Genomic DNA, 226,840 nt, shown 5'->3' on the forward strand with positions numbered 1-226,840 from the left:
AATGTGGCTTAAAGAATCCTGGACTGGGAATCAGGACACCTTAGTTCTAATCCTGGCTCTATTGTCACATTGCTGGGTGATCATGAGCAAAAAAAGCCCTATTTTCTCTGTGAATCCCAATTTGTCTCACAAATGAAGATACTGGACCTTTCTGGATCTATTAGTTGTTTGTGATAACAGTTTGTGATGTAGCATATCCAAAGTCTTTTTACACTCCTACTCTGAACTCTTACAGAGACTTCCTACTCTGTAATTCATGATATATTGAGGAGAGGATTACTCATGCTTCAAAAAGGCCAATCCAGTGTTAAACTGGGGATGATTCCTAAGGAAATACTGAATAATCTCAGGGATCATTGCTGCCAAGGATAAAGGAGGGGAAGGGGTGCCCCAGTTGAAAGCAACATGATGAAGTAGAAATCTACATACAGTTGGATAAATTTAGCCTTGATGAGGAAGATGGAATTTAATCCTCTGGCATCAGAGGGAAAGAAGTGAGGATGTGTGGAACTATTGAGGAAATTTGATATTGGAAGCAGAAACTCATCAGAACTTTTCAGTAAAGTAAACGGTAACTAGGAAAAAAATCCAGGAAAAAGATACTGTTCATTTATGAAAATATTACAAAGATCTGGTCTAGTAATTAACACAATTTTAAAAATTCAAAGAATTCAGACATTCATTTAATAATAAATTCATTTTTCCAATCTGCAGAAGCTAGAGGCAAGGAAGACACTTATAACTCAAGAGAAACTTTGAAAGTAAAAACAAATAATTTGAACTGACAGGTTAAGGAGTCAGGGAGAAAAAGAGTGGTATCAGTGTTACTTGCCTCAGCTTCCAAATGCAGACCAAAGAGCCTCGAATACTCTCAATACTCTCAAAACTCTATGAAGTCTGATTCTGTAGGTCTGCTTTTCACTTAGAGTTTTGAAAGAACCCGAGTTCTTCTATGAACCTGGATAGAGCATTCCCTTTTATGAGTTCCTATGACCAACTGATTGAGTGAATAATCATTAATGAATGAATAAGGGACATACCCTTTCAAATCTACAAATGCCTAAATCTTTATTTCTAGTTAAATTTGGACTCTTTGAGGAAGGAAGAAATGAAGGAAATTGAATTGCTGAACCAGAGAACTATAAAGACCTACTGCTCAGTACACCCCTCTCCTTCCTTTCTTCTCTATAAGGAAATGGAGAGAAATTTAGACTTGGGAGTCACAAAAGCCTGAGATTCAAATCCTTTACTAAATGTGTGATGGGCAAGTCTTTCTATTCTCTAGAAATCTTAGCTTTTCCTTCTATAAAATGGGATTGTTGTGAAAAAAAATACTATATACATATTATTCTTTCTTTTCTCACCTTCCTCACTCCATTAAAAAGTGTTTGTCAGTCCAAACTCTGCCACTATGACTTTAGTGATTTGGAGCAAGGCACTGAATGTCTCAGGGTCTGTTTCCTTCTCTGTAAAATGAAAGGATCATATCAGATGATCTCTAAGTTCCCGTCACTTCTGAAACCTATGATCCTAAGGGCTCTGTCCCATCCTTCCCTTTCCCCACTTTCCGATTTGCATTTTCTTCTTCTACTCCTTGTCATCATTTACTCCCTTCATATTTTTTCCTTCCCCCTTCCTGCCTCTCCCCCTCTCCTCCCTCCCCCCCCCCCAATTATTAAGTCAGACAAAGAATTAGCAAGTGATAACTACTTTTGCAAACAGCACAGCTAGATTTCCAGGGCTGATGCAGGAAGGGACAATCCATACCACCCCTCTCCACCCCTCCCCCCCCATTTCCTTCTTACCTCTCCCTCTTACTCCGTTCTATCACAGAAGGCTATATAAGGAGGATACTTGTGAAGGAGAGAGCCATCTGCATCCAGACTGAGAACTATGGGGCCTGAATGTGGATCACAACATAGTATTTTCACCTTTTTTGTTGTTGTTTGCTTGCTTATTTTTTTCCTTTCTCAGTTTTTCCCTTTTTGATATGATTTTCTTGTGATAAATGTGGAAATATGTTTGGAAGATTTGCCCATTTCAATCTATAGTGGATTGCTTGCTGTCTAGGGAAGGGTAGAGGAGAGGAAGGGAGAAAAATTTGGAACACCAAGTTTTGCAGGAGTGAATGCTGAAAATATCTTTGTGTGTATTTTGAAAAGTGAAAAGCTACTATTTTTTAAAAGTATATATGGAGAGGAAGATAATGGAGGGTTGGGGGCTGGGAGACATACTTCACTATTAAGAGCTACAAAAGGCACAAAAGAATGAGCACAATCTCAGTTGAGTCAGGGGACCAAGATTTCAATTTCAAATCCTGGCTTTTCTTCCTTACAATCCATGACCTTGGACCAGTCACTTCCTCTCTCTGGGGAAGTTTTCCTCCACTATAAAAATATGGGAGGTTGGACTAGATCAAAGATTTTTAGCCTAGAGTCTGTGCATTTGCTTATTTTAAAAATATATTTTGTTAACTATATTTCAATATTAATCTGTTTCTTTTGTAAGCCTATGCATTTTTATCTTATGCATTTAAAAACATTATTCTGAGAAGACATCTCTAGGCTTCATCAGGCTGCCAAAGGGGTCCCAGACACACAAAAAAAGGTTAAGACCCTCTGGACTAGATAGATGATGCCTCAATTCCCTTTTAGGAATATGATCTGAGTTCTAACAAGACAGTCCTAGGGGCTGCCTGGAATTTGAAGCTCTGGTACTTTTGGAGTAAATAAATATCTTCTTCATCAATATTCCCCATGTACTTTGTGGCACATTCCCTTTGGGCCCTTGGACCAATGGTGAAGCAAGTGAGGGATGGTACGCTTTATTAAAAGATACTGGGAAGAATCATCAGATGTAGATATAGAAGTAACTTTAGAGATGATCTAGTCTTGCACTCTCATTTTCTATAGAGAGCAATGAAGGCTCAGATAAAAAGTACCGTCCAAGGTCACAGAGAGAGGAACTAGCAAAGCTGGGATGAGTACTCGAGTCCTTCACAGTTCAGAAATTAAAGGTCTATGTAAAGGTTTATGTAAATTCATACTGCAAATTGGTAGTGGAACCAAGACTAAAGCCCCAACAGGCTTTTAGCTTTTTTGCTTTTGTTGCCCACCTATCATTATTCTGCGGGAGCTGGAAGGGGCCATTTAGGATCATCTTGTCTAACTTACTAATTTGCAGATCAAAACAGAGACCTAAAGAATAAAAGTGGTTTGTTTGACTGCAGAGTCAAGCCTAGATTCCAGGCCTCTTGATTCCCCTATATCTTTTCCCCAACAAGAGAGGGGAAACTTACTCTATAGGAATAAGAGCTATCTTTTATTATATCCTAATCCCAACACAGATTCAATCATACAATGGGTGTTAAATTAATATTTCCTAGTTGGTGGATTAATTAATAAATGAATAGCTTAAATACTCTGGCCACATAATGAGAAAACAGCATTCATTGAAAAAAGATCCTGATACTGGAAAGATTGAAGTCAAAAAATGATGGGGATGGCAGAGGTGATGGAGAGTGTCACAGAAATTATATCTTTAAATTAATTACTTAATTTCTTTAATATAAATTGCTTTATGAAATCAAACCAAGAGGGTTTTTCATGGGAGACAAAAAAAGAAAAACAAAAAAAAAGTGAACATAGCATGTGTTGATTTATATTCAATCTCCAAAGTTCTTTTCCTGGATCCAAATGGCATTTTCTATCCAAGGTTTATTGGGATTGCCTTGCATCAAAGAAGTGATTAACCTGAACTTGGATAGACTTGGAAAGATAGTAGAGGACAGAAGTCATCCATGGGATCACAAAGAATTGGACATGACTCGATGACTGAACACTGACAACAATTGGTAGATGGTTATGATTCAGAAAAGTTATGTGTATGTAAAATAACATGTCAAATGCATGGAAAGAATGTACCAAGTAAAAAGTAGCAACCGTGAAAAATCTCCTTTAAAAACAACCAACTTAATTTAGCTGTAAAATAAAATACCAATTTTGATGCTAAAAAGCATATATACTTTCACCTGGCCCTCAAAGTATCTTTGTGAGGGAATTAATATGGAGTTAAGAATATATAGATGTCTTCCCACTTCTGAGATTCTGTTTCTTTTCAGTTACAATGGGCAACTCCAATATTCTATTTAAGTGCATAGGCAATGCCAAGATGATGAAGAATAGACAAGTCTTTGAGCTCTTCCTGGCTTCCCTCAGAACACCAGTTGAAGCCTCTTTACTGGTTTTGGAGTGACAGAATCCACAAATATTTGGAGTGTAACAAATTTCTGGAAAACATTTGGGAAGAACTTCAGACAAGGTCTGTTTCAATCAGGCACCGGGGTGGGAGGGTGGTGACTGAGCACAGGCACAGCTCAGGAACCCAGGGCAAAGTGGCCTCTGAGTACCAATAGAATGTACCAAGAGACAAAATTCAGCAGCGTTGGCTATTCTGTCCTGATTCAGAAACAGCAGACTAACTGTGAGACAGCCAACACAACTACAAAAGGCAAATAGTGTGGCCCTGAACCCCAGAATAACTCGGGACTTTGCTACACCCATCTAGCATTGGAAGGAAGCCAGCAGCACCTACCCCAGAACAGCATGAAGCTGCTGTTGCCTATAGAGGAAGCTTGGGACAATCTCCTCTTTGCCCTAAGAGCAGACTTCAGCCTTTAAAAATGAGTAAAAAAAGCAAAAAGAGCTCTGAGCATGGATAGCTTTTGTGGAGACAATAGAACAGATTTCAAATCCTGAGGACACTAAAAGCAAAACATCTCTAGATGAAACTCCAAAGAATGATATCAATTGGTCTCCCATCTCATAAAGTTCTCTTGGAAGAATTCAAAAATGATCTTAAAAGAAAGTTAGAAGAAAAATGGGGAAAGGAAATGAGAACTTTTACAGGAGTTTGTAAAAAGGAAACAGAAATTATCTGAAGAAAACTTCTTTAAAAATAGATTTAGCAAAATAGAAAAAGCTTTTAACAAACCTTTACAAAAGAGATTTGATGAAATGGAAAAAGAAAACTTGAAAAACAGAATTTGTGAAATGGAAAAGAAATCCAATGAACAAAACATCTCATTTAAAAGTTCAACTGGACAAATACAAGAGGAGATTTAAAAAAGCTAACTAAAGAAAATAATTCACTAAAAATGAGAATTGAACAAATAGAAGTGAATGACTCAATAAGACATCAAAAATCAGACAAACAACCCCCCCCCCAAGAAATGAAAAATAGAAGAAAATGTAATGGAAAAACAACTGACCTGGAAAATAGATCCAAGAAAGACAATCTAATGTACTACCTGAAATCATGATTAAAAAAAAAAAAAAAAAAAAAAAAAAGAGCCTATTTAAGTGCAAGAATCCACTCAACAGAATCCCATACAAGGAGTAAGCCAATTATCTTTTGCATACTTCTGCTGGTGAGGAACTCACTACTGCCTCCAAAAACAGTCCATTTCACTGTTATACACTGGCAACTATAATAATTGGGAATTTTTTTTCCTTATATCACTTAAGTCTGCTTCCCTATAACTTCACACATTTATCTCTTATCTCAGAAGCAAAACCAAGGAGTATGATTTAACAAAATGATAGATTTGAAGTTAGAATATCTGGGTTCAAATTCTGTATCTACTACCTAAATAAGTCTGATTAAGTCTGAGTTTCAGTTTCCTTTTCTTTAAAATTAATTGTTGGGACTAGTTGATCTCTCAGTCTCTCTTTTAGCCCTAAATCCTATGATCTTAAATCTAGTTCTTCAATCCTCAATCACCTCTACTCTGGTCTTCTTTTTCCAGACTAAAGATCCCCAGTTCATTCATCTGATACTCAACTGGCAAGATTTCAAGTGCCCTCCCCATCTTGGTCCCCACCTCTGAGCACACACACACCAGTCTGTTCATGGGCCTTCTAAGACAGAGCTAGATACTGTACCAATCCCAACCAGGCAAAAAAAAAAAAGCAGAATCCTGATCTCCCTTATTCTAAAAACTGGTGATTTTGATACACTCTCAGTTTAAAGATGGGGAACATGAAGTAAGAGAGATGAAGAAACTGCCCAAAGTCACAGGCCTTGCTCTAATCCAGAGCCTCTGGCTCCTGGCCAAGGGCTTTCTGCCACAGCATCCATTTTTTAAAAATGGTGTTTTCTTCAGAACAAAAGAACTCTATACAGTAACCTTCTGTAACAGTCCCTCTGTTAACCCCTCACCTCTTCCAGTGGCCATTGTATCCCAGAGCAACCTAATCCCTCATTCCTATGCTAACAATCCAAGTCTCTACTTAGGTGATCAAGAGCAAATATTCTCATTTATGGATTGTTAACATGTCAGAATGACAGTTGTTGAAATTGAAAAGGGGAGAAATGTACACTTCTTTCTTTTCTTTCTTTCTTTTTCTTTTTTTTTTAACAGAAGTATTGGCAAACGTCCTGGACTTAAAGTCAAGGTTTCAATTTTGACTCTTTAGTTCAACTCTTTGTGACCTCTTTTTAGGATTTTCTTGGCAAAGATACTGGAATAGTTTGCCATTTCCTTTTCCAAATCATTTGACAGATGAGGAAATTGAGGCAAGCAGGCTTAAGTGAGTTGCTCAGGGTCCCACAGCTAGGAAGAAGAGGAAGTTGAACTCGGGTCTTCCTGACTTTAACCCCAGCAACTCTAGTCACTATGTAGCTGTCCATCTATTTATTAGTTAGTGTGGCCAATAACTAGGGGTAAAAGGTAGGGACAGGGCTGTAACAAAGCATAGCAGGTATTACACTCCATGTTAGCATTAATGGGGATCAAGAAAGGATTTTTGCAGATAGGATTTTAGTTGGTACTTGAAGGAAGTTAATGAAGCCAGGAAGTAAAGATGAGGGAGAATATTCCAGGCATAAGAAATAACCATTGAAGAAATAATAAGTCACATTTGTATAATGCCTTAAGATGTGAAAAGTGCTTTATATAAATATCTAATATGATCCTCTTGGAATTATTTTCATTTTACAAATGAAGAAACTGGGGCTGATAATGATTAAATGATGTGAATGAAGTGGAAAAAGCTTAGTCTACAGAGGGAGTATCTCATTCAAGGAACAACAAGAAGGGCAACGTTACTGCATTGCAAAGTCCATAGAATGGAGGGAAAGTAAGGTGAAGGAAGAATGGAATGGTAGGAAAGGGCAAGTTGTAAAGAGTTCTTTCAATGCCAAAAGACAGAGTTCATATTTGATCCTGGAGGTGATAGGGAACAACTGGAATTTATTGTACAGGGGGTGACATGATTAATCCATACTCAGGAAAATGTAATTTGACAAGTGAGTGAAGGATGGTTTAGACTGGCAGGGACATCAATTAACAGACTAATGCACTACTTGTTCAGGTGAATGATGATGAAGTCCTCACCAGGCTAATGACAGTATTAGAAGAAGGAATATGTTACAAAGGGAACATCAATAGGACTTGGTCACAGGTTGGATAATGGAGGGAAGGGAGATAATGAAAGTTTCAGATGACATCTAGGCTGGAGGCTTAGGTAACTGGAAAAATAGTGGTGCTTCAAAAGTAATAGGTAAGTTTGGAAGGGAGAGGATTTGTAGGAAAAGATAATGAGTTCAGTTATGGAAATTCTGAGTTTAAAATATTTCTGGGGCATCCAACTTGGGAATGTTTAAGAAGCATTTGGTGTTGCAAATTTGGAGGTTAAGATAGGTTAGATGAGTAGAAGTGAAAATCATCAATATATAGGTAGGTAATCATTGAAACCATAGGAACTGATGAGATCACCAAGGCAAATATAAAGAGGAAGATAAAAGAGCCAAAAACAGAGTGCAAGAGATAAAACAGTAATTCATAATTTTTATGGTATTTTACTGTTTGCAAAGTACTCCCCCCAATATCATCCAAAGTAATCAGTGCAGGTGTTAGCAATGCAAGTTTATCTTTTTAAAATATCCCCCAAAATGCCTAAAACTTAGTAGGTGCTTAATAAATGCTTATTCACAACTGACTGTACAGAGGGCATAGGAGTTAGAATAAAGCATCATCTTGATAATGAAGTGATATGATGAAGTGATTTGTCCAAGGTCAGAATTAGTAGCAGAGACCAAAGTTTGAGAAGCCAAGATTCCTGATGGTCAGTCCAGGGTTCTTTTGAATAAATCAGACCTCATTCTTGAAGTGATAATCATATTTCCATTATGCCTTTATGCATGTGTAGAAAGATTATTTATTCCCTTTGGGCTAATTCAGTCTAAATTTAAACACTGGTGGAAAAGCATGTATTTTATTTTTCTGCTTCTAGAAAAAGGAAAAGAACTGAAAGAGGGAAGTTTGGGTAGAGTTATCTGTATAATCCCTTATTTTGTTTCATATTGATCTGTCCTGATTCAGTCCCAGTTAAAAATTATAAGCTCAAATCTGGATTTAGAAGGAGCCTTAAAAGCCATCCAATCCAACCCTTACTCTGAGGATGAGGAAACCAAAGGCCATCAGTGTTAAGTGATTTGCCCAAGCACAAAGTTAGGAAACATCAGAGGCTGGCACGATTTGAAACCTTAGGTAGGACAGCTAGGTAATATGGTGGATAGAGCTCTGGCTAGTGGGACAGGAAGTGCTTCAAATCCTTCCTCAGATACTAGTTGCAAGAAACACTGAACAAATCACTTAACTCTATTTGCCTTAGTTTCCTCATCTGTAAAATGAGCTAGACAAGGAAACGGCAAACCATCTCAGTATCTTTGCCAAGAAAGATTGGAAAAACTGACTGAAGGACAGCAAAACTCCAAGGCCAACACTCTTTCGACTGTTCATACTGCAATACTATTGACATCCCTGCTCCAGCCACAGAAGTCATTTCAGTTCTTGCCTTATCTAACTAAGGCAACTAGCAATTCTCTGGAACCAAGCAACTGAGGACTCAGCACCAGCATAGAAGTTTATGGCCCCCTCCCCTTCAAACCTCTAATAATAATAATAATCTATATGCATATATCAATCAACAAGTATTTATAAGATATATCAGCTAATATTTTAAGCACCAAGATAAAGAAAATAATATTAAGCTAAATAATATCTTTAACCCTAAAGAGTTAAGTTTCAATTAAGAAACTCAAAGGCTATCTCAGTTTCAGTAGTTTGCAATGCACTTTTTTCACTACAAGGTGGTGAGTTGGAAGGAGTGGTTATTTATTCCCATTACTTATTAAGAAACAGGATCAGGAAGAGGACTTTAAGGTACATGATTAATCGGAACCAGAGCTAAAGTCAGGTAGTCGATGCAGTGAGTGCATTTTCCACTCCTGTAACTCTCAAACAAACCCACAGGGGCCTGAAAACACAAGTTACCCTCCAGCACCCTGGGTAAGCCCCGGCAGGTATATCCCAGAACAAGAAAGGTTTAGAGCAGAGAAAAGGAGGGGGATGGAAGAGGAAGGGAGGGGGAAAGAGGGAGGGAAGTAGGGAGGAGTAGCAGGATGTGAGGGGAATAGGAAAGACGGGGAGTAGGGAGGGAATGAGGCAGAGGGTCAAGTGTAGGGTTCGTGGAAAGAGGGGGGAAGGGGAAGAAAGGAATATAGGGGAAGGAGAGGGGGAAGGATGAAAGGATAAGGAACGGGAGTGTGCAAAAGGTGATTGATGAACTGAGGGAGAGAGGAATAGTGAACAGAGGGCTTTAAAAGTGAAGGGGAGAGTCGGGAAGTGGAGAAGAGAAGGGTTGGGGAGTAGGAAGTGGCCAGGGACGCCTTGGAATTTCGAGGGACCAGATTCCGCAGAGAAGGTAAGGGGATAAGGGCCACTGGAGAGGCAGCGGGGTTCACAGGAGTCGAGAAGTTACGGGGTTAGAAACACCTAGGACTTCATACACATTCTTCAGTACCCCCAGGGAGCAGAGAGACATGAAGACGCCCAGTGTCCCCCCAGACTATGGCCCCAGCATCTTTCTTCCAGGTTTCCTAAGGCCACGAGACAAGTGCAAAGGCTTTCTGTCCCCTAGCCCTACCCCTACCCCCTCAAAAGTTCTCTAACCACTACCTCCCCGCGACATCACCCCTCCAACACACACACACGACTTCCCCACCTTTCCTTCTTCTCCTCTTCCCTCCTCCCCCTCCCGCCCCAGTCTCACCTCTGTTCTGCTCCATAGGAACAGTGCACTAAACCTAGGCTGGGGACGCAAACGAGCACACGGGTGCTTGAACTGCAGCCTAGTTTCAGGAGCGAATGCGCCGGAGTTGCGCCTTTCCAGTCGCCTCAGCAGAGGCTGGGACAATCCCAGCAGGGGTTGAAAGTGGCAGCCTCCAGCCCCTGCCGCCCCAAATATCCCCACCCACAGACAGGATGCACCGCCCAGTCTTACCCCAGGCTCAGCACCACCCGCGCCCTGGAGTTCACTCCTCCCCTGAACTCTGCTGTCCAGGGCGGGACCAGCCTCCTTAACTGAATTATTCCAATTGACCCTGCAGTAGAGGAAAAGAGCTTTGCTGGGCAATGAAATAGATAGACCATGTGCGTTCGAATCTCGTCTCTGACAGGTATGGCCCCAACTCGATTTTGACGAAGTCGACTCATCCAAATCCTACAATTTAGAGTCGAAAGAAAACTTAGTAGTCTCTTAGTTCAATTGTTTTAAACCTACAAGGAAGAAGACTGCGACAAAGAATTAAAGACCCGAGGTCTCATGAAACTTAGATCTGAACTAAGCCTGGTTTACTACTTACATTGTGTGGGACTCAGTTTTCCTTAGTTGCAAAATAAAGAGGTGATCTCTAAGGTCATTAACTTTTATTGGTCATTTAGTCAACTGGCATTCATTAAGCACCAACTTTGTGCTGGGCACTATCCTTCCCTTTCGTCTGTCTTTTCGGTCAACAAACACTTACTAAGCAAGAAAGGATAGTAATGTGAAGAACCGGTGGAAAGGTAGTGGAGCCAGGAGGTAAAAGGACTCTAGAAGAAAAAAAAAAAAAAAAAAAGTTATTGTAGGTTATTGAAAGGGGAAGGGTTGTAGTTGGACCTGATCTTTAAGACTATCTTTTTGGCAATTGTACGGAAGATGGTCTGAAAAGAGAAACTTGAGCAGGGAGAGCAATTAGGAGGCTATTGCTGCAGTCCAGATGAGAGCTGATGAAATTGCAAGGTGTTGTCAATTCAAACTACTTTGTGTGTGCAGAGGAGAGGGTAAATGGGAAATTTGTGAAGGAGTTTGAATTGACAACACCTTGCAACTGGTAGATGTGTGAGACTAGAGAAAGTGAAGAATCAGGGATCATGCTGAGATGGAGAACTTGTCTGGAAGGATAATGATATGTTAGACAAAAGTGCCAAAGTTGGTTTATTCTGAGGAATGTCCTTTCTACAATCTTCAGGAGCTCTTTATCATCTACAGGGTAAAACAAAAACTTCACCTAGCATTCAAGGTGCTATATAATAGCTCATATGATAATGATAAACTGTCATCAAAAGGAAATTCAATAACTACCATGTGCTAGGCATTGTGCTAAGTATAAAGAAAGGCAAAACACACACGCTCCAATAGTCCCTGCCTTTATGATGCTTACAGTTGATTGTGGGAGCTAACATACAAACAACCAGATACAAACAAGATATAGCCAGGATAAACTGGAGATTATCAACAAAGGAAAGATAGTAGCTTTAAGGGGGATTGATGCAATGAGATTTTAGTTGTGACTTAAAGGAAGGAAACCAGGAAACCAGGAAAGTTAAGAGATAGCAGTGAGAAGGGATAGAATTCCAGATAAAGGGGACAGCCAGGAAAAAAAAATGGAACTGGAAGAGGGAGAGTCATGTTTGAGGAAGAGCTAAAAAGTCAGTGTCAGTGGATGGGAGTATTTAGAGGGAGAGAAGGTATAAGAATACTGAAAAGGTAGGAAGTGATCTCACATTTATTATAGTGCTTTTTTCAATAAAATGCTTTTCTGATGTGACAGAACTGGCTTCTCATTAAACCTGAAAAGTAAAGTCTGATAAGTCTCACTAAGAGAGCAAACTTCCAGTACAGGCTGGTTATGGACTTTATAGCTGCTGACCAAAGAATAGCCAGGATCAGAAAGCTGTCACCAGCTTTGGCCACAGGGGGGTGACTTTTTCAATTAGAGCCCTCAATGGCTATCTCAGTTACAGAGGAGTTGTGACCTGTGCCAGTTGAGCTGAAGTGATAAATTCTTGAGATAATGAAGTAGATAGCAGAGACTCTGGAAGGTCTTCTGCAATAGTCTGTGAGACAGTTGGTCCTCCCTTTATAAATGGGGAAAATGAGGATCAGAGAATTTATGATTACCTAAGGTCACAAAGTTAGGACAGGCTCGTGCCAGGACTTGAACTCAAATTTACTACCTCCAAGATCAAAGTTGGACTTGCCACTGTAGCATTAATGATTCCACAAGCTTTAGTTTGTTAATAAAACAATTATAATGATGATGATAATGATGATGTTGGTGATGATGATGAGAATGGCATTGATGCTGATATTAATTATGCTGCCCAAATACTAAGCTGCCAAATAAAGAAAAGAGCCATTTTAGGTAGATCCTCTCTAGAAAATTTACTGAAGTACTTGAAGAATTGAAAATGATGGGAAGACAAGGAAACACATTTGCTTTGTTGTTTTTCAAATGTTTTTCACTGTCTGACTCTGTGCCCTCATTTTGGGTTTTATTGGCAAAGATGCTAGAATAGTTTGTCATTTACTTGTCTAACTTATTTTACAGTTTAAAAAAGCTGAGGCAAATAGGGTTTAGTGACTTAACCAAGTTCATATACTAGTAAATGTCTGAGGACACTTTTGACCTTAGGAAGATGAGTCTTCTGGGTTCTAGATCAAGTGTGTTATCCACTGTACCATCTAGCTGCCCTAGAGGAAATATCTACATGAATGAAATTATATCAATCTACTTACTAAAGGATCCATTAATTCTAATAAAGGGCTTTAGGGCTTACCAAAAAAAAAAAAATCCCTCACAACCCTGTGAAGGAGAGAATATGTGTTATGATTCACATTTTACAATGAACTTAACTTAGATCTAGAGAGAAAGAATAACCTGCCTAGGGTCATATAGTTGGTAAATGTCACATTCAGGACTCCATCCCTTTCAAGTGGTGCTTCCAGACTGGTCTATTAGTTGAGTGAATGAGGCTGACTATTATTCCCTTCTTCAAAAACCTGGTCTATTAGTTGAGTGAATGAGGCTGACTATTATTCCCTTCTTCAAAAACCCTTTTCCTAGTTTAATGCTCAAGTTGAACTTGCCACTGTACCATTAGTGACCCCGCAAGCTTCAGTTTGCTAATAGATTAGAACATGATGCTACTAGTGATGATGATGATGCTGATGCTGATGCTGATGCTGATATGATAATGATTATATACTACTTTTATAGTTATCTGCCACTGCTCCTTTTCATGCACTCTATGTTCCAGTTAACTAACCTGCAATTAAGAACTATGCTAGAGTCAGCTTGTATAGATTCGGGAGATCAGATTGTTAAATGTTCAGTGTGAACATTTATACCTTGGAATTCCATAAATGATGCAAATCAGCAGCATTTATTTCTTTGATTTACTACTTTGTTGATTTCTAAGCTTCAGAATGTAATTGGAAAAATATTAATCCATGTTCAATTTAAAGTATGTTGTGTGTACTTTTTCTCCCCCTGAGATCTGGTAATTAAATATTTACTAGCACACCTTACCTAATGTTCTCTCTCATTACAATTCCACATAGTTGTGTAAGTCATCCCCCATGCTTAAAATGCATTCTTGCCACATTTCTCTCTTCAAATTTTTCCTTAAAGCCCTCGGTTAGTTACCATCTTTTCAGGAAGTCTTCCCTGATCCTCTTCAGATTGTCTCACGGCCTTTTATCAATGTATCTCCTTTGCTCTGGTCACATTCTATCTACTATCTCATTCATTTACATACATGTCTTATCTCTCTATTAGATGTTCCTAAGATTAGGACTTCACATAACCAGTAGGGACAGTGGCTGGAACTCTGGGTCTAGAGTCAGAAAATTCATATTCCTGAGTTCAAACTAGTCTCTGACATTTACTAGCTATGTGAGCCTGGGCAAGTCACTTAATTTTATTTACCTCAGTTTCCTCATCTGTAAAATGAGCAGAAGGAAATAGCAAACTGCTTTAGTATCTTTGCCAAGAAAATCCCAAATGGGATTGTGAAGAGTTCAGCATCAACAAAGATCAGCTTTACTCACAGAGACTGTTGTTCAACCACCATTCTCAATGAGGACCATGAAATCAAGGAAATGATGCCAAAAGGTACTTTTATTTCCAAGGAGAGGCTGTGAACAAAATGAAGAGGTAAAATATACACCAGGAGTAGTAAATATAAAATATATTTGGGGAATGCATATTATATAGTTAGCAAGAAAAGGGGTTTTTAACAATTAACTAGGGAGAAAACAAGTTCCCTAATAAAACCCACAATTAATCAGATAAAAGGGAATACAGCATAAGATGGGGATATGCCATTGACATAAATCCATAGACTTTAGCAGACTGAGTCCAAAGATGGTAAGCAAAAGGAGTTTATACCATTAATTTGAGGATTAATACTAAGAAAAGAATGACTGACAAAGAGAAAGATATCATGAGGCATGGGAGAGGGAGGTGAGAAAAAAGACACCACAAAGTAGAGCATCGCAGGCTAACATCTAAAAAACACTGAACAAAGATGGCGTAGGCCTTGAGCAGATTTATTGAGGAAATTCAGCTTGGGGAGTTTGACATTGTAACTTGTCTTTCTGATTTGACACAGTAAAGTGGGATTTCCCAAGACCTCCACCAAAAGGTTGGACTGTAAGGTTGAGCTGATCCCATCAAGGCCTTTTCCTGCTTGCCTCAAAGAGTATTATAAAATCTTATCAGTATTTCAGGCTTTTTCTGCTAACTCACCTAGCTACCCAGGATCTCATCATTGATGTCTACAATTCTAGAATTTCAGATTTGGAAGGGACCTCAAAGTTTATTTAGGCCAGTGTTGTTTATCATTTTTCTAAAAGAGAATCATGACATCAGGGAGGTGATATCATAACATATAAACCAGTCGGATTTAAGTGAGGGTGGACTGTGCAAAATCACCAGTCTCACTTCCTCTTGCAGTGACATCTGGGCACTGCAAAGATCTGGGCAAAACATAGATCACAATGATTAGAGATGGCCCTGAATATAGTGGGAGACTTTGACCCACTAAAGTCTTTAACAGTTTGACCAATTGAGGCAACACCCAGTCAGTAATTAAAGCTAGATTAGAATTGAGTCAAAGAATGACTTCTTTAACTTAGTCAAAAGAAAAAAAAATGGAATTGGAGCGGGCAAGATCTTAAGGATTTGGGGGCAAAACAGAAACAATTGCTACTTACCTTCATTCTGAGGCACTCAAAGCCCAAACATGATCAACTGGGGCTTAAGTAGGGACCTATTGTTGGCCAATCAATGAGAGCCAAAATTATTTGGAATGAAGGCATGGCTCTTAAGAAAGAAATCTTGCTGATGAACCTCAAGATATATTGGGAGGTTTCTGTCAAAAAAAAAAAAGGTACATTCCTTTGGACAGAGAACCCATACATAAGGATATGATGTCCTATGCAGACAGAAGGAAGGAAAAGAAAGAAAAAGGAAGGGAAGGAAAAAGGGAAGGAGGGAAGGAAGAAGAAAGGAGTTCTCAACTGAGTTCTAGTTGGTTCTCCACTGGTATAACTCTACTCAAAGCTCTACTCAAAAACAAAAGTCATTTGTTCCAGAATAGGACTATGCATCAGGGAAGTAATATCTTCAAATGAGTTGGATTTACTAGCTTCACCTTTCTTCTCCAGTGCCATCTGGGTCCATTGGCAAGATATAGTTCATTTCGACTGGAGATTGTCCCAAATGCAATGGGAAACTTTGGTTAAGCCAATGTATACAAAGACAAAAGTCCCTCTTTCACCATCTAGGTTATACTTAAACATCTCTAATCTTTGTGTTCTAATCTAGTACCTAGCACAGTGCCTAGCATATACTCAGTAATTAATACAAGTTTACTGATTGATCAATTGATCAGTTGAATGACAGGGAGTTTGGAGGTAATCTGTGCTATTGTTTGATCAGTTTTTATTTTTTCATCTGCCTTTTCTTTTCCCAATTCCCAGGCTAAATATTCTAATTATTTTCATGATGTAGTTTCCCACTATGGGATAAAAAGTTGTTTTATCAGCTACACTCAAAGAAAGAACACTGGGAAACGAATGTGAACTATCTGCATTTTAGTTTTTCTTCCCGGGTTATTTATACCTTCTGAATCCAATCCTTCCTATGCAACAAGAGAACTGTTCAGTTCTGCAAACATATATTGTATCTAGGATATACTGCAACATATCCAACATATAAAGGACTGCTTGCCATCTAGGGGAGGGGGTGGAGGGAGGGAGGGGGAAAAAAATCGGAAAAGAAACGAGTGCAAGGAATAATGTTGTCAATATAAAGTAATCATTAAATAAAAAATAAAAATTAAAAAAAAGTTGCTTTATTAATAGATGAAGCCTTGTTCTAACTTTTGTTAGAACAGAGTTCTTGCAGCCAGAGTTCCCATTTCTCATTGCTGATATTTCTTTTGTTTGGTTCTCAATGTACCACTCTGCCCTTATCCTGAGTGACTTTTAGAATGTTTGATTTTGCCTCTCTCTAATTGGTAAAGATTAGTTTAGATTAAAATGAAATTAACCTCAAATTTAAAGTGGTTGAGTTCTCCAGGTTCATTATTTGGAACTTTAAATAGCATTTTCCCATAGAAACAATGGTAAGTGTGTAATGGGGGTGCTAGTGAGATTTCTTCAGGGGAAAAAGCTGAGGACCTTGGTTCCAGAAAGGTATGATTACATATAATGAAAGGACCAGGAGGTGTAAGCATCCAATGCCTCTCCCTAGTCCAGAAGTCTTCAGCAGCTTCCTCTCCTGTATTCACAAATCCAAAAAGAATTCAGGTCAGGAGAATTGGCTCTATTTCCTTTTTGAATGCATCTCAGTTTTGACTCCATAGCCAATGGGCCAAAGCAGCTCCTCTTCACTATGTGGACCAGAACCAGTCACACAATATCTTTGTTATAAGTTTCATAATACATTGTCAGGCCTTTCTAGAAGCAAGTTCTCCAGCCTCTTCTATACAGAGGACTATATTAGCACCTCCATTCTATGAGATAGGCAAGTCTCCTTACTAGTACCTAAAAACCTCAGAACCCCTACAATTAGTTTCCCAGTTATAGGATGGAAGGGATGTGGTTAGACTAGAATACATGTTAAAGTAATCTAGAGGTTTAGTAGATCACAGACTCAGAATGGGTAAGCTATGTGACAACTGCCCCCAAAACTAATATGATCTTAATATTAAAAAGGAAAAAGAAGGAGAGGGTAGTCCCACTGTTCTCTGGTCAGGCCCTCTCTGAAATATTAGATTTAATTCTGCACCAAATTTTAGGAAGAATACTAACAAACAAAAGCACTAAAGGCCACTAAAATAATGAGGGAACTGGAGATGGTTCCATATTGTGATAGTCCTAAAATATTTTTGATTTTTCAGGTGTATTTTTTTCTTTAAGTATTTATTTTTTTATATGTATTTATAACCGATCCTTTCCATTACCCTGCCACTAAATTGTTCAGTAATTAAAGAAAACAAACCCATATAAACCATGTATAGTTCATCAAATCAAACTCCCACATGGCCAATGCCCAAAATGTATGTCTCTCTCTGCATTTTATGTTCATCACCTTTCTGGTTGAAGAGAGTGAAGTGTTTTAACTTCATTTTTTGGACTTGTGGTTTATCTTTACAGTGATTAGAGTTCTAGAGTTTCCAAAGTTGTTTTTTCTTGACTGTTGTCACTGTGTAAATTGCTTTTCTTCTTTTGCTCACTTCTTTCTGCATCAGTCATTCCCATTTTCCTTAAAACCGCCCATTTCATAATTTCTTAAGAATATAATATTCTATTATGTTCCTATACCATAATTTAACTATTCTCCAATGGGAAGATGGTCCTTTAATTTCCCATTTTTGTTTACTACTAAAAGATCTTCAATGAAGACTTTTTGTATATATGGATCCTTTTTCTACTTTTTTTGATTTGGGTAGGAAGGGGAGAATAGTCCTAAAAGTGGTATAGCTGGATCAAAAGGCAAGCACAATTTAGTAAGTTTTTGAGCACAGTTCCAATCTTGGAAATAGCCAGACTGATTCACAGCTCCACCTACAGTACACCAGTGTGCCAATTTTCCCACAATCCTTCCAATATTTATCATTTTCCTCTTTTATCATCTCTACTGGACTTATTTTTTCTTGAGATAGACTCTCTCTATTCTAGACACACTACCTTATCCTACTGGAATTACTTCTCTTTTCTGACTGTGGAGGAGAGTCTTCCATGCTACAGATTTTCATCTCTTGTGCAACTTTGTGACCTTAATTATTTCTATCTATGAATTCCAAATGAACCTGAATAAGACTCTATTTTCACATAAATTCCCACCATCTATGACTTGGCCATTATTCCAGGAAATGAGCTGCTCAAGTCTACCCTGGTATGTAGACCATAACTGTATAGGCAATAGCATTGAATAGGACACCAGTTTTCCTGGACCCAATGTGGCAAGATTAGTGTACTTCTCTAGTAGAGGAAATTAAACCTTAGCTGTCACCCTCAACACTCAGGAGAAGGGATGGGTCAAGTGATTCTAGGAACATAAAGACTCAGGAATAATTTCTCTTTTGGACCATTGATAAATTCTCTTCTGTCTCAGGCCATGCTGAAACCCCAGATTTTCCTGTGTATCTTGGAGATTTTGGTTGAATCCCCTCTTCCACCTCCTCATGACCTTGACTGTCTCCAGGTTAGTCTTCCCTTCTGAGTTAAATCCTACTAAACAAAGACCCTCTTGTCTTGCATTCCTGCCCTATCTATTTCTTCTTCTCCATATAAAATGAGAGTCTAGACCTGGACATTTTTTCTGTAAGGGGGTCTTTAGTGTGGGCGCTCTCCATACTGTTGCAGATTGTACTCTTCCATAATTTAATCAAATAAATTAATCAAAGTTTAGGCTTCACTAGGTTTCCCTGGACAGACTGTGAACTAACTTGCTTTTAAAAGTATTTGTCATATTTCAAAATAATTGTTTCACTCTAATCCTATGTATTTTATGCACTTAAAAACATTATCCCATCCTGAGACTTTATCAGACTGCCCAAAGAGTCCATAACATCCAAAAAATTTTTAAATCCCTGCCGTAGATGCTCTTTCAAAAGTTTTTTTGTAGACTAAAAGCCAAAAATTTCATTACCCTGTGAACAATTTAATAATGGATCTCTTTTATCCTGGATCCCATATGCAAGCCCATTACCAGGTCCATCTAGTGGAGATGGTGCTCAGTTGGCATAGTCATTAGTATACTAGAAGCAAAGACAGGTCATGGAGGGACATCAGAAGAGGAATTCAGTCGTGATGTTTTTATACTTGCCACATAAGATCTCTAAGGTCACTTTTTTCAGAGTTCCTTTATCACCACTTCACCAGTCACCTCTTTTTTCTTGACTTGGTTTGTAATGATACTTCCTTGCTTCCTTTTGGATATCTTCCATGGGGAGGAGGAGGTCCACATTTTCAAAAGTGACAAGATGATCAGAGGTCAACCTATTTCTCCTTCTGTTTTAATTGTTAATTTTTTTTTAATTAATGAAATCATCTCCCTTTTACTCTCCATAATATTTTGTGCTTCTATGGAGTTATTTCATATTTTAGATGTCAGGCAATCAATGATAAACAAACATTTATTAAGTCCTTACCATGTGCAGAGTGTTGGGGGACATACAAAATATAGAAAATACAGGGTTCTTACCCCCAAAGAATTCACTAGCAATACAGGGATAAAACACATACAGAAATAACTATATTATACAATATTATTTGATAAGTATATTAGAAAGTTATAAAACAAAGTGCTATGTGACATTGGGGAATTAGGAAGGGTTTCATGGAGGAATTATTGATGTTTATATCTTATCCTTTCCCACTAAACTATGAATTCCAGACATTGTGTACATGTTTATTGAATGAATAAATGATATCCCGTGAGGCTAATCTATTAGGTATGCTCAAATGGACAACATAGATCTCTAATAAAAACTTATGCCAACATCTTCAATCACTCCCAAAAACCACACTCATCTTTGGGACTAGACAAAGGAGGTTTGTGTCAAATGTTAGTAAATATCAATGCTACAGTAATGGCCATGGCAGGAATTATAATGCCTAAATTTTATAGTTGGAGGAACTGAGGTTAGAAAGAAATGACTTATAATACAGGTAGTAATTTTGGCAGAGTTGGGGTTAGATAAACTTATAAATCTTAAGATCTCAGAGTTAAAAGGGAACTGTCATCCCACTATAATCTATAAACTTCTTGAAGGCAGCATTTCTCTTTCTTTTCTTCCTTCCTTTCTTCCTTCTTTCCTTCTTTTCCTCCTTCCCTCCTTCTTTCCCCATATATCCTGTGCCTAAAACAGTGCCTTAAACTTGGTAATAATATTACTAACTAAGGCTTACTATGTGCCAAACATGGTGTTAGACACTTTATAATTATCTCAGTTGATTCTTACAGCCTTGGGAGGTAGGTGATATTAATCATCCCCATTTTACTGATGAGGAAATTAAGGCAAACAGAGATTAAGGGACTTGCCCAAGGTCACAAGGTTAGTGTTTTGCCTGATTTGAATTTAGGTTCTCCTGTATCCAGGTCCAAAACTCAATCCACCGCCCTTCCTCTCTGTAGGAGTAGGAACTTAACTAGTATTTTTTCAATTGAATTGAACCCATACTTGATCCTGAATCATCTCTACAAGTCTGACAAGATGGGGACAAGAACAAGGTTTTGCCAACTCCAAGGCTGTCTTCTTGTGTTCAGAAGTGTGAAAATCATGAGATGTTCATGAGAAAGATCATCTCAGAGTTGTTCTCTTCTTATAGTGTGAGACCTTGTGATGAAATGAGAAAGAATCAAGGAATCTGAGTTCTAGTCCTAGTTCTATTTCTGATTCACTTAAGTGGCCTTAAGCAAGTCAACTTCCTTCTCTGAACCCCAGTTTTTTTTTTCCTCTATTAAAAATATTAGGTTGTAAAGACATGATCTCCAAGGATCCTTCTTTTCTAATGTTCTTTGAGGTTGATTTCTGCTTGATATAAGTAAAAACCTAAAATTCAGAGCTGTCCAAAAGCAGAAAGGGCTGCCTCACAAGGTAGTGAGTTCCCCTATCACAAGGGAAGTTTTCATGTATAGCCTGGGTAATTCTTGATTGGAGATAATGTAGTATAGATTCCAGCTCAGAGAAGCACTGGTCCAGAGCTTTTCCAGTTCCAAAATTCTGGGACTGTACAATTTAATAATTAGCCCCAACTCTTCTATTCATTAATTATGGGTTCTGGGGGGGGGGGATAATCACTTCTTTTTGACCTCAGTTTCCCTGTAAAATGTGGGATAATCACCCTGTCCTAGCTCACTTAACATTTATTATATGGAGCAAATGAGGTAAAAGAGATACCTGGTAAAGTGCATAAATAAAAGATAGTGATAGTGATGGTGATAGTGATAACTTCCATTTCTTTGGAGCTTTTCTAGTTAACAAAGTGCTTTCTTTTGCAACTCAGAGATTCCATTATCCCAAGGAGAGTTTTAGTTAAAAAAAATTAATATAGAAAAACAAACAAACAAAAAAAGTCCTCATATATACAAAAATATTTATAGCAGCACTTTTTGAGATAGCAAAGAATTAGAATCCGAATAGATGCTCTCTGATCATGAGATGACTAAACAAAATGTGGTTCACTACATGAATTTAACAGGATATAACTGTGCTGTGAAAAATGAAGAATACAATAAATACAGAGTAGCTTGGAAAGATCTACATGAACTGATATAAAGTGAAGTAAGCAGAGCCAAGAAAATAATATACACAAGGACTAAAACAAGGTGGATGGAAGAATAATTGCAAAAAAAAAAAAATCAAAAGTGAATATTCCAAAATAACAAAAAATAAGCATAGCTGGAAATAAGATATATGGGTATATTTTGATTATATCTCTTTACAGAGGTTGGAGATTCCCAAATGTTCCACATTGCATATATTTTCAAACTTTTTTTATATATCGATCAATTATGCAATTTTTTTCCTTTTCCTTTTGTTTCTCTTTTTTTTTCCTTAAAAATATTTGTTATGTGGGATGCCTTTTGGTGAATTGTAGAGAGCAGTCCTGGAGGTAACTGATGATTTAAATAAACAAAACATATTAAAAACTTATTAAAAATAGAAACAACAAAGTGCTTCCTTTAAAATTCAGAGAGTCTTGTAGTATAAGGAGTATTGTTCCCACTTTATATATGTATGTATATATCACAAAGAGGGAAAGATCTTCCTCAAGGTCTTTCAGGTAGTAAAGCATTTGAATTTATGTTATACAATTTCTACTGGGCCTTCACTGATGCTCAGCAGTCTTTCTACACCTGACTCATAAACTTACTGTCCTATACTGCACAGAGGCTCTTCCAAACCTTTTCCTCTTTCTTCAAGTCTCCTTGATTGCCTTTTCCCCTCAGCTTAGTACCTTGTATAATATTTTACAAAAAATATTGGTCATTTTCTGTGAACTCTTTCTTTCCCCCTTCCTTATATTACTCAGAAACCTACCACTAATTCCTTCTTTACTCCTCCTTCCCCTCCCCATCTTGAATGATAAAGTGTCTTAACTATGGCTAATTCATCTACCTGCTCAAGTGGTCTCATTTCATCTTATCCCTTCTCATCCCGTCCAACAGTTTATTCTCTCATCCTCACTTTATCACTTATTTTCCATCTTTCCTGTCTATTAGCTTATTTCCTACAAACATGTCCCTACATTCTAAAAAAAGTCCCAACTAAAATCCCATCTTTTCTAGAAAATGTTTCCCAGCTCCTCTCCGTGCCTTCTTTCTAATTATTTCCTATTCATCCTGTAAAGAACTTGCTTTGTATATTATCTTTTGCATGTTCTCTCCCCATTAGATTGTAAGGTCCTTGAGGGCAGGGATTGCCTGTTTCCTTTTTTATATGCCCAGGGCTCACCCTGGTGCCTAACACATAGCAGGCACTTTAAAAATGCTTATTTATTGAGCTGAGATTCCACTGAAGTCTACTTGGTTAACTCTGAAGTTAGAACTCTTTCTTCTCTCCCAAACAAGGGAAAGTAGTTTTTATCATAAGGACTTTAGTTAAAGATTCCTTTGGACTTTTCAGCTTCATCTCCAGCCCACACTTTCCTCTGGGACCAGGGCCTGCCCAGTAGGGTGCTCTCCATTGGCCAGTGGCCCTGCCTCCTGCCTCCTATATTCCTCTCAGAACTCATGCCCTGGAGCATTTTGCCATAGTGCCAGCCTGATGTTGGCAGCTGGATGAAAGCCTCCCTTGTTTTGCTCAACACAATGTTACCTCTGTCCCTGCTCTCTAGGGAAGTGACACACACACTCACTCTGCTTGACTGAGGTCACAGAAAGCAGATCTCTGAGGGGCATCTACTATGACTGAAAAAGAGAAGAAAGCTTTCCACTGCTTTCTTTAGAATTCTGCTCAGAGTCCAAAATGGTTCCCAGCTTCTACTCAATCAGAGTCTATGTGTACACCAGCCCATCTGACATATTTGAAGAGAGCAATTGGTGTTCTGAACTCAGGGCTACTGAAGTTCAGGTCTTCCTGATTGCAGGCCCAGAGCTCCATCCCTATGCTATCTAGCCATCTCATTAGATTGCATTAGAAGAAGCATTTAGCAATTTAGCTTTTCTTTTTACATCTCTGATTGGTGACTGTTGCAGTTCAGAAAAACAACAACAACAACAAAAAACTTTCTGGTTTCTCTATCCAACAAGCCATTTCTGTCTTAACCACACTATCTCTTCCTGAGTGGTACTATAACCCTACCCCCCATCCCATTCCTTTTCTAGAACTCACTATGTTTGATATTTTCTTTGCTTAAAACCTTAAAACCTGAGCTAGAAATGCTCAATTCTGGGGATGATTAACACCTCCCTGACTGTGATCTCAGGCCAATCTGACTCACTTAAGTAGGATCCCTCCCTTTCCTATAAAATACCTGAGTTGCCCTAAAGCATGGTGTGATGGATTAAGTTTCAAAAAAAGCTAAGGATCATCCTCTCTTGGTACTACACATCTCTGATTCCTCCTGACATTGTGGCTTGAGGACCATTGTGCTCTGTGGGTATATTTCTGTTTTTATCCCTTCCCAGTTTCACTTCAAATATGTCAGTTTTTGCCCAAATGTATCATTAGTTGCCACCCTAGTTTGGAGGATTGGTGTTGCATTGGTGTTCCCTTGGTATCTGAAATTAAACTATATGGCAATCCCTAGACAATGACAGATAAGATCTATGCTTCCCACACTGACTAGCTTGTCCAATTTTTCTCTGAAATCTCTTTAACTTCAGCAATGGAACTGATAAATCACCTTCTAGCATTCTTTCCTGCAAAGCCCTGCTTGGCCAAAAGATGCAAAGAAAGCTAATGCCACATTAATAATAATAGTTGCTAACATTCATATAGTGCTTACTATGTGCCAGGTATTGTGCTAAACATTTTACAATTATCATCTCATTTAATCCTGGGAAGTAAGTGCTAATACTACCATTTTACAGATGGGAGGTAGAGGTTAAATGACTTGTCCAGGATCACACAGCAGATAAGTATCTAAAGCTGAGTTTGAACTCAGGTCTTCCTGATTGCAGGCCCAGAGCTCCATCTACTATGCTACCTAGCCACCCCATTAGACTGTATTGGAAGAAGCATTTAGCAGTTTAGAAATAGGGGATGTGATAGTTTTGTTATCTTTATCATTATTTAGTCATTTTTAGTCATGTCCAACTCTTCATTAATCCCATTTGGAGTTTTCTTGGCAAAGATACTGGAGGGGTTTGCCATTTCCTACACCAGCTCATTTTACAGATGAAGAAACTGAGGCAAACAGGGTTAAGTGACTTGCCTAGGATCATACAGCTATGTAGTATCTGAGGCCAGATTTGAATTCAAGTCTCCAGGCTTGATGCTTTATCCATTGTACACCTACCTGCCCTTTATGCTTATAAGATCATAATTAATTAGAGTTTAGGAGACACGATTACTATTTTCATATATTCAAGTATCCTTTATCCTTGAATCCTTTGTATCTTTGGCTATGAATGGAAGCCCTGAGTGATGCTAATTATTTTCCTTCACTATTGCTATCTGAATGTTCCTGAAGGAGGAAAACATACAACCATGTTGACTACTACAAAATTGCTGTTATCTAGGTAAACTTTTGCTCCAAACCTTTTCTCTCTCCTCAAATCACCTACCATTATTTCCTGACCCCGTACTTCCCCACAGAGGACCTTGCCTCTTATCTAATTAGGGAAATAAAGGCTTTATCTAAAATTCCATATCTCAAATGATTCCCTTCTCCTTTCTTTCCCTCCCTCTCTCTCTGTCTCTTTGTGTGTCTGTCTGTCTCTCATCTGTTCTAGACTGAGGAAAAAGTGGTCCATCTTGATAAGGCCTACCCCCTACTTGGATCTTTAATCTTATCCCTTCCAACCTCCCTTTAGCGTTTGCCTCTTTGATCACTTCTAGTTGACCCTTCTCCCATTCCATTTAAAATCAAACCTTCCTCTATTCATTAGCTCATATTCCCAGTTGGTCCCTTTCTTTAAAATATGCTTTCTTGACCATGGAATCCCCTCAAGCTATTTACCTGATAGCTTTCCCCTTTTTCATAACCAAATTCTTAGAAAGTTATCTACATCCCTTGGCTCAACTTCCTCACCTCCCACTTATTCTCAGACTCTTATAATTTGTCTTTCTGTTCCACCTTCAAGTGAAACATCTCCTTCCAAGGTTAACAATGATCTCTTAGTTTTAAACCCAGCTACCCATTCTTAGTCCTCATCCTAAACCAAACTTCAGCTATTAATTCTGGTGGCTACCTGCTTCTCCAAAATATTATTCTCCCTCTTTGGGTTTTCCCTCCTGATTCCTCTTCCACTTGTCTGATCATTTTCTCTGTCTCCTAAGTAGAATCATTATATATGTTCCAAACATGGATTTACTTCAGGGTTCTATCCTGGGCCCTTCTTTTTTTTTTTTTTTTTCCTTTGGTAATCACATCAACTCATTAGGTACTATGAATTTAATTGTCATCACAATACAAATATCTACAGATTGACATGAGCCTTCATATTTATCTCTGTCTGTCTTTGTCTTTGTCTGTCTCCCACTGTCCCCTCACCCCTCTCACTCTCTCAAGCTTTCTCTTGCTCTTTCTTGATTTTTAGTGTGGCTTCACCAATTGTCTGTTGGAAATTCCACCTCAATGACTTCCTAAGTTTAACATGTTGCAAATTAATTTTACTATTTCTCCTTCACAACTCTTTTATTCTTTCTAATACTTCAGTTTCTGACAATCATCTTTCTACTTACTCAGTTTTTCAATAAGGATTTTTCTGATATCTTTCTCTAGCCAATATTATTGTATATATCTCCTGTATTTTATTATTATTATTATTTAAGGTAATCAGTAAGTCATTTAGACTTATCCAAGGTCAGAAAGCTAGAAAGTGTCAAGTTTCTGAGGTCAAAATTGAACTCAGATCCTCCTGACTCTACCACCTAACTGCCCCTTTGTGCTTTATTTTTAAATGGAAACTTCTCATGAGCAGAGATTTATTTTTGTTCTGAGCATTGGTGTTTGATACATAGTAGACACTTATACTTAGACACTTACACTTTGCAGATACTGTCTCTTGCCAGATTCCATTTCGGTTTTCTAGCACTGAGTATAGTGCTTACATTTAGTAAGAGTTCAGTGAATGTATACTGAATTGAATTTGTTCCTCTGGAAAAATACCTACTTTCCATTTCCTTTCCCTTCTCTCCCCCCTACCTAGTTTGAACTGTTTATTCACCATTTTCAACTGCTGACTAATCACTTCCCTGCTATTGACTCCTGTTTCCCAAAGTCCCTTAAATTCTGCCAACAATTCAACTTATAAAAACAGGATCCCCATCTCCTAGTTAAAGAGGGTGACTGAAGCTTACAGTATCTATGTGAGCTCCCTGCATTAGTACTTAGAATCGCTGATTGCTGGTTACTATCTATAAAATACCGGACAGATTACTTAAATATCTCTGAGACTCAGTTTCCTCATCTGTATAAACAAAAGGGTTGTGTTTCTAGCTCTGAATCCTATGGTTGACCTTTATGAATGACTTTCATAAAAAGTTATTTTGCCATGATGTCAGATTACTTATTTTTCCCTAAATTGGGATTGACAAAAGAAAGTTATTCATTGGGAATCCAGAAAAATATAATTCCTCCCCCTCTAAGTCCCCTGTAAGAAGTCATTCTTACAGATAAGCCAATAAGTGCCAGAGTCCGGTCCTTCAGCTTTAAGTCCCAATTTTCTTTTGATTACATCATTCAGATGACTACCTTCATGGAAGGTGGAAGGAAAAAAAGACAGATGTCTCCAAAAATGAGTTGACTGACTCCTTTCAGGGGATGAATTGGAAGTGAATTTTGCATACCCCTCTTCCCTTTCCAGATTCTTCTTTGAAACATGGTAGTTTAGGAGGAGCAGTAGATAAATCATTTCTCCTCTTAAATATCCTACTTCACTTAAGAATAATCAATCTTTTAATTTTTGAGCAACTGTTCCAATAAATAATTAAATAATGGGCTAGACTAGACTAGACAGGTAGCATGACTCAATAGATTGAGGACTTTCTGCAGTAATACCCAGTCAGAAGGACTTAGGTTCAAATTGTGCCTCTGGCCTAGCAAATTACTTAACCTTTCTGAACCACAGTTTCCTGTTCTGTAAAATGGGTATAATAATGCTAGTATTACTTACTTCACAAGGTTGTTGTATAGCTCAAATGAGATTAATGTATGTAAAGTGCTTTACAGATCCTAAAATGCCACAAAAATCTCCACTGTCATTACCTCCATAAATGCATCCATTTCATAGATCATCAGAGTTGGAAGGGGCCAGAGAACATAGAATATCAGAAATGGAAGGAAATGCAAAGAACATCAAATTCAATTCTTTTCATTGTTCAGTTGAGAAATGGACTCAGAGATGGGAAAGTCACTTGTTCAGGAACATCCAGCCTATGTCAGATAGAAAAAGGCTCCAGATCTCCTGATTCCAAATTGAAGGTTTATTTTTTCAAAAAGCCAGACCATGAATTGGGATGAAGATAGCATTCATGCCCTAAGTGTATTATGCCCAGATTTAAGTAAGAACTAGTGGATAGAAAGTAGGTAAATGTCCAATTGGCTCATATCATTGGAAAGCCCACATCAACCTATACTGCCTCCTACAGACTTATCAGCTGTGCTCTGAGGAGCTTAAATGGGAAGGGATATTTGCCCAGTGGAGGCCTAAGTTCTTTGACTATGAGAAGTCTGCTCTGTATTTTCCATGTTGAATCTAATTCCACCCAGACCAGAAAAAAATACAGGAGGGCATAGGACTTAGTTGAAAGTATGTGTTTTATGGAGAGGGAAAAAGCCAACAACAATAATCAAATTTTTTTTTCAAGTCTTTCTAAATTATTAGAGATCAGTGATATAAGATCTCAGTTCCCAAGGTAGCTTTTGGCCTGGACCATGCAAGCCAAGAAGGTCCCAATAGGGAGTGAAGATATAATACAAATTAGAATTTCAAATGTTAGCATTGAATGTCAGTTTTTAGGTTTCCCTTCACAAGACAGCCTCCTCCTAGTTAACACAGGCCCTGACAAACTTATCAAACAGAAGAACCTTCATCATTCCACCTATAGAAACCACACTGAAGGCTTAATGTCATCTTTTGTGAGTCCTGTGTAATTTATGAATTTGCTTTATTTCCTCTGGGTTGCCTTGGAGGAATCATCCACCATGGCAGGGCAGTTAAGGGAGAAAGTAAAGGCAAGGGGCTTCCAGGAATATAAGCCACAATACATCCCTGGCTCCTTAGGCTATCACTCTCTCAAGAAAGAAGGCAGGTATGAGAGTGAGAGGCATCTGCTCCAAAGGACAGAGAAGCCAGTTAAAGGAGAAAGCAGAAGCATGGGGAGTCCCAGGAATAAAAGTTAATATTCCACTCAACAGCTGCTTTTTTCAGGGTCATCCTGGTAAACCACACCCAGATTTAAGAAATGGAGCCAGAGGGTCCAAGAAAGGATAGTGCTTACTCAAGAGGAGCAGGTGTCAGGCTATAAATCTTCCTTGGAATGACACAGACTTTCTTAGAATCAAGGAAGGGAATGATGAGAACACCATCCCTTTTGTGTGTTTGAGACACTAGGCACATTGAATATAGTTTAGAATTCATAAAAGTTTAGGGGATTGGGGTACCCTACAGATGGGAAAGGATCAGGCAGTCTGGAGCAAGAGAGAAAGTACTCCTTACTGTGGTTTCTGGGCAAAAGAAAGATCATGATAGAGGGAATAATTCTGGGAGGGGAAACAAGGTGAAATCATTCCTTCTAGAGCATCACTATTCACTGATGTAACTGGTTGATGTGCAAAGGGATAGAATAAAACTATCGGACTAGAGAAAGAGAATCCTAGAATCTTAGATCTGGAAGGGAGCTGAGAATTCATCTAGTTCCCCCCTCTTACCCAGTGCAGAAATCCTGTCTCCACTCTTTCTGGAAGATGTTCATCCAGTCTCTGCTTGAATACATCCACTGATGGGAAACTCTCTAACTCATGAGGCAATTTATTCCATTGTTGGACAGCTCTAGTTGTTAAGTAGTTCTACCTTAGAGAATAATTGAGTATCAGAGCTGAGTGGGACCCCATAGTTATTTGGTTCAACCTGTACCTGAGCAGGAATCCCCTCTACTTCTCTACTCCACTAGAAGATTTCTAGTGATGGGGGACTCATTCTATAAAGTCTATTTAGGTCACCTCCCCTTTTCTTCCAAAATTTCCTAATTACAAACTAAACAGTGAAAAAGTCTTATCTCTATTCAGTCAATTCCCAGAGGGGTTCAATGATGCTGGAGAGCCCTGTGGATCACTCCGTGGGAGCCTCCAATCAGGGGTCTGAACCACAGCTAGAAGGCACCTTAGATATAATCTAGTCCAGCCCCCTCATTCTGTGGAAGAGAAAATTGAGGCCCAGAAGAGTTAAATGATTTACCCAAGGTGACAGGATTTGAATCCAGGACCTCTGACTAGAAATCCAGTGCTCTTTCCACTTCACCATGTGAGGTTCACAGTAGAAGCTTGGGAAAGAAACAGGGGATCAAAAAGAGGAGAGATTCCTATAGCCTCTCTTGGTAGAGAGATTGGGACTCCGATGGGGATTGGAGGAGCCCAAGTTACCATAAACTGGATGTTTCTGTATAAAAAAGACCCTAGTAAAAGGGCTAGAGCTCCCTGAAAATCCCTCCCCAGATCTCATTGCACTTAGAAAAGAGGAAATTAAGTTAAAAATTTTTGAATAATAAGTTAGAAATTGCCTGACAGTCCAGAAAAGCAAATATCTCTGCAGGCAGTATCTCCTTTTGTATGAGAGTGGGTTATACTGAGCTTCAATATAGAGATTTATACATATATCTTTATATAAATGTCTGTTTCTAGATTTGTGATCTCAGAAAAGCCGAGCTTGTTTCTTCAGTTCATTCCTCTTCCAGAGAGCCAGTCGATCAAATTCAGTGATGGTCATGCCAAAAATCTGGTAGAACTCTTCTTGGGACAGGTGACGCTGGAAGTGGAGGGACAGAGAAAGGGAGAACAGCATGAGTGGAGGAGGACAACTTGGGGAATGAAGAACCAGGGTTATGCAGTCCCTTAAAAGAGCATTTCATTTGATGTCAGAATAACTAAATCTAAATCCTAGTTGTTACTATCGGTATGACCTTCTCCTGTGGTTAAATACTTTGATTTGTAAAATCAGAGGTTTGCATTCAATGATGTCTGAGATCCAAATTCTTTCCAGCTCCAAATTCTGTGATCTTGGGAAGTTTCCATTTTAGCTGGTCTTTCTTTGCCTGGCTTTTCTCTTTATAACAGAATCAAAAGGTCACAGAATATCAGAGCTGGAAAAGCCTTCAGATCTTAGTTAGAACGTTAGAGTTGGAAAGAATCTTAGAAAATAGAACATCGGTATTAGAGGAAACTACAGGCCATGGAATCTTAAAGCCAAAATAGACCTTAAAACATAGAATGTTGGTTCTGGAAAGGAGCTTATAATAGGATTTCAATTTGGGAAATGCCTTTAAAACAGAAGATAAAAAATGAGAGTGCCAGAAGGTCTCAAAGAATATAAAATATAAAATGTTAGCGATGTTAAGAACCTTAGTACATTGAGCATAATACCAATAGAATATATTAGAAATAGACTATAAGATATCAAATTGTAAGGGATCATAAAAATATTGAATAAAACTGCTTGTAAAGACCTCAGAGATCATCTATTTCCAACTTTTGCATTTTATACAGCGCAAACAGGGACTCAGAGAAGGAAAGTAACTTACTCATCATTACAAGGTTAGCAAGTAGTAGAATTAGGATTTGAACTTGGGTTTCTGGCTCTAAATTCAATATTTCTCTAGATATTGTGGTCTTTACCTTTTTATTATCCACCACAGCTGCCCTTCTGAGCAGCCTCACTTCCCTCTGCCCATCATTCTCTTCCTTCACCTCACTGCTTGAAACCCTTCTCTTCTATTTCCCTCTAATCCACCCCTTCTCTTTTAGCAGTTTTTAATTATTATAGTATTATTTGTCTCCTTTTAGACTATAAGATCTTTTGTAGCCCTAGTGCTGACCATGATATAAAGTAGACACTTAATAAAGGTATATGAGAATGAATTGAAATGAAACAGTTCACTTCTCTAAGCATTATCTCATTTGCTATGTAAATATACTACACACCATATAGGTTTGTTATGAGGAAACTAGGAAATGGCTAACATTTATGATGTCCTTTAAGATTTATGAAACACTTTCCTCATAAAATACCATTTTATAGGTAGCACAAGTATTATTTCCAAATTATAAAGGTGCAAATTGGGAGCTAGGAATACTGATAAGCAGGGCTGGACTTTAAAACCCAGTCTCCCATTTTCTATTACAGTATTTTTTTCCCCACTATACTACAAACTCCTTGAAATCTTGTACTCCTTGTATAATTTCTCCAACATAGCACGTTCCTAGAGGTAGGTAATTGACTGTTTTTGGAATTGTCTTGGAAATAGGATTGAATCAACTCTCCACTCACTTCTAAACGTGTCCTGTCCACATCTTTGGGTAGTCGGTTTCTCCCCCTAGTGGTCACCAGGAGCAGTTCATACGGATAGATCTGAGGAGCAAGCAAGGAGAGAGTTTATCAAGAAGGGTTAGATAAACACTGTTGCAAGGGAGGACACATGAGCTGGGAAAGGAATCTGGCTAAGTAGGCAGTGCAACCTTCTAAGCAGGCTCTGAGTCAGTGGCTTACCTCTTTGCAGAAGGATTATAGATGGAACAAGGATGGTTTAGGAGACCTTGGGGGAACTGCCATCATTTTGTAGTCCTTATACTGCTCCTAGAACCAGGCTACTAGGATCTTTATGGTGGCTATTCAAGTTTATAGTCTCTGAACTCTAATTCAGAGGATTGACCCTGGAGTCAGAGTTTAAATTCTGGGCTCAGTTTCTATCTCTGGCATTTATTATTTACATAACCTTGGATAAATTGCTTTGTCTTTGTGCCTCAGTTTCCCCATCTGTAAATGAGGGAAGAGAACTAGATAAGATTCTTTCTAACTCGAAATTAATGATCTTATGAATTAATATCCTGTGGTCCCCTGGGGATCCTTGAAGTATTAGTATCTCTGAGATTCTCAGAGAGGTGGTTGCTTGGCAGTGATCACACAGCTGAGGAATGACAAGCTCAGGCTATAGAACCAGTCCTCCTGATCCTAGAGCTATTTCTCTTTTGACTACATCATATTGTCTCTTCCATTTAATTTCCAAAAGCAGCATCCAAGGAACACATGGTGAATTCTGGGGTTGAGGGATAGAGTTGAAAAGAAAGGTCATCTTTGGAAAGATTTTAGGAATTCAGAATCCATATCACTATGAAGAATTGCTAAGCACAGCTGTCCTTTGGGTCGGAGATAGCCCTGGTCACACGGGATAGTTCTTACCTTGTACTCTGTAGAGAGAAAAGAGAGAAACAAACTCAGTGTCCAGTATCCAATTCATTCTCACCTTAATGCCTCATCTTTCCCCACCTCTGGCATGTTATGTCCTGAGAAGGCTGGATGAGCTGTTTTTCAAAACTTCCCACCTCTCACCCTCCCTTCCCCATTCTTGAGAGGCTTTCGAGAAGTAACCCTCAGTGTGAGGTACGTCTTTCCACCCTGACACACCTTATAGGAGCATGGGGAAGAGACTGGATAGTACTCTTAGCCCTTAACTCAATCCCACTGGGCTTCTGGCTTCAGATGGACGGGTACACATCTGGACCTGGTGTTTCTCTATGAAGGAGGCATTGGCAAGTGTCTGCCATGTTTGTCTCCAGGTGGTAGTCGCAGTTTTATTTGCAGGCTTGTTTTTCCCAACTTCAGTAAAACTATTTTGTGTTTAGGATTATGGGCTCATGTGAATTACAGATTTGACTTTATATTCATTAAATCCAATTTTCTCATTTTACAAATGAGGAGACTGACACATAGAGGCCAAGTGGTCTGCCCAGTCACACAACTAGTACATGTCTCAGGTAATTTTCAAACACAGATCTTCTCAATTTGAAGTGAAGGACACCTAGCTCCCATGTATACTTTGTATTTATTTTTTGTGAATGCAAAGTGTATTCTCAAAGCAGAAGATGAGTAACCTGAGGGTAGGGTCTGGTCCATTTTTGTCTTTGTGTCCCCAGGACTTATTCCATGTTTGTAGAACAGAATTAAATTAAATTATAAGAAAACAGAAGCTGGATAATTGGATGGGACAGGCCCATGGGCACAAGCCATCTCTCAGACTATTCAATAGAAGCAGTGAGGGGATCTTCCCTATCAGAATCCACTCTTTCTGGCTCACCTCGCATTCCCCAGTTGACTGCGTTCATGCTGTCATAGTGAAAGAGGTCTGCACTGGGTGTCTGCAGAGAAGAGAAACTGTAAGTTTGGTTTCATGTGATGATGACCTACCTCTTCTTGTAGTATCCCATACTTCCTCAGCACACACACTCTCTCTCTCTCTCTCTCTCTCTCTCTCTCTTTCTCTCTCTCTCTCTCTCTCTCTCTCTCCTTCTTTCCCTCTCTCTCTCTCTTTTTCTCCCTCTCTTTCCCCCTCTCTCTTTTTCCTCTCTCTCCTCTCTCTCTCTCTCTCTCTCTCTTCTCTCTCTCTCTCTCTCTCTTCTCTCTCTCTCTCTTCTCTCTCTCTCTCTCTCTCCTCTCTCTCTCTCTCTCTCTCTCTCCTCTCTCTCTCTCTCTCTCTCTCTCACACACACACACACACACACACACACACACACACAGAGAATGAAACTTTCGAGCCAATTTAAGGAGGTTTATCTGCACAATGATGTCTTACCAATCACAGTCTCACAGCTGACTGAAAAGGACCTTAGAAGTCACTCAATCTAAACTGTGCCTGAGGTTCAATTCTGTTTAACACCCATGACAAGGAATGGCCTAGTTTCCCCTTGAAGACCTCCAGGGGTAGGGTATCCACTGCCTCTTGAAGGAGCCCATTACACTTTGGAACAGCTCATTAGGGAATCTTTGGTGACAACAATCCTATATCTGGCTCTCAGTAATTCCCACCTGTTGCTCCCAAGTTTGTTCTCTAGAGCTAAGCAGAACATGTCTAATCCATTTTCCACATAACAGAGCTTCAGATATTTAAAGATAGCTATCATATTCCCTCCCCCATGTCTTTTCTTCTACAAAATAAATATCCCTAGTTCCTGTACCAGTCCTCATATGGCATGAATAGTACATTCTTAAGGGCCAGGGAAATCATGATGAGGGACTGTTGACAGGACCCAGTTCCAACAGATTCATTCCACCAATCCTCCAGCCAGGGTCGATGGCTTCATGTTAGGTCTCTCATCCCTTGTCATTCCATGTATGGGTTCTAACTTGTTACTGTCCTTCCCAAATGTAGTACCTAGAACTGCACACTGTGCACCTGATGGTCTAACCAAGGCATCAAACAGCAGGGTTCTCCTAATCCTTGCTCTGGATGATATGTAGCCATGCAACCTAAACTCTCATTAATTCTTATATCTCTGCCATGCCATACTATTTTCTCAGTGGTTATCAATTTTATCCCTCATTTTATCCTTTTTTCCCTCTGTGGGATTCAAGTGATCCTAAGTAGAACACCAAGTAAAAAAAATCTCTCAGGTAAGCCACCTACTAACATCCTTGCAACTTTGTCAACATTTCACCCATAAGAAATCCAAACAATATATTGAATTTGGGAGTACTATCAGCCCTAGAAAATGTGACCGCCTGGCCTCCTTACCCTGTGAAGCCCATTTCTCCTATAGGCAGGAAGTGAAGCTGACTTGGAAATAAGGGGATCTGAAAAGAAAACATCAGGACTATAATTTGTACCTTCACCTCAAAGATACCCCACCCCATCTAAGGAAGACAATGAGAAGATTCACTCTGTTAAAAATCTTCTCCATATCCTTGAAGGTATAACTATAAATGAAAGAGGAAAGGATCTCAAAAATTAGGCTCTTCCTTCATGTTCATAGCATCTAGAGGCTAAAGAAACATTAGTGAACTTTTAAACAACTCCCTCTCTCAATCACCATTCACAGATGAAAAGATGGAAGCCCAGTGAGGGAAAATGACTTGCTCAATTTCATAAAGCCAGTAAGAGGTAGAGGTTGGATCTGGGACCTCTAAATAAGATCATTGGATGTAGAAGACAGAGATTATTCAGTAAATTCCCCTTATTTTACAAATAAGGAAAATGAGACCCAGGGAGATTAAGTGGCTTGTTTTAAGGCCACCCAAATATATCTATAAGTAGCAGAGTTAAGATTCAAACCCAGGTCCTTTGATTCCAAATCTAGAATTCACTTTTACCCATCTGGGTAAAGACAAGGAGAATGGAGACCAGAGGGTTCTCTTTTTAAAGGGGATTTAAAGCCCAAGCTAAAGACCACACTCTCTCTTTCTACATACAAATTGGTACACTTGGACCACCTCATTTATCTTCCCCTTTTCCCACCTCAACCTGTTAGATGTGAAAGAAAATGAACTGTAACCCTGAATGGTGTCTTTTTAAAGGCTAGGGAAATTATGATAAGAGATTCTTCCAGCTGACTCATCCCACATAGGCCAATTTCAATAACCAAAGGAGGTTGATTAACACTAGGGTAGGGTGGGTTGGGAAGATCTTTTGGTGGACGAAGGGGCAGAAACTCTACATACCACTGTCAGCCAGGTAATGGGACCGTGGAGCTGCAATGAGAGAAAGATCAGGTCAGCATAAAGTGGCACATAGGGAAAGACCTACCCTACTAGTAGACTTGGCCCCTGGAATTATACTGTGTGATCTCCTTGTGGAGTTATATACTGTGGGTGTGACCACTCAATGATCAATTTCCAGATACTTTACCTATTGCATTATTGGCCAATGCAAAAAAAAAAAAAATTGGGTTCACAAATCAGGAATTAGTGCCAAGTTTCCGAATAGTGGTCAAACTATAGAAATAATAGACCTTAAAAGTATATTCCCTTTTAAGTTGATTGCCTTTTGTGTCTACTCTAAGAACTACATAATATTAGGACACAGTTTCTCAGAGTGGGAAGATTCTTAACCCAGATCATATAATGTCAATAGTGAAATGTACCTTAAAATATAGAACGTCAAAGATAAAAAGGATCTTAGAGCACAAAGTGCCAAAACTGAAAGGGACTTTAGAGCATAGAATATCAGAGCCCAGAAAAAAAAACCCTTAGAATTTGAAATATTAAAGCTGGGAGGGACCTCAAAACACAAAATGTCTAACCTGGAGGAGTCCTAAGAATTTAGAATATTTTTGTTGCAAAGGACTTTAGAACACAGAATGCTAGTATTCGGAGACATTTTAGAATTTAGCTAATCTAATTTCTTAACGTTGTGATGGAGGAAACCAAGACCCAGTACAGGGAAGGAACTTGTTCAAAATCAAACATGGATTCAAGGACAGAGCTTGAAATCCAGTCCAAGTTCTTTGATTCTTCACGCAGCGTACTTTGCACTGTAAGAGACTAATGTCTCTTAGGTTGACATTCATCCTGCTTCAAAAATCCCATTCCTATTGCTTTTTGAACCTTCTGTCTTTCCCAGTTTCTCTTTTTGTTGCTTCTATTGAGGTTGAAGAATTTTTGCCTCTTTTGTTAGGGTTGTCTTGGCCTTTCCAGCAGTCTCTCAATGTTTACTCTCCCTCCCCAGTGGGTAAGATAAGGATTCAGTTTGTCACATGAAGTGGTGGAAAATTACTAAGCTTTCCCCCTAAAATCTTGCCCACCAGATTCGTCTTAATGATGCTCTTCCTAGTTCCCTCTGGTATGTTTTTAAGACTCAAAATGTGTCAAAGTTTGTCAAAGTTTGTAAAAAGAAAAAAAAAAAGACAAATTATGTGGGAAAACGTCCATGTAGGGTTTCATCATATTTCAAAGATCTGGGCTTTTATCGGTGTAAATCTTTCTTTTTAATGTAGCTCCCAAAGCCTTCACACCACAGCAGACTATCATCATTAGTCACTGTGGCCAAAAATATCCATCGCCTTGAGGTCAGCTCCTTGATGATGGATCTTGCCAAAGATAGCTACTCTGATCTTCAGTTGACAGACACAGACATCATTGCTGAGCTGCTCGTACTCCACTAAAGTCTTCTTTGAATGCTTTTTTGTGCCTTGGAGATGATTTGGGCTCTCAGTGTTTATGCCAGCAAAACACAAGCTCTGACAAACTGGAAAAGGCCCCAAATAGAGGCTTATCTAAAATTCTGTATCATAGATATGAGAATTAGAACTAGAAGGAACGTTGGTGGTCATCTAGTATAACCTTCTCATTGTACAGAAAGGGGAACTGAGGCTTGCCCAAAGTCATACGTGTGATTAGTGGTCAAAATGGGACTCAAACCCAAGAACTTTGATTCCACCAAACAACACTGTGTCCTCTTAAAATTAGGTGGTCCTAAGGGCTATCTATTCTAATGGCTTCTACTCCTTGCATCTCAGTTCAGGAAGTAATCCCCAGTGATGTGGAATCAGGAGACCTGAGTTTGGCTCTCTACCTATATCAACCTTGGGCAAGTTGGAGTCACGGAGATCTGAGTTCAAATCCTGTCTCAGATCTTTATTGGCTATGTGATGGTGGACAAGTCAATTAACTTCCTCAGCCTCAATTTTGTCATCTGTAAAACAGGGATAATAATGACACCTACTTCACAGGGTTGCTGTGAGATACAATACAGAAAAACTTTGCATACTGGAAAGTTCTATATAAATGCTATTATTATTATTATGGCTTGCCTAGCAGGTCTCTGACTCTACATTACTAGGAACAATTTCCTGAACTGAGATGCAAGGAATGAGGGTGTATAAAACAAATATGAAGAGTATAGAACTAGAAGGGAGAAACTGGAGATCAGAGGCTTCTAAGATCATGCAGGGAATTTGGGGTAGACTGAGACTGAATCTTATATTGATGTTCAGAAAGAAAGAATGATATTCTTCACTAAGTAAGATACACTAGAATCCTGGACTAGGTGTTCAAGATATAAGAAAATGATAGGCATAATAATGGACTCTTACAGGTAATTTGCTAGGTTAGAAGTCAAGTTTCAGGGTGTTACTGTATTTCTTTTTCCTAGATGCTAAGTTTCTCCTAACTTCTGAGTAGACCTTAGGACATCCAATTCTAATGGACTAAGAGAACAGGAATCCTTCATCCTTGTCCCTCCCCACCCCTTTTACTCTTACAGCCATTGAGGGAAGTCTCATAGCCAGCAGTGTGTAAGGCTTCTCTGCTGCTGGTAGAACTCCGGGGAGGGGTCCAAGGATCTGCATAGGAGCTGGACCGAGCCTTCATTTCCTCCTTCAGAATGAGCCGTCCAATCCCACTTTGGATCTGGGAGGGAGCAAGGAGAGAAGGAAGAAGAAGAAGGATAGTAAAGAGGTGGGTAGGAGAGAGGTAGAAAAGAAATAGAAGGGAAAAAGAGAAGGGAGAGAAGAAAAGAGAGCAGGGAAGAAGAGACAGAACAGAGAAAGACAGAGAGATTAAAGTGTAAGGAAGAGGAAGCAGGAAAGCAGTAGAGAAGGAGAATGGAAGAGAGAGTTGGGAATCAATAGAGGGAAAAGGGGAGAAGAGAAGAGAAAGTGGGGGAAAAGGGAGAAAAGAAGAGACAGTAGGGAAGCAAGAGAGGGAGGGAGGGGGAGAGAGAAAGAGAGAGAGAGAGAGAGAGAGAGAGAGAGAGAGAGAGAGAGAGAGAGAGAGAGAAGAGGAAAGATGGGGAGGGGAGGAGGTAAAAAACAGGGAGAGAAGGGGGTGAAAGATATTGGGAGATGAAAAAAGATAAGAGGAAAAAAGAGGGATATAAGAACTGATAAAAAGGCCTATGTTTTTACACTGGTATGATACATGGATGCCACTTTCTCCTTAGGAACTATTGCTGGCTATATCTTCCATTAAGAGATCCAAGAATTCTGGCCTGAAACTCACACTCCTGAATGAAAGGTCCAAAGTAGAATTTACATTTTATTTTTCACAATCTTCAGGTTGTTGTTGAAAATAAAGAAAAAAGAATTATTGTAATTGACTTACAATATATCCCCTATCTTCCTTACACTCCTTTCTTGGAAAGAAAGCCTTTTAAGTCTAGAAAGTCTAAAATCTCACTGTTCAGGAAATCATTCCAAGTTAATGAAGCTTGTTCCCAGAAAGTGTATATACAGGAAGGAGGGAATGAACCCCTTGCTGGAATCTTTAGTCAATCTACCTCACAGGGTCCTGGGAATAAAATCTAACAAAAAAGTAAGTTATTGTTATTAACATGACAAATTAATAGCAGAAATTATGGATTTTGAATAAAATGACCAGGGTTTTATGGCTGTTATCTAGGGCAAATCATTTTCTGTCTTGAAGCCCCATTTTTCTCTTCTATAAAATAAGAATACTTGACAATATTCACCTTCCAGGGAGGGACCTGAACAACATTATGAAAAATAAAAAATTCACTAATGACCATATATAGACAGGTCCTATATATGAGATTTTTAGGAACCTAAAGGAAATTTGTTTAGCTTATATCATACACAAAAACCTGAGGTCTAATGATTTAGCTGTGAATGACAACTCTGAGCTTGAGGTCTATGATTTTGGACTGACATGACACATAGATGATGAAACAATAGACTTTATTCTAACCAGTGATATTGTATAACATGTTATATGGGGAACTTATTACCAAAAAACATTCAGGATTACAAAGGGGGAAAATAAGCACAGAGAAGAAAGAAGGCTTTCTCTTATAGGACTGAAGGTCATCAATTGGCCTTACTTTCCAACTGAAGTTTCAGTGCTGTCAATTCTTGCTCTTAGAGAGACAAAAGCACCTGGAATCTCTTGTACAGAGTGGAATTTTTTCAATCTAGAGCTTCCTTGTCAGGTGGTAAAAGTCTTTGATGGGGCATGGGGGAGTGGGGCCTTCCCCTGGGGTCTTCCATGCCTCCGAATCTTCCTCTTCTATCTGATGATCAGCCAAGTTCTCTCCAATCCCAATTTGGAGACCTAAGTGAGGCAGGGGCCACAGCAACTCAGAGGGTATCTAAGTTTGTCCAAGACAACTGCCCCTTTTAGTGAGTATTTGAAGCTGAAGGCTCTATGGCCTAATCTTGAAGGAAGCTTAGGAAGCAATTTACTCAGTCACACAAGTAGTAAGTAGGAGACCAAGAATTTGAACATAGGTGCTCTAATTCTAACTCCAGTACTGTTTCCATCACACGATACTGCTTCACAGCTGATGAGGGGGAAACAGCAAAGAATAAGAAACACAGAACCAAGAGTATAAAATTATATTGTCAGAGTGTTCTCAGTTGATGAGGCTGACAAGGTATGAGGTAAGGTCATATGTCCAGCTCCTTTTTTCCACTCAGGGCCTGAGATTCTCAACCTAAAGAAAACACTGGCTTGCAGTCCATGCAGAACCAATGGAAGCTGCTCACAATGGTGTTATAGTGTGCTTATATCCCAACAAGGCAAAGTGCTGCTCACCTTATGCAGACCACGGTCAAAATCATCCTCTTCTCCTCCTGCTGAAAACCTCCGGGCTCGGGGCACTGGCAGGGGACAGAGGCAGGGTAAGTTGCATGAGTGTACCTACCCATCGGGTACTCAGCCTTCCAGGGCCCTTCTAATTAAGGGTTGCCTAGCCAAGGCCATTTCTCATATCCACATTAAGAAGAGCCAACATGAATTCAAGATTGAGAGAAATCATCTGAATGCTTCAAGAGATAATTTCCCCTTCAAGGAGAGAGGGAAAGGGTGGCTCATGAAGCAAAACATTTTGATTTAGGTCTATCTGAATGTCACTGGTTTTCCAGTGCTCTCTGTTGTACGAACTCTCTGTGTTCTATGTATTTATTCAGACTGTTTTCATATGGCTAGAAGGATTTTCTTTACCTGTTGAATTTCTTTTTTTTTTTTCAATTTTCAATAGTATTTTATTTTTCCAAATATATGTAAAGATGTTTTTCATTTTTGTAAGACTTTGTATTCCAAATCATTCTCTCTCCCTCCCTTCCCTTCTCTCTCTTCAAGATAGCAAGTAATAGGTTAAACATGTACAATCCTTTTATACATATTTCCATATTTGTCACATTGTACAAGAAAAATCAGGCCAAAAGGGAAAAAATCATGAAAAAAAACAGAAAAGGTGAAAATACTATGCTTCAATACATATTCAATCTCCATAAATCTCTCTCTGGATGCAAATAGCATTTTCCATCCCAAGTATTTTGGAATTACCTTGAATCACTAATTATTGAGAAGAGCCACGTCAATCACAGTCATCACATAATCTTGCTGTTACTGTGTACAATGTTCTCTTGGTTCTGCTCACTTCACTCAGCATCAGTTCATTTAAGTCTTTCCTACCTGTTGAATTTCTATCCATCTTTTAAAATCCAACTAACATGTCACCCTACAATGCTATAACAAGCTCTTCTTGGACCCTAGTTAAATACCTCCAAATGTATGAGCTTTCAGGGTAGATAGAAAGCCTGAGATCTAGGAATCACTTTAAAGTGAGGAAGTTAGAACTAGAGCTCACCTGGGATATAGCTGTAGGACAAGGGGAAGCAAATCAGCAGGTAATTTCCTATGTAAACTTTTTTCTTATTCTCTTAGTGTTTCTACCTGTTGAAGGAGTGTAAACACTGTCAAGCATTCTAAATTTCCGCATTCCACAGTGCTCCCTAGTACAAAGTCTAAGTCACTCTGATCTAATTATGTCTCTGCTTCTCTAGTCCATTCCAACCTGCTCCAATCTTCCAATAACCTTTCTCCGTCTCATGTATCACCTAGTGTTCTATCAAACTTCCTTAATGCACATCCCATGAAGAAGTAGCCTTTCTTGTCACCAAGGCCAACATCTCTCCATGAACAAGTAGCTTCTATTCATTTTCTCTTCTCCAGCAGATTGCCCCCACAATCATCCCTACTCTTGCATTCTTCTTTAATCTTTCCCTATCTACTGGTATTTCTCTATGGCCTATAAACATATAGAGGACAGTATCCTCTATCCTCAAAAAACTTTCACTTGATTCCTCTGACAGCTATCATCCTATTTCTTTTTCCCTTTGTATCTAAACTCCTTTTGAAGCTATCTATAATTGATGCTCTACTTTCTTTTGTCTCTCTTTTTTCTTTCTATAATCTGGCTTCCAGGCTCAGCATTCAACTGAAACAGCTTTCTCCAAAGTGACTAATGATCTCTTTGTTGTCAGCTCTCCCAGCCTTTTCTCATCTTCATCCCTCTTGAATTCTCCACAGCTATCAATGCTGTCAATCACACTTTTCTCCTTGATACTCTTTGCTTTCTAGGTTTCTGTTTGATCAAGCCCTTCATAAGCTGCTTCCCCTCCCACACTGTGCCCCAGCTTTTCCAGTTTTCTTGACTCATATATCCTTTCTCTGGCCCTCATATACTATGCAATCCAGTGGTTCTGGCTTCCTTGCTGTTTCTCAAGGAAGATATTAATCTGACTCTGAATCTATCTTCTCTTTAATTTTTATGGCCAAAGAAGAATGTACAAGATTGCAATGTATAAACGGGCATTTTTACTGGTTGTCTCTCATGCCTGAAATGCTCTCCATCTCTGCCTCTGGCTTCTCTGACTTCCTTTGAGTCTCAGCTAAAATTTCATCTTTTATGAGAAATCTTTTCTGATTTCCCTTAATTCTAACACCTTCCTTCTTTTAATTATATTTAATTTATCCTGTATTTGTCTTGTTTGTACATAATTATTTACAAGTTGTCTCCCCTATTAGATTGTAAACTTCTTGAGAGCAAAAACTAGTTTTTGGTTTTCTTTGAATTCCAGTGCTAAGCACAGTGTCTGGCAATTTATTTAAGCATTTAATAAATGCTTGTTGATTTGACTTAGAATGCTGTCTCCATCTTTACCTCTTGAAATTTTCTTTTTTTTTCAAAAGTGTAATTGTGGTACCACTATCTTCAAGAAGACTTTACTGATCTCTGTAGGTTAAAAGTGATTTCTTTCTCCTCAAATTTCTCATATCCCTTTGCTGGATCTTTCTTTTAATTTTATCCCAGTTCTACTGGGAAATGAGTGTAAACTGCTTGCATTTTTATTTTTCTTCCTGGGTTATTTCTACCTTTTGAATCCAATCCTCCCTATGTAACAAGAGAACTGTTCAGTTCTGCACATATATATTGTATTTAGTATATACTGAAACATATTTAACATATATAGGACTGCTTGCCATCTAGGAGAGGGGGTGGAGGGAGAGAGGGGAAAATCGGAACAGAAGTGAGTGCAAGGGATAATGTTGTAAAAAACTACCCTGGCATGGGTTCTGTCAATAAAAAGTTATTATAATAAAAAAAATAAAAATAAATTTATCCCAGTCCTTTCTGGGATCATGCCTATTTATTTACAGACCAGTCTCTCTTAGGTTATAAACTGTTTTGATAATTGTGGAAATATGTATAGAAGAAACTGCACATGTTTAATATATATTTTATTACCTGACTTCTAGGAGAGAAGGTGGGAGAGGTGAGAGAGGCAGAAAAAAAAGAAAACCAACCAAACAAAAAGATTATAAAATTTGTTTGGAACTCTGCCCAAAGGGCTATCAAATTGTTTATACCCTTTGATCCAGCAGTGTTTCTACTGGGTCTGTATACCAAAAAGATCATAAAAAAGGACCCACGTGTACAAAAATGTTTATAGCAGCCCTTTGAGTAGTGGCAAAGAACTGGAAACTGATTGGATCAGTTGGGGAATGGTTGAATAAGTTATGTATGTGAGTGTTATGGAACAGTATTGTTCTGTACAAAACAAGCATCAGGATAATTTCAGAAAGGCCTGGAGAGATTTACATGAACTGATGCTAAGTGAAGTGAATAAAACCAAGATAACATTGATTTGTACACAGCAACAAGAAGATTATGTGATGATCAATTGTGATGGACGTAGCCCTTTTCAACAATGAGGTGATTCAGGCCAATTCCAATAGACTTGTGATGGAAAGAGTCATCTGCATCCAGAAAGAGGACTGGGGGAACTGAGTGTGGATCATAACATAGTATTTTCACCTTTTTTGTGGTTGTTGTTGTTCACTTGTTTTTTTTTCTCTTTTTTCTCTTTTTGATCTGATTTTTCTTGTGCAGCATGATAAATGTAGAAATATGTATAGAAGAATTGTACATATTTAACATATATTGGATTATCTGCCTTCTAGGGGAGAGAGTTGGGAGAAGGGAGGGAGAAAAAATTTGGAACACAAGGTTTTGCAAGGGTGAATGTTGGAAATTATCTATGCATATGTTTTGAAAATAAAAAGCTTCAATAATAATAAAAACAAACAAAAAAGATTATAAAATAATGTTTGGAACTATGCCCAAAGGCTATCAAATTGTTCATACCCTTTGATCCAGCAGTGTCTCTACTCCCTGTATCCCAAAAAGATCATTAAAAGGGAAAAGAACCTACGTGTGCAAAAATGTTTGCAGCAGCCCTTTAAGTAGTAGCAAAGAATTGGAAACTAAGTGGAGGCCCATCCTTCATTATCCTAAACTATCTTTGCATATGTTTTGAAAATAAAAAGTTATTTTTTAAAATGATAACAAACTGTTTGATGGCAAGGACTGTGGTAGTTTTTTGTTCATTTGTTTGAATTTTTGCATTCCTGTCAAAGAGTGGGCTTCATAAGGACCCCAACTCATAGTATTTGTTTAATAAATACCTACTAAGTTGATTTAATTCCCCCAAGAGGAAGAGTCCTTTCCCTCACAGTACTTCAGATTCCCTCTCTGCTTTGTATTACTGGTACCTCTTCTCTAAGATTGTTATCTCCCTAAAGATAAGAACTAAATTTTAGCTAAATCTTATGTTTCCTCAGTACAGAGAAATAGCTTAAGAAATGCCTATTAAAACAGTTTCTGATCTAGAGGCTTCCAATAGCAGACTGGAATAGGTCTATTCTTTTGGTTTGAGGGAAGCCTGATGGGGAAAGGTTGGGATCCTGGTATCCCCTTTCTTTTCTTCCTATGTGAGCACAGGACTACCTAACATGGCCTGCCTGCATCAAGGAAAACACTGTGCTCTTTGAGCAAAGCATAATTTCAGTAGTTCGAAAGAAATGTGTGATGTGCAAATTTAGAGAAATATTCACTCCAAATGTTTGTATGGATTATTTATATGTGCCCACCTGTGGTAGAGCCTTTTAAGCTCACACTGATTGGCCACACTGTCACTTGACTGATATAGTGATGTTTTTTATTCTTCTTTGAGAAAGAACAATAGCCAACCTCTCCTCCTCTCACTTCCAGGCTGAGCCACTTACCTTTGGGGGAGCTGTGGTAGGTCCAGAACTCAGATTCTGAGCCATAGTAGAGGTCTGGGGAGTAGGCGGGAGCATACTTGGAGGACTGCGTGATATCTTCACTGGTTTTGCTTTTGGTTGCTGCCGATGATTTGCCTAGAGGTGCCCACAGAATAGGAAGTTCAGGAAGCTTGTGGGGAATGGGTGACCTAATTAATCAAAGACTAGAGGAAAATTTTCTTGACACAAGGCAAATGAAGGTCTCAAAAATCTGCAGCTATTCAAGACTGCCCCTTCAATATCCCCAGTCTCAGCCCCCTGCTAATGATCTCAGAGCCACAGGGATAAAAGAAGGGAGATGGAGAGGAGGGATAGTTACTCTCAGTCTGGCTTCTGACTAGGGCTAAAATGATCCCCAGGTGTCAGCTAAGAGGCTAAAACAAGGTGTGTTTCTTCTCTAATACATATTCTCAGTTTTGTGCCAGTTCTGAAACCCTATGTTCTAGGTCCTTCCAGCTCTGACATTCTATGTACTCCAGTCCTTTCCCACTTCCATTCAAAAATCCATATTTTAAAGGCTCTTCAAATTCTGGCATTCAGTGCTATAAAGTCCTTTCCAACTCTGACAATTCCACCTTCAAATCCCACGTTCTAAGGTCCTTCCTATTTCTATGATCCTAACTGGTTTCTAGCTAAAGACTAAGAAATCAATAAAATCATGGAATCAATGATGGGTGTAGTTACTTACAAGATAAATGGTGCAGTAGAAGTCAGAGGGGATGGTGTCATGCAACCCAGGGCAGAGCAAAGCAAATGGGAAGAAAGAAAAGCAAAACTAAACTAAATACAAGAGACATCAGTAGTGTTATAGGACAGAGAATACTGCAGTCAAAGATATTGATCCTTGCACACTCTTTTCTTTTCCACCCCACAGCTCCAGATAATTCTCCTGTCACTGTTTTTGGCCAAATCTTTACCCTCCTCATATATCCCCTCCCCAATCTTGAGTTTCTTCTATCATATGACTTTTAACTTTATCCTAAAGCTGGATTGACTATCTTTAGTTTGACAGGTTCTGTTCCACAGCTTGGAGGCTGATGCATCTGGTTCTGCTCTCTCCAAAGAATGGGTAGGAAAGGTGGAGAAACAGCTAAAATGAGTGATGTCTATTAAGTGTAACCAGACATATCTGACCTACTTATGATTGCTATATTCAGAGGTGGTCTGGGTCTACTTACATTGGGTTGGTGCATTTGTAAAATGTTTGAAGTCTTTTTGTCTACATCAATTTAAACTTCACAGACTCTGACTGCTCTGGGTTACACAGAATCAGTCTGCATAATTCTGTGCAGGTCTAGTCTCCTGTATTTATGTGTAGGGCTTCACTTCCTTGAAACAGAAACAATCTTGGGATCTGGATTGCTATGAGTTGGTCATGATATGATTTGTCAATTATTTTTATTCATAAGATTTATTTGTATATCATCAGGAAACCTATGAGTGTCTACTATACAGATGACTTTTGTGATTTGCTCTAGCAAATAAACAAACAAATAAATAAATAACAAAACATCACCAGATGGTCAGTCTTTTGGTGATGCCTTTCTACACTTTATTAGATTGGCCCTTGAATATCAGACATATAATCCATCATTTTACTTATGTCTCTCTATACTGTATTAGTAATAATGTTATATATTATATATAAATAGTGCTATATTTATTATGTAGCATGTCCCAAAAGTCTTAGCACAATATTAAACTTTTAACAGTTTCAAAAATAAAAATGCTAAAAACTTATTAAAATATCATTTGAAAGTTTATTTAAATTTTTTATGCTTATTTAATTTTGTGACTTTTAAATAATACATCTTAATTTTAATTTTAACCATCCTGTCATTCTACAGTATATATATTGCTATGGAACACTTTCTGCATGGCAGTTTCACAGACTGGTTTATTAACAGATGAAGTCCCTCTGCCTGATCACCTCAATTACTTGATTTATTTCCATTAGTCTTTTTATTGTAGGGTCATGTCAAAATTATCATGTACAGCTCAAAACGTCATTCTTGGAGGATCTTAGGGCTAGAGTTACAGTCTTTTTTAGTCACTAAACAGTAGATGATGAAAGTTTTTATGAAATTTGAAAATTGGGTAGAGTCACTTATGGCACAAGGTAATAATTATTTTGAATTTTAAGAAGAAATATTTCAATGTTTTTAAAACATCTAAGTAATTAATCTTTCAAGTACTATGTTTTTTGTAGGTTTATAGCATTTATACTTTTGAAATTATTAAAACTTAAAACTGTACTAAGGTTTTTGGAGTACCTTGTATATTTATAGATGTTAACATTATTATTAACAATAACTCAATTCACATAGCACTTGACCCATTCTTAATTCTGAGGATAACTCAAAGCAAGCAAGTACAAATACTTTTAATGCTGATTTTATGGACTAGAAGACTAAGGTTCTTTGAGAAAACTAACCTATTTGGAGTCACATAGCCAGCAATTCACAGAATAACAATTTTAGAACTGGAAGTGATCACAGAGATCATATAACCTAGAGTTTCTATTCATGACCCCTTTTCCCCAAGAAATTTTTATGTGACCAGGATATATAGGTATACAAAATAAGCATATAAATCAAACATTTACTGATAGCAAAGCATAAGTTCACCACCTCCACATCCAATTATAAGACATCATATGGGGTTGTGAAACATAGTTTTAGAAGTGGGGATCTAATCTAACTTTACTTGGAGAGGAATCTTTCACAAACTCTCTAACAATTTGATTCCCCAAAAAAGATATTGATATTTGTATATATAGTGTTTTAAGGTTTACAAAATGCTCCCCTCAAATAATAATACTTTCAGGACCTAATTCATGTGAATTAGGTCCTGAAAGCATTATTATTATTATTATTACAATTTTATGGAATGGGAAATTGAGACATAATGTTGTTGATTTGAACAAGTGATATGATTTGAGCCAATTTTTTCAATCCTGGAACAATACTTTCTTATTATACTTTCCTATTTCCTATAAGGTTCCTTTTGAAGAATGTTAGTGTTCAGGACTTTAGTCTCAGGATTTTAAATATCTAACCCTATGTTCTATCTATCATACAGGGGTAGGTTGCAATGTGAATCCTCTTATGTTCCTTTTTGAAAGTTTCTACCAACTAAATCCTGATATACATATTTTATTTAAGAAATAAAATTCTTAAATTAAAAATCCATAATGGGCCCTGACTCTGTACAAGCCAGGGCTCCCCCAGAAATATTTTTTTCCATAGGAAAAGACAGAATTTTAGGATTCAAACTAGTGATGAAGACTTGAGAGGAGTCTTCTTAGCTTTCCCAAAGTCACACACTATTTTCCTATTGTTCTGAAATGTCATCTAAGAAATGGGCTACAAAAAAGAACCACATTAGAACCAAAGGAATTAAAGTGAGTAGGAACCTTAAAGAACATTTGGGGAAGAGGTTCTTAACCTTTCTTGTCTGTGTCATGGTCCTCTTTGGCTTTCTAGTGAAGCCTGTGGGGTCTTCAGAATAATGTTTTAAATAATTGAAGGAAAAAAATGTTAAAGGTTAGTGAAAATAAAAGTGCAGATTTTCTCCTCATTCAAGTTCAGGGACCTTCTGAAATCTATTGATGAATTCCAGGTAGACAACGCTTGATCTAGTCTCACTGCTCATTTCAGAACTGAGGTTCAGAAAGGGTAAGTGATGAACAGAATAAATAATAATAAATAAAAAGCAGAACAGGGATTTAAGTCCAGCTTGAGTAGAGTGCTATCTATCCATTGTGCTACTTTTGAGCTCATTCCTTTTCTTGGGTTGTAGCCATTCTGAGAAATTCTGGGTAACTGCCTAAGTTCTAGCTAAGAGTTCACCACTCCCTATTATTCATAAGAAGCTAAACAGAATGAAAGTTCTCTGAAGACAGGAAACTTGTTTTTGTCTGTTTTCATACTGGTGCTGTACAGGGCACATAATAGATGCTCATAAATGCCTGTTGAATGATATCAGATATTAAATATAAGAATTTACATTCCAAACTAGCTTTTCTCACTCTAGGTCCAATACTCTTTTCACTAAAGTACACTTAACTAATCCGCCTTGTGAAAATCAAATGAGAAAGCATTTCCTTTGCAAACCTTAAAGTACTATATAAATGCTAGTTAGTGTTATTATGAAAGTTTAGTTCAAGAAATACCTCCTGTAAGGCCTTTCCTTTCTCTCTCAGTTGTTAGTGCTCCTCCTGCTTTATCTAAATATCTGTCTACTTAATTTTGTGCCCTTTCCTCCACCAAGTTAGCTGTCCTAAGGCAGAGACTCAGGTGGGTTTTTCAAATTTTATTTTGTTTATTTCTGTATCCCCATTACTATAACATTTCATCTCACATAATAAGCACTTAATGTATCTACTTTGAATTCAATTTAAAGTGTTTTATGAACCTTAAAGCAATCTACAAATATATATGATTTTTATTTGGAGTGAGGGACATGAGTGCAAATTTCCTTGCCCCATCTTCCCAACCCACGCTGAATCTAGTATCTGTTAACTACCCCTCCAGAAATCTCTTTTAAGTTTTCTGGCTTTCCAAAGACCATACCATGTCTTTTGTAGATGGGGGGTTTCCGGTAGATGTTGCTTTCTCCAGCAGCTGCCCATTGATGGAAGTAGAGATGATAGAAAAGGAGAAAAGGAGGAAAAGGACAAAGGAAGAAACACAAGTCAATTTGTCTGAACAGAGAGGATCTAATTGCTCACCTGAAGTAAGGGACTACCATTTTCCCCTTTTGGGGAGACTTCTTCCAAAATTAAATTTCCAATTTTATCTCAAATAGCAATCAATAAGGAGGGACACTGTGAGGATGCAGGGTGGGGAGGGGAGAGGAGGAGCAATGGGTTCATCAGAGTATGTCAGACTGGTGGTGGAACATATCTTAGGCCCAGGAGGATGGAGATGGAGGTCCAAGGTGTGGAGTGAGCATGCATAGCATGGACCCCATGCAGAATGAAATGCATTGGTTAAGATATCTACTGCCCTTTCCCCATGCCCACAGCTTATTCTTCTCTAGGACCCTATATTTTGGGTTTATCACTAACATCTCATTCCTATCTCATGCTGTTCTCCAGTGTTGATTCTGAAGTAGTGGAAAAGCATGGATTTATGGGGCTGGGAAGGATCCCAGGGAGAGTAGGATAGGCCCAGTGGTGTGCTGGTAAATGTTTAGTAATTGGCTCTGAAAATGAGACTCACTTTTGAGTTTGATCATCATCATTAACATATTGTCCATCACTTGCTCTAGCCAATCAACAGGACAATAAGCCAAACCTTGATTCATAGTGTTTGCCAATTTCTGAGTTTTAAATGCTCACACTGAAAATTAAACAACAGGCTACTTGTGAGCTGGTAAAAACTGTCTCTAGCACACCCCTAGAGAGGCTCATCCCAAGTTCTGAGATGGAGAAGGGGAGGCACATGGTTAGTGAGTGAGGTTGCTCTTGAGTTATTAGTAGAGCTATCCACATGGAGCTGTTCAGGTTGAACTAAGAAGCTTGTCCAAGGTCATGGGTCCCAAGCTTTGTGGAGAAGGATGGAGGCCAGTGGGAGGCTTAGCTTCTTAGAACTGGAGGGCTTCTAGTCCAACCTCTCACCTAGACATCTCTCTGTGGCATTCATGACAACGTGCCATCCACCCTCAGCTTCAACTCTTCCTGTCACAGGCTGTTGCCCTCTGAGATATCTATCTGTTCCATGATCCAACAGCTCTCCTTGTTAGGAAAGTTTTCATATCCAGCTGAAATCTCCCTTCCTACAAGTGCTAAGGCCCCACAGAATCCTTCTTTCACAGGCTAGTCAGTGACCTGTGTCCCTAAGTCTTCTCTTGGCTCAACATCCCAATTGCGTTTGCTGTTCTTCCTATGGTATGGATTATAGGGCCCTTCCTGTCCTAATGAAATTGGCTGTGCTAAGGGCAAAGGCTGAGACTGATTGTCTGTCACATGTGAGTTTGAAGGGAAAGAACAGGGGAGGGTTTGGGTAATCCCCAGGCCTGATTAAGGGAAGGAGGGCCTCCTTGGCTTGGCAGAGCTACTGCCAGGTAAACACGGAATCTCACGAAGACCCCACCGAGCATGCACACGGGCCAGGGCTTCCGCAGCCCGCCTACCTGGAACATGAAAGTGCTTGGGAGCTTGGTAAGAGGTTGGAGTGGAGGACCTCACGTCTAACTGGCTATGGTAGGGTGAGCTCCGCCCACTCTCTGCACCTGGAGGGCAGAGGCCCAGGAGAGCCACAGAGGTCACAGAAGAGAAGAAAGGCACAGAGAGAACGGAATAGGCATTAAGTCAGCAGGTGGTTAGGTAAGCCGTGAACTGGCGGGGGAAGTGAGGGCATGGCGACACAGAAATGGTGAGGACATTCCTTGGGGAACAAACGAAGCATTTCCATTCCCCACGTCCAGCTGCAGAGCAGGAAAGCATGATTTCCCTCCCATGCATGTTGTCCAGGGAAACAAGTCTGACTCTGTTTCCATGTACAGGTCAATGACTCTAATCATGCTCACCGTGGAATAATTGTCAACTGTGAAAAGTGGCTGAGACTCGCAGCCCCCTCCCTTTGATCCCTAAAGCCATCCCCTCAGTTGCAACTTCCCCCTCCCTCATTCCCTAGGATTTTAATACCAAATGTATGAAGGTCTGTGACCAGGCCATTTTTGTAATTTTTTGGAATAGTATTGCTGCAGATGACAAACTGTCAATCCCTGAAGGCAGGTCAAATGACCCAGGCAATGAGGCAGTCAGGATCCCAGGAAACCTGAAAGTGGGGTCCTTGAATGGCTGAAATTGTACTGTAGATTTAAAATAGATTAACAGATTAAGGCCAAGGAAGCAGGAGTCTGGATGTGATCAAAGACTGTCAGAAATCAGGGAAAGAATGAATTTTTGGGAAAGAGAACAGGGTCCAAGGAAAGAAAACTGGTCTTTTCAAACCAAAAGGAATGCTGGTTGGACTAGAGTCTCATGGCAAAATTGTAGGGACATTCAGATCAAAACTAGGCAGATATATTTTTGTGAATAATTTTATGACCTATTCAGTTGTTTCATTTGACAAATTAGTTTCTTGTAGCACTGAATATATTTATCCCCAGGTAAAGAGATCCTATTGATATGCTTGCCTTCCTCATCAAATCTAATTTGTACCAAACCTGAATCTATTAATCACTGAATCTCAGAATCAGAAAGGACCTCAGAAAATATGCAATTGAGGCCCAAACTCATAAGGAATTCCCTTTAAGATGATTAACAAGTGGTCCTCCAGTCCCTACTTGAAGACCTTCAAGAAACTCTTTACTTTGGGAGGTAGCTCATTCCACTACAGGGAAATTTTACTTGTTAGGAAATCTTCCTAATTATAACTTTTAATATTCTTTCCTTTAACTTATACTACAATCCTCCAAGGATTGTATCAAACATCCTATCAAAGGATAGGTTTTTTTTAATCCTTTTGTATTATAGAGGGAAAAAATTCCCCTTAATGAGGAAGTCTTTAAAATATTTTAAGACAATAACAATGTATTAATTTATTGTTCTCTTTTTCAGAAAAAAACTCCAGTTCTTCTCAGAATATACCTAAACATTTTTTCTTTCCCAATAGCTATAATTTTACAGCAATATTCTATATATTAAAGGCGATTTGTACTTCAAGAGAAATATTTCAAAGATCTGTGATTTCATTGACATGGGCAATACAACATGGTAGTCCCCCCCACATTTAAGAAGATGGTTCTTGAGTTGCTATGGTTGAATAAAAAGCATCCCCTGATGACTAAACTTTTGAAGATGAGATATTTTGAACTTAATTAGGCTGGTTCTAGGCCATGAGACAAAACAGTCCATTGCCATTCTAGACATTCTAGAGAAGGGGTACTCAAACTACGGCCTGTGAGCCACATGCGGCTGCTGAGTACGATTATCCCCCTCACCCAGGGCTATGAAGTGTCTTTATTTAAAGGCCCAAAAAACAAAGGTTTTGTTTTTACTATAGTCCGGTCCTCTAACAGTCTGAGGGACAGTGAACTGGCTCCCATTTAAAAAGTTTGAGGACCCTGTTCTAGAGCTTATGATGTACTTCCCCAATCTTTGATAGCTTTGAAACTCCTCCATCCCTTTGTGGAGGAGGACTTTAGTGGTGGAGCCAGAGTAATACAGTACACAAAATAGTAACTTAAGAGCCCACAGTTTCATAATGTTAGAGAAGAGATCTTCTAGGCAGGTCAGTTAGTCTAAGCTCTTCTTTTCATAAGTGAGGAAAATGAGGCCCAAAGAACTTAAATGATTGTCCAACACCACATAAGTACTAAGTGGTACAGCCAGGACTAAAACTCAGGTCTTATGATTTCAAGTTCAACAGTCTAACCAAGAACAGTGTTCTGTCTACCATATCCAATGTATACCTTTTTTTCCCCTTTGTTGATAAATCTTTTTACTAAGCATGCTTGGGCCAAAAATGTGTCTTATGGGAAGTGACAAGGGCATATGGACAGATAATAGCTTTAAAATACTTGGTCATAGTGATAGAGCTTTTGGAGGACAGGACCAATGAGTGGAATGTAAAGTTTCCAAGTATCTAGAATTCAAGTGAAGGATAAAAGTGTCAATCTAGGAATGAGATTACAGTGAGAGAAAATATGATATAGTGAAAAAAATAGTGGTTTTATAATTAGAGAAGTTGGATTCAAATTCTGGTTTTGCTACATAATAGCTGTGTGAGCTTAGGCAAGTCACTGCCTGTCTCTGGGCCTCAGTTTCCCCCTCCGTAAAATAAAAGAGCTAGATGAGATGAAATGAAAGTTCCTTTAATTATCTATAATCAAGAATTTCAATACAAATTTTCCCAATTAAATCCAAGTCTTCCTAGGGACCTCAGTTTTCAGCAGGTCCTCCCAGGAGTTCGGAAGAGTCATAGGATTGAATCTAAACCATGGATCTAAAGATCATTTAGTTCTACCACCTCATTTTATAGAGAGTAAAACTGAGATCCAGAGAGAATCATCAGCTTCCCTCAGATCATATAGCAAGTTTTATGTGATTTAAACCTAAATACCCTGACTTATAAGACAAAGACCTTTCCATTCAGTGAAATCAGGCAACCCAGAGGCATTCTTCCTTCCAACTACTAAGGATCTCAAAGACAAAATTATGAATGAGATTAGCAGAGGAAGAAATTCATTGTGGAAAGCCTGCCTGGTCTTCTCTAGGAATTTCCTGAAATTTAGCATCTTAGATGAAATTCAGTCCATCTTACCTGAGCGATAATAATGGTGGGGTGAGCGGGAAAAGGTAGGAGACATGCCCTGGCGGCTATAAGTTGGAGAATCAATGTATCCTGGGCTGGAGGCTCGTCGCTGCCGGAGGTCTAGACTCTCAAAGATGTCCTAAAGAAAGGAAAAAAAATCATTACCTGGAATTATGACCAGAAAAGGGGACACCAATACCATGAAGAGTGGGTGCTTTGTCTAGTAATCTAACCCAGATAGAAAGCAGGGAAGGACAGGAGAACTTCTAAGCTCTTCTTGGGGCTCCCAATCAGAAAAGAAGTTGCCCATATTTATTACCTGCAGGGTAGTGACACCAGGTCTTTCTTGCTCACTCAGTGGTAGCTCTGAGGGCAATGATCATAGAAAAATGGAATTGTGCTAGTCAGTCCTAAAGTTGAAGAAAGTTCATCTGGTAAGAGTGGGAATATTAGGGAACCCATAAGTCACTGACCTTCTCCACACTGAGATACCCATCACATCTTGGGGGAGGTAAGGAAGAAGAGTGGAAGGTCTTTGCCCTATGTAGAAGTCACTGCTCCATTTTTTTTATAGGAAAGGAATGATGGAATTACCCATTTAAAGGTTTTATATAGGGTCAAGACTTTCCTGCAGGTTATAGAATTACCTGGGAATATGGTGATAAGGTTCCCATCGACTTAGGAGAGGTTCAGTAGTGTATATCCAGGCAGCAAAGAAAAGAAGAAAGAGAAACATAGAGAATGGACTACAATGTAAATTATATGACCCTGAGAAGAAAGTGCCTTATTCTTTTCCCAGAGTTCATCTAGCCTTCTTAGAAGCAGCTCCCTTAGGAGGTTGGGTTCTAAGCCTCAGAGAAATCTCTTTTGTATGACATTCAAAGTGCTGTACAAACTGACTTCCAAACAAACCATCCAACCATTATTTCATACGACTTCCTTTCAATACTACATTCCTACCAAGATGGATTTTTTGTTTATTCTCCATTATTTTTTTAACCTTTTCTGCCACTGTATGCCTACCTAAGCCATACTGAAATCCTTCTCTTGCTTCAAGACCCATCTTGTGCATTAGCTCTTCTCTAAAACCTTTCTGGATTCCCTCAACTGAAAGTATTCTCCCCTTCCTTAAATTTTTAAAGAACATTTTGTCTGGATCTTTCCTTTGCCCAAATATCACATTCTACTTTTTATTTGATACATGTATTTCCTGCAGTACATTGTAAGCTCCTAAGAACAGGCAGTGTTCCACATCATTTTTTCATCTTTGTAATCCTATTGCAAATGAACATAGAGCTCTATACATGATAGATTCTTAACAATTATTTATTAGATTAGATGGAATCAAACCAGATCATATTTATCATATGCATGTGCTTTACTTCACTAGGTTGTAAGCTATATAAAGGTCAAATTATTTTCCCCTTAGTATTTCCAACTTAGCCTAGAACAAAATCTTGTACATCCTTCAAGCATATTAACAGCAGGTTGGCCCATCATACCACTGGTCATACTACTAAATTAATATTTGGGAAACTGAGTTGAAATGGTTGAGGAGAATCTCTGTGAATGACTCTGGAATCTTATTTGGCTCTGACTAGTATATAGTAGATATGGGGCTGGACCTGGATTTAGAAATAGGAAAGACTTTTGCGATCATCAACTATATGACTATATTTTCCTTATTTTAGGATTTAGAACATGCAGATTTACCCAAAATAACTCTTCTCATTTGTTCCATCACTTTCCATATGTTCTGCTGATTCATTTACACAGTATAATGAATACTCCCCCCCAATAATAATATTACTATGAATTTTTTTGTTAAGGACCACACCTAAGTGATTCTCCAAAAGCCCCCACATTTGTGAATCATAACACACTCGAAGAAATTGCAAATCAGCCTTTATTGATGCAAATGTTACTTGTGAATTGGGAATGAAATAAATTGGAGGCAAGGGGGAAGAGGAGAGAGGTCAGACAATGCAACTACGTCTCAGTTTTCTTGTATCATTGTCAACCTTTCATGTGAAGGGATCTGTTCTACTGGTCAGAATTAGATTCCCAGCAGCTACTAGCAGATGGCTCCCATAACACTCAGCAGCCACTAGCAAGTGGCTCCTGTAATAATGACCATTATTTTACACTTTACATATGAAGAAAGCTGAGGCCTAATGACATTTAGCTGCTTGATATCCTATAAGAGAAGATGGGAGTGGGGTACTTCAGAACCAGGATTTGAACTTGTCTTCTAACTTCAATCTCAGTTTTCTTGCCACTACATCATGTTGATTTGTTTTCTTGGGTTTGTTAATCAAGTTAATGCTTCATTCGAGGAGACAAATATCAATCCATTCCTGAATGTCCTTCTGACTGATCATCAGATTTCCCATAGCCCTTGCCTCAATCACAGGCCATTCCTAAAGTAGTTGGAAGGTTCCTGAGAGGACACATTGCCTCTTCTGTGACAGTCAGGCCCTTTCACTCTTAAGTATTTCTTTACTTGTAATGCTCTAGGAAATCATTGTGTAATGAATGGGAAGTCAAGTCTGGGTTCAAAGATAGACTGTCCCCAGGCTGCAAAGTCTGATCTTTTTGGTTTCCTATTTAGGGAAGTTAATCAGTCTTGGGTGGACCATCTTGGGCTAGGTACTGCTTGCTTTAGCCAGTCTGCTCTGGAGACTTGCTAAGATCTCAGACAGAAGGCCTACCATCTCCCATGATGTATAATGACCATATCTGCTCAAATCAAGAGTCTTAATAGGCTGGGGATCTTGGATGTTCTTTTCTCAATGGGGTCACTTTAGATTGATAAGTTAAATCCAGGGGGTGTTTAGACTCTTACGTAGGGCCGCCTAATGCAGGATGGAATGGAAGTCATGAGGTCATAGGATCTTAGCCTCCAGAGCTGGAAGACACCTTAGCGATCATAAAGTCCAACTGGTCATTTTACAAATGAAGAAACCGAGCTCCAGTAAGGCTAAATGATTTGCCCACAATTCCACAAGTAGTAAGTAGAAGAACCAGCATGTATGTATGTATATGTCTATAATATACAATGCATGTATACATATTTCATATGTGTAGGCATGTGTGTATAAATACATATACATATATTCTTTAATTCCAACATCATTACTTATTTCATGATACCCATCACAGGTAGTTATCGTGTCTTTACTTGAATACTTCCAGTGACAGGAAACTCTCTTTCATTTTTAGATAGCTTTAATTGTTAGGAAGCATCATCATCATGAATTGGACAGAATGTTGGTCTTGGTATGAGGAAGATCCAAGTCTGAGTTTTGTCTTAGACATTGCTATTGTTGTTCCTGTAATCAGATCACCTAACCTCTCTGTGTCTCAGTTTCCTCATCTGTAAAATGAGTAACGTGAACTCAATGATTTCTGAATTCCCTTTCAGCTCTAAATATTATTCTCTGATCCTTCTATTAACTCAATGAAAATTCCATCCAATAGAACCAGTTTTATTCTCTAGGGCCCATCAGGATGCTCACCCTTCTTCTACATAATAGATCTCAAAGAGTGATCCAATCACATTTTTATAAATATTAATTTTTTTCATTTAAGTTGTCAGTTTTATTGGCATAGACTTGGGCAAAACTGTTTCTAATAATAGTCTTCATTCTTTAAAAAAAAAAAAAAAAAAAAAAAAGAGTGACCCAGAGTCTGACTTAATCTGGTTACCAGGTTATCCCTTCAAAGATCATATCTCCAAGGCAGGGATATTGTGTAGCCTGCTATCTCAGGCATTCTAGCTGTGTGTCTACTGAGAGAGAGCCTCTAGTCTGCAAAATCTTTGCCTTTTTCCCCATTTTTTCTTCCTCATCTGTTTTTACTCCACCCTAATCCCTAGAACTAGTTGCCTTTGCTTATGTGAAGTAAATCTGCTCGTAGCAAAAGTCTTGTTACTTTGAGCATCACTGGCTGGTTTGCTTCTTCTGGGGAAGCCTCCAGGTACCCCAAAGCAGTCGCAAAGTACTGAGACAGGAAAGAATGCAAATGTCTGGAAAGGCAGATTCGAGATGGGTTGTAAAAGGGCTTTAAATGCCAAACTGAAAAAATGTGTATTGTACCTAAGCTACCAATGATTTTTTTATTACAAAAAATAAGCTTCCCCCCTCAATATTGATTCTTCTTAATGATACTGTTGACCTCTTTGTCCTCTTGGAGAGGTTTTATTTTAAATTTTGTAGCCTTTTGTGGCTTTCAGACCCATTTCCTCCCTTAGTTATTTTCTTTTCATTTGCTCTGATTATTTATCCATATTACTTTCACTAAAGGTGGATATCCTGCAAAACTCTGTCTTGGGCTTCTTTTCTTTTTTGCTCTAAACTATATTATTTTGTAATCTCATCTGCTCTACTAGATCGAATTATCATCTTGTTGCAGATGATCCAAGATCTATTTATACAGTCCTAATTTCTCCACTCAGTTACAATCGTGACATCTTGAACGGGATATTACAGACATCTTGAATTCAACAAATCCAAAAGAGAACTTATCTTTCCCCCAAAACTTCCTGTTTTGTGAATTTTTACTGGTGTTAAGGGTGCCACCATCTTCCCAGCCACCTCAGTGACCTCTTCAACTTCTTACTCTCATCCTACATATGTAATCTGTTAGCAAGTTCCATATTTCCACCTTCATAACATTTTGCACATATATTCCCTTCTCTCTTTTCATAGAGCCACACTAGTTTGGACCAGGCTCTTACTGCTTCCTGCTAGTAGTAGCAATACTACTAGTCTAGTAGTGCAATAGAAGCGCACTACTGCAATGTGCAATGCCTAGGTCCTCAAACTACGGCTGCAGGCCAGATGCGGCAGCTGAGGACGTTTATCCCCCTCACCCAGGGCTATGAAGCTTCTTTATTTAAAGGCCCACAAAACAAAGTTTTTGTTTTTACTATAGTCCGGCCCTCCAACAGTCTGAGGGGCAGTGAACTGGCCCCCTAGTTAAAAAGTCTGAAGACCCCTGGATTGGTCTCTTTTGCCCACTCCCCAGTCCATCCTCACTTAGTTGCCAAAACAATTTTTCTGAAATATAGGCCTGACCATGTCAGCTTCTCTCCTACCTTGTGTTAACCAGTGGCTTCCTATGACCTCCAAGATCTGTTTAGCATTTACAATTCTTTGCAATACAGCTCCTTTGTATATTTTCAGTCTTCATCCACTTTTGACCAGGTACATTGGCCCATTTGCAGTTCTGCTAATATGTTCCTTTATCTGTCATGCTTTTGCCTTGGCCATGCATGAAATACTCTTCCTCCTCATCTCCATGTCTCAGTTTCCTTGACTTCCTTCAAATTTAACTCAAAGCCCACTCTCTGCAAGAAGCTTTTCCTGGTTCTTATCTCACCTCAAAGTCCCAAAAGAATATTTTCATTTATTTATTTTACAAATTATGGCTATATTATAAAATATTATTTATTCATTCTTTCATTTATGTATTCATGAAGTACAGGTCTTACTATATCACTTCCCTGTTCAAAAATCTTCAATGACTCTTCATTGCCTCTAGAGTACAATATAAATTTATTAGTCTGACATTTAAAGCTCTTCTCAATCTGGCTCCTACTACTTTATTTTCCATTCTGACATTATCTTTCATGAACTCTATGATCCAGCCAAACTAAGCTACTAGCTGTTTCTTAAATTTACTATTCATTCTGTTCTCTCTGTGCTATTTCCCACATTGTGTCATGCTGCCTCTTATGTTAGAGTACACTCCTCCCTCATCTCTGCTTCTTAGAACACTTGTCTTCCTTCTAGGCTGAGTTCTGGTGAGTGCTATTTTTTGTGGGAAGTTGTTTCTGGTCCTTGGTCATTAGTGTTCTCTCCCTTCTAAAATTACCTTTTATTTCTTAGTGTATTTATCTCTGGATAATGTCAACTCAAGAGAATATAAACTCACTGAGGAAATTGTTTTGTAATTGTAACTGTCACTGTATCCCCAGTATATAACATAATGCATTGTATTTAATAGCTGCCTGATAAAATTTGTTCAGTTATTTTTGAATTAAAGTGACTTATCCAAGGTCACACTCACATAGACTGTAGCAGAATGAGGACTCAAATTCAGGTTTCCTAAATCTGCAGAAGCAGATCTCTTCTGCTTCTGGTGCACATTACTATCCTACTTCAGATCATAGAAGCATAAGAGTTAACGTTACTAAGGTATTAAATAGCAGAATTGGGATTTGAGTTTATAACCTCAGTCTCCAAATCTAATGTGCTTTACATAACATCATCAGATATTAATGATCTTTCCCTACCCCCTTAGAATAAGGTGAGATGTAGTACCTCCCCATAGCTATATCTCTCCAGCATCTCATCGGAGGTGTATCTGTGATAGGGCTCATAGGAAATGAGGTCTGGGCGCTGGACCTCATAGATAGCCTTAATCTTGGGAAGAGCTGCCAGGTCTTTGTAATTAAGGATCTCGTTATCCACTTTGGCCTGAGGAAAGGGAAAGACAGAGACAGGAAAATAGAAGGAAGGTAAAAGGAAAGTTAAGTGCTTACAGCAGAGAGGAAGTGAGGGTTCTGGTTCACGCTGAAGTCCTAAAAGAGAAAGGCCAGAGCATATTTCCAACAGGGACTCCTCAGAGATAGAAGAGAAGGGTTGAGCAGAATTCCAAAATTCCAGAGCTAGACATGTAGGCATGACTTTAAAACAAAGAATGTTAGAGCTGGAAGGGACTTTGGGACAGAGAACAATAAGTATTAATATTAAAGATGAAGCATGCTTTTCTCCTCTTAGCAGAGTGATGGCAGATCCTCTAGGTGCAAAATGAGGCATACATTTTCAGATATATTCAATGTATTGATTTGTTTGTATTGTTCTCACTTATTATAGGGGATGGTTCTGTACTGGGATGAAAAGAACTATTTTTTGGAAAGGGGCAATGTTTTTTTTTGTTTGTTTGTTTGTTTTGTTTGTTTTTTTTTAAAGAAGGCTATAAAACAAATGGAAAAAAAAAAAGAATCTAAGATAATTGTAAGTAGGGTACTACTGGGGAACAAATAGACAAATGTGTATTTGGCTATGGAGGGATGCTCATATTCTAAAAATATAGATAAACTAAGTCTGTGAGTTTATTAAATTCTTGCCCACTGGAAATTTACTAGCTCGCTCCCTTTCTCCCATATATCACAAATTTGGACTACTTTGGGCCCCTAAAAGATTTGGAAAGCACAAAAAATAAAAGATGATAAACATAACTCTGTTTGGTCTCACTTGAAAGTGATACCTTTACTCCATTCTACCTTGTGTCATCTTACTCCCTGCATCAAACCCGTATAGATACGCCCCCATATCTATAGCCTATTCCTAAAACTCATTTTCTCTTATCTCAAATGCTTTTAACAAAAATTCACAAGTTAAAGCTAAAAGGGAGCTTAAAGATTATATAGTCCAGTTCCCTCATTTTACAGATCAAGAAACTGAGGCCCATAGATGGGAAGTGATTTGCCCAACATGGGATTTATAGGCTCCTTGAGAGTAGGAGCTTTGCTTTCGTATACCCAGGGCAAAGCACATAGCGAAAACTTGATATTTGTGCTGTAGATCTGAAATATTTGTTAACACTAAGCTTATCTCTTCTGAGTTTTGTGAAGTATAAGAATTTGTTTGCCTTCTTGCCAATGATACTATCATTGTCCTCAAACCACTTCTTTTTTGGCTCTTTTGACAACCTAGACAAAAGCCCTAGTGGACACAAAAGGGCTGGTTGGATGTCACATCTGAGCTCTAGAAGGGATACATACGCAGATGACTCTGTTGGGGGACCCAATGCTGGAGCCAGGTGGAGAGATGGAAGTTTCAGAAGTCCTCCTGTGCTGTGTAAAGAAAAGAGAAGAGTGAGGGCTTTTGAATTCATAGCACAGAGATGCTGTATAAATGGTCTTCAAAGGGATATGATCCCAAGAAGTAAATAATCAACTAGCTGAAAGACAGGAAGATGGGTTGTGTACCTCATCCTACTATCACATTTTCTTAGTCTTTTAGGAATGTGCTGGTAACTATTTAACAAATGACTGAAAACAGGATACACCTTTGGGTTTACTCTGCATTTTAACATTTCTCTGTCACTTTCTTAATTCTACACAGTCAACAAGACAATAAATCAAGTCCTGACTTGTAGCATTTGCCAATTTCCAATTAATGTTCACATGAAAAATTTAAAAATTGGCTCTTACTAGCCAATACAAGCTGACTCCAGCACAACTTGTTCTTCCCCCTCATAGTGGAAACTACCATTCTACCCCTTTTTGCTTTTTATAAGCCCCTCAAGGCAATCATGTCCCAGTGTGCACCCTCCCCCCCACACACACACCTGCAACAGCACCTGCACTATTAGGAAAGTAATATCACGATCTACCTCCTACCCCTCAACCACACACACATCCTTTCTTCAAGATCACTTCAATTACCTACAGCAGGTGCCCCCTAGCTGTGTTTGTATTTTGGAGAGAGACTGATGAACAAGACCCTCTTCTCTATTCCTTTCCATATTTGGTGGGACAGAAATGCATAAGATGATTTGTAGTCTGCATCACAGATCTCATTACATTATCTCTGCCCTCAAACCCATCCCCCTTATTAACTTTTCTTTTACTTTCAGGGCACCACTATCTTTCCAGTTACCCAGTTTCAAAATCTCAGTGTCACTGAGGAGACTTCATTCTTACTCCATAGATCTACTCATTTGCCAAAATGTGTTATTTCTTTTAAAGTTTGTTGTTTAATTATATCTACCTTTTTGTAATCTCATTTGAGATTTCTTGGCAAAGATACTTAGAGCAGTTTACCGTTTTCTTCTCTAGCCCATTTACAGATGAGAAAACTGGGACAGTTAAATGACTTGCCCAGAATCGCATAGTTAGTAAGTGTCTAAGGCCAAATTTGAACTCAGGTCTTTCTGACTCTAGGCCCAGTGTTCTATCCACTGCACCACCTATATCCATAAAGTTTTTGCCATCTTTCTTCTTCTCTCTACTCACAAAGTAATCACTTGAGGCCAATCCTTGAATCACTTCTTGCCTGAAAAATTGCAATAGCCTCTGAATTGATCTCCTTGACTCATCTTTTTCCATTCCAATCAGCCGCCACACAGGGTGGAAACAATTTCTTAAAATCTAGATCTTTTCATATCACATGCTTACTTAATAAACTTTAATGGTTCCCTATTAACTCTAGGATCAAATATTATTTAATCTCTATTGAATCCTTTTTAAATTTTTGGATTTTGTATGTTTTATAATGTTTAATTATAATGTGTACATAATAGTGTATATTATATAATTATTAATATATCCATATAACTTAAAAATAAAAGCATGTACACAATTAAGATTGTACTCAAAAATACTTGGAGATCATTACGCTAGATTCCTCCCTAAGGGTCCTGGTTTGTCCAAGCTGAAATCCTTTAGAAAATCTGAGATATTACTAAGAACCTTTTGGATCCAGTTTTATATTTTTCCTGCATTTTTCTATCATTAGCAACTAGTTATCAAAATATGATCCCTATCCTTATCAATATCTAAATATTAATGAGTTAAAATGAAAGGATATAAATTCTGTTGAGAGAATTTAGATTTGATTGTATTCTTAATTTATCATTAGATGCTTAATGAGGTCTTCCTCATGTTAATAAAAAGACCAAATGGCTTACTCATTGGAGGTTAACCTTATGATTTCAAATCAACCAACAATATATTAAGTCTATCTATCAGCAAAAACAGCTCAAGATTGGTAACCCTGAAATCTTATTTTGAATCCTACATCTGCAATATAATCACTGTAAAATCTTGGCCAACTCCCTTCCCCGCCCTGAATTACAATTTATTCATTTCTGAAATGGGGATAACAATACTAGAATTACCTACTTCACAGGACTGATTGGAAAATTAAAGAAGAAAATGAACTGTACTTTTAAAATTCTTAAAAACACCATCAAGAGTCTTCATTTTCATTATCATCATTAATATCATCACCTTAACCATCTCACTACCACCACCACCTTTACTAATTAGTTAATGCTTATTCCCTAGCTATACATATAATGAAAATATAGAATCTGAGTAAACATAGTGGTAATTATACACTATACACATTCATTATGATATATTTAATACTTTATAAAAGTCTGGAATCCAAGTAGATAAGGTTACTCCTTACAGATCATAATCTCTTCACACATAAGCAAATGACTTCAAAAGTTACCATGAGCCTAAGAATTTGTCCTTAGGTGGCCAACCCTCTGGTGGTGATCCAGGTACTAGAATTAGCTAGCCTAGCCTTCAGACAGCTAGCCTATCCTTCAGACAATAGACATATGATTCATGGCTAAGGCTGTCCAACTTGGTAGATCCTCCCAGAGTTGAAATGCTATTGGTACAGATACTTCAGGAGCACAAGAGGATTACTTCCACACTAAGATGAGACATCAGAAGTTTTTCCTTTTCTGTTTTTTTCTCTCTGTTTTCCTTCCTTCTTTCCTTCCTTCCTCTTTCCTTCCCTCCCTCTCTCCCTCCCTTCCTTCCTTCCTTCCTTCCTTCCTTCCTCCCTCCCTCCCTCCCTCCCTCCCTTCCTTCCTTCCTTCCTTCCTCCTTCCTTCCTTCCTTCCTTCCTCCTTTCCTTCCTTCCTTCCTTCCTCCCTTCCTTCCTTCCTTCCTTCTTTTCTTCTTTCCATGCTTCTTGGATTTGTGGGTTCACTGAAAAGGTTGCTTTTCCATTGATATGAGTAGCAGCCCTCTCTATGCCTTAGTGAGTGTCTTGATGAGTTTTTGTATCCCAAAGAATTCATTTTCTGTTGAATAATCTCCTGATGATGGGCTTCTCTGGATTTAGATAGACTGCTCATTGGATAAGAGACCCATGTTTTGTCACTGAGTCTCCGAAGCTTGGAATCAGTTATGTATTAGAATTTGTTCTCTATTGAAAAAAGCTCCATGAATCCTAGTTCTGTTTATGATGGGGTACTAACAGGTAACTAGTGGATTTATGACTGGAAGTCAGGAAAATTCAAGTATGAGTACTGCCTCTATCACTTACTAGTTATATAAATCAGGACAAGTCTCTTAATCACTTAGCCTCATAGCCTTGAGCATAACAATAACATAACATAATATCACATGGACTTGTGAAGGGATATGAAAATATATGTAAAGAACTTTGCAAATCTTTAAACACCATATAATATTAGCAATTACTATTACTGTGTGACTCCAGGCAAACTTGGCTTCAGTTTCCTTGTCTATAAAATGTGGGTAAAAATATTACCTACCTCACAGGTAGTAGTAAGAAGCAAATGAGATGTGTATACACACACACACACACACACACACACACACACACATATATGTATGGATATATGTGTGTTTTTATAGCATTTTGCAAATCTTAGGACATTATATACATTTTAGTTATTATTAAATATTAATCATGTTGATCCATGACAGTCAATCTTTCTGTCTAAGTTTACTCATCTATAAAATGAGGATAATAATAGCATCTACTTCACAGGGTTGTTGGGGAATCTAATGAGTTGGTATCTATAAAATGCTTTACAAATTTTGAAGTGCTATATAATTATTACATAATTGTATATAACATATACTATCATATAGAAATTATATATATGCTATATATTTCATATATGTATGTATATGCATATATACATACATACATATATATATATATATATATATATATATATATATATATATATATATATATACTATTTAATGGAAAATTTGTTATATAACAATCCAAAGATTTCCTTGGGTTATATCATCTGTATAATGACATATAATATCATTACTATTTAGTGAAGGATTTTATGCTGTAACAACCTAAAACATTTGCTTGGGAACAACTGTAAGGATGGCTCATAAACTGGCAATTTATAATATACAATTATATTATAATTGTAATAATTCTGAATTGTAATAATAACAACATAATATAATATAACAATATAATAAACTGGTTTTACAGTTTCCCAAAAACACATGGGTCTGGCAACTGCTACTCCAAGGTAAGACATTGAAAGGGAACCGGGCAGTCATTGGATGGATACTCAGACAACTAGTCCCTCAACAAGCAGCATGAGTGATGTCAGTGGAGGCTCCTACTATTGTGGCTCTTTCATATAGAAGGGGAGCTTAAAAAAGAAGTCTTAGGATTACAGGATTTGAGGCTAGAATCATCGAGTTCCATCTCTTCATTTAGAAGAGGAAAAAAATCCAAAGAAGGGAATTATCCTAAGGGAAGTAGAAATAGGTGTCAAAGAAAAGTCCCTTATCTCTAGATCCAGTTGTCTTACTTGCCTCAGATTTTGAATTTTCTGATTTGTCAGAACTGTGGTTTTTCTGAGATCAACTGTTCCTAATCCCATTCCCCAAACTAGATAATATAGTAGCGGGAAACTTTATAAATCAGCAACAGGACCAATTGGATGATTCTCAACAGTCTTGCTGAGGAGGGGATACCCTGATGTATGTACAGAGCAAAGGAACTTAAATGATCATTAGACTCCTAAGGAAGTTGCCACTCTGGTATTTAATGGCAGGAGTTATGAATAACTCCTGGAGGTCAGCACCTCAGACCTTGGCCTCAAGTAGATGCATTTTGTCTTCTGTATTTCTGGGATAACCAGGATCCCTAGTGAAAAACTGTTCTGGTCAATGTGAAGATGACAAGAGGGAATCAAGGGCTATTTCCAATTGCTCAGGGAACACAAATGAGAACCAGCCTAAGGTTAATCTAGCTAGACTTATTTTGAGGACATGACTACACAGTATCCTTCTCTTAAAGTGAGTGAGCTTTAACAGGCATTGACCTGTTCCTTCCAGTGCTCAACAGCACGGGGTTCTAGCTTCATCACAAAACAAACAAAAAACAAACCAAACCCTTTGAACTGCCCTACAAAGCTATTGTGAGGATCAAATGAAGCAGTGGATAGGAGGAGAAAGCTTTTTAAACAAGAAAGTGTTCTGTATAGGCAATAGATTGTTATTAGTCATATCGGATTCTGTCATGAGGAAGGGATAAGTCAGTGGCTCAGCTGGGCTACTAAATAATGGAGAGGCAGAAAGATTATATATACTTCAACTCTCCTGCAACCAGAAAGATTTAACAAGATTTAAATTTGGAAGAGATTTCAAAGAGTCTACTTTCAGATGAGAATAGGGATAATAATGACCATGATAATAGTAATAGTTGATAAGATTTACAAAACGCTTTAAGGTTTGCAAAGAACTTTATATTTTTATCTCTTTTATATTTAATCTTCCCAACAACCCTGAAGGTAAGATCTATTATTATTCCCATTTTGCAGATAAGAAAACTGAGTATGGCAGCAATTAAAAGACTTGCTCAGGCTCCACAATTATTAAATGTCTGAAATGGGATTTGAACTCTGGTCTTTCTATCTCCAAACCCATAAAATCTCCAAATCAAATCATTTTATAAAATCATGTCCATATCTCTAATCTACCATGTCACCTATGCAAGGAGGTACCCAGGATGGGGAAATGATCAGTAATTAAATATCAAAACAGGATACAAAATTTGATACTCTGACTCACATATTGTTTCCATTAAATCATCCATACTGTGTAGAACAGAGGTGAGTACTCAGTCTATCTGAGGACATTAGAGCCCCCTGGATATATACCATTATAGATTTTGCCTTGAATTAGACTTTACCCAGTTCATTTCCTCTACAGATGACAGACTAAAGTAAAATATTTGTCCTAGCTCATAGAGCTAGTAAGTAGGAGTGGGATTCTGCCTTATCACCTATGCCAGGTACCAGGCGAGCTGTATCCATTCACATGGATTCTGACAGTGGTTGGGGAACCAGGGATATCTCTATGTCCCCATCATTTGGCATTACCTAAATGTGCTTACCTTTAATTTCTTCTCTGCCCGGGCTGCCTGTTTACAGATAGGGTGCCATACCTCAGAACCTAGCAATCCAGGAGAACAACATACATTTAGAGATGTCCAAATTCATTTTTATTCTACGCTCTCCATCCCAATTAATTCATCACTGATTCACTCACTCATTCATTTATTCATTCAACAAACTGATTCAACTCATGCATCTGAGGCCACAGGAATAGAAGACTAGCTTCAGTGTGGAAGTGGAGGGTGGTGATAGTTCTGTTGTCCTCTGCCCTGATGAAACCACGATTGGACTGTTGTGAGCAATTCTGAATGCCCAAACAGAAGGAGTACATCAAAGAGGCAGAACTTGTTCAGAGGAAAGTGACCAGAATGATATCATACTCAGGTTGACTAACAGAAATGGGGATGTTTAGTTTAAAAATTAGATTACTGGAAGAATGGGATCACTGTCTGTGAAAGATTTTAAAAGGTTGTCATTTGCAAGAGGGATCAGGCTTATTTTGTTTAACACTAAAAGGCAGTGTCTATGTGAGGGATGCTACTAGGAATGGAAGCCCATCATAAGGAAATTTTTGCCCATTCCAAGGAAACATTTTCCAATCAGGACTGACTCAAGTTCAATGAGATTTTCCAGGGTAGGACTCTATGCTTTTTATAATTGCCATTCAGATTTTATTATGAAATTAAATGTCATTTGGGAGGGACATTAGAACATAGAATATTAAAGTCAGAACATAGAATGTTAGGGTCAGAAGGGTTTTTAGTATATAGAATGTAAGTATTGGAAGAAAGCTTAGAACAAAACTACAGTGTCATAGGCTAGAAGAGATCTTCAAACATATAGTATTGAAATATAGAAAATGCTTTGAAAAATAGAAAAGACCTTTGAACATAAAAACATTGAATTTCAGAGCTTAAAGGTATCTGAGAGTTCAATTTCAGACTTTCATTTGTTTGCTTGAGCGATCTTTTAAGCATCTGTGTGGTATCCTTGAAAGAGTCCTAATCTGGATATCAATAGATCTCAACATTAAATTCCCAATATATCAGTAAACTTCTATGTGCCCTTTGGTAAATTACTCCCTCTCTCTAAACCTCAGTTTCCTTATTTGTAAAATGAAGAGTTTGGGCTCTATGGTCCCATTTCTATGGCTCCATTCTTCTAAGAGCAGGGATTTCTTGAACAATGATTGCTACTTTGAACTCTTCCCATGCCTTATTTTCCTTGTCTATAAATGGTGGAAATGAATACTGATGACCTCTTAGGGAGGTCATGTGGATAACAAGGAGGAAAAAAATAAAAAGGAACTTTGGTTACACTCAGAAATAAAACACAAGGACCCCTCCTGTCTCTTCTTTTTCTGGCTTCTTCCCCATTCTGGAGGCATAACAAAGTAGGGACTGTTCCAGCCTGGCTCTTAAAGAGTTTGCCTCCTTCCTGGCCCTTTTATGGTAGATTCTGGGACAGGGAGTGTTATGGGTGATGAGGAAGGCCACTATCCATTATTTAGGTACAACTGGCATATGGAGAATACCCTGGAGTCTTCTGGACTTAGACTCCGACTTGGATTATAGAATGTCTGATTTTCAGGGGATTGTACAGATGATAGAATGTTAGGGCTGAAAGAGACCTTATTTAATGGTCCAAAGGAAAGGCTCAAACTAGTCAAGCTGCATGTTCCAAAATGGCCTCTACTGACACTCCCCTTCCTGAATAATGGCTCTTCCAAAATCATTTGCAAAAGATAGAAGTCTACTTTGGGCAAGATGAGAGAATGACTATTTCACAACCTAATTTTCTTTCCATATGCCTAGAGCTTATCTACTGGTCACCTAAGTAATAATGTTAAGAAAAACTGTGATTTCCATACTTGTAAACAGATAAAGGAGTAGTACTGGGGTATAGCAATTAGATATCCATCCTCTGAATCAATAATACCTGGGTTTGAACCTTATCTCTATCATCCTGGCTTTGTGTCCCTGGGCAAATTATTGAATCCCTCAGTGCCCTAGGAAACATTATAAAACCGAGTAGATGTCATTTACATTAATAGCAAAGATTTCTTTGCAACTGTTCCCTATGTCAAAGAAACCATAGGTCTGATATTTCCCTCTTCCCCTGAAAATAAAGAATCATATAAATTAGGAATTTTTAATTTTTTGGCCTCATTGGAAATCTAAGGGAGCCTAGAGTCCTTTTCTCGGAATCATTTTTATTATTATTTTTTTATTATAGCTTTTTATTTACAAGTTATATGCATGGGTAATTTTTCAGCATTGACAATTGCTAAACCCTTTGTTCCAATTTTTCCCCTCCTTCCCCCAACCTCTCCCCCAGTTGGCAGGTTGACCAATACATGTTAAATGTGTTGAAGTATAAGTTAAATAAAATATATGTATACATGTCCAAACAGTTATTTTGCTGTACAAAAAGAATCGGACTCTGAAATAGTGTACAATTAGCCTGTGAAGAAAATCAAAAATGCAGGCGGCCAAAAATAGAGGGATTGGGAATTCTATGTAATGGTTCTTGGAATCATATTTTTAAATCTATAAAAATGAAATTATAGCTAACTCATATTTATATTTAACTCTTTGAGGTTTGCTTTTTTTATATATTATCTCATTGGTTCCTCACAACAATCCTGCAAACTAGGGACTATTACTATTATCCCCCCCCCTTTTTTTTTTTTTTGCTTTTTGCTGAGGCAATTGGGGTTAAGTGATTTGCCCAGGGTCACACAGCTAGGATGTGTTAAGTATCTGAGAATTGAACTCAGGTCCTCCTGACTTCAGGGCTGGTGCTCTATCCACTGTGCCACCTAGCTACCCTTATTATCCCCTTTTATAGATGAGAAAACTGAGGCCAAAATACACTAAGTAATTTGCCCACAGCCACACTAAGTACCTATTTGAGATAGAATTTGAATTCAGGTCTTTCTGACTGTAACACCAATACTCTACCATGCTACCTACATAGGATTATCAAGGAAACCAATCACACACACACACACACACACACACACACACACACACACACATATATGTACCCTATTATAAAGCCAACTAGCTATATTGCATAGCTTAACTCTTTCAGCACCTGTCTCCCTCAGGAGTCAGCATTACACCATGTTTCTTTGGCAACTAGGACTCAGAAAGTAATAGTGTATATATACATATATATGGAGAGAGAAAGAGAGAGATACTTTATCAAAATATATATATTTTTAAAGTTCATGGATCCCAGGTTATATACTCTTGACAGATAAAAATAAAATTTTCATTTGTGAGCTGAGTGGAAAGTAACAGGAAGTGGAAAGAATCTTGGATTAGGAGTCAGGAAATTTCTACATCCTGAACATATCTCTGCCACTTATTGGCTGTGGGACCCTGGACAGGTCACTTCATCTCCAGAGGACTCAGTTTATTCAATTGCAAAGTGATATACTAAATGAATGTCTTGGAAAAATGAATAGATGATTGGATTTGGATTTAAGAAGGCCTGGATTCAAATCTTGTCTTAGACGCTCACTAGCTATGTGTCTCTTGTCAAGTAGTTTCTTTGAGATCTAATTTCCACATTTACAAAATGAATATCATAAATCCCAGGGTTATTATGAAAATCCAAGGAGATAATGTAATTAAAAGTACTTTGCAAATCTTCAATGTATATTATTTTAATTATCATTATGAGATTCTCTATGGTGCCTTCCAACTTCATAGCCTATGGTTCAATAACTTCTACTTCGAGATTACCTACTATACTTATCAATCAATAGATTCCTCTAATTATATCTGTGGTCATTAACTGTATATACAATTGGATACTAAATAATGTTATATATGCTGTTAAATGCCAGATTTTAAACACAACAACAAAAAGAACATTGAGTGCTAGAGTTGGGAAAGACCTCAGAGATCATTTAGTGTCTGTAACTTCTTTTTCCCGATAAAAAAATCAAATGCCCAGAGAGGCTAAGCAATTTTTCATAGGTGCCATTGTGAGTTATTGGCAGAACTGGGGCTCAAGCCTTGTCTCCTTGGTTCTGCCCATTCATCCCCATTGCCTTGGATGGAATGATTTTCTTTCCACTGTTGGGAGTTGCTGTGTGGGCCTCGGTACACTGGCAGTGAGAGGTGCCAATGACAGTCACGTGTACTGCTGCTGGCAAGGGCAACCCTCCCTGCCACCCACACAGCCCCCAGACTTGGCATGGCACTGACAGATAGCCAGGCAAACACAGCCCCCATGCTTTGGGAGTCACTCTACTTCCCCTAAGGCAGAGAGAGCCTGGGACAGATGAACTCTCTATGTGTGGGGGAGGGATAGAACCCTGTAATTATAGCCCCTCTCCCAGAAGCCAGAATGGTTGGGCTTATTAGGTGACAAACCCTTCGTAAATGCAGGGAAGAAAATGCCTCCCACCCCCAAAGCTGTCTCTGGGTTAGGTTTGACATTGGAATCTTGCACCCTATTATAAAGCCAACTAGCTATATTGCATAGCTTAACTCTTTCAGCATCTGTCTCCCTCAGGAGTCAGCATTACACCATGTTTCTTTGGCACCTAGGACTCAGAAAGTAATAGGATGGGTAAGACCATGAAAGCCTGGGATCTACAATCAAACTCTAGGGTCACGTCAAAGCTAGGTGCTAGAATATCACAAAAAAGTCAGTTGGAGGGGCAGGGATGAAAGGAAGTGAACCAAAGAGAAATTTGACCCTAAGCCTTAAATTTTTGGGGAAAGGACAGGAGTTAGCCCTGAGTATGGTGATTACATTATAGGATTTAGAACTGAAAGAGATCTTTTGAATTATCTAATCTAATGCCCCAATTTTCTGGATGGGGAAACTGAGGCTCAGAATGGGAGACACATGTCCAAAGTCATGCATGTAATATATAATAGAGCTGAGCTACAAATCTAAGATCTCTGATTCTTCCACCTCCAATCTGGTGCTTTTTTTCATTATAAATAATATGCTGACTCTGAGGCCTGGTACATTTAAAAGCTTGCTGGAAAATGCAAATAAATCAAGTCTTCTAGGTAGAGTGACCTTAATTGGATCTCTGTGCTAGACTGACTGACCTTCCTTTGTGTCTTGAATTTTCCCAGGTTTCTCCCACAAATAATAATAGCTAATATCTAGATTGCCTTTTTGGGTGTGCAAAGCATTTAATTATCTCATTTCATCCTTCCAATAATCCTGTGAAGTAGGGGCTAATATTCATTCCGATTTTACAGATGTGTAGTGGCCTTCCCAGGTCACATGTCTAAGAAGAATGGCCAAGGCAGGATTCAAACTTAGGTCTTCTTGACTTCAACCAAGTTCAGCACTCTATCCCTAACCACTGTACCACCTAAATTTCTAAATGATTTAGGTTCATCCCTTTGTACCAACTTCCTTATCCCCAATCATCTAGACTGACCTCCATGGTAGAGTGAGCCTGGAACTCCAGTAACTTTCCAAGTTTAGACATTTATGTGATAGGTCATGAAGTTCAAAGTCAAGGATCAAGGGAAAAACAGGATGTTAGTATAATTAGAAGACATGGAAGTTAAATGTAAATGTAAAGAGGTATCACTTTGTCAGTTGCTGCCAATGGTTTCAGCATGGGCATCCATCTCTCCTGCTTGTAGAGACCTTGTAAAAGCAGGAAAAGCTTAGACTTCTAGGCTGGTATGATTAAAATGGTCCTTTACTGGCAGAATTGAGTATTTTGATGGAAGATAGAAGAAGAGAACAAGACCTCCTTGTGACACAGCAGCATTCCTTTGGGGTTCTAGGTCCCCCGTGACTTTTATCAGATGCCTGATGTTACCCTCTGCTCTATAAATCTGGGAAAGTCTTGTACATTGAGTTGTTCTGACAAGTGCCTGAAGGCCCTAGATTTGTTGTACATACAATGACTTGATGATGATGATGACTCTTTGACCCAAGATCAATATTACCTGTTTCTTTGAAATAATATTCTCTTGTCAGAGAGAATAGAGTATTGGCTTTATACTCTGGAAGACCATAGTTCAAATCACATCTTAGTTATAGTAAACAATTTCTCTCAGGCTTGAGTTCTATGGGAATAATAATACTCCATGCAACTTGTTATTTTGAGGATCAAATGAGGTTATATATTATCTCATCTCATTTCATCTCATCTATCTGCTCTAACCAGATATACACACATACATACATATGCCTTTACAAATCTTAAAACATAATATAAATGTAAGTTATTATTATTCTGACACAAGTCAGAAGTCTCAGGAATCCAGCAATCTGCAATTGAGTAATCCTGACATAAGGTAGGACCAACCCAGAGCAAGGTAGAGCAGCCCTCATCATCATCAGATTTATTTTTCCCATAGGTCACAGCATTCCTAGGTGGGGGAAGGGGGAGGAGAAAGGGGAGGAAGGGTGGAAAAGGGAGTGAGGGAGTGGATAGAAACAGATGTTTACTGTCGAAAACATTTTTTTCTTTAATACCTGGAATTGTTCCCAGTTGTCCCTATACCATTGCACAATCAGGAAGAACTTTTCCTGTAAGTGTAATGATGGGAGGTTGTGGGGAGGTGGGACTCACACAGAGATCAAGGGAAACATTACATAGATTTCATGGTCTAACAGCCTGATGAAATGGAAAAAACATTGCCTTTGGAGGTGGGAGAACCAGAGTCCCACCTGACTACCTCCAAAGTCTACCCCCAGTCTTTATGATTGTCAGAAAGAAACTCTGGGCAAGTCACTCTTCCCCATCCCCTTGGGTCATCTCTAAAATGAGGAGTTTGGACTTGATGATTTTTAAGGCCCTTCCCAAAATGAATATTACAGAATTTTATTAATGATAGTGAAATTATTATTAAACTACGAAAATATTAGTCATAGAATCTTGCAGCTGGGAGGGACTTTACTAGAAGTTATTCAGTGAAGAAGAATCTGTATAGAAAATAAGATTGGATGTCATGTCACTTACGTATTGGTTGAGAGAACTGGAATAATTAAGCAGCTTGCCCCCTCAATCAACCCTTTTTAAATCCCTTTCTATCTATTAGTTCTTTCTATACTAACTTCAAACATACCCAAGTCTTTCAGGTGACTTGAAAACTTTCACTAATCTCTACCATTCTCTTAATCTGTATCACTCCTTTTCTTAAGGAAACTCCTAGAAAAAGCTGCTTATATTCACAACTTCCATTTCCTCTTCCAAACTTAGCTTTCAACTAAAACTTCTCTCTCAAGTTACTAGTTTCTTAATTTTTGAATCTATTTTTTTTTTTCTCAAGTCTTCTTGATATCTCTGCTGCTTTGGGCCCTGTTGCCTGCCTTATCCTCTTGGATACCTTCTTTCTGAATTTTCATGAGACTATTTTCTCGACCTCATCAGCTTTTATGGAGATGATGTATCTTTCCAGTCTTAGTATTTCTCTTGAGTTTCAGTCCCACATCACCAACTATTCATTAGAACTTTCAAACTGGATGTCCCAGAGGCATCTCAAACTCAACATATCCAAAACTGAACTTAATACCTATCCCTCTCGATCCAGTCCTCTTAAAAAACTTTTCTGTTTCTATCAAGGATATTATCATCCTTTCAGTTTTCCAAATTCTTAACCTTGGAGTTATCCTTGATTTCTTTTCTCCCTCCCCCTACATAGTTAATCAGTTGCTAAATCTTGTTTCTAAAATATATTTATCTCTCCTGCAATCTCTTCCCTTTGCTTACAGATATACTACCTTAATTTATGTCTTATGACCTTTTGGCTACATTTTTGCAACAGCTTCCTCTTGATCTCTTTCCCTTATGTCTCTCCTCATTCTAATTCATTCTATATACTACTGACAAAATGATTTTCTTTAAATACAGATTTGGCTATGTCATTACTTTATTCAATAAACTCTTGTTGTTGTCCAGTTATTTCAGTCATGGCCCATTTGGGGTTTTCTTTGCAAACATATTAAAGTGATTTGCCATTTCCTTCTCCAGCTAATTTTACAGATGAGGAATTTGAGACAAACAGATTAAGTGAATAGCCCAAGGTCACACAGTTCCTAAGCATTTGAGGCTGAATTTGAATTCACAAGATAAGTATCTATTTTCAAGTAGAGGCTGAAAGAATACTTGTTAAACTTGCTGTTGAAGGGTGGTCTAGAGCATTAGTGTTATTAGTACTTCTAAGTCTAAAGACTTAGAAAACCACAAATTAATATTATCTAAATTTTGTTGTATTTTCATTTTGTTAAATATTTCTAAGTTACAGTTTTATCTGTTTGGGTTGCAATAGCAAGTGTTCTGGGGTTTTGGTCTATGTGACCTTAGAAATTCCTTCTGAGGCTGAGAGGCTCTGATTCTTAAATTATTCAGTCTTATTTCTTATGTAGTATAGTCTAAAAAAGTGTGTGTTGGAGGGCAGCTAGATGACATAGTGAATATTACCATTCCTGGTGTCAGGAGGAACTGAGTTCAAATCCAGCTTCAAATACTTACTAGCTGTATGACCCTAGGCAAGTCACTGTACCCCAATTGCCTCAAAAAAAATGAAAAAGAAAAAAAAAAGTTGAGGACATAGGAAATGACTTACTGTCAGCATTGGAACTTGAATCAGAATTAAAGCGCTAAAATAGGTTTTACAGACTATCCAATTCAACCCCTTCATTTTATAGAGACCTCTGTAGCTAGTGGTGTGCTAGTAAATATTTACCAACTAGCTCCCCAGGAAAAAAAAAAAAAGCACTCACAAAAAGCTTTTAAATTTCACAATGAAAATTTAATAATTAGTTCCATCTACCTGGTTTGAGCTAGTTCTATCACACTTTTGCCTCTTGGTCTCTGTTTTATTAGAAAGATTTGTTCAATATAATGTGGTAAGGCCTTGAACAATTCCAGTGATTTGAAGTTTCTGAGTCTCTAATCATTAAAATTCTTATGTTGACTCTAAATCTGTCTGTCACAGAATGATGTAATGTCAGAATCTGAACAAATCTCGATGGTTGGCTATTTTGACCCACCCCTAACAGAGTCTCTTCTATGACCCAAGTGACAAAGTGCTCATCCAGCCCTTCTCTGGATGCCTTCTCCTAATGTAGACCATCCTACTTCAGGATGGCTTCATTGTTAAAAGACAGATAATGGGGTGTAGTGGAGAGTGCGCTGGCCATGGCATCAGGAAGAGCTAAAGGCACATCTTGCCTCTGACCCATAATATATAACTCTCTGGCCCTCTGGGTGCCTGAGATAACTTTCTAAGGCTTCAAATGAGAGCTGAGCCGAAACTATGTATTGGTAGAGTCTCTAGACCAGGAATTCTTCACGCATATGTAATCACAGTCTCGATTCCTTATTTCATTACCCTCTTCCACCTCCTCCCTAACTCCCACATACACATAAACAGATGTTATGGAATTTTTTCTTCTATTAAGTTAAATTTACCTCTTTGTAACATTTGCTCATTGCTTCTAGTTCTGTCTTTTAGGGCTAGCTGGAAAAAAGTCTAATCCTTCATTAGTGTTACAGCCCTTCGAATATCTATATACTACTGACAAAATGATTTTCTTTAAACACAGATTTGGCTATGTCACTTCTTTATTCAATAAACTCTTGTTGTTGTCCAGTTATTTCAGTCATTGTCCATCCATCAATCAAAAAGTATGAATGAAGGGCCTACTGAGCACTAAAACTCTGAGATAAAGAGATTACAATTAAACACTCCCTACCCTCAAGTAGTTTACATTCTCTTAGGGAATGAAACATGAACACCAGCAAGTATAGCATAGAGAAAAGGACTGGACCTAGGATTTTTCCGTGGTATAAGAAATTCTAAGATAAGGAAACTCTACTACTATATATCTACTATAAGCTATATAGTTAGCATCTATATGCTATTCTCCTTCCCACCTCCATTTTATCTATAGTCTTTGTTTTTAGTAAGGTACACCTTTCCATCCAGTTCACAGTCATGGGTCTTCACTAAGATTCAGTTAGCCCTTTGAGGTCCAATTTGCTCTTGTATTAACATACAGAGCCTAACAGCTCTTATCATCCACTTGCTCGTTAACTTCAGCAGAAGGAAGTCTAATTGTTATTTTTCCATGATGGTCTTTCAGATATTTGAAGATACAGATTATGATCCTCCTCAGACAAGTACTAGGCACTAGATGAGATACAAAATGAGTAAAATCTAGTCTGTGCCCTCAGAAATCTCACAGAATAGTGGGGGGGCCATGAGCATGAATATCTCATGCAAGGCAGAATGTGATGGGAAATAAGAGAGATTCGTCCCAAGTCCACAGGAGATTATGGTGGCCATCACAACAGCTAGCTGAGAAATGACTGCATTTTGGAGACAAAGGCAAGGACAGTGACAATATAAGAAATCTGGGAGATAGACTCAGTCTATCAGCTAGTCATTCCTCTCACTGCTACTGGATGCTGTTCTATTCTCCAAACTGGACTTGTAGACACTGGGAGGAGCCAAGTTACTTGGTACTACCTTAGACCATGCAGCCTCATTTCCTCCAGAGCATTTTCTGCTCATTTGCTCTGCAAGACGCTCATCCTTCCTTAGATTTCATGCTTTGATAATTTTATTAAATCAACACTGCCATTATCTCTGGATGTTGGGGGTGGGGGTGGGTGAGGATGAGGAATGTATCAATGGACTATTATATTCTTCTACTCATCTTCCTGACTTCCCTGACTATGATTGCCTTCCCTTACCATAAATCCAGCTATCTGTATATCACTCTAAGTCCAGCCATATATCAATCCATCTTTCCACAGAATGTAGTTTTGTTGAAAATTGACTATAGTTGGTTTCCCATTTCTAGAGTTCCTTAGTAAAGACACTGTATAAAATACCATGATACATTAACTGTTTGAATTCAGTTCTTTGCCTAGGTCTGTCTCTTACAAGTTCGTTCTCTCTCTCTCTCTTTCTCTGTCTCTGTATCTGTCTCTCTCTGTCTCTCTCTTTCTCTGTCTGTCTGTCTCTGTCTCTCTCCCTCTCTGTCTCTCTGTCTCTCTCTCTCTCTCTCTCTCTCTCTCTCTCTCTCTCTCTCTCTCATTTTCCCCTTTAGAATATAAGCTCTCTGAAGGCAGGAATTTTCTCACTATTGTATATGTATCCTCAGAGCTTGGTATAGGTATTGGCAGATAGTAAGCATTTAATAAATGCTTTTCTTTCATTCATCCAGACAGACAGACACACACACACACACACACACACACACACACACACACACACACACTGTGTCCCCTTCCTTCCTCTGCCTGCCAGATGTACTTACCTGTAAGGTACATCTCCTCTCCTTCTGTGAACATCTGCTGGCAGCGGACACATCTGGCACAGGCTGGGTGGTAATGTTTTCCTCCTGCCTATGAATATAGGAAGATAAAAGTAGGCTTCAAAGTGGTGCAGAGTAGCTAGTGGAAACCCCTTGTCTGACCTTCATAATAAGCTGCTAAATATCTCAGACTTCTTAAGCCTATCTTTAAATAAACAGGAGCTGTCCAGGATGACCCCACAACAAAGTCAGAGTTGTTCTACACAGTAGGCTTCTGGAAGAAGAGTAGTCTGATCTTTCTCACGTTAGAGTATTAGAGCTTGAGTCAGAGAAAAGTGGTTAGCAAACTCTTAAGTTGGATTAGACCTTCAGTCATCTAGGCTAACCACTCATTATACAAAGGAAGGAACTAAAATACATTTAAAGCAAGTGATTGGTCAAAGGCCACAAAACTAGTGTACTAGAACTGGGACTAGAACCCAGGTGTCCAAACACCTAATTCAGTATCTTTTCCACTGTTTTGTGAATCCATTAGGGTTTTCTAGGTAAAGATACTGAAGTAATTTTGCCATTTCCTTCCTCAGTTCATTTTACAAATGAGGAAACTAAGGCAAACAGTATTAAGTCATTTATTTGCCTAGGATCACACAATTAGTAAGTGTCTGGGGCCAAATTTGAATTCAGGAAGATGAGCCTTCTTGACTTCAGGTCTGGCACTCACACCACTGCCTCACCTAGCAGCCCCAGGAGGTCGGGTAGATTGTTGTCAAATTCCATGTCAAAAGAAATAGTTTCAAAACTAAAACCACATTTTAAAAGAATATTTTATGGCAATATCATAAAATCCCACCAGAGGGAGATATTACTCTGAAAGCTCTTTTCACTGTGGATGAACAATGAAACAATAACGAAGACAATAATGATGGTTCAGCCAGATGGAGAATATGGATGATGCTTTTCTAATGAAAATCACAAAACTTGATAGGAAACTTAAAACCTGAAATTCCAACTACATATCAGATATTAAAGCCTTCATCTCATGTTTCAGTTGTGATGTAAATGAGAAGTTTGGTTCTAAGAGGCTATAACTAATGAAGTATTATTTCCAAGAGGCCTACCCAACTAGAAAGGTTTATAGGTGTAGTGCTGACTGTAGCTATTCATGGAGCAGACAACAAATGCAGAAAAGTTTTTAACTAGATAATTGTGAGTAGGTGAGTTATTAAAAAAAAACTTATTAAAGTCTCTATTTTTAAGGACCTCATTAAATCAGAAGTTTTTGTATTTTTTATCAGATACTCATGTTAGTTTGGTGAAACTTTGGAATTCTAAGAACCAAATTTTTAAATGATTGAAGGAAATACTATATTTCAATTAGAAGTTAGTAGAAGAAGAAAGCTGTAATTTTTTTTTCTCCATTCAACTTCATAGCCCTTCCCTAAAATCTATCTGATTGCTTCATTGTCAATTTCTGGGTTAAAAATCTCAGACTTAAATGATTTGTATGTGATTTGTATCAATGAAAGAAATACCTGTATCATGGAAATTCTGAATCCTTGAAGTCTAATTGTCCTCTGCTATTTACTTCCTATTTGATCTGGACAAGTTAAGTTAGCTTCTATAATCTGAAGTTTCCTCATCTGCATATGAAGGGCTTGGGCTAGATGAGCACTAAGTTCCTTTTCATTCATCCTTCTATCTATACTGTATTTATAAGCTACAAATATATATATATAAGCTACAGTGTTAAAGCTACAAATATCTAGTACATGTAGCATATATATATATCCTATACATATAGGATATACATAATGCATATATATTTGTAATATACATGCATGTATACTATATAGTATATACATAATATGTTTATTCCTTTTACCTGTATATATGTATTTGTAGCTTTGATCTACTGTAGCATAAATACTTATATAGTTTATATATGTAGTAAATAATATATGTTACATACTATAAGTATATATACACATATATTCTGTGTATCTATAGCTTTATAATGACACAAAGCTTCATATATAATATGTGCTGCTTAACACTTTTTCATTTGTGATCACATTTTGCAATTTCAAGAAATTTTTATGCAATCCCATAGCAACTAAGAAGCTTTGAAACTTAGAGGGCTATTTTACAGATGAGGACACTAAGGATTAGAGAGGTTAAATGACTGTCTAATTTTTAATTTTGTTATCTTTGTCACTGCCATATCTCCTTCACTCTGAATGACTCTTCCTCTATGACTGTCTTTTCTAGTCCTTGCTGTCTCCTATTCCCTTAATTAGTCACAATGCAGAACAGATAGGGTTTTTTTGTTTGTTTTTTGTTTTGCTGAAGCTCTTGGGGTTAAGTGACTTGCCCAGGGTCACACAGCCAGGAAGTGTTAAGTGTCTGAGGCCAGATTTGAACTCAGGTCCTCCTGACTTCAGGGCTGCTGCTCTATCCACTGAGCCACGTAGCTGTCCCCAGATAATTTAAAAATATATATACATTTATATTTTTGAGCAAAGCCTTATTTTTTTAATTCTTAATTTGAAAAACAGATATTTCTCTCAACCTTTCTCTGTCTCTCTGCAGACACCCTAGTGCTCACAACAACCTCAAAACTAATTAGTTGATACTGTGCTTTGAATCTTGTCATGAAAGAACTGTATGATCTTGGACAAGATGGTACAAGAAGCTACACTGCTTTCATCCTTAAAATGGGTGGAACATTCCATTCATGCTCTGAATATTCACAACACAGGGCTATTGTGAAGACTAAATAAGGTAATAAATAGGAATTCTATATAAAGGTGAATTTTATTATCAGCTTTATGCAGGGACCTGATTAAGTTTTTGATGGATCTGTGGCCCATGGGATAAAGGTTCTCACTGCATCTCCTACTCCCACTCTCTTCCCTACCTCCTCCCAACTGACCGTCTATAGTATCTTGAAGATTTAGAAACAAACAATGGAAGTAGGCTGGGCAGGAATTATCATCTTTATTTTAAGGATGAGGAATGAGACAATGGGAAAAATTAAGTAGTTAGGACCAGGGTATTTTTGTTGATTAGTGGCAGTGCTGAACTTTGAAAGCAGGTCTCCAATGTGCTGTCTACACCATGTTTACTCAGTGAGTGGGAAAAATAATGACTACAGAAGGAGGTCAGAAAAGATGCAGAGACAGAGAATTGGCTTGTCTAATAAAGATTCAAGGAGACCACATGGGCAAAACTATAGAGATGAGATAGGGCAAGGTCCATCTGGAGGACTGTGAGATCATCTGAACTATAAGGGAAGATTCATGAAGGGCTTTTGTAGGGCAACAGGATAAGACAAATCTGACACTGAAAAACTTCAAATTTCAAATCCTTAACCCACTCTTTCAAACTATTGGATAAAACTGATGTTGAGAAACTGACAATGAAGCAATCAATAAGCATTTATTGATAAAAAGCCAGGTAGCCAAGTAATGATCAGATGGTGAAGGGAGAAAGGGAGTAGGAGGGTGACTGGATCTGAATTTCGTTCTGTTACAGCATAATGTGAACCCCAGATCTCTGGCATAAATCATATTTTTCAACATGAGTTTAGGAAGTGCAAATTCACACACACCAAGTAATATTGTGGGAAAAAATAGATATAGAAATTGTTTGCTCTAGAATTACACTTTTATTCATCATTTCATTATTTCAAAAAATCTTTGGTTTCATCAGGATGAAACTACCCACCCCTAGCCTCTCCATAACAGTAGATAACATTCATTGTAAATGATATTTATCAATAGCTTTAAGGTTTGCAGAATACTTTGTGTACATTATCTCATTCTATCCCCATCACAGTAGCTCTGTGAAGTTAAGTGCTCCAATTGCTATTAACTCTACTTTATAGGGAAAGGAATTGAGGTAGACCATTTAATTGGGTCCAGGGCCACCCAGCTAGTAAATAGCCAGGCTTTCCAGGGCAGCACTCTATGTTCCATATTATGCTACTTCTCTAAATAGTTCTTTGAGAGTTGTTGTATCCAAAAATGTCACCACCTAAAGGCCAATCCATAGGTGGTAAAAGCCTATCCATCCCACTGAGTTCAGAGAGTGGAGAACCCAGTTCACCCATAGATCAGACACCATGAACTGAATCCGCAGGGGAAGGACTTCCTCTACTCTCCTTCTTATTCCCTAAACTGAGGTTTCTCTTGCTCTACAGGTATTTGTTTCTCTCTGGGTCATTTGTCCTTCTAAATTTCACAAGCAGGTTGTAATCCCCACCAGAGTTGGGAGCCTAATCCATGGTGAATCTGGAGCCAAGATTCCAAGCAGGATGTTACAGCTAACCAGCTCAGCATGGAAGTCTGGAGATGCCAGGGTGCTTGGAACTGGAACTTGAAGGGGCGATTTGGACTTGAAACTTGGGACTGTGCTCTACAGCAAGCCTTCTTATTTTTTTTTTTCATTTGTGCCCCCCCCCTTTTTTTTGTTTTGTTTACGTGACTTCAGGTATTATAGATATGTATATAAAATAGGCATACCAATCAAACATTTACTGATAATGAATCATAATTCTGCAACTCTCACATTCAGTTATGTGACCCCATATGGGGTTGTTTAAGAAGCTTTTCTCTACAGGAACCAAGCTAAACTTTAAACTTAATCCCTTTCCCTTCCCCACAGACTGGTGGGGAGTGGGGAGGAGGAAAGGATTAAGCATCACATGTAAGAATGACTATATTTGTGATGATACTTTTTGAAATAAATATTTTAAAGCCAACCAGGTAGTGAAGTGTATAGAAAGGAATAGCTGAATTCAAATCCTGCCTGCATCAGATGCTTACAAGCTGTGTGACCCTAGACAAGTTATCCTCATTTTTTTAATACTGTAAAATGGAGCTAATCATAGTACCTACCTCTCAGAAGTTAGATCTGTAAATCATTTAACACAATGCTTGGTACATAGTATTTGTTGTTGTTCAGTGGTTTTTGTTGTATCTAATATCTGATTCTTCATGACCATGTTTGGGGTTTTCTTGGCAAAAATACTGGCGTGGTTGCCATTTCCTTCTTAGCTCATTTTGTAGATGAGGAAATAGGCAAACAGGGTTAAGTGCATCACACAGCTAGTTCAGAGTATGAAGACATATCTGAACTCAGGAAGAACTGAAATCAAATCCTATCTCAGATGCTTACAACCTACGTGACCCTGGGCAAGTTAACCTAGCAATGGGGATAATAATAGTACCTACCTTATGTTGTGAAGCTCAATTGAGATAAGATTTTATAAATCACTTAACTCAGTTCCTGGCACATAATAAGTGATTAATAAATACTTAATTCCCTTTCCTTAATCTTACTGGTCCACAGACCCAAAATACCTTACTGAGTAAAGCCTAATAGGATCTTTTGGTGCTTTAGTTTTTTGAACATTACCTTCAAGAACTCAGGTTGCCTGCACATCACAGTGCACATTACTTAGTCATTTCATGGAGGAGTATTTAGTTATATAAAATGAAAACTAATGACAGATGCTTTTTGTTGTTTTTCTTCATCCCTTTGGCCTTTTTATTGAATACAGTATATGTTTCAGAGGGAATAAATAGTGCTGGTCAATTAGAAGTTCATTTTGAGCAGGCATTTGGGGCTATCTTAACTTGTGGAGCTACACGAGCCAGATGCCAAAATGTTTTATTTTGCTGAGTTTTAAAAAGCTTATTAAAAATGCAGAGCCTTCCAAAAGGATAATATGGGTTATTATAAAATGAGGAGAATGTAGATTCAGAGATTCTCAGAATTAAAGAAGATTTCAGGGGTCTCTAGAACAACTCATTCCTAATTGGGAATCTCCTACAATCACCCTAAATAAGTACTCCACCTTAAGATCTCCAAGGAGGGGAAATCCACTTCTATCCAAGCCAGCTTATTCCACTTTGGGGCAACTCTAATTGTTAATAATTTCTTCTTTGTATGAAGTCAAATTTTTGCCTCTTCAGAGCATCCATTCATTGGTTCCAGGTCTGCCCTCTGGGTTTAAAAGGAACAAGTCTATTTCCCCATGAAAGCCTTTTAGATATTTGAAAGAAGGGATCATGTCCCAAGTGAGTCATTTTTCCCCCGCCTAAGCAACTCCCTTTGTTTTGAAATTGGATCTCAAAGGTTCTGGATTTTTTTTAAGGCAGTAGTTGTTCCTAGGATTCTGTGACCCCCATCACTGAGAAATCCTACTCCTCATCGAGGAAGCTCCACTGAGCCCAATACTTAGAGGTGGCAAGCTGTTTTCTTAAACAGAGACCCTGCAGGCTTGATATTCCAGCCCCCTGACAGAAATAATTGGTCTAATTGGTAGCTTGTTCCCACGTTGTGTCTTCACATCATCCCAATTACAGGTTCTAGGGTGGTAGCAGCTTATAACAAAATGGAAGATTGGTTCCTTTCTGAATGTTATCCCCTTCACCTCTAAGTTTCTCCTCCTCTTTCCCAAATAAAAGGGTCCCTGGAGGAAGAAAAGACTGTAATGCTTTTAGGGCAACTGATATTTAAAGAGGGAATCCTATGCATCAGGAAATAAGAAGGAATGTTTTAGGAAATCAAGTTCAATAAGAAATCAGAAAGATGGGTCCATATAGAGACCAATAGGTAGGGTTAAGTCAATGAAGACCCATTTTAAGAGATTCAGAATAGGGTCTTTGCCAGAGATCTTTTTAGTGAGATCATAACAGGGAAAAGGAGGAAGGACTATAATAATTGGTACAATGAACTGGTAGCAACAATTAAGACCCTTTAGGTTGCCACTAGGGGAAGAAAAGGAGGGCTTTAGGAAGAGTTAAAAGTCATGGAATAGAGAGAGAGAAGAAAAAGATTCCAGAACATTGTGAAAGTGAACATGAGTAAGAAGTTGTGAGAACTAGCACCAGAGGGGCAGCTAGGTGGTGTAGTGGAAAGAGCATCAGCAATGATGTCAGGACTTGAGTTCAAATGTAACTTCAGTCACTTAACACTTACTAATATGTGACCCTGGGAAAGTCATTTAATCCCAATTGTCTAACCAAACACACACACACACACACACACACACACACACACACATATATATATACATATAGTTTAAAAACTAGCTAGGTCAGTTATAAATAAAAACACTTGGAACTTTATTCAGTAAAGTTATTCGCTTCCTTTCATAAGATCTTATGAAAGGGATTTCAGAGGGATTTCAGGGCTTCAGGTTCTTCATCTTTAAAATGGGGTTGGGAAAATTGGAGATACTCAATGATTTCTTAACTTCATAGATAATCTCTCCTATCTAGATGGAAGCAGTATGGTGTAGTAGAAAGAATATGGGAATATTTAGAATAGTGAAAGATCTGGCAAGTCCCAGCAGCTCAGCTTCTTGCTGAATGTATTATCTTGGACAAATTACCTGACTTCTTTGGCATTATTTCTGTTGATGAAGTTAAGGGATCAGACTGAATAATCTCTATGTTCTCTTCCAGTTTAAACATTCTTTGGGATAAAATAATAGAGTATATGTAATTTGTTCTATAGCCATGAGGTATAGGACCTGAGATTTCAAAGTGATCTTAATGGTTATCTAATTCAATTGGCAGTCTGATGGATAATTTTACAATATCCCTGACAGGTAATCTATTAGTCTCTGCTTGAATATTTTCAGTAATTTTGAGACCTTACAATTTTATAAAGTTTTAATATTCATAAGGGGCAAGTAGATGATTCAGTGGATAGAATTTTAGGACTGGAATCAGGAAGTTCAAATTCAACCTTGAACATTGTGTGACCCTGGACAGATCATATAATCCTGTTTGTCTCCGTTTCCTCATCTCTAAAAATGTGCCGGAGAAGGAAATGGCAAACCACTCCTGTAGTTTTGTCAAGAAAATCCCAAATGGAGTCACAAAAAGTCAGATGTAAGTTAAACATCAGAACAATGTTAAGGTTTACTATATATTTTACCATTTGAACCACATAGCAACCATGTGAGAAAGGTCCAACAGGTTTTATTATTGTTCCCATTTGACAGATGAAAAAATTGCAGTTCAGAGAATAAAATGCCCATTGACACAGGGTTAGTATCAGTTCCAGGATTCAAACCTAGTTCTCTTCTGACTCTAATTATCCACGCTTCCTATTATGCCCCAGGATCCCAAGTCAATGCATTAAAATTCTCTTCACCAACTGGTTGTTCTCTTCTGGAAATATTTCATTTATTAATGTCCTTTTCAAAATGTACTGTCCAGAATGGAACAAAATACTCCTAATGTGGTCTGACCAGAGTAAAGGGAAATAGAACTATCATCCTTCTTATTCATTATCTATTGATTAATGTTGCCTTAGATCACATTTACCTTTCTGATCACATCAAATCAATGACATGCTTGGAGCTTGCATATGATTTTGCTAAATCTTTTTAATGTCTCTTGTTTGCCGAGGCCGTCAACATCCTGAATCTTGGTCTAAAATTAACCTCTGCCCTAGTTCAGAATATATCCTACTTTCTGAATCATCAAATACTATTTCATCCCACCATTCTTCTATTCAGAATAGAATTTTATAGTTTATAGAAGTTTATAGAAGCTACCTCAGATTCAGTGTACCAAATGTGAGTTAATGAACCTTGAAAGTATGGGCAGGCATTCAGTACCCTCTCTTGGGGAACAGAGGTGAGAGACAGAGAGAGAGAGACAGAGAGAGAAAGAGAGAGAGAGAGAAAGAGAGAGAGAGAGAAAGAGAGAGAGAGAGAGAGAAGAGAAGAAAGAGAGAAGAGAGAGAGAGAGAGAGAAGAGAAGAGAGAGAGAAGAGAGAGAGAGAGAGAGAGAGAGAGAATGATGGATTGATAGATGATATGTCAGTTAATTTCTCTGGGACTCAGTTAACTATAAAATAAGGAGATTTGACAAGATAGCTTCTAAAGTCCCTTTCAGTTCTATTCTCCAATTTTCTGAACCTGTGATACTACAATCTTAAAACTTAGTTCACAACTCAGATCAAACAGGCAGCCTGTCATAGTTGATATCACTTTATTGACTCTCCATTCTTCTATTGGGCACCTTCCCAGAACTGAAGTGTTTCCTTTTCGTCAAATAAGTATGAGTTTGATAAAGTAATTTAGAAAGTGCTCTTTATTCTCAGTGTATGTGTACATTTCTTTTGATTCCCTAATTAGAATAATAGTATCTGAAAGTTAGAAGACATTAGAAGCCATCCCATTAATTTGACAGACTTGAAAATTAGGAAGTTGTTTCAGAAAGAGATAAAGATAGGATAGAGAGAGTAATAGAGATAGAAATGATAGAAATAGTGGTAGAGATAGAGACAAAAGTAATGATGTAATAAAGATAAAGATAGTAAAGATAGAAGTAAAGATCTAGAAAAGATAAACATAGTAAAGAGATAGGGGTAGAGATTTTAGAAAGAGAGGTAGAGAGAGAGATAAAGAAAAAGACTACATTTATATGGATATCAAAAGAAACAGAGATAGAAACAGAGACATATATAAGAGATACAGACATAAATATAAATGATGTGGATATAGATATCTATCTATAAATCTAATAGGTATTTATATCTGGGTGATATCTATTTACTTATATATAAAATAAAAACAAATGTACATCTCTAGACAGATGTTTATATCTGTCTAACTAGCTAGTTAGCTATACTCAGTTTTCTGTACTTAGTTCTGTGCCCTCTGGTCAAGTAGAACAAGTCTAATCCTTCTTCTCCACTATATGTAGTGATTATATCTTCCTCCCCCAAGTATTATTTATATTAAATTTCTATTTCTTCCAACTGATTAATTTACATTGTGTTCTTGAACCTTCAAACATCTTCTATGCTATGTTCTAAACATGTTTCAACACATTAATGTTCTTCCTCAAATGTGATGCCCAGAATTAACTAAGATGTTGCAAATCTGATGTGTTGAGGTCAAAGGATAGTAAGACCATTGCTTCCTTATTCTGGATATTACACACCTTTTTATGTAGCCCAAGATTACTGTTTATTATGATGATTATTTTGTCTGAGTCTAAAGTTCTATCAGTGTAAAGAGCTCCCTACTAAAGAAATTGCATTTATCAATGAAGAGAAAACTTATGACTTTAGAGAATTAAAAGAGAATTATAATTTTAGGTGGAAAAAAGAGAATAGTCTGGGCTAGTGAGAAATTAATTGATTTGCCTAAGAATCACAGGGTCAGTATGCATCAGAGGAAAGGCTTGAACCCAGGTTATTTTGACCCTGCCAAGCTATTTCTCCATTGTTATCATTATTATAATTAATTATTGATGTTGACATTAAAAATGCATGCTCATTTTGATTTATTGTTTTCTCCTTTATGTGTGTTAGTTATCTCCCTAGCTAGATAGTAATAACTCACATTTATATAGCTTTTTATGCTTACGAAGTGCTTGCTATATTGTCGATAGCAGTTCAAATTCACATAGTGCTATCCTTATAACCTTATGAGGTAGTACTAGTGAGAAATTTCCTATTTCACAAGTGGTGAAACTGAATTTCAGATAAGTGACCTTCAGCTGAGGTCATTCAGGAATTTAAGCCAGGACTTACATTCAGTCCACTGGATTCCAGTCCATTAGTCTTTCCATAGTAAATCAGGATGGTTGTTTCTCATTTTGTGGTACCAACATAAGTGCTGCCCAGCCAGTCAGCAACAAATGTTTATTAAGCACTCACTAAATAAGTAATTGTGCTAAGTGCTGAGGGTACAGAGAAAGGCAAAACTAAATCCTATACTCAAGGACCTTACTTTCTAATGAGAGAGAAAACTTATAAATAAATAGGTACATACAAGATAAAACCGGAATATATATAGAACAGATAATCTTAAAAGGGAAGCCTCTAGCAGCCGAGGGGATGGGCAAAGGTCTCCTGTGGAAGATAAAATTCGAGCTGATTCTTGAAGGAAGCCAGGGATCCTAAGAGTTAGAAGTAAAGAAGGAGAATATTCCAGACATGGGGACACAGCCAGTGCAAGAAGATAGAAGTGGAAAGTGGAATAAGGTGTTACAGGGCATAGTAAGAAGGGAAGAGCTAGCTTATTGAGTACAGAGAGGTTTAAAGAAAAGATGACTGGAAAGATAGAAAGGGGCCAGGTTGTAAAGAGCTTCATATGCCAAATGGAGAACTTACTATTTGGAGCTGGAAGTAACAGGAAGCTACTAGAGGTTTTAAAATTGGGGGTAGGTACAACATGGTCAGACTAGTACTTTAGGAAAATTACTTTAACAGTTGACTTGAGGATGGATTGGCGTAGGGAGAGGCTTGAGGCAGGAGGACCAATTAGAAGACAAAGAGAAATCAGAGAGAAGGCTAACCTTGAGGAACATTGAGAAACAGCTTGGGATTGTATGTACAGAGGAATAAGGGAAGGAAGGAATCTGTATTGTATGAGAATAGAAGAACTTTCCTGGTACAAAAATAAATTGAATGTTATACATCCTGGGATGGTGGGACTGAAGAATGGTCTTGAACTATATAACTTAGAATTCAGGACCTGCAAGAAGGGAGCTTAGGGATCACTAAAGAAATATCTTCATTTAAAAAGGGATATAAATTGAGAGCTTAATTAGAGAGTTTAAGAGAAATTAAAGAGTTTAAGTATATGACCAATATCTGATGTGGAGGCCTGGAAGTCATATTCTATAGAATAGGAAACTGAAGATCATAAGAACAGACTTGTCTAATGTCTGATAGTGAGGAACTAACAGTCAGGACTTGAACCTGACCTTCCTGATTTCTAGGTGAGTGCTCCTTCAATTACATTAGAAGTCATAGGCTATAGTAGAAATTACTATTATAGTAATTTTAATAATTAACATTAAAACATCATAATAGTAGTATTATATAAATTAGTATAATAATAATAGCTATTATTTATGTGCATTTTAAAATTTCCGAAGCACTTTTCAGAAACTGTCTCATTTGATTCTCAACAATAATTTTTTGAGGAAAGTGTTGTTATCATACCATTTTAGAGATTAGGAAAACGAGTTTGAGAGGGGTTGGCATGACTTGTCTAAAGTTCCACCACTAGTAAATAGTGTCTCAAGGCAAACTTGAACTCCCTTCTTCCTAATTATAAATCCAGCACCAATCTACTATGCCTCCAAGGATGTATGAAAGCCTAGAAAGCAGTGAGACTTGCAAAAGATTTGGTAAATGGAATGCTGCAAATAACAGCTAACTATGACCAGTGCTGCTGCAGAGAAACCTAAAAGGAAGATGCAGTGGAGTTGTTGCCATGGTAATGGACCAGTGGGAAAATGGGGAAGGGTCAAGTGCTTAGAGAAGCCCATTTTGAAATAAGTATATTATATCAGTACCTAAAAAAACCCATATTTTATCTTTAATGCTCAAATATTACTGCATTCACATTTGGGAGAAGGAACATCAACTTGCCTTTGAATCTACTCTTAGACAGGGCTGGGAGCTAGCTGGTGGTAGATAGAGCTAGGCAGGGTAATTGTGGGCTTGACTCATTGGGAGATAGGCAGAACAGGATGACCATGACGATCTACGGAGAGGGAGGAAGATTTCAAGAAATATTTGGAGTCAAAGAACTTGGGTTCAAATTCTGTTTTTTACTAGTAACATGTAACCTTATGCAGATCCCTTTATGCTCTCTGAATCATTTTTTCTGATGCAAAACAAGGGGATTGAAAGTATCTGATCTCAAGAGTACTATAATATATCTTCCCTGCTGCCAAGAAAGTCCTGATTATAAAATTTTGGAGCTGGAAGCCCCCTCAGCACTCATACCTAAACCTTAGTTAATTCTAACTCTATTTGTTACCTTTGTGACCTTAAGCAAATCAACATCTGAGTTTCCATTTACCTCATCTGTAAAATGAAGGGGTTGGATTGGAATCTAGTCACTCAATGATTTTGAAAGCCCCTTTCAATTTTAAAACTTTGGGCCTGTAATTTTATGATCAGAGATATTCCCTATATCCTCCCTTCAAACAGGTAGACATCTTACATCTAAGTGAAAACCTTAAGATATATATAACTCTATCTTGAGAGCCCATTCCTCTCTCAGACAGTCCTGTAATTCTACTATTTTCTCTCATATTGTATTCATGTCTGCCCCTCTGTAGCTTCTATTATTTCTAGTTTTGCCTTCTGAGACCAAGCAGAACAAGTTAATACCTTTTCTACATGATAATTCTCCTAGGATACAGGTGACCACTTCTCATTTTTTTTCTCCTAAGTCCCATCTCTTTTACACAGTCCACATTACATTCAACCATCCTCATATAACATGTTTTTGAGGGTTCTTCTCTAGAACTCATTTAATTCACTCATTTAATGGGGGCTTACTGGCTGACTAAATAACTACATTATACACAGAAAAGAGGGTGACCACTCCAGAGTGGGAAAGGAGTCATGCCATGTGAGAAGCCATAATAGGAATGGGGCTGTTCACGTTGGAAAAGAAAATATATGATCTTAGTTTTCAAAGATTTAAAAGGCTATCAGATGGAAGAGGGATTTGGCTTGTTTTTCTGTGCCTTGGGCATAACTAAAATTAACAGGTGAAAATAACCATGACACATAGTGTGGCTGTAAGACAGAACTTACTAATGGATGAAGCTGTCCAAATAGAAAGGACTACCTCAATGAGTAAGTTCTCCATCACTTGAGGTACTCAAGTATAAGCTAATTGGGTGAACAAAAAGTTATTTCTGTTCAGGTTCAGCTAAGATGAGATATACTTAGAATACCTTTTAGATCTGGGAGTCTGGAATTCCATGACTAAACAATGCTGGGAGAATCTTTTGGACAATGTTTCCCAGAAATTTTCAAGTATAAAATAACAAGACAACAAGCATTTTTTAATCTCATGCTATGTGTCAGGCACTATGCTAAATATGTGAATCCTTATGAAATTATAGAAATTATCATGAACCCCTTCCCCATTGGACAGTAATTATGTCATTAGAATTCACTGATTGAGAAAATTTTTAATACCAAAATGACATCTGGTGCACAAATGATTTTATGGACCCTTAGCAATAATTCTATGACTGCTCAATGGAATGAGGTTCAAAAATTAGGTATCCTGCTACAGAAATGATCCCTATACAAGTGAGAGTTAGGACTAGATAATCTAAGGTGTCTTCTAGTTCTGAGAGTCTATGATTATAAGTATACAAAATGAATCCTTCTTCAGAGCAGGCTCTGCCTATATAGGCTTCCTGATGAATCTGTTCTCAGAGGAATTCCTTCTTTTATTCTGGACAATGTGATAAATAGTCATTGGAGTCTAGGGACCGAGTCCCAGTCTTTGGGATCCATTCCATTTCAGCAGGAGTAGAGGGGGTATAAAAAGTGAATTGTTTCCTGTGTCAACTTACCTCTAAAACTCTGCCACTGATATACCGGTCACACGTCTCACACTTAATACCAAACTGGGAATGATAATCAGTCTCACAGTATGGTACTCCATCCCTGTTGGAAAAATTCATGAGAGAAGAGAGGATGAGGAAAAAAATCTCAACATATAAGAAGTAATAGGTTTGGTTTTCCTTTCAATTTCAGTCCTCCCTGTGCCCCAATGGATTTCAGATGTCCACCTATTCCTTTGTCAGCTTTTCATTGCCTATACAATTCTCAATTAACCAGGAAATCTTTTAATTTTTTTTTTTTGGAGAAGCAACTAGTTGAAAGCCCCCAAAACAAGGACTGAAGAGAGAGAGATATTTCTTTTCTCCTTATAATTTCCAAATCCATTCATATTATTTGATCCTTTATTTCTTCCTGACTTCAAGATTTCTTCTGCTTCCAGACTTTGTCCTAATTTCTCAGAGCACTTCAGGTGACTTAGTAGTTACCCCAGAGGTTTCTTGTTAAATAACATCAACTGGAGGAGAGGAAGGCAGAGACACTAGACAGTGAAGGTCCAAGGAGATCCAGTGGGGAGAAAATAGTTTCCTTGTACTACAACTCATCAAATGTCAATTTCTTGATTTTCTTGGTTGCCTAGTTTCTTATTTGGAGGTAAATTGTCATGAGAGGTCAAGAAGAATAGGATTTAACTTAACAGGACTTTAAACTGCTGGATTTTAAAAGATTATTTCAAAATGGGCACTGATGTTAAATTCTTTTTAATATGGTTCTGGCTAATATTATAGAATATAAGGATGGTTTAATAGGGAGACTAGAATAATGAAAAGGACTCTGAAGCAGGAAATCAGGAGATCTGGGCTAGAGACAACTCTAGTACCATCTTTCTCCAACACTCTGGATCTCCCTTTCCCCTTCTCTGGGTTTCAGTTTCCTTCTTTATAAAATGAAAGAGTTATACTAGATCAACTCAGATAATCCCTCAGATCTAATAGTCCATGAATTAGTTGTTCCTGTCACTGGATCCACCTCTAGATTCAGAAGGACTGCAAAGAGCAGTTCAAGGCAACTCAGTCAGGTGCTTTGTAGTGACTGAGCTGAATGGAGCCTGGAGTTTGGCTTGAGCACTGGACTGGATCAGGCCCTGGAGAGAATTCTCTCAGCTGTCAGAAAACTTAGAACAAAGCTTCTTAAACTGTGCGTCATGAAATTATGATTTATTATCAGTAAATGTTGGGTTTGCATATCTATTTTATATACTTACATACCTGAGATTGCGTAAAAATTTCTCAAATAAAAAGGGATTGAAAAATGAGTAGAAAGATTTTAGGATCCCTGTCTTAGAATATAGTTTATAGAAGGTCAGAGCTAAAAGGCGCTTGACAACATAGACTTGTCTGACCCAGGAGGGAATTTAGAGCATAGAATATCAGAGCTAAAAACTATCTTACAACATTGACTGTTAGAACTGGAAGGTCTTTAGAGAACATTTAATCCAATGACTTCATTTTACTGAGGAGGAAACTGAAGTCCAGGAGGTGAAAGTTGACAGCAAGTTAGTGACATAGCTAAGATTTCAAACCAGGGCTTTAGGGAGCTCTATCCCTCTCCCTGCTAAGGGAGCAGTCTATTCACCCAGATCAGCCTCCTATCCACCTTGAGATCCCCTTGGGCTAGGAGGTCACTTGGGATGGGGGAGTCAGACACCCACTTGCTAATATACTCCCCAGTGAGGACAGTCCCACAGGTTTGGCATTTGAAGCAGCTGACATGCCATTGCTTCTCCAGGGCCAAGAGAGACTGGCCATGTTTGATCTCCTCCTTGCAGCCAGCACAGTCTAGAAAGATAAGGAAATACCACTGAAAGAAACATTTGGGTTTCCATCTCCTTTTTTCCCCACCAGATTATTACTGCATTTATAACAATAAGAACATTTCATATCACATTTTTTGTAGTGTTCAGCTCATTATGAGGAGAAAAGAGAAAAGGCATTTATATAGCACCTATATTCAACTAATATTTAAGCACAAGTCAAAATTATAAACCTTTCCCAAGTTCAGACAGATAGGAATAGATGGCAAAAATCTAATTTAATCCCATGTCCTCTGATTGAGAAGGATTAGGACTCTCTCTAGTGTACCACTTCTCTACTGATTTTGGCACCTAGGCGTAAAGTGGAATCATGAGGACTAGGGTTCAAATATGGCTTTAGATACTTATTCCCTGATGTGCAAATCACTTAATCTCTATCTGACTCAGTTTCTTTATCTGTAAAATTGGGGATAATAATAGCACCTACCTCTCAGGATTGTGAAAATAAAAAGTCAAGTGCTTTTCAAACCTTAAAGTACCCTAAGGTCATTATTAATTGTTGTTTTCCAAAACTATGGGAGTCAAAGATATGGAGATGATCAGGATATAACTCAGAGCCAGTTGTATAAGGAAAGACCCCTTATTTTAGAATCATATAACCTGTTTCAGGTTCTGGGTCTAATATTTATTAGCTGGATGGTCTTAGGCAAGTGAAATCATCAGTTGGAACCAAGGTTAGGATAGTTCTAGCCCTTGTCTCAAAGGGTCACAGTGAGGATAAAATAAAATGATTTGCAAGAAATATTTCATAACTATAAGTCTGGTATAACGTAAAGAGTTTTGGCTTTGGAGTCAGGAGGATAAATTCAAACACTGATTGTCACTCATTATTTCTAGATGAACTTGAGAAACTCATTTCTTTCACAGCCTCAGTTTTATTACCTGTAAAATGAGGGGACTAAACCAGAGGTTCTCTAAGGTCATTTCCAGTTAAACATCTGTGATTCTAAGTACTGGAGAAATCTGAGCTATTCTTCTACTATGGCAAAAATGATGACAAAGTTTTTCTTAGCTAGGCATGAATGTGACTTTAGATTCCCGAAGGTTATTCCAGGACAGCCTCGGCAGGTCTCACCAAGTTAGATAGGGTTTGAATAAGGTTCTGGTTGTAGATTATCTATCTGTTGTCCAAGGATCAACTCAACTCAGTGTAGAGAGGCTCCTCACTAGATAATTATTAATGATGAGTTAGTTTTTTCTCCACAGCAATTCTCCTAGGTTCTCCTTATTAGAACCTCTTCCTCCAGTCTCTGTTCATTCTAACCCATTTTCCACAAAGCTACCAAATTGATCTTTCTAAAACACAGAGCAGAACATGTCATTTCCTTTCTCAAGAAGTGTCAGGGGCTTCCTTCTGCCTCTAGGAAAAAGTATAAATCCTTCTGTTTGGCATTTAAAATCACTTACTCTCTGGATTTAGTCTACTGTTATTTGATGTTTACTCCACAGTAACTCTTCTTCCTGCATTTTAAATTCCAGGCAAACTAGACTATATTTAGTTTCTGCTATGGTACAAGCCATTCTATCATTCATCTTTGTACAGATTCTCCCTCATATCTGCACTCTGTCCTTATCTCTACTTTTCGGGATTCTAGCTTCCTTCAAAGCTCAGCTCAGCTCATCACTCCCTACACAAGGCCATTCTGAATACCTCAACCGATAATACCCACTCAACATATTACTCTGGATATGCTTTGCAGAGATCCTATATTTATAGAATCTGTGAATGTACTGCTTCCTCACTCCAACAAAACGTAAACTCATTGAGGGTTTTTTTGGGTGTTTTGTTTTTGTGTTCATATCCTCAATTTCTAATACAGTAGCTGGTTAATAAAGGTGATTAATGAATGAGTAAGTGAGTGAATGAATGAATGAAAGATTTGGAATCTATATCAGAAAAGAGGGTGTTTGCTAGATGAAATCATGGACCCTTGAAGTCTGAAAGAATATTATATAGTAAAATAGAGTTGTCCAGCAAAACATCTAAAAAAGAGGAAGCAGTCAGACACATAACCAATGAGCATATTCATTTCCAAAGGCTGGGCACAATAATATAGAAATCCCATTCCCAAAGCAACTAGCTCCTAAATGCCAGTCTTGTATTTCCTCCAACTGTCTATTTATCATTTATACCATAGTTTAAACAAAATAACAATAATAATTGTAGGTGATCAATGTTCCAGGTATTGTATTAAGGACTAAAAATAGTTTAATCTTAGCAAGTTCAAAATGGAACTCACTTCCTCCTAAACTTATATTTCTTAAATACTTTTTTTCTACTGAGGTACTAGTATGTCAATTAATCAGTCCACAAGCACTTATTAAGTTTGTATTACATAGACCAGGGACCTTGCTAAGTAATAAGGGTATAAATAAAAGCAAAAGACAGCTTCTGTTTGCAGGGTATATTGTTGAGTTATTTCAATCATACCTGACTCTCTATGGCCTCATTTGGGGTTTTCTTGGTAAAGATTCTAGAGAGGTTTGCAATTTCCTTCTCCACATCATTTTACAGATGAGGAAATGAGGCAAACAGAGTTAAGTGACTTGCCTAGGGTCACACATTTAAAAGTTTGAGGCCAGATTTGAACTGAAGTCCTCTTGACTCCAGAGCTGGCACCTAGCTGCCCTTTGTTCTCAAGGAGCTTGTCATTTTTCTGTTGAGAATATGAGTGAGTCATTCAATCAATAAGCACTGGTTCAGTGTTGACAATGTGCCAAGCACTCTACTAAGTGTTGGAGATACAAAAAAATAGTCCCTGCCCTCAAGGAGTTCATAGTTTAATGAAGGGAGAGACACCAAGCAAATATATATGAACATGGTCTATATAGGATAAATAAGAAATAATCAAGAGAGAAGGCACTAGAACTAAGAAAGCTTGGGCAAGGCTTCCTGCAGAAAGTGGGAAGTTAGTTGCAATTTAAAGGAAGCCAGAAAAGCCAGTAGAAGATAAAAAGGGAGAAAATTCCAGACGTGGGATTCCCCAACTATTGGGGTGAAGGAACAGTGTCTTGTTTGTGAATTAGCCTGAAGGTTAGTATCACTAAACGGAAGAGTAAATTCCAACACTGGAAAAATCGAAGGGAGCTAGTTTGTGAAGGATTTTGAATGTATTTGATCCTTATAGTGATGGGGAAGCACTGGAGGGTATTGATTAAAGGAGCAGGTTAACATAGTTAAACCTGGGCTCTAGGAAAATCCCTGGTGGTTGAATGGAGGGTAGATTGGAGTGAGGAGAAACCTGGGGAGGTAGACCTAGCAATTGGCTAAGGCAAAATCCAGGTGCGCAATGAAAAGAGCCTGCACCTGAGTAGTGACAATGTCAGAGTAGAGAACACATATTTGAGAGATGCTGCAAGGGCAAAATCAACAGGTTTAGTGACAGATTCAACAGGGGTATGGGAGAAAATGAAAAAAACACTTCAGAATGTTACAGGGTCAAAACTTACGATCCTTGATACTTCCCTCTCCTTCTCCTACATTCAAATAGATGCCAGATCATGTGACCTCTGCCTTTGCAACATCTCTCATATCCATGTCCTTCCTTCCATTGATAATCGCACCACCCTACCTCAGACTTTCATCACTTCCCAGTAGGACTACTACAATATTCTACTAATTTTTTTCTCTGCTTGTTCTCTCTCCATCCCCTGGTCTATTATAACACAGCTTTTGAAATAATTTTTCTATGATACAATTCTCACTTTCCTTCAGTAGATCTCCATTGCCTCTGGGAAAAATCCAAATGTCTATCTGAGCTTTAAAAACCTCCAATCTGGCACCTGTCTACCTTTCTAATCTTGTTTTAGACAGCTCTCCATAAACTCTGTGAACCGGCAAAATTGGACAACTTAGACATTTCCTGAACTTAGTGTTTCATCTCCATCTCTGTACATTTATACACATTCTGAATAGGCTTCCCCCTCAACTCCGAATTCTTGACTTTAAGAAGCAGTTCAGGTGCCATCTCCACTGGGAATCCTCTCTAGATTCTCTAATTTTTAGGGCTTTCTCCCTTCTCCAATAATTGCTTCCTTGTCAGTTTACATTGTTAACCTTAGATTGTAAGCTCTCTGAAGGCAGGAACATTTCATTTTTGTCTTTGTAACCTGTTGTATGGTGCCTTGCAAGTAGAGTGTACTTAAAAGATATTTACTTAATTTTAATTTAAAAGTATTAAAGGGAGAGCTTCAAAATGTAGTGATTTTCTCATCCCTGAAACTCCATTGGAGACTGGATCATGAGAGAAGATTATAGGGTTAATGTTACCCCTGAGGTTCCATTTATCGTGGATTTTCTACAATGTCAACAAATTATAATTCTGTCAAGGATCTCAGAATGACAAAGCTGGAGATCTTTAAGATTATCAAGCTCGAATTCTTCATTTGACCAGTTTAGAAATTAAGACTCAGAGTACAAAAGTAATGGGGGTAGATAATTACCATCATCATGCTAGCCAGCACCAGTCTCAGGTTTAGAGCAAAAGTCTCCCAATTCTCAGCGAGACAGAAAAGCATCCCTTGTTTTCTTAAACGAATTCTTTACTTTGTTTCACATATGCAACACAATCCCAGTTGTGTTTTAGCTGTTCTTTAGTCTGTCAAAATGTTTCCTAAAATGTGCCAATATAATCTGACAGATGTGACCCAAACCAGGGCATAGGGTAGATAATTGGGCTGCATTTCCCTTATTTTGAATAATCTTATTCTATTGATTGTTTTAATGAATATGATTATGATATGTAATTATTGGAATTAATCGATAATAACAGAATTTTTAATTAATTGGTTATTCTGCTTCTATGAATGCAGCTTAAGACCGACCATATTAATTTTTGCAGGTTGGTGGGTCACAATATTTGTGGACATTGAGAATACTGTTCATTAAAACCCCAAGTCTTTTTCAAATAAACAGTGAATTACTATCTGGTCATGTTTGCTTCATTCTATATTTCTTGAATTCATATGTAGGATTTATTCTCATTATATTTCATTATATTAGATTTGAGTCATTGTTCCAATCTGTCAAAATCTTTTGGATATTTTATTTTGATATGAAAGCTGTTTCTCTAACATTGTATCATTAACAATTTTGTTAATTAGCCATTTAATTTATAAAATTATGTCAAATAAAATAAGTTTGAATAAAAATATTGAATCAAATATGACTGAGGAAGAGCCCTTTGATTACATTAAACACTTCTTTCAAAGGTGATTCCCCTGATCCCCCTCATTCTAGTGTCTTCCTTCTGTGGATTTTCTCCAATTTACGTACATAGTTTGTACATAATTGTTTAATGTTGTTTCCTCCATTAGACTGTGAGCTCCTTGAAAGCAGGTAGTATATTCTCTGTACTAAGTGCATTGCCTGGCACATAAATGTTTACTGATTGACTGATCGATTGATCATCTACTATTATCATTATGATTTTGTTTAAACTATGGTTTAAAAAATGAGTAAGAATTTTCCAGGTTGAGAAGTTTTAATTACATCAGAATAACTGCATAATTTTGTCCTGGATTTTCAGAGTATCACAGTCTTAATTTGTTCAGTAATCAGTAGTTATTTTCCCTGCTGTGGGGTTAGGAGAACAAGCACATGGTCCAAATGCTCTAATAAGGCACATTACCTACAAGCACACATCAGACTGCAGAGTAAAATCCTTTGATTTTCAAGTTTCTAATGGGCATTTCCAGCTTTATCTGTTACCTGGTTATAAGAAAATTAGCTTCATTTTACAATTGTCCTAATTGGGTTACAAAGAAAGGTAGCTGACTGTACAATCTAATTCTGAGAAATTTCCAACTTTTTTACTTCAGGTCCTCTGATAACAGTTAGATGACATGTCCACTTCTAGCTGGGCCACATAACAATCAAGCATGCCAGGAATAGACAATGTCCAGAGACAAGAGAGTTTGGGTATGAGAAGGAACAGAACTAGATCCACACTTACGGCTTGGTCCGTGAACCTTGATGGGCTTGGCACTGATCATGGAGTTGGAGCACGTCTGGCAAACACATTCTTTGCCACTGAATGTCACTTTGTCACCAATGGGGAAAGGTTTCCTATAAATGGGAAGAATAAGAAATTCATCACATGTCTTCTAATTGTTCTGTCATGGAACTGAAATAACAACAACAATAATAATAATAGTAATAATGAGCCATAGACAGAGCTGGAAGGGACCTTGATGATCATTTAGTTTAATCCCCTCATTTTAAAGATGAGAAAACTAAAAATAGGAGAATTAAAAATGATTTGCTGTAAGGCACATAGACAATAAATACCAAAGCTAGGATTCAATCCTAGGACCTCTGGACTGCAGAATGAGAGCTTTTTCTTCATACTATGATAAAACATTTAAATAATATGCATATTCAATGATAACATATGTATATAATGATATAACATTTCAGTCAAACATTTTTATAATCCAGGACCTCTGGACTCTGTAACCAGAGCTTTTTTTCATGCTATAATAACACTTATATAATGTTTATATTAATGATAAAATATTTATCAATTTACATTATCTCATCTTTTATAAAATCTTATAAGGAAAGTAAGGCAAACATAACTATCCCCATTTTGTAGATGAAGAAACTGAGGCTAAAAGACAAGAAATGGTTTTATGTGAAGCTAATCAGGGGAAGAGAAGAACTGGAACTCTGGTGTCCTGCTTTCCAGGCTGATATTGTTACAATCACAGTATATACAATTTGAAAGAAAACTCAGAAGGGAAGAGCCCAGTTCCCAGCCCTGTTCAGCAATCTCCTCTATGATTATCTTGCTAGATTATCTTTTTCTGTGTGAACAGTTTTAAACAAGGGAAATTTGGAGAGGGAAAATGACTTTTCTAAATTTATATAGATGGTTAAGTATATCAGGATTTGGACCCACATCTTCTAACTCCCAAGTCAGAGAGTCCACTGCTCCCCACTTTGCCATTTTGCCTCTGTAGAGCACAAATACACATAAATAAATATACACCAACTACATCAGGTATATTCTGGATTCTACTAATCAGAAATATTACAACATTCCTACTCATAATGATCCTGAGAAAGGAGTAGGATTTGGGGAAGTATTTAAAATATGGACATATTAAGAATGTTTTTGGCTAAGAGATGGGAGGAAGTGGTAATCACAGCTTAATGAAAAGTCTGGGACTGGTTTTATTACCCATGGCTTGGGCAAATTCACTTATTGTCTCTATGTCTCAGTTTTTCTACTTATGAAGTAAAGGGTTGGATTAAGTTAAAGAATCTATAATATCAGAGCTGAGAAAGACAAAAGCCTTAAAAACATAGAATTTCAGAGGAGAAAAAGACTAGAAATAATTTCTTCTAACCCCACAGGATAGATGTAGTTTCTATGGAGTGAAGTTAAAAGGAGAAAAATTTTGGCTTAACATAAGAGAATTTAGTAACAATTATAACTATCCAAAAAATGAAATGTGCTGTCTTTTAAAGGCAATGAGCTCCCTCCCTGTCTCTCGAGGTCATCATGTTGATACTTGCTAACCATGTTATAGTGTGAGGGAACTCCTGCCTAAGTATGAGGTCTCTGTTATTTCTGATATTTTAAAATTGATAAAATTTAAAATTAAAAAATTAATTAAAAAAGTATTGAGACTTTAGAAAGGATGTAGGAATAAGATGCCAAAAGAAACTAGTTCCTCAGTAACTCCATCAAAAATAGAAATAGAAATTTTCAAAATAAAGTTGGCTTTAGAAAAAAAATACTCAATGTAATAAACATTCTAATACAATGAAAAATATAATGGCTTAAAAGAAACCAAAAAAAAGTCAGAAGAAAAAAATTCTAATAATACCAAGATCAACACCAGAAACAAAACTAGATTTTCTCAAGATACTCACTACAGCTAAAGGAAGAATGAATATGAATAAGAAATTTCTGGGTAATTTGAAAATGCAATATAACATTTTAGCAATATCAATGAAAATGTAAGCAAATAGAAAATAAAAATAAAATCATTTCATTAGAGAATAGAATGGCAGGAACGTCAGTAAAAGCAGAAAACATGCCATAAAATTATAGAACTGAAAAAAAAATCAAAATAATGCATCAAGAGGATAGAATAAAAAGGGGAAAAAAGGTTTTCTTAAAGAAATGAAATTAATCACTTTGGCATTGTACAAAAAGGAAATAGGAAAAATATGGAGAAAAGTAGTAAATACTAAAAATCACAAACCATCAATCAAAGTGAAAACCAAAGTAAACAAATCATTATCAAGCTGTAATAATAAAGAGATGATTTTACAAGCAGCCAAGAAGAAAGTTATCAAAAGCTTTAAAACCTGTTTAAAAATTCAGGATTTTTCTATAACATGAAAAATAGTTGAAGAAAATAGAGTATGATACCAAAAATAGAGCCTCCATTCAAAAGGCAAATCATCTCTTTGAAGACAAAAGATGATCAATTAAAAATTCACAAGAGTTTGAACAATTTGGGGAGGGCAGAACCAACCTTAAAGCAGGTTTTAATATGTATAATCTAAAGAAAAGAAAAATAGCACAGAGCCATAGATAAGTAGGAAAATCAATGGGCTCATTACAATTGTGATTAACTAATCTATTAAAGGGATATAACACAAGAACAATAGCATGGCTTTGATTAACAACTGAATTATACAAACAAATTTGTAAGAGGACAAAGGAAAGAGGAGAAGAAAGAAATATACCGGTGTTGAGTGCCATAGATAAAGACTGAAATAAAAGAAAAAAGTAAAATGAGAGACTGGGCAGCAAGGTGGCACAAAGGTTAGAGCATCTGGCCTGAAGTTTGAAGATCTGTGTTTAATCTGGCCTCAGACACTTATTAGCTGTGTGATCCTAAACTAGTCACTTCACTGTCTGCCTCAATTTCCTCATCTATAAAATGAGCTGGAGAAGGAAATGGCAAATCACTCCAATAACTTTGCCCCAAATGGGGTCATGAGGAATTGAGCACAACTGAGAGACTGAACAAAAACAACAATAAAGAACAGAGTGGAGAAAATCTAGAGTGATTTCCCATTTCCAACAAGGGAATGGGTGAGGAGACAGAAGTTTTGCAAAATTATTCAGTAATAGAATAAGACATAGGAATTATCTTTAGTGTAAGGTTGAGGTAGGGATGATATTATTGATACAAGGAAATGACACTACTGCATATAAAATTCTTTTTTTCACAAAACATATCATTTAATAAAGTCCATAAGGTTATAGAAATAAGTCTATCATAATTATGGAGAGATGGGAAATGTTTGATTATTCAACAAATAGAAGAATATATAGGAGACAAAATAAATGTGTTTGATTAGATCTAAATGGAGGGTCTGTGCATAACAAAAAACCAAAAAGGAAATAAAAAGGAAAAAAATGAGAAAAAAAATTCTAGCTATAAACATAATTGATAAAAGTTGGATATAACTGACACAAATTTATATAAATAAGAGCTACTCCTTAACATGAGAAATGTTTAAAGAGGATGATAGTTCCAGGGAAAAGAAGCAAAGCACTTAAAATCTTAAAAAATGTTCAGAAATGAAAGGCTACCTTACATCTATTACATTGTCAAATACAGTTTAAAGCAATAAAATTTGATTACTGGATTACTGGATTACTAAAAATAGTCTTACCCAGTTTGTGGTTGATTAAACTGAACTGGTGAAATTTTTAAAGAGAAAATATTATTATATAACTAGAATTTTAAAAACTTCATATCTTTTGATCTAGTAATCCCCTCTCTTAGAATTGTTTACCAAGGCTATTGACAGGAAACAAACAAACAAACACCTCTCCATACAAAAATATTCTGGCAACATCATTCATAATAGCAAACAAAACACTGGAAACAATCAATATACCAAAGAACTGAGAAATTGCTCAAAAGATGATGGCATGTGAAGATAATGGAATATCATGCCTTAAGAAGCAACAACTATGAAGCAAAGAGTTCAATACAGAAAATCACATCTAGTTATACAGAATATAGAAATCGGGAACAAAAAAACTATATTTACTGATTACAATTATATATTAGCAACACAATCTGGAAAAAAAAATACAAGAAAAAAAGTTCAGTAAACAAACCAAAAAAAAAAAAAAAAGTGATTTTTGTTTCTTATGAACACTAGTGTATATTTTAATTTTTCTAAACAAAACTACAAATAGAAAGTTTACATTTGTTTGTTCCTTTAAGTGGTTATTATCCTATTGTGAGATCTAATTGACAAATAACTGACAGCTACTCAGTTTATACCTCGGGCACTGTGGCCACTATGGATGCGCAGATGCTGGGTTTGAAGTCAAGAAGCAAAGAGTTCTAAACCTGCTTCTCATACTTACTATTTATGTGGCCATGGCATGTCACTTAACTCCTAGGTACCTCAGTCCACTCTTTATAATTTATTTATTGGTTCATGGAGGGTTGTTCTTTCTGATGTTGTTGTTGATCAGCCATTTTATTTGTGTCCAAAGCTTTCTGATCCCATTTGGATTTTTCTTGGCAAAGTTAATGGAGTAATTTGCCCATTTCCTTCTCCACCTCATTTTACAGATGAGGAATCTAAGCAAAATAGATTTAAAGTGACTTGTCCTAGGTCACACAGCTAGGGAGGTTCTGAGACCAACTGGTAATTTGAATTTAAGAAGATGAATCATCCTAACTCCAGGCCTGTCATTCTATCCAGTCTGCTATCCAGTTGCTTTATTATTTGTGTACTAAGTTTATATTAATAAAAAAAAAATTTAAGATACTAGACTTCTAAGTTACATCAAAAATTAGGGAGGTGAGCTGCAATACAGAACCAGGTTTCCAAATGCCTAGGCCAGTGATATTTTCACTTATCAGGCTGCTTTGGTAAATTATCTTTAAGGCAGCCTCTAAGCTCATTTGTGCTAGAGGCAGCTCAATTCAGCTTTCTTCAAAGAGAGCCAACTGTTTAATTTTTTGAGTATCTACACGGCAGAAATGGCTAATGCTACCAATAAGGGCTTGATTTATTGTATTATTGATGATCTAAATTTAAGAAAAAAATGGAGAAAATGTAAAGAAGACAGAGTTCTCCTGTACATATTTTTTCCCAGTGGTTATTAAACAGTCAACAACACAGTCTTGCTTCTAGGCTTGTATTTTATGTTTTGTGTTCTACAATTTAGGTTTTAAGATTCCTTTTAGTTTTTTTTTTCTTCTAGCTTTGATATTCTCTGTTTTCTGTCCTAAGTTTAGCTCCAGCTCAAATACTTGATGTTAGATATTCTAAGGCCTATTGCACCTATGACGCTCTGTGATTCTCCATCTGGGAGATGCCCAAACTTGTGAGGTTAATTTGCTATGAATTGACAGAATATGGACTGGCCATGACTTGATCAAGTATAGCATATTTTATTACACTCAATACAAACAGTGATAGAAAAAATAAGAATCCAGGAAAGAGTTGATAAAGTGAATAGAATATCAGCCTTAAAATCAAGAGGACCTGAGTTCAAATCCCAGCCTCATATACTTGTCAGGTGTGTGACCCTAAGTCACTTAACCCCAAATGCTGCCCTTCCTCCTTCAATAAAAAGAATATAAGTCAAAACTCTTAGGTCTGCCTCAGATGAGTTCTACTTAGGTTATGCAACTTCTCAAGGCCTCAGTTTTCACATCTGTAAAATGGGATTGATAATCTTTATAATATCTACCACCTTACAGGACTGTTGAGAAGATGTTTTATTATTTATTATATATAATATAATATAGTTTATTTATTATAGATAAAACGCTATTAATGAGAATTATTTTCTCCCTGATCCTATAACCCACCTCAGCCCTCCTTCAACCTCTCTATAAGCTACCAGATTAGATGGCATAATGGATAGAATATTAGACCTGGAGTCACAAAGATCTGAGTTCAAATCCAGCCTCAAACACTTAATAGATATGTGATCCTCGGAGAGTCACAGCCTTTGTCTGCCTCAGAAAGTCCTAATAAGTCCCAACTCATTTCCATGAAGCCTTCCTACCATTAACCTCCATTGCAGCAATAAAATTACTAGCTGACATTTATGTAGTACTTTAAGGCCCGCAGTGTACTTTAGAGCCATTAAAGCTTCATTACAATCCCATGAGGTGCTTTGTAAAGAGTTCACTGTCCCCATTTTATGAATGTAGGAATTAAGACCCAAGAAAGAACTGGAACTGACATCTCCTCTCCCCTCAGTCACGTGGTTTTAAGCGGCATAGCTGGAAGCTTGAAACTCAGGGCTGCTAGGACCAAATAGTTCTTTCCACCACACCGGGTTGTGGATAATTTCAAAAGCAATGGCTCTCTTCCGTGAACTCTCTCTTCCAACAACCAAATCCCTTATGCTCTGAGCCACACGCTTGCAATTAATCACATCCTGGCCTGTGACAGCTCTCCTAATGCTGTTATGAACTGTGATTTATGTCTTTTGCTATTATTTCACTTTCCCTTGTGTATGTCCCATCTCCTCTATTAAACTCTCCCTTTATGACAATTAGGAACAGTCATCAACACAATGATTAATGGGCTCCAAAGGATTATAATGTCCAAAAACATCCTCTCGCGATGTCTCCTCAGAGTGTGGAAGTGACCCTGCCTTCTCTAAGGTCATGCAAGCTCAAGAAAGTCCCACCAAGGGGGAGAAGCTGAGGAGAGACCATTTGAATGTTTTCCAAGGACTCTCTCCCACTTTTTTTTCCTTAGGCTTTTTTCCTCAATCTTTGTTGTGCTATGACTTCCTCCCTCCCTCCCTCTGACCCTGTATCAACTCCATACTAAAATCTAGTGTGAAATCCTGAGGCAGCTAGGTGGCGAGGTAGATGGAGCATTGGATGTCGGGTCAGAAATAATTGAGTTAAAATCTAGTCTCAAATATTTACTAGCTATGTGACCCTGAGTAAATCACTTAATTTTTCTGACCCTCAGTTTGCTCATCTGTAAAAAGAGGATAACAATCGCACCTACCTCTTAGGGTTGTTGTGGGGATAAAATGAGATAATAGGTCTAAAATGCTTCATGGATCTTAATGTATTATAGAAATGTTATTGTTAGTATATTAGTTATTAGTATTATTAATTATTACTTTCCTCTTTGTCCTATTACCACTCATGAATTGCCAGATTTTCACCTTGGATTACTTTTACCATCTACCTGCTCTGCTCCTTCTCATGTATTGCTGAATAAAATTAGAAAAAGTCACTCACTGAGACAGCTGAGTTTATCTCTCCCCAACATATGTTATCTCTCCTCAATTTAGCACCTATTTCAGTAAGATGATTTTTTTATTTTTCCCAAATTGCTTCTCTAACCTACTCCCCAGTGAGAGTCTTCCAGATGTTTTCTTCTCAGATTTCCTAAACCCTCCTCCCCCACCTTATTAATTGATAACCTCATCTTTTTTGTACATTACTATAAGGAAACAAGCATTTATTAAATGCCTACTATGTGACAGGGCAATGTGCTTAGTGCTTTATATTATTTCAACTATGGGGAATAAGTGCTTTTAGTATTTCCATTTTATTGTTGAGGAAATTGAGAACAAAGTTAAGTGCCCAACGTCACACATTTAGTTTCTGAGGTCTTCTTGACTCCAGGCCCAATGCTATATCTCCCGCATCACCTAGCTGCTTATTTACTAGTAAAGTAGAGGTCATGCACTGTAAGTATTCTCTCCTTCCCTTTTCTTCATCTCAAAATGCCTTAACATCATCCCTTCCTCCTCCCTCCTTTACTTTAGTCTCTGAAGATGAGACAGCCATTTCCTCACTAAGGTCAACCCCTCTAGAAGAGCTCTTAATCACAGTTCTTTCTATCTTCACCAGAAAGTATGAAAGTCTCCCACATTCTTAAAAAATACTTTTGACACCTTATCTCTTTAAAATATTGTCCAATTTCTCTCCTCTTTTTCTCAAATTCTACAAGAAGTTATTCATCTGCATTGCCCCCACTTACTGTCTTTTCACATTTATTTTAAATAAAATTATAATGATAATCACAGATTGTCCCCGGAGCTTAGAATGTTCTTATTCCTCACCTCAATGAACTCCTAATTTACTTCAACAAAAATATCACTTTCTTTATAAGATCTATTTTGACTCTCCTTCCAGTTGCCAGGGCTTTCTCCTCCCCCATTTATATTTATTTTACATGTATATATGTGTGTGTGTGTGTGTGTGTGTGTGTGTGTTGTCTCCCCAGCTATTATATAAGCCCCTTTAGGGCAGAGGACCATTTCAGGATTGTTGCCTTTGTAATCCTAGCACATAGCAAAGTGCTTGGCAGATAGAAGATGCTTAAAAAATGTTTACTGATGGATAATGGTAATAAAGGTGGCAGTAAGAATAGCTGATATAATGCTCTGATGAAGCTGAGTGACACTTTTACATCAATTTGTTACCCAAGCATTTTACATGGATTATCTCATTTGAATCTCACAACCACCCAAGGAGACTAAATGTAATGAGTCTCATCACCAAAGTTAGACACTAGGAAGTAGATTATTTTGGCAAAAGAAGCATCTCAATCACTTCCGAGCCCTTCCCTTCACTTGCAGGCTCATTTATGTCAGAAACTGCTACATGCTTGCAGCCCCACTGTCAGTGTCCAGAGCTCTAGTTATCATAAGATTTGGAAGGAGGAGCACCATGGGCCGGTAGACAAACATTACCTGAAAATCTCAGAACAATGACTACAGGTCAGGCTGGAGCCAGCTGAGCATCAATCAACTAGTTTTATAATCAAAGATACAGCTGAAGGTCAGGCTGAGTTGCCCTGGAAGTATTGGCTTTTGTCTGTTCAACTGAGGCCCCTATAGGTCTTCTATTTCCTTTCTGTCAGGTTGAATTTCTGACTTTACATGGGAGAAAAAACACCTGGGTTCAAAGAAAGAAGGTATGTGTGATTTCCCTATAATCATCATTAGCAGAGCTGAACAAGGAGAAACTATAGCTACTGAAGATACTTTTTCCTACCATAGTTTTCATATTTTACTACACACACACACACACACACACACACACACACACACACCCCTTCCAAACTGTAAGAACAATTTTTCTTCAACTCCTTTGCAGGTCCCAAACCCATAGGCATAGCTGTACTTCACGGCTGTGCCCCAGCCCTCACTTCTTTTCTCCCTAAACTCTATCATCTCTTGAAAATCTCTTCTGTTTCCATGACAGATTAGCTCCCAGATCTTCATATCCAACCTTCTTTTATCTTCTGAGCTCCAATTTTGCATCCCCAAATGGCTGAGATAAGATCTTCTGGATATCTCTAGGCAACTCCAACTTAACCTGTTCAAAAGAACTCTAGTTTCCAACTCTATTCCTCTTTTTCATTTCCCTAATCCTACTAAGGACATTACTATTCTACAATCCCTCAGGTTCATGGTCTAACAATTGTCCTTACCTCTTTACTTTTACTCATAGCTCTCTTTGACCAGCTGCCAAATCTTCTCAATATCTCCGGAGTCTTTCCTTTTTTCTCTACTCACACCACAACCACTGATCCAGATCTTCTCTCTTCACTTCTTTTCTAAATTACTGCAGTTGTTCTCTCTCTGTGCAGTCCTTTCTCTTCTATCTGCCCTCTACCAGCTCTCAAATTAATATTTCTAAAACACAGATCTGACCATACCATTGAATCTCCAGGAAGTTCAATAGCTCCCCACTGACTTCACATTAAAACACACATTCTTCTGTTTTCAATGACACTTTTCACCATCTTGTTCCAACCTATCTTTCCAGACTAATTATGGGTTATTCCTCTCATGTATTCTTTGGCCAAACTAACCTTGCTTGTTATTCCTTGCACATAATTTCTTTGCATATAATTTTGGCTTTTTCTATCTCTCACTTCTGAGTTTTATCATGGACTGGAATGGTCTCCTCTCTCCTCATGTTCATCTCTTGGAACCCTAACTCCCTTGAAAGCTCAGCCTATAGAAACTGGAAAATGAATGGATGCCCATCAATTGGAGAATGGCTGGGTAAATTGTGGTATATGAATGTTATGGAATATTATTGTTCTGTAAGAAATGACCAGCAGGATGAATACAGAGAGGACTGGCGAGACTTACATGAACTGATGCTAAGTGAAATGAGCAGAACCAAGAGATCATTATACACTTCGACAACGATATTGTATGAGGACATATTTTGATGGAAGTGGATTTCTTTGACAAAGAGACCTGAGTTTCAATTGATAAATGACGGACAAAAGCAGCTACACCCAAAGAAAGAACACTGGGAAACGAATGTGAACTATCTGCATTTCTGTTTTTCTTCCCGGGTTATTTATACCTTCTGAATCCAATTCTCCCTATGCAACAAGAGAACTGTTCGGTTCTGCAAACATATATTGTATCTAGGATATACTGCAACATATCCAACATATAAAGGACTGCTTGCCATCTAGGGGAGGGGGTGGAGGGAGGGAGGGAAAAAAAATCGGAACAGAAACGAGTGTCAATATAAAGTAATTATTAAATAAAAATTAAAAAAAAAAAGAAAGCTCAGCCTAGCTACAACCTCCTTTAAAAGGACATCCCTGATTCCCAGATGTTAGTATCCTTCCCTTGATATTTTTGATGTTATATATAAAATGTATGTATATTTATTTATTTATGAATATATTATTTCCCCTTAATAAGATGGAAGAAACTGTCTCTTTTTTTTGTATTTTTATCCTTAGCACCTAGCATAGTGTATGGGACATATATAATAGGTGCTTCCTAAATGTTTGCTGATTGGCTGATGGATGGCCAGTGGTCTTCCACCATAAAAAAAAAAAAAATGTCCTCTTGGGAGGGAGGTTACCCAAGACAAATCTTCACCTGGCCAGTGCCATTTTTCTCCTGTGTTTTGTGTTTTCCCACACTTCAGGGCTGCTTTCTGCAGAGCTCTGAGCTCCTTCCCTACTTCCTCGCTGGCCCCTTTGATTTGGCTGTCCTGGATGCTGTGACTTTTCCCAGCCCAGGCTCCTATTTACAGAATCACTAAATGGCAGAGTTGGAAGAGGCCACAGGAATCATCCAGTTCAACTTGCTCATTTTACTGAAGAGAAAATTGGGGCCAAGAGAGGTCAAGGCTTGAATGCCTGGCAAAATTCAATAAGACAGAATTTAACAGGGCTAAACACGACATTTGGCTTCAGAAAAGCTATTGCACAAGTACAGCATTGGGGGAGGCAGAGCTAGAAAACAGTTACTGGGGAAAATGAGTGAGAGGTTTTAGTGACCTAGAAGCTCAATTGAGTCAACAGGGTGACATGGCAACCAAAAAACCCTGTTAATCATCATCTCTCTTATACTAAATTAATAGAGTAATGTGGTAGTCTGACTGCCCTGGTCAGATTCACTTTGGAGTACTGTGTTCATTTCTCTGCACTGAATTTTAGGAAAGATAATGACAAATCTGGATGGGCTTAAAGGATGGCAATCAGTATGGTAAAGGGGCTAAGGTCAATGTCTTACAGGGATCAGTTGATAAAACTAGGACTTATAGCCTGGTGAAGAGAAGACTTAAAGGGAATATGACAGCTGTTTTCAAGTGTTTGAAATTACACACAGTGCATACTGACCTTCCTTCTATTCCATGTGTAACAAATTCTATCTTCTGAATTTATTCACTGGCTCTCTTCCGTTCTTAGAGACTCTCCTCCTCCCTCCCCTTTTGGCTTCTCTGGTTTTACCATTCAGCTCCAACTTCCTCTTCTGTGAGAAGCCTTTCTGAGTTCCCCATCCTGCACCCTCCTTCCCCCAGCATTTTCTTTCTGGGAATACTTCTGTTTACACTCTAAATATCTTTTTTGTACAGAGTTGTTTACATGTTCTCTCCCTCATTAGTATGTGAGCTTCTTTAATGTAGAAGACATGTTTTTTTTTTTTTTTAATTTTCTTTCTAGTGCTTAGCACAGTCCCTGGCATATAGTAAGTGCTTAATAATTGCTTATTGATCAACCAAATTAGATTTGCTCTGAATTTGGGCCCAGAGAGCTATAGAAAATTACATTTAAGCTCAACATGTGGAAGAAATTACTAATAATTAGAATAATCCCAAAAAATGGAATGGGCCACTAGTTAGAAGGCACGCCATTCAAGGAGAGGATACATAATCGTTATTTGAGGTTGTTACAGAGAAGACTGCTATGCAGCTCTAAATAGGACTAGATGACCTCTGAGGAAGCTTCAGATTCTACAATTCTTCAATTCTGTGACTCGTCTGGAGTCACACAACTAGTTTGTGACCAAAATCTAGTAAAATGCAGGTCTGCCTCAAAACTCAGGCTTTCTCATTCTAAGATCAATATAATTTCTATTCTACCATATTATTCTCTAAGATTATGATTAAAATCTGATCTTCTGTCACTAGAAAAATTCTTTCCCTTGGGCTATTTGAATTGTTCCAAATTTTCTACCTCAAGTATATCATTAACCCAGGAGAGAACTAGTGATATCACATGGGTTGAGAAAACTGAAGTAGGGCCAAAATGGGGGAAGAGACCAGTCTAATACAAGGATGAACTTCCTAACAATTAGATGTCCAACAATGGAATAGATTTCTTTTCACTGGAAGTCTCTGAACCAAAGCTGAATAATCTCTGTAATTGAAAGGGCTCTTGTACCTGGAAGAAAGTTGCATTAGGTGTCCACTAAGATCCCTTCCAGCTTTGAGATGCTAAATGAAATGAAACCAATAAACTATGAAATGGGAATAGCTTCTTTCATTGCTGGAGTCCAGAGGGCTTCCCCCCACCCCTGCCCACCCCCTACCCTGCTTACTCACCTACACAAGCTGCACACGAAACACTTGGGGTGATAGGTCCTGCCCAGGGCGGAGATGACCTCGCCTGTGATGAAGTCCCGGCAGCTGTGGCAGCGGGTGCCATAGAGCTGCTGGTAGTCTTGGGTGCAGATATACTCACGGTTCTTGAAGAAGAAGCCAGATTGGGCCAGGTCACAGCCACACACTGGGGGGAATGGAGGGAGAGGGTGGGGGAGGGAGACAGAAAACACAGGGTTGGGGAGAAAGACAGGGTTAGCCCAGCAAGAGATCCTCATGGATCCTCACAGGGATAGTTCAGAGTCAATGCCAAGATCTGCCACTCACATATCAGAGTAACAGAAATCATGGGATTAATTAAAAGGTCCTTAAAACCAACTAGTGAGGGGTGTGGAGGAAAAGAATGGAAGGTAAAGATCAGGAGGTTTGGGTTTGGATTCTAGCTATGGTACTTAGCTGTTTGACTTTAGAAAACCATTGAACTTTTCTGAATTTCATTTTCTCTTTAAAGTGAGACTGATAATATGATCTAAGTCATAGAGTGGTTGTGGACAACATATTTTATAAACCATTAAGTGCTACAACAAAGTGAACATAATTATTGGGAAACTGAGGTCTTTTGTTGTTGTTGTTCAGTCATTTCCAATTCCTTGTAACCTCATTTAGGGTCTTCTTGGCAAAAAAATCTGGAGTCTTTTGCCATTTCCTACTCCAGCTCATTTTACAGATGAGGAAACCGAGGCAAACAGGAATAAGTGGTTTGCCCAGAGTCACATAGTAAGAACTTGAGGATGGATTTGCACTAAGATCAAACTCCAGGTCCAAAACTCTATCCACTGTGCCACCTCTAGATAGAGGTCTAGAGAAAGGAGATGATTTGTCCAAGATCACACAAGATTAGTGACAAAGCTCCAGGACTAGAACAAGCATAGAATTAGAAGGGTCTTGAGAGATTATCTATGTCCAGCTTTCTTTACAGAGAAAGAAATCATGCTCTAGAAAAGGTCATATTTCAAGTCAGTACCATGTTTAATTTGAAATTAGAATCATTCATTAATTCATCAAATAAATATCTTTTGCAGAAATAATTTTTATTCAAAGTGTTGATCTTTATTAGATGATTAGAAGCAGTAAATTCATTTTTAATGATAGCTTTTTATTTTCAAAATATATGCAAAGATTTTCGACATTCACCCTTGCAAAATCTATAATAAAATTCTTGCCCACAGGAAGCTCTCAATCTAGTAGAAGAGATAAATAGCATAAATACAGATTGTGGAAAAAGGTCAAATGTCAAAAAATCTAGATTCTGTTTCCAGCTCTCACAATTAATAGCTATATTACTCAGTCATCTGAGCCTCAGTTTCCTCAACTATAAACAAATACTTGCACTATCTACATCCCGGAATGATTATGAAAGAAACATTTTATAAACTTTGAGGTGCAACATGAATATGAACTATTAATACTATAACACAAGGAAATAAGATAACAGTCATAGGAAAGTATCTACAAATTTCTATGGAGGTTAAGAGGGAAAAAGAACACATCTGCTGGAGGTCCAGGAAAGCTTCATGGAGGAAGTATTGAAGGTTACTATGACATTCCATATTCTATACCAAGGCTTCTTAAACTTTTTCCACTCACAATCACTTTGAACCCAAGAAAGTTTTACATAACCCTAGGTATGTAGATATATAAGATAGATATACAAATCAAACATTTACTGATAATAAATCATAATTTGATGATTCCCACATTCAGTTATGAGAGCCCATATGGGGTTATGATTGTGACAGTTTAAGAAGTTTATGATCTGTCCCAATTCTAACATTTTCTAGTCTTCATTCTGAAATATGTTCTGGCTCTCAATATTTTATGTTCTATGTCTTAATGATTTAACTTTGACAATCTATGGTTTAAAGTTCTTGCTAGCTCTGACATTTCATGTTTTTATGTTCTAAGTTCCCCTTTATTTCAATTTTTAAATTTTTTTCTGGTTATACATGTACATTAATTTTTTAATACACAATTAATAATATTTAAGAATCATATTGGGAGAGAAAAATCAGTACAAAAGGGAAAAATCATGAGAGAAAAAAACAGAAAAAAAGAAAAAAAAAGTGAACATAGCATTTGTTGATTTATCTTGTCTCCATATTTCTAACTTTCTGTACTCCAAAATTTTTTCTAGCTCTGAGATCCTAGTCTCTAAGGTTTTCATGGTCTGTGTTCTAAGACCTTGTCTTGCAAGTCTAAGACAAAAAATTAATTTCAAGCCACCTCATTTCATACACACACACACACACACACACACACACACACACACACACGCACACACACGTCTTTAATTAAGTGTGAGTGAGACTTTGATGTCTTCAAAGCTCACTCCATAGAGAGGCAATGTGGGTGGATGGTGGGTAGCAATATATGTATGTAAGGATGTATGTGATTGTGTCAAAGAGAGTCCTTTCTTTGATACAAATAGACCAAATAGAGCCTGGTCTCAGAGAAAGGCTAAAGTACAAATTGTTCCTGTGTGGGCAGATGTCATATCAGTTGACATCATGATTAAGGAATTCATTAGGTCACAGCCTTCAGTCCTGTTGGAAGCCGCTTCTGTTTTTTCCCCTCTTCTTCTCCTCTCCTTTGTCCTTTTCCCCTAGGGCTACCTTTCCTTCAGGGAAAATCAGGAAGCCAACAAGAAAGCTTGGAACGGTGTGTCCTTTCCTCAATATCACCTCCAAGGGAACGGAAATAGGGAGCTTTGGGTAAAAAGGGTGAGAAGGGCAGCACTGGTAAGCCTGAAGTCTAGTGGGAGTAAAGGGAGAACATTTCAATAGGGTCTGGGAAAGCCAAGGTCTTAGTTCCCCATTGGTGATGTGATGAGAGGAATGAGGGGGATGGAAACTGAAGGAGGGTGGAAAGATTTCCACTTTAAAGCTAACAAACTTCTACATTGCTTGCACAGATCACGTTAGGAGCAGCTCTATCTAAGCAATCAAGACTAAGCCATTGACTTGGTATCTGACCTTGGAAAAGTTATTTCCCCTATCCTGGCCCCAGTTTCCTCCTCTGTAAAGAGAAGGGAATTGAACTAAACATTATATAGTGATTTAAGATTTACAAAGTACTCTCTCCATAGCAGTCTGGTGAAGTAAAATAGTTTTCGCTATCATTGTGTCTGTTATACAGAGAAGGAAACAGGTTCATTGTGTGGAAATGATTTGTAGGTGGTAACACAAATTCTAAGTGTCAGAAGCAGGATTTGAATCAGGCTTTTTCTACTACAGCATGCTCTCTTCCAAAATAAGTTGACATTTACACAGAATCTTGTCTTTTAGAAAACATTTAACATATGTTACCTCATTTGATCTTCATAAAAACTCTTTGAGATAGGTGGTATAAAAATACAGTATCCACATTTTTCAGATAAAGAAATAGAGGCTTCAATATGTTAAATGACCTGCTCAAAATCATGCAGCTAATAAATAGAAAATCCAGGATTTACATGTAGGAATTTTGCTTCCATGCCTGGTATCCTTTCACAATCCCCTGTTGCTTCTAGTTAGAGAGGTAGCCATGTAATGATGTATAAACAGTGTTGAATTAGAAGTAAGGAAAATCGGGTTTTAATCTTGGTGCTAACACTAATTCATTATGTAGCTGTTAGCAGGTCCATTACCCTTTCTGAAATTCAATTTCCTCATCTGCAAAACGAGAAGGTTGAACTAGGTGGCTTCTTAGGCACCCTCCTAACTCTTGACTCTTTGAGACTTTGAAGTCTCTGGGGTCTACCTATCCTAGGATTCTAGCATTTTGAAAAAGACACTCAAAAATACTTTTCTGATTCAAAATTAATTTTCAGAATAGGGAGAGAATTTTGTTAAATAACAAAGTCATAATATTAGAAGGAACTTTGTCTTTGGGGAAGATTGTATGAAAACTTTTCCATAAAATAGTCTTCTAACCTTTTCACCCAAGTGTGGGATTGTTTTCTCATTGCAATTATTATTATTTCCTACAATATCATCTCCGTGAGATAAAACATCATAACCTTCTTTCAGAAAACCTTCTGATAATTTCCTGGATTCCCAGAGAGTATCTGAAAACCTAGACTACCTGTGATACCTGTGATCACTCAGAAGATATGGACAAAGGAAATTTAACACAGGAAATTTACATGGATGCAGTTGGATAGCCAGTCCATTGAATTGTATCAGTATGTATGTCTTGCACCAGGCTCTGGAGACAGACAAAAAATTTGGCCTGCAATTAAATAGGAAGAGATTGGGCTAGATTTCATTTAGGGTATTGCTTGCAAAGCTCATCTTTTTAAAAACACTACTCTTCCAGTGAAGCTTTGTGGCTAAAGTTATAGGATAGCACAATCACAGAAAAATAAGGTTCTGGAATGCCCCAAAGGGCAATGGAAAAACTTACAATGGGTATAAGTAGATTGCAGCTTAAGTTCCCCCTTGGGAAAAGAGGCACAAATGTTATAATCAAGGATATATTAAGATGCAAAAGACAAATGTGCAAGTCATGCAGCAAAAAATGAGTGAAAACCAATAGCCCCAGAAGGGTCTGGAGAAGACCAGAAAAAAGACCCCAGGACTTCACACACTGGTGTGAAGTGTGAAGTATAAACACCTTCAGGCTAGCTCCACAGAAACAGCAAGTAAAGAGCACTCTGGTTCTGCTGATGTCAGGCTCAGCTGTGCAGCTGAGATTCTGTCCTGGGCAAGAAGGAACTAACACACCCAGTGAGGGTAGAGCAGTGGTAATGGGAAGCTGCTGCCTGTGGGCACTTACCGGAGGATGAAGTTTTTGGTTTGCAGTTCCTGGTCAGAGGAGAAAGCTGAAGTGACGCCAGAAGCACCCTCTTCCCTCCTCTCCCCATTAAAGGTGCTTATACTAGTAAGTTCTTATTAAAAAAGAGAGAGAGCAGACAAAGGAGAAAGAAACCAAAAATAGAAACTGTCTATGAGAATAGGAAAAAACACAGTTCATCTTCAGAGGAAGATATTAAGTAAAAAAGGTTCTCATATCCCAAAGAATAACATTAAGTGGTTACTTGCCCAGAAAGAATTTATAGAAGAACTCAAAAAAGACTCAAAAAATCAATGAAAGTGATTGAGGAAAAATTAAAAATAAACAAATGAATAAATAAAAACCATCCAAGAAAAACAATAAAATTATGAAAAGAAAGTCAATCAACCAGAAAAGGAGATACAGTCTTAAAGAAGAAAATAATTCTTTGAAAGTTAGAATTGGGAAAGGGGAAGCTAGTGAAGCTATAAAAGACCAAGAAATAATGAAACAAAATATAAAGAATGAAAATTAGAAGAGAATGTGAAACAGCTTATAAGAAAAACAGCAGATCTGGAGAACAAATCAAGAAAAGAAAACATAAGAATAATTTGGTCACCTGAAAGTTATGACCAAAAAAAGAACCTTGACACAACAATGCAAGAAGTAATCAAAGAAAATTTTCCTAGATTGATAGAATATGAGGGAAAGTAGAAAGTAAAAAAAAAAATCCACTGATCACCACCTCAAAGAGACCCTATGAGGAAAACATTTAGGAACATTATTGCTAAAATTTAAAAACTCCAGATCAAAACGAAAATTTTGCCCCCAAAATTCAAACATGCTGGTGCCACAATTAGAATTGTACAAGATTTATCAGCAGCCACAATAAAAGATCACTGGCCCTGGAATGTAATATATTGACAATCAAAAGAACCAGATCTGTGGTCAAAAATATAATATCTGGCAAAACTAAGCATAATATTGAACAAAAAAAATGGACATCCAGTGAACTCGTGGATTTTCAGGATTTTATTTCTACTAAATCTGAAAAATAGAAAATTTAACATATAAAAACAGACAACAAAGACTAATTTCAAGGAACTCAAAAAGGACAAACTGTCTATGTTATATATGTGGACATCTAAACTATATGTTTAATAGTAACATCAGTAATTTGGTAGTTCAAAAAAAATTGGGACAGAACTGAGTATGATCTGATTCTAAAAAAGCAAAATTGTCTAGAAAAGGTAAAAATAGTAATTATGCTATACAAATGAGGTGTGGAGGAATAACCAACATAGAGGCATTAGATGGGGGAAGAGATTTAGTTCTCTCATTGGAGTTAAATCGGGTTAAATAGGGGAAAATGCATATATATGTTTGTGAGAGTATGTGTGTGTGTGTATGTGTAAATGCATATGTACATGTGTATACACATATATATATATACCTACATACACACACACACACACACATACACATACACACACTATGAAGGGTATCACACCCTCCAAAATCTATAAAGAAATAAGGAGGGAGTAGAATAAGGTGGAGTATAGAAGAGTATGTAGATTTGTTGCAATGGGACAAGGCATGTAGATTAATGGGAAAGGGATAAAGAGGGAGGGAAAAGATGGAGGAATTCATGGATGGGGGAAGATAATAATAGCAAGGCAAGTTAAGAAGTAGAACTAAATTAGAAGAGTTAGCCATGATAGGAAATAAAGAAATATAAACAAACACAGTAACAAGGATTAGTAGTAGAATTTATTAGAATTTTCAGCCATATTAATATTGTTTTATATTCATGTCTACATAAGTGTAAATGCATATGTATGTGTATTATGCATATGGGTGTATATATGTATAGATAGATAGATGTATCTTTGTGGGTGTGGATGTGGTATGAATATATATATAATGTATAAAGCATATATATATGTATATATATATAAACCTGTCCCTATTTGGGGTAGATGAGGGAAAAGAAAGAGGAAAAAAAGAATAAAGTAAAAAAGTACACAGCAGAGAACAAAAAACCTACAAGAAAGCAAAGATGGACAATCAGAATATAATGTCTTCTATTATTATACATGCTTTCATGAAATGAAAATTTTTTGTTACATATTTTGAATCCTCCCTGATATTCTGCTGAGCACGTGACAATGTTTTTTGTTTTCTTTTTTCTGTCTTTTTTTCCCTTTATTTTGTATTTAGTTTTAAATAAAAAAAATTAAAGAAAACTTCAGTGTCACTGGTAAGGCCAAAATATTAAGAGACCTAACATAAGGTATTGATACATTCAGTAGATTTTCTATGGAGGATTTATGAAACTTTTAGGTGCAAGAATCACACAAGATGAGAGAGCATGGATGAGTTTTGTTCTGTATAAGTCTCCAGCCTCCATATCTGACTTCTGCACTTTCTTTATCATTCCCCCTTTTTTCTGTTTCTGCTTATTCCATACAAACCTCACTTGTCAGTTACCTTTAATATATTATATTCACCCATTAGACTGTAAGCTCCTTGAGGGCAGGGATTATTTTTCTTTTTGCTTGTATTTGTATTCCTGTGCTTGGCACAGTGACCAGTATACAATAATAGTTTCATAAATGCTTTCTGGCTTAACAACTGAAGAGAGTACCCCCATTGTTGAGATAATAAATCTGTTTTGTCCCAAACATAATGCACTGCACACAATAGACATAGGAGATATTTATTGGATGAATAAATGAACGACAACTCTTATCCTTAGGAAAGTCTTCCCACTGCCTTTTTCTCCTCCTTCCTATCTACAGTGGAATATGTCCCCATCACCTATATATTATCCCCTCCCAGAGAAATCAACTTGAACATAAAAATATTCAAATGATATAATTTTCCTTTACAGGATCACAGAGGTAGAAAAGAGCTGAAGAAGCTGAGTAACTAAGAGGCCAGATTGTCCAGTGCAGGAAGCATTTAAAGTAGAGAAACTAAGTCAGTTGCTGAACACATGAAGGAAAGAAGAGAGAGAATTCCCTGGGGGCCATGTAGGGATGTGGACAGGATAGAATGAACTTTAAAGGAGGAGAGATGGTTTATGACAGACAATGGGAGAAGGAACATCTGAAAGTAGTAGTGATAGGAGTATTAAGTGACAGGATTAGAGCAGAAGCTCTAGGGAGGAAAAAGGCCAGATTCTGAAGTTGGAGGACCTCGACTCAAATCTTACCTCTGGTGCTTATTTACTGATGTGTGACTTTAGGAAATTCACTTACTCTCCCTGAACCTCAATTTATTCATTTGTGAAATGAAGATTGAGAGGACTAAATGGTTTTTAAGGTCCCTTCCAGTTCTAGATCTATGAGCTTATGATTCTAAGGGGCATCATAGACTATCAAAAGCAACCTTATCATTGAGGAGATTGAGTCATTTATCAAAGGTCTCAGTACCTTTCTCTTTTTTCAAAGTTTAGCTCAAGTATAATCTCTAATTTCATTCATAATTAGCTGTGTAACACTTGGTAAGTCACTTAACTTGTATCTGGCTCAATTTCCTCAACTGTAAAATGGGATTGTTGTGAAGATAAAATGAGAATTCATTTGTAAAAGTTCTTTGCAAAATTTAAAATGCTATATAAATGCTAGCTATTAACTATTAGTATGATTAAATGATATATATTTCCTATGTGCCAAGCACTGCATTAAGTGTTGAAACAAAGGAAGGTAAAAAATAGACCCTGCTCTCAAAGAGCTTACATTTTATTGGGAGAGGGGTCAGGGCTATTTTGTTTTTGTTTATATCGCAATCCCTGGCTTGATTTCTTGCATATAACAAGAAATCAATGGCCTTTCTGTATCTGTGCTTTAACTTGTATGCAAAAATCCTGAAAAAATCATGACTTCCCTAATTACAAACTGGCTAGAGAAAGTTACATAGAATTGAAGGATGTAATCCTAAGTAAGCATCATTTCCTTTGCCCAAAACCTTCAGGGTTCTTAATGCTCTCTTTAATGCTCTTCCATTTGTCTACATTTTTTTCTCACTGCAAGGCCCCTGAAGGGCACTGCACTCTAATAAAGTCCCAATCAATGCTTATCATAGAAGAAGCTTTATTTTCTAAGGTTTATAGGCCTTGGTCCTTACTGTTACAGGCAGAATTACCTGTTTATTTTTCTTTTTAAACCTGATACCACTTTGATGAATAATCCCCATCATTGTCTTTTCACTATCTTTAACATATTGCTTTATTTGCTTGATTTATTTTTTGCTTGCCACATTTGCCTTAATTGAATTTTATTTAGCCCATTTTATATGGAAGTAATTCTCTTAACTTGATGGAGAAAATTAAGAGATGGCAGAGGAAAGGCTGGCAGGAATCTAAGACTATTAAAATTTTCAGAGGTTTTGGAACCCAGAAGAATGTCAGCACTAGAAATTACCTTAGAACTTGAACATGAAATAACAGGTCAATTACATTCCACAAACATTTATTATATGCATACTATATATACAAGAAATTCTATTAGGTGCTAGGGACGCAATGATAAACATGACATAATTCCTGTTCTCAAAAAGATTATATTCTACTAGGTAAGTTATGACATGCATGTTGACAAATACAATACCAGGTAGTAGTCATTAGGGGCAAAAGGCAAATCTAGACAAAATATCCCAGGAAACATGAAAGTATATTTTAGCTGGGATGTATCAGGGAGTAAGAAAGTCATAAGGAAAAGCTACCTGAGCTCAATCTTGAAGAAAGAGAAATACTCTGAAAGTAAAGATGAAAAAAAATATATATTCTAGTGCTCTGTGTGTGTATGTGTATGTGTGTTATTTGTGACTGAGATTATTGTGCCCATGCAAAGAGGGATCAGGTAGCATATTGAATTCCAGAAAAAGCTAGAATTCCACTCTGCATGGAGCATAGAGTATGTGTCATAAGATTGAAAAGGTATTTTGGAGCTATGTTATAGATGGTCTTAAATACCAAGCCTTTTGTCTTCAAGGCAATAGTGAATTATTGAAAGCTTCTGAGTAGGAATAGCATGGTTATAAAGCTATTTTAGCAGTTGTGTTAAAGATGGATCAGAGAAGCATAAAATCACTGTCTTCAAGCAAGATGGGATTTTAGAGATCATTTAGTCTAATCCCTTGTTTTATGAATAAAGAAACTAAAATCTAAAGAGGCTAAGAAACTTGCCCAAGTATTGATTGGGAGAGTTCCCTGGCTAATCTAATGAGCTTCAAGCCTTGGTTTGAGACTTTTGAGACTTTTGATTCCATCTTCCTTTGGAGGCTACAGCCATGTCCCTTTGGCATCTCATGGGGGAAGGATTCCAATAGCTGGGGAGGATTCGGTTGTTTCAGTCTTGGAGATGGACTGTGATAGAAGTTACTTCTTTGTGCTAGCTATGAAAGAGAGTTTTTAATAATGTAGTTAGCTTCTCCCTGTCTCACTTTGAGGCAATGAAGTACAGTGAATGGGGTACTGGATTTGGAATGGGATAATATAGATTTCAATCCCATTTGCCCTTTGCTTCCCATGTGAGCTCAGACAAGTAACTTCGCTCCTCTAACTTCCCCATCTATAAAATGGCCTAGATTTCTCAAAACTCCCTTCCAGCTCTAAATCTGTAATGTAAGAACTCCCTAATTTTATTGGGGAAACTGACTTAACAGAGTGCTTCAGTGGCTTTCCCAAAGTCATCAAACTTGTAAGTGACAGACTAAGACTGGAACTCAGGTCTTCTGATTTAAGCTTATTCTGTTGCATTCCTTGTCCAAATTGATGTCAACTACAAAGTAGCACTAGTAACACATCCTTTTTTCCTTGTTTTCTAACTTTTATTCCTTATGCATGATTATTTAAACATTATCTTTGCTTCCCCACTTCTAATACTTAATGTGATATCTTGTATGTGGGCAAGGGTTCAATAAAAATTTGTTCCACTGAACATTAAAAATGGAATCAAAACTAGTCTTGGAAAAGGCAAGGCAACATAGGAGAATCCAATACAGTCTCAGCTCTGTAGGAATTTTGAGTTCTGGCTATGTGAGTTCAGGCAAGTCATTTCAGCACTCTGGTCTCAGTTTCCCTCTCTATAAAATAAAAATAACAATCCCTGCCTTCTTCAATTCCTGTGACTGTATAAATATTAAATAAGTTTAAAGAATGTAAAAAGGCTTTATAAGCCATGTGAAGTACAATAACAAACATTTAATTACCCAGAGAAGTCGAAATCCCTGGGCACAAATAGGAAGAAAAGCAACACTTTGTTAACTCTGTGATTCCCAAATCTGATGTTATAGGAGCCTCAAGAACTTTGATTTTTTCTCAAAAAATAATATAAAGTCTCAAAATAAACTTAATTGAAAGTCACACCAAAAATTACAAGTAGTTCCTGATAATGTTTAACTAGGGTTGAATCACTAGTCTCCCAGGGACTTAGTGTCCCTAAATTTAACATGTGAAAGGATCGGACTAGATCATCTTTGATGCAACTCTCACATTCTATCACCTAAGTAGGTTTTTGGGCCTCTTGCAACTCTGATATTTTGCCTGAAGTCTTAGACACATAGAGGCCATCAAGGGTTAGAAAGTGACAATCCTAAGATACCTTTGAAGACAGCTGTAGAGTCTTTTGTGTGACTCAGAAATCATGGTGTCTGGGATTCAAAAGCTAGAGAGCCCAGTCACCATAGAACACTGCATCAGTGACTTAAAACTGGAGGGAGAAAGTGAGGGGGGTGGGGCGAAGAGTGATTCTACTCTTACTCTCCAGCAGACAGAAAGAGAAAATAAAGGAAATTGGATGTTGCAGCCAGAAAGACCTGAATTCAAATCTTGAATCAAACACTTACTAGGCAGATAAACTCTTATACTCTTAAACTGAGCAAATTCTTAAACCTCTTTCAAGCCTCAGTTTATTCATCTGAAAAATGAGACTAATAATAGCACTTAGCCCCCAGAGTTGTTGTGAGAATCAAGTAAGCATATATATGTGTATATACATGTCTCTATTTGTGTACACACACACAGTCTCTTCTAGACTTTGAAGCAAGTGTATATATGTGGTTGAGAAAAGGTTAGGAAATAATTTCACCATCAGTAAGCATATGGTTCTCATATTCTTAGAATAAACAGATATTGGCTCTGTTGTAACATGAGAAAAATTTGGATTTGTAATCAGGGAACATGAGTTTAAACATTGAGTTTTATTCTTGTGACCTGTAGACAAATCATTTCCTCCTCTAAAGAATTGTATCAGGTGATCTCTTTACAGACTAAATTCTGTATATAATCCTGTGATCTTGCCCCAAACACCATCATTTCATAAGCATAAAGTTAGTGAATTACAACTAAACCACCTTATAAAGTTATAAAACCCTATAATATCATTTAACCAACTGCCCATTTATAACATTTTTATTGCTAATAAAAATAAAATATTTTATAGCACTTTATAGCTTATAATGAGCTTTCCTCACAACAAACCCATGAAGTTCATAGTATGGATATTATTATCACATTTTCTAGCTAAGGAAGCTGAGGTCTAGAGATGTTAGATGTCACATAGCCAGGAAATGTAAGATTTGGAATACAAATTTGTATCTTTCAGCTTTAAGTCCAATGCTCTTTTCAATTGTGCCTTGATGTTTTTATGGAATTAAGTTATCATCACAATTTTATTCCCTTTAATGTTGACAAGAAATAATAGAAAGATAGACCAGGAGTCAACAAACGAGATTGGATTTTGTCTCTATGTGGGCTCTATGAGTTTTATTTTGTTTTGTTTTGTTTTTTTGCTTGCTCTTTTATCTCTATGAAACTCAGATTTTTAGTCTTTAAAATGTGAATATTAGAACTCACATTACTTCTCTTCTAGACTTTGAAGCAATTCCAGGACCAATGGACGTGGTATCAAAGAACCTGGGTTCTATTCCTGGTCCCATCACTTGCCACCCAAATGATCATTGGTCAATTACAGCATATTGTTGTGCCTCAGTTTCTTCATTATTGAAAAATGAAATGGTTAAACTAGATGGACTCTCATTTTTACATCTGTTTCTATGAGAAAAGAACTTTGTAAAATTCAAAGTACTATTAAAATGTGAATTATTGTTATCATTACTATTAACAATTATTTTACATGGAGGATGCCTGTGTAAACAAATGGAAAGGGAACCACAAATAAAGGTCAAGCAAAATAGGAAATTAATGTCTAATATACTCATTGTGAGATTTTTCTGTGATAATTTAACTTTCTAAAATTTATTTAACTAAGGCTGAATCAATTGAATTTTTATACATATTTCCTAAATGTCTACTGGCTGTCAAGGCTGCATGGGGTTGATGGATATGGGAACAGACATCAACTTTGGATGAAGAAGACCAGGATTGATAATAATTCACATGAAAAAATTCCAGGTCTTGGTTGACCACAAGCTTATCAGCATCATTGAGGTGATAGGAGTTGCTAATTTTCTTATATGTCTTAGGTTGCTTTAACAGAAACATTATTTAGGACAATGAAGTTGATAATCTTAGTATCTTCTCTCTTGCTCATATAATTCTTAAAGCTTTGTGCTTAATTCTGAGCACCAGATCTTAGAAGGGATATTTGCATAGCATAGCACCTCCAGAACAGTGTGACCAAGCTCAAAACCACATAGAGTAGCTAACTTGAAAAAGAGAAAGCTTAGTAGAGGATATGACCAATGTCTTCAAATACATAACGGGATGTTATATGGAGCAGTAATCAAAATAACTCTATCACTCCTAGAAAGGCCTTGTTATTCAATTTCCATATGACTATCATTCCTGTGGCTCTTCTAATCAAAATACCCAACCCAGACACGCCACTTTTTACTAGCTATCTTCTCCTATTAGAATGTAAGCTCTGTGAAAGCAGCAACTGCCTTACTTTTTGCATTTGTATGCCCAAGTCTTTTTCACAGTAACTGGCATACAGTAAGAGTTTAATAAGTGATTTTTCCATTCATGCATTCATTTATATTTGTTCTGCCTGGCTCCATAGGGAAGAACTAAAATGAGGTCTTTGGTTCAAACTTTCTCTTTTCTTATATATGTCTTAGGTTGCTTTAACAGAAATATTATTTAGGACAAGGAAGTTGATAATCTTAGTATCCTCTCTCTTGCTCATATAATTCTTAAAGCTTTGTGCTTAAACAAAAGTGTTTCCCTAGGGGTCACTAACTCAGACAGTGGTCCAAGAGAAATATACTTTTTCTTCTGTAATTCTAAGAAAATGGTGATCACTCATGAGGAAATTGCATGATACCATAGAAGGAATGCTGCACTTTTCTACTGAACTAGGAACATGGTACTTAAGTCAAATTCAGGCTCTACCACTACTTGGATGGCTCAAATAAATCACTTAAACTCTCTAAGTCTCTGTTTCCTCATCTGTGAAATGGGGAGATGGGACTAGATGGTCTTGGAGGTCACTGCTAGGTCTTTATGATTTGGGTTATCTGTGTAGGCCTATAGAATCAAAAAAATTGGGAGGTCTGGGTTAGGCTGGCCAGGTGACTAGAAGCAGGAGCCACTGATGAAAATGAGCTCCAATAGGACCTGCTTAGGGCCTAGGCTCTAGGCCTGAGAATAGATCTCTGCATTTGGTAGATGGAGATGACTGAAAGAGAGAATTTAGCTACTATAAGGAAGAATTAAAAAACTGGAACTGCCTGGAAATTAAATATTTAGGCTATTTCATGAGTTGGTTCCACTGGATTGACCATTCTTTGGGGATGCTGTAAAAGAATCTCTTGCATTGGGTAGGAGGCTGGGCAGAAAACTCCCCAATGTCTCTTTCAAATAGGATTCTATGAATCCTAACATCCGCCACAAAGATTATGGATAATCCACAATCCATCTGTTCTGAATCAAAACACTTCATAAAATTAACATGGGACATAGCTCCTGTTTATCCCAAACCTCCTAAGATTGTTACTGTCAGAGAAGGAAATCAAAATTATCCAGAAAACAGTTGTTCTCAGAGAAATCCATATTTTTTGCCCAGAAGCTATGATCTACCAGATGCTATCAATTCAGTGTAATAACATAAATGGTATTTTCCCCCCAGATGTTAAATAACTCTCTTCCACCGCCTCTCTGTGATGAGGAAGAGCTTCTGGGTTCTCCAAAAATATGTAAAGAGACACAAGCTTGGCTAGGCTGTAACAATCTGGAAAAGCTTTGAGAATAGGCCTGTTGATGGACTCTGTGCCTTGCTGTGCCAAATTGAGATAAACATGCATTATTAGAGGGATGACCACTAACGGATGAATTGCTCTGTCAACAGCAACTCGTAAATTCCATTTATGTGTTACTACACATAGAAGTTAGTGGAGGAAGTTAAGTGCACACATCAGTTAAATCATGGAGCATAGTTCAAAATTCAGTCTTGCCAGGTGCTATCTGAGTGACCCTGGAAAAGTCACTTAAATTTCCATTTCCTCATTGGCAAAATGAGATGATTGGTGGCCTCTGCAATGCTTTCCAGTCTAAATCTATGGTCTTTTTGGCTTATTAATGAGTAAAGTATTAGAAAGCAAAAATGTTTTAGCCAAGTAGCATCACAGGAAAAAACTCAAGATCTTCATTCTGACGTGTCTAACTCTTCTTACAATCGCCTGTTCACTCAATATTGGACAAATACTTTGAGTGCCTAAGATTTACAGGCTTTTTTGGGGAAGATAATGAAGTTTAAATAAGACATGATATATTTCCTAATGGAGTTTATAATTTGGTGGGGTTGAGAGGAGGTGAGACACAAATTGAAATAAACATAAAAAAGTGCATTAGAGAGGAGCAAAACAAAATGTTATGTAAGGTCTGAGAGGAGAAAGCATTATTGAATAGAGAGTGTACAGGAACACTTCATAGAAGGGGAATAATTCCCAACCTCAAGGAAAAGAATCTGCCAGACCAAAAATCTTAATCCAAAGTTTAAAACAGGATTTGGCACAATTTCACTAGTTCTTGAGTTAGAGGACCTGTGTACAAATTCCAGCTCTGATGCTTAATATCTGTGTGGTTTTATATAAGACATTTAAGCTTTATGGGACCTTGTTTCTTCAGCCATAAAGTGAGGGAATTAGACAAGATGGATCCAGGATCCTCCCTCTCTCTATATCCATCATCTAGTTATTAAAGGTCATCTGATAGTTTAAGACAAGGAAGGATCCTGAATTTGATTTGACCACTACTTGATAAACTTTTGAGGTCTCATTAACTCATGAAGTGCCACTTACTAAAGTGTCATATACATGATGAAAGAAATACCTCCATTAATTAAATCATGGCACTTTGGAGCACTGAATTAAATTAGATAATCTGAGCTTTCAAGATAATCAATCTCCCTATGCCCTAGATCCTGCCATCTCACACTCAGAAATTCCTTTCAGTCTTCCTTTGTGTTTGAAAATAGACCTCTGTAAGAAAATACCATGAGATCAGGAACAGAGACCTTTTTCTTATCTGCATTTTATATTTCCCCCAGCACCAAGCACAGGACTCTGCATGAAGAAGGAAGCATAATATAGTGGAAAGAACATGAGACTTAAAATGAAGAGACCTGAGTTCAAATCCTAACTCAATTACTCACTAGTTATGAGAGCCTGAGTAGTTTTTGTGAGCCTCAGTTTCCTTATCTGTTAAAGCTAGAAGATGCAAAAGCTAGAAGCTACCTGCTGCATAATGGGAAAAACGTAGTACTTTATAAACCTCAACTTGCAATTATTCCCATTTGTTGGATTGGGTTACATTTTTGAGAAAATATAGGGGGAGGACCTCAAATTATTGGGAGGGGTGCAATGTTTGCTTTAGCTCCTCTGGCCTATCAAGGGGTTTCATCATGCTTAGGAGTTTGGGCAATAGAACTGATCTCCTACCTTGACAGGTGAAACACCTGATGTGGAAATGATTATTTTGCACGCGGACAACTTCCCCTTTGCAAGTGTCTCCACAGCGATAGCATTGGATTACATTGGTGCCTCCCCCGGGGTTGTAAGGGTTCTGCTGATAAGGAACTGTGAAAATAAAATAAAAACAAAAAACAAAACAGGGTCATTATCAAGTAAAGCCAATTCTCTTCATAAAAAATTTGTACACTAGCATCCAGAGCCTTGGAAACTGGCCACAGTTTGTGACTACCAAGAGGAAAAACCCAGTGCACCACAATCAAACTTGTAATCTCCTCTTCCCTTGGTTAGTCACACTTTGGATTATCTATTGTTTACAGGAAGCAGTCATGTGACTATATAAACAAATACTGGGAGTATTCCCCCAGCACCAGTAATCTGACCTGTCCTTTCCCAGCGTTGGGACAGGTAGGGGAATGTTTTATACAATACTCTCTTTCATGTACTCTCTGGTCCAACCAACCTGGCTTTCTTACTGTTCCTTCCACATAGCACTCCATCTTCCACCTCCATTCACTCTCTTATCTCCATCTTTCAGAACTCCTAGTTTTCCTTCAAAACTCAACTCAAGAACTACTTTCAACACAAATCCTTTCTTAAGCCCCCTCCCACATCTTCTAATAACTTCACTCCTCCAAATTACCAAATTACATAGACCTATATACGTATATATTGTTTCCTCTGATAAAATAGAAGTTTCTTAATTCTTGAAACTATTTCAAGAATGCCTAATAATAATGTTTAATAAATGCTTGTTGATGGATTGAATATAGCAGCAGAAAGACCTCTTTCTTTATGGGAAAGGTACTTTTTTTTTTCAAATATAAAATAGAGGAAGACAGTAGAGCACAAAAACTAATAGGTTTTTATTACTGTCAGACAGTCAACTAGCATTTATTAATTGCCTACTATGTGCCAGTCACTGTATTGAGCACTAGCAGACAAAGGGGAAGGGAACAAGCATTTATATAGCACCAACTATGTGCCAGTTATGATACTAAATACTAGCAGATATAAGGGGAAAGGAAAAAAAACATTTATATAGCACCTACTGTGTGCCCACTACTTACGAAGTACTAACAAATGTAGGAAAAGGGAATAAGCATTTGTATAGTGCCTACTATGTTTAAGACATTGTAATAAGTGATGTTTAACAAATATTATCTCATTTGATATACATAAAGACCAGAGTTCTTCATTTTAGAAACTGGATGATCACTAGTCTTGTATATTACACTCGGAACTCCTTTAGAGTATAGGTTAGACCTTATAGCCTGATAAATTTTTGTGATTCTATATAGATAAATGGGTCAATAGGCTGGAGTGAAATAGCCTTGCCACTTTCTTTAGCTTTTATCCCTGTTTTTACTCAGATATATTTGTATTTCAAAGAGGATTTTCGGAGTGACCTACTTACCTACATACACACACATATATACACATACCCCTCCTTTACTGTTTCTGTTTTGTTTTTGCAGAATTTCTAGCATAATTTTTGAGCGGGCAGAGGATACTTACAGGGACTTAAAACAAGAGATAAAGAGAATGCTCTGAAGCAGTCAAAAAAGTTGTCTCAGTCTTTGAATGAGCAAATAGACAGACTTAATCTTACCTTAGAAGTACTCTGACTGGCTTTTTATTTTGTGTTCTTTAGTTAGGTATGCTAGCTCACAGGCTTGATTGTGGCCCAGAAGAGCTTCCTAATCCTCAAAAAACCTTGATTTTTCTGTTCACTCCCAGTAATTACTGATCTCTTGTTAGGGGAAATTTTATAGTCATTATACCTTAGGAAAGACAAGCAGGGAGCACAAGAGATTATAATAGAAAGGAACTTGGTGACCGTGAGATACCCAGCAGAGAAAATAAAGTGTCTGGCATTTTCAGCAAAGGAGACTTACTTATTCATTAGAGACAACACATCCAGAAAACAAAAAAGATACAATTATCAATAAAGCATTGTTATAGCAACACAAGATCACACCAAAAATCCTGTAGTATAAAGTGTGATTTGACCTGGCCATGTGTAGTACTCTAGACACAAAAGTACTGGCATATGCTCTTAATAATGTGTGTAAATACATAGATATATGTATATGTATGTATGCATATGTGTATATATATTATTTATATACTTTTTCTCCATGTGTGTTCCCTTCAAGAATGATAAAACACATATTACCTGCTTCATAGAATTATAATGGAGAAAATATGGTATTTTATTAACCTCAAATTGCTAAAGAAATGTGAGTAATTATTCCAATTAGTTTTGTGTAAAATATTTGAGAAAATCTCAAGTGATTGGGGGGGGGGGAGGGCATTGTAGTATTTGCTTCAGTTCCTTTGGCCTATCAAGGGTTCGCATCATGTTTGAAAGTCTAATATTGTAGGAATGTGTAATCCAAGTACCCATGGAGGAATTTTTCCTCTATCACTTTATTTGTCATGTTGTTTGATGAAATACATTTTTTTAGTGGTGGTGGTGATGGGAGAAATGGGACTGTGTCTTCTATTTGATGATAAATGAGAATATTTTCAGGGCAGCTTCCGAGCAATAGTTTTGACCTACAAGGTCCCTCAAATCTAAAGGCCTCCATATGAGAGATGATGTCCCAATTTCAACAAATGGAACATTCACAAAAATTAATCACATTGTAAGATCTGAAGATATTCAGAAACTACTTTCTTCCTTTCCTCCTCCTTCCTGCTGTTCTCCTTAAATCAGAACTCAACATCCCATTCTAAAGTTATCTATTCCTTCCCCTAGGCCCCCTGGAATTCCTGTTCCATAGATAACAAATTAATTTTCACCTTAACTTTTTTTTCCCTTTCCACTCCTTGCATTGCCTTATATTCACTGAAACCAGGATCCCTCCTGATAATAATAAGAATAGGAATAGGAAGAATAAGAATAATGAAAACAAGCATTTTATAGCACTTGAAGGTTTGAAAAACATTTTATAAGTATTATCTCATTTTATCTTATAACAACACTGGGAGGTAAGTGCTATTATTGTTCCTATTTTACAGAAAGGAAAAAAACTCAGGCAGACAGGCTTAAGAGGATTACTTTAGAGTCACAGTTAATAAGACTCTGAGATAGGTTTAGAACTCAGGTTTAGAACCCAGTGTTTTATCTGCCCACAGTTAGCTGCCTCCTAATGATGACATAGTTTCCCTGGCCACCCTTTTCAGCACTGGCTGCATTTCTATTCAGATCCTTCACAGGTGATGGTAGAGGATTGGAATATTCGTTGCTTTCTATTGATATTTCTAGGGTCTCTAACCACCATCACTTGGTACCTCCCCTTCTCTGAGATTAATTCAATCCATATTTATCACTCAATCAAGATTCTATTGGCTGTTGTCCCCAACCCCTGGAATAATTTCCTTCACTTAACAAGTTTAGTGCCTCTTTGACAGTTTCTCTCTTCTCAACTCCTGTTCTAAGAGAGGCTTTTTTCATACATATTAAAATATCCTCAAACACCTCACTCTCCCAATTCTTTAATCTACTCATTGCAGATAAGCTAACCCTTCACCCAATTTGAGTCACACACTGAAATGGTCATAGCCTTGATCTTGCCATCACTTACAAGTGTTCCACTTCCATATTCCTGAACTTTGAAGTTCTTTCATTAGATCAGAATCAATTGTGATTTCACTTTCCCCTCTTCCTTGAATCCCCTCACCCTGTTCATCATATTCATTATAACTTCTAATATTCTCCCTGTTAGTGATGTTGCAGACCATCTATATTCTCTTCCCTTCCCAACCTTAACTTCTTAGTGAATCAGTTCAACTTTATGTTGGCCTCCTCTCTTGAGTTCCTTGCCTCTTTATCTTATCACCAACTTGGCCCTGCCAAGCCTCAGTCTTCCATTACTTTCACAATTCACTGCTTTCACTTCTACTTATGTGCTGTTGATTGAAAATGGAGAAAAATCATGAAACCATGTTTATTACATCCACTACTGATTTATGTTAAACAATCTCTACTAATACCACAAAGTAATTTTTATAGCTCCCCAATAAATTCACTATCCCACTTACCCCATCAATTTTTGCAAATCTTTTTATCCTTCTTCAAGTCTGGTATAGTTTCCCATCCCTCTAGTCTCTTCTTTTTTTTCTTTTTTTTTTCCTGAGGCAATTGGGGTTAAGTGACTTGCCCAGGGTCACACAGCTAGGGAGTGTTAAGTATCTGAGATCACATTTGAACTCAGGTCCTCCTGACTTCAAGGCTGGTTCTCGATCCACTGCGCCACCTAGCTGCATCTAAATATTATAATGATATAATATATATATTTACACATATAGATATTATATAATTATAATTATAAAAATAATAGCTAAAATAATATTTTAATTGTCAAATCTAATGTGTTTTGTTTTTTGTTTTTTGTTTTTTACTTCTTAGCTTTCTTGACCTCTTGGCAGCCTTTGCCACTGTTAATCATTCTCTTCTCTTTGACATTCTCTTTTTTCTAGGTTTTTGTGACAGTCTTCTCTTGTGATTCTCCTATCTATATGATTACTTCCTTTCAGTCTACTTAGTTGGATTTTCATTCAGATTGTGCTAATCAACTCTGGGTGTCTCCCAAGATTGTTTCAGGCCCCTTTCTTTTCTCCCTCTAAATTTTTTCTCATCAGTTCCCATGGATCCAATTATCTTCCTTAAGAAAATGATTCTTAGATCTATTTATCCAACTCTAACTTCTTATCTGACCCCCAGTTTTACATTTTCAACTGTCTATTGGTTATTTTGAATTGGCAATCCTATAGCTGTCTTAAACTCAACCTATCTAAAACTGAACTCATTATCTTTCCCCCAAAATCTTCCCTCCTTAAGTTCTCTATTACTGCATTGGGTGCAGCTAATTTCCTAATCTTGCAAACTCAGGCTCACAAACTAGGTGTCTTGCTCTAATTTTCATTCTCACACCCATATCCAATCTGTTTCCTCAAATCTTGTTTCTGCTATTGTTAACATCTCTCATGTCCTTCCCCTTCTCTCCTCTGATATTGTCACAGACTCATCACCTCTCTCTAGGAATACTGCAATATTCTTGTTGATCCCCCTACTTCAAGTCTCTCTCAACCCCAGTCTATTATCCATTCAGCTGCCAAATATCTTTCTAAAGTGAATTTCTGACAATGTCACTCTCGTATTTAATAAATACTTTATCATCTCCAGGATAAAATATATAATTCTCTGATTAATGTTCAGAGTTCTCCATTACCAGACCCCCTTCCTATCTTTCCAGTCTTCTACCTTATTCCCTTTACATCCTCTACATCTCAGTGACACTGGCTTCTGCTGTTCTTCATACATGACACTCAGTTTCCTAACTCTTAGCACTTTTCCTGACTGTTCCATGTTCCCTGAACTCTTACTTCCTTATTCTACCTCCTGGGCTCCTTCAAGTCTCAATTAAAGTCCACCTTCTACAAAAAGTCATCTTTCCCAGTCCTTCTTAATCTAAGTGCTTCTTCTCTGACATTATCTTCAATATTTCTTGTACTATCTTGTTTTTACATAGTTGTTTGCATGTTGTTTCCCTAATTAGACTCAACTCTTTGACAGCAGGGATTCTTTCCCCTCTTTTTATGAAAGGGTGGAGTCAGCACTCCATCCACTACAGCAGATATTAGCTCAATGCCTGAAATACATTAGGCATTTAATAAATGCTCATTAACTTGGCTTCTTTTCTTTTCACAATTCTCTCTCCTACCTCAAAAATAGAAAAGACCAAAATAATTAGCAATGTATATAAACTGATGGAAGAATTATTTTCATTTCCTACAAAACTTTTATAATTCACTTGTAGTTAGAGCTCCAGGGTTTAATATTTATTTGGTCTGTTAACTTTGAGCAAATTACTTCACCATCCAAGCCTCAGTTTTATTATGTGTAAAATGGGATTAATATAATAATATTTATACAATCTGCTTTACTAGCATGTTCCAAGAAAAATGCTTAATAAACTTTAAAGCACTATAAACATGTGAATTATTAACATTACTAGTAGAGTAAGAATCCCCCTTATGAGAGACTGGGTACCTTCTAAGGAACCCTGATATGTTTGGTTGTCAGATCCTCTGGGTATTAGTTTAAGAGAATGGTGATTTATCTTCCACATTCCTGGAAAAGGAAGGACTATTTATGTCTTTGAATGACAGGAGGTGAGGAAAGGTTAATGCTGATCCAAGATGGTCAGGAAGGGTAGTGGACTTCACTGATAAGAACTGGCCACAGGTTAGTTTGACCAGACAAGCCAGAGCCTGTGGATTTGAAATTGTTTGATCTTGAATGGTGAGTGAGAATTACTAGAGAAAGGGCAGTTACCTCACAGCTGTATTCTATCTCAAACCAATAGCAAGGGTGGTGGAATTTTATTATTATTATTATTATTATCAATGAGGAGCTTAAAAGAAAATTAGGAGTGAAAAATCTCAGGGAAATATGAAATAGGAAGAGAAAATAGGTAGGTCAGATGGCAAGAAGAACAGAGGATAGGTAGTAAGTATTCCACTGGTTTTCTCATCAGAAAGCTAGGAAAGTCTCCAGTGCATTGGGTGGATATCCTGTAGCTATCTCATGAGAGGACATGGACAAGAATCCCACAGGATGGGCAGTCATGTGTCAGACTGGATCTTCATTATGAAGGGAGGTACAAATCAGTGAGATTCCCAGAATCATTTGAGAACTTTAGTGTTTACATGTCAAATTGTGCATATACACATGAATACATATATAATTTTGTCTTTTCAAATTCCAAAAAAGTGAAAACACAATAGGAAATAACCCTTTGTGTATGTGAAAATAATATTATTAGAAAAAAGTTATATTGCTTTCAGATTAAAGCAATTAAAATTTGATCGATTAAGATTTGTTCCAAAGAAGTTAGAGGAATCATTTTAATTCAGGGATTCTTAATCTGGGATCCATAGGCTCCAAGGGATCTGTAGATGTATTTCTGAAATTTAGCATGCATACACACACACACACACACACACACACCCCTCTCACAGGTGAATAGCCTTGCTTTAAGAGATGAGGATAGGAATGGAGACTGTCTCTGTGATTTCATGGATACACCCTATGCCAAAACAGTACAACAATAAAGTTGCTTAGAGTTTAGAGACCTGACTCAAACGCTGGTCATTTACAAATTCTGAGGTCAGCACTCCATCCACTACAGCAGGCTGTCTCTCAAGGGTGAGACCAATTTATAATTAGCATATCAATTGCTTATAAATTGGCCTATCTAGAGTGCCTAAAAATAATTTGTTCATTTAAGTAGGTTAAATTTGCCCATAAGATTTCTTAACAAGATCATTTTATTTAACCAACTTTTTCTTGATAGATAACATAATGATATGTTCAAGCCAATCCCAATAAAATAATAATATTCATATTTCATAAGACCTTTATATTTACAAAATCTTTTATCTCTTTTGATTCTCATAATGGTTGTGTGAGGTTAATAATGCAAATATTTTTGTTTCTCTTTACAGATTAGGAAACTGAGGCTCAGAGAAGGAAAGATATTTACCCACAGTCATATGGTTAAATAAGTGATGGAAAAGGGACTCAAATTCAATTCATGTAACTCTAAGACAACTTCTTTTTACAGTCCCTTCCAGATGTGATGCTCTCTGTTCTTACAGCACTGGTGTTCTATGTGAGAAGTGTCCTTTTAGCTCTAATTTTCCTGTTCCAAGTTCCCATCTTGTTATCTCATTTTTAGTTCTCTTACATTGCCTTCCAGCTCTGACATTCTAATAAGTAAACTACCCCTTGCTTTCCTAATTTGCTTATGTCAACATCCATTACATACAAATCATATACCCATTTTAGTACGAGGTGTGAGATGTAGGTCTAAATAAGATGTAGATTTCTGACATGTTATTTTCCAGTTTTTCCAGTAAGTTTTGTGAAAAAATGAGTTCTCATCCCAGAAGCTGGAGTTTGGCGGAGGGAGGGAGTTAATCAAATACTAGCTTCCTATAGTCATTGATTTATTGTGTCATAGGTATCTAACCTATTCCATTGATCCATCACTATTTCTTAGTCAGTACCAAATAGTTTTGATGATTAATGCTTTACTACTTTGTAATGTAGTAGTTTTAGGTCTAATACTGCTAGGCCACCATCCTTTGTATTTTATTTTCATTAATTTCCTTGATATTCTTGACTTTTGTTCTTCCAGATGAATTATTTTTTCTAGCTAAATAAAATGATTTTTGGCAGTTTGATTGGTATGGCACCAAATAAGTAGATCAATTTAGGTAGAATTGTCATTTTTATTATATTAGCTTGGCTTACCCATGTAGCTCTGACATTCTATGTATGTTCTAAGATTCCCTGATATTCTATGTTCTGTGAATATCAATAATGGCATAGTGGATAAAGTCCTAGAGTTGCAGTTAGGAAGAATTTGGTTCAAAGTCTGTCTCTAATACTCATAGCTGTGTGATCTTGCACAATCTTCTTAAACTCTCAGTACCACAGTTTCTTCACCTGCAAAATGGAGATATCTGTGGAACCTCTCATAGCTCTGCTGCAAGGCTCAAGTTAGATAACAGACATTAATCACTTTGCCAAGATTGAAGCAATATATAAAAATGTAAGTTATTATTTTATGTTGCAAGGTCCTCTAGCTCTGATACTCTATAAACTATGTTTAAACTAATTCAACAAACATTTGTTAACACCTTCTAGATGAAAGGTAGCACACTAAGTACTGGGGATACAAAGGCAGAAATAAATACAAATATGTCCCTAGGGTCTGAAGTGTAACACACACACACACACACACACACACACACACACACACACACAACACAGGTATGCCTATATAGTGCATTTATATTCTGTTATATGAATATATGTGTATAAATATATATACATTATATGTGTATGGAAAATACACATACAAATAAATTATGTATTTAGATAGACATATACATAAATATATATTGCATATTTGCACACTTACATATATGCTATATGTATAAAAATTACATAAATATTATATATCACATATTTATATATGTTACTAAATGTATATATGTAGATATACACAAGCAGGTATACCTAATTATATTGGCAATATACAACATGAACATTTATATTTCCATTGTCCATATATGTGTATATGTAAATATTTATACAGACACACATGTGTATGTGTGTATTTATATAGTCATACACCATATGTGCACATATGGTGTGTGAATATATGCGTGCATATATATGCATATACATATATAAATGCATAAATATAATTTGAGGAAGGATGAGAGCATTACTAACTGGAACAACAGGAAAGGTTTCAAGGAAAAGGTGGTTAGTATCTGAGATGAGCTTTCAAGGAAGACAAGGTATCTCGAAAGTCAGATGAGGAAAGAATACATTTCAGGTATGGTTTATACCCTAGACAGTTCAAGAAGGCACCAGTAATCCAATTTAATTGAATAAAAGTTTGTGAATTGAGTAGTATGAAATATAGCAGACAATGCCTATTAAATACTATAAAGTAAGCACTCTTGACTTTTGTTCCATAGACAATCTTCCTACCACCCAAAGGAACTGGGAAGAGATTTCAGAAGTTCCATAAGTATAAAATAATTCCATTTTTATTTTCACTAAACACAAACTGAAATACAACATTTTCTTTCCATTGCTTAAAAACACTGTTCTGAAAAGAGATCCATAGGTTTCATAGACTGCCCAAGGGAGTCTATGAAAGAGAAAAAGTCATGAACTCCTGTTGCAGAGGACCTCAGAGCTGGCGGAGGAGGCTGACTTTTATCCTGGAGGCAAAGTGGAGACACTGAAGGTTTTCTTTTAGGGGAATGATGTGAGCAGATCTATGCCTTAGGCAAATTATTTTGGCAGCTGTGCGAAGAATGGATTAGAAAGGGGAGACATTGGAGTGGGGAGATCATTTAAAAGGTTATTATGGTAGCCCAGGTGACAGGTGAGGAGGGCTTGAACTAAGGCAGTCACTGTATGAGAAGAGAGAAGGGAGAGAGGGATGCAGAAAACCTGACAGGGAAGGAGAGGGATGACTCCAGGATGACTTTGAAGTTACAATTTAACTGAATGGAAGGAGAAGGATGTCCAGTGCTTAGCATAGCTCCTGGGACATAGGAAGCACTTAATAAATGCCGATTGACAGGCTGACAGATTAAGGGGAAATGTGAAAAAGAAATGGATTTATACCAAAAATATGAGTTTCATTTTGAACATCTTTGTTCTTGAATTTGGAGCTTAGAAACCACTAAGCCCACCACTTTACAAATAAGGAAAGCAAAATATAAAAAAGGTAAGTGACTTCTCACTTATAGCTAAGAAGTGTATAAAGTGGGATTTGAACCCAGTTTTTCCTAATTCAAAATCCAAAACTTTATTTACTTCTCCAGTGGTGTAGGGAGTTCTGGTGCAGGAGTGGCAAGGGGTTCAGGCCAGAGGAGGATCAGTAGATTCTCAGGAATCCAGTTGAAATCCTATATCACAGTAGCTCTGTGGTTTCATCTCAAGATGAAGCCCAACATCTTACATAACTTGTCTTCATATTTTCAACTTTGAATCTCTCTTCCTGACTGGAAACTACAGAATCAGGCCTCCTAAAAAGTTGTCTCTGATAGACAGGCATTGGGTTCTATAGTAGGCCTTGGGAGCATACACTGGGCTCCATGGCAGGCCTTGGGAGCATACACTGGGCTCCATGGCAGGCCTTGGGAGCATGCATTGGGTTCTATAACATGTATTGAGTTCTGATGTTTGAGGCCCTAGTCTGCTCAGCATCCAGTCTCTCAGATACCTTGATCCCTTAGAACTTCTGCATATTGTCAGAGCTTCTAATCTGTTCAGTACAAGATGTGACATGTAACAACTTCCTTTTAAGTCCCTTCCAGATCTCATAATCTATTTTCTAGATTTTAAGTTATTCTCCAGCACTATTCTGCATTTTGAATTCTTTTTTTTTTTTTTTTTTTTTTTTTTTTTTTTTTTTTTTATAATAAATTTTATTTTATTTAATAATAACTTCGCATTGACAGAATCCATGCCAGGATAATTTCTACACGACATTATCCCTTGCAATCACTTATGTTTCGTTTTTTCCCCTCCCTCCCTCCTCCCCCCCCCCCCCCAGGATGGCAAGCAGTCCTATATATGCTAAACATGTTGCAGTATATCCTAGATACAATACATATTTGCAGAACCAAACAGTTCTCTTGTTGCACAGGGAGAATTGGATTCAGAAGGTAAAAATAACTCGGGAAGAAAATCAAAATTGCAAATAGTTCACATTCATTTCCCAGTATTCCTTCTTTGGGTGTAGCTGTTTCTGTCCATCATTTCTCCAATGAAACTCAGTTAAGTCTCTTTGTCAGAGAAATCCACTTCCATCAGAATACATCCTCATACAATATCGTTGTCGAAGTGTATAATGATCTCCTGGTTCTGCTCATCTCACTTAGCATCAGTCCATGTAGGTCTCTCCAAGCCTCTCTGTATTCATCCTGCTGGTCATTCCTTACAGAGCAATAATATTCCATAACGTTCATATACCACAATTTACCCAGCCATTCTCCAATTGATGGGCATCCATTCATTTTCCAGTTTCTAGCCACTACAAACAGGGCTGCTACAAACATTTTGGCACATACAGGTCCCCTTCCCTTTTTTAGTATCTCTTTGGGGTATAAGCCCAATAGAAACACTGTTGGATCAAAGGGTATGCACAGTTTGATAACTTTTTGGGCATAATTCCAGATCGCTCTCCAGAATGGCTGGATTCGTTCACAACTCCACCAACAATGCATCAATGTCCCCGTTTTCCCGCATCCCCTCCAACATTCATCATTGTTTTTTCCTGTCATCTTAGCCAATCTGACAGGAGTGTAGTGATATCTCAGAGTTGTCTTAATTTGCATTTCTCTGATCAATAGTGATTTGGAACACTCTTTCATGTGAGTGGTAATAGTTTCAATTTCTTCATCTGAAAATTGTCTGTTCATATCCTTTGACCATTTATCAATTGGAGAATGGCTTGATTTTTTATAAATTTGAGTCAGTTCTCTATATATTTTGGAAATGAGGCCTTTATCAGAACCTTTAATTGTAAAGATGTTTTCCCAGTTAGTTACTTCCCTACTAATCTTGTTTGCATTCGTTCTGTTTGTACAAAGGCTTTTTAATTTGATATAATCAAAATTTTCTATTTTGTGATTGGTAATGGTCTCTAGTTCATCTTTGGTCACAAATTTCTTTCTCCTCCACATGTCTGAGAGATAAACTATCCTATGTTCTTCTAATTTATTTATAATCTCGTTCTTTATGCCTAGGTCATGGACCCATTTTGATCTTATCTTGGTATGTGGTGTTAAGTGTGGGTCCTTGCCTAATTTCTGCCATACTAATTTCCAGTTATCCCAGCAGTTTTTATCAAATAATGAAATCTTATCCCAAAATTTAGAATCTTTGGGTTTGTCAAACACTAGATTGCTATAGTTGACTATTCTGTCTTGTGAACCTAACCTTTTCCACTGATCAACTAATCTATTTCTAAGCCAATACCAGATGGTTTTGGTGACTGCTGCTTTATAATATAATTTTAGATCAGGTACAGCTAGACCACCTTCATTTGATTTTTTTTTCATTAATTCCCTTGAGATTCTCGACTTTTTATTGTTCCATATGAATTTTGTTGTTATTTTTTCTAAATCATTAAAATATTTTCTTGGAAGTCTGATTGGTATAGCACTAAATAAATAGATTAGTTTAGGGAGTATTGTCATCTTTATTATATTTGCTCGGCCTATCCAAGAGCACTTAATATTTTTCCAATTATTTAAGTCTGACTTTATTTGTGTGAAAACTTTTTTGTAATTTTGCTCATATAATTCCTGACTTTCCTTTGGTAGGTAGATTCCCAAATATTTTATGCTATCAACAGTTATTTTGAATGGAATTTCTCTTTGTATCTCTTGCTCTTGGATTTTGTTGGTGGTGTATAAGAATGCTGAGGATTTATGGGGATTTATTTTGTATCCTGCTACTTTGCTAAAATTATGAATTATTTCTAATAGCTTTTTAGTAGAATCTCTGGGGTTTTCTAGGTATACCATCATATCATCTGCAAAGAGTGATAGTTTGGTTTCCTCATTGCCTACTCTAATTCCTTTAATCTCTTTCTCGACTCTTATTGCAGAGGCCAGTGTTTCTAATACAATATTGAATAATAATGGTGATAGTGGGCAACCTTGCTTCACTCCAGATCTTACCGGGAAAGGTTCCAGTTTTTCCCCATTGCATATGATGCTTACTGAAGGTTTAAAATATATGCTCCTAACTATTTTAAGGAAAAGTCCTTTTATTCCTATGCTCTCAAGTGTTTTTATTAGGAATGGCTGTTGGATTTTATCAAATGCTTTTTCTGCATCTATTGAAATGATCATGTGGTTTTTGTTTGGTTGGTTGTTGATATAGTCAATTATGTTAATAGTTTTCCTAATATTGAACCAGCCCTGCATTCCTGGTATAAATCCTACTTGGTCATAGTGTATTATCCTGGGGATGATTTTCTGTAATCTTTTTGCTAATATTTTATTTAAGATTTTAGCATCAATATTCATTAGGGAGATTGGTCTATAATTTTCTTTCTCTGTTTTCAGCCTACCTGGTTTAGGTATCAGTACCATATCTGTGTCATAAAAGGAGTTTGGTAGGACTCCTTCAATCCCTACTTCTTCAAATAGTTTATTTAGCATTGGAGTTAATTGATCTTTAAATGTTTGATAGAATTCAGATGTAAATCCATCTGGTCCTGGGGTTTTTTCTTAGGGAGTTGATTGATAGTTTGTTCTATTTCTTTTTCTGAGATAGGAGTGTTTAGGATATTTACTTCTTCCTCTGTTAGTTTAGGTAAGCTATATTTTTGGAGGTATTCTTCTATTTCATTTAAGTTGTCGAATTTATTGGCGTAAAGTTGGGCAAAGTAACTCCTAATTATTGCTCTAATTTCCTCTTCGTTAGTGGTGAGTTCTCCCTTTTCATTTTTAAGACTAACAATTTGATTTTCCTCTTTCCTTTTTTTAATCAGATTTACTAAGGGTTTGTCTATTTTGTTGGTTTTTTCATAGAACCAACTCTTAGTTTTATTAATCAATTCAATAGTTTTTTTACTTTCAATTTTATTGATCTCTCCTTTTATTTTTTGAATTTCAAGTTTAGTGTTTGATTGGGGGTTTTTAATTTGTTCCTTTTCTAGCATTTTTAGTTGCAAGCCCAATTCATTGACCTTCTCTTTCTCTATTTTATACAAATAGGCCTCTAGAGATATGAGATTTCCCCTTATTACCGCTTTGGCTGCATCCCATACATTTTGGTATGATGTCTCATTATTATCATTTTCTTGGATGAAGTTATTAATTATGTCTATAATTTGCTGTTTCACCCAATCATTCTTTAGTATGAGATTATTTAGTTTCCAATTATTTTTTGGTCTACTTTCCTGTGGCTTTTTATTGAATGTAATTTTCAATGCATCATGGTCTGAAAAGGATGCATTCACTATTTCTGCCTTACTGCATTTGAGTTTGAGGTTTTTATGTCCTAATATATGATCAATTTTTGTATAAGTTCCATGAACTGCTGAAAAGAAGGTATACTCCTTTCTGTCCCCATTACATTTTCTCCAGAGATCTATCATATCTAATTTTTCTAGTATTCTATTTATCTCTTTGACTTCTTTCTTATTTATTTTGTGGTTTGATTTATCTAATTCTGAGAGTGCAAGGTTGAGATCTCCCACTATTATAGTTTTACTGTCTATTTCTTCTTGCAGCTCTCTTAATTTCTCTTTTAGGAATTTAGATGCTACACTACTTGGTGCATATATATTTAATATAGATACTTCTTCATTATTCATTCTACCCTTTAGCAAGATATAGTGCCCTTCCTTATCTCTTTTGATTAGATCAATTTTTGCTTTAGCTTGATCTGAGATCAGGATGGCTACCCCTGCTTTTTTGGCTTCACCTGAAGCATAGTAGATTTTGCTCCAACCTTTTACCTTTAACCTGCATGTATCACCCCGCTTCAGGTGTGTTTCCTGTATACAACATATTGTAGGATTCTGGCTTTTAATCCATTCTGCTAACCGCTTCCTCTTTATAGAGGAGTTTACCCCGTTCACATTTATGGTTAAAATGACCAATTCTGTATTACTTGCCATCTTGTTGACTCCGGTTTATGCTTTTCTCCCTTCTTACTCCCTTACCCCCTCCCTTACCCCCCTTCCCAGTATTAAGCTTGTGAGCTCCCCTTGCTTCTCACAGCCCTCCCTTTTTCAGTATCCCTCCCCTCCCCTTAGAGTTCCCCCCCCCCCCAACTTACCCCTTTCCCTCCCAGTTCCCGTATTCCCTTCCACTTAGCTTTTTCCTTCCTTTTTCACTTTTCCCTTCTCACTTTTCAATGAGGTGGGAGAAGTTTCACCATAGATTGAATATGTCTAAAATTCTTCTCTTACTGCCAATTCTGAAAGCAGTAAAATACTCACTATTTTCATTCCTCTCCATTCTTTCTCTCAGATATACTAGGTTTTCTTTGCCTCTTCATGAAATGTAGTACCCCCACTTTCCCTTTTTTCTAGTACAATGTCCTTTCCTCAACTAGTTTCTAGAACAAGGTATACATGTATTTTTTATACATCTTTACAGCCGAAATATAGTTCCCAAGATTAATCTTTACCTTTTTAGATTTCTCTTGAGTTCTGTGCTTGTAGATCAAATTTTTTGTTAAGTTCTGGCTTTTTCATCAGAAATAGATGAAATTCGCTTATTTCGTTGAATGACCATCTTCTTCCCTGGAAAAAAATGCTCAATCTCGCTGGGTAAGTTATTTTTGGTTGCATACCAAGTTCCTTAGCCTTTCGGAATATCATATTCCAGGCCCTTCGATCCTTTAATGTGGATGCTGCCAGATCCTGGGTGATCCTTATTGTGGCTCCTTGATACTTGAATTGGGTTTTTCTAGCCGCTTGCAGTATTTTTTCCTTTGCCTGAGGGTTCTGGCATTTGGCCACTATATTCCTTGGTGTTTTGATTTTAGGATCCCTTTCAGTAGGGGATCGATGAATTCTTTCAATGTCTATTTTACCTTCTGTTTCTATGACTTCTGGGCAGTTCTCTTTGATAATTTCCTGGAAGATAGTGTTCAGGCTTTTTTTTTCATCATACTTTTCTGGAAGTCCGATGATTCTCAGGTTGTCTCTCCTGGATCTGTTTTCCAGGTCTGTTGTCTTCCCCAGAAGGTATTTCACATCCTTTTCCATTGTTTGATTTTTTTGGATTTGCTTGACTGATTCTTCTTGTCTCCTCGAGTCATTCAATTCCAATTGTTCGACCCTGATTTTCAGTGAGGTATTTTCTTCACTCACTTTTTTAAGATCTTTTTCTAATTGTCCAATTGAGTTCTTTTGTTCTGTGGAATTTTTTTCCATTTCGCCAATTTTGTTTTTTAGAGAGCTGTTTTCTGTTTCCAGTTCACTAATCCTATTTTTCAAGGATTTGGTTTCTTTATCCACTCTCTCTTTAACTGACTTCTCCAGGCTCTTTTGCCAAGCCTCCCTCTCCTTTTGCAGAGCCTCCCTCTCCTTTTCCCATTTTTCTTCTAGCTCCCTTGTGAGAGCCTTTTTAATTTCCTCCATGAGATTCATCTGTGCTGAGGGATATAAGGTCTCCTCCTTCGGGGATTCACCTGGGGACTGTTTGTTTTTAGTCTCCTCAGGGTTTGGAGTCTGCTCTTTATCTGTATAAAAGCTGTCCAGGGTTAAATTCTTTTTCAGTTTCTTGCTCATTCTGTCTATTTATCAAAGACAAACTATCAAAGAAACAGAAGGAAAAAAAACCCCTTGAATGGAGGCTGCTTTCTTTGGGGGAGGGGCAGGGTATTCGTGAGGCACAGGTCCTACTGTGCTATGGCGCCTGCGCACTGAGATCCGAGCGCTCTGAGATCCGAGCGGCTAAGACACTGTGGGGGAGGGGTGGCCAGGTCCCTAGAAACTCCAGCTGTTTGGGATTGTATTCTTCACCCCCGGTGTTTTTAGCTTCTCTGCTGGGCTGCTGACTTGCTCCTATAGCAAAGCTCTCACCGCAGAGACGGCTGCGGTCCTACCCCCTCTCCGCTCCACCCGGTTCTGAGCTGCTATCTGTGCTCTGGTTGCAGCTGCTGCTACCCGCAGACTGCTTCCAAATACCGTCCCCGCCCTCGCGCAAAAACAGACCTTTCTTGACGAGTCTCAAGGATGGTTTCTCTTGGTAAGTAATTGTATGGTTTTTTTTTTTCAGTCGAGCATTAATTCAGAGGCATGAAATGAAATGAATAGTGAGAGAAAAACACGGAGATTACACAGAAGTGTATTTCCTCTCCGCCATCTTCTGCATTTTGAATTCTGAGGCTCTTTTCTAGTTCAGGCTTTCTATATTCTAAGGAAGAATGCTAAACCGAAAAATAAAAGCAAAAAATAGCTTTCTACTTAGTGTGAAATTTATCTGGTTACAGAATTTATTTACAAATTGAAAGATTCAGCTTTTTTTTTTTTTTTTTTAAAGAGAGCTTTTGAAAAGATAACATCCCTGGTTTAGATAGATTGATTGATTTTTACCTTCTCATTTCTCTCAGAATCCTTAGTTTCCTTTCAAGTTTGTAACAAAAGCATCTTTTCTCCCTTCTCAAATTATTTTATATTTTCTCATCTATTTACATGCACTAGCATATATGTTCCTTAAGGGTTAGGGCTTTTTAAAAAAAATTTGTCTTTGTATCCCTGGCACTTAGTACTGAGCCTAATCCAGAAGGGGCACTTAATAGATGTCTGTCAAATTAAATCCATAGTCATTTCCAGCTCTGGCAGCCTGTGTTCTTGTGTTCTAAGGGCTCTTCAATTTGTCATGATCCCTTCCAGCTCTCACATTCTGTAATCTAAGGCCTGACATTCTGTGGTTGATGCCATTAGGGGCCTTTCTAGCTCCGGCCCAGGATTCTAACAGCAGCGTAGACTTAGAGCTGTGTGGGGAGGGGGTGGGGATTCTATTGTTCTGTATGAAACCCACACTGGAGCGGGGAACACCTGTGCCGTGCCAGGGTGGAGGGTGTGATTTCAATAGCAGACACATTGACTTGGAGATGTGATGGAAGCTGTGACTTGAGAGTGTGATATAAACAGTGAAGCTCTTAGCTGAAAGGTGAAACATTAGATCGGGAGACTGACATGGCTGCATTCATTCAGATCCATGAGCTCGCAGGCTGAGGCTAGGGAAGGAGATGTGCACAGCACAGGGTGGGCAGGCACTGTGGGCTTACTTCCCGGGGCTCCAGCGGGCACTCAGGGCCCTGGGAAATCTAAATCCCCATGAGTCTGAATCCACTGCTTAAGTGGGGAGAGGAGAGAGAATTTCAGGGACACAGACAGCGACCATATATCACTGTGCTCATAAAAGTCTGAAGTCCTACAAACGTTCACCTCACTTAAAATGTTATCTTCTGATTCTGAATAAATATTTAGAATAAGTAATTATCTTCCCACTTATGATTAGCCTTGTTCTCAAATCCCTGGATTTTGGTGCTTTCAAGAAATCCACAATCTCCATCAAGATACACAGGTTCCTTAGTTCCTAAGACTATACTTCTTATAATGCATGATATCATGTCTATTAGTCTGAACTTCATAATTACTTTTGAGTGGACCAACATCCTTTCAGTCCTCCAAATATGAAATATTGGTGTTATCTTCAATTTCTCAATCTAGCTTACATCAAATATCCAATTAAAAGCCACTCCACATATTCAAATACCAAATATTAAAATTTCTTTTTCTACAACAATTCTCAAGCATGTACTCTGTCATCCACTCACATAATCATCCTCTTTATCACCTTTCATCTGGATTATTCCAAAACCTTCTAGTTGGTCTCCTGCTTCAAGCGTCTTCTCACTTTACTCCATTTTCTACTCAGCTTCCAAAGAGATTTTCATAAAGCATAGTTCTGACCTCCTACTCCTCAGTAAACTCCACTGGTTTCCTTTTACCTCAAGGTAAATTCTTCAAGAAGCTTTTCATTCTGATTTCCCTATTTCTATCAGTGATATCACCATCACTCCCAATGACCCAGGCGCTTGGAAATCATTCTTGATTCATCCCACAATTCAGTTGCCAAATTTTTGAATTACAGGATTTTACAATTGAAAGGGACTGTAAGGATCATTATATTATAGGATCATAGATTTAAAACTTCTCATGGTCACACAGGTAGCAAGTGGTAAAGCCAAGATTTGAACCAGGTCTTTTGGTTACAAACTCAAAAGTTCCTTCAACAACATCATTCTGCCTCTTCACTATGTGATGCTGTTTTCTTCCTGGCTCCTCCACATTATAAAATAAACTCCACAAAAGTATGAATTTAATCTCTTTTTTTCTCATTCCATCTCCTGGCACATAGTGCTTCACACATTTACTTTGCTAGCTGTGTAACTCCAGCAAGACATTTAGCCTCTGTTTGACTCATTTTTCTTATCTGTAAAATGGGGATAATAGCCCCTCTCTCCCAGAGTTGTGAGGATAAAATGAAGTGATAATAAAATTGCTTGGAATCATAATTGGTACTATATTGTTGTTGATTTATTCAGTCATGCCTAACTCTTCTTGATCCCATCTAGGGGTCCTCAAACTACGGCCCATGGGCCAGATGCAGCAGCTGAGGACATTTATCCCCCTCACCCAGGGCTATGAAGTTTCTTTATTTAAAGGCTCACAAAACAAAGTTTTTGTTTTTACTATAGTCCGCCCCTCCAACAGTCTGAGGGACAGTGAGCTGGCCCCCTATTTAAAAAGTTTGTGGACCCCTGCAGACTATACAGTCCATGAAGTTTCCTTAGCAAAGATCCTGGAATGGTTTGCCATTTCCTTTGCTGGTGGATTAGGTGCTATATAGATGTTTACTATTATTTTTCTTACACATAGTAGTAATATTACACATATTACACAACACTTAACAGATGGTTATTGAATTTAATAACATTTCCTTATATGTTGTTGATTCTCAGCATTTCCACTGAAGTTAAAATTCCTTCTTTAAACCATGAACTATCTTAAATGGTTATTTCTTCTTTACATTCTCCATCCCTAGAGTTCTTTCCTTCTGGTATTGGTGTGGGGGTGGAGTTGATATGGTTTTACTTTATTCTGCTATGGAATGCAAGAGGTGGACATTTCTTTCTTGGAAGCCTTGATGATAGTCTCTGATTTTTGTGTATTTGGGAATATTTGAAGTTTCCAAGGGATGTCTGTTTGCTTCTTTGTGTATGCTTTACATAAACAAGGGACTTGTATACAAGGTAAGAGTTTGAGAACTGCCACAAAGGATTAATTAATCTTTCATGTCTGTTTCATATCATTAGGCACTGCCTTTATAGGAATCTCATTTACCCCTGGGGATTATCAAGAATTCCTATCTCAGTACCAGTTCTGAAGATATCATGACAGGTCATATGAATAATAATCTACTTATTTAAAATTATTTCCTCACAACTACCCAGTGAGTTAAGTAAGCGAGTTACTATGCTTTTTATTTTGCAGGTAAAAAAAAAATGAGATTCCAAATGGTTTGTCTAAATTCATACATCCAGAAAATGGCAGAGCCCAGATTCGATCCTAGGCCTTTTGATTGTAAGATCAATGTTGCTTGTATTATATTCTCTTTACCACAGGCTTTTATTACAACATCCTAGGATGAGACTGTAAACTCCATCAAGACTAGCTTCTCTTTCTATCTCTCTGTCTCTATGCTTTATATGAAGTAAATTAGGTGCTCATTCATTGTCTGTTCAATTTGAAGGTTTTTTTTTTTGTTGTTGTTGTTGTTGTTGTTGTTCAGTTGTTTTAGTCATGTCTGACTCTTCATGAACTCTTTTTGGGGGTTTTCTTGGCAAAAATACTGAAGTAATTTTCCATTTCCTCCTCCAGCTCATTTTATAGATAAGGAGACTAAGACAAATAGGAATAAATGGCTTGCCCAGGTTCAGCCAACTAGTTAAGTATCTGAGGTCAGATTTGAACTCGGAGAGATAAATCTTTCTGAGACCAGACTTGGTGCTCTATCCACTATACAACCTTCCTGTCCAACTTGAAATATAGAGCTTCAAATCAACATTCAGAATCCCAAGCCAGCAGAGAATAGAGTTGGGCTTGGGAACAATAGCCTCTCAAGATCTAGAACGAGTCATAGGATCACTGGGTTCAGAATTAGAAGGGGCTTCGAGATCCTCTTGTCCATGATTTAGGTCATAGATTCCCCTTTGGTAGCCTGGTGAAGACTACGGACTGCTTCTCAGAATAATGTGTTTAAATGCATAAAATAAAATACATAAAACTACAAAGAAAACTATTCATATGGACACACAGTTTCCAAAATTAAAAAGAAGCTTTAAAAAAGTTATAGACCATAGGTTAATAATCACAGGCCTGAAATCAGGAAGGCCTGAATTCATATCCAGCTTCAGATTCTTTGTGTGAACCTGGACAGGCCACTTAACCTATCTGCCTCAGTTTCCTCAACTTAAATATGAGGATTATAATAGAACCTCCCTCCCAGAATTGTTATCAAATGTGAAAACAATTTTAAAGTGTTTAGCACAGTGCTAGCATACAGTAAATGCTTGATAAATACTTGTTTCTTTCTTCTCCTTCCCTTGATCTAGTCCAACCCTTTCATTTTATGGAAGGAAAACAGGCACAGAGTGATTAATTAATTTACTCAAGATTGCAGAAGCAGTAAGGAGTAGAAGGAGGATCCAAATCCAAAGCTTCTAACTCCTGCATGACTAGTTCCAGAGAAGCAACTTTTAACAAAAGAAAAACCCTGAGAGACAGTTTCTAGGTAATTAATATTCAATTTATTAATTAGGCCAACCAGCAATCAACAAATTATGGTCAGTGGTTTCTCTAGGCAATCAAAGAAAAAACCATGGAGATTCTGAAAGCTTTAAATACTTTTGTAAAAGGAAATGCTCCTCATAAGTGAAAAACAACCCTGATTAGTGTTCATTTAATGAGGAGATGAACTAGGTCTTCAGCTCCTCCTGCTGAGAGTGGCTTGATCATGAGATTCAGCTGCCTCAAGCAATCTGAACAGAAGAATTATCCATCTGCACCCAATCCACTCTGGTTGATTTTCTCCTTCATGAGCTGGGTCACTCTAAATTCTAATGAAGGGATACAAAGACAGGGATTCTTTTCCCAGGGGTAAGAACTCATCCAGCCTTCATTCTGTTTACATTCTAAACAAAATTTAGGTCTCTTATTGGGTGGGCTACCTCTCAAGATTGAAAACTATATTTTTTGAGTGCTTGAACCATCTCATCAATCAATCATGTCCTTTAGAGACTGACTTTTTACAGAGGCTGGGCCTTAAACGAGGAAATAAAAGTGAAAATCCTGGATCCTAATTTAATAATTGGCTATTAATATAATGGTAAAATAGTTTCTTTCATTGCCCATGGTCACACATGTAGAATACATTGCTGTTATTTGTCCTTTGTTCCTTAAGGGGACCATGACAATCAGGGAGGTGATGTCATGACATGCAAGTGAATTGGATTTGCCTGAGGGAGGGCTGTGCCAGGTTACCTGCCTCACTTTCCCTTCTAAAGCCATCTGGGACCAGTGGCCATATTTAGATCAGGACGACTGGAGATGGCCCTGGATGAAATGGGAGAACTTGGCCTTTTTTAAGCTAAGATCTTCAATAGGTCTCAGTTTGACTGAGGCAATGCCCATTCAGGGATTAAGACTACGTGAGGCAAAGAATCTCCTCTTTCACTTAGATCAAAAGAAATCCAAATTTTAAAAATAAATGAATGAATGAATTAGGAAGATCCTCAGGGTTTCTGGCCAAAGCAGAAATAACTGAATGAAATACATTCAATCTGAGTCAATCAGGACCTAAACAATGACCAAATGGGGCTTGACCTAGAACCTATTGGCGGCCAATTAGAATCAGATTGCTTTTGATCTAAGGCCTGATTCTTAAGAAAGAAACCTAGCTAGTAAATGTAAATATCAGTTCTATCCTACAAAAAAAAAAGTACTTTTAAGAGCATCTGCTCTATTCTGCAAAAAAAAGTGCTTTTAAGAGCATCTATACTACATCTTACCTACAGATGCTCTTAAAAGCATTTTTTTTTTTTTTTGGTAGAATAGAGCTGACATTTACACAGCACCATAGAATTCATGAAACATCTTACATAATATCCTCTCTAAGGGAGGTAATCAATAGTATCATGGACATCTTTAAAGATGTGGAGGTTTAGTTTTAGAGAAGTTAAGCAATCTGCCCAAGGTCACACAGCTAATAAACAGCAGAGGTGGGAGGGCTAGACCCAGGATTTCTGGCTCCAGATACAAAGTTCCTTGTATGATCTCATGTTGTGAGCTGGTCAGCCTAATAGAACATTCAGGGTATGACTCTTGTTCTCTGGCAGTTCCCAACAGGAGGGTTTACACAGTAGATGAGGGATGGTTCTCAGTGCCAGGCCTGGCTCCACTGATGCTGGGACTGCACCAGAGGTCTGGGACTCGGTACCCCTGACGGTTTTAACAGATGGCCGGCATGTGACGCAATTCTCTCTCCTGTTTGTGGAGAGCAGGTTGGGAACAGAGAATCTGGAATCCTAAGGGATTGTATCAGGCCTTCCTCACTAAAGAAATGCCTATCCACTGGTCTTTTCCAGGTTCATCAGAACCTGGCCAGAGAGGGAATTTGGCAGTGCTGCCAGTGTTTCCTGCCTTAGAAATGTGCTTTACATTTGTGATTTAGAATGGCCACTGGTCCTTCAGGAACAAACAAAAGGCATGAACTGAAGCTAAAGCAGGAGAGATCTAAGGTAAACATAATGAAGACCTGGAATGTCTTTAAGAGGATGGATAATCCATGTGCAAGAATTAGGAGAGAATTCAGGGATTAATTATCCATCCCATGTAAGGAGATCTGTGCAGAGATTAATAGACTTTTATCAAGTGAGATGTAAAAAATATTAGCCAAATTTGAGGAGTTAGAAAAAATGTGAAAACCAAATTTTTTTTAAAGAAAGAAAAAAAGGGGAGAATTGTGAGAAATGGATGGGCATTTATCTGGTTTCTACAGTTATGAAAAATAAATTAACGAAATGAAACAAATGAAAAAGTTGAAACCTATAAAATTATCAAAGAATAATGAAGGATGGAAGTTAATTATCTTCCCTCAAAAGAATGTAAGCTCCTTAGCAGCAGGAACTGAGAATCTTTCATTTTTTGCCCTAGTCTTCCACTGTTATATTTCTTCTATTTTTTAAAATAACTTTTTATTGATAGAACCCATGCCAGGGTAATTTTTTACAGCATTATTCCTTGCACTCACTTCTGTTCTGATTTTTCCCCTCCCTCCCTCCACCCCCTCCCCCAGATGGCAAGCAGTCCTTTACATGTTGAATAGGTTACAGTATATCCTAGATACAATATATGTGTGCAGAACCGAACAGTTTTCTTGTTGCATAGGGAGATTTGGATTCAGAAGGTATAAATAACCTGGGAAGAAAAACAAAAATGCAAGCAGTTTATATTCATTTCCCAGTTTTCTTTCTTTGGGTGTAGCTGCTTCTGTTCATCTTTGATCAATTGAAACTGAATTAGCTCTCTTTAACAAAGAGATCCACTTCCATCAGAATACATCCTCAAACAGTATCATTGTTGAGGTATATAATGATCTCCTGGTTCTGCTCACTTCACTTAGCATCAGTTCATGTAAGTCTCGCCAGTCCTCTCTGTATTCATCCTGCTGGTCATTCCTTACAGAACAATAATATTCCATAAAGTTCATATACCACAATTTACTCAACCATTCTCCAATTGATGGGCGTCCTTTCATTTTCCAGCTTCTAGCCACTACAAACAGGGCTGCCACAAACATTTTGCACATACAGGTCCCTTTCCCTTCTTTAGTATCTCCTTGGAGTATAAGCCCAGTAGAAACACTGCTGGCTCAAAGGGTATGCACAGTTTGATTATTTCTTCTAAAAATGTAAGCTCCTTAGGAGCAGGGACTTGCTATGTAATGAGGGATGGAGATCCAGATCCTGTAATTTCTGTGACATCCAATTAATAGGGCATCAGGGGAGGGACTTGTGCTTCAGGATTTTATTGTCCTTTAGGATAATAAAATCCTGCCTTAGGAATTTCAAAGGTATGTCTACTAATTTAGGCATCCATTCTTGCAAGAATATAAAATAAAACTTTCCTGTTTTCATCAGTGAAAACCAAAAAGAGTATGGCTAATGCTTCATTGATTTAGTCATTCATTTAATGAATGATAAATGAATGAAAAGCATAATTATTAAATACTGATTATATGCTAGCACTGTACTAACCATACACAAAAAATAATACAGTCTCTATCTTCAAATAGCTTATATTCTAATAGAGAAGACAACACAGTGAAATGCAATGTTTTGGCTAGGGAAGTCAAAAGGATAATAACTAGATCAAAGAATATTGGAAGGACAAATCCTTCCTCAGAATTATAGTATTGATTTAATGATTATTTATGGTATTAAAATGTCTAGAGAGTAATAGCATAGTGAATTTGGGACAGGCTAGAAGAAATGGTGGAAACTCTCTAATTAGAAGTCCAAATAGAACTCCAAAGTGGGAGATGGAGTGCCTAGAACACACCTAGCATATGCACTGGATTGTTCTAGGTGCTTGGGACCAAATTAATTTTAGATAAAATATAGTCCCTGTCCATATGGTATTGAAAATAGTTGAAAGTTTATCTGTTCAAGAACATTTGGGCACATATTAGATAGGAAAGTAAAACTGGTATTGAGAAAGAGTCTGGATATTTGGGTTCTAGTCTCAGTTTTTCCTTGAATAAATAGTTTAACTTTGCATAAGTCTATTTTCATTTCTGGGCCTCAGTTTTCTCATCTCAAGTGAGATGAACATGATACCGTTTTGGACTTCAATAAGTACCTCTGCTTCCATAGAAACTTTACTAGAAACGCTCTACAGCAATTCTGTGATTTAGATACTTCTTTTTTAGGATAAAGAAATGGAGGCTCAGAGAGATTAAGTTATTTGCCCATGGTCACACAGTTATTAAGTGTCAAAGCTGGGAATCGAACCTAGGTTTTCTGAGTTTAGATCTATTACTCTTTCTACTGTCTTTGCCTTTTAAGGAACTTTTAAGGTAGTAAATAGATAAACTATCTACATAAGTAACTGTAATATAAAATAGAACATTAAGAAAGCTAAAAAAAACAATTCTTTGAGAATTCATAGTAGGGAAAGATCATAGTAAAATCAGAGAAGCTATCATTAAAAAGGTAACATTTGAATTAGCCTTTCTATAATGTTTTTTCCCTTCTGGGTCAGCTCAGTGAAATACAATTACGATGTGGGGCCTTTTTGCAGCCTTCCCTCAACTTCACTGTTGCTTTCCCTCTTCTAAAAATTGGCCCATCTTGAGGCTTCTTAATCATTTAAGTGTGGAGTCACTTCAAGTTGACAAAATTCTATGCTTGTGACAGGGATTCAAAGGTTAAAAAAGTGATACTTCCCTTGCCCTTAAGAGGCTTACACTCTATTTTTTAGGGAAAAGAAGGAATGAGTGGAGGGGGAACAGGGAGAATATATAAAAATATGACACGAATACAAATAAAATTATATAAGGTTGACTGTGATAGGGCAAAGGAGAACCAGTAAAAAGTCATAAGTGTGGTACAGAGTGGTATGATGGAATGAATAATGATTATGTTTAATTGAATTGAGAGAGAGAAATAACTTTCAGCTATGGAGAAGATCTCACGAAGGGAGGGACTTCTGAGTTTAACTTTCAGGGACAGGTATATATTGAAATCTATTCCATGTTTGAGAAATGACACGAATACTGATTATGGGAGAGAGAGGATGGGTAACAAGGGACAAAGAATAGCTTAATTTGCCTGGAATATAGAATATGTTGATAAGAGGATGGGGCTACAATATGAGAGGAAGCTTTCTTTATAGAGGACTCAGAATTCTCCAGCTTTGCTTGGGTTCAAAACCACAATAGTTATATCTCTCGGGGTATTTCCCTGGTGCCCTAATCCTTTTCCTTTGGGTACTGTTAAGGTAATTTGGAGTCAGACATTCATTGCTGAATAGCAATCAAAGTATTTTACACTTTAGAGGTAGGCAATGGAGAGCTATTAAGGGTTTTTGAGTATAGAAGTGACACTGTCAGAGGGGTTCAGTTGGGAAGATGACTCTGATAGTAATGTGGAGGATGAATTGAAAAGGGAGAGATTAGAGACAAAAATACCAGATAATAAAAATTGTGATAGTGTTAAAGAAAAAGATCAAGGCCCAGAGGCAAGAGTATCTAGAGATGTGGAGTTTGTCTTGGTGGTCATTGATCTGTCTTGGTTTGTTCCCAATCTGAGATACTCCCAAGCAGAGAGGGCAGTTGGAATAGTTCTTCTGACTCCAAATTCAGTGTTCTTTTCTCTGCAACATGTTGCCTGCTCTCAAACTTTAGAACTGGAGGGGAACTTTGTACAAGGCAGTCCTGATCTCCTACATCCAAGAATTTTTTTGGAGAAGTACAATTCAGTTTCACCAAGGCTCCTGGAAATCATGTCTAAAATACAGGAACTGCAGGAAGCCAACAATTGTCTTTGTGTTATGGGTAACACAGTCACTTGGCTTTATGGCCAGAGGCTTTAATAACTATAACATGTTTACTTCCCCAGACTCTTTGGCAAGGTATAAAGTGCTAATATATTGTGGGGAAATCCAAAGATCATGAGCTGCCAACTGGCTTCAGCCTGAGAGGTTCTGTCTCTTGTCCATTCAGTGTAAAATGTCAAAGGGAGAAGGGGCTCTTAGAAAATGGACTGCTAGGGAATAAAACGTAAAATACAGAATATTAGAGCTGGAAGTGACCTTAGAGTATAAAGTGCAGAATGACAAAGTTGGAAGGGATTATACCATTTGGCAAAAGTGCTTTGTTTTGCAGATGTGGAAACTTCTGTCCAAAGAAAGTAAGTTACTGATTCAAGGTCACACAGTTAATTAGTACTAGATCTGGGAGAAAGACCAGGTGTTTCCAAGACTCCAGTAACACTGATCTTGCTGTTCCATGAAGAGGACAGTCCATCTCTCAGTTCTGGGCATTTTATCTGGCTATATCCTATGCTTGGAGTCCCATGTTATCCCTCCTCATCTCTATTTCTTTTAAGTCTCAACTAAAACCCCACCTTCTGTAGGAAGTCTTTCTCATCTTTTCTTAATTCTAGTGGCTCCCTTTCTTAGGCAGCTGATGTCAGTAGATAGGGTGGCCTGGAGTCAGGAAGACTCATCTTCTGGAGTACAAATCTGGTCTCAGACACTACTATCTATGTGACCTTGGGCAAGCCACATAACCCTATTTGCCTCAGTTTCCTCATCTGTAAAATGAGCTGGAGAGGGAAATGGCAAACCACTTCAGTATCTTTGCCAAGAAAACCCCCAAAATGGGTCATGAACAGTAAGACAGGACAAAACAATAATTTCCTCTCTTAATCATTACCTATGTATCATGTACATAGCTCATTTGTACACATTTGTTTGCTTCTGTCTCCCCCATTAATAGTAAGTATGTTAAAGACAGAGAATATCTTTTGCTCTTTGTGTATCCCTAGCATTACTTCTGAGCATGACACTTGGTAGGTACTTAACAAATGTCTATTGATTAACTCTTCCCACACCAGCTGATTGCTGGAGGACATGACTTTTCCTCTCCTAAGACCACATTCGGGACATAAAATAGATATCAAAATGTTATAGTTTGCATAAAAGGGAAATGAGATCTTATAAGGTATCGGAGCAGGAAACAAGAAAAAGTCCTCCTACTTCACATACTTCTTGCAGCTTCTGAAAGTTGCTGCACATTTTCCCAGTTCTACAAAATACATCCCTTTATAATTTTCCCATCTTCATTCAGGAGATAGGGAGCAAATTAGTTTCTCCCCCATTCACAACCTTCAGTGGCTCCCCATTGCTTGCTAAATAAAGTATAAACTCCCAATTCTGGTATTTGACGCTCCATTTTAGGGTACCTCCCTACCTTTTAAACCTTATCTCTCTATCCTATTCTTTGAAACACAAACTCTAAATTCCAGAAAATTTGAGTTATTCACTATCCTTTAAATTTGCTCCCACCATTACCCATATTTAGAACAGATTACCCACCAATTTCTGCTTTTTAAAGTCTATACATTCTTTTAAGTCCCAGATCAGGAACTTTCCCTGTTCCCTTCCCATTTTCATTTTTATCTCTTTCAACTGAAATTAATCTTTCCCTCCCCAAAAGTCCCCTAGCACTTTACCTGGACATCTATTTTGCCCTTATATTATTATCTTGTGTTACAGTTATTCTTTTTTCCTTCTTTTAGGATTCTAAGATCATTAGAATGAAAACCATGCCCTTTTTTCGTCTTTGTTACAGTGACTTATACATAGTAGGCCCTTACTAAATGCTTGTGGATTGACGTTTGGAGTGAATTTGTAGGAGCCAAAGAGGTTGGAAGAGGATTCAGGAGACTGTACTATTAATACAGCAACTCTGTTGTCTCCCAACCCACAAATTCTGGGTTAAAGATGCAAGAGATCAATTCTCTAGGGTGTTCAGATTCTCCATGCCTACCTAGACATGCCCGTCTACAGAAGGTGGTCCTTGCCAGATAATGTGGCCAGTGAAAAAGTCCATTCAGAGCCAGTGCCAGCTCTCCTCTCCCTCCCTGACCTGTTTCCCTCTTGGGCTGCCACAAAACAGAGGGTTCAGAAAGCCCTGCTGTGTTAGCTCTTTCATTCCAGGACCTCGTGTTTCTCTGACACTTCCCCAGCAAGAGCTCAAACCCTAGACTAAGTAATAAAGATGCTTCCTGACCCTTACTTTAGCCTGGTTTCCCAGTCACTGAGACAGGCAGGAGCTTGATCTGATCTTGATCTGGGTTCCTCTTCCAATGTTTAAGCCTTCAGGTCTCCTTCCCAGCTCAGAGGCTACAAGACTATGAAACCGTAAGCATTGGCTGTTTCCGCCCCAACCCCCTTCCCCAAACAACTAGTGCAGGTTACAATTAGGATGTCCCAAAGTAAAGTTATAATAAACAATTCCCCCAACTCCACCCCCTCAACAGACCCACAAAACTCTGCTTTCATACAATGAATTAATGAGAAACCGCTGACAGATACTCCCCTTTGCAGAAGTGAGGGGTGGGGGTTGGTCTAGGGGTGTAGAATATTGTATACAATGTAAGATTGTTTCAATTTTGCTGATTGTTTTCTCATCTTCCTTTTCTTCCTTTTTTCTGTTAAAAAAGTTCTTCAGCAACAAGAAACTGGAAACTGAGTGGATGCCCATTAGTTGGAGAATGACTGAATAAGTAATGGTATATGAATGTTGTGGAATATTATTTTTGTATCAGAAATGATCAACAGGATGGTTTCAGAAAGGTTTGGAGAGACTTACATGAACTGATGCTGAGTGAAATGAGCAGAACCAGGAGACCATTGTACCTGGCACTAGCAAGATTACACAATGATCAATTCGGATGGACATGGTTCTCTTCAGCAATGAGATGATTGAGGCCAGTTACATGATCTTGTGATAAAGAGAGCCATCTACACCCAGAGAGAAGACTGTGGGAACTGAATGTGGATCACAACATAGCATTTTCACCCTTTTGTGGTTATTCACTTGCATTTTATTTTTTTCTTTTTGATTTGATTTTTCTTGTGCAGCAAGATAATTGTATAAATATGCATGCATATATTGGATTTAACACTTTTTTTTTTACCATGTTTAACATATATTGGATTACTTGCAATCTAGAGGAGGGAGTGGGGGAAGGGGGACAAATTGAAACATAAAGTTTTTTCAAATAAAAATGAAAATTTATTCATGCATATGTTTTAAAAATAAAAAGCTTTAATAAAAAAAAAAGCTTCAGTAAAAAGGATAATACCCCAAAAGGGGGAGGAGGGGAAAACACAGAGGGACATCTAGGTGATATGAAACAAACAAAAAATAATAATAATAATCTATTTAAAAACAGATTTCTTTGGTAAATTATCAGTCAAAAAGAACTGGAGATTGAGGAGATAATCTGCCTATCAATTGGGGAATGGCTGAACAAACTGTGGTATATGAATGTAATGGAATACTATTGTTCTATAAGAAATGACTTGGTAGGCAAATTTTAGGAAAACCTGGAAGGACTTACATGAACTGATGCAGAATCAGGAGAATTTTGTATGTAATAATAGAAACACTATGCAATAATCAACTTTGATAGATTTAGTTTTTCTCAGCAATACAATGATTTAAGGCAATTCCAAAAGACTCATGAAAGAAAATGCTATCCACATCTAGAGAAAGAACTATGGAATCTGAATGCAGATCAAAGCCTACTATTTTCACATTTTTGTTCTTTTGGTTTTTCTTCTCGTGGTTTTCTCTTTTTATTCTGATTCTTCTTTCACAATATGACTAATGTAGAAATATGTTTAATATGATTGTAATGTATAACCTATATCAAACTGCTTGCTGTCTTTGGGGGGAAGGGAGGAGGAAATTTGGAGCTCAAACTCTTACAAAATGAATGCTGAAAACCATATCTATATGTAATTGGGGAGGAATGTAATATTATTACGTGGGGAGGGGGGGAATTATCAGCCAAGATAGTCAAACAGTGTTCAAGTAATAACTTTAATAATAGCTCTTAAGTTAGATTCTCAAATTTATATAGAGAAATCATTCAAGGTACAATTAGATGCCATATCTCCTAAATCTTATCATCCATTCAGCAGAATTCTTTAAAAATTTTTTTTTAAATGTTACAATTTTTAAACACTTATTTTTTAAAATTTTGAAGTACAGATTCTCTCCTCCCCCTACCCCTTGAGAGGTACTAACAGTACTATAGTGATTATGTATGTGAAGTCATGCAAAGCATTTCCATATTAGTCATGTTTTGAACACATACATACAAACCCCAATAAAAAACAAAAAATGAAATAAGGAATGTAAAAAAAATTATCCAGTAATATTCTTAAGGAGTGTTTATGCATATTCTAGAGGACAGACTACCTCAAGAATACTGTGCCCTGGGAATAAGGAGAGGCTAATTCTCCCTTTCCTAACACTGGTCTCCCAACCCACTGAACCCTGGTTCTTCCTCAGGGTTTCTATAAGTATTATCCCCAGCTTGACAATTAAGAATATGAGACTGAATTAGAATAAATCTTAGAGATTATCTAGGTCCAGCATCTCATTTAACAGCCCTTTGTACTGATTATACCATTATCCTGGAGACAACGAGAAGACATCTTTTAGACTAACTAGTATAAAGCAAAAACAATAGTGAGTTAAGTGGGAGAGAGACCCAAAGGGTTAAGATGATGGCTTCTTCACTTCTTTACTAAAAATCAAATGTCCAGTATAGCCAATAGTAGTAGGACAGAAGCAATAGGAACTCAGGCTCACCAGATGAAACCCAGAGGGCGGCTTAATGAAACCTATCATTTTTTAAAATGACATTTTTAAGGTTTTCAAAGTGCTTTGCATTCTTTATCTCTTCTGCTCTCTCTCCATTACTCACACATTTTACATTCCAACCAGGCTGGCCTATTTACTGTTCCCTGTACAGGACATTCCATCTGCTATGTACCTCCATGACTTTGCCCTGTCTCTTACACTTGAAATGCTTTTCCTTTTCACTTCCACCTCCTAAAAGCCTTCAAAAATCAGCTCAAGTGCTCCTTCTTCCAATAAACCCAACTTGACTGCACCCCACACCCGTAACATTATTTTAAATTTATTTTTTCTTGATTTTCTATTCACTTCTCTGCATACATATTGTTTTCTTTTGTAGGCTATCAGCTACAAGGCAGGGGATGTTTATTTTTGTCTTTGTAGCCACAGAGCTTAGTACAAAGAGTAGTTGGTGTTTTAAAAATACTTGCTGAACAAATGAATGAATGAATAAATGAATGATCCTGACCACAGCCCTGAGATAAAGGCACTCTAGGTTCTCCTGTTTTAGAAAGAGTAAGCATCTTGGCCCATGATATAGCAAGTACGAGTTTGAAGCAAGATTGTGATCCAATTTTTTTTTTTTGACTCCAAATCCAGAACTAACGTCAGTGTACTACTCACCAACCTCAGTGTTATCTTCATCAGTGACTTTTCTGTACATAATGGCCCTCCAGTGTTCAAAGAGCCTTCACATTCATTGTCTCATTTGCATCTCAGCAGTCCTGGGAAACTGGCATGTCAAACATTATTAAACCCATTTTAGAGGGAGTGAAAGGCAGTAACTCAAGGTCACAGAGGCTCTGTATCCATAAAGGGATGTCTTGGCTCTCTGTCCAAGGTTCTTAACACTACACTGTGTAGTCTCCACACAATCCACAGTGCTCATATGAGAATGTTGTAAGACATCCCATCTTTTAGCAGTACTTGTCAAAAGTTGTTATCTTTTAATAGGACAACGTGTGAACACCCTGCTGATTATTGGAAAGTTTCCTCTGAATTAATTCAACATAGCATTAATCTGTTTGCCAAACCTTCACAAATGTTTTAAATAGCCAATTGATATTGAAATAACATCCTAATATAGCTAAATTAAATACACATTTAATTCATGCAAGTCTGGCAGATGGTTCTCCTTAAATTGCTGTTTGTTTTAGAAAGATGCTTACTTTCAAAGAAGCATAAGGTGTCAGGACCCTTAGAAGATAGAATATAATAGAGCTAGAAATCATCTTCCAACATAGCACCTTGAATGCCAAACCTGGAAGGGATCTTCTGAATACATGATGTTAGAGTCAGGATATTAGATCATAAGATACAGGACTTCAGAGTTAAAAGGTACCTGGGAAAATGGAATGCCATTATTTTATTTTACAGATGGGAGAACTAATTCCTGGAACAGTGAAGTGAATTGCTCAAAGTCACCTAACTAACAGGCAGAAGCAGGACTCAAGTCTTCTGACTTCAAGTCCAGGGCTCCTTCCACAATTCTATGGCAGGCAGAGTACCAAGCCGTTTTTCCTAATGAGAGAGAGCCATTCTGAAGTTTGGGAGTAATCTGTGCAATCATTGTTGTCCCAATAAGTTGGCAGAATAGATGAATACCTACCTAACTTAATTTGGGGGTAGCATCAAAAGTCTTTTTCTACAAATATTTCCCCTATTATGTCACTGTACCTGAAATTTTATCATCAGAGATCGCCATCAGAGGGCAGCACAATGGAGGGGAAAGAGTTCCAAGATGGGGGAGCCAGGAGAACTGAATCCTAATGTTGAATATTCTACTAATTCTCTGTGATATATTGGGCAAGTCATGTCCACTCTATAAGGCACATTTCTTCTATAAAACAATTACGGGGCACAATGGATAGAGCACCAGCCCTGAAATCAGGAGGACCTAAGTTCAAATCTGATCTCAGACGCTTAACACTTTCCTAGCTGTGTGGACCTGGGCAAGTCACTTAATCCCAATTGCTTCAGCAAAAAAATAAATAAATAAAATAAAATAAAACAAGAAGGGTGGACTAGATAAGATTTTTTGCAGCTTGGAATTGTAGAAGCTTATGACACTATTATGTCCCACATCAGGAAATAGATATGAAGCAGAGGGAAAAATAGATTGAATCAAAGATCCAATAAAGAAGATTATTAGATACCATTTAGGCAATTCTACCTATTATACGATGGCATTTGATAGAAGAGATCTGAAACACAAGACAAAGAAATGTGTAGTTGTGCCTTCTAGGAAGAAATTTATTATAGAACCCTAGGGAACTTTGAACTATACCATCTTATTCCCTTAGCAAATATTTAAGGTCTGTTGCATAACCTTTAATATTGATTTTCTTTCTATTTAACTAGAAATTTATTTTGATCCATCTTGGCCAAAGTTTGGTGGGTTTTTTTGGTTGTTGTTTGTTTTACCTAAAATAGATAGCTAGTACTTTCTGAAGGTTTCTTACTGAGATTTTGTGCCAAAGTGAAATACCTAGAAATGGTAACCTGGGCCTTCTATATCAAAGACTTATTTGACACAAAGGTCATATGTCTGAGACAGAAACCCAGGAGATAAAAGGAACAATGGAATATAGAACATTATGGTATTAGGACTGAATGGGTCCTTAAGATGTAAAGGGCCAGAATTGGAAGGGATTTGAGAACATACAATTTGGAATGGTAGGGGACTTTAGAATGAAGAATGTCAGAATTGGTAAATTTCTTAAAACATAAAATATAGAATTTCAGAACTGGAAGGAAAAGTAGAATATAGAATTCAGAGCTTTGAATTTACATTCAAATCCTGTGGAAAAAATAATATTTGCCCTATCTACCTCATAAATTGCTATGAAGAAAGAGCTTGGTAAATCCTGGAATACCATGCTTATATCATTTCTTGTCAGAGCATAAAATATAGAATGTTAGAGCTTAAAAGTATTTTAGAATACATAGAAAGTTAGAGTTGAGTGGTCCCTATAACACAAAGCATCAAATGTCAAAGATGAAACTTTAGAGATGATCCTCTCTAGCCTTCAGATGTTACAGATAGACCACCAGAGGCCCAGGGAAAGGAAGGGCAGGTGTTGGAAGCAAATACTTGAATCTAAATCTTTTAACTCCCAGCCCAGAACTTTTTCTACTTTCCCTCCCACAACTTCCTAGATGGTCTCTCTGCGTGCAGTCTCCTCTGTGCACAGCTGCTGGAGTAATTGTTTCTAAACACCATTTTTATCTTGTCATTCCCTCCCTCACTCCTCCAACAAAATATATATATATTTTAAAAGACTCCCTATCACCCATCCAATCACCCAGGGAGATCTCCTTAAGCACCCCCTGCATACATGATTCTGATTCCTACTTTTGTGCCGTTGATTAGGCTGCCTTATTATCTGCTCGAATCTATAAGAAAGTATGTCTTCCAGGCCCTTCCATCCCTCCATTTACCATATTTACCCATATTGAAAGACTTCCCTTCTTCTAGGAAACTTATTATGATTATTTTCCTGGCCTATGCCATCTTCTCTCTATTTCTCTGTCTCTCATCTCTATCTCTCTTCTCTCTTTGCCTCTCTGACTGTGTCGGTCTCGGTCTCTCTGTCTGAATCTCTATCTATCTCTATCTCTGTCTTTTTCTCTGTTTCTCTGTCTCTATTTCTCTCTCTCCCTCTGTCCTTTTCTCCCTTTCCCTCTCTGTTACTGCCTCTAATTTTTCACTGTCTCTATCTCTGCCTCTTTCTGTCTCTGTCTGACTATATCTGTCTCTGTCTCAATCTCTCCCTCCCTTCCCTCTCAACAATACTAGAAGAGGTTAGGGCAGGGAGAACTTTTTAGGGGGGTTGGTTAGGAAGGGCTTCAGGGAAGAATGCCTGTGATAACCCTGAGGGAGGGATGGGATTTAGATTGCTCTGTTTTGAGGCTCCAGTGTCATGGAGAGAAAACTAAATTGGGAACTCAGACCTAGGTTTGAGTCTTGATTCTGTTACTACTATTAGCTGTGTAAAATCATCAGCAAGTGGTCTCAGTGTCTAAATATGTTGCCAAGACAGTCTCAAGTGTTATTCTAAGGATTTTTGTAAAACATAAAGCACTAACATAATTATTGGATATTAATAGCCTTATTATTGATTATTATTGATAGCATTTATTCCTGAGATAACTCTCTGTGCATGGTTAGACAACTGAATAATCAGAACTAAGATCAGAATTTATAATAAACAAGAAGAAAAAACAGAAATGAGAAAATGATATGGAATACAATTAAAGGATTTAACTCTGAATTATTTAAACAAGATATTGAAAATCAGAAATGCTAAATGGACAAAAGAAATGAAATTGACATTCACTATAATAATTTTTTCCACAAGTCAAACTAATGTAAATGAATTCCTATAATGAGACAAAAAAGAGCCCAGAAAGAACCTTCATCAGCAAACATTAGACTTTCTTGACAAATGGAGAGAGGTGACTGCCAAAGGCAACATAGAACTGGAATATAAACTAATCTGTAAAATCTTATGAAGAAGGATGATTGATGATTATCAGAAGTATTGTCTCATAAAGCAGAGAGATGCAGTGCAGTGTAAAACAAATCTGATGAAAGCTCGGCAAAATATCCAATGAAGCAAAGTCATTCCAAGGGCATTAAATCATGAAAATGGGGGAAAAGGACTACAAAGAGAAGAAAAATGGAAATGACTTACAAAAATTATTACAGCAAACTTTTTTTTCCATGAAGGATAGTAGAGTCATCACACTTTAGACCTTAACTTCAAAGTATTTGGGATGCTTAAAGAGGAAACAAAAATAGCACTAAATGGAACAAAGATGGAAAAGCTGCCAGACTGGATCAAATATATAGAAAGGAGATTCATGTTGGAGATGGTACAGTTGTGAGGACATTGAAGGACCAATTTACAAAACATCTAAAAGAGGGAAGATGTGAAGGACATAGACAAAATCTCAAACTTCACCAATACCAAAAAAAAGTCACTGAAAAAAATATCAGCAGTTACTTACTTCCATGTTTTCTTCACCTACACATAAATTCTTTATGAGGAACATACATGAATTGAGAGTGATCTCAATGAGAGGTTAGTAAAGAATAAACAGGCTTTCAAAAATTATGCTCAACAACAGATACTTTCATTATCTTATAATTGATTGAAAGATGTAGAGAATATAAGATCCAAGCATGACTTGAAAGAAGAGATATGAGAGGATAAGCAGATTTCAACATGCACTTAAATGTTCAACTTATAGAGCTTGTATAACAGAACATCTTTCTGGGATAGACAATGAGTTAGGCCCAGAGTTGAAAAAGAGGAAGAGATAAGAAGCTGGATTAAGTGAAATACTTTTCCTGACCCCAACCTTTCTTTAAGAGCAAAGGTTCATTTTTGCCATACATTTTACCACTGTTGCAGATACACCTTTGCTTCTTAAAAACTAAAGATGAATATCATACAGAGCATAATGGAGAGGTGCAATGTAGCTAGGAGCAGGCTGCAACATAAAACCAACAAGTAACTCTGAAGAGCAAGAATAAAGCATGATACATTAAAGAATTCCATGACATGAACAGAACATGGGCTAGTCATTGGAGAGTGAGAGGAGCACATAGCAGGCGCTATGCTATAGCAGGCTAGAGTGCTTCTCTGATACATTTGGAATATCAAGAGAAAGACAAAAAGGCCTCTGGGGTGGACCCTCTAGGTCAAACTTTTGAGAAAAGTTAAATAAGAGTTGTACAAGAAAGGCAAGCATGAGTGGATTTTACTTTATTTCTCTAACTTATTGACAAGAACTCCTGAATCAATGAGACTAGAGATTCATTTGAGTATTAGTGGTAGGAATGCCTTCCTCTCTCTCCCTGTCCCCCACAACATTTGCTTTCAAAATGTAGAAAGTGCATCCTTCCTTGGTAATTGCAGTGACATGAGCTCACTATCTTTAGACAGTCTTCTCTACTCTGGTATTGCTCTAATTAGGAAGTCCTTTAAATTAGGACAAAATCTCTCTGACAGTTCAACCCTCACCCTTCCATGCTATTTTCTCCTCACCTTCTACAGCCTAGTCAAGCAAGCCATGTTGCTATTTCTTACACACAACTTCTCCTTCCCAGCCTTTCACAGGCTAATCTCTATGACTGGGATGCCCTCTCTCATCACTTCAGCCTCTTGAGATCACTACCTTCCTTCAGGTATCCTCTTTTATATGTGAAATCTGTTCTGGTTTTTACTCATTTCATTCATCATTCCTAACTCTTAATGCCCTCCTTCCCCCTATTATCTTATATTTATTCTCTCTGGAATATAAACTCCTTGATAGCAGACATATCAAGGGGTTTTTGCCTCTACCTCTAGAACCTAGCTCAATTTTTGACACATACATAGTAGATACTTAATAAATACTTATTGACTGATGGGTCAATTAATTAACTATAGATCAAATTCTAAGTTGCCTTTTGGGAAGAATAAGTATCTTGTAGGAAATGTGAATATATAAATGCATATAGTGGAAGGTAGGTGACAATCAAATGGCTTCTGTGTAATATCGCACCCATCAGTCATCCCAAAACAACACACATATTACTAATTGAGAATCCAAACATCACCTCAACTATTGATGTCCAAATATATCCTTGCCTTAAGATGAAGTTATTCAGAAATGGGGCTTTGCTTTATGATTTCTTTCTCTCCTTCACATAAAGCAAAGTTCCTCATAACCCAGATGTATTTAGGCTTTCCACCCCTTCAGGTATTCACCTTACCTTACATTCCAAATTGAGTATGCAATAATCCAGTGTTAGGTGAACCAATATTTTAGGAGACAGAAATTCTACTATCTTCTTGATTTGGATCCCAACATCCTCAATGGACTAAATATGGATTCTGATTATTATTATTACTAATGATCACAAGTTAAATAGGAGTTTACATTATATACTACTGTATAATAACAATCACTTATCCATTATCTCACTGATGCCCTTATAAGGGCAATATTAGGAAAACATTAAGGTTGATAGAAGTCTTGCTCAAGGTCATGGAGCTAGTCAGTAGCTGACAGATCTCAAACTCATGACAGGATTCCTAATTCCCAGCCCAGGTTCTTTCTGTTAGAAGTTGTTCAAAAACAACAAAGCCTTTTGTAATACTCCCTTTGCCTTCTCTTTAAAAAAAAAAATCATTCAGAAATATCCTTTCCATGCAAAATGACATCCTGTCCCCCAGCGGAATCTGGAGTCATCTCTGGTACAATAATTAACATGTGGGTTAAAGGCTCACATAAGATGCCCATTAGCAGAGTACAGACAGACTCTTCTCTGATGAGAAATGAGGGAAGCCAAAAGTTCCATTAACCTAAAAGCTTATTGACATTTATCTACTCAAGAATAAAAGTTTTAAGGTAAACTGCAAAGCATGAAGAAGGCAAAATTTTGATTTGGAAGGTGTTCAGTCTAAGGGACTACTTTTACTTTTTTCTCTTTGATTTCCTAATGATTCTGAAGAGATTTTCTAATTCTGATTAGCATGTAGTCCCATGTCATGCCTCAGCTGGAAAGAACTCTGGAACAAAGGACAAAGAATGCCTGAGCTAGAAGGAACCTTAAAACACAGCCCATGGTATGTGAGTGTTGAAAGGGATTAAGACCAACACCTTCGCTCAAATTCTCATTATGGCTTTATCAATTACTGTCTGTGAGCAAATCACTTCTGTTTGCTGAGCCTCAGTTTCCTCATCCGTAAAAAGGAAGTCCTGACTATGCCATAGGATTTCTTTGAAGATCGCATGCAGATTAAACAGCATTACAGTATTCCTTCTCTTCCAGATCTCCCAGCAAAAAGGCCTTTGAAGCAAAAATCTTGATTAAACACATGATAATAACCTTGTTCTTATCCAGTGATAAGCTTGGAGAACATCTATTCCACTTCATTTTATAGAGAGAGAAGCTAAGTGCACAGAAAAGAGGCTGGCCCAAAGTAACATGTGGCAGAGCCATATTGAAATTGCAAGATTCCTGATTTGGCCTTGAGTCTGAGAGATCAAACACTAGAAAAATGTGATTTCTTCATGCCATTGTAGAAGGCATATATAAATTGCCACAGCAAAAAGTCAATAGTCACTGTGGTGAAGCAGAAAGATCAATGGATTTAGAACTTGAAGACCTGGTTCAAATCCTTTCTCTGCTACTGATTACTTTTTAATGACTGTAGGTTAGTCATTTAACCTCTCTGTGTTTCAATTTCCTCACTTATAAAAATGAGGGTTTGATTTGTCGTTCTAGTTTTACCCAATTTTTGTGTCCCCATTTGGTGTTTTCTTGGCAAAGATACCAGAGTGTTTTGCCATCCTTCTCCAGCTCATTTTACAGATAAGGAAACTGAGACAAACAGGGTTAAGTGATTTGCCCAGGGTCACAGAGCCAGAAAGTGTTTGAAACCATATATAATCTCCCTCCTCCAGCCTGAGCACTCTATCCAATATGTCACGTAGCTGGATTAAATTACCTCTAAGGCACCTTTTCACCTCTAACTCTAGGATTCTATGAAATGCTTTTGTAGCACAATGAAGTATATGATTTCTTTACAACTAGTGAAGGAGGGAGTAGGAGTATTATTATTTTCACTTTATCAAAGAGTACATTGAGGCCCTGAAAGGCTAAGAGTGATTTATCATAGGATCAAGAATTTAAAGATCATTCAGTTTAATCCCTTCATTTCATACATGACAAAACTGAGGCTCAGAGAGATTAAATGACTTGGACGACAAACCAGGTCCTCGAAATCCAAATTCAGTGTTCTTTTCTACTCTAGCAGTTACATTAAAGCTCCCCACTCTTCCTCAAGGGATAATATTATCAATTTCACATTTCTATAGTCACCAAGTCTTAATTATAATTAACGTCATTTCTTTTCTTCTCTTCAGTCAGTGGAACTAATATTTTCCTCTGAATTAGAAATGCTAAATTGCTAATTGTCTCCCTAGAGTTTCACTTCTTCCAAAGATAACTTCAGTGATTTCATCCTTGTTGAGGAGAATTAAAATGTCATTCTTTATGCTGGGGGTGCATGAAACTCCCTAAGGTCATAGCTATGCAAGGGTGACACACACATAATCAGCACAGGCAATCCAATTTTACTGGAGTGAGGGGTTGGAACTATCTGGTCAATATCATATCTTGTGACAAAACCAGTGAAAATTGTCCAAAACTATTGGTCACTTGAGTTACTGCCACCTTCATGTGAACCCTGTCTATACAAGCCTGTGAGTATGTGAGAGTAGTTGGGAGTGGGTAGAAGGCAGTCTTGTTGGACCTTTCAACTTGGGAAAGGATCATACATAACTTACTATTATAAGTGTTATAAAGACATTTGTGGGTCCTCCTGGAACATTTTGGAGGCAATTTAAAATAGGAATTATATTAATTTAACAAAGTTATCCTTCCTGTTTTAAGCTCTGTTTTTAAAATGGCTCAGAGAAACACATAATGTGCTTATTCTGATATTAGTTGTATGACCTAGGAGTAGTCTTCTCTCTTCTCTGAGCTGCTAAGCTTCTTTAATTTTTAATCTATAAAATGGGGATAATAATGCCAGTGATATCTCTCTCACATAGGTATTGTAAATCTTAAAGCTTTAGAGAAATGTGAATATGACATCATCATCATTATCACCATCATCATAATTATTCTATAATAATAGAGTTTTGTGAAAGGGTTATGCAAATATCACACTTGGTTCTCTCTTTTTAACTATTTTCTTTTTGAAATTAAATTTATTTTTCCAATTAAAAATTTATTTGCTCACCCTACTTGTTTCTACCTCCCCATCCCTGAAAAAAAAGAGAATTAGTAAAACAATGGACACATTTTTTCATGATACATTTGTAGTTAGAGTGGTTAAAGGCATTGCAGATGATAGTAAATTAAATGAATTTTGCAGATGTTCAAACAACCCTACTTAAAGAGTAGAGCTTTGTATCAACCTGCATTGGGTAAGAGCTCTACTGCAATGATTCTCAAAATGGGGTCCAAAGGCCCTTGAGATCCTTTCAGGAGCTTATGAAATTGAAACTTTTTATATAAGAAATATAATTTCTAATGAAATAAATAAATTATATTGATAGTTATAACCCACATAAACAAAATCTCTTGGGAGTGTCCTCCATAATATTTAAGAGTGTAAAGGAGTGCTAAGTTTAAGAACTGCTGTTCTAGTAGAATTCTACAGGACTCTGTCCTTGGTCCTGTCCTTTCTGTCATTTACCCCATGACTTAAATAAATACAAGAGATATTCAGATGAAATAAGACAGTTTCTGCAATTAAACAACACACAATCTAGTGGAGTAGGGGTGAAAGAATAATAATTCAGATTTATGTGATACTTGAAACATTTTACAAAGTGATTTTCTGAAAACTATAAGAATAATGAAGACATCATCTTCACTTGATAAAAGAGAAAACTGGGATTCAGAAAACCTAAATACCTATACAACATTGCAGAGATAATAGATGTTCTAAGACTGACTCCAGATGCCCTGACTTTGATGACATTATATTTTATGCCCATATATAACTCTGGTAGACTGTGTGTATAGGAGACTTCAAGCTAGTAATATTAGGGAAAACATCATGGAAGAAGTGGTTGATGGGTTCCAAATTGATGAGTGAGAATGCAAAAGGTGGGTCAGGAAGAGAATGGAATGGGCAAAGGAATTATTGGATATAAAAATACTTTGTAGACTTAAAAACCATTTCATAAATGTCAGGTGGAATTTATTCATGAAGCTGAGTAATTATTGGAAAGCATATTGGATCTACAAGAAGAGAGCCCAGAAACTCAAGTTCTGACCCTGACATTAACCTTGTGACCTTTTGTAAAAAGATCTTTAAATGAGAATAATTAACCTCATTAGAGGGAGTTGTATTGAGCTAAATAGGGTATTGAACATTGTCTGGAAAGAAAATAGATAAAAAAGGTCATTTTATAATATTACCAAATCTATAGAGATGATTCTCAAATATATATAATCAGAAATCATTTTTATCCTGAGCACCAATTCCACATTTCCAACTATTAGCTGAATATCTCTACCAGGAGATCTCATGGGCACTTCAAGCACAATTCTCCCCTAATCTAGATGCAGTCTTTTTCCTGAAACTTACTTCTCTTTTTAACTTTCCTGCTTCTGTTGAGGGCACCACTATTTTTTCAGTCATCTAGATTTGTATGATCAAAGCCATCCTCAACTCTTCACATACTTACTCCCATTCTCCCACATGTCCCTTTCTATCCATTCATATGATAACCACTGTAAGTCAGGCACTCACTACTTCTCTCCTGGGCTATTGCAATATCTTCTTAATTGATTTCTCTAAATCTTCCAGAATCCCACTCTAGTCCATTCTACACAAAGCTGCCAAACTGGCATTCCTAATGCATAGATCCAACCACTCATCTGCTCAAAAGATTTTATTGGTTCTCTCTTACCTCCATTTCAAAATATGTATTTCTGGCATACAAAGTCCTTCAGATGCTGATTCCAATCTATCTTTTTAGTATGATTTCACTCTTTCTTTAGTATGGTTTCCCTCTTTCTTATATATGATACATTCAAGAACAAACTGGCTTATTGTTTTTCTTCACATACAACTTTCCATACTGTCTTTGCCCAAGTTATCATTCATGCTTAGAATGATGTCCTTTCTCACTTCTTCCCGTTGAAATTAAGGCTTAGGTCAAGAGCCACTTCCTACATTGCTCTTCCTACTTCCCACAAATTGCTTTATGTCTGCTTAAAACAAATATTTTCTATTTGCTAATCTATGTTATATGTTGATTTCAACTCCATTTTCTACCCCCAATAGAATATAAGCTCTTAGAGTTCAGGGATTATTTCATTCTAGTCTCTTATCTCTGGCATCTAGCACAATGATTTGCATGTAGTAGGTGCTTAATAAATGTTTGTTGTTGAATCAAAATTAATTAAATCAAATTGAGTTTCCTCATTGAGATTTCCCCATACAAATGAAATTACAGGTCTAGTCCCCCTCATTGCACCCCCTGAATTGATTTAAAACACTATGTAAATGGGAGTTGTTATTATGATTCATTAGCCTTACTCAAGCCTTGACCAGGAAATTACAGAGGAGACTAATAGAGCATTACAATCCCTTGAATAAATGATCTCCACATGATTTTAGAATCAGAAGATTCAGGTTTGAATGAGAAGCAGTGTAGCACGTAGATAGAATGGTGGTTTCAGATAGTGCTTTTGACACTAGCTATGAAAACATGAGCAAATCATTTAACTTGCCTGAGTCTCAGCTTACTCATTTGTATAATCAGGAATTTGAACCAAATGGCCTCTAAGGTCCCTTCCATGTCTAGAGCTGTGATCTTATGGTCCTTACTCTGACATAGTTTGTGATGTTAGTCAGATCTCTCTATCCCCCTGGACCTCATCTGTGAAAAGAAGAGGTTGTTACAAGTTGACCTTTCAGGTCCTTTCTGACTCAAGATTTATTGATTTCTATGGTTTTGATTTTTTGATTTCTATGGGAGTTTTGCTAGGCATTTACTGAATGATGAACTTGAACTTGAATCCACTTCCTTCTCATACACATACTTTTTCAGAGTGGATCCTGTAATTCAGATCTCTGCATTAGGATGAAATATGTACCAAATGGAACCATTACTTTAGCATATACAACCAGAACTAATCCCAAATATCCAACTCGTTACTCTTTCCCATATCACCTATGATGGCACATACCCCCGAAATTATATGAAAAATATCCTTAAAGATATGTATGACTGGCAAAGAGGTAAGTTGGTTTTGTCCAAAAAGCATGATGGCAGATGGAATACTCAATAGCTGTTCTAGCATTTGCAAAGTACTGAAAAATCCAGAGGAAGACTCCAAGGCATTAGTTTGATATTCTATGGAGGTTTATGGGAAGACAAATAAATACAAGAACTATGCAAGATGAGAAGGCAAGGAGGTATTGTGGTCTGTACAGACAAAGAAAATATCCACATCGAGGAAATCATGGATTCTTTCATCAAATTTAGAGCCAGAAAAGACCCAAGATTTATTTACTCTGTTAGTGAATTATCCAATCAGTGGGCTAAATATATACTTCCTAACCCCCCTCCATCATTTTTGTATAGCCCAGTGAACTAAAAATAGTTGTAATTTTTAAAATAAAGTTTCATTGAATGATATCTTCAATGTATAGTCTTAGAGAGAGACTCTGGGGGCACTCAAAGATTAAACAGCTTGCTCAGGGTCATACAGTCAATATATATCAGAGGCAGGACTCAGGGATTCCTTGTTCCAAGGTCAGATGACTAGCCATAATACCATATTTCCTGTCTGTGATCAGGTGTAAGGAATTATTTCTTCTCCTAGGCCTTTCTTTGATGCTTCATCTTGGAATGGAGGTGACCTTGGGATCTTAAAGGATACACCAATAGAACATATTCTCTGGGAAGGGTGGGGGTCCTACTGAGCTGCATGGACTTTCAATGTATAACAAGTTATCAATTGTATTCATCTGAATACTATTCTTAATTAGATGAATACAATTCATCTCCTTATCAGAAAAGGAAATGGGAGTAGTGGGGTGGCAATAAGGAGTTAATATTTTGGGCCACAGACACTGATGAAGGTACTCTGCTCAGCCTTAGACAGGTTGGAGTATAAATTGATTTGAAGAGCACCTCCATGGTGGGAAAAAAAAAAAAGGTTCTTTTGAAGTACTGATGTGTAATTATTATTATTATCCCAGCAGGAAGAGCTCTTTGAAACCCAAACCCTATTCCAAAGAAGGGTTTGGAGAAGGCAGTTCCTTGTATCCTGGTATTTTTAAGCTAGTTTTAGAGGAAACCTCTGTTCCCAGCTTAGATCAGCTTCAGGAAGGGGGCAGCAGCATGGGGACTGACCAGAGTGGTGTGGGGGATGGAAATCTTCCCAACTGCCTCTGAGTCAGTACTCCCAGTATGGCTGCTTAATATTTAGAGTAAATTTTTATCTCAGCCATTCTCATGCTTCAATGTGAGGTACATTCTAAAGTAAAATTGAAAGAATTTGGGTACTAGATGCCATTTCAATCTGCCCTCATCATGAATTTATAGGATCATAAGATTTAAATCTGAAAGATGTCTAATTCACTTGGTTTGTCTTTCAGATGAAGAAACTATTATGGTTAGACCCCATTTGGTATGTTAGATGATAGAATCAGAGATTTAAAGGTAGGAGAGATTTTAGAGATCAAATTGTCTAAGTCCAAAGTCACACAAGCAATAAGCACGGAAGGTAATATTTAAAACCAATTCTTTGCCTTTGGAGTAAGTGCTCCATCCATTATGCTACTTCCCATATGTTCTGACATATTGGAATATATCCAAAGGAGGGCAACCAGAATGAAAAAGGGACTAGAAAGCACGCCGTAACAGGACTGTTGAAAAGAACTGAGACTGGATGATTTGAGTGCCATCTTCAGATAACTGAATGTCTGCCACGTGTCCAGAAGAATTAAGCTTATTCTTCTTGGCCCCAGGAGGCAAAAATAGGAACCAAATAGATGGGAGACAATTATTGGGAGGCAGAAAATATTTCTAAAGCTTCTGACATTCTAGAATTCCTAAATTCTAGAAGTCCTAAAAAAGGTAGTGACTTGTTTGTCCAGATCACAAACTTATTAGTGAAAGAGGCAAAACTGAAACCGACCCTCCTGACTCCCCAGCCCAAGGCTATTTCCACCCCCTTTCACTGGCTCTGGCTGCTATTGTACAGAAAGAGGACACAGTGAGCTATCTGAACCTACAGGATTGTAAACAGGAAACCAGCAAAGTCAAGTCAACTCCTCCCTCCCAGTTCCCTCCCCCCCCCCACTGCTCCCATCCAGTTAAGGAACAAATAAATAGGTAAGAGATAAGACTGGGCTTAAGTCCCAGGTAAAATAAACAATTGTACTTCAGATAGAAGTTGTTCTGCAAACCCTAGGAATTAAGCTAAAGGATAATTGGCTCTGTTCTCCACACCAGCAAGCTTCCAGAACACAGCAACAAAGAATTGTCCAGGCACATTGTTAAAAACTAGGTAAGCTTGCCATAAGCACCTAACCTGAGTGAATATGGGGGCACGAGTGGGCAAGTGAGGGGGGAGAAGTATCAGGGTATTGCAGAGAGAATATAGATCTCAGACACAAAACCTGGGAATTTGTCACTGCTAGTTGCATGACCAAAGTTCAAGAGAGATAGATTTAGGAAGAGTAGCTGTGAATTCTTTGATCCAGAGATTTCACTCTAGACAAGAAAAGGTCCAATATGTATCTTAATATTCATGAAAGGGTTTTTGTTTTTTGGGGGTATTATTTTTAATTACTTTTTTCCACCCAGTTAGCAAGCATTGTTTCCTTTCCACGTGTGAGTTGTGTTCTCATAGAATGATAGAACTTGAGGACTAAAAGATATCTCAGAGATAATCTAAGCCAATTTCCTTGGCTTATCCCAATTTCCTTGAAGACTGATAGTTATGAGCAGGTCATTCCCTCAGAAGGCATCCTATTCCATTGTAGAATAGCTCTAGATTCCTTCTTTATACTAGTAACTTCCAGTCACTAGTAACTATTTCTAACCCTTTGGGTTCACAGAAGGGAAGGGAGCTTTTAGGCCATTTAGTCCAATCTCTGTACCTCAATAAGAATCCCCTAACAACATTTCCAATAAGCAGTTACGCATACTTCACCTGAAAACCTCCAGTAAAAGAGAACTTTTGACATCCTAGCCAGTAGAATGCAAATTCATTGACGACAAGTCCTATTTTGTTTCTGTTTGTATCATCAACACTTAATTCAATATCTGACAAACACCAAATACCCAATATATACTTATTGAAAAGCATTGAATAGAACCGAATCTCTTCAGGTGGCCCATATCACTTTATTTATAGTTATTCAACCCATTGCTCCTGAGTCTGTTGTCTGGGACCAAGCAGAATATGTTTAAGTCCCTTCCATGTGAGAACTTTCCATATATTTGAAGGTAGCTATGTATTCCTTTCAAGTCTATTTATTTTCAAGTCTAACATTCCCATTTCTTTCAACCAAAAAAAAAAAATCACAATTCTTTTCTATTGAAGAATTTCAGATATCTTGAGTGATTTTGTCCATAATCAGCTTTAAGTCTTACTCATTTATTCAGTTTAATTCAGCAAACATTTTACAGTGTTTTTTTGGGTGAAGAAGAGCTGTGACCTGAGCTAAAGAGATGTAAAATTTTTAAAATATATGGTCCCTATCCTCATGGGATTTAGAGTCTAGTAGGGGCTAATAAATGTCAATAATGTTTTGGCAGACTAAGAAAGAATCCATAGAAGAGGTAAGATTTGAGTTGTTTCAGAGAATAGGTAGGAATACACTGTTGGACAGGAACAACATCCTAGGAATAATAAGTATATAAGCAAATATACAGCGATAGAAAAGTATTAAGTTGTCCAGTTTGTCAGAATCATAGAAGAGAATGAAGTTAGAATAGATAAGGCTGAAAAGGTAGTATTGGATATTTTGGCAGATCTAGGATCATTTAATCAGTCAATAATAGGGATTTAACAAAGGAGTGATTTGACTAGATTTAAGGATAAGGAAGATCATAGAAAATGGTTTAAAGGCAGAAGAGTCTGGAGGCAGAAGAGAAATGTTAGGAGACTATTGCAATACTCCAGGCAGGTGGTCATGAAGACAGAATATGGTTAACTGTACGTGGAGGTTGCGGGCAGAGGTACTGATAACACTAGACTTTTGAAAATGGGAGACCAGGTGAATGGCAGTTCCGTTGAGAAAAGTGAAAAGGAGATATAGTTTTTTCTAGAGCAGATAGTAAGACAATAAGTGTGGATTTGGAAATGCCATGCTTGAGCTATCAGTGTAATATACAGGTGGTCTGGAGAGGTTGTAAATGTAAAGAAAAGGTAAAGGTAAGAGATGAACATAGAGATTTGGGAGCCTTAAGCATCAAAGTGTTAGTTAAAGCCATGAGAATCAATAAATAATCATCATAATAATTAATAACTAATATAAATGAATAATAAATAATAATTACTAGAACTTATAAGGTGGTACAGTGGATAGATCATCAAGCCTGGAGAAACAAAAAGATTTGAGTTCAAATCCAGTCTCAGATAGTATCTGTGTGATCCTGGGACAGTCACTCCTATTTGTCTTAGTTTCCTCACCTGTAAAATGAATTGGAGAAGGAAATGGTAAAACTACCCCAGTATTTTTGCCAAAATAATCCCAAATGGGGTCATGGAGAGTCAAAAATGACTGAAAAGATGAACAATAATAAAAGCATTTATGTAGTATCTTATGTAGTATGCAAGGTACAAATATCTCATTTTATTTTCACAAAAACTATGGAAATGGATATAGCACTAGTCCTGAAATCAAGAGAACCTTAGTACAAATCCAGCCTCAGACACGTACTAGCTGTGTGATCCTAGGCAAGTCATTTAACTCTGTCCCCTCATCCCCATCCCAAATAACAGAAAGTAAGGCGCTATTATTATATCCATTTTACATATGAGAAAATGGAGGTAGACAGAGGTTAAATGGCTCAGAGTCATATAGCTAATAAGGGTTTAAGGGCTGTTTGAACTCAGCTCTTTCTGACTCCAGGTCCAAAGTAAAAAACTGCATCATTTTAAAGAATGGGAATAGTTCCTTTAAAGGGTAATCCTTTGACGTGGTTTTGAGAGATTTACTGTTTTCTCTCCTCTAAGCAGACTACAACTTGGCAATATCTTTCCTAAAGCATGGTGCCCAGAATGGACTCCTCCCAAAAAGATATGACCAGACCTGAAAACAGCCAAGTGAGTTCCTCCTTATCCTAGACACTAATGAAGCCCAAGAGTCAGTGTCTGTCATTAAGTAGCTTCTGATTACTCACATAGAACCCCAGAATTTCCTGTCAGAGTAAAGATTCTAAGATTCTGTAATTCTATGACAGATATCTTGATTGATGAGTTCATGATAGCATAAGATTTGGGGATGAATGGAACCTTTGAGTTCATCCAGTTCAACTCTAATTTTAGATAAGAAAATTATAACTCAGAGATTGATGTTCCTAAATCCACACATGCAGAATGTAAGTACCAAAAGTTACTCAAATTCTCTGGCTTCAAATACAGTAGAGACACTGTATCCCACATAGGAATTCTATAACATTTCTACACAGAATTATATTTAGGAATTCCATTTCATGTTTCATGTATGTTAACTATGCATATTTCTCTGAGAGCTAAGATTTAGAGCCAGGAAACGTGGGTTTTAACTCCAACCTTATTATTTACTAGATATGTGATGCTGGGTAAGTCACCTAATCTCTGTCTGCCTCAGTTTGCTTTTTGTAAAATGGGGATAATAATAACACCTATCTCATAGGGTTCTTATGAGAATTAAATAAAATAATAACTGTAAAGCACTTAACATAATGCTTGTCACATGGTGAGCATTATAGAAATGTTAGCTATTATTATTATTGTTATTATTTCCTACCTCACAGAGTTGTGAAGTAAGTGCTTTATGAAGTGTTAAGTACTATCTGAATGCTAGCTATTATTGTTTTGATCTTCATAATTATGCTTTCAAGGAATCGTCTTCACGTTGGCTCACAAATTATTTTTTGCACTTATGATTTTCTCTGGTGTAGGTAGAGTAAAGCCTTCCTACTCCATAAGTTGTTATGAGGAAAAAAGTCAATTATCCTGAAGGAACCTTCTGGTAGTACACAACTGCAAAGAAATTCTTAGTAAGAACCTAAAACCTTTATTTCCCTCTTCTTTGATTGTTTTTTGTTCAGTTGTTTTTCAGTCATGTCTGATTCTTCATGATCTCGCTGACAAAAATACTGGACATATAGTGGTTCATCATTTCATAATCCATCTTATTTTACAGATAAGGAAACTGGGTCAAACTAGGTTAAGTGACATATACAGGGTCACTCAGCTGTTTGAATTCAGGAAAATAAATCTTCCCAACTCTAAGCACAACACTCTCATTTAGCTGCTCTATTTTTTTTTTGTTAACATTGAAATTTGAGAAGATTTTTCCCCTTCTCAATTTTGTTAAGTTTTGAGTATGTCACTATTTATGGATCTTAAATACAATAGGTGCTTAATAAATGTTGATAGAACTGAAGATAATGTCTCTGTTGTTTTATTGTTACATGTGATAAGTAAGTCATCTTGAGCTCTGAGTGCATAGGTAGGATTTGGGGAATGCAAGAAATGAAAAGCAGAGTCTGAGGATTTATAGCTAAAAGCAACCTTTAGGATTCTCTAGGATACTCCATTATGTATTCTGTAGATAAAGAAACTAAAGCCCCGAAATGGAACAGATTATAAGACTAGCACATATTTTTCTTCTGACAAAAAAGCAGCAGACTCAGATTGGTGGAAAGATTTGTGGATTTGGAGTTAAATAAAGTGGATTTGGAATTAGATTAAAAAATTGGAACTTGGATTATAATGCAGTCATTTGCCAAAAATGTGAATCTAGACAAGTAGCTTAAGCCTTCTAGGTCTCAATTTCCTCCTCAGTCAAATGAGGTAGTTGAACTAGATAACTTTTAAAGTCATCCATGATGATCCCGTAATATCATGTCCCCAAATTCAATCTTCCTTCCATACTACCTTCCAATAATGGGCATAGTATATAGGAAAGTTCAGGGGCTTTGAAGAACAGCAACTATTGAGGGAATTGCAAAGAACCTCACATAACTAGAGAGCTCTGCGATGGAATCTTCCTCCAGGTAATCTAAAGGGATCTTCCCACAACTCTGGTGGCCCCAACTGATTCCTTCCAGGACACCAGAGGAAGAGTGGTCTTTTTGTCTCAGAAATCTCACATTAGTTTTCCCCCACTTAAATCTACTTCTTGCACTCTTCTTAGCTCAGCTGGATCAACACTAAGGTGATAAATATGGAAGAGAAGTCAGGCTATGCTGCTTGAATCCAGAAGTCAGAGTGAGGGGTAATAAATAGAGGCTTCATGAAGGCAGAATTCTGCTAAATATAAGAAAGAATTAGAGCTACTCAAAAATGCAGTCATTTGCTTGAGGAAGAAGGAATGTCCTGTCATTGGAAGTGTTCAAATAAGAACTTAATGACCACTTTTCAGGGATGCTATAGAAGAAATTTATACCTCAAGTACAAATTGAACTGGATGACCTTTGAGATTCTTCCCATCTGCTTGTATGGTAGTAAGTTCCCCATCACTGAGATACTCAAGTATTCAAGCCGGATAACCTCTTGTAAGGGATATGGTAGAGGGATTTCTTGTTTGGGGAATAGATAATCTCTGGGGTCCTTTCTAGTTTCTATCAAGAGGTTATGAGATCTTCAGATAAATGCAGAATGAGTACTTGCTAGGAATTATGTAGTTCAGATTAAGTTATGATTAGCTACCTTTGTCCTTTCTAGCCTCTTCAGAAGGCATTAAATTTCTCCTCAGTGAAGGTCTTTAAGTAAAGTATTGATGACTACCTGTAAGGCATATATGTGATAGATGTGAGTTGGAGTACTGAATTTTGAGATCCTTCCCCCTTGAAATTCTTTGATTCTATAGTCCATGAAGCGTCTACATCAGGTGACCAAATCACCCCAAGAGAGGAAGCCCTCTAGTTACCAACTTTTGAAAAAAGTGTCTTTGTTCTGATTCAGGTTCTCATACTGAACTGTGATCAACTATAGGTTGAAGGTGTTCCCTATTCCATCAAATGGAATTGTAGTTCTCCAGTAAGTCCCATTACTTCAGTAACTCGTTTTAGGTATTCTTCTGAGTTTGCTTCATTAACCCACACCCCTAGTGATTGCCTATGTCTCCAAGTCAGGGGGCATAAAAGGGAGAGGACACTTGATTTAGAGTTTCATTCCTGCCTAGGGTACTTATGAGTTGTTACAATTGGTAAGTAATTTCACATTTCTGAATGAGATTTTTCCTGAAGGAAATAATAATACCTGTTGTCATGAGGACAAAAATGAGGACAATATAAAGTGCTTTTTCAGTCTCAAAGCCCTCTATAATTGTCAGTTGTTATTAAAACCTTCTTAGACACAGTTGATTCCCAGTGGGACCTCTGAATTGGGATGACCCAAGGCCAGCTCAAATTACCCCAAAATATCCCCCTTTGGATCTGTCACTTGACCTTTCTTACCTTTCCTTCCCATCCTCCTCCCCGTTGCCTTGGAAACAAAGCCAGCCTCCAGGATATAGGGACAGGATACTACTTGCCCTAATTTTGGCCCCAACTGCATGCAACAGGACATGATGTCAACCTCCCCAGAGGGGGTCAATCAGCAAAGTAAGGACACACAACCAGGTTTGTTTTACTGAATGTTATGATTATAAGATTTAGAACTAATAGGGGTTTTTAAGATAATCATAATTAGCCACCTCACTTTACAGATTTAGAAACGAAGACTCAGAACCCAAGTGATTTGAACAAGGTCACAGATATAACATCAGTGCTGAGATTTGAACTTAGGTCATCTGATTCAAAATTCACGATCTTTCCCCTATGGCACAGTGTCTGATAGGGGACACCTTACCGGGGTGACACAGCTAGGCTGGATTTAAAAACTTCTCTCCTCCATAGTTCCAGCCGGATGATACATCACCATTAAGCAGGATTTCACATGGAGACTGGGAATGTAGAACTATTATTTGTCTCATCTGTAAAATGGGGATAATAATATTTATACTACTTCTCTCACAAGGCAATTGTGAATAAAATGCCTGATAAACTTTAATGTGCTATATAAATGGAAGTGGGTTAATAAGATGAAAATCACAAGCCATAGAATGTGGAAAGACACATTTCCAGCTGCTGGTTACTGACCCAAAAGCATTAGTCAAAAAGAGATTTGGAGAGGGACCATGCCTTGCCCTATTTGTTTTGATGGGCTAATCTGATGTCTCTATAAAGAGGACACTCAGAAAGAACAGGGTAGGTTCAGGGCATGTCTTTATCACTAGAAGTGTTTGGTTGCACCTTTGAAAGTACTTAAATTATACATATCAGCTCTATCAGGAAAAACAAAACCCCGCCTATTTTGAAAGGGTGGTGACAATGCAGATGTCTCCAACAGTTCCTGTTACTCTCTGGCTGTACCCATTTTTTTTTCCATTCTTAGGGACAGTAAGAATTAAACAAAAGTTCAACAATGGATTGATTAACTTCTTACATCACTCGGAGAGGTTTACTAAATCCATTTCAACTCAATAGTGATTTACCAAGCCTTGTAGAACTCTGTGCCAGAGGCTGGACTATGAAGAATAAAAAAAAATTAAAAAAGCATTTCCTACCCTCTCATAGGCAGCTCACAATTAATGAGGGAGAAGGAAAGAGTGAGGGGAAAGGGAGAGCTAATATTGGAGAAATAAAGCTGTATCTCAGGTACAAATTCACAAGAATTCAAGAAGCATTCTTCTTAGGAGATTCAGGAGGGAAAGATCGCTTTTAGGAGTCAGGGTAGTAGATATAGGGTGAGGCTTTATGGAGGTGATAACATTTGAAATAGACCTATTTCAGAGCAGAAGAATCAACATGAGCAGAGGGCAGCCTGCTCCAGGAATGAAAGTCTCAGTAAAAAGGTATATGGAGGCAAGACATATCAAAACCACAAAAATGCTAAAGAAAAAAAAAAAAAAAAAGCTAAAAAGGTGCTCTTCAACTAAGTTAACTTTGAACAGGGATATATATCTTTCCTACCTTTGAATTTAATAGCTCAATGACAATAAAAGATGGGGAAGATAGAGCTAAACAATATTATGTATCTAAAAATATCTGGGGTTTTAGAGAATTGAAAGTTAACGAGTCACTAGAATAATATAGAGGTATCTAGGTGGCACAATGGATACAGTGCCAAGCCTGGAGTCAGGAAGACTCATCTTCATGAATTCAAATCTGGCCTCAGATTATTAGTTTTGTGACTCTGATCAAGTCACTTAACCCTGTTTTGCCTCAGTTTCCTCATCTGTAAAATGAACTGGGGAAGGAAATGACAAAAACCCTAAATGGGGTTACAAAGAATTGAACATGACTGAAAAATGATTAACAATATGGTAGTAAAAAAAAAAAAAAAAAAAAAAACCCTTCATGATCTCTTTTTCTGTGCAAAACTGTGTTTCATTGCTGTAAGGAGTTACTTCCTGGGACTCCCTTTATCCCTACAGTTTGCAGTTTAGTCCCCTTCTGAAGTCTGGTTCTCATGCTGTTCTTTAATCAAGATATTTCAAACATCAGACTCCATTCATTTTCACCAGCTGTCTCTCATTCCTGGAATTCACCTCCTCCTCACCTATGTCTCCTGGTCTTCCCTAGACTTTTTCAAGGTTTTCCCAGATCTCTTCTTAATGTTCTTAGTGCCTTCCCTCTGAAATTACCTCCAAATTCTCCCATATGTATCTTGTTTACATATGGATTCTTCTTATTAAATTGTGAGCTTCTTGAAGGCAGCCGTTGATGTTGCCTCCGTGTATCTTAGCATTTAGTACAGTGCCTCTAATATTTTTTCAATATGTTTTGATGAACTTTGAAAGTACTTACATTACACAAACTCTTAACTTGACAGTCATTGGATAATCTTATAGTTTCCTGGAACACTGAAAGGTCAAGTGCCTTCCCCAGGGTCACAAAACCAGTAGGTGTCAAAGGTTAAGACAAATCAAATCTTTCTGACTCCTGTGCCAGCTCTATAACCATTATGTCACTCTAACTCTCAAAGTGACTTTAGGCTATACTAAGAAAGGTATTATTTCCAGAGTGAGGAAGGTGATAGCCCTGTTGTCTTCCCACACTGGTCAGTCCAACCTTGAGTATCATGTTCAATTCTGGGTACCAATTTTTAGAAAGGGCATTGACAAATTGGAGTGTGTTTAGAAAAATGAGATGAGTAAGAAGATTGGAAAACATTAGTTAAAGGAAGAAGGAGAAAGATGTGCAGGGAGAATTAGTTTGAAGAAGAGAAGACTTGGGAGGAAATGATAGCCATCATCAAATAGGTGGTGAAGAAGGATAGAGTGCTAGGCCTAGAACCAGGAAGACACAACCTTGACTTAAAATCTGTACTCAGATACTTCTTAGCTGTATTATCTGGATAAATTACTTAACCGTGTTTACCTCAGTTTCCTCATCTGTAAAATAAACTAGAAAAGGAAATGGCCAATCACTCCAGTATCTTTGCCAAAGAAAATCCCAATGGGGTCATGAAGGCTAGGAAAATACTGAAATGACTGAGCAGCAGTAATATTCAAAAGAAGGTTATTTGGCCTGAGTTGGAAGTTGCAGAAAATTTCCTAGCAAAAGAGCTGTCTCAAGAGAATATGTTAGGCCTTAGTAAGAAGTGAAATCCTTTTCACTGAAAGTCATCAGGTGCTAGCAAGATTATCATTTATTGGGATGTGATAGGAGGAAATTCTTAATTCAAGTATGGTATAGGCTGGATGATTTCTGAGATCCCTTCCACCTCAGATTCTGTAAGGATGAGATTTGAATGAGAGGATGTTTTAGTTTGGCTGAAATGCAGAGTTCACAAAGGAGTTTTTGATAAGAAAAAACTGCAAAAGAAGGCTGGGACCAGATCGTCAGTTAGTCAATTAACAAACATCCATTAAGCACTTTCTAAATGCCACACACTGTGCTAAGCTTTGAAGATACACAGAATGCCAAATAGTTGATTAGACTGTATTACAGAGTGTATAAAGGGAGTTATATAAGTAAAACTGGAAAGTTTTATAAGTAAAAACTAGAAAGGAAGATTTGGGGCCAGATTGTGAAAATCTTTGCTTAACTCCCCCCCTTTTCCTTAATTACTGACAAAATCAAAGTCCATATTCACAGCAAAAAATCAAAACTGACTTTCAAGATCTTCTGAATTTTGACTAACACATATATGCATGAGATTTTTAAAAAAAAAAAAATTTTAAATCCTTTAAAAAAATCGTTATCATTTCCCAATTTGTCTCTTTCCTTGACCCTCCCCAGCTAATCAAACCATATTTTGTAACAAATAAGATTAGTTAAACATAACAAATCAACATTTGGCCATGTCTGAAAATGTATGCCTTATTCTACACCTGTACTCAACCTCCTGTCTGATGAGAGGCAGGAGCCACTTTCACCACCTGTCATCTGAAGTCAATATTGTTCTCTACATTGAATGGAATCCTGAAATCTTGCATTGTTGTTCATTTGCATCATTGTGGTCATCATATACAGTATTCTTCTGCCAACCTCACTTTCCATCCTTTCCTCCAATTACTTTCTTTCCTAATCTTCTGCTTCAGTAGAAGTAGACTGCCTTTTTTTTTCAATATGTTTAACAATTTACTGCTTGAAATGTCTTTCTTTTCATTGCCTAACTCAACAGCTCAAATGCTATCCCTTCCAAGAAGCCTTCATCAGCCTCTCTTTTACTATCCCTTACAAATAGAACATTGAATCTTTTTCATTGTTTTTTTTTTTCCATTCTATGTTTTATGGCTCATAATCAAAAGATTTGGGGATAGGGCAAAGCACTTGGGATTAAGTGAATTGCCCAGGGTCACACAGTAAATCAACTGGATTTGAACTCTGGTCCTCTTGACTACAGGGCTAGTGTTCTATCCATTGTGACACCTAGCTATTTCTATATGTTCACAAGATTTTGAGCTTAAAAGGAACTTTGAGATCATTGAGGTCAACTCTACTATTTTTTCAGACAAAATAAATGAGGACCTGTGAGGAGAAATGACATATCCAAGGCCACAGATGAGGCAAAGAGTAATGCTGGATAGCGCTCTTTTCACTTTTCTATGTTTCCTCATTTTGTCCTCTTTGTTTTTTTTTCCTTCCCCCCAAAAAAGTATAGCTGAGCACCGATTCCTGCCAAAAGTCAGCCTTGGGAAGTGTTTTAGCAAATGAGCAAAGGAAAAAAAATCTTTTCTTTTTAAATGTGAATAATCAAACATCACATCAGGAAAAATAAGTCATAAGAATCACAAAAAAGTTTCAATACCTCAAGTTACTGTTTTCTGCTTTTTGAGTGTACAATGACCATCCCGAAAACATCAGTCAGCAACTTCTGGCAAAGGATTAGTTGTAATAGGTACACCCTGGGGGAAAACAGCAGAAGCCTCCAGGAGGGAGGACTCTTGCAGCACATCCTGCTGGATACAATCGATGTGTTCCCCAAACCTGGAGTGTAAATTGAGTATCTTTCCATTGACTCACACTGTCAATTTCAGAGTCACTTTATCTTCATTTCTGATTATTCTTCAATTGCTCCTTTCATCCTATCTCTCCGCCCTCTCTCCCCAGACTCCATCTCTCCCAGGAACTAAGCACAGAATGTGAGAGCTTGAAAGGGCTCTTGAACTTCAGAGCTAGAAGAAACCTTACAGGAACCTAGAGAATTTCAGAATTGGAAAGGTCCTCGGATCATAGAACAATGAACATCAGTGATGGAAGAGATTGAGAGCTATTTCCTCATTTTACAGAAGAGAAAAGTGAGGCTCAAAGAGTGATACTATCATGTAATAGATGCTTAATAAATACTTATTGATTGGGTGTTCAAGGGTTCCACTTCTAAGGTAGGACAAAAAAATAGGTCTCCTGGACCAGGTGCAGTGACTATCGTTCCAATATAATATATTGCTTCTGATTTGCTTTGACGAAATTTGGGAGCTTAAAAGGAACTCTCTGGAAAACAAGAAAAAAGCCTCCTATTTGAAGAAGGTATATTCTAAACCTTAAGTACATTAACATATTTGAGCCTCACAATGAGGCAGATAATGCCATTATTATTGTCCCCATTCTACAGATGAATAAATTTAAGTACAAAGAAGGAAAATGATTTTCGTAATCACACAGCCATTAAGCAGCAAATCCAAGACTCCACTCTAGGTCTTCTAATTTTAAGACTGATGCCCTTTGCTCCAGGGCCTCTTTCCCCTTTTCCACAATGACTGTGCCCCACATAAATGGAGTTTAGTGTTGTAATCAACTAAAACTCACAGCAAAATTAATCTGACACATATTTAATGACATGCATAATCATTTCTGTACTACATGGTAATCAGGCATAAATAGTGAACACTTTGAGTAATCGAGTGTAATCAGTGTTGCTTTTGTACAGCCAAACAAGAAATTTTTAGGGGAAAAGAGAGGGAACAGAAGAGGGTCATGGATTTGTCCAAAAAGCTGCACTGAGTATGGAGAGAACTGAACTTGGAACTAAAATTCAACTCTTTTTAAGTGTGAACAATCAAACTTTATGAAGTAGGACAGCATGTTTCCTTAGGTTTCAAGTTCACTAGGCAATGTTGGCACAGAGAGAGAAAGGCCTGGGTTCAATTCCTGCATTCTACACAAATGATGTATATGATCCTGGACAAGTCATCTGATCTCTAAATCCTCTTAAGAAATTCTCCAAGGCCATATGTTGAAGAGAAGATCCCAACCTGTACAGGTAGAGGAAATTCCTCACTAGGGCTCCCTATATTTATGAAACCATAAATTTGATCCGACATTATCTCCATCCTCCATTGTGAGTCTTTGATACCCAATAGTCATTTCAAATTAAGAGGCTGAAATCCAGAAAAGAGATGAAGACTGGAGACAGAGATGTGGGAGAGATGTAGTCATGAGAATGAATGCATGATCCAGGGAGAAATGGTTGTAGCCAGGTAATATCTTGGAATAAATACTAGTTTTGAAACCAGAAGATCTGATTTTTTATCCCAATTCTGCTTTTTACTAGTTATATGACATTGTCATTCTGAGTTCCCTTTTCTTCATCTGTGAAATAAGAAGGTTGGATTTGTAGGGTCTTTTCCACCTCTAAATCTTATGATATTATTCCTTTTTTTTTTAAATTAAAGCTGTTTATTTTCAAAACATATACATAGATAATTTTAACATTAACCCATGCAAAACCTTGTGTTCCAATTTTTTTTTCCTTCTCTTCCTCCCATCCCCTTCCTTAGATGGCAAATAATCCAATGTGTTAAACACGTGCAAATCTTCTATATATATTTCCACAATTATATGATGTTATTCTTTGAGGAACAAAGATTAGCTTCATAATCCAGGCTAAAAAATGGTATGTTCGGAGCACCTATGCTAAATTCTTGGCAGAGAGGTAATAAAATAGACAGAGGAGAAGAGGAAAGCATACATTTTGTTTGATTATACTTATTTAAATAAAGGGAGAGATTCATGGGGTGAGGGTGGGAAATTATTGGGAAGTGACTATGATATTTAAAAAAAGGAAAAGAAAAAACCATCAACAAGATCTTTGCAAACTAGCCTATTCAGTCATCTCCCCGCCCCCCCCCCACCACCACCACACCCTACCCCCCACTATATCTACTGGTTGGCCCCAGATACCAGACCACAGATGCTTCACTTTCATATTTCTTCCAATCATTCACGCAAGACATTTTTCATCATTTGCCTGACTCTGCCAGTATTATTCCCCCCCCCCCTCCTCTTTTTTTCTTCCCAGAACAAAACAACCCTATCTGGTCACCATGCTCTTTATGAATAGACTTCTCTTATTAACATGTAAGTTCCTTCAGGGCTGGGATTATCTTTTAAAATATATGTATCCCCCGTGCTTAACAAAATGCCTGGATCATAGCAAGTGTTTAATGCTTTTCACTCAAAAAAAAAAAAAAGTAATTGGGATGAAGGGGAGTCAGTGACCAATTCTTCTCCCCTTTAGGAAAGAGAGATCATAGATTTAGAACTAGAAGGATTAAAGACCAATCTTTTCTCTTTCTGGCTCTAAGCTTCTTCTCCATAAAATAAGAGGGTTGGGCTGGATAGATATTTGTAAAGTCCAGTTATCATAATATGCAACCATACTTGGCTGAAATACCTGGAGGGAGTGGGAGTTTGGAAAGTGTAAGGGAGGATAGAAGAAGAGGTAATGTAGGAATATGCCATACTTCAAAGGAAATTGGAAATGAAATTTGAGGTGGAGTGCACGCGAGGGAAAAAGGGGAGTAAAGAACTCAAGAAGTGAGAATGGGAGAACTGCCATGGACCCACCTACTTTGCTCCCCTGAAAGTCCATCTCAGGCCCAAGCCCTTGACTTATCTAGTCACCCTCCTTTTTGGGCCCAATGTTCTCCCATTTATCTTTACTTTAGGGTTAGTATTGTTTCTATTCATTTATTTTTCAATCTTTCTGACTCCACGTGGGGTTTTCTTGGCAGAGATACTTGAATGATTTGCCATTTTCTTCTCCAGCTCCTTTTATAGATGGGGAAACTGAAGCAAACAGAGTTAAATGACTTGCCCAGGGTCACACAGCTACTAATTGTCTGAGATCAGATTTGAACTCAAGAAGAAGCTGCTTCCTGGTTTGAGGCCTGGTACTTTATGCACTGCACTACCTAGAAGACAACATCAAAGATTTCTTTCTGTGTCTTTCCCAGTCTTTCCCTTCTCAGTGTCAACCTTCACACTCTGCCTAATGCACAAGTTTGACAATGTTACTCCCCCATTCAAAATTCTTCAATGATTCCTCAGTGTTGAAAGACAAAGAAAAAAAATACATATTTTTCCATTAGCTAGTTTTACTTTATTAGTCTTTTACAATCTGACTTCAATCTGTCTTTTCAAACTTATTTTACTCTATATTCCTCCATGAGAAAAATGTGGGAAGTTGGGCAAAAACCCAGGATGAACTGGGTTCAGGTCCTTGCCTGTGTGACCCTGGGCAAAGTATTTAATTTCTCAGAGTTCTGGGCAAGTCTAAAAGACTGTTTCAGAGAATGTACCAATCTTCATTGATAAGAATCACTTATTTTTTTTATTCCCAGGTCCAATCCCATTTCTCTTTTCTGTGCTCCATATTCCAGCCAAACTGGACTATATATTGCTCCCCAATCTTGTCCTACATTTTCCTGCACATTTACACAGATCTGTCCCAGAATGCATGTATCTTCATCAGATTCTGGAGGAATCCTTTCTTTCCTTCAAGACTCAGGCCCAGTTCAAGTGCCTTCTCAATGCAGAAATCATCCTCTTCCTTGGAAACTACCGCCCCATCCCCCCAGCTGAAAGCTATCTTTTTAGAGCATAGTCTAGAGTCCTTCTTTGCCTATATCATGTTCTATCTTGTGCCTTCAAGGGGTTATATGATCTCTAGAGATCCTTCCAGCTATTTTAACAGCATAGATACTTATCTCTGTACTGATACTACCTAACACTTCTATTATATTGTAAATTCCTAGAGGTTCAGGGACTGTTATTTTGTGTTCCCAGAGATTTGTACATAATAGATGCCAATTGAATATTTGCTAAATTGAGTAGGGGGAATAACGAGGCTTAAAAGTAGAATAGGAACAGTGATGACAATCTTAAAAGATAATCATATCTTCTCTAAGTCTTTTCTGCCTCAGCTTAAATTCCTTCAATCACTATGACATAGATTTCACTCCTCTCAGCCTTCTGATCACCCTTTGCTGTACATGTTTCAACTCATCCCTAAAATGTGTCTCTGCAATTAAACACCAAAATTTAGGTCTGGTATGAACAGAGCAGAGAATTGTGGGGACCTCACCTCCTTTCTTCTGCTTCTTAGAGAAACTTATCCCTTATATTTCAAGGCTGTCAACCAAGATTGGCATTCAACCCTGTTGCTGCAAAACTGCTAGCTGGACAAACCTTAGCTGAAGGCCTGAGGCCACACCTCTGTCTCTTCCTCCTCCAATTTCATTGCCATCAGGACAGAAAGACCCAGAGGAGACTAGAACATAGTCCAGTTGTCTAACCAACTTCTTAAAAATATTTTTGTACTAACAGAGGGTTTTGTGTAAGCTGGATGATAGCCACACAATGCTATAGTACTTTAAGGTTTACAGAGAATTTAATGACCAAGAATAAATCCATTTTAAAAATAAGGAAACTGAGGGTTGTTCACCATCACCAAGCGAGGAGCTATCAGAGCCATACTCAATCTCTGGCCTTTTAATTCCAAGCCTTTCCATTGTATATCCAAGCCCATTCCATCTACCTCCTTTCTATATGGTTTAAATTCCTGTCATGTTGACAGAAGGACTATGGGCCAGCAGAAGATACTGCTACAATCTATTGATGAGTTTCCAGTCAGTGGAGGCATTCTATCAGGGGATGGATGGCCTCTTTTCAAAGATGCTATTGCTGATTAGAATTGGGATATATTCCTTTATGATTCTGCAAATCTATGTACACAGGCTTGTCCAGGACAGTTCAAATATAGGGAAAAGCTGTTTATTTGTAAAACCAAGGAAAGAACCTGTGCTTTTTTGTTTGTTTTTCTTTACTGGAGCTGCCTTTTCTCCAAAGTCCTGATTTCTTAAGAATCACAGAATCTCAGAGACTCATGCCTGAAGAAAAATTTCCTTTGATGAAATTATTCCCAACTCAAGAGTATCTGTTTTTTTTTTTTTTATTTTGGTGGCAATCATCAGGAGGAAGCAAAGTGTTATATTCTAAGAAAGATTTTAAAATTATACAACTCATCTGTACCAACAATAGCCCTGTGTATTACTGTCCATGATAGGCTCTATGTCTTTATAATATAATGTGCTACTTGACATCACAAACTAGTTGGATGAGACTTTAGAGATCATAGATCCAGTGGCATGGTGGGAAGTGCATTGGATGTGGAATCAGATGACTTGGTTCTGCTACATATTTGCTGTGTAACTTTAAGTAAATCAAGTGATTTGGGGTCTTAGTTTCCTATTTATAGAAAAAGGTTCCCTTTAGCTCAATTAAGCTTCTCATTTTACACATGAAGAAACTAAGATTTAGGAAGGGCTGATAGTCATACAAATAAGAGTTTGGATCTGAATACAAGTCTGATTTTTTTCCCCTAGCATTACATCTTTATTTTCAAAATTTCATGTAAAAATATACTCTTCATGGTGCTCTCATACTTGCTTGCTGCACCCTAGGCTGATAATCACTTTGCCTATCCTTAGTTGGGGCCATTAGGCATAGCTACCTTGGAAACTAGAAAAAGAGAATGGAATTTTGGGTACTATTGGTAGAAAAAGAACTCTGGAGACAAAAAGCACATGCCTTGTTTGCCTTCAGGAGGCCTTTGCAAAAGGTATTATCAACCACTTGTCCCTCTTTTCCCATAATGTAAAAGATTTCTCTAGTCCTGTTTTTCAAAAGATTATCCAGAAGTTAATAAAGCATTACATTTATTTACCACTTTAAAAAAATCAATATCCTCATAACTTGGCCAGGTCAGCAATCCAGATATTATCCCCATTATACAGATGAGAAGCCCAGAGAGGTGAATTCAGTTGTCCAAAGTCACAGCTACTAAAACATGAAGTTGGATTCAAATGCATATTCTCAGTTCTCTTTTCATTAACCAGCTCTCTCATGCATACCATTTCTGCTCTTTATACACAGTAAAGAATTTTTAATCAAGAATAATATCCAGAGAAACTGACAAGATGCTGATTGGAATCACTGGCACAGGTGGAAATTCCCTAATGCCTTTTCCACTCTGCCAGATTATACTAATTATTAAACTGTAGGCAAAAATCTCTGAGAAAGACCCCACCTCAAACCTTTGGTCCTGCTTATCCCAGCATCAAACTAATGGCCCCAAGTGGCAAGTCAAACATAAGGAAAATCCAGGATGTGTATCTGGAAGGGTTATAGGATTACAAAATCATTAAGCTGGAAGGGAACTTCGAGGTCAAATACAACTCTGAAGCTTTTGCTTTTTTTTTTTTTTTTTTTTTTTTTTTTTATTTTTTAGCTTATGCAAACTCACTCACACACACTCGGAAGGAAGGAGCAATGTAAATTTAATTTCAATTCATGGACTTTTGTTCTATGACCAGAGCTTCAAAGTCCAACTGGATGGAGAATAAGTTCCACCGAATAGGGCTTTATACAATCTATTTTTTTCCTGGGCTCGTGAACTGAGTGCTCAGCAATCTACTCACAGATGTTCAGAGCTGAAGAAACCTCAGAAATCATCTAGTAGAAACTATTCCTTTAACAGAGGAGGAATAGAGGGGGCCAGAAATGACAATGGTCTTGATTAAGGTCATGTCAGCAACAGAGTCAGCACTTGAACCCAGTTCTCTTGCCTCCTAGTTGGAAGTGATTTCTACTACTACGCCCCAGCTGCTCATGCGCTTTCCAACAGCTGTAAACCAATTGGCAAAGATAGGTCCCACCCAATCCATCTGGCAGGAAGATGTCTGAGCCAGCTCCAGCAGACCATTTGTCGTCTGGGGTATGCAGGGACGATTCACAGACAGAGCTTGCTTCCCTTCTCACATTCTCATCAGTTTCTAAATACAGTCACTTCTCCCCACCCCCCACTCAACATTCTTCAACCTTAAACTACTATAGAAATGTGAGTTACTGCTATTATTACTATTCAGCACTGTAAGAGCCAGACTGTCCTTTGGAGAAATCCGCCTGGGATACTGTACATTTGGCTACCATTGCACACACCCACCAACCTGCTCTTGCTTATTTATACCCAGGCAGGGACCTGGGGATGAGGAAGGAGAGCACCCAGAGAGCTCTTAAAAAGACACTCTCATCTGAATAATCGCTTGACCCAAGCACTACTGTCTAGTACCAGGCAGACTAAGTGCCCCAGAGGGCAACTGTCAGAGATGGGTGGCATCCCCTGCTCCGAAAGGCCTGCCTTGAACCTCATCTCCCCCGTAGGAACAAAAGCAGGCAGGAGCCTGGGTGTGGATGGTTCCTGCAGATGCAGGGTTGTCTCTTCCTGCTCCTCAGTCAGAGCCAACGCAGCCTCCCCTCCACCTCCACCCCATCGCCCCCGGTTCCCATAGCGAAGCAATAGGAATAGATAGATGTACTTACTGCTGGTGTTCATGGTGACGCCCTGGCTCTGAATTTCTCATTCAACAAAGAGGCCAAAGCGGTTCTTTAAATGTGGTCCCCCTTTGCTCCAATGCTCACCTGGTGGTGGTGGGGAGGGGGGGCGGCGGCGGAGAGAAGGGGTAGAGGAGGGACTATCAGGGAGAGGGGCTCGAGATGATCTGCAAGGTTTCTTCCAGCTCTAAATCCTATGATCAGGTGGTCTTTTCTATCCCAGGTATGCCCTCTCTGCCCTCAGTCTGCCTCTCTCTGCCTCCTGACTCTGTTCTCGATCTTGGAAAGGCAGAAGCAATGAATGACAAGCAGATAGGGCTGGCAGGCAGGGCATGCAGGCCCGCGGACAGACAAACCGACTGAGTGCCGCTGCCCTGGCGCCTCGCCTGAGCTTTCGCTGGCTCCAGGGTTCCCCCGTGCAATGCGGACCAATTCCAGCTGGACTTTTCCTGTGAGCGCTCCAAGGGGGTGTGGACCACTGGGAGGGAGGGAAAAGCAGGGTGGGGGGGTGGGGAGGGAGAGAAGGGAGGGAGCTAGGCTGCAGCCCCGCTCCTGTCCAAGCGAAGCCAAGCCGCGGCTACGAGGTTCTCGCCCAGCCCCAGAACTCGCCTGGCAGCCGAGGCGGGGAGCCCCGAATGCCCACTCCGCGCCCCGCCCCGCCCCGCCCCGCCTCGCCGCGTGCCTGGAGAGTCTGCAGGGGATGCTTTCGGGAGGTCTGGACTCTGCTAGGGAACGGGGACCAGAAAAGGAGGAGAACCAGACCCGGGAAAGAAGCCTTCCCGCAGGGTTTGCTAGCTTTACCAGCGCCTAGGGAAGCCGCGGATGGCCGACTGCCGCCCGCCACCTGCTGGATACAATGCGATTCGCTCAGGCTCCTGGCATTTTGGGGGGCACAATAATGTTTCGCATTTCTAAAACGCTTCGAGTTTACAAGCACTTAAAATTATAACACGTGGAACTGTAAGGGACCCTTAGAGACCATCTAGCTCGACCCTTCCTTTGGAAATTGAGAAAAGTGATCCAAAAATAGGGAAATACTCATTATTAGTAACAGGGCTCCAACTATGCGCTTTCCATCCCATCACGGAGCAATTAGAACTGGCAGGGACTTCAGACATCACTCAATCTAACCTCTTCATTTTGTAATTTGTGTAGACTGAGGCCCAGGGAGAGGAAGTCATACAGCTGGTAAATAGCAGAGTTGTCATCTGTTCCCAGATCTGCAAATTCAAAATCCAGTGCTCATTCTAGCCAGCTATCCTGCTTCTTCTCAGCCCTCACAACAACCCTATGGGAAAAAGTAGAGGAAAACTAGTAATTTAGTTAATAAGCATTTATTAAGCGGCTGTTGTATACTAAACACTGTTCAGAACTCTGAAAATTCAAAGAATGATGAGATAGCTCATTGTTTCAAGAAGGCAGACAGCATGAAAACAAATGGGTACAAAATACAAACTATATTACCAGCATCAGGGAACAATAAAAGAAAATGCCAGGAATTACTAAATGGAGGGTCTTGTATGAGGAACAGCAAGAAGGCCAATGTCTTTGGAAGGAAGAGCCCATGGGAATGAATCATGTCTAAAATGTCTGTGTGAGTAAATTGCAGGTAGTAAGGAGTGTTAAGATTTGAACTCAGGTTCAAATCAGGTTATGAATTGCAGATAGAACTCGGTTAGGAACTAGAGGTTTTCTGGTCCAGTGTTTTCATTTGGATGGGGAAAATGGGGGCAAAACTGAGGACCAGAGTGGGAATATGATTCTTTGAAGGAAAAATAGATAAAAGTAGCTAAACTGAAAAATTAATAATAACTCATACTTAAGATTTATGAGTAAAATAAGCACTTTGTAAAACTTGAAGAAGAGTTATTACCAGAGTAGCTCACTAGACTTATTTTATAGATTCAGGAAATTGAGGTCCAGGAATGGGGTATGACTTAAATTAGTAACAGAATAGTAATTTGTATTGGATATTTCCAGTTTCTTTGCAGTAAGTCACCCACTTTCTTTCCCTACTCTTCATAAGAATTCTATGAAGTAAGAAGTACAAATCTTATTCTCTCCATTTTAAGGATGGAGAACTGGAGGCTCCAGGTGATATTATTATATCCATTTTACAGATAAGGAAACTGTGGCAGATAGAAGTTAAATGCCTTGCTTAGGGATACACAGCTAGGAAGGATTTGAACTCAGATTTTCCTGATTCCAGGCTTTATGATCATTTATAGCCCATATTAAACTCTGAACATTCTATGCTTTTAATATTCAGGATCCTAACATTTCTTCCAGTCCTGAATTTCTATTATTTTCAGTAGCAACACTAGTAGAAAAAGACATTGGACTAGTGCTTAGTTCAAATTCTTCAATAAATTTTTTATATTATTTTAGGCAAGCTATTTCTGATCTCTAAGTTTCAGTTTTATCATTCAGGAAATGAGTGGGTAGGTTTAGACCTTTGACCTCTAACATTGTGTGACTCTAAAAATGGTATATTATTTCTTTTGCTTTCCCTAAGGGGAGGAGAAAGGGAATAGGCCAAAGGTATCAAATAGTCAGGGTCCACAGTCCCCAATGCAACCTAAACCAGATTAAAATGAAATTGAGAAATAGTCTAGAAAATAAATAAAATACAATAAAACATAATGTTAACATGTGGTTTTCTAATTCAATATGCCCTGGCAGGAACCCTTGTCTAATTTAGTAGCCTTATTTCTAGTTGAGTCTGACACTTCTGCTTTAAGCCTTGGGATCCTAAGAACATAGTACCTCTTCTTCTTCCATACTTCTATTTTGATTCTCTTTATGTTTTATTCTACATTCTATTCATGATCTGCCACTATGTTCATAGCCCAAGCACTGAAGCTGGTATTAATGTCAATGAGTGGCATTAGCTCCATTCCCAAGCACCAACTACACTCAAGAAAGCTTGGTCTCTGCCCAAGGAAACCAGCAAGGAAATCATTGTATGACTCACTTTGGTTCTTGGCTAACTGTCCTAGGAAATTCCAACTTTCACATGGTCTGTTATCATCCTAAAACATTTTGTGTGTGTGTGTGTGTGTGTGTGTGTGTGTGTGTGTGTGTTTGTATGTATGTGTGTGTTGGTGGTAGTGGTGGTGGTGATGGTAATAGAAGTGTAACAAGCTGCATAGAAGAGTAAAAAAAAAAAAAATTCAAGACTTGGGAATGAGTCCCCAGTGTTAGTCCTAGTTCTGCCATTAATTCACAATCTGTCCTTGGTTTTCCACCTTAGTCTCCCTCTTTGTAAAATAATATAGGATAGTAGAATCAATTGATTTCTAAAGTCCCTTATAATTCTAACATTTCATTTTCTAAGATGCCTTTCAGCTTTGACATAGAATGTTCTTTATTCTATTGTTTCATACCTTTCACCTGGTCCCTGAAATCCTGGATCCCTTCTAGCTCAAATCATGTGTTCAAAAATCCTTATTCTGTTTTACAGGGAATGAGCAGCACTCTCAGAAGATTGGGACATAAATTTCTGCTTGTCAATCTATAAAGATGATCAATCACTCAATAGGTATTGATTAGACATCTTCTATTTACCAGGCATTATGCTAATCCCTAGTACCTCTGGGGCTATAAAGAAAGGCAAAATAATATCCTTGATCTCTAGGAGCATGTGGGGACTAATAAAGTCATTAAGGTTAAGAAGAAAAAAGAGTCATTGAGTTTGCAATCAGATATGGATCTTAGAAATAATTTCTTAAGTTGTATCAACAAAAAAGAGAAATTATTATCATGCTGTTTTGGTCATGTTTTGGTCAGATTCCATCTGGAGTATTATATCCAGTTCTTTGTGTGACATTTTGGGAAGACCACAACAATCTTGTGTGTGTCTATAGGAGGATGAGGGAACTTGAAACCATGCCATAGGATGATAATATTATTATTAAAACAACAATAATAATAGTTGGCACTAATATAATCATATTAAAGTTTACAAGCATTTAACATACGTGGCTGTTATAAACTTTGAGGACCTTAGTCCACTTACTAATCTTTCTGAATGGTCAAATTCTCAGACCTGGGTCAGCTACATTTCATCCTTATGGCTCTAGGGGTACCCCTGAAAGATCAGGAATGACTCTGTAGTGCTCTGGCTCAAGCAAGCTGTCACTAGTGTGCTTCCGCCTAAAATGAACAATTGAGAATCAATTTAATTAACAAATCTGAAACTACTTAAGTGTTAGTTACTAAGGTATTATATCAAAGTAGTTGACACAAAACATCTCAAACATCCATGGCCCACTTTCCTCAGAATATGTATAGAATCCAGAAGGAAATGGGCTCATGCTTAGAGATCATGAGTTCTTTTCTTTTATTTGTGGGGTGTCTGAGAAGTTCTCTTCCATCCATCTGTTGTTGATTCTCAGTGTTGACACTATTACTATCTGATCTAGGAAAACTGCTAGGCCATTGGTTGGGAAGGAAAGTCCAGCATCTTCCAGAACCTTTAAAATGAGTATGGTACTCCTCTATCCAAATATGAGTAGAGAGGCAGACCAGACCAAGGCCAAAGTTTAGGTCTCTTTTCCCTCTCCCATATTAATAGCTGGTTTCTGGAATTATCCCCTATCCCTTTTTTTTTTAAACTTGCTTGATAATTTGTACCATGAGATATGAGCAAGTTTCCTTGGCCTGCACACATATAATTCTTGTTCAATTTTATTCCACTTCCATAGGCTTTTTAATAACTTAATCTAAGATTTATGAGTGACTGCTTGATGGAAGCATATTCTTAACTAGTTAAGGTATTAAGATTAAAATTGTGTAGGATAGTTTTAATGCCATCCTTAAATATATATTTTTTTCTCATTTGAGCCTCCTTGTGAGATAAGTATAATAGTTTGTTTCATCCCTATTTTATAGATGAAGAAATCTAGGCTCACAGATATTAAGTGATTCATTTTTGGTCACATAACTAGTAGGGATTAGTAACTGGGGATGTTTATCTGGGAGTGGGAAAGATAAGTTAGATAGGATCAATGACTTCAAATATCTGGTGTGAGGACTTGTTCTCTGTGGGGCCAGAGAGCAGAATCAGGAGTAAATTTGAGTTAATTGCAGGGAGGCACATTTTTGTTTGATATGAACAAAAATTTCCTGTCAATGGAATGGAGCTCCCTTGACTGGAAACACTCAAAGAAGGTTGAGTGGCCACTTAATGGGGACATTGCAAAGGATTTTCACACTTACACAGACCTAAATACCCTCTAATAACCTTCCTGAGCTATGATTCTATAACCTCAGACAACCTTCTCATTTTGATGAAGTAGCTCAGAGAAGAGAAATGCATTAGAATTGTAGTTGGCACATAATGAATGCTATATAAATGCTATATTATTATTTTTATTTCCATTTTTTCTCTCCCTCCCCCCATTCTTCTCTTTTCAAGATGGCAAGCAATCTGATATAGGTTATACATGTACAATCATATTGAATATATTTCCACAATAGTTATATTGTGTAAGAAGAATCAGAACAAAAGGGGAAAAGTCATGAAGAAAAAAAGAACAAAATGTGAAAGTAGTATTCTTTGATCTGCATTCAGACTCCATGGTTCTTTCTCTAGATGTGAAAAAATGTTATATTATTGTTGTTGCTGTTAATTCCACAGGTCACAGATCAGATTAGCAGAACTGAGACAGGAATCCAAATCTCCTCATGCTTAGTTTAATATTCTTGTGAATATGGATGTGCTTACACTAATAGAATTTGTGCCTCTCTCATCTGTATCTTAAGGATCTTAATATTATTCCACATGAGGACTGATTGAAAGAATTAAGGGTTTCAACCTGGAGAAGGGAAGACTTAGGGGAACCTGCTAGTTTCCTTCAAGGATTTGAAAGCTCAGGTGAGGGAGGAAAGAGATTTGTTCTCATTGGGATGAGTAAAAACAATATGTGGAGTGGCAAAGAAGAAAATTTAAGTGTGATAGAAAGAAAAAAAAATCCTAACAAACAGATTCATCCAAAGTGGACTGCTTTGAAGGTTTCCTTTCACTTCAAGGATCACCTTTAAGTTCGAATATAAAATCTCCTTTTTGGCATTCAATGAATTTTATCCCCTTCTATCTTTCCTGTCTTCCTAAATCTTATACCCTGTCACATGCAGTGTGATCTAATGACCTCCTCTGTTCCTCTCATAGGACATTCCATCTTTGGTTTGTATGTATTTTCACTGGTTATCCTTCATACTTGGGATTCTCCTTATCTCTGCCTGACTTCCTTGGCTTCCTTCAAAAATCCCTCTTTATACAAGAAATCTTAGTACTCTAATTCTAGTGCCTTCCTTCTGAAATTATCTCCAGTTTATCTTTTATATATCCTGTTTGTACACGGCTGCTTTGATTTTGCCTCTCCCTGCATCTCTTTAGCTCAGTACAATGCTTGGTATATCATAGGCTCTTAATAAATGCTCGGTGAATTGACTTGTCTTCACTTGAGATTGTCAAACAAAAGCTGAAGATCATCCTTTGATCTTGTTGAGTATATTGTAAGGGAGATACTTGTTCAGGTTTAGTTTGAACAAAAGGGCCTCTGAAGTCCTTTCCAACCCAGCTATTCTGTAATTCTGTGATGGGAAATTAACAAATGTTAATAAATGTATCAAACTAATTTCCCAAGAACAATTACAATGAATATTTTTTTATGGAGTAAGAAATGATGACTATGAGGAAGTAAAAAAGACATGGGAAGATTTGTATGAACTGCAGCAGAACAAAATAAGGAGAACCAAGAGACAGATAATACATAATGTATCAACAGCAGTGTAAATGAAATGTCATTAAAGGGAAGATCAACACAGAGTAACTAATACACACACACATACATATATATATATATGTATGTATATAGTTATGGCCTCAGAGAATAGATGCCAATAGTGAAACATTCTTTCCCCCTTATGACTTCGGGTGAGATGGCAGGATGGGGCAGGAAGTCACTAGGACAGACTATACTTCTATTTAAAATTGACTGAGGTTGGTCACTTTTATCTGATGTTCTTGTTGAATTATTTTTCTTTTTCACAAAGGAAGTTTCAAAAGGGGAGAGGAGGAGGTGGAGGTAGCGGTCAAATAACTGACATAAAGACAAACAACCTCAGTGAAATACATAAGAAATAGAACTCAGTTCACAAGATTTAGGCAAATTCATGCAGTAATTAAAGAAATAAGAATGTTTAGAAATTCATTCATAAGATCTGGGGACTAATGTCAAGCCTGATTATATTTTGGCTTAGTATAAACACAGACTTCCAGTCAGCAGGTTGAAGGAAACAGGGTTAAGCTGAGGGATAGTCAGAGCAGGGTCGGTCAGGGCAGTTGTGTGGACCAGCAGGAAGCCAAGCTTCAGGGCAGGGCAAAGGGTATTAATCCTTCAGCCAAAGAAAAGAAGCTTCTGTTCCTGGAGGCTGCCGGGCAGAGTTAGGTTCTAGGTAGAAGGATCTGTGTTTACAGCAGCCCTGAGAGAGAAAACAGAACAATGGAGATAGAGAAGTAAGAGCAAACAGAGGAGAAATAAGGGGAGTTGAAGGGATTCTGCTGCTTTTGTAGCTGGGTTACCTTACTTTGTCTTGTCCCTGGGGCCAACCTGCCTCACTTTTCTGGATCTTTTAAAAAGCTTTATTATTCATCAAGACTCCTACTTATTCTACATTAATTGGCAGGGAGGAAATATGCATTTCTTAAGCATCTACTATGTACCTATGAGTCACTATATTAATTTCTTTACAAATACTATCTCATTTGAATCTCATAACAACGCTAGGAGACAGGTGCTATGGTTGTCCCCATTTTACAGAAGAGAAAAATAAGGGGGGGGCAGATAGATGGTGTAGTGCAGTGATTCTCAAACTTTTGTTTTCAGTATCTTTATCCTATTAAAAATTATTGAGGAACGCCCCAAAGCCCCAAAGGTACAGTTTATGAGTATTTGAAAAGGAAAGCAGTGATCAAAGTGAGTTAGCATTAATTCATTAAAAATGAGTCATATCATGAACTAGTAGTTCTTAAGGGAAGCAATTCAAACTATCTAGACTTATTTGAAAAAAGTACTCCAAATGATTAATAAAGAAACTGTGAGGTTCCTTTTCAGACTCATCAGATTGATTAAAAAAAGAATATGATAAGTTGAAGGAAGTGCAAGAAAATAGGCACAGTAATACAATGGAAAACAATTGCCAACTATGTCCAAAAAGTTACTGAACAATGCTTTGACCTATAATAGCACTTACTAGATTTATACCTCCAAGAGAGCCAATAAAAAGGAAAAGGTACCACATATACAAAAATATTTATAGCAGTATTTTATTGTGGAGGTAAAGAAATGGAAACTAAATGGATGCTTATCAGTTAGTGAATGACTGATCACATTATAGAGTATGTATATAATGAAATATTCTTACTCTAAAAAATGAAGAAATAGATAGTTTCGGAGAAATCTGAAAAGACTTTTATGAGCCAAAGCAAAATGAAATAAGCAGAACCAAGAGAGAAATTTATTCTATAACATCAACATTATAAAAACAAAGTTTTGAAAAACATAACAATTATTAAAGCAATGCTCAATCAAGATTTCAGAAGACCAATTATGAAGAATGCTACTCATTTCATAATAGAAAGAAGATAGGCTAATAAAGTGAGATGAATCTTTAGACAGAGCTAATATGAGATTTTGTTTTGCTTGACTTCGGTTAACAAAATATGTTTAACAAAAATAATAAAGAATGAGATGGCAAAAAAAAGAATGCTATATTAAACTAAACTCAGGGGAGAGAAATGTTAATGAAATCCTTGGAGACAAGATGGAGAATTGTTTGATGATAGGGTATGTTTCAGTGTGTAATCAGACTCTATCACCTCTCTCTAGAAGTGGGTAATAGTTTTCATCATGAGTCCTTCAGCATTGTCTTGGATCATTGATTTGATGGGAATAGTTGTCATTCACAGCTGTTTATCATACAATATTGCTGTCATTGTGAGTCTTCTGGTTCTACTCACTTCATTTTGCAACAGTTCCTATAAGTCTTCTCAGGCTCTTCTGAAACCATATGGCTTATCCTTTCTTAGACCTAGTATTCCATCACATTCATATACCACAACTTGTTCAGCCATTACTCAATTGATGGGCATTGCCTCAATTTCCAATTCTTTGCCACCATAAAAAGAGCTGATATAAATATTTTTGCATATATTGATTTTTTCCCTTTTTTCAGCTCTTTGAAATAAAGATTTAGTAGAGTTAAGCTGGATCAAAGGGTATGCACAGTTTTATAGCCCTTTGGACATGACTGTAGGAACACCTACTAGTCATTAGAGCTGTTTAAAAGTGGAATGGGATTCCTGGGAAAATTATATTTCCTTAACAAGGGAGATTTTTTTTAAGGCAGAGCTGGATTATTGTTTAGAAGGTAGGGATGTTAAAGAAAAGATACTTGCTCAGATCAAGGTTGTCTACATCAATGATGGTTAGCAGACTCCAGGCAACTCACAAAACCCCTGCTGCCCAAACCAGATTAAAATTTAATTGAGAATTATTTAACAGAATCAATAAAAATGCAATAAATCATAGATAATGTTAAAATGTGTTTTTTTATTATAACTTTTTATTGACAGAACATATGCATGGGTAATTTTTTACAACATAAAATGTGTTTTTTTAAATCAAAATGTGCACCAGGTCCTTTTTATATGGTTTATTGGCCCCATTTCTGGTTGAATTTGAAACCACTGCTCTAAATGATTTTTGAGATCCTTTCTGACTATGATATTCTATAAATTTATTATATTAATGAGTTAGACAAGACAAGACAAAAGATTAATACATCTAGTGGTGCTAAAATTGCAGTTAGAGAGGATAAGCAAGTTGAGTTGTTCAAGGTTACATAGTGAACTAATGGAAGAACGAGGCCTGCTGAACTCCTTGTTCATGCACTCTTTTTTTTTTTTTTTCATGCACTCTTGATATTACAGCACACTGTGTCTAAATCATAAAGTCAATCAACCAATCAACAAGCCCCTGCTGCTATGTGCCAGACACTTTGATGGAGATATAAGTACAAAGACTCAAACAATTCCTACTTGAAAGGAGCTAATAGAGATAGAAAGCACCTTACTGAAAAGCAGCATGATATAAAGGGAAGAGCATGGGGCACAGAGTTAAAGATGTGGTTTCCATCACCACTCCCATTCCTTCTGGCTATGTGACCATGAATAAATCACTCAAACTTTCTGAATCTCACTTGCATCATTTGCAAAATCTAATAGATAATGTATATTATATAAATATAATAATAATATACATATAATATAATATAAAACAGTTAATATACATATACCTGTTTTAGAAAGTTGTTGTGAAGAAAATGCTGTATAAATCCTGAAGCATAGAAATTGGGACTGGATAGAGGAAACTTTCCTTTCTTTGATAGAGGGAACTTCCAAGTAGGGAAACTCTCTAGAAATTTAGATCTGAACCTTCTCTGAAATTTATATTATCAGTGAATTCTCTAGGGTGTCAAGAGATTAAATGACTTTCTCAGGATCACATAGCATTTATAGGTAAGAGTTAGTACTTAAATCCAGGCCTTCTAGGTCAACTTTTTATTCACTATACCTCATTGCTTCTCAGAGAGTTATAGAAATGTAAGTTATTATCAGGCATCTAGGGGATGCAGTGGATAGAGCACTAGACTTTGAACTAGGAAGACTCATCTCTCCGAATTCAAATGTGGCCTCAGACACTTACTAGCTGCTAGTAAGTCACTGGCAAAGTCACTTAACCCTGTTTGCTTTGTTTTTTCATCTGCAAAATGAATTGGAGAGGAAAATGGCAAACCACTCCAGTATCTTTGCCAAGAAAACTCCAAATGGGGTCATGAAGAATCACACACAACAAATGACAACAATGACAAAATGACAACAAAAATAGAATAATTAGCATTTGCGTATCCTATAATTTTATTAATCTTATTTGATTTTAATGTTTTGTTAAACACCTGTAGGTGGTAAGTGCTATTATTATCCTCATATTATAAATGAGGAGGTTGAAACAGAGTTAAGTGACTTGTCCAGGATTACAGCTGGTAAGTGTCTGAGGCCATAGATACATAATACTGAGACAGTAATACAGAGAAAGGAGACCATTGCCATGAGTTAGAGGCAAAGCATGGATAGATGTTGATGTATACAGCCTTGAGAAATGAATGAGTCCTAGAAAGTTCCAAGTGATTCTTCTGAGATGTATTAAATGAACAGCCTTATTTTCCATGAATAAAACTTGATATATTCCTGAATATAAAGCCAGGAAGAAGGAGGGTAAAAAGAGCTAATGACCCCATGGCTTGGAAATGGTGAGAAACATTCAATGGCAGCTTGCAAAGAGGGCAGGAAGTTGTGGGTGGGATATTCTCTGTGGTTAGGCTGGGAAAATCATCAGTAAAGAACAAATTTGGCTCAGACTAAGTTAGACAATGCATTTTAGAATTGTAGAAAAGATCCTTTTGTTCTGAATTCTGTCTCAGCCACCTGGAAAGGAGATTACTCAGGAAATACACAAGGGGTTAATCTACCCCTATTCCTAGATTAGTTAGAAAACCATGGGGAGACATCATGGGTCATCTGTGGGCGAGTTGGAGTCCTCCTTCAGGGGAAGGTGCAATGTGTTTGGTACAAGCCCTCTTTGGACCAGAATCAACAAGTTATTGAATCTGATCTAGGAGAGACCTTAAAGCATAGAAAATTGGAACTGAAAGGAACCTTAAAAGTCATCTCTATCAATACCATCATTTTATAGGAAAGAAATCAGAGATCGAGAGTAATTAAATAAATTGGTCATATAATATGTGGTAAAGTAAGTACTGAAATCCCAATCTCTTGATGTTACTTGCATATCATTCCAGCTGTCATTAAGGTCATTGACTATAAAATAATACTGTACTTTTGGCCTTGCATATTCCTGTACTTTCAACTAAAAATTTTCTAGCTGTGAATGGTTCCTTCCTCCATTAGTGTGGATTAAAAAGCTGTTTATTCTGAATGATTGCTGGGATAAAAAACATGCATCTCATCTGATGGCTAGTCCTCTATCAATGAAGCTCTACAAATCTGGTTAGGCTAGTTCTGATATAAGCTCAAAACGAAATATGGGGGTGTCAGAGCTATCCATCTGAAGAGGTAGCATGGCATAGTGAGGGGAAAATGGGATTGGGAGTCAAAAGACCTGGGTTTAAGTCTCATCTCTGCTGTTGGTTCATCGCAAGACCTTGGGGGCACATTTCCCTTTCTGGGATTTTAGTCTTTCCTCTGTGAAAATAGAGCACTATATATGATTTTTGTTCAATTATTCAGTTATATCTAACTCTTCATGGATAATAGCACATCAGGTCCTTCTATCCTCTAACATCTCCTGAAGTCTGTTCAAGCTAATATTTATTGCTTCTGTGACACTATCCATCTCATTTCCTGCTATTTCCTTCCCTTTTTGTCTTCGGTCTTTCATAGAACAGTCTTTTCCAATGAGTTCTCTCTTCTCATCATGTGGGCAAAGTATTTAAGCTTCAGCTCCAGTATTTGACCTTCTAGTGAATAATCTGAATTAATTTGTTTAAGTATAGACTGATTTGATCTTTTGGCTGTCCAAAGGACTCTCAAAATTACAGTAATATAAATTTTAAAAATATACTAAAAAGAAAAAAAACCTAATTGTAATGGTCAATCTTGGTCTTGAAAAATAGAGAAGTATATCCCTCTCCTCTTGTTAGAGAAGCAGGTGCAGAGTCTTGCATACATAATTAGGTACAATCATTATTATCCATTATTTTTGCTTAACAGTTTTTTGTTTGTTTGCTTTTGTTTTAGCAGAAGATGTTTCATCAAAATAGTAATGGCGGCTTATATATATTTGAAAATGAATGTGATGTAAAAAAGCAAAGATATTAATAAAATTTATAAAAAGAATATGGGATTTAAATCACTAAGGAACTTCTTTTCTCAGGATATTCATTCAATATTTTTTTAAAAATTAATATTTTTAAAAGAATAAAATTTTAACTAATATAATTTTCATAAATTTTAATTAATATAATTTTAAATAAAATTTTAATAATTTTTAAAAATACAGAATTGACACTAATATAAGCATAACAGTCCATACCAATTTAAATTACTAAAGAACTTTTTCCCCCCAGAATATTCATTCAGTTCTAGCTTTTCCTCATATTCAGCAACTCCAAAACATACATCTGTCTGAGACAGAAGATTTTTTTTTCTTTTTTCTTTTGATATGTTTAAGTTGAGGCTAAGGGATTACTAAAGAAGGATGTGGAAGAAAAGATTTTCATATCACATGAACTAGTTGACCTTTAAGATTCCTTCTAGTACAGAAATTAGAGACAGTTGTATAGTTTAAAATGCATTGGACTTAATTGAGATACCTAGATTTTAGTATTTTTTCCAACACTCACTGTGTGACCTTAGGTAAGTTATTCTCTCTGAGTCTCAGATTCCTCTGTAAAATGAGGTAATAATACAATAAACTTAAATATTTCGTTATAAACAATAACTTTTTAGCAAAAATAAAATAAACATGCAAATAAGCAATAAAATCATATTTAGTAAACATTTGTTAAAGAACTAAATGAACAAATAGAACACAAACTTTTTTCTGTATCTTTTTCAAATTTATATGTACTTCAACTAGTTTTAGTTTTAGCTTTTCTCCTTCCCTCCCTCCATTCCTCTCTCTACTTTCTTCACCCCCTCTCCCTTCTTCTCTCTCTCTTCATTCCTTCCTTCCTCTCTTTCTTCCTTCCTCTCTTCCTTCCTTCCTTCCTTCCTTTCTTCTTCCTTTCATCTACCTTGTATTTAATTTTTCACATAATTTGCACACACATACCTGTAGATTCTGTACATGCATGATCTGTAATCACCAGGTACTCATACATGTACATACTGTCTTCCTCATGAGAATTTGAGTTCCTTGAGGGTAGGAACTATTTCACTTTTGTCTTTCTGTCTTCAATATTTATCACAATGCCCACACACAATAAGAATTTAATAAATGCTTGTAGATTTATTTATTAATTTGTTATAGTAAAATGTATACCTCCCTGGTTCTGTTGATCACACATTGCATCACTTAATGTTATTTACAAATTACAATTACAAATGCCATATTTGTAATTTTGTGGCATTAAAATATTCTATTACAGATCAATATGACATAATTTACTTAGCTGTTTATCAGATATCAGTCACATAGTTTGTTGTCAATATTTTTGTTATTATAGAGTATACAATTTTTATGCAAAGTTTTTTTTCTTAAAGATAAGTCATACTATGAGTTAAAAGGTATTGACTCGCATATTGCCACATTACTTACTAAAATATTTGTCAAATCTACATTTCTGTGTACAATGTATTATAGTATTGGTTTCACTGCAACAGTTTTGAATTTTGCACTTTTTACTATTGGTAAAGGCAGTCTAGAGGGTGTAAAGTGATATTTTGAGACTGCCATGATTTGAGTTTCTCAGGAAATATGAGTACTTTTTTGTGACATTATTAACGGTTTTCCTGACCTAGAAAAATTGCCCGGTCTTCAGGATGAGCGGGAAAAATAACAATAAAGATGGCAACAACAAAAATGAAACAAAACCCTCTGTGAATGTAATGACCAGGTTTGACCCCAGAGCAAGGTAGAGAAAATATATCTCTTCCTGCTTTACAGTAACAAGGAACTTCAAAGGTGTAATTTTGCAAATTCTTTGAGTAGGACCCAACTAGAACTGGCTAGTGGGGCAACACAGTTCCCTTTCCTTTCCCCTTTCCTTTCCTCTTTCCTTTTCCCTTTCCTTTCCCCTTTCCTTTTCCCTCTCCTTCCCTCTCCTCTCCATCCCTTCCCTCTCCTCTCCTCTCCTCTCTTCTATCCTCTCCTCTCCTCTCCTCTCTTCTCTCTTCTCCTCTCTTCTCCTCTCTTCTCCTCTCCTTTCCTCGCCTCTCCTCTCCTCTTTCCTTTCCTTTTTCCTTTCTCCTTTCCATTCCACACAGATTGAAATTTTGACAAGGTAAAACAAAAAAGCCATTCTCTGCCTCATTTCTTACCTACCCTTAATCATTAATTGAGCATTGCTTCAATCAAACTGAGACCTGTTAAAACACCTTCACTTAAAATAGACCAACGTCTCCCTCAACATCCAGGACCATCTCTACTCATCTTGCTCTATATTTTGCCACTAAATCTATATAATTCTAGAGGAGAAAGTGAGCCTGGTGATTTTGCACAGCTCTCCTAAACTTAAATACAATTCATTTATATGCCATCATCTTCCCTGATGTCATGGTTCTGTTCTGAGAACAAAGGACAAACAACAACTTCTCATATATCAAAGACAGGTATTGGCTATTTTCACTAAACTTCTATCTTTTATTAATTTTCATTATAAGGCAGATTTTACTAGGTATGGGTGTATATTCAAAAATAAAATTTATATAAAAACAAAGGATACAAAGAAAATGTAATTTTCAAGAAAATTGTCTGGTTTTGGCTATTGAATAATTGTTCCATTGTAAAGTATGGATGATTAGTCTTTTAGATTTGTATTCATTCCTTATAAATTGTGAATACCAGAATATTTTATGATTTATTTACTTCAAATATTATTCTAATCTGTTTTTCTTTTCATTTGGGATATTCCTTTTTGGGGGGCTAAATCCTTTGTTTTTGTAAAATCACATTTGTTCTTTTTGTCTCCCATAATTTCTTCTGTTTGTTTCATTGAGCCTCATTTTTGTAGCTGAGAAAATGTTCCAAATTGTTTAAGATTAAAGAATAATTAGACTACTAATCCAGTTAGCATTTATTTTGCTATATGGTATGAGGCATGAATTCAAGTCCATTTAAATAAATCCATACCACTATCCAATTTTCCCCATAGTTTTTACTGAATGTTGATTCTATTCCCCAGAGTTTTTAAAAGTGTTAGTTTATCAGACATTAAGCTTTTATCAATGTGGCATTCTATTTTTGTCTTTTATATTATATTGTGCTGAGCTATTTTTCATTATTTTCTCAGGAACAGACAATTTTAAAAAATGATTATTGCTGGGGGCAGCTAGGTGTTGTAGTGGAGAGAGCAAAGTCAGGAGGACTCATACAGGTTTCTGGCAAGTCTTTCCTTGTTCCCCAGTAACATTAAAATTAAAAGAAAACTGAGACCACGTCTTCTGGCTCCCTTGTTAGCCTACTAACTACTAACTACCAACATGCAACCACCCCATTTGTTCGGGCTCTACTTGGCCTCAAATTAAGTCTCTACTTAGAATCATAGAATGGAAATATGGAAGGGATCTCACAGACCAGCTACTTTAACTCCTTTATTTTGTAGATAATCGAGGAAGGTTAAATGGTCTCCCAAAGTCAAATGAATAGAGTCTGAGGCAAGTTTGAACTGAGGAACTGTGATTTGCATTTCAAAGCTTTTTGCATAATACCATGATCCCACCTTAAATACTATTTTACCCCATCATTGAATTGTGAGCTTCTTAAGAACTGAGTCTATTTTTCATCTTGTCCTTGTATCTTTAGTGCCTTGGTGCATTATTGTTGTTCAGCTTTTCTCTGATTCTTTGTAATGGTATTTGGGGTATCTCGATAAAGATACTGGATTGCTTTTCCATGTCTTTCTCCAGCCCTTTTTACAGATGAGAAAACTGAGGCAAATGGGATTAAGGGAGATGTCACATATGTAAGTATCTGAGGCCAGATTTGAATTCAGAAAGAGGAATCTTCCTGACTCCAGACCTGTTTGTACCTGGATGTTTAATATATACTTATTAGATTGGGATAATGTGATGTGTTTTATCATCATTTTAAAAAGTATTTATCTATAAGAATTACTTATTTTTAGGATGGATGGTTCTTACTTTATAAAAATTTCACAATGTATATATATATATATATATATATATATATGCAACTTTATGTATAGAATTATGAAAGAAATTCACATTCTCCAAAAAATTATTTTAACTGTACTGTACAATTCTGTGCTCTCACTTTTTGTTCCTGCATCTCAGCTTAGGCTCCATGGCCTAACATCCCTTTACAAAACAAAAAACAAACAAAAAAATGAAAGTAGGAGAACTCAAGTGTGGAGAGATAACTACCACTGCAAATTAAGGATTTGGCTTGAGATCTACTGTGCCTAGGGAGAAGACCTTTGTCCCAGCTGGTGTGTCTGCTCCATGTTTCTGCCTTCTGTCTATGTTCAGTTACTGTATACCTTTCCTGGCCCCTACCAGTCAGTCAACTTCTATCTGTGTCTTTTGTCTATGTTTAGCCCTAAAGTGGTTGACCTTTCAGCATTTTCCATTCCTACCCCCAAACCCTGGCTTTCTACTCTTGCTTCTTTAGATTTGATTCCTCTAGGTCATCTATTGACTTAGAAAATTACAAATTAACATGATATATATTGTACTGTATTTTTATTTATCTTGTTGAACATTTCCTAATTATATTTTCATCTGTCTCTTCTTTTGGAAGTCTTAGGAACTTCTGGTTGTAGTCTGTTTAATTCCTATGGTGTAGAGGATGTAGATACATTTTTTCCCCTAGTTTTCCTTATATCCCAACATTTATTAAAATCCTTTATTGCTTCATTAATTTTTTGTTGGCTATTTCAGATTTTCCAGGTATGAAATTATGTCATCCAAATATATTTTAACTTCTTTATTATAGATGTTTATTCCTTTTTATAATAGTGTTTCTGGGCTCAGTTTTCTAACTTATACTGCATTGTAAGGTTAGGTTTCCAAAGGGGAGAAAATTATGTCTCCCTTGAGAGTCTAGAAATAATGGGTTTATGACTTATATTACTCTGATAAACCCCAATCTGATGTGCTCCCAATATCAATTAACCAGAATACCATTAGCATTTTACAAAAATATATTTACTCAGAAGGAATACCAAGAATAGTAGTCACCAAACAATCTTCTTAAGCTAAGAAGCACATATCCCCTTGCATACATATATTCCTTGGGGAGAGTGGGTTCAAACTAAAAGTATAAAGGCAGTGAGATACATCTGTAAAGAATAAATGGGACCAAGAATACCCCATAACTTCTAGCCCTAGACTTGTTTTTCTTTGCATAGTCCCCACAAAGTTTGCTTCTGTTAAAGTTTGCATCAGTGGAGGATAAGTAGCTCCTTTGCTCAGTGGGTTAATTCCATGTAGGATATGTTAGCTAATGGGTCAATCAGGTTGTTCAGCTGGTACACTGGATTTAAACTGAACTTTATTGTTGCTGCTCTTGCTTGTGGCTGTTAGAACTTTTGAAGACTTTTATGGATTTCTTGATCTTGCTAGTCATTTGGTATTCCCTTTTCAGGATAATCGTTCATTTGCGATAAGGAAAGAATAAATACACACACACACACACACACACACACACACACACACACACACTCATAAACAAACCAAATACAACATCAAAGAATACAGAGTCTGCATGATCACAGGTACATTTACCCAGATGGGATATAGGGCAACCATTGAACCTTCTTCACTTGGCAGCTCATGGCAACACTTGTCTCACTAGATAGAAGGAAAAGAGTAAGGGACTGAGGAAGGACCATATTGGTCCTTTTATATAGGAATTCAGTCCCAGGTTAGTGCCTCTTGAATCATTATTTCTCTAGCTCTATAGTCAATCTAAAGTATCACTCTATAGCAACAATCTCTCCCCACTTTCTCTTATGGTTAGCCAGAACATCTCCATACATATTTGACTTAGACACAGGTTGTAAAATATCTGCATATTCTCTGTATAACCCACCAGGAAGGGCAAATCCACACTTGTTTTAGGGATGTCATTGGCCATTCCTCTCCCTCCAGTCATACTGGAGCTGTTCACAGTTCCACCAACAATGTATTAGTGTTTAACACTTTTTTAATGGGAATGTTCCTAATGTTTCACTATTGCATATTATTTTAGCTAGTCATTTTATATATTTACTTTTTATCATGTCATCAAAAAATCCTATTCCTATACTTCTTAATGTTTCAATAAACAAATCTTCACTTCATTTGAGGACATGATAATGTCATTTTGTATTTTTTCTTTTGTTGACATGGTTTATTATAATTGTTGCTAGCTTGAAACCCCAGTTATAAACTTTTTTTGATCATAATAGATATATTCCTCCCTGCCTCCAATATAATGCTGCATCCTATGCAGCATTAAGTATCTTTGCATTGATATTCATTAATAATATTTGTCTGTGATGTTCTTTCTCATCTTTATCTTTGTTCAGTTTAGTTTCAATGTTTAGTATGTAATTTAGTATGTAATTGCTATTATACCTCTGGCACTTTTGATGTACCTCCTGGGTGAATTGTGGGGAGACATGGATAAGAATCAGACAAGATGTGTATTTATTGATGAGCTATAATCTTACTCATTTGAAAGAGTCCCTGAATCAATAAGATCACAGATCCTTTTGAGTATTATGGGCTCTCCCTATGTCTAAAATTGGTGATCCAAAAGTAGACAAAGAGTTTTTATGAAGTAGTGATTTCACCATCACTGTGTCCTCTGGCAGAATATGGATGGCTATTAATCAATGAGGCTATTACTGAGGTTTGAAGAGGATTTTGGTTCATCAATATTGAGAATTTTGACTTGTTTTTTATTTCTGTGAGGAGAGCAGAAAAATCCTGAGTTGTTGCTGCCCCTTGCTGGTCACAGCCATAAATACATATTAGTGCTGAGAAATGATTTAAGATCTCACAAAGGAGCATAGTTTTCCCTCTGCAATCTATTGCTAAGCCTAGAACAGAACTGACCTAAGTTCTCAGCAATGGAAAACAAATTGGACTGCCCATTATAATTAGGGGATGGGGAGCAGGAGAGGATGCTGTATGTCAGATTTAATAAATTACCATTTATAGGAGGAGATGTGATACAACCTAAGGTGTAGTATTGGGGATTATAGATCTTGTGTTCAAATGTCATCTCTGCTGTTTATCACCTTTCTGTACTTTATTTTCCTCCTCTGTAAAATGAGAAAATCAGATTCAATGGCTTCTAAAATCCCTTTTATTTTTATGTCTAGATCTTATGTTCCTATATTATATTTTAAGGTTTGCAAAATACTTAAAATATATGATCTCTTTTGCACCTTAAAAAACTGTGTAAGGTAGACAATAGAGGCATTATTATTCCCATTTTTCAGATAAGGAAATTGAAGTTCAGAGATGTTGAATGAGTGATCTAATGTTCTATTCAATGAGAGAGGCAAAATTTAAATCCTGGTTTTATGGACTTTTGAATATTATATTCTATTTACAGTCATGTTTCCTTTCAAATGTAGAAGAAACAAAAAAATTTGGATTTAGAGAAGCTTAATTATAAGCTCTAATAACATTTCTCTTTCCTCCCTTCCTCCCTCGCTCCCTCCCTTCCTCCCTCGCTCCCTCCCTTCCTCCCTCGCTCCCTCCCTTCCTCCTTCACTCCTTCCATTCCTCCCTCCCTCACTCCCTTCCTTCTTCCCTCCCTCCCTTCCTTCTTCCCTCCCTCCCTTCCTTCTTCCTTCCCTCCCTTCCTCCTTCCTTCCCTCCCTTCCTCCTTTCTCCTTTCTTCCCTCCCTTCCTCTTTCCTTCCCTCCCTTCTTCCTTCCTTCCCTCCCTTCCTCCTTTCTCCTTCCTTCCCTCCCTTCCTCCTTCCTTCCCTCCCTTCCTCCTTCCTTCCCTCCATTCCTCCTTCCTTCCCTCCCTTCCTCCTTCCTTCCCTCCCTTCCTCCTTCCTTCCCTCCCTTCCTCCTTCCTTCCCCCCTTCCTCCTTCCTTCCCTCCCTTCTTCCCTCCCTCCCTTCCTTCTTCCTCTCTCCTTTCCTTCTTCCCTCCCTCCCTTCCTTCCCTCTTTCCGTCCCTCCCTTCCTTCCTTCCTTCCTTCCTCCCTTCCTCCCTCCCTCCCTTCCTTCCTCCCTCGCTCCCTCCCTTCCTCCTTCACTCCTTCCATTCCTCCCTCCCTCACTCCCTTCCTTCTTCCTCCCTCCCTCCTTCTTCCCTCCCTCCCTTCCTTCTTCCTTCCTCCTTCCTTCCTCCTTCCTTCCTCCTTCCTTCTTCCCTCTCTCCTTCTTCCTTCCTCCCTTCCTCCTTCCTTCCTCCCTTTCTTCTTCCCTCTCTCCCTTCCTTCTTCCCTCCCTCCTTTCCTTCTTCCTTCCTTCCTTCCTTCCTCTCTCCCTCCCTCCCTCCCTTCCTTCTCTCCTTCCTTCCTTCCTTCCTCCCTCCCTCCCTTCTTCCCTCCCTCCCTCCCTCCCTTCTTCCTCCCTCCCTCCCTCCCTCCTTCCTTCCTTCCTTCCTCCCTTCCTCCCTTCCTCCCTTCCTCCCTCCTCCCTCCTCCCTCCCTCCTTCCCTCCCTCCTTCCTTCCTTCCTTCTTCCTTCCTTCTTCCTTCCTTCCTCCTTCCTTCCTTCCTTCTTCTTCCCTCCTTCCTTCCTTCCTTCCTTCCTTCTTTCCTTCCTTCCTTCTTTCCTTCCTTCCTCCTTCCTTCCTCTTCCTTCCTCCTTCCCTCCCTCCCTTCCTCCTTCCTTCACTCCCTTCCTCCCTCCCTCCTTCCTTCCTTCCTTCCTTCCTTCCTCCCTCCTTCCTTCCTTCCTTCCTTCCTTCCTTCCTTCCTCCTTCCTTCCTTCCTTCCTTCCTTCTTTCCTTCCTTCCTTCTTTCCTTCCTTCCTCCTTCCTTCCTCTCTCCCTTCCTCCTTCCCTCCCTCCCTTCCTCCCTCCTTCCTCCCTTCCTCCTCCCTCCCTCCCTTCTTGCTTCCTTCCTCCCTTCCTCCTTTCCTCCCTTCCTCCTCCCTTCCTTCCTCCTTCCTCCCTTCTTTCCTTCCTTCCTCCCTTCCTCTCTTCCTCCCTCCTTCCTCCTTCCTTCCTCCCTTCTTCCTTCCTTCCTCCCTTCCTCCTTCCTTCCTCCCTTCTTCCTTCCTTCCTCCTTCCTTCCTCCCTCCCTCCCTCCCTTCCTCCCTCCTCCTTCCTCCCTCCCTCCTCCTTCCTCCCTCCCTTCTTCCCTCCCTCCTTCCTTCTTCCCTCCCTCCTTCCTTCCTCCCTCCCTCCCTTCCTCCCTCTCTTCCTCCCTCCCTTCCTTCCTTCCTTTCTTCCTCCCTTCCTCCCTCCCTCCCTTCCTTCCTCCCTCCCTCCCTCCCTTCCTTCCTTCCTTCCTTCCTCCCTTCCTTCCTTCCTTCCTTCCTCCCTTCCTTCCTTCCTTCCTTCCTTCCTTCTTCCCTCCCTCCCTTCCTTCCTCCCTTCCTCCCTTCCTTCCTTCCTTCCTTCTTTCCTTCCTTCCTTCCTCCCTTCCTCCCTTCCTTCCTTCCTTCCTTCCTTCCTTCCTTCCTTCCTTCTTTCCTTGCTCCCTTCCTCCTTTCCTCCCTCCCTCCCTTCCTCCCTTCCCTTCCTTCTTTCTTCCTTCCTTCCTTCCTTCCTTCTTCCTTCCTTCCTTCTTTCCTTCTTCCTTCCTTCTTTCTTCCTCCCTTCCTTCCTCCCTTCCTCCCTCCCTCCCTCCCTCCCTTCCTTCCTTCCTCCCTTCCTCCCTTCCTTCCTTCCTTCCTTCTTTCCTTCCTTCCTTCCTCCCTTCCTCCCTTCCTTCCTCCTTCCTTCCTTCCTTCCTCCTTCCTTCCTTCCTTCCTTCCTTCCTTCTTTCCTTCCTCCTCCCTCCCTTCCTCCCTTCCCTTCCTTCTTTCTTCCTTCCTTCCTTCCTTCCTTCTTCCTTCCTTCCTTCTTTCCTTCTTCCCTCCTTCTTTCTTCCTCCCTCCTTCCTTCCTTCCTCCCTCCCTCCCTCCCTCCCTTCCTCCTTCCTTCCTCTCTCCCTTCCTTCCTTCCTTTCTTCCTTCCTCCCTTCCTCCCTTCCTCCCTCCCTTCCTCCTTCCTTCCTCCCTTCCTCCCTCCCTTCCTTCCTTCCTTCCTTCCTTCCTTCCTTCCTTCCTTCCTTCCTTCCTTCCTTCTTCCCTCCTTCCCTCCCTCCCTCCCTCCCTTCCTTCCTTTCTTCCTTCCTTCTTCCCTCCCTCCCTCCCTTCTTTCCTTCCTTCCTTCCTTCTCTTCACTATCTTGCCCAGAAAATACAGCAAACACTTGTAGCTCATTTTATTGATGATTTGACAAAGAGTCTTTCACCTGCTCTTTTTCCAACTTGGGTCAGTTTGCCCCTCCTTAAGCAGCTTAGTGATCTCTCACTAGAAGAATTAGTGACAAACTTAGTGAAGATATCTGGTTGTAATCCTATTGCATCTAGAAATGTTAAATCCAAGAAATCCACTGGCCTCAGCTTCCCCAGCAGGAGGTACTAGAGGTATGTGCCACAAAGACCAGTTACTATTTATAATCTAGGCAATCTTGAGGGAAAAAATAACCAACAACAACCACTTCAGGTAACTTTTCTGGGTCTCAGTTTCTCCTTTATAAAATAGAGACTTTATCCTTTTCTTATCTCCCTTATATCTCCCTATAATTTTTCAAATGAGGTAATAGGTAAAACAAAGCTTTGTAAGAATATTATTGTCATTGTTTAGTCAGATTCTTGTGATTCTATTTGGGGTTTTCTTGGCAAATACACTAGAGTGATTTCCCATTTCCTTCTCTAGCTCATTTTACACATGGGGAAATTGAGACAAAGTGATTAAGTGACTTGTCTAGAATGACAAAGCTAGTTAATGTCTAAGAGTGGAATTGAACTCATGAAGCTGAGTCTTTCTGAGTCCAGGCCTGGCATTCTATCCAGTGTGCCATATTGCTGTCCATAAGAATATAAAGAGATGCATAAATGTGACCTGTTCAATTGAACTAAATTCAGCAATCATAGATTGTAAATTAAATTAAAGGATTGGATTAGATGATCTTCCAAGGGCTATTCCAGTTATGTGGCCTCCTAAGACTATTTCCTCCTCAGTTCCAGGAAGGGGATGAATGTCCCCAGACCCTCAGAAAATCATAAAGGTTAAGCTAGAACTTAACTATTAGCTAAAAAAAAAAACTGCAGCTAGCTAAAATAGCTCAATTACTCTAAAAGCAAGTCCCTTCACCTCTCTAGAACTGCTTCTTCATCTGTAAAATGAGGAATGACAGAGCTGCACTTTTTTGTGTTTTTTTTTCCTATCTCTAAATCTACAGTTTTATGATTCTATGAAGTTTGAGGGCTACTTAGTTTAGAACTAGGTCATTTTCCATTATTCTTCAAAACTTCAGGAGTGCTAAAATCTTCTGCAATTGAATATTCTCCATTGTCATACATCACAATCCTTCTATACTTTCTCATCCTTCCACAATCCCTTTATTGATGATCTGCAAATACTGGAGACGTTCTCTTGATCTATAAATGTTTTGTGAATAAAGGTGACCTATGAAACAGTTTTCTTTTTAAGTACATCAAATAACCTGTCCTTGATGCATTATCTCTGAATTTGAAAATTCTTTTTATTTATTTATTTATCAAAGCTTTTTATTTTCAAAATATACACATTGATAATTTTTCAATATTGATCATTATAAAACCTTTTGTTCCAAATTTTCTCCCTTTACCCCCATCTTCTCCCCTAGATAGCAAGTAATCCAACATATGTTAAACATGTACAGTTCTTCTCTATACATTTCTATAATTATAATGCTGCACAAGAAAAATCAGATTTTATAAAGAAAAAAAATTAGAAAGAAAACAAAATGCAAGCAAACAACAACAAAAAGAGTGAAAATACTATGTTATGATCCACATTCAGTTTCCACAGTCCTCTCTCTGGGTGTAATAAAATGGTCTTCATCACAAGACATTGGAACTTGCCTGAACAACATATTATTGTTCAAAAGAGCCACATCCATCAGAATGGATCATCACATAATCTTATTATTGCTATGTGCAATGATCTCCTGGTTCTACTCACTTCACTTATCATCAGTTCATGCAAATCTCCCTAGGACTCTCCAAAATCATCCTGTTGATTGTTTCTTATAGAACAATAATATTACCTAACATTGATATACCATAACTTATTCAGCTATTCTTCAACTGATGGACATCTGCTCAGTTTTCAGTTCCTTGCCACTACAAAAAGGGCTGCCATAAACATTTTTTGCACATGTCAGTCCCTTTCCCTTCTTTATGATCTCTTTGGGATATAAACCCAGTAGAAAGTGTTGGATTAAAGGGTATGCATAGTTTGATAGCCCTTTGAACATAGTTCCGAATTGCTCTCCAGAATGGTTGGATCCATTCACAACTCCACCAACAATGCATTAGTGTCCCAGTTTGCTCATATCCCCTCCAACATTCGAAGTCATCTTTTCCTGTCATCTTAGCCAATCTATAGGTGTGTAGTGGTACCTCAGATTGTCTTACTTTGTATATCTTAATAGTAATTTAGAACACATTTTCATATGACTAGAAATGTTTTCAATTTCTTCATCTGAAAATTGTCTGTTCGTATCCTTTGATCATTTGTTGAATTTGAAAATTCTATTCTCACTTGCAAAGTGATTTTAGCAACATAATCTGGTAGCCCTGAAGTGTGTGAAAGCATAAAGAAAAGGCAAAGAAGTGTGTGTCCTGGAAATGGACACCAAGATATAATGGCAGGAGAAGAATAGGGGATAGGTATTTAGGAATGAAAGCAGATGATTTGCTGGGAGCAATGAAGGCTCAAGGTTCCAGAAAGATCTAGGAGGTTTCATCCCTCAAGGTGATATTTGAGAGATCACAGAATTTAGAACTCAGTGAAAGCCCTAAGATGGAGCTCGCATTCCCTGAATCAGGGCTTAGGGGAAGCTGTGTCCCCCCAGAGAGTGAAAATTGGGTGAGGATTCTGACATGTAGACAAATGAGAATAAAGGAAATAGCCTTGCTTTATGCTCCTACCAAAACTCTTATAGCTTAGAATGTCAGAATGAAGGGGATCTTAGGGAATAATCTGCTCCAGTCCCTTCATTGTATAGAAGCTCAGAAAAGGGACAGTAGTCAGTCATGGTTCTATAGTCAATTAGTGGTAGTTGTTCATTCACATCTGACTTTTTGTGACTCAATCTGGGGTTTTCTTGGCAAAGATACTGGAGTGATTTGCCATTCTTTCTCCAGCTTATTTTACAGGTGGGGAAACTGAGGCAAGTGGGGTTAAGTGACTTACCCAGAATCACCCACTGAGTAAGCTAGAGGCCAGATTTGATCTAAAGATGAGTGTTTCCTGTTCTCTATCTATTGTATTACTTAGCGCTCAAATTAGTGCTAGAACTGGAACTAAACCCAGGTCTCTGATTCTGATGAAAGTTAGACCCTTTCCCAAACTAAAGTATTGCCTTCTAATTTGCCTTATGTGACTTAAGAAAATGGATTATCATCCTCTAATTTTCCCTTGTAGTCTAGAGTCAGCACAGTGTGATAGTTCAAGGTTTCCACCCAGAAAGAGATTCATTCTTGTCTTTTCAACTCCTTCAATTAGGATGCCAGTAGCTTGGCAGAGTATACAATAAATCCAGACTTAGAGACAGCAAAACCTGAGTTCAATTTCTTCTTTCTACAGTTGGTTACTGTGACTGTGGATAAATCACTCAAGCTCTGGGAGCCTCAGTTTCTTCCTCTGTAAAACTAGTTAGATGAATATAAGGTCCTTTAAATCCTATGATTCTGACTGAGGATAAGAATTGTTTTGGGCATTTATTGAGTATTAACTTTTTCAATACAAAGGCACTAGTCATCTAAGGTCAGCAATTGAAGGAGTTCTAGATTAGAAAAAAGGACATGGGTCACACAGCAAGTATCTGAGGCTGGATTTGAACTTGGATCTTCTTGACTTCAGGATTAAGCTCTATCTGGTTGCTTGCTAGTTCCTATAAATGGAAATAACGATTCCCAGAGGCCTACCTAGTAGTTATGGAATCCAGGGCGAAGTTGGGGAGGTGGGTAGTTATAGTAGTAAAGAGAGAGATGTGGTCCTGGTTGAATACAATATTTATGGTTATCCTCCTGATGGAGGGAAGTTTATGGGGAATGTGTGGTTGGGAAACAGGACAACTTACTGAGGGCTCAACAGTAGAGCAGGAGAATGGTGAAAACATATGGTGTCATTAAACCAAGTAATTCTTTGAATGGGACAGAGTGAAGAGAAGTGGTAGGCACAAATGATTGCCTGCCCTATTTGGTACAGTCCCACTGGGAAACCACAGGGAGGAGACATGGGAAGCAACAGTCAGGATTATGTAGGGGGTAAGGAGGAATGATGAGAAAGAGAGATTTTTGTGGCAGCAGGGACCCCAGGAGAAAAGGAAAACGCTTATGTGCAGTCATACAGTGCAATCCACTTGAGAAGGGAAGACATGGACAATTGAGCAAGAGGTCAAATCACCTGTTTCACCCTGTTAGTGCAAAGCCTCCACTACTCCACCCTAGTTACTAGTTACCCTAGTTACAAAGGTTATTTAGAGAAAAACACTTTATTAACTGTATATTTGAATAGAATAGAAATGTGAGGTAGTCTTCTTATTATTCTTATTTTTAATCATTATCTTCAACGTCTTCATGAGGTTGGGATCTTGAAAAACTGAGCTTCCCTAAAAGATAGATTGTAGGGAGGAGAAATTCCTTTTCCTCTATGTATGTGAGGGAGTGTCAGCACTGAGCTTCCTTAGAGGACTTGGTGAATGATTACTCCCTTTCACACACACACACACACACACACACACACACACACACACACACACACTCTCTCTCTCTCTCTCTCTCTCTCCTCTTTTTCTTT

The 226,840-nt window shown here is 37.6% G+C and overlaps 1 protein-coding gene across 5 annotated transcripts; it reads right to left on the reverse strand.

The window, feature by feature from the left end:
• Window positions 1-19,801: 19,801 nt before the first annotated feature.
• Window positions 19,802-200,118, reverse strand: ABLIM3 (actin binding LIM protein family member 3). 5 transcript variants are annotated; one of them, XM_051978948.1, is made up of 23 exons: window positions 199,042-200,118; window positions 132,436-132,573; window positions 115,720-115,903; window positions 102,870-102,982; window positions 96,754-96,880; window positions 95,054-95,147; window positions 80,679-80,766; window positions 69,401-69,459; window positions 63,247-63,318; window positions 61,781-61,936; window positions 56,102-56,131; window positions 55,464-55,593; window positions 52,327-52,425; window positions 50,763-50,813; window positions 46,150-46,284; window positions 41,332-41,396; window positions 39,042-39,189; window positions 36,502-36,531; window positions 35,579-35,637; window positions 34,145-34,205; window positions 33,250-33,257; window positions 32,341-32,421; window positions 19,802-30,822 (listed from the first exon to the last, which is right to left on the reverse strand). In XM_051978948.1, the coding sequence occupies exons 1-23, from the start codon at window positions 199,052-199,054 to the stop codon at window positions 30,709-30,711; spliced, it is 2,055 nt and encodes a 684-aa protein (XP_051834908.1). In that variant the 5' UTR covers window positions 199,055-200,118; the 3' UTR covers window positions 19,802-30,708. The 5 variants fall into 5 exon arrangements, with proteins under 5 accessions (XP_051834908.1, XP_051834906.1, XP_051834903.1 ...); XM_051978946.1 differs by lacking the exons at window positions 19,802-30,822; window positions 61,781-61,936 and adding an exon at window positions 62,002-62,040 and having other exon boundaries at window positions 32,352-33,257; window positions 199,042-200,117; XM_051978943.1 differs by lacking the exon at window positions 19,802-30,822 and having other exon boundaries at window positions 32,352-33,257; window positions 46,150-46,269; window positions 199,042-200,115.
• Window positions 200,119-226,840: the final 26,722 nt, after the last annotated feature.

Source organism: Antechinus flavipes, chromosome 2 (genome assembly GCF_016432865.1).
Source record: "Antechinus flavipes isolate AdamAnt ecotype Samford, QLD, Australia chromosome 2, AdamAnt_v2, whole genome shotgun sequence".
NCBI classification, from domain to species: Eukaryota; Metazoa; Chordata; class Mammalia; order Dasyuromorphia; family Dasyuridae; genus Antechinus; species Antechinus flavipes.

Excerpts from the sequence above, each read along its gene's own strand:
- ABLIM3 (XM_051978948.1), bottom strand. Across the intron at positions 96,881-102,869 it reads CAAGGTTCACGGACCAAGCC|ACTGTGCTGGCTGCAAGGAG; the intron begins GTAAGTGTGGAT and ends TTATCTTTCTAG. Across the intron at positions 35,638-36,501 it reads CCATTACCTGGCTGACAGTG|ATCCCCTTATTTCCAAGTCA; the intron begins GTATGTAGAGTT and ends TTTTCTTTTCAG.